The 256,950-nt window shown below is 38.6% G+C and overlaps 2 protein-coding genes across 2 annotated transcripts; one reads left to right on the plus strand and one right to left on the minus strand.

Annotated features, from left to right (window-relative positions):
• Positions 1-24,880: 24,880 nt before the first annotated feature.
• On the plus strand, positions 24,881-130,774 carry REC114 (REC114 meiotic recombination protein). Its single transcript, XM_007478123.2, has 6 exons — positions 24,881-25,143; positions 49,380-49,469; positions 117,450-117,533; positions 123,816-124,031; positions 126,092-126,172; positions 130,521-130,774. Exons 1-6 carry the CDS (start codon positions 25,003-25,005, stop codon positions 130,701-130,703), a joined length of 795 nt encoding a protein of 264 aa, XP_007478185.1. The 5' UTR covers positions 24,881-25,002; the 3' UTR covers positions 130,704-130,774.
• Positions 130,775-130,776: 2 nt separating this feature from the next.
• Positions 130,777-204,412, minus strand: NPTN (neuroplastin). The gene is made up of 9 exons (XM_007478121.2): positions 204,131-204,412; positions 165,922-166,269; positions 160,451-160,622; positions 158,154-158,248; positions 145,059-145,192; positions 140,338-140,611; positions 133,533-133,554; positions 132,490-132,564; positions 130,777-131,922 (listed from the first exon to the last, which is right to left on the minus strand). The coding sequence occupies exons 1-8, from the start codon at positions 204,219-204,221 to the stop codon at positions 132,504-132,506; spliced, it is 1,197 nt and encodes a 398-aa protein (XP_007478183.1). The 5' UTR covers positions 204,222-204,412; the 3' UTR covers positions 130,777-131,922; positions 132,490-132,503.
• Positions 204,413-256,950: the final 52,538 nt, after the last annotated feature.

The following is a 256,950-nucleotide window of genomic DNA, read 5'->3' on the forward strand; positions in this document are numbered from 1 at the left end:
ATTATATTAGCTCAACTTACCTAGGAGCAATTAATGTTTTTCCAATTGTTTAGATTTTATTTTATTTGTGTGAAAAGTGTTTTGTAATTGTGTTCCTATGATTCTTGCGTTTGTCTTGGCAAATAGATTCTCAAGTATTTTACGTTGTCTAGAGGGATTTTAAATGGAGTTTCTCTTTCTAACTCCTGCTGAGTTTTGTTGGAAATATATAGAAATGCTGATAATTTATGCAGGTTTATTTTGTATCCTGAAACTTTACTAGAATTATTAATTATTTCAACTGGTTTTTTAGTTGATTTTCTAGGATTCTCTAAGTATACTATCATATTATCTTCAAAGAGTGATTTTTAGTTTCCTTATTGCCTACTTTGATTTCTTCCATTTCTTGTTCTCTAATTGCTAAAGCTAGCATTTCTAGTACAATATTAAATAATAGAGGTGATGGGCATCCTTGCTTTACTCCTGATCTTATTAGGAAGGGTTCTAACTTATTCTTATTGCAATTGATAATAGTTGTAGTGCATTCCGCCCTAATCAGATAGTACCTGGTACTGTGTTCAGTTCTGGGGCATCACATTTTAAGAGGGCTCATTGACGACTAGTATGTGGATCTAGAGAAGAATGACCAGGATAATGAAAAGACTACACATTGGGCTATATAAGAATGGGTTGAAAGATGAAGGGTTGTTTGTGCTGGAAAAGCAGAGAATTAAAGGAAAATTATGTCTTTCTTTAAATTTCTAAAGGGTTGCCTTGTGGAGAGAGGATTATGGTTCTTTCTGGCTCCATAAGGCACAACTAAGCATAATGGATTGAAGGGAGGTAGATGTTGGATCAGCAATATGGACTAATTTCCTTGCAATTAGAGCTAGTTGTCTAAAAATGGAATGGGATGACCTGAGAGGTTAGTGGGTTCACTATCTAAGGAATTCTTCCAGGGCAGATAGTGGTAGGGTTATTAGAAAAAAGAAAGAAAGAAAGAAGAGAGTCATCAAAACACATACACACATATACAAAAGGGAACAGAAGAAAAGGTAGAATGAGACATAGAAAAGCAGAATAGCTTTGAAACTTACATGTTTAATTTATCATGTAACATTCTTTTTTAAAAAACTTTTTAAACATTATTTTATTTGGTCTTTTTCACACATTATTCATTAGAAACAAAAATCATTTTCTTTTCCTCCCCACCCCTTCCACCACCCCTCCCATTGGCGATGTGTAATTCCTCTGGGTATCACATGTGTCCTCGGCCTGAACTCATTTCCATGTTATTGATTTTTGCATTAGGTTGTTCATTTAGAATCTTTCCTCAATCATATCCCCTCCACCCCTGTAGTCAAGCTGTTGCCTTTCCTCGGTGTTTTACTCCAACCATTTGTCCTCTGCTTGAGGGTAGTGTTTTTTCTCCTTGATACCTGCAGGTTGTTCAGGGACATTGCATTGACACTAATGGAAAAGTCCATTACATTCGATTGTACCACAGTGTATCAGTCTCTGTGTACAATGTTCTCTTGGTTCTGCTCCTGTCACTCTGCATCACTTCCTGGAGGTTGTTCCAGTCTCCATGGAATTCTTCCACTTTATTATTCCTTTGAGCCAATAGTACCATCACCAACATATACCATAATTTATTCAGTCATTCCCCAATTGAAGGGCATCCCCTCATTTTCCAGTTTTTTGCCACCCCAAAGAGCACAGCTATGAAGATGCTTGTACATGTCTTTTTACTTATTATCTCTTTGGGGTACAGACCCAGCAGTACTATGGCTGGATCAAAGGGCAGACAGTCTTTTATTGCCCTTTGGGCATAGTTCCAAATTGCCTTCCAGAATGGTTGGATCAATTCACAACTCCACCAGCAATGAATTAATGTCCCAACTTTGCCACATCCTCTCCAACATTCACTACTTTACTTTGCTGTCATGTTAGCTAATCTGCTAGATGTGAGGTGATACCTCAGAGTTGTTTTGATTTGCATCTCTCTGATTATGAGAGATTTAGAACACTTTTTCATGTGCTTGTTAATAGTTTTGATTTCTTTGGATGAAAACTACATATTCATGTCCCTTGCCCATTTATCAATTGGAGAATGGGTTGATTTTTTTGTACAATTGATTTAGCTCTTTATAAATTTGAGTAATTAGACCTTTGTCAGAGGTTTCTGTTATGAAGATTGTTTCCCAATTTGTTGCTTCCCTTCTAATTTTGGTTACATTGGTTTTGTTTGTACAAAACCTTTTTAATTTGATGTAATCAAAATTACTGATTTTACATTTTGTGACTATTTCTATGTCTTGCCTGGTTTTAAAGTCTTTCCCTTCCCAAAGGTCTGACATGTATACTATTCTGTGTTCACCTAATTTACTTATACTTTCCTTCTTTATGTTCAAGTCATTCACCCATTCTGAGTTTATCTTGGTGTAGGGTATGAGGTCTTTTTTTTTTTTAAATATTATTTTATTTGGTCGTTTTCATACATTATTCACTGGAAACAAAGATCGTTTTCTTTTCCTCCCCTCCCCTCTCCCCCCCCCCCCTGCCTTTCCCTCTCCCATAGCCGATGCATGATTCCACTGGTTATCACATGTGTTCTTGACTCGAACCCATTTCCCTGTTGTTGGAGTTTGCATTATAGTGTTCATTTAGAGTCTCTCCTCAGTCTTATCTCCTCCAACCCTGTAGTCAAGCAGTTGCTTTTCAGCGGTGTTTTTACTCCCACAGTTTATCCTCTGCTTGTGGGTAGTATTTTTTTTTTAGATCCCTGCAGATTGTTCAGGGAAATTGCATTGATACTAATGGAGAAGTCCATCACCCTCGATTGTACCACAATGTATCAGTCTCTGTGTATAATGTTTTCCTGGTTCTACTCCTTTCGCTCTGCATCACTTCCTGGAGGTTGTTCCAGTCTCCATGGAATTTCTCCACTTTATTATTCCTTTTAGCACAATAGTATTCCATCACCAACATATACCACAATTTGCTCAGCCATTCCCCAATTGACGGGCATCCCCTCATTTTCCAATTTTTGGCCACCACAAAGAGCGCAGCTATGAATATTTTTGTACAAGTCTTTTTGTCCATTATCTCTTTGGGGTACAAGCCCAGCAGTGCTATGGCTGGATCAAAGGGCAGACAGTCTTTTATCGCCCTTTGGACATAGTTCCAAATTGCCCTCCAGAATGGTTGGATCAATTCACAACTCCACCAGCAATGAATTAATGTCCCCACTTTGCCACATCCCCTCCAGCATTCATTACTTTGCATAGCTGTCATGTTAGCCAATCTGCTAGGTGTGAGATGATACCTCAGAGTTGTTTTGATTTGCATCTCTCTGATTATAAGAGATGTAGAGCACTTTTTCATGTGCTTATTAATAGTTTTGATTTCTTTGGCTGAGAATTGCCTGTTCATGTTCCTTGCCCATTTGTCAATTGGAGAATGGCTTGATTTTTTGTACAATTGATTTAGTTCTTTATAAATTTTAGTAATTAAACCTTTGTCAGAGGTTTTTATGAAGATTGTTTCCCAATTTGTTGCTAGCCTTCTGATTTTGGTTACATTGGTTTTGTTTGTACAAAACCTTTTTAATTTGATGTAATCCAGATTATTTATTTTGCATTTTGTAATTCTTTCTAATTCTTGCTTGGTTTTGAAGTATTTCCCTTCCCAAAGGTCTGACATGTATACTATTCTGTGTTCGCCTAATTTTCTTATAGTTTCCTTCTTTATGTTTAAGTCATTCATCCATTTTGAATTTATCTTGGTGTAGGGTGTGAGATGTTGATCTAAGCCTAATCTTTCCCATACTGTCCTCCAATTTTCCCAACAGTTTTTATGAAATAGTGGATTTTTGTCCCAAAAGCTGGGATCTTTGGGTTTATCGTATACTGTCTTGCTGAGGTTGCTTGCCCCCAGTCTATTCCACTGATCCTCCTTTCTGTCTCTTAGCCAGTACCAAATTGTTTTGATGACCGCTGCTTTATAATATAGTCTGAGATCTGGGACTGCAAGACCCCCTTCCTTTGTATTTTTTTTCATTAATTCCCTGGATATCCTTGATCTTTTGTTCTTCCAAATGAACTTTGTTATGTTTTTTTCTAAATCAGTAAAAAAAATTTTTGGAAGTTCCATGGGTATGGCACTAAATAGATAGATGAGTTTGGGTAGGATGGTCATTTTTATTATATTGGCTCGTCCTACCCATGAGCAGTTAATGTTCTTCCAATTGTTCAAGTCTAGTTTTAGTTGTGTGGAAAGTGTTTTGTAGTTGTGTTCATATAGATCCTGTGTTTGTCTCGGGAGATAGATTCCTAAGTATTTTATTTTGTCTTGGGTAATTTTGAATGGGATTTCTCTTTCTAGTTCTTGCTGCTGAGCTGTGTTGGAATTATATAGAAATGCTGATGACTTATGTGGGTTTATTTTGTATCCTGCAACTTTGCTAAAGTTGTTGATTATTTCAATTAGCTTTTTGGTTGAGTCTCTAGGATTCTTTAAGTAGACCATCATGTCATCTGCAAAGAGTGATAATTTGGTCTCCTCCTTGCCTATTTTGATGCCTTCAATTTCTTTTTCTTCTCTAATTGCTACTGCTAGTGTTTCTAATACAATGTCAAATAATAGAGGTGATAATGGGCATCCTTGTTTCACTCCTGATCTTAATGGGAATGGATTTAGTTTATCCCCATTGCAGATGATATTAGCTGATGGTTTTAAATATATACTGTTTATTATTTTTAGGAATGACCCTTCTATTCCTATGCTTTCTAGTGTTTTTAGTAGGAATGGGTGTTGTATTTTATCAAAGGCTTTTTCTGCATCTATTGAGATAATCATGTGGTTCTTGTTGGTTTGCTTGTTGATGTGGTCAATTATGTGGATAGTTTTCCTAATGTTGAACCAGCCCTGCATCCCTGGTATAAATCCTACTTGATCATGGTGGATGACCCTTCTGATCACTTGCTGGAGTCTTTTTGCTAGTATTCTATTTAAGATTTTTGCATCTATATTCATTAGGGAGATTGGCCTATAGTTTTCTTTCTCTGTTTTTGGCCTGCCTGACTTTGGAATTAGTACCATGCTTGTGTCATAAAAGGAGTTTGGTAGGACTCCCTCTGCTTATTATGTCAAATAGTTTGTATAGTATTGGGGTTAACTGTTCTCTGAATGTTTGATAGAATTCGCTTTGATAGAATTTTTGTAAATATTCATCCATATCACCTAGGTTGGTATATTTATTGCCATATAGTTGGGCAAAGTAGTTTTTAATGATTGCCTTAATTTCCTCTTCATTGGAGGTGAGATCCCCCTTCTCATCCTTGATGCTATTAATTTGCCTTTCTTCTTTCCTTTTTTTAATTAAATTAACCAGTACTTTGTCTATTTTGTCTGTTTTTTCAAAGTACCAGCTTCTAGTCTTGTTTATTAGCTCAATAGTTCTGTCACTTTCTATTTTATTAATTTCTCCCTTAATTTTTAGGATCTCTAGTATGGTTTTCTTCTGGGGGTTTTTAATTTGTTCATTCTCAAGTTTTTTGATTTGCATTTCCAATTCCTTGGTCTCTGTCCTCCCTAATTTGTTAATATATGCACTCAGGGATATGAATTTTCCTCTAAGTACTGCCTTGGCTGCATCCCATAAGGTTTGAAAGGATGTTTCGCCGTTGTCATTTTCTTCAACGAAATTGTTAATTGTTTCTATGATTTCTTCTCTAACTATCCGATTTTGGAGTATCATGTTATTTAATTTCCAATTAATTTTTGATTTGGGTCTCCATGTACCCTTGCCGATCAATATTTTAATTGCCTTGTGATCTGAAAAGGCTGCAGTTAATATTTCTGCTTTTCTGCATTTAAGTGCCATGTTTCTATGACCTAGTGTATGATCTATTTTTGTGAATGTGCCATGTGGTGCTGAAAAGAAGGTGTATTCTTTTTTGTCCCTATTTATTTTTCTCCATATGTCTATTAATTCTAATTTTTCTAAGATTTCATTCACCTCTTTTACCTCTTTCGTATTTATTTTTTGATTTGATTTATCTAAATTTGATAGTGGTTGGTTCAAGTCTCCCACTAATATGGTTTTACTGTCTATTTCCTCCTTCAATTCTCCTAGTTTCTCTATTAAAAATTTGGATGCTATACCATTTGGTGCATACATGTTGATTAGTGATATTTCCTCATTGTCTATACTTCCTTTTAGCAGAATATATTTACCTTCCCTGTCCCTTTTGATCAGGTCTATTTGTACTTTGGCTTTGTCAGATATCATGATTGCAACTCCTGCCTTCTTTCTATCGGTTGAGGCCCAAAAGGTCTTACTCCAACCTTTAATTCTAACCTTGTGAGTGTCAACCCGTCTCATATGTGTTTCTTGAAGACAACATATGGTAGGGTTTTGGGTTCTAATCCAATCTGCTATTTGTCTGCGTTTTATGGGTGAGTTCATCCCATTCACGTTCAAAGTTATGATTGTTATTTGTGGATTCGCTGGCATTTTGATATCTTCCCCTAGTTTTGACCTTTCTTCTTTAGCTTTCTCCTTTTGAACCAGTGATTTACTTTAGGTCAGTCCCCCTAGTCCCCTCCCTTGAGATGCTTCCCTTTCTAGCCCCTTCCTTTTTATGCTCCCTTCCCCTCCCCCCTCTCCTTCCCTCCCTTTTTGTACTCCCTCCCCTCTCCCCCTCCTTAATTTTCCTTTCTTTCTTGCCCTAATGGATAAGATAGAATTCAGGATCCCACTGGATCTAGATGTTCTTCCCTCTCAGATTTGATTTCACTGAGAGTAAGGTTTAAGTAATTCCACTTCACGCTCTCTTCCTCTCCTTCTCATATGAGAGTTCTTCCCCTCCCCTTCCCATGTGTATCTTTATATGGGAAAGTTTATTCTATTGATTCCCCCCCTATTTCTTGAAGTTAATCTTAGTATTATCACGGTTCCCCCCTCCCTTTTCCTTTTTTTGCCCCAACTTTCCCCAAATCTTCTTAATTCCCCAATCTTTCCCTATGCATGTTTCTTCTAACTACTCTTATGATGATACAATTTATGAGAGTTACACAAAACATTTCCCCCACATATTAATATATATAATTTGATGTAAATGTAGTCCTTATAGAAGAGAGTTTGACTTAAAGAAAAAGATAAGATTTATCTCCTTTTCCCTTTCTTTCATATTTACCTTTTCACGTTTCTCTTGCTTTCTGTGCTTGGATATCGAACTTTCCACAGAGCTCTGGTCTTTTCTTAGCAAATGCTTGGAAATCTTCTACTTTGTTGAATGCCCATACTTTCCCCTGGAAGTATATAGTCAGTTTTGCTGGGTAGTTGATTCTTGGTTGGAGACCCAGCTCTCTTGCCTTTCTAAATATCGTGTTCCATGCTTTGCGGTCTCTTAGTGTATTAGCCGCTAAGTCGTGTGTGATCCTTATTGGAGCCCCCTTATATCTGAAGCTCTTCTTCTTGGCTTCTTGTAGGATTTTCTCCTTTACTTGGAAGCTCTTGAATTTGGCAATTACATTCCTAGGCGTTGTCTTTTGGGGATTTAGTATAGAAGGTGTTCTATGAATCCTTTCTATTTCTATTTTGCCCCCTTGCTCCAGAACGTGAGGGCAATTTTCTTTTATTATCTCCTCTAGAATAATATCCAATTTGTTGTTTACCTCTGGTTTTTCTGGGAGACCGATGATACGGAGATTTTCTCGTCTTCCTCTGTTCTCCAGGTCCGTGACCTTCTCAGTGAGATATTTTATGTTTTCTTCCAATTCATTAATTATTTGGGTTTGCTTTATTGATTCTTGCTGTTTTATCATCTCACTTTCTTCGAGGTGCTTAATTCTGGTCATTAGGGACTGGTTTTGCTTTTCAGCCTTGTCTGCCCTTCTATTGGATGCTTCGAGTTCTTTTTCCAATTGAGCAGTCTTATCTGTCAGACAGCTGATCTCTTTCTCCTATTTTTCTTTCCAGAAGGTTTCCATCTTTTGGATAAGTTCCAGTTTGAGATCTTCCAGAGCTTGTTGATAGTTTCCATTTTGGGAGGCGTGTTTTGAATTTTTTTGGATTTCCTCCTCATTCTCCTCTTTTCCTTGGGTACTTCCACCATAAAAGTTTTCAATAGTCACTTTTTTCCCTTTCTTCCTGGAGGCTTGATTTTGGGCCATGTGAGCCATCCCTTTGGTGGTTTTATTCCCCTTTCCTTTTTGGTCTGGGGTCTGGGTTATAAGAGCGGTTTTTCTGTGAATTTAGGTTGCTTCAGACTAGTTCTTCCCAGCCTCTGAGCCCAGGTATTCAGCTCCGCCCAGATAATCAGTGCGCGTTGTTCAGCGCAGCCCGCCCCAAGTACAGTTCCGCTGGATTCTCCAGTGAAAGTGCCCTGAGACGTTTTTTCCTGGCAGTCCCCAGATCCCAAGGACCCTGGAGTGCCCCCCCAGACAGAGACGCTCCCCACTCACTTGCTGTCCCGGTGAGCGCTCAGGTAGCTCACTCTGGTTTAGTGGGGGAGGTGGGGTGGGGGAAGGGCGGCTCAGTTCACTTTTCTGTGCAAGCTTTTCCTTCTTATTTTAGTGTGGAAATGTTCAAGCCCCACGTACCTTTGCCTCTGTGGGGTACTGGGGAGTCCTTCTGTTCCTCCAAAGGTGATTTTATGCTCCTTTGATGTAGTCTATTTCGTTCGGTGCCGGGGAGAGGAAGCGTGTGGAGTCTAGATTGCAGCCATGATTACCCGGAAGTCCGGGTATGAGGTCTTGATCCAAACCTAATCTCTCCCACACTGTCTTCCAGTTTTCCCAGCAGTTTTTGTCAAATAGTGGATTTTTGTCCCAAAAGCTGGGGTCTTTGGGTTTGTCATAGACTATCTTGCTGAGGTCACTTACCCCAAGTCTATTCTACTGATTCTCCTTTCTGTCTCTTAGCCAGAACCAAATTGTTTTGATGACCACTGCTTTATAATATAGTTTGAGATCTGGGACTGCAAGGCCACCTTCCTTTGTATTTTTTTTTCATTATTTCCCCTGGATATCATTGATCCTTTGTTCTTCCAAATGAACTTTGTTATGTTTTTTTCTAATTCAGTAAAAAAAATTTTTTTGGAAGTTCAATGGGCATGGCACTAAAGAGATAGATAAGTTTGGGTAGGATGGTAATTTTTATTATATTGGCTCATCCTATCCATGAGCAATCAATGTTTTTCCAATTGTTTAGATCTAGTTTTAGTTGTGTGGAGAGTGTTTTGTAGTTGTGTTCAAATAGATCCTGTGTTTGTCTCAGCAGATAGATTCCTAAGTATCTTATTTTGGTCTACGGTGATTTTGAATGGGATTTTTCTTTCTAGTTCTTGCTGCTGAGGTGTGTTGGAAATATATAGAAATGCTGATGACTTATATGGGTTTATTTTGTATCCTTCAACTTTGATAAAGTTGTTGATTATTTCCACTAGCTTTTTCATTGATTCTCTAGGATTTTTTAAGTAGACCATCATATCAACCTCAAAGAGTGATAACTTGGTCTCCTCATTGCCTATTTTAATGCCTTCAATTTCTTTTTATTCTCTAATTGCTACTGCTAATGTTTCTAGTACAATGTTAAATAATAGAGGTGATAATGGGCATCCTTGTTTCACTCCTGATCTTATTGGGAAGGCTTCTAGTTTATCCTCATTGCAGATGATGTTTGCTGATGGCTTTAGATATATACTGTTTATTATTTTTAGGAAAGACCCTTCTATTCCTATGCTTTCTAGTGTTTTTAATATGAATGGGTATTGTATTTTATCAAAGGCTTTTTCTGTGTCTATTGAGATAATCATGTGATTTTTGTTGGTTTGCTTGTTGACATCATCAATTATGTGGATGGTTTTCCTAATATTGAACCAGTCCTGCAGTCCTGATATAAATCCTACTTGATCATAGTAAATGACCGTCCCGATCACTTGCTGGAGTCTTTTTGCTAGTATCCTGTTTAAGATTTTTGCATCTATATTCATTAGGGAGATTGGACTATAGTTTTCTTTCTCCATTTTTGACCTGCCTGGCTTTGTAATCAGTACCATGTTTGTGCCATAAAAGGAATTTGGTAGAACTTCCTCTTTACTTATTATGTCAAATAGTTTGTATAGTATTTGGGATTAGCTGTTCTTTGAATGTTTGATAGAATTCACTTGTGAATCCATCAGGACCTGAGGATTTTTTCTTAGGGAGTTCTTTGATGGCCTGTTGGATTTCTTTTTCTGATATAGGATTATTTAAGAATTCTATTTCTTCTGCTGCTAGTCTAGGTAATTTATATTTTTGTAAATATTCATCCATATCTCCTAGATTGGTATATTTATTGCCATATAATTGGGCAAAGTAGTTTTTAATGATTACCTTAATTTCCTCTTCATTGGATGTGAGTTCCCCCTTTTCATCTTTGATGCTGTTAATTTGCTTTTCTTCTTTCCTTTTTTTTAATTAGATTGACCAGTACTTTGTCTATTTTGTTTGTTTTCTCAAAGTACCAGCTTCTAGTCTTATTTATTAGTTCAATAGTTCTATCACTTTCGATTTTATTGATTTCTCCCTTAGTTTTTAGGATCTCTAGTTTGATTTTCTTCTGGGGGTTTTTAATTTTTTCCCTTTCAAGTTTTTTTATTTGCATTTCCAATTCATTGATCTCTGCCCTCCCTAACTTGTTAATATATGCACTCAGGGATATGAATTTTCCTCTGAGTACTGCTTTGGCTGCATCCCATAAGGTTTGAAAGGATGTCTCACCATTGTCATTTTCCTCAATGAAATTATTAATTGTTTCTATGATTTGTTCTCTTACTAACCAATTTTGGAGTATCATATTATTTAATTTCCAATTAATTTTTGATTTGGCTTTCCATGTACCATTACTGATCATTATTTTTATTGCCTTATGATCTGAAAAGGCTGCATTTATTATTTCTACTTTTCTGCATTTGCATGCCATGTTTCTGTGACCTAGTGTGTGGTCAATCTTTGTGAATGTGCCATGTGGTGCTAAGAAGAAGGTGTATTCCTTTTTGTTCCTATTTATTTTTCTCCATATGTATATTAACTCTAATTTTTCTAAGATTTCATTCACTTCTTTTACCTCTTTCTTATTTATTTTTTGATTTGATTCCTCTAAATTTGATAGTGGTTGGTTCAGATCTCCCACTAATATGGTTTTACTATCTATTTCCTCTTTCAATTCTCCTAGCTTCTCCATTAGAAATTTGGGTGCTATACCATTTGGTGCATACATGTTGATTAATGATATTTCCTCATTGTCTATAGTCCCTTTTAACAAAATATATTTACCTTCCCTATCCCTTTTAATCAGGTCTATTTTTGCTTTGGCTTTGTCAGATATCATGATTGCAACTCCTGCCTTCTTTCTATCAGTTGAGGCCCAAAAGGTCTTACTCCATCCTTTAATTCTGACCTTGTGAGTATCTACACACCTCGTGTGTGTTTCTTGAAAACAACATATGGTAGGGTTTTGGGTTCTAATCCATTCTGCTATTCATCTACGTTTTATGGGTGAGTTCATCCCATTTATGATTGTTACTTGTGGATTCCCTGGCATTTTTATATCCTCTCCTACCTCTGACCTTTCTTCTTTAGCTATAACCTTTTAGACCAGTGATTTACTTTAAATCTGTCCCCCTAGTCCCCTCCCTTGATATGCTTCCCTTTCTATCCCCTCCCTTTTTGTTCCCTTCCCCTTCCCCTTCTCCTTCCCTCCCTTTTTGTTTTCCCTTCCCCCCTTCCCCCCTTGGTTTTCCCTTCTCCCTTACCCTGTTGGATAAGATAGAATTCAAGATCCCAATGGATCTCAATGCTCTTCCCTCTCAGAGTTGATTTCACTGAGAGTAAGGTTTAAGTAAAAACTCTCTTCCTCTTCTTCTTATAAGAGAATTCGTCCCCTCCCCTTCCCATGTGTATCTTTGTGTGAGAAAGATTATTCTATTTAGTTTTTTTTCTATTTCTTGGAGTATATCTTAGTACCCTCAGCGATTACCTCCCTCCTTTTTTCTTTCTTTCCCCCCCCCCTTTCTCCATATCGTCTTGATGCCCCAAACTTTCCCTATGTGTGATTCTTCTTATTACTCTAATGATGCATACAATTTTTGAGAGTTACACATTACATTTTCCCCACATATTAATATATAGGATTTGATATAAATATAGTCCTTATAGAAGAGAGTTTGAATAAAATAAAAAGATAACATTTTTCTCCTTTTCCCTTTCCTTCATATTTACCTTTTCATGTTTCTCTTGCTCTTTGTGTTTGTATGTCAAACTTTCCACAGAGTTCTGGTCTTTTCTTTACAAATACTTGGAAATCTTCTATTTTGTTGAATGCCCATACTTTCCCCTGGAAGTATATAGTCAGTTTTGATGGATAGCTGATTTTGGTTGAAGACCCAGCTCTCTTGCCTTTCTGAATATCATGTTCCAGGCCTTACGGTCATTCAGAGTGGAAATTGCTAGGTCCTGTGTGACCCTGATTGGTATTCCTTTATATCTAAATTGTCTTTTTCTAGCTTCTTGTAAGATTTTTTCTTTTGCTTGGAAGATTTGGAATTTGGCAATTACATTCCTGGAAGTTGTCTTTTGGGGATTTAGTGTAGAGTATGTTCTGTGAACTCTTTCAATGCATATTTTGTCCCCTTGTTCTAGAATCTCCAGGCAGTTTTCTTTGATGATATCTTGTATTATTATGTCAAGATTACTGTTTATTTCTGGCTTTTCTGGTAGAGCAATGATTCTCAGATTGTCTTTCCTTCCTCTGTTTTCCAGGTTTGTCACCTTGTCAGTGAGATATTTTATTAATAATTTATATTAATAATTAAAAGACTAATTCCTTAGTTTCTGACTTTGCTTTATTAATTCTTGCTCTTTTGCAAGATCATTGTCCTCCAGTTGCCTGATTCTGACCTTTAAAGTCTGGTTTTCCTTTTCAGTTTGGTCTGACCTGTTTTTTGAGGCTTTGAGCTGTTACTGCATTTGCATATTTTGGTCCTTCAGATTGCTGAGTTCCTTTTGCATTATTTCCCATTTTTCCTGCCAGAAAGCTTCAGTATTTTTGATAATTTCCAATTTTGGAAGGTTTTGGAACATTTTTTTGTGTTTCCTCTTTTATTTCCTCTGTATTTCATATTTTCGCTCCATAAAATGTGTCCAAAGTCACCCTCCCCCATTCTTCTTGCTTTTCTTAGTGTTGAGAGGTTGACCCTGAGCACTCTTTGCCATCTCTATGTTTTTTTTCTCCCCTTTCCAGTCAGAAATCTGAGTGAGGAGGGCTGGCTCTCAGTGTATTGGTCTAATGATCGAGGCTTTAGCGCCAAGCTAATTCTCTGTTCTCTGTGGCTGCGCTGTCTTTCTAGGGAAGCCCAGGGTCTGCCCTCCCCTGCCTGCCAGAGTTTTGGGTGTTACTGCTCTCAGATGTGGGTCTTTGGTGGTTGTAGTTAACTCCCAAGACCTGTGGGTGCCCCTTGCTCACTTCAGGGGATCCCTTCACACACTCGTTGATTATAGCACACTAGTTCTGGGAGCCCGCAATCTGAGTTCCCCTTGCCCGCCTGCTGGGGTTTTGGGTTTTACTACTCACAGGAGTTGGTCCTTGGTGTTCTTACTCAGGTCCCCAGACCTGGGGCTGCCCTTTGTTCAGTCCTGGGGTGCCCCTCCCTTACTTGTTGATTCTGGCCAGTGCCAACTTAAACTCTGGCTCCATTGGCATGGTGGCTGGGGGAGGGGGGTGGGTCAGCTTTTCGTTCTCTTATATTGTGGAAATGCCAGAGTCCCATCTACCTTCAGTGCTGCGCCTTATTGTGGGGTCTCTCCATGCTTATGAGGATGGCTGTTTTTGCTTTTGGGGGTCTTTTGAGGTCATTTGTGTCATTGGGTCTGAGGAGAGGAAGCCAGCCGTGTCTGCTCTGAAGCCATGCTTACCCGGAAGTCATTTGATTCCTTTTTGAGTTCTTCTTACACTTGAAACCAATTTTCATTTTTTCTTTAAAGTTGTATATGTGGTGGCTTGGCTCTCACCCTCCCCTGTTGATTCTGTGCTTTGCTTTTTGTTGTCATTGAAATTTTCTAGGTTTAGGAGTTTCTTTTGCCATTTGCTCATTTTTCCAGACTTTTTTTGCCTGTAGCCTGAGAGTTCTGAAAGCTAATGAGTTTGTTTCCTCTGCTGCTGGCTTGCAGAGTTCAGCACTATGAGCTATTTTGTCTTGAGGCTAGGTCTTTACCACAATGCCAGCTCAAAAGAACCCAGTGCTATGGACTTCCAGGCATCTCTGAGGACTCATTCCTGGGCCTGGGAGTTCAAGGGGTGGGTCTGAGGTGCTCTTTTTTTTATATAGCCTGGGTCCCAGGATCTCAAATTTGGCCTATGTCCAGTGGCAGAATCTGGTGCAGTAGGTAGTAGGGTGGATGTCCAACACTCCTCTGTGTGTATTTTGCTTCTCTTTTTTACCCTTATCCAGGGAAAGTCAATTCTCTCTGCATACCTTTCAACTTGTTCAGAAGAGCCCCCTCACTCCACCTTGCTTTTGGTTATTGACTGCTGACATTTTGAAATGCTTTTTTAAAGATTGGTTTGGAAGGATTGTCAGAGAGATTTCAGCTTTTGTTGCTACTAAGCTGCCATCTTGGGAATCTTTGGCCTTTACTTTAGTCATTCAACCATCCATTGATATGTTCATTCAATAATTGAAACTCTCCAGGACCAGTCATTTGTAGGAATTGGAAAGGTCTATGAACAGGACCTCAGAAGTCATCTGAGATACCAGAGGCAGCTTAGATTGGAACAATATCACCAGATCATAGATTTAGGGACCTTTCTTTCCATCAAATTCAGTCCTTCCTTTTACAGATAAGAAACTAAGGATAGGAGGAGTCAATGTCAAGTTCAAGGTCACACTCTTAAGTAGTGAGTAGAAGAGGGAATGTGAACCCAGGTCCTGACTCCAGAGGGAGGACTCTTTCTATGTCATCTTTCTTGTCAGGAGATAAGACAGCTCCAGAGAAAGAACTATTAGAATCATCTTTCATATCAGTGTATTAATGGTTTTATTTTGGGGTTTTGATTATGTATGAGTGTGTTCTTACAACAATGACCAATATGGAAGTGGGTTTTGCGCAATAAAAGTAATTTTTTTAAAAAAAAGAAGAGAAGACAGGCTGGCATTAAGGAATGCCAGGGATGGATTTATAGATGTGGAAGAGACTGGCTCAATCATTTTATTAACTATTTAAAAATTGTCCCCTGTGACTCAGGCTTCTTTTGGACAAATACACTCCACAGGTGGATGTCACTTTACATATCAATTATTTTGCTAACTGGATATGTGCAAATCAGGTTCTTTTGAATCAAATTATATTTTATAAATGTGTTTTGGGGGAGGGATTGAAAGGTGGAAATCATCTTAAAATGTGAAGGGCCCCTTTTTATGACAAGGCCTTACCCAAAGTGATTGCTTCACAAATCCTTGCTGAATTGAATTGAATTTGAACCTGAATAATTCTCCAAAATTATTTTTTATATAAATGCAAATTGCTTTCAATCAATCAAGAGGCATTACTGAGTGTGTGCTGGCACTGTGCTGAAGGCTGAATAATGTTAGTAATGCTAACAAAACAAAACAAAATAAGAAAAAGAACATCAACTACCTGAATAAATGTCATGGAAAAGAGCATAAGAGAGCTCAGGAGGCAGACAAGTTGACCAGTTTTGTTACTATTATATTAAATTCAATATACAATTAAAACCAACCATGTAGCACTTCATAGTTCCATAGAGCATCTTCTTTTCAATTCTTTGAATTTTGAAACATTATGTTTATTATATAAGTTGTCAATAAATATTTATTAATTGTCTTCTATACTAAAGACTAGGGGCAGCTAGGTGGCACAGTGGATCAAGTGCAAGCCTGGAGTCAAGAGGACCTAAGTTTTAATCTGACCTCAATCACTTACTAGTTGTGTGACACTGAGCAAACCATCTGACCCTGTTTGCCTCAGTTTCCTCATCTGTCAAATGAGGTGGAGAAGGAAATGGCAAAACACTATAGTATTTTTGCCAAGAAAACCCCACATGGGGTCATGAAGAGTCAGACATGATTGAAAAATGACTAAATAACAACAATGTTCCAGACACTGTGCTAAAAACTGGTGATTCAAAAAAGTAAAAGATAATCCCTACTCTCAAAGAACCCACAGTTAAATGAGGGAGACAACAGCAACTATTGACAAGCAAAATATAGACAGGATAAATTGGAGATTATAATTAAAATATTCAGTGGGATCTGTCAGGTATAGCAGTCATAAAAGGACAGGAGAAGACGAGAGAGAGAGAGAGAGAGAGAGAGAGAGAGAGAGAGAGAGAGAGAGAGAGAGAGAGAGAGAGAGAGAGAGAGAGAGAGAGAGAAGTTTCTAGGGTCCTAAGCTGAAGCCCAGGGTTGGAGAGTTAGCTTTGGAACATAGAAAGAGAAGAATCTTTCTTGTTGAGATTTCACAAGGGACAGATGGGGTGTATGAAAGCTTTTGTTTTTGTCCTGAAATCCTTGATGGTCTGTGGGTTCCACTGTGCTATACTAAAGATATCTAGGGATGGGGTGCTATATCTATGCCCTGACATACATATTAGAGAAATACCAGCATGGGCCCTAGACTCCTATCCCTGTAATTGAGGGCTGAAGAACTAGATTGAGGTGAGATGCAGGCAGAGCTGACTCACAACCTCAGCCCAGCCAAACTAAGCCATGGAGTTGAGGTAAGAGGGACATGGGATTGATTTCTGCCTCTGCCAGGATATTTTTACCTTGGGTAAATGGCTTTATTACTCTAAATATCTATTTCTTCATCTGCCAAATGAAGGAGTTGAGCTAGATAATTTCTAAGATTCCTTCCAACTTTAAATCTCTGATCCTGCATACCTCTTGATACCATTTTGCAGACTGGGTAGGAAGTAAGAAGGGAGACCATCCAAGAAAAATAGACCTAGTCCCTGTAGTTGGTGTTGAGAATTTATTATGGTTGTTCAATTATTTAAGTTGTATCCAACTCTTTGTGACCCCATTTGGGATTTTTTTTGGCAAAGACACTGGAGTGGTTTGCCATTTCCTTCCAACTAAAATGATAAAGTAAGAGAAATTGGGGTGTTAAAACCCAATAGATGGTGCTATCTGCTTGGCTGGTACCAGTGGGAAATGTCACCATAAGACAAAGGGGTATTGTGATGGAATACTATTGTGCCCAAAGGAATCATGAACTGGAGGAATTCCATGTGAACTAGAACAATTTTCAGGAATTGATGCAGAGTGAGAGGAGCAGAACCAGGAGAACATTGTACACAGAGATTGATACACTGTGGCACACTCAAATGTAATGGACTTCTCTATTAGCAGGAATGCAATGATCCAGGACAATTCTGAGAGACTTAGGAGAAAGAATGAAATCCACATCCAGAGAAAGAACTGTGGGAGTAGAAACACAGAAGAAAGACAACTGCTTGATCACATGGGTTGATGAGGATAGGATTGGGGATATAGACTCTAAACGATCACTCTAGTGCAAATATCAATAATAGGGAAATAGTTTTTGATCAATGACACATGTAAAATCCAATGGAACTGTTTCTTGGCTATGGGAGGGGGTTGAGGGGAGGGAAAGAATATGAATCTTGTAACCATGGAAAAATATTCTAAATTAATTAAATAAAAATTTCCAAATTAAAATCATAAAAAAAAGACAAAGGGGTATTAAGGGGAGGTTGAATAGGGCTGCATGTGCCTGTGCATGTACACACCACAAGCAATTATACACATTCACACAATATACAGAGGTCCATGCACCCACACACAAACGCATATGAACCCATGGGGACCTACCTTTAGGCTCAGATCTGAAGAACATCCAAAAGGTCTAGCAAATGTCCTTCTTGAGTAAAGCATTCATTGTAATAAATAGAAATTGGCTTGGTGGGTTCTTTCCTTTCTTTTCCACTGAGAAGAAAACAAATAATCAGGCATGTTGGGAGACAGTGAAGAGCTCAAGGGCTCCAGACAAGGATGAATAATGAAGTCCATGAATGGACTGCCTGCCTCCTGTGTCTACCAGGAGTGATAACATTCCACTGGTTATATTAGAAATGACAAAATTCCTGGTGCCCACCCCCTTACCTGCTGTTGCACTGGGGTATTCTGAGAAGAGCCTTGTGATTTTTGGGAGAAAAATCACCTTCAGTCTCAGCCTCTGAAGCTAAACAGAGAAAAAAACAGGCATCCAGAGAGTTGGGACATTCCCAAACACCCTCATTGGGATCCAAAGGAATTAAGAGTCTATTGAATGCCCATCAATTGGGGAATGGCTGAACAAATTGTGGTATATGTTGGTGATGGAATGCTATTGTGCTAAAAGGAATAATAAAGTGGAGGAGTTCCATGGAGACTGGAACAACCTCCAGGAAGTGATGCAGAGTGAGAGGAGCAGAACCAGGAAATCATTATACACAGAGACTGATACACTGTGGTACAATCGAAGGTAATGGACTTCTCCACTGGTGTCAATGCAACGTCCCTGAACAATCTGCAGGGATCTAAAAAATACTATCCACAAGCAGAGGATAAACTGTGGGAGTAAAAACAATGAGGAAAAGCAACTGCCTGACTACAGGGGTGGAGGGGATATGACTGAGGAGAGACTCTGAATGAACACTCTAATGAAAATACTAACAACAGGGAAATGGGTTAGAGACAGGAACACATGTGATAACCAGTGGAATCGTGCGTCGGCTATGGGAGAGGGAAGGGTGGTGGGAGGTGGGGGGGAGGAAAAGAAAATGATCTTTGTTTCCAGTGAATAATTTTGGAAATGACCAAATAAAATAATGTAAAAAAAAAGAGTCTATTGAAAGCCCTGGAAGGGTCCTTAGAGATCAGCTAGTCCAACTCTCATTTTCTAGATGAAGACACTAAGGTCCAGAGAGAAGTCACTTGCCCAAGGTCACACAGCAAATTTATGCCAATCTGGAGACTAAGAACTCTCAGAACAGACTCTCTCCATTCTTTCCAACATACTAAATGACTTCTGCTGGGTTCCCAACATCATTAAGACAGGTTTCTGGATAGGGATTGGGGGAATTGTGTTCCTGGGTCTCCACCATTCCCTAGAGTCGCAGACTCCCTCTATTGATGTAAGAAACAACTATTTCTTTCCTTCTCTTTCTCCCAGAACTTGCCTTTTTCTTGTGTCATTCTGGCTGCTTAAAATCTCTTCCCTTTTAAGAATTTGGAGCATCTGCATGATATTATTTCTAGGACTGTATCTTCTAAGATGGTGATTTCAGTCTATTTGCCTTACAGGCCTGACCTGAACTTTGTAAAAGCTAGTGGCACAGGATCATTTGCCTCCGAGGCATCACTGTGACTGAGAAGGGGATTTGCAGGGGAAACACTTGGACTGTACTTCAGTGTCCTTGGGCGGCTGACGGGTGCCTGACATTGGTCCTCCTTCTGCTCCCACGGTCTACTCCTGTGAAGTGTGTCTGACAGCAGCAGCCTGGGACCAAAAAGGCAAAAGCCACTGGGACTCAGGGCTGGCATCAGATGATGAGTGGGCAGCCATGCAAGGCATATGTTCCTATCTTCCTGCCACCGACAGGGCTAAAAAAGGCCATTTTAACCATGGAGGCAGTAGGAGCAGACATGATCTTGTCCTGCCACTCTAGGGATCAGAGGGTTGGGGCTGAAAAAGACCTGAGCCTGACCCTCTAATTTAACAGATAACAAACTAGAGGAGCAAAAAAGTGGAAGAATTTGCTCAAGGTCACACAGGTTCAATCAAACCTTAGTCTTCAGATTTTGTGGTCGATTCCCTTTCCACTCTAATTGTGGTGACCACTGAGGCGATTCTCAAAAGCTGTCCTAAAAGAAGCCCTCTAGGACAAAGGAAAGCAAAACTTTTCTAAAAATACTCTTTCTAAAAATACTCATCTGAACCCAAGCAATGATGTATGTCGTTACCAAGGGGCCTCAGGTAAGTCATTTAGCCTCGTTTTGCCCCAATTTCTCATCTGTAAAACGAGGAGGTTGGACTAGATGACCTATAAGGTCCTTTCCAGTTTTAGGCTTATAATCCTATGATATTTTTTTTTTATCCCAGTTTTGTCTTCTAGGAAATCTCCAAATGCAGTTTGAATGTAGTTGATGTCTAGGTCCCCATAGAAATGGGTAAAAAGGTCTCTTGGACAGTCTTTATTTTACTCCCTCCTGAAAAGGCAAAAACACAGCCCAAAACTCCCAACAGCTCACAGGCAATCACTAAATTCCACACTCATAATTCACCATCTCTGAAAAGAAGGGAAGGGGAGAGAAGGTATTGACTTTGTTTCTAGGTGTTTACTACCCCTCAAAATGTGTTCTGAATATATGGGTGTCTAGGACTCCTTTCAATCTTTAACTTTATTGGGTCATATGCCTAGTGGCCAGATCTCTGAGTCAAAGGTATGGAGATTTTAGTCATGTTTTAGGCATAATTTCATTTGCCAACAAGATTCTCGCTGAACGTCAGCATCTCCCTTCTTTGTTCTGTAAATAGTTCTATACATTTGTTATCTCCCCTACTAGCTTATAAATTCCATGAGGGCAGACCTGCTTCTTCATTCCAAAAGCTCTTATTTTTGCAACAATAATAGCTGACACATGTAGGATTTAATATACATTAGCTCATTTGGTCCTCACAACAACAATCTGTAGTACCAAATGCCCTGTTTTACATATGAATCTCAAGGTCTCAAATGATTTTACAGTTGTGATATATCAGAAATATGATTTGAACCTGGATCTCCATGTCTCAGTGTCTAATGCTCAAGGTCGAGAAACTTTGTTACTTCTCAACATAGTTTATACATGAGATATCAGTGTTGATTGATGAATAAATAATCTACATTTGTTTGCATTTTGTCTTTGCTTGTAAATATTTATCAAATATTATCTATTGATTTACATATATATCAAATATTTATCAATTTAAATGTTTCTCAAATATTACCGATCAATTTAAATCTTTATCAACTATTATCTATCAATGTAAATCTTTATCCAATATCTATAGATTTAAATCTTTATCAAATATCTATCGAAGGAAATCTTTATCAAATATCTATAGATTTAAATCGTTATCAAATAGTATCTAATGATATAAATATTTATCAAATATTATTTATAGATTTATAGTAGTAGTCTCTCAGTAACCGAGGATGACAATTGTCTTTGTGTGTTTTCATCTGTGATGTAGATGAGTGTGCACAAAAACACTTGTGCGTGAAGGAGATTTAAGTGGAAAAGTCGATGCACAGGGACAGTCCCACTCTCTCGGTGTTGGAAGCATTGGATTTATAGATTTAAAGCTTTATAAAATATTATCTATTGGTTTAAAGGTTTATCAAATATCTATCGATGTAAATATTTATCAAATATCTATAAATGTAAGTACTTTTCAAATATCTATTGATTTAAATATTTATCAAATATTATCTATTGATTTAAATTATATGTTTAGTTCTTAGGCAATTAGGTAATGAAGTGGATGGGGGTGGAGGGCGGTAGCCAGGGTAATCAGAAGCCCTGAGTTCAAATTTGGTCTTTCAGTGAAAGCTACCTTCCCTCCTATCTTTTCTCTATCACTTACTGAAAAAGTCATCTAGAGCTTATACCTCAATTCTCTTGGAACTCTCTCCTCAGCCCCTTGTAATCAAGCACCTGTCCTTACGATTTTACCCCTCCTCTTTGCTGGAACCTCTTTCAAGGGTCAACAATGATCTCCTTATCACTAAGTCAAAGGTGTTTCTCCTGTCTCTTCTTCATCAATCTTGGGGCAGTTAAGTGGCACCAAGTACTGGTCTGGAGTCAGGAAGACCAAATCTGGCCTCAGACACTTACTAGCTGGACAAATCACTCAACACTGTTTGTCTCAGTTTCTTCATCTGTAAAATAAATTGGAGAAGGAAATGACAAATGACTCTAGTACCTTTGCCAAGAAAATTCCAAATGGGGTCACAAAGAGTCAGAAATGACTGAACAAGACAAAAGCTTTTGACAATCTTGACCACTCTCTCCTTCTGGATATTCCTTTCTCCATCTTTGGCTTCAGTCAATCAGTATTTATCAAGTCCAGGCACATATCCCCTCTAAGTAGAGGAGACCTCATGTGAATTAACTATGTACAAATTAAGGCATATACAGGATAAATTGGAAATAATATCCTAGGGAAGGCATTAGCAACAAAGGGAGTCAGGAAAAGCTTAAAGTGACAGTATATTCTCCTGGTTCTTCTCCTATTTATCTAACCTCTTCTCTTATTTAATGGCACAGAAAGGCACCAAAATCCAGTAGTGAATAGAATGTTGGACTTGGAGCCAGGAAGATCCACCTAGAGGAAGTCACTTAACTAACCTCTCTCTGTCTCTGCTGTCTGTCTCTCTTTTCTCCTATATTAGCTTTAACAAAAGTTTAGCTATTTATTTCTCTTTTTAGGTCTAGACCTATGATTTACTCAGTGTGGGGAATTCTTGATGCAGGATTTCCCTCAACTGATACAGAATAGCAACTAATATATTTATTATGATTTTAGAGAGTTACTTGGCGAGGGTTAAATGAGTTGCTCAGGGTTATACATCCAGGATGTCAGAGAAATGCCCTGAAGATAGATATTACTGACTCCAAGACCCATTGCCTAGACACCATGCCATGGAACCTATGATTATATGAACTGCTTAATATGTTTATAACATCTTTCCTACATATGAATATAAATATAGATGAAGGCTCCTTGAGGGAAGGAATTTAATTTTCTGTTTTTGGACATTGTAGGTGCTCAATAAGTGTTTAACTTGAAAAAAATACATGGAATTTTGTATCCCACTTTTAAGGAATCTCTTTTCCATTTGTGAATAAATTTCTTTTGTTAGTCTTTTAAAATAAAATTGCAGAGCCAGGTAGGTAGTTTGGTGGATGGAGAGCCAGGTCTGGAAACAGGAGATCTTGAGTTCAATTTAGTTTCAGAAACTTCCTAGCTGTTTTGACCTTGAGGAAGTCACTTAACCCCAATTGCTTAATCCTTACCTCTCATCTGCTTGGAGCCAATATTTAATATTGATTTTAAGGCAGAAGGTAAGGGTTTAAAAAATAAAATAAAGTAAAATTGCAGTGTGCATGTCCTGATTCTGCTTTTGTTGAATCAGCTCATTTCATGTAAATTTTTCCATCTTTCAAAGTTGATAATTTTTACAATGTGATAACATTCTATTTTATTTTATTGATATATTTTTATTATTTATATTTTTATTTACATATGTATATGTGTAATATATAAATAATATTATATTATTTTATTTGACAATTCAACAATACTTTGACATTTATTTCTAGTATTTTGTTATTACAAATTAAGTCACTGATTAATATTCTTGCATGCATACTTTCCCCTCCTTTTCAATAGTTCCTTGAAAGACTGACCAACTAGGATAACACTGGATTAAAGATCTGCAACTTCATAGTTGTATCAACAATGTTAAGAGCTAGTCAGTTTGACCAATTATCTACTAAATGAATGAATTCTCTACAATTCTACAAACTGAATTAAAAGGTGGGCTGATATTTAAGATGAGTATTAAAGGAAATCTGATATTTTGACAAGAGAAAAGGGTAAAGGGAGGGAGATGGACGCCCAGGATGTCTTTGTGATACAAAGTAAGTAGTACAATTTGGTTAGAATGTATGAGAATGATGTTCAAATCCATACCCATTGGCTAGGACACTTTCAGGTGAGATTTATTATGTAGCTATGAAGAAAAGTAAGTTTAACATAAAATATTTCTTATTTCATTCATGTATAATATTTTCCCCCTTTGTATATGGAAATGCTTGTTTTAGTAAAATTTGGAATGAAAAATGAAAAATGAAAAAAAATGAAAAAAATGAAAAAAATCATACCCATTAAGGAAATGGGCATTCCCTATTAATTGTAAGCTTCATTGAGCGTATGCCTGAAGTTTACCCTTAATAAATATTTGTTGAAGCTTAAACTCCAGGTACAAAACTTTCCCTCTCAAGACCTGTTTCCTTATTTTCAGAGTTTATAAAATGTCCTCAGAGGCCCCTTCCACCTTTAATTTCTGTTTGTTTAATTTCTGCAGGATTCCTATGACTAATTAATCAATTGGTCGATAGAATTGGGGGAGCCCTAGGCTAGGTCCTTTTTGGATATTTCCCGCAGTAAATCAAGGTTTCTTTTGTCTGTTTGGGCATATGTTGAAGAAGCTCTAGAGTGGCCCCTAGTGGTGGTGCGCAGGTCTGACTCAACTCCCGCGATAAACTTCAGGCTCCAGTAACAACTATAAAATGCTCCTTTTAAGTTCAAAGCCTCCATAGCTTCTGCTCCCCATCCCCACCCCCGTCTCCCATCTGAGAGCTTAAACCTTCCTCTTCCCCACCAAGTATTCTTGGAGCTAGTGTCCCTGGCCTCCCCACTCTCCTGCTAAAAAGCTGCCCCAAGCACAGGCCATGCCCGTGCCTGGACGCCCCTTCCAGCACCATCTCTATCTTCCCTCTTTCTATAGGAAGCCATGCCCAACTCCTTAATCCTAGGGCCTTCCCTATCTTAATTAGTTCCCATTTATGCTGGGCAGAGCCTGTTAGTACACGCCAGCTATTTCCCCCATAAGCCAGTGAACTCCTGGCAGGCAGGTGCTGTTTCGCCCATTTTTGCACACGCAGGATCAAGGTACTGGGCAGGCAGGCAAACACTGGTTTGCTCCGCTAACCACGTGCGCGCTTTCCCGGGCAAGGAGGCGCGTGCGCAGGATGCAGTCTGTCATTGGCTGCTCATAGGTCAGGAGGCGGGTGCACAGAGAGGGCTCACTCCAGGATTGGCCTGGGGCTTGTCTCTAGGGCTCGGGGAAATGTGAGAGAAGCACCCTACGAGGACCGGCAACGAGGTAGACGCGTGGCCATGGCAAGAGCTGCGAAGGTGCCCCTCTGCGCCTCCGACCAGTGGTCCCTGAAACACTACGGACGCTTCTTGCCTAATAGCACCGACCGCTTTGGGGTGGAAGCTGAGGCGGAGGCGGGTTCAGACTCGTCCTCCTGGAAGGTGAGGTGGGGGAGGGGCAGGCTGTGGGGGAGGGGTGGCTCCCAGGTGGAGGGAGAGAGCTAGGAGGGGTGAGTCCTTGAGTAAGGTAGGCAAAAAGGTCGGTGAGAATGAGGTTCAGCAACAAATAGTGAAGTAGTTAGAGGCAAGGTTGGGTGATCTGGGTAAATAACTTCACTTTCCCATGCTGAAAAGTAAGAGTATTTCTATTTATATCTTAGGGTTATGAAGATAAGAATGAGATCATGAAATAAATAAATATACAATAAACCTATTTGTAGAAATAGAGTGATAAAATATATAGCTGTATTCATATATTTAGGAGTTTCTTTTGCAAAGATACTGGAGTTCTCTGCCATTTCTTTCTCCATCTCATTTTACAGATGAGGAAACTCAGACAAACAAGGGGAAATGACTTGCCAAGGTCACACAATTAGGAAGTGTCAGGCTAGATTTGAACTCAAGACGAGGCTTTCAGACTCTAGGACCAGTGCCACCTAGCTGCTCAATATGCGTATAAACATATTTATAAAATGTAGAAAATATTTATTTGAATATGTTGAATAAACATACAAATAGTATAACAAGATTATATACTTATGTGTTTATGTATTTATAAATGTTAATTATACACTAGTATTACATACATTTACATTTATTCTACATTTTATATGTATACATTTGTAATAACTTTATAAATGCTAGTTGCTATTATTATCATCATTAGCATTATCTCTTATTCTCATAGCATATTCAGTCTATTGCCAAGTCTTGTTTCTACTTTCAAAATCACACCCCCCCCCCCCCCCCTTCTGACACTTGACTCTCACTTTGGTACAGACTTCCATCACCTCATGCCTTTACTGTGAAATAGTCCTCAGTTTGGTCTCCCTTCCTCAAGTCTCTCTCCACTACAATCCACCATCTATTTAGCTGCCAGAGTGACTTTTCTCAAGCACAATTCTGACCATATTGCATCCTCACTCAGTAAACTCCTTTGACTCTCTTTTGGCCCCTAAATCAAATATAGAATTCCGTGTTTGTTGTTCAAAGCCCTTAATAACCTGGCTTTGACCTACTTTTCCAATTTGTTCATATTTTGCTCCATGTTCTATATAATCCAATTCCAGGCATTTTACTGTTCCTCCAACATAAAGTTATCATCTCCTGTGTCCTTGCCTTTTCATTTGCTGTCCCTCATGTCTGGAATATTCTCCCTCCTCACCTTTACCTTCTGGTTTATCTGTCTTTTTTTTTTTAAAGGCCTAAAGACAAGAGGTCCTAGGTTCAAATCTGGCCTCAGATACTTCCTAGCTGTGTGACCCTGGGCAAGTCACCTAACTCCCATTGCTTAGCCCTTACTGCTCTTCTGCCTTGGAATCAATACACAGTATTGATTTTAAGATGGAAGGTAAAGGTTAAAAAAAACAAAACAGCAGAAATCTCACTTTCAATTGTCCTTTCCCAGCTTCCTCTACCTCTCATCCCTTTCCCCTAAGGTTGTCTTTGCTTTCTAGCTACCGAGTACATAATGTATTTACAAAGTGGTTTGCATGGTTTCCTTTATTAGAATATGAGTTTATTTAGAGCAGTGACTGTGTTTTTGGCTTTCTTTGTATCTCTGGCATTTAGGCCAGTGCCTGGCACCTAGCAGTGCTTCATAAATACTTGTTGAATAAATATATTGTGGGAGAAATACACCCAAGTATGTAGCAGAGTCTTGCTCCAAGAATGGGAGACTCAAACTCTGTTCAATCCAGAATAAGAAAATAATTTTATTTGAAGAAGAAATTTATGGTCATATAGCAACTTAATAGAGCTGGTGGAATAGTTTTGGAACTAATCAGGTAGCTCTAAGGCTGATGGATTAGCCCAGAGACTAGTAGAGTAGTTTCTCTGGAGCTGATAGAATAGCAGCTCCAAGTGTGGAATAGCAACTGGAGGTGTGGATCACAGTTCGCATATTTATTATGGACTGGAAGCTAGTCATCTCCTATTCCAGGGAAGTCTCCACCTTTCCTGAAAACCCTGGAAAATGGGCATGGCCAAATTCAGGTGGAGGTATATTGTGGGGTTTGACTTGCATATCATAGGGAATAAGGAGCATGTGCAGATTTGGGTGATCCTTCTAGAATACCAGAGTCCTTGGTGCCCATGTCTCATGTTCTCCCACTGTCCACCTTGTCATTTGTCAAAGTGGGAGAAGTCATGCTGCCCTTCTGGAATGAGAACATCGAGAGGTGGATGTAGTATGGTCCTAACAGTTCAGAACTAATATAAATAAATAATATATAATAATATAAGTAATTAGTAAAACAGATTAAACACAAAGCTGATGGCCCGGTATAGTATATTCCTCAACCAATATTAATGATTAATACTCGCAATTTATACTTGACTAATGCTGTAGTTTATGTTTAACTGCTACTAACTGGTAAGAAATGCAAGATTTCTGCTCATGGATAGGACGAGCCAATATAATAAAAATGACCATCCTGCCCAAACTTATTTATCTATTTAGTGCCATACTCATTGAACTCCCAAAATATTTCTTTATTGATTTAGAAAAAAACATAACAAAATTCATTTGGAATAACAAAAGATCAAGGATATCCAGGGAAATAATGAAAAAAAAACACATATGATGGGGGCCTTGCAGTCCCAGACCTTAAACTATATTACAAAGCAGCAGTCATCAAAACAATTTGGTACTGGCTAAGAAACAGAAAGGAAGATCAGTGGAATAGAATGGGGGAAAGCGACCTCAGCAAGACAGTATACGATAAACCCAAAGATCCCAGCTTTTGGGACAAAAATCCACCATTCGATAAAAACTGCTGGGAAAACTGGAAGACAGTATGGGAGAGATTAGGAATAGATCAACACCTGACACCCTACACCAAGATAAATTCAAAATGGGTGAATGACTTAAACATAAAGAAGGAAACCATAAGTAAATTGGGTAAACACAGAATAGTATACATGTCAGACCTTTGGGAGGGGAAAGGCTTTAAAACCAAGCAAGACATAGAAAAAATCACAAAATGTAAAATAAATAATTTTGACTACATCAAATTAAAAAGCTTTTGTACAAACAAAACCAATGTAACTAAAATCAGAAGGGAAACAACAAATTGGGAAAAAATCTTCATAGAAACTTCTGACAAAGGTTTAATTACTCAAATTTATAAAGAGCTAAATCAATTGTACAAAAAATCAAGCCATTCTCCAATTGATAAATGGGCAAGGGACATGGATAGGCAGTTCTCAGATAAAGAAATCAAAACTATTAATAAGCACATGAAAAAGTGTTCTAAATCTCTTATAATCAGAGAGATGCAAATCAAAACAACTCTGAGGTATCACCTCACACCAAGCAGACTCGCTAGCATGATAGCAAAGGAAAGTAATGAATGCTGGAGGGGATGTGGAAAAGTAGGGACATTAATTCATTGCTGGTGGAGTTGTGAACTGATCCAACCATTCTGGAGGGCAATTTGGAACTATGCCCAAAGGGCGACAAAAGAATGTCCTACCCTTTGATCCAGCCATAGCACTGCTGGGTCTGTACCCCAAAGAGACAATGGACAAAAAGACTTGTACAAAAATATTCATAGCTGTGCTCTTTGTGGTGGCCAAAAACTGGAAAGTGAGGGTTTGCCCATCAATTGGGGAATGGCTGAACAAATTGTGGTATATGTTGGTGATGGAATACTATTGAGCAAAAAGGAATAATAAAGTGGAGGAATTCCATGGAGAATGGAACAACCTCCAGGAAGTGATGCAGAGTGAGAGGAGCAGAACCAGGAGAACATTGTACACAGAGACTAATACACTGTGGTATAATCGAATGTAATGGACTTCTCCATTGATGGTGGTGTAATGGCCCGGAACAATCTGCAGGGATCTAGGAGAAAAAACACTATGCATAAGGAAAGGATAGACTATGGGAGTGGAAACACCGAGGAAAAGCAACTGCCTGACTACAGTGGTTGAGGGGACATAACAGAGGAGAGACTCTAAACAAAACTCTAATGCAAATATTGACAACATAGAAATGGATTCTAATCAAGAACATATGTGAAACCCAGTGGAATCATGCATCGGCTATGGGGGTGGGGGGGAGGAAAAGAAAATGATCTTTGTCTTTTATGAATAATGCTTGGAAATGATCAAATAAAGTATTATTTAAAAAAAAAAGAAATGCAAGATTTCAGAGTATGAGGGTCCTGTTCCTATTACTACCTTAACTGCCTGTTTAAGCCCCCATCAACTCTCAGGGATGTCTAAAAAGTTATTTTTCTCTCCATACCTTCAAGTCTATCAGCTCTCTGTCAGGAAAAATTAATAGGTTTTATCCTAGGTCTTCTGGAGACATGGTTGGTCATTGCTTTGATTAGAATTCTTTCAGAATTGTTTTTCTTTACAATATTTTCATTGTATAAATTGTTCTTTGTGTTCTGCTAACTTCACTACCCAGGATTCTTTGAAATCATCTCATTTCCATTTATTTATTGGGGGGGGGTATTTGATTGTTCATTTTTTTTTCATTTTTTTTCATTTTTCTACTTTTGACATTCTTTTTCTTTTCTGTTCCAAATTCTCTCCATCATGCCAAACATTTCTATATTAGCAATGTTGTAAACAAAAAGCAAAAAAAAAATAGAGAAAGAAAAAAACAATTTGTTTTGATCTGTACTCAGAGTTCATCAGTTCCCTCTTGTGGGGGATAGTCTTTTCATTGTTAAGTCCTTTGGAATTGTCTTGGATCATTATAAGGATCAGAGTAGTTAAATATTTCACAATTGATCATCCTTACAATATTGCTATTATTTTTATAGTATTCTTCTGGTCCTGCTCACTTCACTTTGCATCAGTTCATATAAGTCTTCACAAGTTTTCCCGAAATCATGAGTCATGTATTATAGTATAGTAGTAGTAATGGTCCTCAAAACCCAGCTACGATGGTCTGGACATGTCATCCACATGGACCCACAGCGAATACCAAGACAGGTATTCTATGGTGAACAACTGGACTCAGGAAACAAGGCTGACCAAAGAAAAGATACAAGGATCAGCTAAAGTCAAACTTGAAGTGGGCTGGCATTACACCAAAGCAACTAGAACTCGCTGCCTCTGACAGAAGCAGCTGGTGAACCCACATTAACCATGCCGCCGCCACCTTTGAAGATGAGCGACGTCGACGTCTTGCCGCTGCGCGTGAACACCGACACCAGGCCACAACCGCACCTCCCGTAACAACTGGCGCCCCATGCCCCATGTGCCATAAACTCTGCGCCTCAGCCTTTGGACTTCAAAGCCACATGAGGGTACACCGTAGATGAAAACGTACAAAGACAATTGTCATTCTCGGTCACCGAGAGACTACCACTATTCTATTACAATCATATGCTATGTCTTGTTCAGCCCTTTAATCTTAATTCTGAATTGTTCTCCAGAATAGTTGGATTAGTTCCAAGTGGAGTTCACAACTCCACCAGCAATGTATTAATAAACCAATATTTCTTTTCCAGTATTTTTAATTTTCCTTTTCTGTCATTGTAGGCAATCTGATAGATGTGAGGTGGTACCCTGCTCCTTTGCAACTGCAAATGCTAGAAATCTACTCTGCCCTGGAAGTATGGCCCCTAATCTTTCTCCTTCTTGGCCTCCAAGCCCTATAGCTGGTGTTATCACCATACTGCACACCATGCTAACTCCCACCCCAGTGTCATAGACCTTTCCTCCTAGTCTCTTGAGTTACCTTAGGCTGAAAAAATGTCTCACCTCAACTTTTTGTTAGCTATGCTGCTCTGAAATTTGATTTGATGTGCCGTTTATGGTTGTTTGGAGGGGAATTTTGGAAGAGTTTGGCTTGAGTGCTCCTTCAGCTATCTTCATCTCATCTCTTATAGGACAGTAACATTATGTTATGTTCATATACCACACTCTGTTCAGCTATTCTATAATTGCCAGGCACTCCCTTAGTTTCCACATCTTTTCTTTGTTCTTTTAGTCACTCATAGAATCTGAAAGTTTGTTTCACTTGACAGTATTTCCTCTACAGTATTATCCTTTCTCTTAACCACACCTGTCCAGTCCTCATCCCAATCCCTGCCCATTTCCCTGTTGAGATCAGTGTTTTTCTACACCTAATTGAGTATATGTATGCGTTTGTGATCCACCCTTCTTTAGTTCAGATTAGATTTGTGGCTGGCTAGATGCCAATCCCCTACCTCATGTTTTCATATTCTTTTTTCCTTGTCTAGATTATGAGAAATAGCAAATACCACCTCTTTCTCCCACTTTTCTACACTAGTGTATGTTACTTTTATGCTTCCTTCTCTTTTCCCTCATAAAACTTTCAGAGCAGGAGAAGTCCCCCCAGGGTCCTGCGTTTTTGTTTTTTTTTCATTAATTCCCTTAGTACATTTAAGTTCTGAAGGGAAACATGTTACATCACATATTAGAATGGAAAAATAGGGACATTAAGGCACTTTTGGTGGAATTGTGAAGTGGTCCAGCTGTTCTGGAGAACAGTTTGGAAATATGTCCAAAAGACTAAAACTGTATATACCTTTTGACCCAGCAAAGAATGTGTAATGGGGCTGGAAAGGTAGGCAGGGCCCAAGTACTAAAGGGCTTTAAATGCCAAATAGAAGAGAATGCTTTAGTAACTTTTGAAGAAGAGTGAAGGGGATATTGTTCCCAAAGAAAAATTATCTCTAATGGATGAACATCTCTAATTGATGGATATCAAGATACTGAGAAAGGGCAAGAAATGAATGTGGGAAATCACAGGAGGGGACAGACTGCAGCAGTGTCCTGATTTGCTCTGCAGGTGACTCTTCAATTCAGTTGTACGGAGAAAAAAAAAAAAGAGTTGCATCCTGAAGCATCATCTTCAAAACAGATATCAGTATTCTCTGTGGACTGTGAATTATTGGTCTGAGCCCTTAAAGAACTACTTCTGTTATTCCTGCTAAATATCCTGGAGTTACCTCTGGATATAGCACCTCTAGCACTGCCACAAAGAACCAATAGAAATGGAAGATGGCAATGGGTTAGGTGTATGGATGAGTTTCCCCTAAGGGCCAGTCTCTAATATGAGCTCTGATACTTCCAGTCATATAGGGCACCTATGTAAAGGTGGGCTCAGGCTGCATTCTTTAAAGGTTCATCATTTTTCCCATTACAGCCAATTGTGACCATTTGGATGAAGAACTAGATCTGCAACTAAATTTAGAATGTGACTATGAAATTAGATAACACAAACATTTCAGTACCTTAAATCCAAGGAAGGCAGAAAGGTGGCCAAAATGTTCCTGCAAAATGCTCTGGAACTATTCTAAGTACGTTATTTTTGTCTTTTTAGTAACATGTAATCAAAGCTATCTGTTTTATCTTTTGTAATTGTCTCTATCATTTGTTTGGTTAAGAGAAAGCATAAAGGATTCAGTAAGGTTAAACAAATTGCTTTCCCAAATGAGAAGATGATACTTGTAACTCCTAAGAATATTATCATTATTAGGACAGTTAGAGGGCAAGAGTGTTAGTTGAATATGATGGGATGATATCTAAAAAAATAAAATTAAGACATGAGAAAGAGGTGCATGGGGAAAAGGGTTGAGGGAGAGGTGGAATTGGATAAATTATTTCACATATGAGGTGCAAAAGAGCCATTACAGTGAAGGGAAAGATGGAGGAAGTGAAGGAGGGCATTGCTCCAACCTTATTCTCATCAGAATTGGCTCAAAGAAAGAAGAACATACACACTTGGGTGTAGAAATCCATTTTTACCAGTACCTCAAGAAAGTAGGAGGGAAAAGAGATAAAAGAAGGGGAAGTGATGATAGAAAGGAGAGGACAGATTGAGAGATGGTAATCAGAAGCAAAACACTTGAGGATGGACAGAGTAGGATAAATGATGGGAAATAGAATGGAGGGTAATATACAATATTCATAGTGGTGAAAAACATTTTTTAAACAAGTCTTTCTCTACTAATGGCCTTATTTCTGAAATACATAGAGAAATGAGTCAAATGTATAAGAATCTAAGTCATTCCCCAATTGATAAATAGACGAAGGATATGAATAGGTAATTTTCAGATAAAGTAATCAAAGCTATCTATAGCTACATGAAAAAAATGCTGTCATTATTATTCAGAGAAACACATTAAAATAACTCTAGGGTACCATCTCATACCTATCAGTTTGACTTATGACAGAAAAGGAAAATAATAAAAGTTGGGAGGAATGTGGGGAAATGGAAACACAGTTGGAGTTATAAATTCAATCATTTTGGAAATCAATTAGAGGAGAGAATGAAAGAATTCAGGACTCAAGATTTTAAAAAAGAATGTAACAAATTATTTTTACATGTAATGGGGGAAAGTAAACATTTAAAAAATCTTTTAAAACTGCCAAAAAAAGAAAGGAAAAAATGAATAGTGTGAAAAAGCAGTAGCTCAGGAGGCTTTGAATTTATTGGTACTAGATATATATAGGATTACACTGATTGACTTGGTAAGACTGAGAATTTTTAATAAATTTTTATTTTTAAATATTTTCCCATGTTTATATGATTCATTTTCTTTCCCTCCCTCCTCCCAGAGCCAACAAGCAATTCCATTGGGTTGTACATTGGAAGTCAGGGTTTTAATAAAGGATACATAAGAATTTTTAACAAGACCAAAATTTAACTTAACCTGTCTATGTTGAATGTATAAATTAAATCTGAGCTTAAGTTTTAGTTTCTTTATATGCCTATGCTCTTTCTTGGTCTCAAGATAATTATCCATTAGATCAAGGTTGTTGTACTAGCTTGAAGCAAATCATGTCACTTTCTGGTATTTCTTCTTTTATAAAAGGAGGATATGGGACTAGATCAGTTTGTGAAGTCTTAGTCAATTGTATTAAACAGATTGATGTTTAAATAGTAGTGTCCTGAAATAAATAAAATTCACACATTAAGAAAAAGGCATTATTAATAAAGATTAAGAAGGTCTTGTGAGCCTGGGACATAGCCATGTACTTGAATATATATGTGTCCACTGAGGAAACTGACAGAAAAATCTTTATGCATTCAAGAGGGAAGTGAGAAGGGGCCGTCACATGAGGTAGGCAACCTACCTATCATGTGGTTCCAGCCACCTCCAGCAAGCTGAGCAAAAAACCTTACTTCAATCTGGTCAATTTCACCTTCAAGATCCAAGGTGCCCCAAACCTTAATGAGAGGACAAAGGCACTCAGGCCACTTTTTGTAGCAGGTTTAGCCCAAGTTTGTTGCTATTTATAGGTTAAATAGAACTCAGATTGGAAGGGTGGACTCCAGCTCGAATTTGTTAAGGGCAAAAGGTATTAAGAACAGGAATGCAAAGACTTTTCCTCCGAGAATCTAGGGAGAACCTGGCCTTTTGTCCAAGAAAGGATTATTATGAATTGATGTTAATAATCAAATGATAAGGTATTAGAATTACATCTCAACATTTTATATATTTAGGAACTTAATGGATTTCTAATTATTGATGTCAAAATGGTTTTTAAAAGTTAGTTGTTAACTTGCTTTTAAATGAAACTTTAGATTTTTCCAGACTACAAGAATAATGGTTTTGCCAAAATTTTAGACAAAGTTTTCCTTTTTCTAAAAGGAAAAAAAAAAGGTCATTTTTATTTTAATAACTGGAACATAAGATAACTGACCTACTTATGTCAATTTTTTCTTTAAAAGAAAAGTAATGGGAAATTTTTGCCCTTGAATTGACTTTTTAAAATGAAGAAATCTAGGTTATAATATTAAATTATGCTTTGGATTCTTCTAACAATTATGGAGAACTTTTCTGATTCAAAATAAACAATCATAATTTTGCACCTTAGTATATTTGTCTCATTATATGACCACAATGTTGTTCATTAACTACTTCGTGCTTGTTCTTGCTTTATTAGGCGATAGTGGGTAATTATACCAGAGGAAGATAATAGGGTTTTTTTGAAAATTATATTTAATTAGATGATTTGGAATATTTTTCCATGGTTACAAGACTCATGTTCTTTCCCTCTCTTCCCTCCCCTCCTCCCCCATATCTAATGTGCAATTCTACTGGGTTTAACATGTGTCACTGATTAAGACCTATTTCCATATTATTAATATTTGCATTAGGGTGATCATTTAGAGTCTACATCCCCAATCATATCCCCATCAACCCATGTGATCAAGCAGTTGTTTTTCTTCTATTTCTTTTCCCACAGAGGAAGATAATAGTTTAATCGTAATTTGAGAGGATTAATAAAACACCAATAAGATGATGGAAAAAGTATTAGTACTATCATTGATTCTGTTTATTTTCATTTTCCCCTGAAAAACATTGCAGTAGGGGAAAACACAGCACCTTAACTACTACATTATTTTGTTCCATTGTTAATTGCTTAGGGTTCAAAGTACAGTCATTAACTTACTTATAAAACATTGGATTTAAAATTGTACATATTACTGGGCAGCCAGAAAAAAGTGTCTTGAGCCTTTGCTTCCACCCTTGTGGAGGGAACTTTTTTGTTCTTCAATTGAGAAAACCGCAACTGAGAGCTATCTTGTGAAGTAAGATGTTCAGTATTTAGCTGTTTTGAGAGCTTTCTGATATAGTAAAAGAGAGTACTAGCCTTGAGGTTAGGAAATATTGCTTCTATTCCTCAGTCCACCCACTAGCAAGTTGTGTGACCTTGAGCAACCTCTCTGACTTTCTTGTTTCCGTAATGATAAAATGAGAATTGCTGTGGTTTGGTGGAAGGAGCACTGAATTTTTAATTGGGAAACAATTCAAGTCCTGTCTTTGTTAGATGGCAGACCCACTTAAACTCTACCAAATTACCCTCCAAAAAACTATATTATAACTCTCCAAACCCACAAAAACATGGCTAAAATAATTTTTCATCCTGAAACAACTTAGAAGGCCAGCACAAAAAAATCTAGAGCACCAGAATTGAGCACATAGCGGAATGAAAGGTAGAACCCACCATTCAGCACCATTGCTGAATCAGCAGCAAAAGGCTTCTGGAGCTCTCAGCCATTGATGAAAGAGGGTGTTGGCCAGCTGCTCCAAAGGAGCTTTCAGGGGGTCTATTCGCTGGTTCTGGGTGTGAGACTCTTGCCACATTTCCCATATGCAGAATCAGGTCACTGTCTTGGGGCACAGTCCTAGGATGAAGAGGAGCACTAATACACACCAGTGCTTGTGTCCACAGGGGAGCAGGAGACCCTGGTTACAGTTCCAAAGTGGAAAAAAATGCTTGGGGTTACTCACAGCTGTAATGATTAAAATAGTGGAGCCATAAACTGTGGCAGATAAAAGAATGGTTGGCTTAAATTGTGACTGCAGAAAATATGGTTTAAAGACAGTGTCTTGTTTTAAATCAAATATAAGGTGGTCTCCAGGGGAAAATTCCCAAATATTAAATATACCCAAGTCAGATGGGTTTTATAGATTTTAATTAATACAAATGAGGAATTAATGAAAGGGAGAGAGAGGGAAAAAGGAAATAATGAGAAAAGGGCTAGACCAGTGTAGGCCAGCATGAGCCAGCCTAGGCTGAAAACCCTAAGCGAGAGATCAGTCAGTCTTTTATCAACTCACCACAAGATTTGTCCCAAGCAAGATTCTAGTGTTCAGAGAGACACCAGTTCAGCTTCAGCTAGCTCAATCAAGTTCAGCCATTAAGCCCTTCAAGGCAGCTTTGGCCAGCTGCCTCCTCCAATTCAGCTTTTCCTAGCTGAATCTCCAGAGACCGCTTTCTGACCTCCTTTTAAAGGAAATTTTCTCCTATGTCACCTCCCCTAAGTTCTCACATCTTACCAGTCACAGTAGAAGTTTTCCAAAGGACTGACCATTCTTAATTCACACCTGAGTAGACTAAACTTTTGATTAAGTTCACACCTGAGTAGACTAAAATCTCTGAGTAAGTTCTCACCTCTTTGCTCCTTGTAAGTTTACAAGTTGCCTGACCTTTATAGGTACTTAGCACCCTTTTGTATTAGATCTAAAAATAGGCACAGCTTAAGGTCTTTTGCCTTACTATAAGTATAGGTTAAGTACTTTTCATTGTTTAGCAAGGAGTTTACAAATTTATCTTCCCCTAAAGTATGCTTAAGTATGGGTGGAGTAGAGTTCCCACATTCCTGATCTAAGTCCCTTTATTGTTTAAATGGGGAATGGTCTTAACCAAGTGTTCTGAAGTAGGGTCTGAGAATTTTTAGGATTCACACAGCCAAGAGCACAGGCCAGGAGAATATTAAAACTCATCTTTCCTTATATCATACCACCTTTGAAGAACTGAAATTTTATAGATTCCCCAGAATTAGTTCTAAAGGCAGCTGCACAAAGAACCTGAAGCTTGGAACAGTGCTCCTTCACTTACAGGTACAGAGCCCAACATTAACAGTTGTTAGGGGAGGGGGACTAAAAAAAAAAAGCCTAGAAAATGGGCAAAGAACAAAAAAAGAAACTCACTATAGAAAGTTATTTTGGTGTTAGGGAAGACCAAAAATTCAGAAAACAAAGTCAATACCGCTGCATCCAAAGTCTCTTAAGAAAAAATATGAATTGCTTCCAAGCCCCAAAAAGAATTAATGGAGGAGTTCAAAAATAATTTTTAAAAATCACATAAAAAAGGTAGAAGAAAAATTGGAAAAAGAAATGAAAGAGATACAGGAAAATTATTGGGGGGGGGGAATCAACAGCTTGGTAAAGGAGGCAAAAAAATAAACTGAACATATTAATACTTTAGCCACAGTTTCTTCATTGGTAAAATGAAAGGTAAGAATAAATTGTCTCTGAGGTGCTTTCTCACTGCTCTGTGAAGTTCCTTGAAGTATGGCATTTAGTGATTTTATAATTCTACATAATTTTCACCCTTGTAATTAAACTCCTCATCCAAAAGCCAAAAAGAAAGAGTATATTTCTGTAGTCTGTAGTTGACACTTAGAAACCACTTTCCCATACAAATAATATTTTAAATGGTGATTAAGTACCCAGGATTTCAAACACATCTGTTTAACCTGTAATGTACTTGAAATACATCCTAGTAATGACATTTCAACTTTCAGCTATATTTAACCACCCTTTTAATGGTGTTTCTATGGGAAATCAACTCTAAACAATTGACTTAAAATAACTTCCATTTGTTCATAAGTTGGAGATGACCTGTAGTTTTCTTCTTTACTGCTTAAATCTATAACTAAATTTCATTCAGTGACAAACGAGTTTTTCCCAGGAGGGATTATGGCAAATAGAGTTTAGTATCTTTTAGCAAAAATAAATTGCTAAATGCGGAAAGGTTTTTAATGTGTCCCTAGAGGAAAAACAGTAATATAAAAGATTCTTACTTGACTTAGTACTAATAAGACTAGTTTGAAGATAAAAGAACTGCCATTTAAATACAAAAAAACAATTTTGTGTGATATTTCATCAGTGTGTATGATGTCACCATCAACTCCTACAAGCAGTTTTAGTCATTGCAACTTTTGTCTGTCATTTGTTTCATCATTAAAAGAGATAAGATTTGTAAAGAACTTAGCACAGAGACTAGACATAATTAAGCATTATTTATGTACTAGTTATTATTGTTGTTGTTATACCTAATAATAATAAACAAGGAAGTTGACTAAAATGGTGAGGGGCTTTTGAATTCAGGGTAAGATTAAAGGAACTAGAGTTGTTTAGTTTGAAGAAGAAAATTCCTACTTGGAGTTTATAGTTGCAATTTATTATTTGGAAGGTTGTCGTATGAAAGATGGATTAGATTTCTGCTGCACAGCCTCATAGGGGCAGAATTTGAAACATTAGGTGAAACTTTCAGAGTTGAAAATTAGATTTGACATAAGGAACAGCTTCCTAACAATTAGAACTACATAAAAGTGAAATGAGTTGCCCTGGAGGAATACCCTCCTTACTATAAGTCTTCATTTAAAGGCTGAATGACCATTTGGGTGGCATAGAAGGGACTCCAATACAGGAACAAATTGAACTATATGTTTTCTGGGGTTTTTTCTATGTAGATTTTTGGATAAGTATCAAATTCCCTGTGATGGTAGTAATAGATGGTGCAGAAATTAGGAAAACCAAAGAGTTTTACAGCTAGAAAGAAGAACTATTCTTTTGGTTTAGGAATTGTCTAGACATTCTTAGTTTAAAGGATAAAGGAATAGAATTTTTATTCTTCAGTGGAGAAACAGAATGGACATGATTGAGAGATTCAAAGATATGGGATCCAACAACACTAATCAGTCATTCTTTCCTTTAATCCAAATACATACTGCTTTAAATTTATTCTTTGGTTTATTATATAAAGATGTATTTAGGCTAAAAGGAAAGTTTTTTTTTTAACCAAATACTATCTATTTATGATTGTTAATTGAGGTGATTAAGTCAAATACTGTTTGTTGCATTGAAAAAGATAGGATAATTTCATGACCAGTAATCACATTCATAGGTATTAGGTATGAATGTTAAAATTAGGGTTAATCAAATCTTATGTTTTGATAATTGTAGTAGAGTTCTAGAATGTTGGGGGGGGGTTCCCTTTACCAATTTTATCTGGGGGAATTTAAAAATCAACTTGCTTGCTTTCCTGTAAAACATCATGAAAATAAAATCATGGACTTGACTGTCTGAAGGATAAGACCACTTTTCATTAGTGTGATTTAATCTGTAGATTTATTGAAATAATTTACAAGAGCTTCCTCAGCTATTTAGTAGTGAAGCAGCCGATGACCTACTTGAGATTTTTGCGCACTTCAGGATTTTGTTGTGCAAAATTTGGTAATTTGAATCAATGTAAAAATTGTAACCTTGTTTGAGGAGCTTAAGAATTTGAATTTATATGGTATTTTTCATCTATAAAGATTTTCAGAAATATATTTTATCCTTAGAAAACTAGAAAATGAATAAAACTTAGTCTGTGTTCAAATCCTGCCCCTGATAATCCTTATGTGGATTTGATTCAGTCACTTAACTGGTAGTTCCAAAGCTATGGTCCTATAAAATGTATTTTTGCCTTAATATGAAAATGCTAATAATTTAGTCATTTATGAAAATATATTCATGTTAAGTAAATTTGAAATATTTTTGTTTAAAGTTACATATGTGTTATATATACTTTTCTGGCTTTTCTCCATTTCTCTTACAGTACTATAGAGCAGAAATGTCAGATATTTCTGAATCAGATTAAAATGTAATTGGGAAATATTTAACAAAGTAAATAAAAATACAATAGAACATAGATAATATGCTCTGGTGGACATACATGTGAGTAGGAAATCCTAGCACCAAATGTGAAGGGTAGCACAGTGTTTTATGAGGTGTGGCTATCTTTCAAAAATACTTGATATTTTTAGCATCAGCATAAGTTACTGCTGAAAAGCCAGTTTGTGATATTTCATGTCTTTGAAAAGCATATGTTAGCTATGTCAAGATAATTTTAGGGTTGTGACTTAAAATCTAGATTTAATTGGTCGCCGGGGAAAATTCCAAATAAAATACCCAAGTTAGTCTGAAAATTTATGGTAATTTAATTAATATAGAGGGAAGAAATTTAAGGAGAAGGAGGGAAGAGGATATAGGATTCCTCCTACCTGGCCTGTGCCAGGGGGAGTTTTAAAATTCCCGCCTCTAGGTCTCTGAAGAAGATTAGAGGCTTCTAAGGGGATAAAGTTGGAAAAGTAAAGGAGGAAACAGCCAGAAACTCACCACTGAACTGGACAAATAGCTTGTAGCCATGCTAAGATGCCGGAAGGCTCAGCACGCTGCTCTCAGGTAACTCTCCACCACTAATAAGGTGCCAGAGAGAGCAAAAATCCCCAATATATAGACCTTTCACCCTCATGTCTCCTCCTCTAAATTTTCATGTCTACCAATCATATCAAAGGCTTTTCTCCAGGACTGCCTATACTTTTAGTTCTCATCTTCTTTGATTAGATTATATCTTTAGAGTTACTTAACACTTATTTGTTAAGTTCACCTTTTGGGAGTTACTTGACCTTTTTGTAGTTAATTTAACCTTTATAGCTACTTAATACCTTTTTGTATTAAGATCTAAAAATAGACTTAGCTTAAAGTTCTAGCTTCACTATAAGGTGAGAATTAAGTACCTTCATTGCTCAATCAGGAGATTACAACTTTAACTTCCCCGAATGTACGGTCTAAGTAGGGTGGAGTAATTTTGAGTTCCCAAGACATTCCTGATTTTGTTAAACTAAGTATCTTCATTGTTACAAATAGGAAATAGCTAAATCCAATCTTCACAGCTATCATAAAACTTGCTACAGTTTTATTTATTTATTTATTTATTTTTCACTTTTAAACATTATTTTTATTTGGTCAATTTCAAACATTATTCATTGGATACAAAAATCATTTTATTTTCCTCCCTCCCCTCCCACTACCCCTCCCATAGCTGACACACTATTCCACTGGGTATCACATGTGTCCTTGATCCGAACCCATTTCCATGTTGTTGGTATTTGCACTAGGATGTTCACTTAGAGTCTACATCCCCAGTCATATCCCCTCGGCCCCTGTAGTCAAGCAATTGCCTTTCCTCGGTGTTTTTACTCCCACAGTTTGTCCTCTGCTTGTGGATGGTGTTTTTTCTCATAGATCCCTGCACATTGTTCAGGGACATTACACTGCCACTAATGGAGAAGTCCATTACGTTCGATTGTACCACAGTGTATCAGTCTCAGTGTACAATGTTTTCCTGGTTCTGCTCCTCTCGCTCTACATCACTTCCTGGAGGTTGTTCCAGTCCCCATGGAATTCTTCCACTTTATTATTCCTTTTAGCACAATAGTATTCCATCACCAACATATACCACAATTTGTTCAGCCATTCCCCAATTGAAGGGCATCACTTGCTACAGTTTTAATCAAGTATTTTCTACATGTCAGATGCTATGCTGGGTACTAGAGAGAGGTGTATAAATGAAATAATGTTCATGGGACACACACACACACACACACACACACACACACACACACATACGTCTCCTCCCTGATAAAGGTTCTGGCTTTTACCTAAAAGGATGGATGGAAGGCTAGATATAGCCCTTATATATAAATAAAGTCTTTGGGAAAGAAAACGGCATTTATGACATTAATATTATTTGAATTAATACAAATATATACAAAATAGTGAATGCCAGTTATTTTATGCATTAGTGTGCATTAGCAGTAGGGAGAAGGTGGGTGGTGGTAACCAACAAGCATTGGGTACTTCTCCCTGCCAGGCACTGTGTGAGGTGCTACAGTATGGAGCAGTGCTAGACTGGGAATGCCAGCATTTAGGTTTACTTTCTAACACTGCCACGTACTACACTACCTTGTGTGACCTTACACACTTCCTGTCTCTGCATATCAGTTTCCTTATAAGTGAAGGGGTTGGTCTAACAGACCTCTGAAGTCTTTTCTAACTCTAAAACTATAATAATATGATTATAGCTGAGGCTGAAGATAAATGTGAAGGAAAACAAAGGGGCTCTTGCCCTCTAGGAACTTGTATTCTGTCAGAGGAAATCACAGGTACAGTAGGATTATTACATACAAAATAGAGAGATGATAATTTCCTCAGTGAGGAGTTTGGGAATCTGGATAAGACTCATGTCTTGAAGGAAGCTTGGGGATTTAAGGGGGGAAAGGGAGGAAGAGGGAGCATATTCCAGGTATAGAAGATAACTCAAGAAAAAATAGATATTATAAATGGCATAAATAATCTGTTTGAAGAAAAGGTAGGAGGCTTAAATAGGTAGGTTGGAGCCAGGTTGTGAAAGGCTTTAAAATGACAAAGGAGTTTGTATTTTATTCTAGAGGTAATTGGAAGCCACTTAAACTTACCAGGCTGTCAAATAACAATCGGACTTGTTCTTTAGGAATATCAATTTGGCAGCTGTATGGCTTATTAATTGGAAATGTAAAGGAGGAAACTCTAATAAGGTAGTTATTGCAATAGTCCAGGAAAGAATTAATGATGGCTCGAATTAGCATGATGGTCATTTGAAAAGAAATATGAATGCAAGAGATATTGAGATATTCTGGGATAGGGACTTTTAACTTGGGATTCATGGACCCCATAGATTTCAGAAAATCCATGAACTTGGGGCTTTTAATATTTTGATAATTATTTCAATATATTTGCTTTCCTTTATGATCTTTTATTTCATGTATTTACAAATATTCTGAAAAGAGGTTCATAGATTTCACAGACTGCAAAAGGAACCATGAGAAAAAAAAGTATTCTAGAAACATGGGAAAAGAAACTCAATTCCACTAGCACATTTTATGTATAACTAACCTTTAACTAATAGTAAGGTAGTAAGTAGAAAACTTTATAGTTAGTATAAAAATGTAATAACACTGTGTTTTCTTCATTAAGTAGCATGTCTTGAAATTAGGGATATTAAATGTTAACAGCTATCAAGGGTATCAGAAAACACAGAAACAAGGGATACTTTTAATATCAGTTTTTAATAGATAAACATTTAATGCCAAAAATTTCAACTTGTCATGACATCTAAAAAGATGTGGTGCATTGATTATAGAGCTAGTCTCAGAGCCAGGAAGACCTGAGTTCAAGACACATAGTGGCCACCCTGGGCAATCAGCATAAAGAGTTTTCTCAATCTGAGAGGTTCCTGAACCAACAAATGAAACCACAGATCCAATCATTACCACTATCATGGTAAGGATTGAGTAAATTTTTGGTGTTAAATCAATGAAAACTTCAAGGCCCTGGTGGATAAGGAGATAAAGGTAAAGAAATTTTCAAATATTAGAGATAATTATCTAGGCCTAAGTTGGGTAGTCTGAGCCATTAAGGTTTTCATTGTAATAATGGAACCTTAATAATTACTCTCCATTATTTGAACAGTGACAAAAATCTTTTTGTAGCTTTTGTTCTCCTGATCTTGCCCAGAGTTATATGCTCTCTAGTACTTCATGCTTGATTGCAGAGGCCCTTGATCTAAGTCCTGATTTAGGGTATTATGGATTTTTCTAATGTCTTACTTGTGTCACTGTTTTAGAAAATAAGGGTAAGAGAAGGATACCATGAAAAAAATTATACTCCTTTCTAACTTCTTAGCATAGTTATAAACTTTTTAAAATTGTTTATCTAAAAAGTGTCTTTAAATATATCAGTTCCATTTTTGAATGCAAAATTTTGCCTTTATTAAAAACTTTTTTAAAAACAGCAAGTACTTCATTATTGCAGATATATTTTATACAAAATGTGTTTCTGTGGAGAGTTAAATGTAGTTTTAAATTGGGCTGTTCTTACACAGATTTTTGACATTAAAAATATTTTACATGAGTCAGTGTAGCATAAACAGAAGTTTTGTAATTCTTTGATGATCATCTACTATTTTTTTTTAATTGCCAATCATGGTAGCACACATCTATAATCCCAAGTATTAGGGAACCTCAGGCTGGCAGATCTTTTGAGCTCAGGAGTCTGAGCCACAGTGGACCATACCAATGAGATGTTTGTACTATTTAACATTAGTATGGTGAAATCTTGGGGCATTCATGATCGCAGGTCAAAGCAACAGCAAAAATGGGCCTAATTAAAAGAGAAACAAGGAAACCATATTTTGCCGAAAGTTGTCATAAATAATGAATTAATATTAATACTAGGCATATAGTCACCAGAGCTGGTTCGATATTAGGAAAACTATAATTGGTCAAATTAATAACAGAAACAACAAAAATCATGATTATATTAATTAGTGTCCAAGCTTTTCACAAAATATAACACCAATTTCTATAAAGAACTCTAGAAAGCATAAGAATAAATGGAGGTTTCCTTAATGTGGAAGTAGCCTCTAAAACCAAATGTCAACATCGTCTGTAAAGCAGATAAACTAGACAGATGCAAATATATAATTTTTGGACATAACTAATGTGAGAATTTGTTTTGCTTGACTTAAGCTCCAAGCTTTTACTCTGGCTCCCCATACTTGAAACACTCTCCATTTCTGCTTTTACTACTGACCTCCCTGACTTCCATTAAGTCCCAAGTAAAAATCCCACCTTCTGTAGGAAGCCTTCCTTAACCCCTCTTAATTTCAATGCTTTCCCTTTAAAAAATAAATTCCTGTTACTTTTATGTAGTTTGCTTTGTATTGGTTTGTATGTTGTTCCTCTCCTTAGATTGTAAATTCCTTGAGATTGTGGCCTATCTGTTGCCTCTTTTTGTATTCCTAGTGCTTAGCATAGTACTTGGTACATAATACATACTTAGTAAATGTTTATTTAATGATTTGTAATGGCTTTTGTTTTTCTTGCTTTTTCAAAAGGGGAAGTGGGACAGAGAATTTGGAGCTGAAAGTAAAATTGAATTTTTTAAAAGATATGGTAGTTGAAAAGATATGGTAGATAAGGTAGAAAATCCTTGGGTATTGGTAAAAAAAATTTAGACAAAGGTTCAGCAATGTTGCATGTTTCATAGCAAACTCACAGAAATTGAACAGCATTTTTACATAACAAAAAATCCAAGAAACATCACAAAGGAAAATTATTCAAAATTTACAAAATTCACAAAGTATTTTGGCTTAATTTACCAGAACATGTGTAGTACTTGAATATATTCTATTATAAAATGTTTCTTAAAGAAATAAACAACTTAAATAACTGGATGAATATTCAGTGTTCATGGCAGGACTAGGTCAACATAATAAAAATAATACTACTACCAAAGTTAGTTTATAGTTTTAATGCTATACCAACCAGATGATAAAAGGGATATTTTATAGAACTAGTTAAAAGAATAAAATTTATTTGTAGGAACAAAAGATATATAAAGTATCAAGGGAAATGGTGGGAAAAGTTATGAACAAAGGATGACTTACACTTCTAGACCTTAAAATTATAATATACATTTATAATCTTCAAATTTATTTGATATTTTTTAAAGTATTTTCAAATCAAATAAGAAATCATTTTTATAATAAAACTATTAATGGAACAGACTATTCTAGGAAGACTAAAAAAAAATGGAACTTGATCCAGCATTTGATAATCCTGAAACTATAAATGATTTAGGAAGGAATGCCCTATTTGATAAGAACTATCCGGAAAACTGGAAAGTATCCTGGAAAAAATTAGACTTAGACCACAAGTAACAATTTATTTCAAAATACATTCAAATTGTATATGTGACCTACATAGTAAAAAAAATTACCATAAAAACATTAGAAAAGGAATAGATCATATGCTTCCCACCTATGGAAAGGCTAGGAATGCATTAGGAGAAGGGGTAAAGAAGAGGTAGAATAGGGTAAATTATCACACATAAAAGAGGTGCAAAAAAACTTTTACAGTATAGGGGAATATGGGTGAGTTTGGGCTTGAAATTTTATAATCATCAGAATTGGCTCAGAGGGAAAAACAAATATACTCAATTGGGTATACAGAAAAGTAGGAGTGGGGAGGGAATAAGAGAAAGGTGAGGCTGTTAGAGGACAAATTGGGAGAGGCAGTGGTCAGAAGCAAAACACTTGCGGATGGACAGAGTGAAAGGAAGAGAGAGTAGGATAAATGGGGAAAACAGGATGGAAGACAATATACAGTATTCATAATGGTGAAAAAAATTTAAACAAGTATCTAATAAAGGCTTCATTTCTCAAATATATAGAGAAATGAGTCCAAGGTATAAGAACACAAATCTTTCCCCAATTAAGTAATGGTCAAAGGATATGAACATGCAATTTAAAAAATAATCAAAGCTTTTTAAAAAATGCTCAAAATCACTATTAAATAGAGAAATGTAAATTAAAGCAACTTTGAGGTACCACCTCACACCTATCAGATTGACTATCATAACAGAAAAGGAAAATTACAAAGGTTGAAGGAGATGTGGGAAAATTGAGATGCTAATGTACTATTAGAAGAACTGTGAACTAATTAAATAATTCTGGACAGTTTGGATCTATGCCCAAAGGACTATAAAACCACATATACCAACCAACAATACTTTTAGTAGATCTATATGCCAAAGAGCTGGAAGGAAGGAAAGAAAGAATTTATGTATACAAAAAATATTTATAGCAATTTTTTTTGTGATGGCAAAGAGTTGGAATGTGAGGGGATACCCATCAACGGGAGTGTGACCCTATAAGTTGTAGTATATGATTGTAATGGAATACTATTGTGTTATAAGAATTGATGAGTAGGATGATTTCAGAAAACCCTGGAAAAGCTTACATGAACTGACAAAGAATGAAGTAAGCATGGGAAGAACATTGTACATAGTAAAAGCAATATTGTATAATGAAAATTATAAATAACAGCAATACAATTCCAATGGACTCATGATAAAAATGCCTTCTGCTTTGAGATAAATTACTGCTGGAGTCTGAATCTAGACCAAAGCATACTATATTTCACGTTCTTTATTTTTTTTTTGTTTTCTTCTACAAAAGAATTAAAAATAATATTTAACAACACTTTTGTTTCATGTGATTACACATGTAAAATCTGTGTCAGATTGCTTGCCATCCTAGCAAGTGATCAGGTTGGAAGGAGGGAGAGAATTCAGGACTCAATTTAAAAAAAATGTTAAAAATTGTTTTACGTATAATTGGAGGAAAATAAAATATCAAATTCAAGAAAAACAATTGAGAAAAATCTAAAATTTTCTTATACATGCTTGTCATTATAAAATAAACAACAGAAACAATTTACACATATATATACATATTTGATAATTTATTTTTCATGTACTATATTATTTCAGGGCTCTGAATTAAAAAGGTCCCAATCAATTTCTACACATTAAAGATAATTTCTGTGTATTCCTGTATCTGGGTTCTGGGTCAGAGATTCTATCCAATCTACTGATTTTTTTATTTTTCTTTGTCTTTAGGAATGTGTTCCTTTCATAAAGTCTGGCTAACCAGGAATGTTTTATAATGATTCTTTTCCTGTGTACATGAACTTCATGACATGGCAGTGGGGAAGGGCTGAGAGTTTGATAGACCACCTTCTAATTAAGTGTTTACCAATTAGAGATGCTTGAGATGTTCAGGGGAGGGTCTTGAATAATGAGCTCCCAAAAGTGTATATAGGTGTTTGATCTAGACCTATCAATGTTTTTGGTCATGATGCTGGCTAAATAATAAACTGATATTCTTATTGAAAAATAAGGCTCTCAAGGTAATTTTAATAATGTGTTTCTCTCTGTATAATAACCAAAATATATTTCTCTGTAGAGAAATGGTTAAAAGTTGTTTGTCATTGTTCAGTTGTGTCCAACTCTTTGTGACCCTATTTAGGATTTTCTTGGGTAAAGATACTAGAGTTGTTTGCCATTTCCTTCTACAGCTTATTTTACAAATGAAGAAACTGAGGTAAATAAGGTTAACTGACTTGCCCAAGGTCACATAGCTGGGAAGTTTCTGAGACCAGATTTGAACTCAGAAAGATGAGTCTTCCTGACTCCTGCCCTGGCATTTATCCACTGCCCCCAGTTATAGTTTATGAGTGAACAGTTCTCAAAAGAAGACTTGTAAACAGTTAATACCTAATTGCTCTCCACACAGAACCTCAGGGCTTTCTTTATGTCCGTGACCCAGAAATTCCTTTTCCTAGAAGCTTAGAGCAACTTCAGCCTTCTCAAATTGGAAGTACCCTCCATCTTTATGGTCTCTCCTGCTTCAATGAATTCTCCTATTTAAGGAGGACATCCATACCAATTGTGTCTCATTTCTTCTCCAAGCTAAACTGTGGATATTCTCTACCAGGCTTTTACACTAGATACTTTCTTTTCTCCAATCTCTCACTTTTAAGCTTCCTTTTATATGTTGTCTTTCCCCATTACAATGTAAGCAGCTTGAGGGCAAGGCTTGCTCTTTTAATTTTGCTGATTTTTTCTCTTCTTCCTTTTTAAAAAAGTTTTTATATTTACTTTCTCTAAGAGAGACAAGGAGAAATTTAGGGGGAGATCAAGGCAATTTACAAACAAATAAGCTTTTTAAAAAAAGTTCATTATTGAACAATTCTGGATCTTTTTAAATGGTAAGAAAAAGATACGGGCTTTAGGTAATAACCCTTAGATATTTGAGAGTCTTATACTGTGCTTGAAAAAAGATAGCCATTCATGATCAGACATACACAAAGAAAAACAATGTGGGCATTTTTCATGATACTAGCATTTGGCTGATATAATGTTCTTTTACGGTTTTCTCTCTCTTTTTTATAGGTATTTGAGTCTAATGATAAATATGGTGCTCTTGTTCTAACCATAGTTGTATCAGGTCATTTCTTCATTTCCCAAGGACAGACCTTACTGGTAAGTTTATCTTATGATAAGCACACATACCTTTAAGCTATGTTTTCATCAATCTTACTTTTTTAAATGTATTCAACATGCTTCACAAACTTGTAAAGCACTATCTAGATCAGCCTTGTAGTAGTAGTTATTTTATCAGAAGAGAGGCCTGATCTATGATTTTACGGGTATGAAGAACTCCAAATACTAAAGACAGGGTGGCATGTTCTCTGAAACTTGTAAAAGTTGTAAAGAGCACTGAGAAGTGACTTCAGTAGTCTTATATCCAAGTATGTGTTAGAGGCAGCACTTGAACACAGTCTTTTTGGTTCTAAATCTGGCCCTCTGCCTACTGTGCCTCACTGCCTCTGTTATTACTATTGTTATTGTTGTAAAATTATTTTCATCTTATTCAGTGGAGTTCAGATAGCTTCCTGGGACAAGTCAGTATGTTTTTTTCACAATTTTTATTTACATCTAATCTTCTGTGGATAAAATAACTACTTATTATAGTTGAATGAAAAGATTAATATTTAAGCCCTGTTCCAGGCTCCCAGGAATCATCATTGGTAAAATTCCAATAGTAGATAGTGGATGGGATGAGGGGAATAATATGTACCTTAGTTTGTTTCTCTATGCTTTGGTTTCAATACAGGTTAGTTAGTTGGTGGATTTTTTTGCAGGATATTTTTAGGCCTTTTTTTTAAAAACACTTTCTGTCTTAGAGTCAATACTGCTATTGGTTCCAAGGCTGAAGAGCAGCAAGGGCTAGGCAATGGGGGTTAAGTGACTTGTCCAGGGTCACACAGCTAGGAGGTGTCTGAGGGCAGATTTGAACCCAGGACCTCCTACCTCTAGGCATAGTTCTCAATCCATTGAGCCACCCAGCTGCCCCAAAAATCTAAGTGCCCAATATGGGGCTTAAACCCATGACCCTGAGAATAAGAATCTCCTGCTCTACCAACTGAGCTAGCAGGCCTTTAGATCTTAAATGTAGCATGGAACTTGTCTTTTTGCCAGTTCTTAAAAGGTAGTGATCTTTTCATATGTAATTTTAGCCACCAGGTTGTTTCTTGCCAGGTGTTACTCAGTTACTATGTTGTTGTAGCATACAGTGATGCAGTGCCTTCCTTACCTAATTTGCAGTGCTCGTTGAGTCTGGGCTACCTAGGGATAATTCTTCTGTAATTTCCTGTAGGAGGAACCTGATTGTAAATAGCCATCATAAACGCCTGCAATTGTTTAGAATAATGTCTATTCCAAAAGTGTTTATGTAGGGATGCATTGTGGGAAGATGGTGGAGTAGGGCAGGAAGCTTTCTTCGCTTCCTAATTAACTTTCCTCCCCCAAACAACCAAAAGCAACCCATAGAATCAAAGCTAAAAGTGGCCAAAACAGGCAGGAATCAGGAGTGAAGATGAACAATCTGGGAAAACTAGAGAAGAAGGTTTCTGACTTCCCTGGTCACACTGCTATAAGCCCAGGGGCAAGGAATGGAGCACCCAGAGTAGAATCCACAAAGTAACCCCTGGGGACAGGATTAGAACCTCAGCCTTTTTGCCTGCATCCCCAAGGATAACACTGGAATCCCCAGGCAGAGAGCCCTCTGTTTGTTGTGACCTTGGCTCCAGAAACTATCACTGGCCTACAACTGGGGATTGAAGGAGTGGGCACTATGGAGTCTCCCAGAACGGGACCCTTAGGATAGAAGTTCAGGCGTTACTGCTAGTGAAGGAGGGAATTTGGAGAGCCAAGGAATGTGGACTGGACACCTTCTCTGTCCTGGGCCGTAACAGTAGGAGAGGAGGAGTAAGAAGGATCATGTACTGGTGAATATGGTGACTTATAGCTCCCTGGTTGCTACTACAGAGCGAGGCATATTGGCTGTGTTTCAGTAGTGAACTGAACTGCCCACAGGCTCTGCTTGGAGCACCTGAGGGCAATTATGTCCTGGGGATTGAAGAGGGAAGGACCCAGAATTACACCAGTCCCTGTACTATAAAAATTGAAAAAACTAAACAGGAATCTGGTAAAAACAAACAGAAAAATCCTGAAATCTAAGTTAACATACCCCAGCATAATGGGAACTCTGAGAGTCCAGTAAAAAGCCAATAATTGAATCTATTGGCCTGGCCACTAAAATTAAAAACAAATAAATAAAAATGAGCAAGCAAAGAAAAAATTAATAGTTATTATGGGGATAGAAAAGATCATGGCTCAAACTCAAGAGGATAGTGAAGTAAAAACACCTATTTCAGAAACAGAAAAGAAATACAATAAATGGCCATCAGCACTAAAAATGCCTTTGGAAGATCTTTTAAAAGACCTCAAAAAACAAATGAGAGAGGTTAAGGAAAAATTGGAGGAAAAAATAAGAGCAATTCAAGACAATCAAGATAATTATGAAAGAATGATCATCCAAATGGAAAAAAGATCCAGATCACAGAAGAAAAAATGCATTAGGAATTATAACTGGACAAGGAGAAGCTAACAGTTTCCTAAGAATGGAAGAAACAATAAGGCAAAATAAAAAAGTGAAATAAAAAAGAATATGGAACATCTCACAAAAACAACTGACCTGGAAAATAGATCAAGGAAAATATAAGAGTAGTTGGACTCCTAGAAAGTTATGATCAGAAAATGAGTGTAGGCATCATACTCCAAGAAATCATCAAGGAAAACTGCCCACAAATTCTAGAATCAGAGGGTAAAATAGAAATTGAAAGAATCCACTGATCACCTCAAGATCCTGTAAAGATTAAAATTTAGGGGATACTGAGGCAGGTAGAAATTAGTTTCTCTCTGTAAGGAGTATTATATTTTTATGAGATTTATTAAAAGTTAAGGATTAAAGAAAATACAGGATAAGAAAAACGTGCCTAGGCCAGAGAGGCCTAGACAAGACCTTACCTACATTATGGAAAGAGCCACGTCTGCCCCAAAATGGAAGTCCAAAAGACAGCCCAAAGCTTTTGCAATCAGGTTAAATACCTTCTCGATCTCAGCCCAGGTGAGATTACAAAGCATTTTGGGGAAGTGGAGCAAAGAATTGTGGGGATTGAAATCCAGAGTTCAAGTCCAATTTTACAATCCAAAGATGAAAATGAATACCATTACTAAGTTCCATAGTCCACAGTTTAAGGATACTACAAGCAAAAAGAAAATCTATTTTAAATACTCTAGAACTACAATTAGAATAACACCAAATCTAGCAGTCACAACATTAAAAGAACACTAGACAGGAAACACATTTTTGTAGAGCAAAAGAACTGGGATTATAATCAAGAATAATATGTTCAGGAAAGATGAGCATAATTACAAAAAATTGAACATTCAGCAAACTAAACGAGTTTCAGTTATACCTGGAGGAAAAAACCCAGAATTCAGCAGAAAATTTGATCTACAAGAAAAATAGAAAGGTAATGAAAGACTAATAATAAGTAACCAAAAAGGTAAAATTGTTTGATTTCTGTGTGGAAAAATGCCATCTATGGTCCCTGGGAATGGCATCATTGCATAAGTATTTTGAAGGAGTGTATGTGGATAAAAGACTCAAGATCAAAGTGAATGGAATGGAATGAGCTGAAATGGTAGAGGAATAGACCAAGAGGAGGTGGGGAGGAATGACTATCTGATATGGAGGATGAATGAGTGGAGAAAAGAGGTACAGAGAAAGGAAGGGATGGAAGGCTGATTTTACTAGAGCCCTACTCTCATCAGACCTGGTATAAAGAGAGAACAACATACACAATTAGTAGAGTAAAAATCTTCTTAATGTACAGAGAAACAGGAGGGAAGGGGGATTAAGATAAGGGAGGGAGTGGGGAGGAGAGTACATATTGAGAGGTGAGAAGGTAAGGTGAGGGGAGAGAGGGAGGGACTCTTAGGACAAGATAGAGGAATGATTTTTAGAATCAAACTTATCAAGATGTAGGAGGGCAAGTTTGTGGGGATAAGGAAGAGATTTCTAGAAAGGTGGTTAGAATAAGAATTAAAAGGCAAGAGGGAAGGGACAAGGGGGAGACCTTTGGAAAGGTGGACTAATTTGGAACTAGGAGGGCAAAGGGAGCTTTTTTGGGAAGAGTATGAATTGCAAAAGTATTAGTCAAAGGAAATTGGACTTTTGAAGAGGGATCAATTAGAAAGAAATGAAGAGGGAGACAAGCAGTGAGAAGGAACAGGGTAGATGGAAATGCACATCTAGTTCCCATGACATTGGGTAAAATGGGATGAGTTGACCCGTACGAATAAAATGGATAGCATAAAAGATCAAAAATAGGACCTGACAATGTGTTGTTTACAAGATACATACTGAAAATGAGAGAAATAACATGGAGTGGAGGTGAGGGACTGGAGCAGAATATACTTTGCCACAGCTGATCCAGAAAAGGGAGGGATAGCAGTCATGATCTCTGACTTTGGGGTCTAAAATGTATATAATTGTAAGGGATAAACAGGGTAACTATGTTGGGGGACATTACAATAGATAATGACACATTATCAATATTGGACTTGTATGCACTAAGTGTTCCCTGATTTCTAAAGGAAAAGCTAAATGAGATAATAGAAATAAACAAATAACAACAAAATAGCAAAAGCAGTAGACTTTAATTTTCCCCTCTCAGAACTAGATAAATCTGATTTAAAAAAAAGAATCTAAGAAGATGAATAGAACCTTAGATAAGTTAAATATGACTGCTATTTGGAGAGCTCCCACTCCCACACACACACCTGCATGAATTTAGTAATAGATCTAAGCCTAAACATACACATAATCTAAACATAGTTTCTGGTGGGGTAGCAGTGACTGAGAGCACAAATATTCTTTAAAATTCTTACTTTAATCCTCAGCATACTGTAGAGGTAATCTTGCATCCCTGAGGAGTTGTGACACTGGGTTCCACTGAATATAACCAAGCTGGAAAGATTTGGTTTTGGAGAATAGGGTTCTGATAGCAGACTGTGTCTGCTGCCTCAGGATTAATCTAGCTAAATGTGGTTCTGGTAATGTCTGTTAACTGAGAACCACATGGATTAAAGTGATCACATTAAATGCTGATAGGAATAAGGAGAAACAGGCCTAAAACTACCTTGCTAAAGCAGTTGTGAATTGTCCTTTTATAAAGCAAAATGGAAATATACATTAAGAGCTGCAAAGTTGTTCATGCTCATTGACCTAGGGATCCCATTATGGAGGTTAGGCCTGATGGGCATAATTGAAAGGGTAAAAAGCTGTGTGTGTATGAAAATATTCATAGAAGCTTTTGTTGTAATGACAAAATAACTGGAAATAATACAAATGCAATGAATGGGAGATATGGGTGACTAGATTGTGATATTTGAATGCAATGGATTGTATTGTTAATGGAAATGACAAATATCGGAAATAAAAAAATAAGGGAAACATGAAGAAATGAAAAGAGAAAAAAGGAAAAACAACATACTATGATTACATTTTAAAAATACACAAAAGCAAGAGAAAAATTGTCCATGTAAACCAAATCCAAAGAGAACTCAAAAGCATAGGATGTTTACATTAGCATACATGTATAATTTACGTATTTTAAACAAATTGTAAACAATGTGGAATTTGAGGTTTTGCACATTTTGTAATGCATTGATCTAGCTAAATGTGTTTTGGTGGTGGTGGTGGTGACTAACATGATTTTTTAAAAAGTATTTATATAGGTTTTCAACTTGTCATGTTCCCTAATGAATGTTTGTCAATCATCTTCCTCATTTTTGGTAAGAATGATGGTGGTGGTGATGAGATATGTAACACTGTGATATCGAAATCACTTTAAAAGACTGATATATATTAATTTAAGGTCTCCAAGGAATTCAGCTATGTAATTCCTAAATGAAAACTCAAGTCGGCTGCCAACCTTTTTTATGGTGTTTTAATTACAAATAGGAGGAAGAAAGTATTGGGGGGGGGGAGAGAGAGAGAGAGAGAGAGAGAGAGAGAGATAGAGAGAGAGAGAGAGAGAGAGAGAGAGAGAAGGAAAGAAGGAAATAGGGCTTAAATGCCCACTGTGCTTAGGCTGAGCCAAAGCGGGCCCAAGGCCCTGGATAGCCAAGGCAAAGAAAGAGATCAGTCCCTATCACTCATGTGACCAAAATGGAGAAAACAGTCTGTGGGCTCCTCCAACTCCAAGCACCAGGCTCCAACTGCCTTTCTCCCTCCTCCCAGGAAGTCACGAGAACTCCTGAGCTGTCCTCTACCTCACTTCCTGTGTCTTACATGTGCCAATGGTGGCTCTAGCTTGACCTAGGAATGTCCAGAGGTCTGTCCCCTTTGCACATGTCTGTTGAAGGCCATATTCTCAAATAATTAAATCTTGAGCTTTGCTGCAGCCCTTTCTAAATCCTGTTACATTGAGTAGGGTGGAGATTGTAGTTTCCAAGACCTGATTGTGTCATTCCAAGTATCTCTATTGTTATTGATCAGGAAATAGCCAAATCCCATCCTCTAAAGAATGGTTTGAACAGGGTTGAGTAGTTTTGAAATTCACAATCCCCCCTGAGGCCCAAGGAAGGCTAACCTCTCCGATGGGTCTTGTAAACATACTAGCTATGAAATTACAATAGTTATAGATAAGGGAAAAATAGGAGAGATAGCGAGAGACAGCAAAATCAATGTTTTGCTGGGCACATTGACAAAAGCCAATTAGGGGGCAGTCCCCTTTGGCAGAAGAGTGTACATTCAAAATAAATTCAATCAACCTTCAGTTCAAGCAACCACCCCCCAAGGTTCATTCTTGATCTTGATGTAATGTAGGTTTTCTGGCATCTTTCTGCAACAGTTCATTCTCTGGATTTAGGAGTTAGCAAGCTTCTTCCTTGAAGATCTTTCTCAAACAAACAAAAAAAACCTTTCAAAATCTTGGATTTTTATTAAAATACAATCCTCCCTGAAGTGGGTATTAAAAAAATTCAGTTCAGCTCAGGATGCATTGTGGTGTATGAGTCAGTTATTAAAAGAATTCAAAAACAACAAAAACAAAAATATATAAAGGGAAAAAATATGGAAGAAAGTTAAACGTTTGGGAGAAAGGGAAGAGAAAAAAAAATTCAAAATCAGAATCAAAATACCAAAATCTACGTATAAAATGTTGAGTAAACAAGAATAACTTCATAATGAGCCCTTGTAAAGGTCCAATTTAAAGTAATTTCTATCCCACAAGTCTGTAGGACAGAATGCAGTAATATTTCACTTACCCATTTGCAGCCAAGACTACAGGAAATTGTCATATTATAAGAAGGAAAGGAACTCGAGTTCTATTTTGATAGGGAAGAGTCATTCCCTGGTCTGACTTTTTTCATTCTCAAGGATATAGGGAGCCAGCATGATAGTCAAATTTTTGTACTTGTATGAGTACTTCATAAAGAGTGTAGATACAAGGAAGTCCTACGAATTAATGTATGTCAAGCGTCGCAACCTTGAGTCCACATTAGTATTTCCTATGTGCTCTTTTGGCACTATTCAGGTTAAGTCTGTGCTCCTTGTTTTTATCACATTTCCTGGAATCAGACACAAACATTAATCATAGTCCCATAACATTTTATCAATAAATGGCAGGTTCCCACAGTCTGAAGCTGTTTGGGTATGTTTTAATAATATAGCAAGTATGTATGTTTAAACTTATATTACTGCAGATAGAGAGAAAAAATTTAATTATATGTACCTTTTGTACAAGAAATGAGGAAAGGGGGAAAATTCAAATATTCAAAAGAAAAGAAATAATAAAAAAAAATCAGGAATTCAGTGTGATTTTGAAAAACAGCATCCACTTGTCAATGGATTATTATCTTCAATGCATGTGATAGGATACAGTCAATCAGTCTCAACAGAAGATGCTCTCTTTACATGTGAGCAATGAATCCAAGAGTCCTTCTCTCCAACCTTTATAGATGTTGGAGTAGTTAACAATATTTGGAATGGTCCTTCCCACGAAGGCTGAGTTGCTCCAGTACGCTGGAAATTCTTAATATACACCTTGTCTCCTGGGTTCAGGTCATGAAGTGAAAAGTCTAGTGGTCTGGCTTGTACTGCAGCTCCAGATTAATGGAGTTCACGCAGTTTATGCTATAATTCCTATATAAAGGAAGCAATAGTAGTATCTCCCCCTAATAGTGATGTATATGCTTAGCCTGTATAGGCAGATGTCCAAAAAGCATCTCAAATGGTGAAATATGTAAGTCTCCTCTAGGTTTGCTTCTAAGATAAAATAGGGCCAGAGGGAGAATTTCAGGCCATTTTAAATGGGTCTCAGTGCATAATTTGCCAATCATAGTTTTAAGTTCTTTATTCATCCTTTCAACTTGGCCTGAGCTCTGGGGATGATATGGAATATGGAATTTGGGAGTTATCCCCAAGCAAGAATATATTTGGTTTAAGACAGAATCAGTAAAATGACTTCCTCTATCAGAATCAATACGTGCTGGCAGGCCAAAACGAGGAATAATTTCTTTTAAAAGCACCTTAGCAACAAAAGCCACTGTGGCTCGGGTCGCAGGAAATGCTTCCGGCCATCTGGTCAGTTGATTTACTATGACTAGACAAAATTTATAATGTCCGGCCTTTGGCATTGTTATAAAATCTATCTGTAGGTGCTCAAAAGGTATGTAAGCCAGAGGAAGCCCACCGAAAGCTTTGCCACGCAAGGTGTGTTGGTTATATGCCTGGCAGGTAGAGCAGGCTGAAAACACTTTAGAGGCTATGGTAGTTATACCGGGGGCTATCCATACTTTTTTTTTTTAATATATTTTATTTGATCATTTCCAAGCATTATTCGTTAAAGACATAGATCATTTTCTTTTCCTCCCCCCCCACCCCCCATAGCCGACGCGTAAGTCCACTGGGCATTAGATGTTTTCTTGATTTGAACCCATTGCTTTGTTGATAGTATTTGCATTAGAGTGTTCATTTAGAGTCTCTCCTCTGTCATGTCCCCTCAACCTCTGTATTCAGGCAGTTGCTTTTTCTCGGTGTTTCCACTCCCATAGTTTATCCTTTGCTTATGAATGGTGTTTTTTTCTCCTGGATCCCTGCAAGTTGTTCAGGGACATTACACCGCCACTAATGGAGAAGTCCATTACGTTCGATTATACCACAGTGTATTAGTCTCTGTGTACAATGTTCTCCTGGTTCTGCTCCTCTCGCTCTGCATCACTTCCTGGAGGTTGTTCCAGTCTCCATGGAACTTCTCCACTTTATTATTCCTTTTAGCACAATAGTACTCCATCACCAACATATACCACAGTTTGTTCAGCCATTCCCCAAATGATGGGCATCCCCTCGTTTTCCAGTTTTGGGCCACCACAAAGAGCGCAGCTATGAATATTTTTGTACAAGTCTTTGTGTCCATTATCTCTTTGGGGTACAGACCCAGCAGTGCTATGGCTGGGTCAAAGGGTAGATATTCTTTTGTCGCCCTTTGGGCATAGTTCCAAATTGCCCTCCAGAATGGTTGGATCAGTTCACAACTCCACCAGCAATGAATTAATGTCCCTACATTGCCACATCCCCTCCAGCATTCATTACTTTCCTTTGCTGTTATGTTAGCCAATCTGCTAGGTGTGAGGTGATACCTCAGAGTTGTTTTGATTTGCATCTCTCTGATTATAAGAGATGTAGAACACTTCTTCATGTGCTTGTTGATAGTTTTGATTTCTTTATCTGAGAACTGCCTATCCATTTCCCTTGCCCATTTATCAATTGGAGAATGGCTTGATTTTTTGTACAATTGATTTAGCTCATTATAAATATGAGTAATTAAACCTTTGTCAGAGGTTTCTATGAAGATTTTTTCCCAATTTGTTGTTTCCCTTCTGATTTTAGTTATATTGGTTTTGTTTGTACAAAAGCTTTTTAGTTTGATGTAGTCAAAATTATTTATTTTACATTTTGTGATTCTTTCTATATCTTGCTTGGTTTTAAAGCCTTTCCCCTCCCAAAGGTCTGACATGTATACTATTCTGTGTTTACCCAATTTACTTATGGTTTCCTTCTTTATGTTTAAGTCACTCACCCATTTTGAATTTATCTTGGTGTAGGGTGTGAGGTGTTGATCTATTCCTAGTCTCTCCCACACTGTCTTCCAATTTTCCCAGCAGTTTTTATCGAATAGTGGATTTTTGTCCCAAAAGCTGGGATCTTTGGGTTTATCGTATACTGTCTTGCTGAGGTCGCTTTCCCCCAGTCTATTCCACTGATCTTCCTTTCTGTTTCTTAGCCAGTACCAAATTGTTTTGATGACTGCTGCTTTGTAATATAGTTTTAGGTCAGGGACTGCAAGGCCCCCATCATATGTGTTTTTTTTCATTATTTCCCTGGATATCCTTGATCTTTTGTTCTTCCAAATGAACTTTGTTATGGTTTTTTCTAAATCAGTGAAGAAGTATTTTGGTAGTTTAATGGGTATGGCACTAAATAGATAAATAAGTTTGGGTAGGATGGTCATTTTTATTATATTGGCTCGTCCTATTATCCATACTTTCTTAACAGAGTCTACGATGCCCTGGGTACCAAAGTGACCATTTTTATGAACAGATTGGCAAAATTGGTGATAGAAACTTCTAGGGAGCAGGGGTTTCCCTTCAGACTATACCCACCCCTACCCAATGAAGAATTTTGAAGTTGATCAGGAATAAAAGGCATCATGAAATCATTGTATAAGGAGGCATAGAAGTTAGGCTTGTCATGTGACAAGAAGGAGGAATGGCAGGTATATGTTAGGAGAAAGTAGGAAGGGCTTCTAACAACTCAGGTGGACTGAGGAAGGAGGAAATGGACCAGACACACAGAAAGCAAACAGAGTTAAGTTGTGATCTGTGTGCTTAGAGCAAATTCCCACATAATACTAATGGGGCATCTCTCTGCCTCTATTTCCTCAGCTCCCCTCTTCAGTTGTTAGATTGAGTCTTAAGACTAGGGGAGACTCCCCTAATATTTTTAGGGGGAACCCTGAAGGGCAGACCCTGGGCATGTCGCTGGATCTCTGCCTATTTCTTCATCTATAAAATAAGGGTCCTAAAAGCACCTACTTCCAGGGGTGGTTGTGAGGATCAAATTATTAGCACAATGCCTGCCTCATAGTAGGAGCTTGTACCTCTACCCCCTAGTAAATTTGTTTTTATCCAGTAATTAGTGAATTTTATTCTTCTCTAATTAAGAAATTATTCACACTTAGTTTGTGCTTTAGATAAACTCATTTGAACTATCTGGACCTTTTGTGATTAATTCGAGTGGGGACTAGAATATCATCCTCATAGGAATATTATTGTTTTGATCCAGGCCTATGATTTCATTCAGTTTAGGGAGTTTCTAGTGAATAAACTCCTCTAGTAATGCAGATAGGCCATCCTTTTGCTATTGAAAAAAATTAAATGTATTGCCAGGCACATTAAGAAGTTTTAGTAACTTTCCCAGGATCACATAGCCAGTATGTAACTCAGTCATTTTCATCCCTCCAATTGATCCAGTGATCATCATCCATGATCCATTACCCCATCTTCCTATCTTACCAAAATTCATTTTATCAATATAACAAATATGTATTAGTTGCATATTGTTTACAACACAATTCTTGCTCTCAAGAACTTAATAGTTCTATTAGGAATTGCAAACTTACACACCTGAAATAATTAAAAAATAATACTAAATTTTTGGTTATTACTTATATCAAGGTTATAAAAAAAGTATCTTGTTGGAGATTAAAAAAATAGCCCACCTTGGAGTCAGGAATACTTCATTTCAATTCTTGCCTTTGTCACATATACTAGCTGTGATCATTAGGTCCTAGAGTAGAAAGGCCCCCAATTCCTGTATATTAGGGAGAATTATTATGTATTCTGTGTCTGGGGTCTCAATCAGAGTTTCGATCCAGTTTGCTCCTTTTTGCATTTTCCTTATTCTTAGGAATCCCCAGAAATATGTTATTTTCACAGATTCTAGCTTACTTTTTGTTATTGAAAAAAATTAATTTTTTAATAATGATCCTTTTTCAGCATACAAGACATACCTGTCCACGTGGACAGGATAGTTTCATGGACCAACTCTTAATTAGCTATTCACCAATTAGGCGATGTTTAAGGGAGGGGCCAAATAATGAGCTCCTGAAATTCTGTTTATTAAGCTGCTTTTCCAGGATTCAGGGTCTCTGGACCTTGAGAGAGTTATTGACCCACATTTCACTTTATCAGTTATGATGCTGTTGTAACCAGTAATTGGATATATTCAATAAACTGATATTTCTTACTCAAAATCAATCTCTTGAGATAATTTTAATCATAATAATCCTCATTGGAAATTATTTCCTATTCTGACTTTAGAATATCGTTGTTGAGCCTCTTCTATTTTTCCTTGGCTGATTCCACTGAAGCATGTTTTTCTGTGGGATATTACTTATCTGAAATATGCTTTTGCCAAAATCAAGAACGCCTGCTAGAGTATACCTAGATTTCTTTCCTCCTTTATAAAAAATGCTAGGTGATAGTAGTTACTTTCTCCAGGGTTCCTATCATTTCTATCCCAGCAGCCAGTTCCTCTTGGATTGTGAAAATCAGAACTCAAATAGAATTTTCTCTTGTTGGTTCCTCAGTCTTTTGAAAGATTTATCACTAAGACAAGCCAAGAAGTTATTAGCTGCTTGATTTTGGGTAGCAAGAGAGCTCAAGCAACTATCAGAATAATTGAATTCCCCATTACTACAATATTATGTCTTTGCAAAGTTTGTAATGTTTCCCAAATTCCTCCTTTGTTTCTTCTTGCTCACCAAGTTTTCTGTAGTATTCTCCAAACTCTATCTGTTTCTCCCTCTTTTGAAGGTCATTCAAATGTTCTTTATCATTCTTTCACACCTCTCCTCAATTCCTGTTATCTTCTCATATGAGATTGCTATTATTTTTAGTAATGTCTTATTCTTTGTGATCCTATTTGGAGTTTTCTTGGCAAAGATACTGGATTGGTTTGCTGATTTCTTCTCCAGCTCACTTTACAGATGAAGCAACTGAAGGAAATAGGGTTTAGTGGTTTGACCAGAATTATATAGCTAATAAGTGTCTGAAGACAGATTTGAAGTAAGGAAGATGAGTCTTCCTGACTTCAGGCTCAATATTCTACCCATTGTGTCACCCTCACATGAGATTACTTTCTTAATATATGCTAACCCCTACTGTTTCCCTATTCCATTTCTTTTGAATAAGATATAACCATCAGAGCCATAGTCTGGTTATAGATGTTATCCCATTAAGTCTCAGTGATGCCTCTGGAGTTTGATTTAGCTTTTTGACTTGGGATTTTAGTTCTTGCCATTTAAACTTTGAACATTTATGTGTAGATATTCAAAGCCATGGGTTTTGCTGTTAATTCTTCTTGGATGTTGTCTTCTGTGAATTTCTCCCTAACTCATTTACTATTTGTTCTTTCTAACTACTGTTCATAATATCTACATTGAAAGAAGGGCATATATAGTATTCTTCTTTCCCCATACTTTTTCTTTTAATGCCTGTCTTATTAGAATTAAAAGACAAATATATTACCAGACTTTTTTTGTGTGTCCCTCATATCTGACCAGGAGTCTCTCATTCCTTATTTGTAAGAAGTAGCCCAGAATTTTAAATTTCTTTCTGTGACACATCTTTTTATCTATAGGATAATTTCTGAATCAATTTTATCTTCTACATTCTTTTTCTTCAGTGAACAGTGGTGAGCAAAACAGTTTTTGTTTTCCCTATGGTCTTCAAATTCTTGCCCAAGACTTTCTAATTATTGGCAGTAATTTTTTTGTTCCTTCTGACAATGTCATTGGTGCTCATATGAAATATTAGAAATCAGTAGTTCTCATCAACTTTGATGAGTTTTGTGAGGTACTTTAATGTCTTAGATACAAATCATAGGGAGGACAACAGACCTTTCTATTGTCCCCACGCTCATGAGTAAATAATTGCCAACTGTTGCTGTTTTCTTGTTTCTTCAAAATTTTCTTGACTAAATCTTGTGCTTGAGAGCATCTATGGCCCCACTGTGTCATTCTTTTGAAAACAAGCAGCTTCTTACTATTCAGCATTCGGGTCTCTCTTTCATTCCTCTCAACTCCATTACTGATTCTCAAGAACTTTTTCTCCACTATTTCCCCAGCTGCCTTCTCATTCTAGATTTGTCTATCTCTTTGACTCTAAAATCTCTGAAAAATCTTTCTTCCCCTTTAGCCCCTTCTTCTGATTGGCTAGTTCTTCCAGGAAACACCATTTTAAGGAATTGCCTAGGCCAGCAGTGTGTATAGCTTCATTGCTCTCCAGGCTCTGCTTCTGACTTTCTGAACTTCTTTTTCCACATGGATGCCTTCCCCTTCACCCCTCTTCACTATCCTTTTATGTGTTATAAATAGAATATAAACCTCTTGAGGACATGGACTTTTCCTCTTTAGGAAGAGTCTCAAATGTGCTCTTAAGCTGTCATTAGCTTCTCTCTTTCTCCTCTGTTACACTCTTTTCTTGACAGTTATCTAGAGAAGGCTCATCTAACCCCTCCACTATCTCGGATCCTTTTTATTTACTGCCCTCATTAAAGTTTCCATTTTGTTTCTTTAAGGAACTTTTTGTTTTCTCTTTCACGTTGGAGGTTAGAGCTAAAGGTGTTTTTCTGGTCTCTTCACTGTTTCCTTCAGGAAGTTGATCAGCCTACATTTGGAACACAGATAACAGTCACAACCTGTGGTAGAAATACAAATATTGTATATTTAATACTAGTCACTGCATGATTTTTCCTGCTTCTCATAATAATGTATTTATACCTAATCTTTTGTGCTTGGTTAAAACTTGACTTAAATCACCACCTCTTAATGAAAGTTTCATTCAGGTTCCTTTCCTTTTGCTCAACATCTCTATAGCCACAGCCATCTTCCCTTCAACTTGGCACCAGTCTCCTCTCCACTTCACTTATTTTGACCTGTCCACCAATCTAGTCAATTATTTTGCTTAATCCTGTAATTTGTTCCACTTTCGTTTTCTGATTTTCTGTGTCTTGTCATCCACCTTTTCCTGATCCTTCGATAAGTCTCTGTTCTTTAGGTTCAACTCCCTAATTCTCCTTGATCCTCTTTACTCTTCTTAGATCTGTGATAATCTTTGATTCTGCATCTCTTTCAACCCAATTGTAGAATATGGACTGCTATTTGTTCCTGGAGATGCTTTCCTTCAAATCTTCCTCAATCTCTCCCAAATTTATCAGACTTCTCCTACCTAAATTCCAACTCTTAAAACTATCCAAGGTAACTCCATGAAAGGTCAATAAGGGTGAGGATAGAGGAAAGACTATTTGCGATGAAGAAGGTATTAGAATGAGCCACTTTTGCAGAGCTGTGTTTTTAGTTTTGAGAGCTACATTTAAGGAAGAACATTGATAAAATGATGAATTCAGAAAATGGCAACAAGAATGGTGAGATGTCTCAAATCTTGCCATAAGATGATGAGTTGAAGAACGTTGGGACATATAGTGTATAGAAGAGAAGCTCTTTTCAGGTATCTTAAGGGCTTTCACAAAGTAGAGGAATTAGGTTTGTTCTGTGTGGCTCCAGAACATGGAACTAGAAATCATAAATTATAAGGCAGGCAAAATTGGATATAAGGAAAATCTTACTAAAAGTTGAAACTATCAAATAGTAGAATGGATTGTCTTGGTAGGTAGTGGGTTCTGCTTAACTGGAAGTCTTTAAGGAAAGGCCAGATGACAATTTAACAGGCATGTTGTAAAGGATTTCTTTTTGGAGTATTGGTTAGATCAGATAATTTCTGTAAATTTCTTTCCAATTTCAAGGTTCTATAACTCTGTTTCTCTTCTACCAGTATTACACAAGATATTTTAAAATTAATGAGTCATGAAAAGATTATTTATATCTCTTTCCTATGGACAGTTCTCCAAATCTTAAGAAAAGTAAGCAGAATAGTATTGTGTAAGAGATAGGATTCATTAAAACACATCATGACCTTCTGATGATAGTGATCTTTAAAAAAATTATCAAAATTAAGTAATTAAAAAACAATATAAAACATGTAAAAATTAGCTCCAGATAACATTCTATCTACAGAAAGGAAAGTAAAATCTGTTCTAAGGAACTATTAAGAGAGAAAGATGATGTAAAGAATGGACTGAAATACTGATTCAACATAGCCTCAGGCTTCTAAGTGTTCAGAACTTCTCAATTCTCAAACTTGGTGGACAACCAAATTTGTAGGCTATGTAAGATGAAGTTGCTTGAGAAACTTAGGATCTTCAACTTTATTGATATTATATATTGTTTTCTTCCCACAAAGGTTGTTTGGTAATTTATCAGGAATCTTCAAAAAATTATTTTTTGGGGGGGTGTAGGTTGGTATTTTAATATTTCCAGAGAGAATATCAAGTACATAGCAGTTCATATTCTGAACAAACTGAAAAATTAATTCTTAACCAAGTGCATAATTTCTAAACAGATTACAAGGGCCTTAGGCACAAAACTGGGCAGCATTTGATCCCAATAAAAACATATCCCCTTAATAAAATGAACTATATTCATGAATTGAATAAAGTATTCACTGCTTTAGTAATGTGCTGTGTCTTTACATCTGCCTTCCTGATTACCTGATGAACCATTTATATTACAGAATAGTTCGTGCATCAATTAATCATTTTTGCTTTTGCTAAGCCAATAAGCTTTTGATTCTCCAAAATTTGGAAAGGATGAAAAAGTAGACTCAGAATCGTAAAACGCTAGACTTCTGTTTATGTCTCTTAAATGCAAGTCTAATGAACATATTTACATGCTTATGGTGTGTAAAATGCATTGGGCACACTATGTTAGATTGCATTAGTGTTGGGGGCTGTTCTGCCATATGACTGACATATATTGAATTTATAATCCACCTGAACTCTTAGGTAATTCTCACATAAATTGTTGCATAGATACAGCCTGTTAGATAGACTATTAGAATTTTTTTTCAACCCAGTACTTTACATTTATTACAATTAGAATTTATCTGGTTAGATTTGGGCCAGTTTTAGTCTTTCAAGATCTCTTTTAGACTGTTTTTGCCATTCTATATATTAGCTATTATGCTTCCCCACTTCATGACATCCACAAATTTGGTAAAAGTACCATTTGTGCTTGTCCAAGACTGTAATAAAAATGTCTAAGAGGAGGGGTAGTAGAGGCTTCCCTCAAGGTTGACATTGATTCAAATACCTAGTGTTCTTGAGTCCTGCTCACTCAACTAGAAAAGACCTCTGCAGATGCAAATCAAAACAACTCTGAGGTATCACCTCACACCTAGCAGATTGGCTAACATGATAGCAAAGGAAAGTAATGAATGCTGGCGGGGATGTGGCAAAGTAGGGACATTAATTCATTGCTGGTGGAGTTGTGAACTGATCCAGCCATTCTGGAGGGCAATTTGGAACTATGCCCAAAGGGCGATAAAAGACTGTCTGCCCTTTGATCCAGCCATAGCACTGCTGGGTCTGTACCCCAAAGAGATAATGGACAAAAAGACATGTACAAGAATATTCATAGCTGCGCTCTTTGTGGTGGCCAAAATTTGGAAAACGAGGGGATGCCCTTCAATTGGGGAATGGCTGAACAAATTGTGGTATATGTTGGTGATGGAATACTATTGTGCAAAAAGGAATAATAAAGTGGAGGAATTCCATGGAGACTGGAACAACCTCCAGGAAGTGATGCAGAGCGAAAGGAGCAGAACCAGGAAAACATTGTACACAGAGACTAATACACTGTGGTATAATCGAACGTAATGGACTTCTCCATTAGTGGCGGTGTAATGTCCCTGAACAATTTGCAGGGATCTAGGAGAAAAACACTATCCATAAGCAGAGGACAAACTGTGGGAGTAGAAACACCGAGGAAAAGCAACTGCCTGACTACAGCGGTTGAGGGGACATGACAGAGGAGAGACTCTAAACGAACACTCTAATGCAAATATTAACAACATGGCAATGGGTTTGAATCAAGGACACATGTGATACCCAGTGGAATCACACGTTGGCTACGGGGGGTGGGGGGAGGAAGAAAATGATCTTTGTCTTTAATGAATAATGCTTGGCAATGATCAAATAAAATATTATTTAAAAAAAAAAGCCCTCTGCACCCATCCACTTGTACTATCATAATCAATGTCTCTCCATCCAAGGAATATCTCAGGAGACTTGCTGAAATTTAGATATCCTGTTCGCTGGGCATTCCAATGATTGACTTAGAAAAACCCTGTCAAAAAAGGAAATGAAGTTAATATGGCAAGAATTGTTCTTAATACATTCTTACGGACTCATAATGATCTATCTATTCTTTACTTGGTAAATTCTATATAATTCTCTCTCCTTTAATAATCCCTTCTAGAATTTTACTAAGGATTGACATTACTCTCTGTGACCCATAAATTGAATAATATACCTGCTATTATTGTATTTTCTATTCAAAACAGTCATCTTGTTCTAGCTAAGGTGGCACTGATGGAACATACCTAGATTCCCCACAGATAGACAGTAAAGCTCTGAAAACAGAACAATGTTAAAAACTAATGAAAAAACATTTAAAAATGTCTCCATCCAGCCCAGAACAAGAGGATTTCCAGAATCCTGTGGGTGGAAGATGGAACCTGCAAACAACCTAGAACCATAGCACAAGCCAAATGCATTGGAACCCAGTCAGTGGCCAGATCCTTGCTCAGAGCAGGCCCAGGAAGTTCCCATGTGGGCAGTGCAGTGTCCAGGCAGCCTGCTGTTGAACCACTCAGCATTGCCAGGGTAGCCTCAGGCAGCAAGAAACTAGGTGAGTGCCCAAAGAGGCCACACCAAGCTCGCACCCAGGAAAATGGTGCCTGGGCAGTGGCAGGAGGCAGCGGTAGTCAGGTCAGCAAACAGGCAGCTTGCACCAATACTGGCACAGTGAGAGAGCCAAGGAAGAGAGCGCTGGAGAGCGGGAGGAGGCCTGCCATCCATGCAGCCCTCAGTGTCCCTGGGAGCCTGCCAACACCAGAACAGAGAACAGTCACTTCTGCAGTGTGTCCTGGATGAGGAGGGGACAGAGGAGCATGTGCCTAATTCAGACCCCAGGAAACTGAGCCTGGACCCAGGGCTTTCTAGAGAGTCGAGGGCTGGAGCTGAACAGTGATGCCGAACCTTCTAGAGACTGTGTGCCATGCTGGGCATGCCCCGCCCCCTTTTCCCCCCTCACATTGGGCTGCTGGATGGAGGGGTGGGTGAAGTGAGGAATGTCCTTGGGCAGATGAGGGGGGGGAGTGGCCCGAGGGCTTTGCTGCCTGTGAGCTGACCATCCTGTCCCTCCCTCCCCAGAACTCCCATTGGGCTGCTGGGCAGAGGGATGGGGGATATGAAAAATGTCATCAGGTGGGGTAGAGATGGGGAGGGGAGCAGCTCTGCCTCAGTTCTTCTCTGCCTGTTAGCAGTCCTTCCCAGCCCTAGCTGTGCTTTCCCTGATGCCTCACTGTCCACTGGTGGAGGTGGCTGGCTCCTTATTTCCACTCCCCAAGTTCTCTCTCTGCCCTATTACCCAGCAGCCTTTCCTCCTGTGAGCACCCCTGTATGGCTATCCCCCAAGGGAAATTCTGGTGGCTCTTTTCTCAATGGGGAAGTGCCAGACTCCCTGGCTTTCTCCATTCCCCAACTCCTGCCCTCATATTCTCAAGAGAAATTCAACACGGGAATTGATGATCCTGAAAACCCTCCAGCTGCAGTTTCCCAACTTCCTTATTTCCTGTGACCCAGACACTTAGTAAATGTTTATATTATTGATTCACTTAGGTGGCTAGGGGACACAGCCATGGGCCTGGACTCAGGAAGACCTGCATTCAAATCCAGCCTCAGACACTCACCAGCTCTGTGAACCTGGCAAGTCACTTAACTACTGTCTGCCTTAATCCACTGGAAAAGGAAATGGCAAGCCACTCTAGTATCTTTGCCAAGAAAAACCCCACAGTCAGGATTGGCATGCTGTGGTCCAAGGAGCTGCAGAATAGGAAATGACTGAATGACGGAACAAAAACAAAAAATAAAAATCCCAATCTAGGAACTGTAGGAGATATAAAGGCCAAACTACAATAAAGAAATGCTGTGGCTTGAGAAAAGCCCAAGAAGAAAATTCTGATGAAAGTAACTTCATAACATCTCAGAGAAAAAAATGAATTAGTCATAAAGATTGCACAAGTAATGAAAGAAGTTAAGGCAGACATTCAAAGTATAATTTTTAAGTGAAATGAAAGCTATGGAGGAAAAGAGGGGGTTTTATTCATATACCATAATTTGTTCAGCCATTTCCCAGTGGTTGGAAGATTTAAGAATTCTGCCTTATGAAATGACCAGCTGTGACTTCAGAGAATAAATTTAAGATGTAGAATGAGGCATACATTTTTGCTCATGGCCAATGTGGGAATTTTGTGTTACTTGACTGCATATTTGTCACATGATTTTTTTTTTCTTTCTTTTTCCCCAGTATTTTTAAGCATTTATTGAGTATACACTGTTATGTCAGGCACTGTGCTTAAGTGCTTTACCATTATTATCTCATTTGATCCTTACAACAACTCTATGCAGTAGATACTATTATTGTCCCCATTTTACAGATGAGGGGACTGAGGCAAGCATATTTAAATGACTTGACCAGGGTCACACAGTCTGAAGCTGGATTTGAATTCAGGTCTTATTGCAAGCCCAGATACAGAATTGTGTCTCAGAAAAATATTTCAGGCAATCAAAAGTAAGAATTGACGTTACCAAGGGACATTCATAGCCAGGATCCCACAAGATATGATGGGTAAAGGAACACAAAAAGGCAAAAAATAAAGACTTAATCAAGAATGACAGTATAATTTTAAAGGGAGAATGACTTCTAATAAAATAGGAGACTTTTCAAGTATTCCAGGGTTCTGTAGTAGCTTTCAGATATAAAACAGAATTTAAGAGCAAACTAGACAGAAAAATAATAATTTTGAGCATTTAGCAAGTGGTACCGGATAATGAATTGTTTGCATTTCTTTTACTTTAAAAATGTTTATTTTCTCATATATTTACGACATTTATTTTTCCCACTGCCTTCCTCTCCCTTCAACAAAAATAAAAAGAAATGAAGAAAGAAAACTCTTAATCATAAATAGACATAGCCTAGAAAAACAAATTCCTACATTGATCATGCCCCCCAAATATGTTTCTCTCTTCATTTTAAGTTCATCACTTCTCTGGCAGGAGGTAAGTGGCATACTTACCTTTAATCTTTTGGATTCATGTTTTATCCTTGTATTTTTAAATAATTATTTTGTATAAATTATTTTCTAGTTTTCACTTTCTTCTGCATCACTTTATTGAAGTTTTTAATTTCATAATTTCTTATGGCCTAAATTTTTTCATATACTATTATTTGTCTACTTATTCTCTAGTTGGTTGCTGCTTTATGTTCCAGTTTTTGGCTACTATGAAAAGAACTGCTAATTTTTTGGTAAATATAGGTCTTTTTCCTCATTCTTTTATCATTTAGGAAGATGATAGACATACTAATGGTTTCATATTCATTGGTTGGTTCTTTCCGTGGTTAATAGAAGCTCTTAAAAATAGAAAATTCCCCTAAGAACTACTTTAGCTGGATGCTAAAGGTTTTGGTCATTTTCTTGGATGAAATTTTCTATTTCTATAATTTATTCTTTGACCAACCAATTCTTTAAATTATGTTATTTGGTTTAATTTTTAATTTTTAAGGGACTTAAAAAAAAGAACATTTATTGAATTGTCATCAACAAATGATATGTTTAATATTTTTGTTTTCCTACATCTGGAAAACTCTTTATATACTTATGCATGGTCAGTTTCTACAAAGTTGTCATGTACATTCTAAAAGTATGTAAATTCCTTTTAAGCCTTATTATTTTTCTTGTTTATTTTTTGCTCTTTTTTTCTTGCTTATTTTTCTTGTTTATCTCTTAGATTTGTCTGGTTCTAAAAAAGGTAAATTAAGGTCTCTCACTATTTTATGATTACTTCTAATTTGATTAACTTTTTCTTCAGATATATGCTGTGTTGATATTGATTCATTCTTTAGAATACCTTTAAATATAGTGTAATTCATTTGCTTATCTATTTTTGTCATGCCATTATTTATTATAGCCTTACCTGAAATCATATTGCTTTCTTTTTGAGTTCAGTTAAAAACTTCAAGAATCTTCAAATTTCAAGAACATTTCAGTTAAGCAACATATTATCAAATTGTTTTCTAATCCATTTGGCCATTTTTTTTTCTGTTTTGAGGATAAGTTCACCCTATTCAGTTTTATGATTATAAATTATTAAATGTGTTCTTATCTCACATTAAATGTGTCCTGCCTTCTTTACTTTTTTCTCACTTTGCTCTTATTCCTCTCTTTACAAGTTAGTTGCTGAAAGAGAGGGAGTTTAGCTGACATTTGTGAACTATAAATGAAATGGCTTGTTTCCTTTTTATTTCAGCTCTTCTTTTTTCCTTGCCCCCTCCCCTTACATTCCAGTTTTTCCTTTTTAATTGTGTTTAGCTCTTTGTGGCCCTATTTGGAATTTTCTTGGCAAAGATACTGGAATCATTTGCCATTTTTTTCCTCCAGATCATTTTACAGATAAGGAACAGAGGCAAACAGGTTTAAGTAACTTGCCCAGGGTCATTAAAACTAGCAAAAAGTATTTGTCATATATACTAACCATAAGAGGCTGTATTTGACCTTTCTTGTTTCTTACTCCTGAACCAACATCCCCAATTGCTTCCAACATCTATTCCTGCTCTATATGCATGATCATATGATTTTCTCTGACAGTTTCCAAGGCCAAAAAAACCCAAACCCATTATTTTTTTTGTCAGTTTCTGGTGAAGAAAAACATAATTTAATATTAGAATAAAATACTTAGTTTCTGGGCCCAAAGTCTATGGCTTTAGGTCTTTCTTTGTCTCAGATTTGCTAGTACAATCCAGATTTCCTGAAGAGGTGGGAATTATTTTCCTTAGTCTTTCAGATAGAAGATCCTCCTCTTGGTGATGTTTTTTTCTTCCAGAAAGCATTTTGTTTTGGAAAGCATCTCCTATTGGATAGCTTGCACTTGTCCCAGGAGCTCTCGGATGCATGAGTTCAACTGCTTAGACTGGAAACATCTATTTTTCAAGATCACTGCTCCTTGGCTTGTGCTCAGAGGGGAAAATGAGACAGGAGGCATATAGGAGCTCAGATGCGCCTAAGCAAGCACATGCCTTTTCTCATTTGCTTATGCTGTGAGCTGCTACTGATGGCAGGGAAAAGAGGAGAGAGTAATCTTATCCTTGCTCTAAATCCAGAGAGGTCCCTTAAAGAGAAAGGCCTAAATGAAAGACGGAACCATTCCTCCTCCTACTTACGTAGAACAGAGAGGACCTTAACAGTTCTATTAGTGTGTCTATCTCTATCTCTGTCTCTCTCTGTCTGTCTGTCTCTCTCATTGGAACCAATTAGGAATTACTATGTTATCCCAGCAAAGTTTGTGCCTCTCAGCAGTAGGCCAGTGTGAATATTTAGCTCCAAGGGAGGTACCCCAGTTCAAGTTTCCTTGATAAGTTTGTTTTTTTTACTACTAAAACTCCTTTATTCAAAAGTTATATGATGGATGGGAATAGTATTAACAATGTAGTAGTGATATATATTTTGTTTTTCAATTCTTTTTTTTTCATTAATAGAGCATTTTATTTTTTTAATTTTTTAAAATTTTTTTAAAATTTTTATTTGGTCATTTCCAAACATTATTCATTGGAAACAAAGATAATTTTCTTTTCTTCCCTCCCCACCCTCCCACCACCTCTCCCATAGCCCACGCGCAATTCCACTGGGTATCACATGTGTTCTTGATTCAAACCCATTTCCATGTTGTTGGTATTTGTATTAGTGTTCATTTAGAGTCTCTCCTCAGTCATATCCCCTCCACCCCTGTAGTCAAGCAGTTGCTTTTCCTCGGTGTTTTTACTCCCACAGCTTATCCTCTGCTTGTGGATAGTGTTTTTTAGATCCCTACAGATTGTTCAGGGACATTGCATTGCCACTAATGGAGAAGTCCATCATCTTCGATTGTACCACAATGTATCAGTCTCTGTGTACAATGTTTTTCTGATTCTGCTCCTTTCGCTCTGCATCACTTCCTGGAGGTTGTTCCAGTCTCCATGGAATTCCTCCACTTTATTATTCCTTTTTGCACAATAGTATTCCATCACCAACATATACCACAATTTGTTAAGCCATTCCCCAATTGAAGGGCATCCTCTCATTTTCCAATTTTTGGCCACCACAAAAAGTGCGGCTATGAATATTCTTATCTTTTGAACAGTCCCCCTTGTTCCCACCCTTATTTTACTTCCCTTTCTACCCCCCTCCCTATTTATCCCCCCCCTTGTTTTCCCTGTAGTCTTTCTAAAGTTAACCCCCCCCCGCTCCCTCCCTCTCTTGTACTGCTTCCCTCCCCACCAGACCATTTGTTACCCTTCTACTCCCCTATAGGGTGCAAATCTATTCTCTGCCCCCAATGGATTGGATTGTTTTTCCCTCTTTGAGTCACTTTCAAAGCACGTAAAAGTTGAGTATTTCCTGTCTCCGACCTCTTTACCCTTCCAGTGTATTGATGTTCTCCCCCCTCCCACCATGAGCTTCTTTATGACATATAAATTTACCCCCATTTGTTTCTCTTTCTATTTCTTTTAATATTAACCTATTTTTAAGCTCTATTTATATCTATATATATATGCATACTCATGCGTATGTATTTTTGCATGCATATATCTATATACCTATTTATGTCTTGTCCTTTCATCCTATACAGTTTGTTGCTGCTCCCTCTAAGAGTTACCAATGACCTCTTTTCTTATAGGGATACATATCATTTTAACTTATTGAGTCTCTTAAAAAATTGTTTTTTGTTTTTCTTTTTTCCCCTCTTTTTTAATTACCTTTTGAGGATTCTCTTGAGTTCTGTGCTTGTACATCAAATTTTCTGTTCAGGTCTGGTCTTTTCTTTACGAATTCTTGAAATTCTTCTATTTTGTTGAATGACCATACTTTCCCCTGAAAGAATATAGTCAATTTTGCTGGGTAGTTGATTCTTGGTTGTAGACCTAGTTCCCTTGCTTTCCGGAATATCGTATTCCATGCCTTTCTTTTTTTCAGTGTGGATGTGGCCAGATCCTGAGTTATCCTCACTGTGGTTCCTTTGTATCTGAATGACTTCTTCTTGGCAGCTTGTAATATCTTTTCTTTGGTCTGATAGTTCTTGAATTTGGCTATAACATTCCTGGGTGTTGTCAGTTGGGGATTAAGTACAGGAGGTGATCTGTGGATTCTATCAATCTCCACTTTTTCCTCTTGTTCAAGGATTTCGGGGCAGTTTTCTTGAATAATTTCCTGTAATATAATGTCCAGGCTTTTTCTTTTGTCATGGGCTTCTGGTAGGCCAATAATTCTTAAATTGTCTCTTTTTGAACGATTTTCTAAATCCTCTGTTTTGTGAATGAGATGCTTCATATTTTCCTCAATTTTTTCATTCTTTTGGTTTTGTTTTATAGTGTCCTGCTGCCTTGGGAGGTCACATGATTCTAGTTGTTGTATTCTGGTTCTTAAAGACTGGATTTCATCCTTAGTTTTTTGGTCATCCTTTTCCTTTTGGTCAGATTTTCTTTGGAGGTCATCTTTCATCTTCTTCACTTCATCTTTCATCTGCTTTGCCTCATCTTTCATCTCCTTTGCCTCATTTTCCAGCTGGTTGATTTTGGCTTTCAAGACACTATTTTCTGTTTCCAGATGACTTATCTTAGTTTTTAAGTTCTTTTCCCAATTGTCTTCAGCCTCTCTTAATTGTGTTTTGAATTGCATTTTGAGTTCTTCCAAAGTCTGCATCCAATTCGCTGGGATTTCAGATTTTTCCTTTGCTGATCCCTCCCCCTCTGTTTCATTCGCTCTTTGCTCATTACCTGTGCAGAAGCTGTCTATTGTAATTTCTTTCTTCTTTTTCTGTTGTTTGCTCAAGTTTACCCCTTCTTTGCTTCCCTGCATTTGGCTGTGCTCTTGCTCCTCTCATTTTGTTTTGGTTTTGGGGCTGTCAGTCTCCCCTCTTGGAGCTTTGTCAGATCTCTTGGTACAGTCTCTAGGGGAGGAATGTTAGCTTCCCTATCCTCTGGGGGCTTTTGATTGGATTCAGTTCAACTGGGTGGGGCTGTATGTAGTATGAAGCTCTGAGGCTCTGAATACTCCTGGAAGGCTGGGCCGCCCAGGCTCTCTCCAGTTCTCTCCAGCTGCTTCTCCGCTGTCCGCAAGTGCCTTTGCCTGCCTCTCTAAACTCTGAGGAGTTCTGATGGAATTAGGTTCAGCTGGATTGGTCTGGATGCGCCCTGAGGCAATGGTGAGACTGGAGCCTGATGGAGGGACCCAGCCACAACCCCGTCTCTCCCTGGCTTCCTCCCTGCTGTCCAAGCTGGATGCTCCGAGCCTGGCGCCTCGCTGCTCACAAGGTAGACCCTGCAAACCAGCACCTTTGCCCGTTCAGAGGTTCCCGCTGCTGCTGGGGGCTCAGCCCTCTGGGTTGTGGGGGAGGGGTCCTGGGACTTTCGCTCTGCCTTCCCCTTAGCCCTGAGTATTCTCAGATTCCGGCTTTTGGGGGGTGTACCTTTTGATTTGAGTCCAGAAGGAGGGTTCCCCACTTCTGTCCTGTTGTTCAGCTTGAATTTCGGTGCCCTAGGAGCATTCAGTCTGTATCAATAAGGAAGGGTCTTCCACGAGGTCTGAACTTTTGCTGCTTGCTAAGCCGCCATCTTGACTCTGCCCCCCGATAAGTTTTTTAATAGAAGTAATCCTTCACCTTAGTGCATTTAAGTATTTAAGGCATTTTAGCTTATTCCATTTATTTTAAGCTAATTCATAGGATATTTTTGGTAATTCAAATTCCCTCTTCCAAATCATGTATTGTTTAGGAAGGTCTCTGATGGGTTGGAAGAAATTTTAATTTTTGTGTTTATATGTTCAATTTTAAAATGCTGGTTCCAACCTCATTTTGACAGGGAAGATGACTCACCAAGACATGGAGGCTACCAATCTCTGGATCCTAGAGACTAACTCAACCTCCATAGGGATGCTGATTGCTTAATTTTAAGCATGCCTCCAATATAATAACGCCTCCAAAATAAGGCAAATTAAAAATATATAAACTGAAATCAAACAGATGACCCTGAAAGTTAACTAAGACTTGAAAAGGATACAGCAGATGTTGTTCCCCCTATCTTTCTAGTTCAAAAAATGCAGTGCTCCATAGAGCATGAATCAGCATTTGGAGATTGTACTAAAAGAGAAGAGGTCCCTCAGACAGAGAAAAATGAAATCTCTGTGCCATGAGTATTTCCCTATTTAAGCCTTTCACAGCAGGTATATGGTGTCTTTGATGGACCTGGTTATGACTTCCCTTGTGAAACTAGCCTCATGCTGAGGGTGCATGAAGCATTCCTCATTCATTTACACTTGAGTACAAAGTATGCATAGGGTTTTGATAAAGGTGGATGATGTGGCAGCAGAGACAGAAGATATGATAGGAAATATACTGGAAATGGAAAGAACAGCAAAAGAAATTTCTTCACTTATTCACCAGTTGCTGCTGAAGGTCATCTTCAAAAGCACAAGATTCCCTTTTCACCTTTTTAATCCAGAACTCCTGGCCCACCAACCAGTGCCAATTGATGACTAACTAATTTATTATGTGTGATGTCTGATGTTACTTCCTAATTGAATATATATAACAAGATGATTTATGGACTTTCTTGTTAATAGTACTCAAGATATTTCCTTTACTTAGATTGATTTAGGGTACTAGGTTTATCTGTGAACAAGGCTAAGTTTATCTGTGTTCTTCAGGGGAATAGAATAAAATTTATTAATATGAAAAATAATACATTTCATCTTCAATAGTTTTACTTGGACATGGCAAGAAAAGAAATGCATAGATTTATTTACAATGGTTATCATAGTAACAAATATTTAAAGCAGTTAGAATTGTAAAAAAAAATGGTGAATTGGGAAAGCTTTTTGAATCTAACATTGACTGTGCTGCTTTTGTATTTGTCACAAGAGCCATCAGCAGTATTCTTTTTTTTGATGTCTTTTATTTATTTGTTTGTTTTTTGGTTATATAAAGACTAAATTAAAAGTTAAGGATTAAGGAAAATACAGGATAAGAAACATGCAGTGCCTAGGCCAGAGGGGCCTAGACAAGACCTCACCTACATTATGGAAAGAGCCACGTCTGCTCCAAAACGGAAGTCCAAAAAGAGAGAGAGCAGGCCGTGTGGCTGACCACACGGGAGTCTGAAGAATTCTCTCAATAAACTTCTGAATTTTCTTGCCTTTTTACTCTACCTTCTCACCACTTAGTCCCTTCGTGGTCGCCAACTGTAAAGACTAAATTAAAAGTTAAGGATTAAAGAAAATACAAGATAAGAAAAACGTGCCTAGGCCAGAGGCCTAGACAAGACCTCACCTACATTATGGAAAGAGCCACGTCTGCTCCAAAATGGAAGCCCAAAAAGAGAGAGAGAACTCAAAAGCCTTTGCAATCAGCTTAAGTACCTTCTTGATCTCTCCCTCCTCAGAATTCCATGAGATTACAAAGCATTTTGGGGAAGTGGAGTAAGGACTTGTGGGTATTGAAGTCCAGAGTTCAAATCTCAATTTTACAGTTACAATAATCACTTTATTTCTCTTCCTCCCCTCCACCCACCCTTCCCGCAGCTGACACACAATTTCATTGGATATTACTTGTGTCTTTGGTCAGAACCTATTTCCATGTTGTTGTTTGCACTAGGATGTTCATTTAGAGTCTACATCCCCAACCATATCTCTTCGACCCATGTATTCAAGCAGTTGTTTTTCTTCGGTGTTTTTACTCGCACAGTCTTTCTTCTGAATGTGGATAGTGGTTTTTCTCGTAGATTCCTCCTAGTTGTTCAGGATCACTGCATTGCCACTAATACAGAAGTCCATTACACTCGGTTGTACCACAATGTATCAGTCTCTGTGTACAGTGTTTTCCTGGTTCTGCTCCTCTCACTCTGCATTAATTCCTGGAGGTTGTTCCAGTCCTCCACTTTATTATTCCTTAGAGCACAATAGTATTCCATCACCAACATATTCCACAATTTGTTCAGCCATTCCCCAATTGAAGGGGAATTTTCCAATTTTTTGCCACCACAGAGAGCGCAGCTATGAATATTCTTGTACAAGTCTTTTTCCTTATCATCTCTTTGGGGTACAAACCCAGCAGTCCTATGGCTAGATCAAAGGGCAGACAGTCTTTTAGTGCCCTTTGGGCATAGTTCCAAATTGCCCTCCAGAATGGTTGGATCAATTGACAACTCCACCAGCAATGCATTAATGTTCCAACTTTGCCATACCCCGTCCAGCATTCATTACTTTCCTTTGCTGTCATGTTAGCCAATCTGCTAGGTATGAGGTGATACCTCAGAATTGTTTTGATTTGCATTTCTCTGATTATAAGAGATTTAGAACACCTTTTCATGTGCTTATTAATAGTTTTGATTTCTTTAACTGAAAATTGCTTATTCATGTCCCTTGCCCATTTATCAATTGGAGAATGGCTTGATTTTTTATACAATTGTTTTAACTCTTTATAAATTTGAGTAATTAGACCTTTGTCAGAGGTTTTTGTAATGAAGATTGTTTCCCAATTTGTTGCTTCCCTTCTAATTTTGGATGCATTCGTTTTGTTTGTACAAAAACCTTTTAATTTGATGTAATCAAAATTATTGATTTTACATTTTGTGGTTTTTTTCTAGTTCTTGCTTGGTTTTAAAGTCTTTCCTTTCCCATAGATCTGACATGTATACTATTCTGTGTTCACCTAATTTGCTTATAGTTTCCTTCTTTATATCCAGATTATGAAATAGAAAAAAATAATCTGTGTTACTATTTCTTGTTGCAATGACTGATGTACTCTGGCTTATGACTAGAGAGAGCTACTGATAGTATGGAACACTTGCTACAGAGATAGAGATGCTGGAGAGAGATGCTGGTACAGAGATAGAGGGATACTGGTACAGGGGAATGCACTGGGGTTTGCCTGTTGATCCCCTATTTGATGACTAATGGATCAATCTATTTCCTAATCTCTGCCTACCCTCTTCCTCCCTCACTCCCTCCCTTAACCACCTGCTTCTTGAAGCCTTTTGGCTTTCTCCCTCCCCCCTGAGTGAACTATAAAATACTCTTGTATTCTTTTCTCTGGTAAGGGGTTTATTGGGATAACAGGATAAGGAAACTGAGGAAAGAGGGATGAGGGTTTCCCTAATCTATAATAAGAATTTAGGAGGGTTATGGAAATAGTCTTGTCACAATTGTGATTCAGAGGGACGGTTAGAGAGATGAATGGAGGACAACTGTTTTAAATTTTCTTTCTTCTTCACAAAGCCTTCAATGTCTCTCAGTTTAACTTCAGAATCCACCCTCCCCCAAGGGTCCTTCAGCCTGGCTTTCCTCCAACTCTTGGTCAGTCAAATCTCAAAGAGAGAGAGAGAGAGACAGAAAACAGAGGTTTCTCAGTTTCTCCTGGCCAGCTCCAACTCCCAGAGCCAGAGACAGAATCCGAAGTCCAAGTATATCCCCTGGTCAGCTTCAACTGCCAGAGACAGAGACAGAATCAGTTCCTGCTTTGATCAGAGCCCCAAAAGCCAAGCCTCCTCACTCAGTTCAATAACCTCCGGGAGAGAGTGAGCCCCAAAGTCCCAATTCCTCTCCTTTGTTCAGTCTCCCCCCCGCCTCCCCCCCCCCCCCCCCGCCTCTCCTGGGAACATTCCATTTGGAACCTTCTTCTTGATTGACAGGTCCCCAGCCTTGGTTCTTGCATCTTGGCTTGTCCTGCAAAACCTCTCTCTATTAATGTCTCTACCACAGTCATTCACAGATTCTGAGTTTATCTTGGTGTAGGGCGTGAGATGTTGATCCAAACCTTATCTCTCCCATACTGTCTTCCAATTTTCCCAGTAGTGAGGGGCAGAGTCAAGACGGTGGCTTAGGAGCAGCAATAGTTCAGACCTCTGAAAACCATTCCTTACTGATCACAAACCAAATGTTCCCAGGGGACTGAAAGTCAAACCTAACAACAAAACAGAGCTGGGTAACTCTCCTGCTGGACTCAATTCAAAAGTCATGCTCCCCCAAAAGCCGGAATCCAAAACACTTGGATTTAAGGAGAAGGCAGAAGGAAGGTCCCAGGACCCCTCCCCTCCCCCACATAGAGTGCTGAGCCCCCAGTAGCAGCAGGAACCTCTGGGTGGGCAAAGGCACTGGTCCAGAGGGTGTACCTTGCGGGAAGGGCTGTGCCAGGCTCAGAGCTTCGAACACAGAGGGTGGGGAAGCAGCTGGAGAGAGATCAAAGAGCTGGCAGACTTAGTGGCTGAGACCTTCCATTTGGTTCCAGCCTTCCAGAAGGTTTTGGCCTCAGAGCATATCCAGCCCAATCCAGATGAACTTAATCCCATCAAAAGTCTTCAGAGCTCAGGGACACAGAAACTACAACAATTTCCCTCACTAACTGCTGGACTTTAATCCAATCAAAAGCCTCCAGAGGACAGGAAAGCTCAACCCCAACACTTCTCCCCCAGAGACTGCACCGAGAGATCTGACAAAGCTCCAAAAGGAGAGACTGACAGAAAGCCCCAAAACCAAAAAAATAAGAGGAGCAAGACCACAGACAAATACAGAGAGCAATGAAGGGGTAAATATGAGCAAACAACAGAAAAAGAAGAGAGAAATTACAATAGACAGCTTTTATTCAGCAAAAGGAACAGAGCAGGAGAGATCAGCAAACAATAAATCAAATCCCAGCGAATTGGATACAGCCTGTGGAAGAACTCAAAACACAATTAAGAGAGGATGAAGAGAATTGGGAAAAGAACTTAAAAACTAAGATACGTCCTCTGGAAACAGAGGCACTTGAACTAAAATGAGAAAATAGTGTCTTGAAAGCCAAAATCAACCAAGCTGGAAAATAAGGCATAGGAGATGAAGGATGAGGGAAGGAAGATGAAAGATGAGACAAAGGAGATGAAAGACGAGGTAAAGGGGATGAAAGATGACCTCCACAGAAAATCAGATCAGAAGTAAAAGGATGACCAAAAAGCCAGGGATGAAATCCAGTCTTTAAGAACCAGAATACAACAACTGGAATCATGACCTCACAAGGCAACAGGACACTATAAAACAAAACCAAAAGAATGAAAAAATTGAGGAAAATATGAAGCATCTCATTCACAAAACAGAGGATTTAGAAAATCGTTCAGGGAGAGACAATTTAAGAATCATTGGTCTACCAGAAGACCATGACAAAAGAAAAAGTCTGGACATAATACTAAAGGAAATTATTCAAGAAAACTGCCCCGATATCCTAGAACAGTGGTTCTCAACCTTACTAATGCCGTGACCCCGCAGTACAGTTCCTCATGTTGCAGTGACCCCAAACCAAAAAATTATTTTGGTGGCTACTTCAAAACTATAATTTTGCTACAGTTATGATTCAGAATGTAAATACGTGATATGCATTATGTATTCTCATTGCTACAAATTGAGAGGTTGAGAACCTCTGTCCTAGAACAAGAGGTAAAAGTGGAGAATGAAAGAATCACAGATCACATCCTGTACTTAATCCCCAACTGACAGCACCCAGGAATGTTATAGCCAAATTCAAGAACAATCAGACCAAAAAAAAAAAAAGGATATTACAAGCTGCCAAGAAGAAATCATTCAGATACCATGGAACCACAGTGAGAATAATGCAGGATCAGGTTGCACCCACAATTCTGGAAAGCAAGGGAACTTGGTCTACAACCAAGAATCAACTACCCATCAAAACTGAGTATATTCTTACAGGGGAAAGTATGATCATTCAACAAAATAGAAGAATTCCAAAAATTTGTAATGAAAAAACCAGACATGAACAGAAAATTTGATGTCCAAGCACAGAACACAAGAGAATCATCAAAAGGTAATTAAAAAAGAAGGAAAAAAGAAAAACTAAACTAAACAACAAAAATTTTTTTAAAGACTCAATAAATTAAAATGTTATGTATCCCTCTAAGAAAAGAGGTCATTGGTAACTCTTAAAAACTGTTGTTATCACCTGGGCAGCTAGAAGAATTACAGTTAGAGGGAACAGTGACAAAATGTATAGGATAAAAGTACAAGGCACAAATAGGTATATAGATATATACAATAATAAATATATATACATGTGTGTGGCTGTGTCTGTATATATGTATATATACACAACTAGAGGTAAAAAAAGGTTAATACTAAGAGAAATGAAAAAGAAATAAATGGGAATAAATTATATGTCACAAAGAAGCTCATGGCAGGAGGGGAGAGAACATCAATACACTGGAAGGGTAAAGAGGTTGGAGATAGGAAATACTCAACTCTTACATGCTTTGAAATTAACCCAAAGAGTGAAGAACAATCCAATCCATTGGGGCAGAGAATAGATTTGCACCCTATAGGGGAGTAGAAGGGTAACAAACGGACTGGTGGGGAGGGAAGCAGTATAAGGAAGGGAGAGAGTGGGGGGGGTAGTTTTAGAAAGACAGCAAGGCAAATAAGGGGGGGAGGATAAGAAGACAAGGGGGGGTAGAAAGGGAAGTAAAATAAGGATGGAAACTAGGGGGATTGACTAAAAACAAACATTTGTGTAGAAGGAAGTAGTGAGAGAAGAAAAGGCAGGTCCAGGAGTGGAAATCAAAATGAAGACTTAATTAGAGATCCTAAAAATCAACGGAGAAATTAATAAAATTGAAAGTCAACGGACTACTGATTTAATAAATAAGACTAGAAGCTGGTACTTTGAAAAAACAAATAAAATATACAAAGTATTAGTCAGTCTAATTAGAAAAGGAAAGAAAAACACCCAATTGACAAGGAACCAAGATGAAAAGGGAGACCTCACCTCTAATGAAGAGGAAATTAAGGCAATCATTAAAAATTATTTTGTCTAATTATATGGCAATAAATACACCAATTTAAGTGATATAGATGAATATATACAAAAATACAAACTGCCTAGACTAACAGAAGAAGAAATAGAATTTGGGGTCACTGGGTCCTCCTGGACCTGGATCAAAAGGTACGCCCCCCCCCCAAGATCCAGAACCCGAGATCACTCGGACCTAAGGGGTAGGCAGAAGGAAGGTCCCAGGACCCATCCCCCCCCAACCCAGAGAGCTGAATCCAAGGCAGCAGAGGGAACCTCAGAGCCTCAGGGCTGGCTATTCTGAAGGCCACTTCCTGAAAACAACCTGACTCAGTCGAGGGGGCACCCAACAACAGATAGCAGGGAAACAGAGAGACAGGGGGAGCCTGTAACCCCCTGCCTGGATCCTTCCATCCGAGTCTCACAGAAGGTCCCTGCCTCAGGGCATACTCAGTTCAACCCAGTGAAAGTTAATCCTATCAGGAGCCCTCTGAGCTCCGGGAAGCTGCGGCCCCTCCCCCCTCAGAGTGCAGGTTCTTCTGGCCAGCAAAGGCATTAAAACACCACGTGGAGAGCCAGGCTCAAAGCGTGGAAGTAAGGCAACAGAGAAGCATTGGGAGGGAACTGAGGAGGGCAGTAACAAGGAAACACAAGCAATTCCTGGCCTCCCCGGGAAGACAGAACAGCTGAGGAGAACCGGCAATTTGCCTAGGGCTAAAACCTCTAAACACCAGACAGAGATAAGAAAAACTAGACCTCCCCACTCAGATAGATGGCAAACTCCACAAAAGCACAAAAGCCTCAAAACTCCAAGAAAAATAAGAAGGGTTCGACTTTGGACATATTTTATGGAGCAAAAATACAAAATACAGAGGAGATAGAAGAGGAAACACAAACAAATGCCCCGAAACCTTCCAAAGGAAATGGAAACTCTCCACAAACCCATGAAGAATCTGAATCGGAAAGGATCAAAAAGTTGGAAGCCTTCTGGGAGGAAAAGTGGGAAATAATGCAAAAGAAATTCATGCATCTACAAAACCAGTTTGACCAAAGTGAAAAGGAAAACCAGGCTTTATAGGTCAAAATTAGGCAACTTGAAGACAACGAGCAAGAATTAATAAAGCAAAGCCAAAAGACCAAGAAATTAGAAGAGAACATAAAATATCTCACTGACAAGGTCATAGACTTGGAAAATAGAGGGAGAAGAGACAATTTAAGAATAATTGGACTACCAGAAAAGCCAGAAATAAACAGCAAACTCAACATCGTAATACACGATATAATCAAAGAAAATTGCACAGAGATCCTAGAACAAGAGGGCAATACAGGCACTGAAAGAGTTCACAGAACACCCTCTACACTAAATCCCCAAAAGACAACTCCCAGGAATGTAATTGCCAAATTCCAAAGCTTTCAAGCAAAAGAACGAATCTTACAAGAAGCCAGAAAAAGACAATTTAGATATAAAGGAATGCCAATCAGGGTCACACAAGACCTTGCAAGTTCCACTCTGAATGACTATAAGGCATGGAACATGATATTCAGAAAGGCAAGAGAGCTGGGCCTTCAACCAAGAATCAGCTACCCATCAAAACTGACTATATACTTCCAAGGGAAAGTATGGGCATTCAACAAAATAGAAGATTTCCAAGTTTTTGCAAAGAAAAGACCAGAGCTCTGTGGAAAGTTCGATATCGAAAAACAAAGAGCATGGAATACCTGAAAAGGTAAATATGAAGTAAAGGGAAAAGGAGAAAAATGTTATCTTTTTCTTTTACTCAAACTCTCTCCTATAAGGACTACATTTATATCAATCTATGTATATTAACATGTGGGGAAAATGTAATGTGTAAATAGGGGGAAAAGAAAGACCAAATAGAATAATCTTTCTCACACAAAGATTCACACGGGAAGGGGAGGGGAAGAAACTCCTATAAGAAGGAGAGGAAGAGAGTTTTTACTTAAACCTTACTCTCAGGGAAATCAACTCTGAGAGGGAAGAACATCCAGATCCATTGGGATCATGAATTCTATCTTGCCCAACAAAGGAAGGGAGAAGCGAAAACCAAGGGGGGGATGGGGGGAGGGAACACAAAAAAGGGAGGGAAGAAGAAGGGAACAGAAAGGGAAACATATCAAGAGAGGGGACAAGGGGGACTGCTTTAAAGCAAATCTCTGGACTAAAAGGTAGAGCTGAAGAGGAAAGGTTAGAATTAGGGAAGGATATCATAAAACGCAGACGAAGAGCAGAATGGATTAGAATCCAAAACCCTACCATATGTTGTCTTCAAGAAACACCATGAGGCGGGTAGACACCCACAAGGTCAGAATTAAAGGATGGAGTAAGACCTTCTGGGCCTCAACTGACAGAAAGAAGGCAGGAGTGGCAATCATGATATCTGATAAAGCCAAAGCAAAAATAGACCTGATCAAAAGGGATAGGGAAGGTATTTATATTTTGTTAAAAGGGACTTTAGATAATGAGGAAATATCACTAATCAACATGTATGCACCAAATAATATAGCACCCAAATTTCTAATGGAGAAACTAGGAGAATTGAAGGAAGAAATAGACAGTAAAACCATATTAGTGGGAGACTTGAACCAACCATTATCCAATTTAAATAAATCAAATCCAAAAATAAATAAGAAAGAGGTAAAAGAAGTGAATGAAATCTTAGAAAAATTAGAATTAATATACATATGGAGAAAAATAAATAGGGATAAAAAGGAATACACCTTCTTCTTAGCACCACATGGCACATTCACAAAGATTGACCATACATTAGGTCACAGAAATATGGCATACAAATGCAGAAAAGCAGAAATAATAAATGCAGCCTTTTCAGATCACAAGGCAATTAAAATAATGATCAGTAATGGTACATGGAAAACCAAATAAAAAACTAATTGGAAATTACACAATATGATACTCCAAAATAGTTTAGTTAGAGAAGAAATCATAGAAACAATAATTTCATCAAGGAAAATGACAATGGCAAGACATCCTTTCAGACCTTTTGGGATGCAGCCAAAGTAGTAATCAGAAGTAAATTCATATCCCTGAGTGCATATATTAACAAACAAGGGAGAGCAGAGATCAATCAATTGGAAATGCAAATAAAAAAACTCGAAAGTGATCAAATTAAAAACCCCCAGCAGAAAACCAAACTAGAAATCCTAAAAATTAAGGGAGAAATTAATAAAATTGAAAGTGATAGAACTATTGATTTAATAAATAAGACAAGAAGTTGGTACTTTGAAAAAACAAACAAAATAGACAAAGTACTGGTCGATTTTATTAAAAAAAAAGGAAAGAAGAAAAGCAAATTAACAGCATCAAAGATGAAAAGGGGGACATCACCTCCGATGAAGAGGAAATTAAGGCAATCATTAAAAATTACTTTGTCCAATTATATGGCAATAAATACACCAATTTAAGTGATATGGATGAATATATACAAAAATACAAACTGCCTAGACTAACAGAAGAAGAAATAGAATTCTTAAATAATCCCATATCAGAAAATGAAATCCAACAAGCCATCAAAGAACTTCCTAAGAAAAAATCCCCAGGGCCTGATGGATTCACCAGTGAATTCTAGCAAACATTCAGAGAACAGTTAATCCCAATACTATACAAACTATTTGACATAATAAGCAAAGAGGGAGTTCTACCAAACTCCTTTTATGACACAAAAATGGTACTGATTCCAAAACCAGGCAGGTCAAAAACAGAGAAAGAAAACTATAGACCAATCTCCCTAATGAATATAGATGCAAAAATCTTAAATAGGATACTAGCAAAAAGACTCCAGCAAGTGATAAGAAGGGTCATCCACCATGATCAAGTAGGATTTATCCCAGGGATGCAGGGCTGGTTCAATATTAGGAAAACCATCCACATAATTGACCACATCAACAAGCAAACCATCAAGAACCACATGATTATCCCAATAGATGCAGAAAAGGCCTTTGATAAAATACAACACCCATTCCTATTAAAAATACTAGAAAGCATAGGAATAGAAGGGTCATTCCTAAAAATAATAAACAGTATATATCTAAAACCATCAGCCAATATCATCTGCAATGGGGATAAACTAGATGCATTCCCAATAAGATCAGGAGTGAAACAAGGATGCCCATTATCACCTCTACTATTTGACATTGTGCTAGAAACACTAGCAGTAGCAATTAGAGAAGAAAAAGAAATTGAAGGCATCAAAATAGGCAAGGAGGAGACCAAATTATCACTCTTTGCAGATGACATGATGGTCTACTTAAAGAATCCTAGAGATTCAACCAAAAAGCTAATTGAAATAATCAACAACATTAGCAAAGTGGCAGGATACAAAATAAACCCACATAAGTCATCAGCATTTCTATATATCTCCAACGCAGCTCATCAGCAAAAACTAGAAAGAGAAATCCCATTCAAAATCACCTTAGACAAAATAAAATACCTAGGAATCTACCTCCCGAGACAAACACAGGAACTATATGAACACAACTACAAAACACTCTCCACACAACTAAAACTAGACTTGAGCAATTGGAAAAACATTAACTGCTCATGGATAGGATGAGCCAATATAATAAAAATGACCATCCTACCCAAACTTATTTATCTATTTAGTGCCATACCTATTGAACTCCCAAAAAATTTCTTTACTGATTTAGAAAAAACCATAACAAAGTTCATTTGGAATAACAAAAGATCAAGGATATCCAGGGAAATAATGAAAAAAAAAACACAAATGAGGGGGGCCTTGCAGTCCCAGACCTCAAACTATATTACAAAGCAGCAGTCATCAAAACAATTTGGTACTGGCTAAGAGACAGAAAGGAGGATCAGTGGAATAGACTGGGGGCAAGCAACCTCAGCAAGACAGTATATGATAAACCCAAAGACCCCAGCTTTTGGGACAAAAATCCACTATTTGATAAAAACTGCTGGGAAAATTGGAAGACAGTGTGGGAGAGATTAGTTATTGATCAAGACCTCACACCCTACACCAAGATAAATTCAAAATGGGTGAGTGACTTAAACATAAAGAAGGAAACCATAAGTAAATTGGGTAAACACAGAATAGTATACATGTCAGACCTTTGGGAGGGGAAAGACTTTAAAACCAAGCAAGACATAGAAAGAATCACAAAATGTAAAATAAATAATTTTGACTACATCAAATTAAAAAGCTTTTGTACAAACAAAACCAATGTAACTAAAATCAGAAGGGAAACAACAAATTGGGGAAAAATCTTCATAGAAACCTCTGACAAAGGTTTAATTACCCAAATTTATAAAGAGCTAAATCAATTGTACAAAAAACCAAGCCATTCTCCAATTGATAAATGGGCAAGGGACATGGATAGGCAGTTTTCAGATAAATCAAAACTATTAATAAGCACATGAAGAAGTGTTCTAAAACTTATAATCAGAGAGATGCAAATCAAAACAACTCTGAGGTATCACCTCACACCTAGCAGATTGGCTAACATGACAGTGAAGGAAAGTAATGAATGTTGGAGGAGATGTGGCAAAGTAGGGACATTAATTCATTGCTGGTGGGGTTGTGAACTGATCCAACCATTCTGGAGGGCAATTTGGAAGTATGCCCAAAGGGCGATAAAAGATTGTCTGCCCTTTGAGCCAGCCATAGCACTGCTGGGTTTGTACCCCAAAGAGATAATAGGGAAAAAGACTTGTACAAGAATATTCATAGCTGCGCTCTTTGTGGTGGCCAAAAATTGGAAAACGAGGGGATGCCCTTCAATTGGGGAATGGCTGAGCAAATTGTGGTATATGTTGGTGATGGAATACTATTGTGCAAAAAGGAATAATAAAGTGGAGGAATTCCATGGAGACTGGAACGACCTCCAGGAAGTGATGCAGAGCGAGGGGAGCAGAACCAGGAGAACATTGTACACAGAGACTAATACACTGTGGTATAATCGAACGTAATGGACTTCTCCATTAGTGGCAGTGTAATGTCCCTGAATAATCTGCAGGGATCTAGGAGAAAAAATATTATTCATAAGCAGAGGACAAAATGTGGGAGTAGAAACACTGAGGAAAAGCAACTGCTTGACTATAGTGGCTGAGGGGACGTGACAGAAGAGAGACTCTAAACAAACACTCTAATGCAAATACTAACAACATGGCAATGGGTTCGAATCAAGAACAAATGTGATACCCAGTGGAATCACGCATCTGCTATGGCGGTTGGGGGGGGGAGGAAAAGAAAATGATCTTTGTCTTTAATGAATAATGCTTGGAAATGATAAAATAAAATATTATAAAATTAAAAAAAAAGAATATACATAACATTTAATTCAAAAGAAAGAAAAAAAAGAAATAGGGAGAGGGTTTTTGTATGAGGTAGTGAGTTATCCATTACTGGAAGTATTCAAGAAGTATTCTCCTTTTGGGAGGGGGAAAAGAGAGGGACATATTGGGAAAATTAGTGACATAAAACAAAAGATATCAATAAAACATTTTTTAAAAAATGATTTATTTACTGCCAAAAAAGTGGTTGGCATAAACTGTTAGAGATAAAAGAGTAGTTGCCTTAAACTGTGACTGCAGAAATATGGTTTCAAGACTTTATCTTGAGTTAAATCAAATATAAAGTGGTTGCAATGGGAAAATTCCCAAATATGAAATATACCCGTCAGCTGGGTTTTTATGGCGATTTTAATTAATACAAATAAGGAATTAATGAGAGAGAGAGAATGAGGAAATAATGAAAAAGGGGCGAGGCAGTCCTAGGCCAGCCTAGGCTTTAAGCCTTAAGAGAGAGAACAGTCAGTCTTTAATCCACTCCCCACATGATTTGTCCCAAGCAAGCTTCTAGTGTTCAGAGAGACCCACCAGTTCAGGTCCTGAGCTCCACTTCAGCTTCCAAGGCTGAATTCCTCCTCAGAGGCCTTCAACTCAGCTTTTGGTAGCTCACATCTTCAGAGAGAGTTTTCTCCTCTCAGCTTCTGACCTCCTTTTAAAGAGAATTTTCTCCTATGTCACCTCCCCTAAGTTCTCACATCTACCAATCACAGTAGACGTTTTCCAAAGGACAGACCATTCTTAATTCACACCTGAGTAGACTAAACTTTTGAGTAATTTACACCTGAGTAGACTAAAACCTCACACCTCTTCTGTTAAGGCTTGTCCCTTACAAGTTTGCAAGTTGCCTGACCTTCATAGGTACTTAGCACCTTCCTAAAAATAGACTTAGTTTAAGGCTTTTGCTTCACTATAAGTATGAGTTAAGTACTTTTTCATTGTTTAGTAAAGAGTTTACAACTTTATCTTCCCCTAAAGTATGCTTAAGTATGGGTGGAGTAGAGTTCTCAAATTCCTGACTAAGTCCCTTAATTGTTTAAAATGGGGAATGGTCTTAACCAAGTGTTCTGAAGTAGGGTCTGAGAATTTTTAACATTCACAAGTCTGAGAAATTTTAACATTCACAGTTCTTAACAAATGATCATCCAGACTTTTCTTGAAAATCTCCAGTTAGGGAGAACCCAATTCTTGGCAACATAGCCCATTCCACTCGACAGCTATAATTATTAGGAATTTTTCCTGATGCCAGACTTAAATTTGTCTCTTTGTATGTTCTGCTCTAATTTTGAGCTCTGGCTAACTAAAAGATACAGCGTTTGCAACTGATCTTCTATCATACTTGTTTTCTGATAATAATCAATGATAGAAACTAAAAAATAGGACTATGAGTCTTTTTTTTTTTAACTCTTTTGACTCATTGTTTTTTTGGTTCAGCTTTTAATTCCCCTCAGAACTGTCTGAACCTATGGGCTAAACATACATCAAATCTCTCTTCCATATCAGGCCTTTAAATACATCTATATAAAAATAACTAACACATTCTTCCTGAGTCTTCTCCAGGCCCTTTATGCCAGGCTTCACGTGGCATGAATTTGAAACATGTCATCATTTTGGACTCCTCTAGACATTCTCCAGCTTATTAGTATCCTTACTAAATGTCACACTCAGAACTATACACAGATGTAATCCAGCTCAGAAAACAAATGGTATTTTCACTCCTCCCATCTTCCGTTTGTGAAGTCAGTTTTAAAAAACCTATTGGGAAGACAATGTTTATCCTTATGAAAATTTGCCTTAATTAGGTTCAGTTTTCTAATTCTGTTGTTATCAAGAGGGTTAGTCTCTCCTCTCAACTAATTATCATCTTCAGGTTTGATAAATTTCTCAACTACCCCTTCATTCAAGGCATTAATTAATATAAACTAATTCTAAACTAGATTTCTTTTGTGTTAATTTTCTCATCTTTTTCAATATTTTTTCTTAGTTTCTAGTAAATTACAGAAACTAAAGGCAAATAAATCCTTTGAATTTTTGATTGGGCTAAAAGTTATGTTCTTTGAAAATGGGTGAGAGTGTTCTGAAAGTATTTAATGAGCAAATATCTTGGTCCCTTACATTTTGTTACAGAGTTATAGAAACTCTAGGAAACTTTGTAAAGTAAGAAGTAAAGCAAATATTAAGAGGAAAATAAAACTTAAATACTTAAATAAAAGGTATATTCTTTGAATCTGATTTTTAAAAAATTTGTTTTATGATAATGAAAGATGGTGAAAATTGAAAAACAGTATTCTCTGAATAAGGCTATTTTCTACTTTGCCTTGTTTTTTGATTATGCTTTTAATGTCTCTTAGTATTGTTTGCACTGTACTGAAATAGCAAAAGGTGGCATTATACACAGCTCAGCTGGTTCATTGCACCATGTTATAATTACAACCACTTGTGATATCTAAAAATTAAAACTTTAAAAAGATGCCTGTAGTGCTGTTAGAACATGGCGGAAAGTGCCACTAGAAGTGAATGCATGTGGCAGTACTATTTTTAATAATATAGGAAATAAACCAGAAATTGAACTTAAGAGTGAAGAATATTGATGGGGAAGTTTGTGTTGGAATCAAATTAATTCAACTATGGGCATTTCTGTACTTTAAGAGAAAAATGAAATCAAATCCTTTGTAAGAATATGGTACAATTACATTAGTAAATCTTCCATGTAAATTATATATGGGCAGACTGGTTTTTAAAGACATTCTCCATGCCAGAAAGCTACTAACTACAATCACATCAACTTTCTAGGCAGGAAAAGAGGCAAGAGTGTGGTGTCACACAGAGAAAAGGATTTACATGCCTAGGAAATATTGATGAAAAATATGAATATACATATATGTATATATATAGATATGCACTGATTATAATATTTTATATACTTACCAGGGTTATAGCAGTCATTGTTTCATTGATTGGCTCACATTTTGCTGTTCTCAGTAATGAGAGTATTTTGTAGCTCAAATTTTGATGTTCACTCCTACTTTGGACCATTATTTAGGAATGCATTCCTAATTTTACATTGTGCACATCACATTAGAACATTCACAAAAGATTAGGGGTGTGTGTGTGTGTGTGTGTGTTTCTATGGCTTAAGAGGTTCTAATAAAAAATTGGGACTATGTCGAACATATTCCTATATTACCAAATTTTTTAAGTCCCCCCCCCCTTTTTTTAAACCCTTACCTTCCTTCTTGGAGTCAATTCTGTATATTGGCTCCAAGACAGAAGAGTGGTAAGTAAGGACTAGGCAGTGGGGGTTAAGTGACTTGCCCAGGGTCACACAGCTGGGAAGTGTCTTAGTCCAGATTTGAACCTATGACCTCCTGTCTCTAGGCCTGACTCTCAATCCACTGAGTCACCCAGCTGCCCCTAAAGTCCTTCTACAGGAAAATATTGTAATTTACATTCTTTTCAAATTTTATTTACAATTATATCTTGTGAAATTTATTAAATTTTAAGTGAAATGTGGAAGTAATCAAGAGTTGGCAATACTGCCTCTTCAATTCATCAATTTAAAAAATAAAAGTAAAACTGAGTTTAAAAAGTTAAGATTTCCAGAGGAAGTTTCGCTATGTTATCCTCTGTGGAGTACATTTAGTTGTTCTTGGTTTTTTGTTGTTTTTAATATAAATTTTCATCAGTGGCTTTTGCTTTTACACCTACATTTCCCAGTGGACCACCTCTGCCCATCCCCAGAGAGACAAAGTAATTAAAAAAAAAAAAGAGGACTACAGTAGTTCAGCAAAGCTATCCGATACAACAAAAAGTTTGATATTACATTAATTCTTTGGAGTATATTTTTAAAGTTATTTCCACTGTAGTGCTTTCCTCCTTATATATAACAGATGAGAAAACATTTAGCAGAACCAAATTATTGAATGAGGAAATATAGTTTTTGCTTTAAGAAAAAAAGAGAGACATGGGGAAGGTAGGTAGTTCAGTGGATGTAGAGCCAGGCTTAGAGACCAGAGATCCTGCATTCAGATGCGACTTCAGATGCTTCCTAGTTGTGTGACCCAGGCAAGTCCTTTAACATCAATTGCTAAGCCTTTATTGTTCTTCTGCCTTAGAATTGATATGAATTCTAACACAGAAAGTAAGAGGGTTTTTTTGAAGATACGTGTATAGTAGTATCCCAAGAAGTTGGGGTATACTATAGGAAATAAATTATATTAAACCTTGTACTTCTTAACTAGCTTAAAAAAATTTGTCCCAATTCTAAAATACACATAGTGGTTCTATTGACCAAAAAGATTAGTGTGGTTCTACATATGGTAGCAAAGTGAACAGGAAGAACCGGAGATGGGATCCTTGTAGTTTGGGACAATATGGAGGATGCCCCAGTGCTATTGATGCTTTTCCTGCCAGTAATGCGGGAGAGAAAATGGGGCCCACCTGATTTTTAGACAGCTTCTGATGAAAAGATGTTGGATTGGGAATCCAAGAACTGCGTTCTTATAACCTGGCTCTCCTTACCAGCAGTTCGGTTTTAGAGAAGTCAGTGATCTTCCCAGAGCCTCAGTTTTCCCATCTGTAAGGTGAAGGCATTGAATGAGATGATGATCTTTTAGGCCCTTTCAGAACTAAGTTATGTGATCCTGTTGTTCTGTAATCTACCTGTTTCCTATCATTTGCCATCTCTCTTTATTAAGCTTGCTTAGGAATACAAAAGCAAAAGTGAAGCAGCTCTTTCCCTCAGAGAACTTACATTCTATCAGAGAAGAGAATACATATGTCGCACATCTCCATAACAAACTATATGCCAAAGAAAGAGGCATCTAGAGGGAAGGGTTACTAGTCATTGAGGAGGATCAGAAAAGATGTCTAGCAGGGGGAGCCGGAAGGAAAGAAGGGCCTATCCGAGCAAGCCCTGTGGGTCAGGTGTGTGTGAGGAGGAAGAGGAGGGGAGAGCCAGGCCAGAAAAGGAGGCTGGAGCCCGAGGGTGAAAGGCAGCAGGGAGCACCTGAGATTTGTGGAACCTGAGCAGAGGCGTGTGAGACCTGAAAACTTGAGAGCAAGTTACTGAGAGCTCAGTGAGTAAACAAGTGTTTATCAGGTGCTCGCTATGTGCCAGGGACTGTGCTAAGCACTGAGGGACAGAAAAAGCAGAAAAAACCATCCCTGTCCTCCAGGAGCTTGCAAGCAAGTGGCCAAGTCACCGGGCAAACAAGCACTTGCGAAGTAAGCACTAGAGCACAAATGGGAAATGAAGAAAAGGGAAAGCGCTGGGAAGGCTTCCTGTAGAAGGTCAGCCGCCTGAACCGAGGAGGAAGAGCCTTCCAGGCTCCGGGACGAGCTGAGTGGTGGAGGGGCGCAGCCTGGAGGCGGGCCTGAGGAGTCCTGGAGGTGGGAACAAGATGCTTGAAAACTGGGAAGTTGGGGGTTAGGATGGGTATTATAGACTCAGGCCCGCGGAATCCATGTCTGGTCCGTGAGCCAAGATGGAGCCTCTGGAGTTTATGGCACATCACTGTCCGGAGATGGAGGCCAAAGGCGGAGGGGGGGTGGGGAGGCAGCTGTACAGGCCTGGGCCGATGATTGGCTCTGGGGCCAAGGCCAACGTGGGCCTGGGACGGGAGTGGGCTTGTGGTGAGGAGGGGCTTGGGGAGGCCCTGGCCCTGCAGGGTGGTCAGTGGCGAGATTAGGGCAGATGGGGTAAATTTGAAAGGATGAGGCTTGGGCTCTGCAGAGAAGGGGGTGTGTGCAGTGCTGAGAGAGAGGGGCCTGGCGGGCTCCATGGGCAGGGCTAAAGGGACAAGCAATGTGAGTCAGGGTTCCCAGGGAGGCTTTTTATCTTGATTAGCTGCTACAGAAGGGGTCGTTCATGTGGCTAATTGTCGACCTGTGTTTCCAAGGAGTTGATATAGCTCTACCCCTGGTCCACTTGGGTCTGCAGGGCTTTACCTATGATTCACTGCTCACTGGTGGGGAGCAAACTGCTATGTAAATGGAATCTAATGATATGTTAAACAGCCTGGAGCAATTTCAGGTCAAGTTTAGCTCTTTTCTGCACAGGCTCTAAGGAAGACAGGGAGTGCGGTAATGGAGCATCTGAACCTAGTGGGGGCGGGGTGGGGTGGGGCCGGAAACTGTGCCAGCTGTTTGCAGTTCAGAGATACCCATCCAGAGACCTAGGTTATATCTAAAGATGATAATTGTGAATGTAAGCCACCCACGTCTTATCTGAAAGGCAGCCCCAATCTGAGCAATGAATTACTGTTTCTATATTCTTTTGATTCCTTAAAGCTACTTTCCTGCGTTTGTGGGACATTTCAGGCCACTTCAAAGGGAAGAGGAATTAGGACAGAATCCTGAGGGACTCCCATGTTTAGAGGGAATGGTCTGTAGGAGGATCCAGGGAAAGGAGACCAAAATGAGATGATTAGTGAACATCTGAGAAAGACAACCATGATTACACTAGCATGACTTCCATCAAAAATTGCATGTCAGACTTCCATAATTAACTTTTTTTGACATCAGCTCATAAGTGAGGGAAGTGCTTTAGACAGAATTTGCCCAAATCTTAGCAAAGTTTTTATTTTATCTCATTTCTTGAAGAGATGATGGAAAGAGAGATCCCAAACTAGTTAAATGGCTGGATCCAGTGCCATCTTGTCAGAAGATCTCCAGGAGGATACCTCAAGGATCTATGTCTTCCTGTGCTGTTTAATTTTTTTTTTTTATCAGCAACTTGTTTAAACAAATCTAGATGGTGAAAACTTGGATTGAAATTTGGCCTCAGGCACTTATTAGGTATATGATCCTGGGTACGTCACCTAACATCCGTCTGCCTTGGTTTTACACAACTATAAAATGGGGATAATAATAATATCTGCCTTCTAGGGTTTTTGTGAGGATAAATGAAATAATTTTTGCAAAACACTTAGCACAATGCTTGGCACATGGTGGGCACTTAATAAGCCCTTCTCTCCTCTCCTTCCTTCCTCTTATCCTTCCATTTTTCCCACAGCTAGGGTAGCTAATACTCTGCATAAGTCAGGGTCCAAAAAGATCCTGATACATTATATCATTGGACTGAATAGAATAAGATGATAAATGTAAATTCTTGGACTTAGTAAAAAAAATCAACTTTATAAACACAAGATAGGAGATTAACAGTTAAATAGAAGATCTGAAAAAGATTTGAGGATTTTAGTGGACTGCAAGCTCAATATGAATCAGTATGTAATGTAGCGGCCCCCAAAAGCTCATGTATCATAGGCTGTAGTCAGTGGGTCATAGTTTCCAAGAATAGGGAGCTGATAGTCCGACTGTATGCTGTGTTTGTCAGACTTCATGAATGACATTCATTGATAAGCTGGAGAACTCCTGGAGCAAGCAACAAGGACAGTGAAGGGCTGTGTTGATTTAGAACATAGGACACAAGCCTTTACTGACCAAAGGATTACTAGGTATGAGATAACCCTATCAAATAATGAACATATCACACTAAAACGCTGTGGAATTCTTAATCCTGCAACCTTGCTCCCTGATTTGCCAATTTCTGGAGAACCTTTACATAATTGTACATCTTTAGTGTCCACTGTTGATAAACCTTGTAATGATTTATTGGACACCCCTTTGGATGATTCAGATTTAATATTATTTACAGATGGTTCTTCATTTATTAGGGATGGTGTGCTCTATATAGGAACGGTGGTAGTTACTGAATTTGATACCCTGTGGTCAGCTTCCTTGCCCTCAAATGTAAGCTCACGGGGTGCAAAATTCACAGCCATAAAAAAGGCCTGTATTTTTGCAAAGGATAAAAGAGTCACAATTTACACAGACTCCCGATACACCTTTGGCATGTGTCACGCTGTTGGCATGCTATGGCTTCAGAGGGGATTCTTAACATCAGCTGGAAAATGTATTGCCAATGCAATCCTTATTACTGAACTTCTTTCTGCCATCCAGCTCCCCAAAGCTGTAGATGGCATTCACTGCTCTTCACATACAGGTAGCACTGACCCTGTCTCCAAGGGTAAATAACCAAGCAGATATCACAGCAAAACTCGAAGCCTTAGAAGGCCTTGAATTAATTATGCCACTAACAATTACTGATGATTTGGATCTATTCCTTTCTTATAATGACAAGGAAGTGGAAAAATGGAAGCAGAAATTTAAAGCAAAACAGATAAATGGAGTATGGGTATCAACAGATGGCAAACCCTTACTCCCTAGAGTTTTCTATAACCAGATTTGTCACTCTATTCATAAATATGGTCATTTTTGGCACCCAGGACATTGTAGACTCTGTTAAAAGAGCATGGATAGCACCTGTAATAACTACAATTGCCTCCAAAGTATGTACAGCTTGTCCTACCTGCCAGGCCTTTAATCAACACTCCTTTCGAGGAAAAGCCTTTGGTGGACGTCCTCTTGCTTACACACCATTTGAGCACCTAAAAATTGACCTTTATCTCTATGCCAAAAGCTGGACAGTGTGAATTTTGTCTGGTCATAGTCAATCAACTGACCAGGTGACCCTGAAGCATTTCCTACTGCTCATGCCACAGTGGCTTTTGTTGCTAAAATCCTTTTGAAAGAAATCATTCCTCATTTTGGCCTGCCAGCATATATTGATTCGGATAAAGGAACTCATTTTACTGATTCGCTGTTATCTCAAATTTATTCATGTCTGGGGATAAAGCCTAAATTTCATACACCATATCATACCCAGAGCTCCTGCCAAATTGAATGAATGAATAAAGAACTTAAAACCATGATTGGCAAATTTTGCACAGAGACTCATTTAAAGTGGCCTGAAATTCTACCTCTGGCCCCATTTTATCTCAGAAGCAGACCCAGAGGTGATTTACACATCTACCATTTGAGATGCTATTTGGACATCCACCTATTCAGGCACAACCATTTGCCCCTTCCTATACCTCACTGTTAGGAGGGGATACAACCATTGCTACATATATCAAACAATTACAAACAAAATTGAAAGAACTCCACGACTTTGGAGCTGCTGTTCAAGCAGGCCCTGTTGATTTCTCACTTCATGATTTAAACCCAGGTGATAGTGTGTACATAAAGAATTTCAAATGTTCTGGGTTGACTGAACCTGCTTATGATGGACCATTCCAGGTCCTATTAACTACACCAACAGCCATAAAATTTGGAGAAAGGGACTCATGGATTCATTGTAGCCATGTAAAATGAGTACCTTCTGTTGATGGTGAATAATTGCTTGCACTGCTTCAGTATTTGACTATTGATTGTGATTGGACTTCTTTATTGCTGGATTTATACTATTTTGTTGTATTTTATTTGATTGATCCTTGTAGTTGTACAAATTGCCTTGTAGGGCAACACATGTACTATCTCATAGAATAACATCTGTATTAGTGACCTATATTGACCTGATGTGCCTTTTGTAACATTTTGTGCTTTACTGTTTTTGTATTTTCTTGAATGTATTATTGTTTTGTCTACCTCATTTGAACTCACACAGTGGATCATAGTAATTCAAAGAGGAAATGAATCTTATTTTTTGAAAACTAGTCCCTATACTTTACTTTTGTAATTGTGAAATATACACAATTCTAACATTTTATTTTCTTCCTACATGTCATACAGAATATGATTTTTTCCCTTCTTTTCTCATGTTTTTGCTTTTGACACACATGTCACTAGTATTGAAACATTTTTTAAACTATTTTTACTTTTTGCAATAGCATAAGCTAAGATATCCATTTACCTAGCATATAAAAACCATACCCAAAAAGCTTTGGACTATGGCAACCGGCCACTAGTTATTAAACTATTATGAGACTTTTGCTCAATGACTATGTCTAATCCAAGGACAAACAGACCTCAAAGGAGCACAGAACTTGACTTGCAAAGTGCCAAACAAGCACAAAATGTGAAAGAAACCAAACCAATCCTTTGGGAATTGATGGTATTCTGCACAAAAAGCACAATGACTTGATCATGTGTAAGCCTTGAGGTTGCAGCTGTTTAACATGTGTTAAATGCAGGACTTCCTTGTATCACACTCTATATCAAGCATATGACATCGTTTGCTCTGGCTCTATTACCCAGAAAAAAAACAACAAAAAAAAACAACGAAGAAAAGAGTTGAACCAGGAAACTCTATTTCCCATTTGTCTCAAGATCTAGTCGTTTTTTCTATTTTCTCTCATGATGTGACAACTTACTGTAGTACAGACTGCTAAACTGGGGTAGTGACTAATTGTTGTACACTTATGGGACATGGATCACTACAAGAACCTGTTGTGAGTTGAGATTTTTTCCCCCTTCTTCCCAGAATTTTTTTCAAGTTTTCTCTTTATATTTTTTAATCTGAATCAGAAGTTTTTTTTTAATTTTAATTTCTTTGATTCCTTGATGTTTTTTGATACTTGCTTCATATGCCTTATAACTCAACCATGTATCCCTGTGTAATTCCTACATGCATCCCTGTATCCCTGTATCCTCCTCAGGGGTGAGGATGTATTATTATTTTCCTCAGGGGAGACTATGTTATTGTTGTGAACTTTGACTTGAATTTGAGCCAAATTTAAAACAAGAGACTACCTCCCAGAATCTGGAAGGTGCCACAAACATGCCTGTAGATACCACACGCTGTACCAGAAGATCCAGTCAGCTTTGAGATATGGAAAATTTGAACTTTGAAGGGATTGAATGCTTTTGTTTTTGAATGTACTTTTTGTTGTTGCACCTATTACTGGTTTTGTTCCTTTTCCCTTTTATTTTCCTCTTATCTCCAAATTATTGTAATTTCCCTTTAAAAACTATAACATTTGTATATAGCTCTAGTTAAAGTTATGTTAGTTATGTTTTCATGATCCATTGGGGAGACTGGTCTCCCAAAAGATTACAGGGAGAAATGTGTTGATTTAGAATTTTGAACCCTAGAGACTACATTTCCCATAATCTCCTTTTCCTTTTCCTGTATGTGTGTCTCCGTATGTGGAGGGATCTTTCAGTTTCTATTTTCCGTGCATGTGCTCTTGGGTTCCATGGCGGGAGAGGGAGGAGTGACTCTTGGTTTTTGCTAGGCTTATTTCCTTATACTTTTAAGATAAATATTTAATAATAAATGTTATTAAATATAATACTTGGAGTACTGGATATTAATTTTAATCTTTACAGGGCTTTGAGACCATATCATGTAAATTACAGATTTAACCTGGAGAAGAGAAGGCTTAGGAAGGGACATATTTAAAGGACTGGCCTGTGGAGATGGCATTAGATTTGTATTTGGCTTGGTTACTTTGTGCAGCTGAAGCCTGGTCTGAAAATATTCCAACTGAGTTTACCAAGTGCCACTGTATAGTATCTCCGAATTGGAATGGGTCTCAGAGGTCATTTAGTCCTTTACCTGAACAAGAAGCCCTCTACAACATACCCAAAAAGGGGTCACCAGCTTTTGCTCCAGTTTCTAGTGGAAGAAAAGAGGCATTCTGTTGCACCAGGCCCCGTCTCTCTTTATTTCCCTATTTTGACTTCCTTGGTGAACCTGTTTAGCTATAAACAGTCCTCTTTTCCCTATATTATATAAGGGTTCTTGGCCTGCCAGCTCTCATCCTTGGTTCACTCTCACCATCCATCACCTTAATTCCTACACAAGCACTACAGAACAAAGGTGGAGAGAATCACAAAATGTGCTGCTTAGGCCCACTACAGGTTTATGTCATATAATCTCAACTGGGCCCTCAAAGCTGCAAAGTGATCATTTCCCACCTCCTTCATTAACTGCCTTTGACTCTTTAACTGTTTCCAGTTGGTCTCCTTGATGAAAAAAAGACAAATACTTGAAGGAGATGAAGTTTGCCTTTGGCATCCTTCTAGCTCCTTTTTCTGAATTTATCTCTTTTCTTGTGTCCCTTTTCATCAGCACCTTCATGCTTTTCTAAGACTGATAATTTGACTTTCTGTTCCATCTCTCCCCAAATCTTTATTTAACTTCAAGGCTGAGTTCAAGTGCCACATACTCCATAAAACTTTACCTGAACGTCCCAATTCATTGTGTAATAGATTTAGAACTAGAAGAGAACTTAGAGGTCATCTTGTCTATCCCCCTCATTTTACAGATAAAGAAACTGAAATCCAAAGAGTTGTAATTTTTTTGCCCAAGACTGGAGTCCAAATGAAAGTAAACATCTAGTGGGCATTATGTGGACAAAGATCTAAGAAAGGATTCGGAAAGGGAATAGTCAAACAGGCAGTGAGAAAACTAGGAGAGAGCAACTTTATGAAAGTTAATTGAGGAAATAGCACACAGAAAGGAAGAGTTGTTTCATTCTATGAAATGTTTTTCCAACAAAATTATCAGTAAAACTCTCCTCTATAGCTCAACCTAACCTTTATGACCACACTGGTAACAAGTTGGAACTTACTTTATTATAGCAATGCAAAAAGAGAACAACCCATAAAACTGCTTATTGTGACTTGCAAGTCCATTAAAACCTCAGATGATCACTTCCAAATATTTCAGCCACAGCATCTTCATAGTGTGCTGCACAATAGAGCTATTTTGAAGGACTATTTTATGGAATTCCAAGAATAGTAGACATACTCAGTCAAATCAGTTTCTAAAGATGCATTTCAAAAATCCTTTATCTATGGCTGCTTCCCTTCATTAGCATGAATAATTAATAATTGATACTACTTAGTGAAAGTTAAATACTACAGTAGAAGAGGTGTGGTATAGTAAACAGACCTAGATTCTGTTCTCAGCACTAACAGTAATTAGCTCTGAGATCTTGAACAAATGACTTCATTTCACAGGGTGTCACCTTGTACATTTGTAGGTGAGGGGATAATGTTCCTTTCAACTCTAGCATACTATAAATTAGAACAGAGTTATGATCTTTTTCTTTCATAGTTTTGGTATTATGATTTTCTGAAGCAGCTTTTTTTTTTACCAACCCCCAGCCCTATAATTTAAAACTTGCAAAAAAAATCTATGCTTAGAAGAGAGTTCTTAATCTTTTTGGGGTGTGATGAAATCTTCTAATAGTCTAGGGAAGTCTATAGACCCCTTTTCAGAATAATGTTTTAAATGCTTAAAATACATAGGAATACAAAGGAATAGCCAAAATAGTTATCTTAATTTTCTTAAATAACAAATTTATGGGCCCTAGACTAAAAATCTCCACTCTAAAAAATGAGCCAGGATAAAGTTAGACAATATATTACCTGGTTCCCTGCTCCTTATCAAGTGCAGTAAATACCATGGGGGTTTGTTGGCACTTAGGGGTTTAAGGATTGTATGGATTTGTCAAGTGGTTAGTCATCAAGTTATTTTTGCTACTTTCTTCTTTGCTATTTTCCTCTGACTCAGGGTGTTTGTAGCAGGTGTGTGCATTTTTATTGTCATTTTCGTAAAAGTAAAGTGCTATCTTTTCATTAAAACATCTGTTATGACATAAAATGCATGTAACTAAAGCTAACTTACTTATCACCTTTCTAGTTGAGGTATGGCATTGGAAGAATTGCCTAGTAACTCATAGGAAATGTTGTCCAGGAAGTGGAACATGAATAATAATGCCTTTGGCTTCAGATGTAAAGGGAAAATTAAGTAAAATTAAGGCATTTGGTAGGATGTGATACATGACTGGAATATAAGAATAAGATATACCTTATTTTAAAGAGATTAAATAAAAGGGATAATGGAGTAGTTTTTCTATATCAAGAGGGTATATATACCCATGTGGAAATCTAAGCAATTGGCCTCTGTATATTTGAGAATCAGTGGAGGAGTAAGAGAAGCAGTATTGTTGTAGAAATTAACTATTTTAAGTGGAGGAAATGGATGATGAGTTCTGGAATCATATCCCAAAGCTGGCATATGAGGCAGAATAATAGTAGTGCAAGGGGACTTCTCATTAAAAGCAGAGAGCTGAGAAATTCTTCAGCTTTCTTTCTGGTAATTTTATGGAGGGAGGGATAAGGAAAAGTACTACTTATATTTGATTCTAAGTAATAAGGAGAAATAGATTGCCCAAATAAAACTGACAGGAACCAAAGGAATAAGTGACTATATCATGTATATCCTAGTTTTAGGGGGAGCAGATTTCAGAGAATTCAAAGGATAAGTAGGATCCTATGGCCTAAAATTTTATAAAGGAAGTAGGCTGAAGGATGAATTGTTCTCCAGAACAAAATTATGACAAATAATTACATTGAGGAAAAACTAAGGAAGCCTTTTAAAGATATGAATGTGACTACAAAGAGAACGCATTAGCTAACTTTTATTAAAAAGACATGTAGAAGAGACAATTTAAGAATCATTGGTCTACCAGAAGACCATGACAAAAGAAAAAGCCTGGACATCATACTACAGGAAATTATTAAAGAAAACTGCCCCGATATCCTAGAACAAGAGGGGAAAGTGGAGATTGAAAGAATCCACAGATCACCTCCTGTACTTAATCCCCAACTGACAACACCCAGGAATGTTATAGCCAAATTCAAGAACTATCAGACCAAAGAAAAGATATTACAAGCTGCCAAGAAGAAGTCATTCAGATACCATGGAACCACAGTGAGGATAACGCAGGATCTGGCTGCATCCACACTGAAAAACCGAAAGGCACGGAATATGATATTCCAGAAAGCAAGGGAACTAGGTCTACAACCAAGAATCAACTACCAGCAAAACTGATTATATTCTTACAGGGGAAAGTATGGTCATTAAACAAAATAGAAGAATTTCAAGAATTCGTAAAGAAAAGACAAGACCTGAACAGAAAATTTGATGTCCAAGCACAGAACTCGAGAGAATCATCAAAAGGTAATTAAAAAAAGAGGGAGAAAAGAAAAACAAAACAGAAAAAAATTTTTAAGAGACTCAATAAGTTAAAATGATATGTATCCCTATAAAAAAAGATGTCATTGGTAACTCCTAAAAACTGTTGTTATTACCTGGGCAGCAAAAAGAATTACAGTTAGAGGGAACAGTGGCAAACTGTATAGGATGAAAGGATAAGACATAAATAGGTATATAAATCTATGCATGCATAAATACATACACATGAGTATGCATGTATACATATATATATAACTAGAGCTTAAAAATAGGTTAATATTAAAAGAAATGGAAAAAGAAAAACAGGGGTAAATTTATATGTCACAAAGAAGCTCATGGTGGGAGGGGGAAGAACATCAATACACTGGAAGGGTAAAGAGGTCGGAGACAGGAAATACTCAACTTTTACGTGCTTTGAAATTGACTCAAAGAGGGAAAAGCAATCCAATCCATTGGGGCAGAGAATAGATCTGCTCCCTATAGGGGAGTAGAAGGGTAACAAATGATCTGGTGGGGAGGGAAGTAGTACAAGGGAGGTAGGGGGCAGGGGTTTAATTTTAGAAAGACTACAGGGAAAATAAGGGGGGGATAAGAAGGGAGGGGGGTAGAAAGGGAAGTAAAATAAGGGTGGGAACTAGGGGGACTTATTAAAAGCAAACATTGGTGTAGAAGGAAATAATGAAAGAAGAAAAGGCAGGTCCAGGAATAGAAATCAAAATGCTGGGTATTTTGATTACACAGCTAGTAATCATAACTCTGAATGTGAATGGAATGAACTCACCCATAAAACACAAGCGAATAGCAGAGTGGATTAGAATCCAAAACCCTACCATATGCTGTCTATAAGAAACACACATGAGGAAGGTAGATATGCATAGGGTAAAAGTAAGAGGGTGGAGCCAAATCTATTGGGCATCAACTGATAAAAAGAAGGCAGGAGTCGCAATCATGATATCCGACAAAGCCAAAGTAAAAATTAATCCAGTTAAAAGAGATAGGCAAGGTAATTACATCCTGATAAAAGGCAGTATAGACAATGAGGAAATATTTGTACTCGACATGTACACACCAAATGGCATAGCATCCAAATTTCTAAAGGAGAAACTAGAGGAGCTCAAGGACGAAATAGATAGAAAAACTATACTAGTGGGAGGCCTGAACCTTCCTCTATCAGAACTAGATAAATCAAACCAAAAAATAAATAACAAAGGGGTAAGAGAAGTGAATGAAATCTTAGAAAAATTAGAGTTAGTGGACATGGAGAAAAATAAATAGGGGAAAAAAGGAATATACCTTCTTTTCTGCAGCACATGGTACATTCACAAAAATTGACCATGTATTAGGGCATAAAAACATTGCAAAAAATTGCAAAAGAGCAGAAATAATATATGCAACTTTCTCAGATAACAAAGCAATGAAAATAATAGTAAGGGAACATGGAGAGGTAAATCAAAAATTAATTAGAAATTAAACAATACGATTCTCCAAAACCAGTTAGTTAAAGAACAAATCATAGAAACAATTAATAACTTCATTGAAGAAAATGACAATGATGAGACAACCTTTTGAAACCTATGGGAAAGCAGTACTCAGGGGGGAATTTATATCCTTAAATTCATATATTAACAAATTAAGAAGGGCAGAGGTCAATGAATTAGACATGCAAATTAAAAATTTAGAAAGCGAACAAATTAAAAATCCTCAGATGAAGACTAAATTAGAGATCCTAAAACTCAAAGGAGAAATTAATGAAATTGAAAGTCAAAGAACTATTGATTTAATAAATAAGACTAGAAGCTGGTACTTTGAAAAAACAAATAAAATAGACAAAGTATTGTCAGTCTAATTAAAAAAAGGAAAGAAATAAACCAAATTGACAGTATCAAAGATGAAAAAGGAGACCTCACCTCTAATGAAGAGGAAATTAAGGCAATCATTAAAAACTACTATGCCCAATTCTATGGCAACAAATAATGGTAATCTAGGTGATATGGATGAATACTTACAAAAATATAAATTGCCTAGACTAATAGAGGAAGAAATAAATTACCTAAACAACCCCATATCAGAAAAAGAAATCCAACAGGCCATTAAAGAACTCTCTAAGAAAAATCCCCAGGTCCAGATGGATACACAAATGAATTCTATCAAACATTCAAAGAACAACTAATCCCAATATTAAACAAACTATTCGACAGAATAAGCCAGGAAGAAGTTCTACCAAATTCATTTTACGACACAAACATGGTACTGATTACAAAGCCAGACTGGTCAAAAACAGAGAAAGAAAACTATTAACCAATCTCCTTAATGAATATAGATGCAAAAAGCTTAAATAGGATACGAGCAAAAAGACTCCAGCAAGTCATCACAAGGGTCATCCACTATGACCAGGTAGGATTCATACCAGGAATGCAAGGATGGTTCAATATTAGGAAAATCATCCACATAATTGACTGTATTAGCAAGCAAACTGAAAAAAAAATCACATGATTATCTCAATAGATGCAGAAAAAGCCTTTGATAAAATACAACACCCATTCCTATTGAAAACACTAGAAAGTATAGGAATAGAAGGGCCTTTCCTAAAAATAATAAACACTATATATCTAAAACCATCAGCAAACATCATCTGCAATGGGGATAAACTAGAAGTCTTTCCAATAAGATCAGGAGTAAAACAAGGATGCCCATTATCACCTCTGTTATTTAACTTTGTATTAGAAACACTAGCAGTAGCAATTAGAGAAGAAAAAGAAATTGAAGGTATTAAAATTGGCAATGAGGAGACCAAGCTATTACTCTTTGCAGGTGATATGATGGCTTACTTAAGGAATCCTAGAGAATCATCCAAAAAGCTAGTCAAAATAATCAACAACTTTAGCAAAGTGGCAGGATACAAAATAAACCCACATAAGTCATCAGCATTTCTATATATCTCCAACACATCTCAGCAGCAAGAATTAGAAAGACAAATTTAAAATCACCCTAGACAATATAAAATACTTGGGAATCTACCTGCTGAGACAAACACAGGAACTATATGAACACAACTACAAAAACACTCTCCACACAATTAAAACTGGATCTAAACAATTGGAAAAAGATTGATTGCTCATGAGTAGGACAAGCTAACAATAAAAATGACAATCCTACTCAAATTAATTTACTTATTTAGTGCCATACCCATTGAACTACCAAAAACTTTTTTACTGAATTAGAAAAAAGCATAACAAAGTTCATTTGGAAGAACAAAAGATCAAGGATATCTAGGGTAATAATGGAAAAAAAATGTGAAGGAAGGATGACTTGCAGTCCCAGATCTCAAACTATACTATAAAACAGTGTTCTGGCTAAGAGACAGAAAGGAGGATCAGTGGAATAGACTTGGGGTAAGTGACCTCAGTAAGACAGTCCAAAGATTCCAGCTTTTGGGACTAAAATCCACTATTTGATAAAAACTGCTGAGAAAATTGGAAGACAGTATGGGAGAGATTCGGTTTGGATCAACATCTCACACTATACACAAAGATAAACTCAGAATGGGTGAATGACTTGAATATAAAGAAGGAAACTATAAGCAAATTAGGTGAACACAGAATAGTATATATGTCAGATCTTTGGGAAAGGAAAGACTTTAAAACCAAGCAAGAGCTAGAAAAAATCACAAAATGTAAAATCAATAATTTTGATTACACCAAATTAAAAAGTTTTTGTACAAACAAAACCAATGCAACCAAAATTATAAGGGAAGCAACCAATTGGGAAACAATCTTCATTACAAAAACCTCTGACAAAGGTCTAATTACTCAAATTTATAAAGAGCTAAACCTATTGTACAAAAAATCAACCCATTCTCCAATTGATAAATGGGCAAGGGACATGAATAGGCAATTTTCAGATAAATCAAAACTATTAATAAGCACAGGAAAAAGTGTTCAAAATCTCTTATAATCAGAGAAATGCAAATCAAAACAACTCTGAGGTATTGCCTCACACCTAGCAGATTGGCTGACATGACAGCAAAGGAAAGTAATGAATGCTGGAGGGAATGTGGCAGAGTCGGGACAATAATACATTGCTGGTGGAGTTGTGAATTAATCCAACCATTCTGGAGAGCAATTTGGAACTATGCCCAAAGGGCGCTAAAAGACTGCCTGTCCTTTGGATTTGTACCCCAAAGAGACAATAAGGAAAAAGACTTGCACAAGAATATTCATAGCTGTGCTCTTTGTGGTTGCAAAAAAAATGGAAAATGAGGGGATGCCCTTCAATTGGGGAATAGCTGAACAAACTGTGGTATATGTTGGTGATGGAATACTATTGTGCTCAAAGGAATAATAAACTGGAGAAATTCCATGGGAACTGGAACACCGTCTAGAAATTGATGCAGAACGAAAGGAGCAGAACCAGGAGAACATTGTACACAGAGACTGATACACTGTGGTATAATCAAATGTAATGAACTTCTCCATTAGTGGCAATGCAGTGATCCTAATAACTTGGAGGGACCTACGAGAAAAAACAGGATCCACACTCAGAGGAAAAACTGTGGAAGTGGAAACACAGAAGAAAAAACAACTGCTTGAATACATAGGTTGAGGGAATGTGGTTGGGGATGTAGACTCTAAATGAACATCCTAATGCAAACACCAACAACATGGAAATAGGTTTTGATCAAGGACACATGTAATACCCAGTGAAATTGTGCATCAGCTATGGGAAGGGTAGGGGCTAGGGGAGGGAGGGAAATAATATAATTCTTGTAACCAAGGAATAATGTTCTAAATTGACTAAATAAATTAATTTAAATTAAAAAAAAATGCCAGAACAGGAAAAAATGGAGAATTGAAATGAATGCTAGACAGCAAATAAAGGTTTTGTTGTTTTTAAACCTATGTTGGGTACAAAAGAATAATTAAAAATGGGGTAAGAATATAGTTTGAGATAGATGAGGTTATGCTAATGGATGAGAGAAAGAAGATAAAGCTACTTAATTCCCATTTTCTTCTTTTTTATGAAAGGAATGATCTTTGGACTGGGAGGCACAGAACAAAAACTGTTAGTAGGGAATTTAAACCTAAGCAATAACAAGCAATAGCTGCTTTCAATGAATTCAAGGCCCCACACCTAGATGACCTACATCTCAGTTTTCTGGAAAGGAATTTTCAGGTGTGAATACTGAACTGCTATCAGCAGTTGTTGATAAATCAAGCTGAAGGGGAGAAATGATACAGGACTGGTGATTGGCAAATGGAGTGATTCTGGGTTAGGGAAAGAAGGTAGATTTTAAGTTCTGGCAAAATTGTAGAATTTATTATGAACAGAATGGCTTGTGAGTGAAAAGTCAGCATTACCTAGAGCCAGCTTGAATTCATTAGACCAGATTGACCTATGTACTTTTAAAAATATTCATAATAAACTCTTACATATAATGATTTTAAGTCTTTAAAATGCTTCATATATTTTTTCTCATTCAATATTTATGCTAACCATATGAGTTAGGTGCAGTGATTATCCTCATTTTACATGTGTAGAAACTGAGGCCAAGAACATAAGTGTCGTGTCTAGTATCATAAAGATAGTGCCTGAGCCAGTATTCAGATTTATTTTTTCCTTACTCTAATTTCTATATGCTGCATAGTTAAATTTTTACAGCCTGATAGATTAAGGTAATTCCATGGACAAACTATTCGAGGAAAGCAAAATGATTTAAAAAGAACATTAGTCTTAGAGTTAGAGTAGTAGGTAGTAGTGAGGAACAGATGAGATAACAGGTTTTTGTTGTTCAGTCATGTATGACTCTTTATGGCCTCATTTGGAGTTTTCTTAGCAAAGATACTGGAGTGGTTTGCCATTTCTTTTTCCAGCTCATTTTACAGATGAAGAGACTGAGGCCAACAAATATGGTAAAGTGATTTGCTCAGTCACATAGCTAATGTTTGAGGTCACATTTGAATTTAGGCCTTCCTGACTCCAGGCCTGGTACTGTCTCTTCTGCCACCTAGCTGCCTGATGATGCCCACACAATGTCTTACAAGCCCACAAATTCTCTATGTTTTGATAAGGCCTGGGTCAGCGCCGGCTTGCCTAGGATTACAGAGGGGACAACTGGAGTGCCCCACCATCTCTGGCATGCTGACCTGCTGCAGGATACCACTCCTAATGGCAAATGTTGTCTCACATGGCTGTGCCTCCAGAGCTGGGCAGGACCTTGGAGGCCAAGGAGGCCAGGCCCTTCTGATAACAGGAAAATGAAGTGTGAGCCCGTGAGAGATTGAGCAATGAGAGATGTCAGGGGACCAACATTGACTAAGAAGCTCCTTCTATGTACTAGTGCAGTGATGGTGAACCTACAGAACATGTGCCAGAAAAGGCACAGAGAGCCCTCTCTGTGGGCATGCCTGTAGCCTCTGCCACAGGAACTCAGGCAAAGCTGCTCCCCTCCCCCTTTCCACACCTCCCTGCCCCTCTATGCAGCAGCCCAATGGGTGCTTCCTCCCTCCCCAGTCTGGGGTAAGGGGGCGGGGCATGGCACTCTGTCTCTAAAAAGTTTGCCATCACTGTACTGTCCCAGTAGCTCTGCTAAGCCCTGCGGAGATGAGATTGGCAAAATGCAGTCCCTCAAGGAGTTCCATTCTAAAGTATACAATATATAAAGTGGGTGCAAACCAGAGATAATGGTCAGAGGGAAGACTTCTTATAAAGTGTGATTTTAGCTGAGATTTGAAGGAATCCAGGAGAACTAGGAAGCCAAGGAGAGGAGGGTGTCCTAGGCCCACAGTTAGAAGATGCAGTGCATTGTTGGAGGAGCAGAAAGGAGAGGCACTCCCAGATCTCAGAGCATGTTGTGTGTGGGAGACTTGAAGCAGGCTTTTGTAATAGTCCAGACCTGAGGTGAAGAGGACCTGGGCTAGGGTCAGGTCAATTGTCAGAGGAAAAAGGAGAGTGGAGATATTGGAAAGGGAGAAGCAGCAGGCTTAACTAGTTGGGCCCAGTGGATGTGGAGGGAGGGACTATAAGCTTGGGTGATTGGGAGGATGCCGGTGCCCTCCACAGTAAAAGGGGAAGAAGACAAGGTTTGAGGAAAAGGTGAGAGTTGTTTTGGACATGCTGAGTTTAAGCAGTCTACAAAGCATCTAGTTCAAGAAGCCCAGTAAGCACTTGGGGATGGGAGACTTGAAGTCCAGAGAGGTGAGAGCTGCACAAATAAATTTGAGTATCATCTGCAAGAGGCAGGAGCTGAATCCATAGGAGCCGATGAGATCACCAAGTGAAATCGTGAAAGAGAAAAAAGATGGGGACAAAGCCTCAGGTGCAAGTCACAGTTAATGAGCATGACCTGAATAAAGGTCTACAGCAAAGTCAGAATGGAAGCTCCTGGGAAAGAAAAATCATTTTGTGCAGTGACTCCCATGTAGTAGATGCTTAACAAATGCTTGCTGATTGACTGGTTAATCTGGAACTGATTGAATGACTGTACTCCGTGATTGCCGATTAATGTCATCAGAGTGTCTCTAGTGGAGAATCACAGGGCTCTGTGTATTATGGCCTGTTCTGTTCAACATTTTTGTCAGGGATTTGGAAGAAGCTCTTGATACTATATTTAATAAGTTATCAGATAACATGAACCCAAGAGTAATAGTTAATGCACAGAATAAAGGAAGGATGTAAAAAAAATGTTGAAGTTTGAAATGTTAAACTGAATCTAATTATATGAAATTGAGTAAGAACATGAAAAAAGTAACACCTATATTTAAAAAAAAAAACTGCACAACTACAGGATGGGGAGCAATTGTGGCTGGAAAACAGTCTATCTTTACAATACCTTTTGTTTTTAGTGGACTCCAAGAGTCTGACAGTGTAAAAAACAATGCATTCTTAGATGCATTAATGGAAACAGGCTACAAAATAAGGGAGTTTATAGGCCTGATACATTTTCTCCTCTTGAGACCATTTTAGGTGTATTGTGTCCATTTGAAGAAATTCATTGACTAGCAAGAAATGTCCAAACAGTAATGATTATTATGCTGAGAGAATTTGAAACCATGTAATATAAGGATTGGTTGAAGGAACTAGGGATGTCTGTCCTGGAGAAAAGACATAGGGGAGCCATGAGCACAATCTTTAACTATTTGAAGATTTATTTTTTCAAGATCAGAATTGTTTTGCTTGGTACCAATGAACCCATATGTGGAAACTGTCAAACCATCAGCTTCACTTCATAGAAGGAAAGACACTAACAGAGTGTTTAAAACATAGCCTAGACTATAGTCTGAGATGGTGAGTTTTCCATCATTTAAATTCCTCAAGCAGAAGCAGGGATGTTACAGAAGAGATTCCTGTTCAGGCATAGGTTGCAGGAGATGATCTCTTAGGTCCCTTTCAGCTTTAAGCTTTTCTACATCTAGAGTTCTTTTTTTTTCTTTGTTTTGGTTCAGAATGGCAGGTGAAATAAAAATTGTGAGCTTTCTGGGGTTGTGGGAGGTCAGGAAGTAGAGGAAGTTATTGGTAAGTTGGAAGTATTTTGTATTAAGAATTCCTTAAATAGAAACATTGAGTCATTTACTACTACTTTTCTGGGACTTAATTTTTTCCAGAATGAATAGCTGCTACAGTAATGTCTTTCATATGTTGTTTCTTTTGTTACCTTTGAATGTTTCTTTTTGGCTTTTTCACTTTGGCCTTGTCTAAAATATTTGCTATAAAAATGGACAGTGAGATAATAAGAGAATAGGGATGAGGGAGAAGTTATGGAATAATAGTTGCAGTGCTGTCCTTGGAGACAGGAAGGCCTCTGACACAAAGTAGTTGTGTGACCATAAGTAAATCAATTACTTAGTACCCTAGGCTTCTCTCTAAGAATTTGTTACAGGTAAGTTATTGATTTCTTTCAGTGGAGGGAATTTCTACATGTGGAGTTCTAAACATGGAGAAAAACCACAGTTTAGAACCATTAACGCCTTTATTCCACTCTACCTCCAAATTAAAATATGGAAGACAAATAACTGAAGTCTACAGAAAACTCTCATAATAGGCAGAAATTGAAATTAGAATAACATATCTTTGCCCCTTCATTGCTCACTTCCTGCAAAAGCTGATTATATCTCCAATTCCCTTACATCTAATCTACTTCTTTCTCAGCCTCTTACCAATTGTCTTACACTTTATTCTAGTGAAACTATTCTCTCAAAGGTTACCAGTTACCTTCTAATGGCTAAATCTAATGTCTTGTTTTCAAGTTTTATACCCCTTGATATTTGCATTTTCTGACACTATTGGTAACTCACTTTCTACTTTTGGTATTGTCCCTTTCCTTCAGAAATATCATAGACTCCCAACTGTTCTACCTACTTCTTCAGGTCTTTGACTGACTTTTCATCCTCTTCCTGAAATTCCCATTCCAAACAAAACAAACTCTTCTTACCCAATTCCTCTTTCTCTCACACTCTTTACATTTCTTAGCTCTCATCACAGCCTGGATACCCACTGATGACTATCTCCCCAACTATATTCTCCAGCACTGGCTATAATTTTTCTCATGTACCCCTATCTCCAGCATACTAGTAGGGGAATTGGAGTTCTCCTTTATCCACATTGTATCTTTCAGAATCTCCATTTGACTCTGTTATTCAATAATCTTTCCTTCTCTGAAATATAAACAATTAACATTTGTCACTTAATCAAAATTATACTAGTAATAGGACAAGTTCTCTCTAGCAACTGGATCACCATCTTCCTCTCCACCCTAACTCCTTAGGCCACCTGGAGGATCCTCTGCAACCTGGGCCTTACTAATTGATGCCAAACTTTTGTAGATAAGCAGTTGGCATAGACCACTGTAGCTCAGAACTCCCAAGCTCAACAGGTCTGCTAGCCTTAGCCTCCACAATAACTGGGATTATAGGCCTCATCATCATTTTCCTTTTAACGAAGAGTCTCTCACTGGAGTCCTCAAGGAAAAACTAGATGACCTTTTGTCAGCAATGTTGCAGTTGGAATTCCTGTTTCCATAGGTTCAACAAGATGACCTCTAATGCCCTTTTCAGCCCTGAGATTCTCTGAATCTGGTTTTGTTTTATCACAATCAGAGATAGAATGAAAAATTGCCAAAGATCTCAGGAAGAAAACTCCATGATCTTGATCATAAAGCAGATAAATCAACAAACAGAAAGAGATATGGCCTGGCCTCCAGATGTAGTTGACAAGTATAAGGCATCTGTGAAATAAGAGAAAACAATCCAACACTTGATGAGACAGGATCCTATGGAATTTGAGAAGGACACAGAACCATAAGGCATTGCTCCTGAGAGGTTCAAAAGAGAAATGAGAATTATTAAGAGTAGTCATGGTCTGCACAGCAAAAATATTGGGCAGAACAGAAAAATTGGAATTCACAATAGCAAGTCATACCAAAAAGGGGAGAACAATATATTGGGAATGCAAATATACAGAAGTGAAGGAAAATGTAGAATAAGAGAAGCAAAAATCAATTACATTTGAAGAGAATAATGCTCACTATACAAGCAAAATATACTGATCTTTAAAGATAGAATGCATAGACAACTTAAGCACTAGAGGTCTCCCATAAGAACATGACAAATCAAACAAAAACCTCAAAACCAGAATTCAGGAAATTATAGAAGAGAACTGCCTAGAACTTCTGAACATAGAAAATTAAAAATCCATTGAAAGATTTCATTGATCATCTCACTACAACAAAGGAAACAAAAATTCTCAAAACTGCAGCGTCCAAGATACATAGTGGTTAAACTCCCCACTTATATTCAAGCAATTGGGAGACTTTCAAATTCAAAAGAAAGGAAATTTGACTAGTTCAAAACTCTTCTGTACCAACTAGAAAATGTAGATGGGAACGACATAATGTATACAGTTCTTGTTTTATATTATGCAAAGAATGCTGAAAGAAGCCCTCATTCCAAAAATAACCCATGTTAAATTTACTGTACAGTATTCTTTCTACTCCTGTGTTTCAGCTCTTCCTACCTCTCCATCAAAAAAAAAAAGAAGGCAAAAAAACCCTCCAAGTGAAAGCAGAAGAATGGGCATGCAGAGAGTCACTAGTGCCACTACCATCACTGCAGCTGGAGAATTGGGAGGGAGGGTTGGCTGAAGACCTCTAGCACTGAGGCATTGTTTCATTCTTTATGCTTAAATCCCCAGTGTGTGGCACATAGAAGGGTCTTAATAGATACTTGCTCATTGATTGACAAAAGATTTAGAGATGGACCATGAGTCTGACATGTTGATAGAAACTCCTTCCTGAATTTCAGTAGAGATGACCTAACTGAATACATAGCCATAGGGACTAGTTTGAGTCATATCTTTCTATTTCTGCCTCCTATTGTATTAAAAGAGATCTTACTAGGAAAAAAAATAAATGAAAATTAGTCAGCAGATCAGAGAGATAAAATTTACCTAAGGATTTGTAAGCTACCTGCCATATAATTAGCTTTAAATTAATTTTCATATGTTCTAATACTTGTTTTCAGCTTCTCTGTAACTTACTAGATAGCCATGAGATGTTTTCCCTCCAGACACATGCTCAAATGCTGCCCTTATGTCATGGAATTTTGGCAGGTATTTTCTTTCACCTGTGAATGTGTAGGAGATATATGTCATTCATTTTAAACCACAAAAAAAAAAGTTCTTCCTTACTCACTACATTGATAAAAAAAATTTTGATAATCTTTTATAGTAAGTGCTCACAAAGGTTCCTCCCTTCTCCTTATTTTTAGCTACCATGTTGATTAACAACATGCATTTTTTTTAATTGATATTTTGTATTTAAAACAGTGTACTCTTGGGTTGTTAGGGCAAAGGAAGAATTCTTTCACATGAAAGAACAGATTTTTTTCTGGTTTCTTTTATTCCCTTCTTTTTGATAAGACATTTTCTTTTCTAAGAGTAGTTAGGGGGAATCTCTTAATTCTCCCAGCCAAGCACAGTGCCTGTGATGGAAAATCATTATGAGGTGGCAAGCCAATTCACATGTGGTGTTTGTACACTGTCAGCTTATCATATGCTAAAAGGGTTCTGCCTTAATTTACTGCTTATCTAAGGAGATCCACTGACAGCATAATTGGAACCTAAGTGTAGGCATAATCATTAGAGACTGTTCTGTTTATTAATAAGTTGAAGAAATGATTTATTGCAATCTTTTGATGATCCAACTATTATCTATTTCTTTCAAGATATGCATGCCCTCTTGATTTTTTTCATTTGTTCTTCCCCCCACCCCCAAATTGGTGCTGAAAAATTCTGTGTATCAAAAAGAAAATTACTTCTTTTTTACTCTGCCTGGAATTGTGTTGGAAAGTAGCTGTGCCTGGGTACTCTAAAAGTAAAATAAACTATCCTTCTTTTGCATCGCTATGAAGCTGGATTCTAGTAAATAGAAGAGATTTAGTGAAGCTCACGTTTTACTTTTTCTTGTTCATTGGTCACTGTGTAATGAAAATGACAATTTAGTTTGCTATTTTAAAGTGAAACTATTGACTTTTTGCAAATATAAAAAAACTAAGAAATTAATCAAATTTGTATTTTGATCATATAGGAACAATACCCAGGTCATTAGGGTTCATACAAACATGTCTATGTACCCATAAACTTATATCTGTCTTTAATGATATTGAATAATTTTTACTATTGCATTATGAAGGAACAGTGCTCAAAAAGCCACTTCGTTCACAAGATTCTCTAGGTTTTTTTAGTCAATTTTGTCTAATTCTGTTTTGCTTTGTTTTATTCCAGGAAGGATTTTCACTCATTGATGGCAAGAAATGGCTGAAGATTGTAAGACAGGTGGACTCCTTACTGTTTGGATCAATATTAAAGGCAAGCATTATGTAGACAATGCTAAGGAAGGTGGCATGCTGTTTTCTAGATGCTAAGGTCTTTTCCCCCCTTTTGTCATTTGTGAAATGTTGCCTCATAAAAATTCTAAATCTAATTAGTAAGCTGTTTTAACTTTGATTCGATAATTCACAAAACATGAAGTAAGGAGATTAAGAAGCATGAGTCCAGTTGGCAGTGGGGGGTGAAATTGCCTCACTTTTAAAATTATAAGGGCCTAAACTGTGTTTTTATTGACTTTCTAAAGGTGTTCCCCCTACAAAAATAGAACTGAGAGGGGATGCTTTATTCTTACTATTTGCTTAGTCGTTTTCTTGCTTTTGGAAAATAAAAATGTTTGTATGTGGGGGCAGGTAGGTAGCTTAGTGGATAGGATGCCAAGCCTGGAAATGGAAGGTCCTGGGTTCAAATGTGGCCTCAGATGCTTCCTAATAGATATGACCCTGGGCAAGTCACTAATTTCAGTTGCCTAGTCAAGCAAAGTTCTTCTGCCTTGGAACCAATACTTAAGATCTAGTCTTTTTTTTTTTTAATTTTCAATCAATGTAGAAACAATTTTTGAAAATTATTTTCTGATATTTTATAATTCAGATTCCCCACCCACCAAGGCAACAAATAGTCTGAAACAGGTTTTACCAGTGCTTTTATTCAATACATATTTCCTTATTGCTCATGTCATAATAGAAAACACTTATCACATGAACAATAAAAAAACTCATGAAGGAAAAGTGGAAGATGGAATAGTTTGATCTGCAGACAGACTCCAACAATTCCTTCTTTGGCAGCGGATGAAATTTTTCATCATGCATCCCTTTTGGATATCTTGGAAACTTGCTTTGCTTATGAAAGTTTAGTCCTTTCACCATTGATCATTGTACAATATACCTGTTACTCAGTATCAATTCTAAGGGTTTTTTAAATAAATAAAATGTTATGTGTTTTGTGTTTTGTTTATCTTTTCAGTATTTTTTCTTTTCTTTTTCACATTAAAAAAAATTCTCTTACCTGCTTTTCAGCTGTGCTAAACCTTACAAATGGTTCTCATTAAAGAAACATGTTGATTAATCAGTAGGAATATGTATTTTAGGAAAGATCTGTGGAAAACAAGACTGTTAGCATTCATTCAGTGGATAGTATTTCAACTCAAGTGAAAGAAAGACACTAATTTTTTGTAGAATCTTAAAATTACAAGTTATCTAACCAAGAAAAGCAGAAAATGGGGGGAAATTTTTTTATACTCTGCTTCTTCCTAGGTTTTTCTCAAACCATTCCCCCTCATCATTTCTTTTTCACAATAGTCTTCTATCACAATCATTACCATAACTTGTCCAGTCTTTCTCCAATTGATAGGCATCCACTGTTTCTATTTTTTAGCCATTATTAATAAGAGAAATAAATATTTATATATATATGGGTCCATTTCCTTTGATTTCTGATGGGTTCTAACCTAGTAGTGGTATTGCTAGATCAAAAGTAAGTATGTAGTTTTTTAGCACTTTGGATATGGTTCCAAATTCTTCTCTAGAATGGTTGGACCAGTTCACAATTCCACCAAAAGTATGTCAACATCCCTGTTTTCCCCACAGCCCCTCTAGCATTTGTCATTTTCCTTTTCTGTCATATTAGCCAATGTGATAGGTATGATATGGTATCTCACAGTTGTTTTTTTTTTTAACATAAATTTGGTCATTTCCAAACATCATTCATTGGAAACAACTCACAGTTGTTTTAATTTGCATTTCTCTAATCAGTAATGATTTAGAGCATTTTTTCATGACTATAAATGTTTAGTGCCTTCCCCTGAAAATGGTCTGTTCATATCCTTTCACCATTTTATCAGTTGAATGGCTTTTATTTTTATGAATTTAGCTTGGTTCTCTATATATTTGATAAAGGAGGCCTTTACCATATGAACTTATTGTAATTTTTTCCTTCTCTGGTTTTTGCCTTTACTTGGCTAGATGATTTTCAGTTAGGTCCTTTCCAGTGCTAAGATTTTGTTAAAAATTCATGTCTTTCACTTGAGCTGAAACGGTCTCTACCGAATGAATGTTAAAGACTGGCTTCTACAGATCTTTCCTACACAATTCTAGTGATAGTCTCTACCCTTGGGGAATTTACAATTTCATAAGGGAAGATAACCAAAAAGGAAGCCAGAAGGAGAGAAGGCACCCAGCATTGGGGCACGATGTTTGTGAGTTGAAACTAAGCTGAGTACTTGGTAGAAAAGTTAGTTGTCTTTTTGTGGTGGCAAAGAATTGGAGATGGAAGGGATGTTCACAGTTAGGGTATATGGCTCAACAAATTGTGGTATATGATGGTGATGGAATACTACTGTGGTGTAAGGAGTGATAAGCAAGATTTCAGAAAAATCTGGGAAGACCTATGTAAACTGATGCAGAGTAAAATAAGCAGAATGAGGAGAACCTTATACACAATATTAGCAATACTGTAGGACAGTCCACTGTGAAAACTTGGCTGCTCTCAATGCAATGACCCAGAATTCTGAAGGACTCAGGACAAAGAGTGCTCTCCACCTCCAGAGTGGAGTCCCTGCAGACCAGAGCGAATTTTCACTTTAGTTTGTCTTTATTTTGGCATTTTGGCTTTATTTGAGTATTTTATTACAACAGTGAACAATTTGGAAGTATGTTTTGCTTAATAACATGTGGCAACCCCCCCCCCAAGAAAAATTGGCTGCAATGTTCTGAGCTCTCCATATGGAAAGGTCTCCAGAGGATTTGGTGGCCCTCCCAGCAGAAGGGAGAGAGGCCCTTTGGGGTGCTATGGAGGGGATCTCTGCCAGGGCTGGGATCACTCAAATAGTCCATGAGACATCTAGTGGCTGCTGAGACCAGGGCTGGGACGAGAAGAGAGGTCAGGGCGTCTCTCCAGGGAAGAAGTCATTAGAGCTGTGGGAAGGGACAGCAAAGGCCCAGAGTGCCTCCACCTCCTAAAAGGAATCTCCAGCCCCTGGCGAGCCTCTACCCTCCCCATGCCCTGCTGTGCCTCTTGGTGCCTACAGGCCTGTTCTCTGCTACAGTCTAGGGTTTCATGTAGATCTGAAAACCTGGCCCTACAGTCTCTCCCACGTCCCGCCACTCTAGTCACCAATTTCGGCCACTGCCTCTTACCTCCTGGCTGTGCCTTCATTTCCCCATCAACGTCCCTCAGAAATGGCCTCCCAGCCCAGCCTCTGCCCATACTTCCCGCAGCTCTCCGGCTCCTGAAGCCCTCCGGGACATGCCTTTGTTCCTGGGGAGAGTGGCCAAAGCCTTGGGTCAAGGGGAAGCAGACACAGGCGGGCAGAGGTAGGCTGCGCCCACAGCGCAAGGCCTGCTGGCTGCATGGAGAATGGGCTGGAGGCGAGGTGGCACAGACTGCGTGTCAGGGTTTGAAAGCGGGCGTCAGGGGTGAGCAACTGCACCGCCCGGAGGGCTCTGCTCTGGCAGCATCACAGCTGCTGGGCTCCTGCCTGTCCTCACCTCCTTAGTGCCGTCCTTAGACTCGTAGTGAGGGCAAGTTGTCTGTGAACAGGTCATCATGTTGAATGGGAAATGCTTTCAACAAGATTCATTTATTCTGTGAGTGGCTAAAGTCCTGCTAATCTAGCCAGGTGTGTGGAGGCGTGGTCAGGCCTCAACTGTTCTTACCTCTACTTCTTGCTTCTTCAGTTCTAAGTACAGGAGAAATTTTTTAATTGCTTTGTTTAAATTTTTCAGATTTGCCACCTGAGGTTTCCATATTTGCAATGTTTTCTGATCAGTGGAATTTATACCAGAAGTCTCCAATGGGCTGAGGGAATAAAAATGTCTGTTAGGTTTTCCTGGAGAGCCTGCAGTACCACCTGCTCTCCCTACCCAGCTAGTGCAGCGTGACGCTGAAAATGATGGGAAAAATGACCACCACCCTGTAATCTTCTCTTCGGGGTTGAACTAGATGGTCCCTTTTAGCTCTAATCTGTGGTTTTATGAAAAAGAGAAATAAATTCCAAATAAAACATAAACCCAAACTATTTACATTCTGATAAAAGCAACACACACAAACTTTAATGAAATAACAATACTGTTCCCTCATTTTTTCATCTGTGGATTAACAATTTTTTGTTGTTACTCATCTTATATAGTTGGCAGGTAACTGTTCTGTTTTCCTCACTACATATAATTTAAAAATATCTCAATGATATGTAAAAAAATGAATGTTTCCCCAAATTCTGAATTTCTAATTCTCTCACTCCCAGCTCCTTGAAGTAAGCAGTTTGATATAGGTTACACATGCACAACCATGCAAAACATTTCTATGTACATGTCATGTTGAAGACGACACATAGCCAAAAAAAGCCCTCATCAAAAATAAGGTGAAAAATAGTATGCTTTGATCTGCATTCAGTCTTCATCAGTTCTTCGTCTGGAAGCAGATGGTATTTTTCATGAGTCCTTTGGAATTATCTTGGATTAATGTCTTGCTGAGAATAGCTAACCCATTCACAGTTGCTGATCATATAATTTACTGTGAACAATGTTCTCTTGGTTCTACTTACTTCACTTATATCAGTTCATGCAAGTCCAGGTTTTTCTGAAATTTTCCCGCTCAGTTTCGTACAGCCCAATAATATTTCATTACAATCATATACATAGCTTGTTCAGCCATTCCCCAATTTCCAAATCCTTGCCATCACAAAAATCTGCCATATTTTTGTATGAAATTAGGTCCTTTTCACTTAAAAAAAATCTTATTGATGCTAGGAATATTGCTGGATCAAAGAGTATGCTGTTTTATAGCTCTTTGAGCACAGTTTCAAATTGCTTTCCAGAAAGGTTGGATTAGATCACAATTCTGCCAACAGGGTATTAGTGTCCCAATTTTCTTATATCCCTTCCAACATTTATCATTTTTCCTTTTGTCATATTAGTCAATCTGGTGGGTGTGAGGTGTGGTACCTCAGTTGTTTGAATATGCATTTCATAAATTAAACAAAATTGCAATAAATAAGCAACAGTGATTAGAGCATTTTTTCATAATAGCTTGAAGTCTGTCTGGAAACTGCATTTATCAGATACTTGCTGTAAATTTCCTCCCCATTTTCTACTTTTCTTCTAATCATGGCTGCATTGGTTTTGTCACTACACAGAATCTTTTTAACAAGTCTTCCTAGATTTCTTTGTATTATACAACTTTACCATGTTTATGACTCGGTGATACTCCATTACAATGGAAAACAGCTCAATAAATCATGGTATGCCAACAAACCAGACATGAAGGTGTTTTATGAGTTTGGGATTTTTTTGTTTGTTTATTTTTTGATGCTACAAAACAACTACCACCACCACCTATAAATCAGGTTTTTACATACTTTTTTATTTTCATCTTAAGGATATAGACAAGATGAATTACTAGATCAGAGCATATAGTTTCATCATTCTTAGCAAATGTTGGGAAGGGAAGAAAAAAATAATCATTAAGCATCTACTGTGTGCCAGAAACTGTGCTAATCACTTTACAAATATTTGAACAACCCTGTGAGGTGGGAGTTATCATTATCTCCCTTTTACAGCTGAGGAAACTGAGGCAAATGGAGGTTAAGTGTCTTGTCTGGGGCCAGATGCTAGATTGGAATTCAGGTCCTTCTGACACTAGTCCCAGCACTGTCTATTCATGAGTGTACTTGCCATTCCTTTTATTGCACTATGGAATTTCAAGTAGGGACAGCAGTCACGGGGCCCCCAGAGCCTGTGTCTGCCCCGGGAACCTGAGAGACAGCCCACGGCCTCCTCACTTCCCCTGTCTCTTCCCCATTGGGCAGCCCTCGTGCGGCTCTGCCCAGCCGGGCAGTCTCCCTCCCCGGCCCTCCCGGTGGCTCGTGCCTCTTCCTCGCCCCCCTTTATGGTCACGGGGACAGGCTTTCTCACACGAGTGTCCAAAGGCCTCCGCTGAGGCTGCTCTGAGGGACTGAAGCTGCCCTTCGGCCAGCATCCTAGAATAGCTGCAGAGGTACTCTGGGGGTGCCATGGGCTGGCACATGGCCAGTTTCTCGAAGGGAGGGACTTCCGCTTTGGTCTCTGTATCCTTACCAGCGGGCATCCTCTTCCTGGCCTCGGAAGCCAGCGATTCCTTCCCTGCAGAGGCCGGGCTGTCCGGAGGCGGCCTCAGTCAGGCGGCTGGGATGGCCCTCTTTCTGCTTCCTTGCTTCCCCACCGCACCATTCGAATCCAGGGTGAGAAGACGGGCACTTAGTGCTTCCTTTTCTCTTTTTTTCCTCTAAAGGAGAAGAGTCGGATGTTCCGGGTGCAGTTTGGGGGCAACTCCGAAGAGCAGGCCCTGGAAAACTGCTTCGCCTGTGTCCAAAAGCTGGAGCAGTACATAACCATCTACGTGCCCGACGACCTGAGCCAGGAGCTCCAGCTGGGCCCCAGCCTGCTCATCGGCCCGGAGGGCCAAGGGAAGGACGGTGCGGAGACAGGCCTGCGCCATCAGCGCGGAGTAAGTGCACGCCAGGGGGGCAGCCTGACGGGCCGGCGCAGGGCCAGGCTCTTTCCATTCTAAATCTCCGTCTAGTCAGTACAAAGAATAAAGCAGCCCATTCTCGGGTTCCACAAGGGGTTTGGAGTTCATCCAGCGTAGCAAAGAAACAAGCATCCCGGGAGGGAAGGCTGCCCTGCTTTCAGGAGGACCAAGGGGGAGCCGGGGGCTCTCCCGGAAACGAGGGTCCCTTCGCGCTGCGCTTAGCCAGGGGACTCGAGTCTAATGAAGGAACACCGGAGAACACGTGACCAAAGACAAAGCCAGAGACCAAAAGAACTGGCCCACGCTTCAGGCCAACAGCAGGAGGGGCACCGCCGACCTCTCCGGAGCCTCTCCCATTCTGGGCGGCAGGACCTTTGGGGTCTGGTGCCCCGGCTGGAGGGAGCCCCTGTGCCGCTGAGCCGGCCTTTCCTGGGCGCCACGGCAGCCACCGGATGGCGGCTCAGGGACCAGGCCGCTTCTTTTCCTGAGGCCCGGATGGCCCCTTTCCACCTGCAGCCCCGGGGCGATGGGCGGTGCTGAGAGCTCCCTTTCCCTAATCTGCAAGCCTCCGGGAGAGCTGGATGCTGCCTATTTGTGCCCCGAGGGCAGCGGCAGGGTGTGTGATGGAGAGGACCAAGCTAGCTTGTGGAAGAAGCCGGGAGATGATGCGGACAGAATCCCCAGAACTACACCGGAAGGGAGGCCTGAGAGCTGGGCCCGAGGGCCTTCCCTGGGCCTCCGTTTACCCCAGGGGTCACGTGTGCATTATCCGCCTGTCACAGGACAGAGGCCTCGCACACAAGGTGAAGGGAAAAGCTCTGCTTTGGGTCTTGTGGCAGGCTAGTGAAATGGGAGTTGAAGCCGGGTGGTGAATGACATTTCCAGGAGAGAAAAAGGAGCAGGCCCGGTCAGAACGGAGGAGTTAAGGCGTCCAATACGGAAAAGAGGCAGAAAGAGGAAGAGGGCGGGTGCTTGTGAAGCCGATGGGCAGAGCACTGGGTGGTAGGACGGCGCGAGGGGAAGCTGTGCTCCCTGCTGACCCCCAACGGGGTCAAGACCCAGGGCTGGGGGGGGGGGGGGAGCATGAGAACACGAGTATGAAGACAGAAACGAGAGCAGGCAGGGAGCTCGAGGTGTTGGCCAATGTCTACCCCCCCCCCCCCCCCCCCCGGAAATTTAGCAGTGAAACAGAAGAGATCTGGGAAGGCAGACAGCAAAGGATTTGGGGAATATGAAAAAGAAGGGAGGTGGCCAGTATAAGAAACTCTGGAACAATAAGCAACTTTAAGCCTGAGAGCCTAAGACCTGCAGGTCAGCATGGATGCAGCAGGGAGTTTTATCAATGAGGCCAAGGTCTGTCTGCCACAATTCAGTTTAAGATGGCAGGAAAGTCAAAAGATCATCATGTTCCTCTTCCTCCTTCCCTGACCTCCTTGAGATACAGGCTGAGACAGCACTGGGTCAGAAACTAAGGCAGGATTGCAAAAGGACACTAAAAACGTGTTTACGAATTGTCCTGTCCTGTAGAACGACAAGGGGCCATTGGGCAAAATCACTAACTCCAAGCAAAATGTGCTCAAGTGAAGTCGTGCTCCTTCTGTCATCCAAGAGCATCCCCTGGACCGTCTCAGCCATGTTTCCAGTAATTCCATTCCCTGTTCTTTGGAGTCTATGACTCACAGGTTGCCTATAGATGCTCCTGGACAGGGAGTGACTATCAGCCTGTCAGAACTTGATGAAGATGAAATACAGATCATGCTTCTTTGACACAAACTGCTGGCACTTAAAAAGGGTTTGCAAGTGTAAAATCTAGCTCAGTTCAACAGAAATCCATGCTGTCCGATTTTATCAATGGGTCTTAATGTAATTATTAATAGTAGATTCCACATATATTTTGCTATGTTACTTATCTTTAAATTACTTTGAACAGTTGCATTTTTTTCTGAGATGTTCAAATTTAAAAGGGTGGCATTTTGAGAATCTTCTTTCCCTCTTCACATTTCATTTTTTTAAGTGTATATTCCATTTTATTCCAGTTACATCTGAATGTAAAACAGCATCATTCATCTTCCTACACCTTTCCAGATGGAAGGATAACAATGATACAGCTTGCGCAGGTAGAGCCAACTTCTGTGATCAGTATTTGACATGGTTTAGTATTTTTTTGACAAAAACTGTTGATTCTTAAATTTATATTTCACTTTTGGAATACCAAAAAAAAAAAAAAGAACCTATAATCATGATGAGAGCTTAAAAAATCAAAGGTAGAAGAGAATTAAGGGACTGTCTTTTTTTAATCCGTGGTGCAAGATTAGACAAGATAGTATATGGTAAAGGAGAATTGTTTTCACAAGTAAAAATAGGAAGAGTGGTTTTGATAGCAAAGGCCAGAAGCCTTTTAATGTGTGCAATAATTAGCCACCACTTCCCCAGGTGACTGAGGGGAACAGCCTCGGTTTAATTTTGATAATGAAATTTTGAGCTATTTCAGAGAAAACATTGAAAGTCAATTTGGGGGCAGTGGCAGCTCAGCTACAGTTTTCATATTTGAGGGAGTTTTCATTGCTAAGTGGCCTTCATTCTCACCAGCTCAGTATGGAAAAAGAGGCGGGAAAAGTGAGAGAATTCAGTCTTGATGCAACAGACCTGCTTTCTCAAGAGAGGCCCACCTGAAATGCTGCTTCGGTATGCTTTTTTTCCTCCTTGTAGTTTTGTTTTTCACTTGAGAGAATTTCTAGATTGCAGGCTGATGGACTCAGACACGACCTTTTTGAACATTCAGAATAGTAAAGGCTTTCCCTTTCAAAGCACTCCCATATCTAGCCAAAATTGTGGGATTGAACAAAGCAGAGACTATACTTTAGGGACAGGCAGAGCTTGGATGACCCCTGCCTGAATGTGCCTCCACTGACAGAAAATTCACTGCATCAAAGGCATTTCATTCATTCCTTACGCCATATTCATTCACTCCACCAATATTTTCCATCTTGCTATGGACAAGGTGTGGCCAGGTGGCAGGCCAGGCTCAGCCTGGGATGGGGTAGGGGAGTGAAGAGGAGCCTTACACGACCCCCAGGGCTGCCTGGCCATTGGCCTCCAAGAAGGGCAGTTCAGAAATGACTGGGCTGTGGATAGCCAAAGCTCCACAGGAAGGAGGATCTGATCTCCTTTGCTCTCCTGTCCCTTGCCCAGTCAGCCATTAGGGCTTTCCCAAGTAGTGCCCAGACATTCCTCCCCTCAGGCTACACAGAGGAGGGAAAGAAGGAAATATAATAAAGGGGCCCAAAACGCAGATTCCTCAGATGCTGTGGAGGTTGGCCAAGGTCCTGACCTAATGTGGGTTTCTTGAATTAGTTTGGAAGCGCTTGACTTTGGCTATCAAATAAATTGATCCATCCTGTCCCAGAACACCCTTTTTTGGTGTCCATGTGGATTATCTGAGGAATTCCAACCAAAAATCGGAACAATCCTTTTGGTTAAGAAAGTAGGAAGATTTCCTCTACTTTTAGCCCTAGGTATGCTCTAGCCTCTGCCATACTGGTTACCCTTATTTATGAAAGAATTCCTTCCATGGAATTTAAGCATTAAAATTTAAGCCTAATTAACAAGCTTTCCCATATTCGCTGATGTGCGTTAAAAAGAAAAAAGCAAAATTCCTTACCTTCTGTGTTAGTATCATTTCTAAGGCAGAAGAGTGGGAAGAGCTAGGCAATGGGGGTTAAGGGACTTGCGGAGGATCACGCAGCTAGGAAGTGCCTGAGGCCAAATTTGAACCCAGGACCTCTTATCTCTAGGTTTGGCTTTCTATCCACACTGAGTCACCTAACTGCCCCACGGATGTCATTTTATCATTTCTTTCTCACTGCAATTCAAGAACATTTCCTTTCTTCATCCCTCTCAAGACCCCCATAATCAAAACATTTCACTTGCCCTAGCTCAAGGCTTCCCTAGCCCCAAATGCTCTCTCATCAAGTCTATGATATGGACATCACTTTTAATGACTGATATATATTAATTTAAGGTCGCCAAGGAATTCACTTAGGAAATTCCTAAATGAAACACTCAAGTCAGAATGGAGTTTTATGATAATTTAATTACAACAGGAGTAAGGAATTATTAGAGGGAGAGAAGGGAAGAGAGAGAGAAGGAAGAGGTTAACTCAACCTCCTGGCAGAGCCAGAGGGAGCTTTAGGCCTTGGAAGGCCAAGGCAAGGAAGGGAGTCAGTCCTTTCACTCACATGACCGATTTGAAGGAAAGCTGTCTGCGGGCCTCCTCCCACCTTGAGTTTCAGAATCGAACTGAGTCTAGCCCCTGTCCACAGGAAGTGAGCAAACTCCAGAGGCTGTTCTCTACCTCACTTCCTGTGCCTCACACGTGCCAATGGTGGCTCAAGCTTGGCTTAGGATAGCTGGGGGGGGGGGGGGGGGGGAGTTAGTTATTTCTGATTTGTCATTATCTAGCACATGCCTGTGTAGTGTGGGTGGTGTGCACATTCTTGGGTGCTAGACCAAGCAAGATGGAGGAAATTTAAAAATCTCAAGTCTGAGGAAACCAAGATTCATTTAGGCCAATATCCCTGGCCATGTAGACCACTTTGCCACACCTTCTCCAAGTCTCACTACATCCAGTTTTTTTCCTAGAAATCTTCTCTAGAAAAGCTCTCCAACTCACTGGAGCCCTTCCTGTTCTTTTAGCCAGTACTGGATTCCACCAATTATTTGTCCTTTGTACTACAGCATCATTATTCTCTTCTCAAGAAAAAATAAGAAAAGCTGTCAAAAGAACTTTGTGACAAGTATCAAGTGCTAATGCATCAAAGTAATAAGAATTGCTATGTAGTACTTTCAAGTTTGGTAAAACAAAAACAAAACCTCTCATGTGAGGCAGGGGCAGACACTAAAGGTTTTATTGTCCTAATTTTTAAATAAGAGGAAGTTGAGATTTAGGGGTCTTGGGGTCCAAGATTATTTACAAGCCTGACCTTCCATCTACTTTAACAAGCAAACTGCATAAGCAGATGACAGCACTTTAGTAAAACACGCTTTAAATGTCCTCCTGCCTTCTGCAAAAGCAAGAGCTTTTTCCTAAGCTGAATTCTTTACTGAGGGCTTTCATAAACACCAACAGGGGGTTTGATAATAAAATGCTTATCCTAGGTAAGAACTTAAAAAAAGTTCTGATAACCAGATTTCAGTCTAAAAGGTTTCTTTTGTAAAATGGCACATGTTTTATCTGATGACTTTAAAAACACTCTTCTGAGGAAAGCAATCGTTGGCTTCTCCAAACAGTTCTATAAAAACAGGAGTTAAGAACCTCCCAGGTTTAATCTAAAAGTACTTTAATTTTCTAAGCATACAAGGAAATTGTGCTATGATGATATTAACTGTTCTGATTGAGAATGTATTTGAAATACCATCACTTCTGGTGGAATGAGGTATGTGTTCCTAAAAATGGCCCAAGAAAAACCACAGAGGAACTCAAAAACATTGTCACAATACTCTAAAAAAGAGAGAAGAACTGAATAAAAACAGTAGCACAGATTTATACATGTAAATGGTTAAGAAGTACACAAGTGGCCACAAAGGGCAGTGGCTGTGGCCGTGGCGTCCCAGCTCTCAACAGGCACTCGGCTTGGCAAAGTCAAGTCCTTGCTGGAAAGAGAGTGACCATGATGAGCAGAAATTTCCAGGGCTTCACTGGGGGCCTTCGCCATGATGGAAGTCAGGGTAAGGGGCAGAGTCAGAGCATCCCTTCTCAGCCCACACCTCCTTCTGCACCAGAAGATACACAACAGATATGCCACTTTGCCTTGAAAAAGACCTGATGTTTGTTGGTAGAAGTGGTGCAGTTTTCTGTGTTCTCTTGCTGTTTCTCATTTTTGAAAAAGCTCATAAGCAAAAACAATTCATATCATGCGGAAATTTTTCCCCAATATAGCAATCATGTTGGAACAAATCAAGAGTTTTCACAATAAGCAATAGAGCAAAACTGACTAATTTTACAGTTGGGTATATCTTTTATGGCATTTAAACTACAAATTGCCCAGAAGTGTTGAGATCTAAAGGGTCCAAGAACCACAACACTGGACTAGGTGATGCATTTATTTCTATGGTTCTTCCCTAGTTAAGCCTCTTTTTCTTACAGGTGAGGAAACTGAGGCCAGGGAAGTAAAGAGCTGGGTTCAAGGTCACACAGCCAGTAAAGCAAATAGCAAACTCATGGTGCACCCTGAATCTCCTGACAGTATAGTTTCCCTACAGCCTCTACTAGACCAAGCATTTGATTCATTAGTATGGAATACTTTTATGATGTGTATTCCATAAAATGTCTATGTGAAGCTTCAAATAGAAGACTTCCTTTTTCTGACAGAACCATGCAGGTAAGAAAGGCATAGGTGCTGCAGAATTCACACTGACTTAATTTCATTGCTCAGTAAATTTGTCTTGTCCTGTCTGTCTTTGCAGTCTGTCCTGACATCAGCAGAACTACCACTTGCTTATGAGCAAGCTGCATGGAATGCTGGAGAGTTAGGCCCCTTCCTGAAGTTATGCCTCATGGACCAGAATTTCCCAGCATTTGTTGAAGATGTGGAGAAGGAACTAAAGAAGCTGATAGGGTTGGGAAATTCATGTACTATGCATAAATAAGTAGCTGTACTTATTGATAAAATACTTTCCCCCAAAGTTAGTTAGTAGAATAAAGATTGTTATTTCAAGCATCTTTTTTCTTTTATCGATGTTTTATTTTTAAAAACTTGTGAATCCACTTTTTTATACATCATTGCACATCAACAAATACACAGAACACAAGTTCATGCATCGACAGTTCTGCACCGAATGAGAACCTTGTCAGGTTGTAATTCTACAATCAACTGTTAAATCAACATGAGAAATTACAGTGTCAAACTGAAAAGTATAATAATTAGTTGCATAGAATATTACCATGCTTATAACACTTTTAAGACCACTGAAAACAAAAAAAGAAATTATAAAAGTCTGCCTGAATTAAATGTACAAAGAATATGGTTCAACATATCAGTGCAAAAAGATTTAAGAATTTACATGATTTTAACAACAAAAATCACTTAAAAAGCAATCATTCATATATATAATGTGTATGTATGTATATGCATATATACATACATATACACACACACGTATATACTTTCTGATGTATTTACTCATCATAACTGCTCATTAGACTGTCCCAGCATCTCATTAAAGTCTTAGGTTAAGCCCTTAAGATTATAAATTTCAGTTTATATTACTCCTCTTTTAAGTACCAGAACAGCAGAATTCTCTCACCTGACAACATACAATAAGGAATGAATATCAGCAGCTTAAAAAGGAATCAAGCATTTACTGTGTTTTGGTTTTCCCCACCCCCAAAAATATAAATATATATAATATATATTTATATATATATACTGTATATATTTTTAGGTTTTGCTGTACTTTACAAAAATGTATCACTAGATGGCAGCAGTGCGATTTAGAGCTTTGCCAATGTAATAGCTGCATCAAGTAAAAGATGGCGCATGCATGAGTGGTCCTCAGAGGACCTTTTTTACTTCTATTTAAATATTTTCACAAAGGAAAAAAATGCAACATTCACAGCACATCAAGCCCCAAATAGTTTACACCTTCTACACTGAAGCATTGTTTAAAATGTTTCTGGCTAGGTCTTCCTTATGAGAGAGGCTAAATAAGGCATGCTTTAGACAGTCGTCATATTGTTGCTCACTTGAAAAATCAGGAGAGGAAAAAAGAAAAAAAAAGTCAAATACAGCTGGAGTTAGAGAACCAAAGAGGTCCAGGCATAAAATTTAGCAGGTCATGTTGCCACCAGTCTCAGGAAACTAAAACTCTGTGAAGAAACAAAGGATTGGAAATTTTAAAAGGAGACTGCTCTTGTGATCAGCACCTTGGGAGGCAGGGCAGAGTGAACATTCCACAAAACTCGGGTCAAACAACATGCTCAGGGATGTGGTGTGAAATTCTGATCTCCATGTGCCAAAGGAGAGAGAATTTGGCACGTCTGCTTATCCAGAAACCGTGCCCTTACAGAGGGCTTGGTGGACAGAGCGTGAGTTGGTGGCCTCCAAGAACAATCCAGCCTGAGAGTGTCATTGTTGTTTGGCCATTTTCAATTCTGTGGTCAGTGAAAATAGCACTGTGCAAGATGTTGACTGTGTAACACTTCAAAACATTAACTGGAATGATGCATGCAATTATGGGATTCAAACAACTTGGCTGCAAAGTGTTCCTTCTCAGTCACTGAGCGATACACAAAGAACACTGCCTGCAATCTGAGGACCCTTTCAACTATGTATCCCCACCATCTACCAAAGGAGAAGCACTTTGAAAATAGAGGTCAACAGATTTCTAGTTCATTTGAATGTGACTGCAAATGTCTGAAGAAGGCCATACTTACATCGTAAGCAGTACTTAATTTGTGTTTCTCTGGCGCAAGTTTTTATCTTTGTGATTGTTGGTGGAGTTGGTTTTCCTTTGGAGGAAAAATTGCATCATAAGAGTTAAATTCAAAATCAATAGAAAATTTTGAAAAATTTTAAACACATGGAAATACAGGGAACCTTTCACTTGCTGCCATCCCTGGTGTAGTAAGAAGTTTTACTGCACACGACTAAATAGAAATGTTTTCTGTAAGCTACTGTATTTCATTTAGCAGAACTTTTGACTCCCAAGACAGCATACAGCCATCTTTCACTTTGTTGTATTGTCAACTTACTCAAATTCAAGAATCTATTTTTTTCTAATTGCAAAATTGTACGTGTTTCTTACATGCTGTTATAGACTTGGTTATTAAAAACCCTTTAGGGGTGAAGAGTGGGGAGAGGAGCTAAGTGGACTTCATTACACTTTTACTTATTTGGGAATCTCCTGCCTACTTTTTCCCCTTCTCTACCCCCCAGCCACTCCATCCTCTTGCCATAAAACATCCCCTGAATTCACAATTGCAGCATCCTTCCTCCCTGATGTCTATAATGGCAAGTCATTGAGCCGTATTATCGAAATTCACTAGCAATCCTTTCCATTATTTATTCTAGTCTAAGAATTCAAATTCTTAAATTTTAGAGCTAGAAGAGGAACCCTTGGAGATTCAGAGGAATTCCTTCATTTTAAAGCTGAAAGAGACTGAGTCACAAAATGTTTTTTTTATCAGTTTGAAATTTTGTGGTACATCAGTTTTACCTAAAATGAGACTTATGTACACTAAATACCTTTTAGAGAAATTAACCGTATTGCATATCCTGAGAATCAAAAGATCAAAACTCTGGCCAGTACTGAATCTAAGAGTTACACACTCCAACATTCACTTTCATTCATTATCTTCCCTCTTGTTATTTACTTGCTATTCCAACTCATCCTACTTTATTTCACCTTAAATTCAAAAGAATTGAATTTCATTCTATCAGATAAATGACTAAGGCAAGCACTAGAGAAGGTACTTACATTGGTCCAGCTGGTTCATCATCTACAATAGATATCGGGGTTCAAATTTCATCGAAAGATAGGGGAAGAAAAGAGATAGAGTGTGCAGTTAGATTCTGTACAAAACTGTACTGGACTAAAAATTGCAACTTGCAAACTTGTCTATCCATAGCATTTATTAAAAGGCCATTCCACTTGGTAGTGCAAAAGACTCATGGAGTTATTTTTCTGGTTTCAAGTTTTTAATGGCAGGTATGTTGTTTCAATGGTTTTAGTTAACACTTGGGATGCTTGTCATGAAAAACTGCAACTGTAGTGGACAGATAGCTGCAATATCGTCATACTCATCTTGTCCCCAAGTTCCAGTGGTTCACTCTTAAATAGATGAGAAGACAAACCAACATTTCAGTTGTAAAATCCTGCTGTATGTTTTCTTGAAATGATTGCAGTCTGGAGCCAGTCTTCCAATGTGGATGGACTCACAGGCTCTCGATGGTTACAAACAAATCTTGGCCTCCCCCAAGAAATAGTTCTTTTTTCCCCTTGATGTTTGTAATTATAGTGGGCATCGTTAGAGTGGAGAATAAGGGAGGTGGTGGCCTAGGAGGCCAGGACAGGTAAGCGAGGCCTCTGATAACAAGGGCTGCCCTTGGCCAGCTGTGGGTCACATGCTCCTTAAAGAAGTCAAAGGCAAGGTCCACCAGGAGAACCTAGGCTCTGCCTGCATGCTGGCCACAGCGGATCTAAAGTTATGTTTTGTTTCGGAAGTTTTTCAAAAGAATTCGGTCCTCTGAGTTTGGCCCTTGTCGTACAAATTTACAAGATCCAATTAGCATTTGACAATGACTATTTAGGAGGTTTTTCTTTTCGGGCTCCAACTAAGGGTGTTCCAGGAGCTTTCTAAGCAGGGAGATAAAGCAATCCGGGAAGGGGAGGGAACGCTCAGATGAGCCATTTGACACATGAGTACAATCACCAGGATGCAATGAAACAGAAGCATTTGGCTTCACTCAAGTCAAACTCTCAGCAGGATTCCACAAGGGGGCTCGGTGCACATGAAGCAGGGATGGAAGTCACAGTCTCAGTGTAGGCATCTGCATGAGCACACACCAGGAGGAATGTCTGTGGGAAGGAGACATTGCTCCACCTGTACCTTCGAGGCAACGGAGAGGCAAAGCTACCGCCAGCACACACAGTGACCGGAGCAAAAAAAGAGTTCAAAAAAGAAAGAACTGACCACAGACCAACCACTCAGCAGCCAAACAAGGGGCTAGCGACACCCCGGTGTCCACAGGAGTCCATCACTAGCAACGTGACACTCACTATCCAAAAATGGGCACAGAGAAAAACTAGGACGACCAAGACATCCACGGGCTGTGTATGCGGTGGGGGACAGACAAGGTAAGTACTGACACAAAGCACAGACTGAATCCTCCCCTCACGAACACCTGCCAGCTCCCACCGGCGTGTCGGGCCCGAAGAGCTCCGGGCTAGGGACGGGCGCTGCTCTGGGGGGATGGAGAGCAAGACCGCGGCCAATCAGGAGTGCTCGGGAAGGCTCCAGCGGGGCCAGCGGGAAAGCCCACCTTCTGGCGCGAGATCTGACCCTGAAGAAGAGCCGCAGCGGGCTACCCAACTTCAAAGAAAACAAAGGCCCCAAACGGTGTGGCCGGTCTGGCTAAGCTTCGGAGGCCGCCAGCCTGGGACTCGAGGCGCTCCCTGCCCCGAGAGCTTCCCTCCACATGGCAAAGCGTGATTCTGGGTCTTGGCTTAATGACGCCATTCGGCAGCGGAACAGGCTTCTGACGTGCAAAGGGCTGCATGGAGGTAGGTGGTGAGCGATGAGGAAGCAGTGTGGGGGCCATGCCTGTGAGTGGGAGCCCTTGTGATTCACGCTAACTGCTAAGCCTGGGGAGCCTCCCCCGCCGCCCCCGCCCTCCCTGGCACATCCTTTTCTAGAGGTTCCAAGGAACAAAGGGAAAATGCACTGCCTTTCCACCCCGCTGCTCGGGACCGCTAACTAGCCAACACACCCACAGTACAGTACGGACAAAATGGGACTCGACCCCAAGGAGAAGTTCAGGGGAGGAGGAAGAAAACAGAAATCGGGGAGGGGAAAGGTACAGAAATCAAAAGAAAAGAAAGATTCAACAGCAAACTGAAACCCAAATTAGTTGTGAACGTGAATGAAGTAAACTTGAAGAAAAGTGTTAACACCATGAACTGTGCATCGTATAGACTGAAGCGGAGAGTAAACAAACTCCAAAGCATGCAGATCGCTCACTTACCACCATTTTTAAGGGTATGATGCAATTGAAGGGGGAAAAAAAAGAAGTCATAGTAACCGACAGATATCAACATCACCCCAAACCCTCGGGCTTAGCTAGGACTCTATTACTCAGCCAGGTCAGCTGAGATCCCTGCCAGGGACGGAAACGTGTGTGTGTGTGTGTGCGTGCGTGCGCGCGTCCTAGTCTACCTGGAGACGTGGATGTGAACTCCTGGGCAGGGCTCTGGAAACCTGGGATTCCTCCCGAATGGGCAGACTTCCCGAAGGGATGCACTAAGGCCCTCGCCCTTCCGGAAGGTGTCTCTGAATCTCACTGTATATAACACAAGATGACCGTCGGGCAAACGGATTTTAAAGAAAAGCACGGCAGAGATCGCTCCCTCATTATTAAGAGTTTAAAATGTGAGTTGTGGAAGCTTTGAGTTTAGCATTTCATTAACATTCCGCCCTTACCACCTTTCCTCACTTCCCTTAGAGGGAGGGATGTTCCACCAAAGCCCAAGATGTGCCTGTGATCAAACAGTGCCGTGGCGGCTTTCATTTCATCTGCTCTTGGCTGTCACATTCAGTACAAGACAGTTGGTTTCAGACGTTACTTTTATGACTTTCTATGCATTGTTTTGTTACTGATCTGCTTATTTTTGCTGAATACACATTTTAGAGCTTTTTGCTTTCAGGCCTTCAAGAGGAGTTCAGATTGGCTGGGAGTTAAAAGTCTTTCTCAACGTCTGAATGATTCTAGGATACCAACTATATCGGAGCCACATTAAAATCTGGACTAGTCTGTGAAAATCCCAAAGGGGTCTTTTTGTTGGCTTATAATTTTCCTCCTTGATGAAGCATCCTCCTCCATTCCTCCAACCCCAACAGGGCCTAGGATTTGCTGTCGCTGAAATCACTGAAATGATGGAAGCCCTCCGTAGTCCTCTTCCCAAGCACTTGTCACTCTCATAATCTCCCAAATTGTAATGCATTTCGAAAAATCACATTTTTATGGCACAGTGTTTTCATCTGGCCTTCTCTGTGCCTCTCCAAGTACCGAATAGCTAACCTTTTCTATAGATATCCAAAGGCAGATTCACAATTTTCTCTCTGAAAATTTTTTCTCTATGCTATGAGACACACCCTTGTCCCAAGTAAGTCCTTATTAACATTTTCTTAAGGGTTTAGAGAAGGGTAAAACTTCCCAAAAGTGTGCTAACGCCCTACGGTAATCCATTCCAAAGGAAATCCATGCCAGGGGGTCTGGGGATAATGTAATCCTCTCTAGATTAGAGGGGCCACTGAGAAAATGGTCCGACTTTTTGGCTACAGGGCTTTAGGCCTTTTGTGGGTCGGTAGTTGAACCTTACCAATGTAAAGATTTTAAAGCAATCTGTGCCCCGGAGAATTTCAACAGTGCAACAAAAATAATTATTCCACTGTGCTTTGGATAGTGCTGTACAAGCATTTGTTTTTCAACCTAGAGGACTAGGATATCAAGAACTGGTGGGCTGAACAAGATGTGAATAATAAGTAAAGAGTTCACATGCCCAAAAAAGCAGTGAGTCTGAAATGGAACACAGGCATAGCTTGGTAATAAAGCACCCATCTGGCAGAGAACAATCACGTCAGCTCTAAAAAAAGACTTCTGTTCCCATAATGGTATCTAAGAAGCCAATTCAGAGCTGGGGGGGAAGGATGCCCCTAAGGTGTGTGCTGATTGGCCTAGAAACTTCTCTTAGCCTTCTATCCACTCCAAAGACTAATCAATGGGGGGGGGGGGGGGAAGGAGAGGAAATGGAAATGAAATAATATCTGACATGAACTTTTCTCTGGATCATTTAGGGCTTTGTGAGGGGCTGGAGTGCATGTGTAAGAAGGGAAAGGGCATAGGGAAAACAAAGAGAGACAAAAGGACTAGGGAAAAGGCATGGAGAGTCCAAGAAGTACACTTCTGTATCTGTCAGGCATCAGGAAAGGTTCACAAGGATAAAGAGGAAAACATGGGAGATGGGGAAGAGGAAATGCTAGAGGGAGCACCGGGAAGCAAAACCTGTACCATGCTGGCTGTCAGAAGAAAAGTGAGGAAGAGAGAGGCACAGTGGGAAGGTCAGCATTGCACATTTTCAGCTAAATGCGAATCGGCACTCGGCTCCCTGGGCACCTTCTTCCTTTGGTGGCTCACACTTACCCCACAGGCAGGCAGGGAAGCGGCCAGACGGGCCGCTTTAGTAGGTCTCTTTTAAGCTAAATGACTCTTGAACAAACCAAGGCTCTTCTGGTGCCACCAGAGGACTTGTCAGGAGCTGATCTCCACGGCTCTCATCATTTGTGACAAGGAGGAAGATGGAAAGAGGGCGGCTTTCCCGGGGCAGTTCTTGGCCCACCTGGCTACTTGCCTCTCCCCAGCCTGGGCCATTAGCCCAAGACACTAAGGGGCTTCCCACACAAGTCCTAGCACGAGGAGGAATCAAATCGCTGAGCTTGCCGCAAGCCTACAACCTCTAGTCGATGCTGTTTTTACAAAAATCTAGTTTCAGAGCCTCCATTTCAGCCTCTCATCCTTCCCAGGGAAACGATGAGAACCAGATTTAGCAGAGCAAATAATGCTCTGCAGTTTGAGCCTTTTATTCCAGAGGATGAAAATGTCCCCATCTGGGAGGAGCGAGGCCTAAAGGCCCCCCAAAGAGCCTTTAGGCTCTTTGACAGCATAACCCAAGGAGCTCTCCTTTTGTCCTCTAATGCAGTTTCTCTCAACTAGAGGCTACACCACAAGGAGGTTAGAAAAATCTTAAGCCTGAAGGCATTAGGGCTCCAGAGAATTGTACATTCGAGCCTTTTCACCTCAGAAAACAGTAGCTCTACAGGCCGAGGCAGGGAGAGACTGAAAGCCCAGAGAACCTGGTAGACTACGAGCTGTCATAAATCATTAAGAAGGGAGGTGGCTCAATGGATAGAAGGCCAGGCCTGGAGTTGGGAGGTCCTGGGTTCAAATATGGCCTTAGCACTTCCTGGCCGTGTGATCTTGGGCAAGTCACTTAGCTCTGTTTGCCTACCCTGAGTCCTTCTGTCTTAGGAGTTGTTTCTAAGCAGAAAATAAAGGTTTAAAAAAAAAAGTCATTAAGAGGCGAGCCACCGGCCGATGCAATGCCGTGGTGACAGTAATCCCCCTGCAAATCTATTTTCAGGTTGGGATGAGCAGACACTACAGGGAAGACTGCTGAGTCTTGGGCACACAGCCCGAAGCAACAGTGATTAGAGTAAGAACCTTCTCAGCCTCTAACTTTCATTCTACTTAATCTAAGCAGGAATTTGGGGTGAGGAAGACAAATTCATCCAGAATAACTTGCGACCACACTCAGCAATTTGATGTCTCTAAGCATTTCTGTGTCACATTCCATCAGTAGAGGCACCGGAATGGCACGTGCAGAGGCTGAGGCTCTGTCCTGTACTGAGAAACTGCATGAATGACGGGCAGGTTCCAAACAGCCTCCAAAATAGTGGCCTCATCAATGCTCCATTCTCCAGATCCCTGACTCTGGGTAAAGCCTGCATCTTAGGAGTCACATTCTCTCCCCAGTAGGCAAGCAGCCTTGGAGAGCCACTGTGGGGAAGTGAAAGCCCTGCTGCCAACTCAATTCTGCGCCCTTTGAGTGCACTTTCAAAACTAAAGCTATGCTGCTACTTACTCCACTCGACAGAGGGGGGAATTTTGATGATTTGAGGAATGAGAAGGGGGTGGGGGAGAGGGGAGGTAGTAAGAGCCTCCACCTAGTTTTAAGGCCCTCCTACCTATTTTAAGAAGTCAGGGTTGGAAGAACACCGTAAATAAAATTATCTAAAGAGGTGATTTTTCCTGAGGTTCACTCTATCCAAGATACACCCAAAACCAAGCTAGCATGGTGGCGATTCTGGGGGCCTTTGAACTGAGTATGTTTGGTCTTCCACAATCTCCCTGTACTCTCTGTCTGTCGTCTCTCTCTCTCTCTCTCACATCTAGGGGGCTGAAGGAGGGAAATTCAAAGAGCAAGTGATCACAATGGAAGGCAGCCTTGAAAAACATTTCAGAGTTTTCCACCAAAGGAAATACAAAAAAAGCATTTGGCTCTAATGGTTCCTCAATGAATAATCAGATTGAATTTGGGGCTGAGTTAAGAGAAATTCCTAAGAAGCTATAAGGAATCCTAGCTCTGAGAAAGTTTAGGTGGCCAAAGACTATGTGGAAGGTTTAGAAAAAGTGTAGTCTTCTCAGGTTCCAATCTTGTCATACTAATATTTATGAATAACGAGATGGAACAAAAAACTTCAAAATGCTGTCATTCTCTACAGTAGGCTAGAAATTCAGAGTTCTTAGGAGCTCAGAGACAGAGCTATTGCTGTGACAATAACTCTAAGCAACCAACAAGGAAAAAGATACAGGATTATTTTTTCACTTGGGGAAAAAAACCACAGCCTTCTTCCAGCTTGGATCCTGGACTCGGATAAACCCTCCCAGCTATGACAACCCCACGAACAAATCCCAAAGTTATAGCTGTGTTCTGGACATGCTCTTACCGTCTGGAACCTCATCTGGCCTCTTCCTTTTTTCATAGATCAAAATGATCACCACAAGAATGATGATTTCAGCCAAAATCCCCAGAAAGGGCCAGAGGGGGGCCAGGTGGCTCCGCACTCTCAGGACAGTGACGAAGGAGTCTGAGCCAATGGTGTTAGTAGCATTACACTCGTACTCTCCAGGATCTTCTGTAATTTGGAGGTTAATGATGTACAGCTCAGTGTAGTTTTCTTTGTTGGTGATGAAGAATCGGCCAGAGGTGTTGACTAAGTCCTGCTCAGGCAGAAAAAATGAGAGCAAACAAGGGTCAGGGTAAGGTAAGGTAAGCCAGTGCCCTGTCATTTGAAACAAGCCAGTTTTCTTGGAAGGAGAGAACTTGGGAACCTTGCTCCTCAAATCTCTCCAAACTATAAAGATGTGGCTAGCACATGTCTCAAATGAGAATTAGGAAAAGCTTGGCCCCAAACCAAACTGCTCTTTGTCAAAGAGGAAACCATCAGAGGAAAAAGACCAGGCCTAATTAAAAGCCTGAATGAGAGAGCCCTATCTGACCTGTCTGTGCCTAGCAGCCAGTGGATCTAAGAGCAACTTTACTTCTAGCTTCATCCATTTGGTCTGGAGATCTCTTAATCCAATACTAAGTGATCTGAGTCAGAAGGTCTCCTGAACCAAATCCCCTCTTTTCCTTTGCTCCAGTCTCTGAGAAGGAGGTGGCCCTACTCCTTGACCTGGTATCCTTGAACACACGATCCTTTCTCCATTGATCATCCCTCTCTCTTTGTCTTTTCAATATCTCTAAAGCCATTGTTTCCTTCTCTTCTGCCTGTAATTAGACTTGGGTCTTCTCTAGTCTTAAAAAAATAAAAAACTCTCTATGACCCTGCTACTTCTCCCTCGGCTAACATCCTCTTTCTTCTTCATCCCCAAACTTCTAGGAACACTAGTAGTTCATGCAGGCTACCTCCGGTTTTGTCCCACTCCTAAACTTTCTGCCATTGGTCCACCATTCTCACAGTCCTACTGAAGCCTCTCTGCAACACCACAAATGAGTTCTGAATTGCTAAGGCCAACGGTTGGTTCCCTCAGGACTCCGCCTTCTTGATTCTTTTGAAATATCTGACAATCTTCACCACTACACTTCCTCCCTGATGAAACGTATAGAATTATAGATTTAGAGCTAGAGGGACAACCCACCCCACCCCCACCATTTTCCAGACGAACTATTAAATGACTTTGTCAAGGTCACACAGGTAGACAAGTGGCAGAGACAGGATTTGAACCCAAGTTCTTTAACTCTTAATACATGCTCCAGCCACAGTATCGCCAAAAGTCCTTCCCCTTTTATCAATCAACAAGCATTATTAAGTACTATCTAGATGTCAGATACTGGGCATACAAATGGAAAGGATAAAATAATCCCTCCTTGCAAATAGTTCAATGAGGACAGTAAGTTCTTAAATAAATATATACCAGATCAGAGAGCAAATAAAAATAACAAGTTCATGACAGTTTGGGAGAGAAGATACTAGCAATTGAGGGGATCAGTAAAGGCTTTGTGTAAAAGGTGGAAATTAAGCCAAAATCATTAAGAAATAAAGGTCGTCTAGGAGGTAGTGGAAAGTAGGGAATGCACCTGGAGCCTGGGAGGTGGCCAATTTAAAGGAACTTGACTATTATCATCCAGTTGTTTTCCAGGTTTCTGACTCTTCTGCTCATTCCTTTGATGGTTCTTCTCCCTCCTACAGTCCCTGAGTAGAGGCAGCCCTTGCCTCTTTTACACTTCATTCACTTTCATTTCTTCAGTGCAAGTAACTCCTGAATCAGTCACTCCTCTGAGCTTCATTTCTAGTTGTGCATCACAACCCACACAGCCCACTGGAGCTTCAAATCCAGCATTCCAATCACCTAATCTAAACCTTTTGGACTCTCATTTCCCTCAAGCACAATAATCAATCAGTTCTTTACTCCTGCCAATGTTTCCTTCACAATTCCTTTTGCATCTGTCCCCTCCTTTCCACTACCACCTTATTATCTATCACCTGAACTATCTTAGAAACTCCTAACTGACCTGCTTTTCTCTCTATAAGCACTGCTTCCAAAAGAAGCATAATTATTTTACTATCAATGCTCCAGAATCCTGCAGAAAATTAGAGGCAGAAGATGTCACTCTTACTTTTTATGAAAATGCAAAAGCACTAACTGGCCTAAAAAAACTTCTCTCTTCCTCCACTTCAGAATTTTTTGTTTGACTGATTCACATTTTCCATGGCAGCTAAATTTGGAACAAGGGGAAGATCAAAGAAGGGAGAGGACTTACTCGGGTTGGCTGATAATAACTGATGACAAGATTAAGCAGAACACTCAACTCTCAATTTTGTTTTTAGATCCTTTTCCAAGGAACATGATTCTTGAACTTGGAATGGCAGAACAAAAATGGCTCTGAAGGAGTATAGAGATGTGAATAGATGGATGACATTCAGCTGTCTTCAGAAGTTCAAGTTACCAGATTCAGAAAAACCACCCAACAGACTCATGCCATCTTCATAAGCAGGATTTATATTGTGAAGTGGATTTGAAATTGATGGAAGGGCTGGACCTATAACACCTAACCTTTAAAAATAGAGATATCAAATAAATGGGAGGACCCCTAGGATTAATCTAGGGTATTCAATATTCTTATCAATTACTCAAAAGCAAAAACTGTATGCTTATCAAATCTATAGCATGTTATATATCAGCCAGGATCCAATAAGATCACAATAGGCTAGAATGATGGGGCCCAAATCAGGTAAGATATTATTACAATATTAACCATACTAAATTATATGGATAAATATAAAGTTCTATACTTAGGTTTTTAAAAACAGCTTGACAAATAAGAGGAAGCCATTGGGTAGAAAAGAGAGAGGGAAATGGAAAAGATCAAGAGTTTATGCCAGACTAATAGTTAAATTGATATATGTCAACATGGCAGCCTAAAATTCTAAGGCTTAAGAAACATATACTATCCCAGAATGAGTAAATGGTTAGATCTGCTCCAATATGTTATGGTAGTCAGAACACATCTGGATTACTGGATTCAGCTCTGTGTACAAAGCAAATTTTAGGGAAGAAAGGTAGCAATGTGTCCAGAAGAGGGCAACAAGGATGGCAAGAGAACTAGAAAACATGCTATCAAAGGATGTGCTGAAGTATTTTTAGCTCCTGTTTGGCACTTAAAGTCCTTCAAACCCGATTTCAGCCTACCTGCCCAACATCGGCATATACTACTTATTCCCTTTCACATGTGATCAAGAGTTCTTAACTGGAGGCTCATGTATAGACTTCAGGGGATCCAGAATGTGGATGAGGGGAAAAAATTCTATTTTTACTTTCACTAACCTCTAACTGTAATTTAGTATTTCTTCAACTATAAATTTTTAAGAAAATTATTCTGAGAAATGATCCATGGACTTCACCAAACTGCCAGAGAGGTCCATGATACAAAAGATAGTTAAAAACTTCTGCTCTAAAGTATGGTCAAATCAGCCTTCTAGCTTTTCCTCACACAAAATATTCTACCTGCCTTTTCCCAGGTTGTCCTGCATATTTGCAGTGCCCTCCCTCCCTAACTTCTATCTTTTAGAATTCCTTATTTCCTTCATAACTCAGTTCAAATGCTCCCTACTACATGGTCATTCCCCAGCTGACTGCAGCTGTTGGTGCCTCCCCTGATCTCCCCAGACAGAAGGCAAACTAGTTGAGGGCAAAGATTGCTCCATATAGTCTCCGTATCCCTAGATCTAGCAGCACGAGACATGTAACAAACATTTGATGAACATCTGGTGCCTGGCTGACAGCGTGAAGAGACCGGTGACACTGACAAACATTCAGGGGTCCGGAGAGGTGCGATGTGGGGAGAAAAGGTGACCTGTGTCAGAAGGGCCACAGAAGCCGGCCAATCAGAGGTGAGGTTTATTTCATCACCACTGGCATTTTATAGGCAATGTGACATAAGCTAAAGGATTGGGTAATCTTTTTACAGACGATGGTTAGTAAAGATTTACAACGTTTTAGTACAATGACTTAGTTTACCTCACTGAAGCTTAGACAGTTTTCTATAGGATAATAAATCACAGGTAAATATGTAACCATCTAGCCCAGATTCTTAGGGAAATGTTTGCTTCAGTGTGTAGAACAAGGACAGCCAGGAAGAGCCAAGAACTTATCAGGTACTTTGGGTGAGATCACACGTGCCTGGTTCTAGCTAGCTGATGGCTCTGATTTGACTGGGGCCTCCTCTCACTACTGGGTGCTACATGTCTTGGGATGGCCTAGAGTAATATGGAAGAAGAGACTGAATGACTGGAAGTTCCTTAAGAGCAGAGATTGTCTTTTGCTTTTCTGTGTATCCCCCTTGCTTAAAACAGTGCCTAGCACAGAGCAGGCAATCTAGCTACTCTATAGAAGGGATCCTTAATCAGATACATGTTGGATTAGAAAGCCTTCTCTTGACCTCTAAAATCGGGGGATTAGGAAGTCAACTCCAAATGGCACTCAACATCGGAAATAATAGTAATGGTGAAATTGACCCAGCACGTCTCATGGCTTTGGTTCATTTTAAAACCTGCTCTATTATCTGTTCCCTGAAGAGCAGTCTACAGAAAATTCAATGGCCCCTAATTGCTGGAAGGCCATACTAACATTCCAAGGCCAAAGATTATGAGCTTAATTCACTCACCATGAATATGCCATTTTCCTTCTTTCTCCATATCCATTCTGGGTGAGGGTATCCAACTGACTTACAGTACATCAGGGCATCTTGCCCTTCATTCTTGTTCTCACTTCTTTTGTGGCCGGTGATCTCAGGAAGAGCTGTAAGATAAAGATATGTTTAAGGGGCAGTGCTATCAGAGCCCAGGTAAATGCTAAGGTCTAACCTAATGACTTGAAGGATTGTTTCCAGCACTGATGCCACCAGCTCATTCATGAAGGAAAAGCCCAACCTAAACATCAGAACAAAGAACAATGACCAGCCTTTTACTCAATCCCTTTCCCTGGAGAGGCAGAGAGAAAAATGCCAGGACACAACACAAAGATTCCAGGTGTAGTGCTCCAACCAACCAGAAAGGTACAATATTCCCACAATACACATTTAATTGCCTAAAGTTGAGTATTAAAAACTCATTTTCCCAACATTCTACCCCCAAAAAAATCATTAAAAAAAAACTTCCCAACCATATAAGACTGCTACAAATCACTCCTAAGAGAAATGTAAATCAAAACTGAGTTTTTGCCTCAAACCAGGAAAATGGCAAAGAAGACAAAACATAAGAATACTATGTGTGCATGTGGTAAGGAAGACAAGCATACCACACCACTTGGTGGCGTTATGAATAGTTCAACCATTCTAAAATGTAATTTGGAATAATGGAGGGGAAAAAGTGACTAAACCATGCATATCCTCAAGACTCAAAGATTACCATGCTGGGGAGAGTTCTGACCTCAAATCATCTCCATCTCCATCTCTCCCACAAAAGGTCTAGAATATTGCCAAACGATTTAGAATAGCATTTTCTGAAGTAGCCAAATAGATGTCAATGAACTGAAAAATAGCTTTAAAAAAATGACTGCAATATAAGAAATAGTGAATATGAAGGATTCAGTGAGAGGCACAGAATAAGAAACTGATAAAAAAGATGAAGGATGATGATAGAGATGGAGAGAGCTGAAGGAGGTGGTATAAAGACAGAGAGAAAAGAATGAGCAGGAGATAAAGGAAACCAAGATGGAGGGAGGGGGAAAGAGCAGGGGTAGACTGAGTAAAAGGGAAGAGAAAGGTAGTGCGAATAAAAGAAGAAAGCCAATGACATTTAGATTCAGAAGAGGGATGGATAAGAAAGAAAAAAGGCATTGACATTTCCAGTCACAAATCAGCTCTCTAAACCTCAGTCAAAACCTCTCAGCAATGAGGTGAAGAGGCAGAATGGACCAGGCTCAATCCACACAGTAGACTTTTCAGATCAGCACCTGGTTGATTCTTAGATCTCCAACTGACCCTTTGGAGTCTTCTCTGTGCCCTGATTCCTTAAACAAATCTTTGATTTACCTTCAAAATAAACATTTCCAACACCAATCCCAACAAAGGAAACCTCATGATTTTCAGATCCCCCTCTTTGGGGAGCAGGTCAGGGTGCAGAGATAACCAGAGACTCACTATTCTCAGTTCTGCCTTCTTGGCCTCTTCCCATGCCACTCCCTGGTCTTGATCTTTCCCTCCTTAGTTTCCACAGAAACCCTTTCTCCATTCAGAAAGTCAAAGCTAGTCCAGGGACATGCCTTATCAAAAGCATTCTGACCACTTCCACCCCCTCCCCACCCAGGGCCTTTACATGTCAGATGCCAAATATTAGTGCAGCCATCCAACTTACCTTGGGCTGCTCTAACTGCTATAAAGGTTAGTGGTCCAAAAATCCTCACTGGCTTTTGTTGTAGCTAAATGCATTAATAACACACATTTCTGAGTTCTCTGACTGAACAGCACTGTCTCCCTCTAATCCCGCTTCTGGGGCCTCAGAAAACATGCCCTTCTCTGGCTTCTCCATCTACTAGAGGATAGAAAAAAGGAGATTCTAAAACTGTGTACATACATTCTCAAAAGCTACCTGCTTCAATGGTTCAACTTTGAGAAAAGCAATCTTTGCTACAGCAGAAATGTAGATTGTAAATGTCCAATGCTTACTAGCCATGTGCACAAGGCCAACAGGCCACAAGGAAAAAACCCAAAGGACTTGGTACTAAGTACTGCTAGTTCCCACCTTGGAGAAAGGTCGATTTTCCTTAACCTCTGTAGACCCAGGAATTCTGACACCTAGAAGAAAAAGTTCCTACCTATGAAGCACACGTGTGCTGAACACTGGGCTAGGAGGAATATATTCAAACATAATCCTTGGACAAAGGATATGCCATAAGCTGGTAGGGGACTATCAGAGTAGCAAGACAACCAGGAAGACAAAGGTTATGGCCAGGGAGGTCCAGAATACTGATTGAATGAAAGACAAGAATGAATTAAACTGCACTAATTCTGTATTAAGCATCATCCTAAACTCTGAAAAATACAAATACAACAGCCAAGACATTCCCTCTCATTTCTGTGGGTTGTTAATTGTTGTTTGTTTATTTCTAACACTCTTTTCTTTTTAAATTTTAAGTTCCTGGTTCTCTTCCTCCTTCCCACTGAGAAAACAAGCAATATACCAATTATACATGTGAAATCATGCAAAACATGTTTCCATATTAGCCATATCTCAAACAAGGCAAAAATAAAGAAAGTGAGGAAATGATACACAGATACTTCAGTTTGCATTCAGAGGTCCTCAGTTCTCTCTCTGGAAGTGGATAGCATTGTGCCATACTGAGTCCTTTGAAACTGTCTTGGCTCATTGTATTGATCAGAGTAGCCAAGTCTTTCACAGTTGATCTTCATTAAACGTGGCTATTACCTGGTTCTCCTCCCTTCATTTGGCATCAGTTCACACAAGACTTGCCATTTTTTTCTTCCTAAAACCATCTCCCTCATCATTCCCCACAGCACAAAAGCACTCCATCATAATCACATGCACAACTGATGGGTATCCCCTCAATTTTCCACTCTTTGTCAATACAGAAAGTCTGTCCTCAAGGAGCTTTACATTTACTGGAGACAACAACACGCCCAGGAGTGGTGAGTGGAACCAGAGGGAAGACACTGACCTAGAGCAACAATGGGAGGAGAGGACAGACTGCACCAGGGTCATACTAAGGCTGTGGAGAAAGGTGTGAGGAGGAAGAGAAGTGCCCCAGGGCTGGAGCGTTCTGGACCTGGACTCTTGTACAGCCCAGATACCAAATATGTTATCATCTGAAGAGTCTGAATTCAGGAAGGACACTGGGAATTGTATCTCCTGTATTGGGGGAGACTGGCAAGGAAAGGGCAGAAGCTAAAGAGATCAGAGGGACAGAAGTATGCTAGCTTGTCTGCAGCGAATGCTTCAGGATGTGTTGCTAAGGGGAGTGTCTTTGACACCAAGTATAGCAGCAAGAAGCAGAGAGCTTGAAAAGTCAGAATCAGCAGAGACCAAGTAAAGCAGAGCCAGCTTCATCAAGGGGAAAAAGGAGGAAAGGGGCAGTCAGGGACCAGGTGGAAACTGGCCCACTGGGAGAAAAATAGTCCCAGAGGGTAGAAATCCAGTGGTTTTCTACAGGGCTCTTATCTGTGTCAAGCAGAATTCAGGACTGAGGGAAGAAAGTGAGGAGCCTAAACCTGGGGATTGAGTCTGAGGGACTGCCTGCTAGTTAATATTCAAACTCTCTGTAGGAGGGAAAAGGGGCTTTTATTGCAGGTTTTACTTGGACACACCATCATCAAGGGCCATCCCAGGTTAAGGTCTTTACACTGAACTTTTTAAACTTCCGTGTGTGTGTGTGGGGGGGGGGGGGCGGCAGGACATGGGTACTACTTTGGCTGGTGAAGTTAAAAAGACTTCTAAGAATGCTTTTAAATGCATAAAATACATTTTAAATAGATAGGACTACAATGGAACTAAGTATAATGGAATTTATTGTTGTTCTGTACTGTCCAAGGGGTTTCTTGCCACAGATACTGGAGTGACAGGACATTTCCTGTCCAGTGGATTAAGACGAACATAGGTTAAGTGATCTGCTCAAGCTCACTGAGTTAGTTAAGTGTCTAAGGCCAGATTTGCACTCTGGTCTTCTTGACTCCAGTCCATGTGCTCTATCCACTGACCCACTTCACTGACCATAATGAAATAAAGATGTAATTTGTAAAAGTGTCTATCCACATATGCTCTCTAATTTTGACATAAGCAATACAGAAATATGTATTGTATGAAAGTACTGGGATAACCCATATCAAACTATTTACTGCCTTGGGTAAGGAGGGGGAAAGAGAGAAAATTTGAATCCTAAAATTTCAGAAAACAATTGTTAAAAAATGTATCTACATGTAACTGAAAAAAATAAGTATTTAAAAAAAAATTTATCCAGTCTCCATCCCTGTGGTTACTAGATAAAGAATTCCTGTGTTGTTGTCTCTTTTGTGGCAAGGATAAGATTTTTTTTTAATTTTTGGCCAGGCCTATTCTTAAGAGGTTACATGCTGGAGGGAAAAACATTTTAATATCTCAACTCCATTTCAAGGCTTCCCCCCTTTCCCCCCTTTGCATTACTTCCTTCATTCTTCTGTGATGATCTCTATAGCACTCAAAGTCTTGGTAATTTACCTCAAAATTTCCACTGCTCCATTTTAGTCTCCCCCAAGAAAGTAAGTCCCAAGCATAAAACACTCCATAGGAAGGTGTAGGAAATGCCAAATCAAGAGAAAAGCAGGCTTTTAAGAGTTGTTAGCATCGAGCTGGACACACAATCCACCCAACTACAATATGAGCTCTAAGTGCAGCTGGTACTCCAAAGGCCCAGGGGATACATGAGATTCTGAAGTTTAATACAACAGGAAGTTAAAGAAGAATTTGATATTTTCCACATTGGCTGAGACCAGTTAACCAGCCTTCTACTTGCACTAGGGAAACCAAATCACTGATTCTCAAGTAAATTTACCTCCCTATTATTAATGGCAAGTTCTCTCTTTCTAATGAACCAGTCTCTCCCTTTCACTCGTCACCAGGATGTAGTACGTTTCCATGTTATTAATTCTCTGAAAACTGTGATTTATTTTTTTCTATAAAATAGAGAGAATAATTCTCTTTCTTCCCAGGAACAATGATGTAGTTTATATGAAAGCAATTTTAGACAACAATGAAATTCAAACATGAAGCAGTTAGTAGCAGGGACACCTAGCTCAAAAGCTGACAACCTGCTCAATTCTATTACTTTATGTGCATAGTCTATGAACTGCAAAACTGTATAGATGTTGAAAAACCCTGAGTTATCAAATTTGATGATAATAAGGGTGTTCTAGTACTATATAAAGTTCAGAAGGTAAGGAAAAGATCCTTGAATTCTTCATAAATTCTTCTAGAAGGCTAGTCTGAACAAAGTATCCTAGCTCATCTTTAAGACTGTCCAGAATGGTATCTCATTTTACACCCAAAATGAATACATCCTAAAAACATTCCCAACAACTAGGCATTGAGCTTCTTTCTCCTGGCTCCAGGGCCAAGAGAATACAATGCTTCAAGATTTGAGAAATTTAAGCACTTGCTCGAGGCTGTCTATTCTCTGGTGTACCTGATGAATTAACATGCCTGAAACCTGGGGTAGTCAGGAAAGCAAGGAGGTTCAGAGGGCACAGAACTCCACCTTCCTAAGTTGCTGAGCAAACAGAAAAAATAATGGACCTTCTTACCCTGGTAGCATCCTTTATCAATCATTAACTCCAAATCTGTAATGACTACTGTTAGGCAATATATAAACTTATATGTAATTATCCATTAGGCACAGTGATGGCAATTAACTAGATACTCCCAGTCTCCCACCTACCCTGTCTTCTAACAATTTGATTCTGTGCCTGAAGTTCAACCTAGAAAGGCAGATCTGCCTGGAGTCCTATTTGGCCACATCATAGTTCCAGACATGTAGCTCATCTTAGCTACCAGCCAGTGGTGACATACTGAAAACCTAAAACTTACAAATATGTCTTGCCATTTCCTACAATCCTTTGACTATCAGCCAAATGGATAAAAGGACAACTACCATATATAAATGTAGGTGAGCCGAAGCCTCCAGACTGCAGAACAGTACTATAGAAAATCGAGTCCAACTTTCCTTGCCTAAAGATGACTTCACATGTACTTCATGGATCACTGCTAATATATCATGATGTCAGGCTTATTGGTCTAGCTCCAAAGTGTACCCAGTGTGGAAGTGAGAAATTGAGAATGATTTTGTAGCAGGAGTTTGGAGCAGCTGAGTGATGACCTGTCAGTCAAACAAGAGAGTTCTATTTGGAATGTTACCGGGAAAGGCAGTTGGAAGCCAGACCAACTGTGGGCTGAACCTTTTTGCCTTGAAAGAGGAAAGAAGGAGTTTTCTTTCTTGGTTTTGGAGACTGAAGAAAGGAAGGTGGTTTTTGATTTTTTTAAGGCAGAAGAAAGGACAAAAGTCCAGATATCTCCCTCTCCCTCTCCCTCTCTCCCTCTTCCTCTCCCTCTCTCTCTCTCTCTCTGTTGTGATAGCGTTCTCCCAATTGAACTATATTCCAATCCTCCAATCTGAGACTCATCCTAGTGATAGGGAAACCTCAAAATCCTCTTCCCTTCTATTTTCTAACCTTCCTTGTCTTTCCCAATAAACCCTTTATTTAAGATAGAGAAAAGCATTTCATTTGAAACATCATAAACTCACTCCTGTTGATTTAGAGTTGATTTAGAGAAACCAGAAGGTGAATCACCAAAAAGGGGGGAGGCAAGAGGGAGGGGAACGGAGGAAGAGAGGAAGGTGGGAAAGACAGAAGAAAGAAGATAACAGCCTGATCTTTAGTTATCAATTACCAATCAATATAGTCCCTTATTACACCAGTCCAGTATTCTCTGCTTGATAGAAGCACTAATGGACATATAGTGAGACAGCAGAGTGGTATACCAACTTTGAAGCATAGGGGGATATTGCAAAACACCTAATATCCCTTGATAACTAAGCATGGATCAGTCAATCACTAATTTAAATAATTTTAAATCCATATTTTCAACCTGTACCATATTTCTTGGGATATAAAAAGTTCTAAACACATGCTACCTGTTCTCCAAAAGGGATTTCATCTGACTGACCTTCAATAATCATTCACACTGCATCACTTGTATTCTAGAACAATAAAGGCAGTAAGATGGTGTGATGGTGGTTGGAGGAGTCAGAGTAGGGACTACAAAGATACCTGAAGAAGGGGCTCCAACAGGCAGCCTCATCTAATGGAACACCCCAGCCATTTGAGATGCCAGACAAAAAAGCAAAAGCTCTCTTCTTTTTGGACCAGACAGGTGGTTTTGTTGGTATGCGGGAGCTCCATCCACCAGAATGGATCAGCACCAATATAGCTTAGTGTGCTCCTAGGGCACTGAGAGATGAAATGATCTGCCTGTTACGATTCCAATTCTCTGGATTCCATATCTTTAACTTTATAATTTATCAAACAGCAAAAAGTGGGCCAGGGAAAGAGAGAAAAGCATGAATGAGCCTTGTGGCTGGCTGGCTGCCTCCTCCTTGAGTAGATTCAGCCTCCAGTCCAGAACCACCCTCCTAAATCCCTGGTTTCAGGAAAAAGGGTCCCTCCTGATCCCTCCATCAATTTATGCTCTTCATGAGGTCCCTTTCCAGAGCTTCTCTGATTGAAGGACTCAGACCTCAATCAGGGCAAGAGGCCTGTCTTCTGGACACTAGAAGTTTCTCTCCCAGTGCTGAAGGACTTAAATGCCTCAAGACAATCCTAGTTCACAAATAAAACAAAGAACTTATCTCCAGTCCACCTACACAGACCAAAGACAAACAGTGCAGACAAAAAGGAAGGATTCCACCCAAAGCATCAGCCTGAGGGGAGATACAGTATCTTCTAGTTTTTTTTTTTAACCTTAAGGGACCAGAAAGAGATACAAATTAATATTAACTTTACACATCCCCATAGATACACAAAGAACAGTATTAGGGAAAGACCTTGAATTCAAATCTAATTGCCTCCCGGACTAACTTTTTATGCACTGGGAGATGACACTTCTCTAGGGAAATCTTAAATTTCATAAATAAATGCAGTGTCCAAAGGAAGTTATTCTAGTTTTTATCCCATCTTCTGCTCTAATTAGATTACACCTGGAAGGTCATGGGAAGTTTAGAATGGCCTTTGACATGCTGGACCTTGCATAAAGAAGGTAGAAAATACTGGTTAGGAGACTGGAGACCATACCATAAAAGGACTAGATAGATACTCCTGCAGCTTTGGACTGACTTCTCCTCCTGGATCCTCCTGACCTGGTTCTCCCATCTGTCTCTTACCAGTTCTGTGTAGTCTCTTTTGCTATTCTTCACTCCTATCACTTCTCTCAGCAGCAACCATGAGCTCAATTATCGTCTCAGCAGCAGATTTATCCCATATCTAGACCTTCCTCCTGAAATTCACTCTGCCCAATTACCTTTGTGGACACCTTGAATAATTCTCCACAAGCACTTCAAATTGAACATGTCCAAAGCAAACTTCAGTGGATTTCCCTACCCTTCCCAATCTTTCTATTGAAGGCACCACCAAAGTCTGCAGGGTCACAATCTCAGCACATTTAACTTCTTATTCACCACACACAGCCATCTGTTTCCAAAACTTCTCTTCTGCCTTTTGTAAAATTTAAAATTATATCTTAATAATCAAAAATATTTTATTTTGAGGTTTATTAAATGATCATTAGAAATCAAGGAATAAAGAGATACAAAATAAAAACCACATGCCCATGGCTGATTAGCCATTTCAAAATCCCCACTCACCACCTCATGCTCATCAACAGGACCAAAAAGAGAGCAAGACTCTCCATGTCCCCACCTAATATCCCCTCGACAGGAAGTAGTGTGGGCTCCTGGGAAATAGTTCTTTTTTTTTAGGGTAACAGGTTTTCAATTATACACTTTACTAAGCTCTTATGTAAAATTCACTTCTCTTGATTCACAGTCTTGATACCAATCGAATATCTCTCACCAGAACTATTGCATTAGTTCTTCTAACTTGTCTCCTAACTCAAATCTTTCCTCATTTCAATCCATCTCCCTCTTGGCTGCCAAAGTGATTGCCAAAGTGAAAATTACAGCCTGACCATGTCAATCCATATTCTGTACACTACAACAGCTGACTATTATTTCTTTTTTTTCTTTTATGATGAGTGTTAAAGTAAGACTTTTGCAGAATATTTATGTTGTCTAAACCATTGTTATCCCACTAGAAACTATGTTTGGATTATGTGTCTATGTTTGGATTATGTGTCTATGTTCAGGCTTAGATCTACTACTAACCTCACACATTTGTATGGGGCTCTCCAGATATCTATCATATTTAACTTATCTAAGGTTCTATTCATCTCAACTTCTTTCTTATTTATTTTTTGGTTATGTTTATCTAGTTCTGAGAGGGGAAAATTAAAGTCTGCTGCTCCTATTATTTTATATATTTCCACCTTATCTAATTTAGTTTTTCCTTTAAAAATCTGGATGCTATAACACTTGGTACATATAGGTTCAATAATGATAATGCTTCATTATGCATTATACCCCACACTGTCAACATAATAGTTACCCTGTTTATCTCTTACAATCATATCCATTTTAGCCCCAACTTCAAAGTTCATGACTGCTACCCCTGCCTTCTCTAGATCAGCTGAGGCTCTCTATGTTATTTCTCTCATTTTTAGCATGTTTCCTGTAAACACACACATTGTCTGGTCCTGTTTTTGATCCTTTCTGATAACCATTTTGTTCTCATGGGTGAATTCATCCCATTACACTCAATATCATAGGTACAAGCTATTCATTTCCATCTACTCTGTTCCTCCTCACTGTTTGTCCCCCTCTTTCTTTCTTATGGATCCCTTCTAAACTGTCCAATTTCCTTTGACTCTCTAATTCACATCACTTCCTCCCAAATCCTTCTTTATCCTCTCCCTTTGCCATAATTCCAAATTGGTCCACTTTTCCCTCCCTTGTCCCTTCCCTCTTACATTTTAATTCTCATTCATCCTTATCACTACAACCTTGCCTTCCAATATCTTGATGTGAGTTTGATTCTAAAAATCCCTTCTCTATCTTGTCCTTAAAGTGTCCCCCCCATCCCTTCACCTTATCCCCTCACCCCTTGATATGTACTTTCCTCCCTACTCCTTCCCTTATCTCATCTACCTTTCCCTCCTGTTTCTCTCTACATTAGAAAATTTTTATCCCTCTAAGTGTATATGTTGTTCTCTCTTTATACCAGGTCTGATGAGAGTATGGTTCTAGTATTACCAGTCCTCCATCCCCTCCTTCATCCTCAATAGGAGAAAGCCATTCCTCTGTACCTCCTCCTGGTCTATTCCCCTACCATTTCGGCTCATTTCATTACACTCACCTCAACCAAGTCTTCCATTTATACATACGCACCCCTTCAAAATACCTAGGCAACGATATTAGTCCCAAGGGCCATAGATGACTTTTTCCAAAAATAAATCAAACAATTTGACCTTTTGGGTTGCTTATGATTAGTCTTTTATTAATTTTCTATGTTTCTTATAGAACAAATTTTCTGCTGAGTTCTGAGTTTTTCTCCAGGAACAATTGAAACTCTTTAATTTCCTTAAATATCTACTATTAGCCTTTTGTAATTATGCTCATCTTTGCTGGATATGTTATTGTTGGTTGTATGCCTAGCTCTTTTGCTCTACAAAATGCTATGCTCCCTGTCCAGTGTTCTTTTATTGTTAGGTCTTGTGTTTTTCTGACTGTAGGTCCAGTATTTAAACTGTTTTGTTTTTTTTTTCTTGCTGCTTGTAGTAGTTTCTCCTTAACCTGGGAGCTACAGAACTAAGCAATGATGACCCTGTGAATTTTTATTTTGGGGTCTCTTTGAGGGGGGTGATTGGTAGATTCTCTCAATTTCTATTTTATCCTCTGATTCTAGAATTTCTGAGTTTTCCCTTATGATTTCTTGGAGTATGGCTTCTACATTCTTTCTCCATCATAACTTTAAAGAAGTCCAACTATTCTTATATTGTCTTTTTCTTGATCTATTTTCCAGGTCAGTTGTTTTTGTGGTAAGATGTTTCCTATTCTTTTTTAATATTCTTTTGATTTTGCTTTATTATTCTTGTTTTCGTAGGAAATTGTTGGCTTTTCCTTGTCCAATTCTAGTTCTTAATTTCTAGTTTTGAGTTTCATCAAGCTCTGTATTATTTCAAGAATCAAATATAAAATCCTCTGTGTGATATTTTAAAGGCCTTTCCAATCTGGCCCCTTCCTACCTTTCTAGTCTTTATGATCTCAGTACACAGGCCTATTCCTTAGCTGTGATCCTCTGTGCCTTTCTACAGGACAATTCCCATAACTATAATGGTCTTCCTTTTCATTCCCATCTTCTAGACTTTGTTTTTCTTTTCATTAAAACTCAAAAGTTGGAAGGAACTCCAGAATCCAACTAATCAAATCCATGTCTGACCAAGTATTCCATCAACATTGCTATTCATTAATTCAATAAATATTTGACTTCCTATTCTAGGTTAAGACACCATACGAGGTGCTACTGAAGGAGCCTCATCATAATGAGGCAGCAGTGTGTTTGTATAGTTTGGGGAGGTAAGAAAGGGGATATTTTTCCCTTTAAAAAAAGAAATTTCTTTTATTTCAATAAACAGAAAGCCATCTTCTCTCCCTTCTCTCCAACTTAAAAAAGACAAATAAAACCTATGTAACCAATATACAGTGAATTGAAACCAATGACCAAACTATGCATGGCCAAAAAAACAGGTATATCTCTACATTCTGAACCCATGCCTTCTCTGTCAGCAGCTGGGGAGGTGCTTTACTTAGCCTGCTAGAGCTGTGGCTGGCCACTGCACTGATCAGAACTCTTTCTCAAGTCTGTCTTTATAGTGCTGTTGTTGCTGTACTATATGTATGATTGTCCTCCTGGTTCTATTCATTCACTTTGCATCAGTAGATATAAGTCTTCCCAAGCCTCTGAAACTATCACCCTCTTATAGCACAGTAGGATCCTATAACTCCCCAAAGGAGGGATACTCCCTTAATTTCCAGTTATTTACCACTACAAGAGGAGCTGGTGTGGGGTGTATTAGGCTATATGGCAGGGCAGAAGAGGGCTGAATTGTGGTAGACAAATGTGGGCTGAAACCTTGGTTCTTATACTGCTAGGTAATGGTAGTTAAGGAATAGCTTCTGTAAGCAACAATTTCCTCATCTGTAAAATGGGAATAATACTCATCCTACCTTCTTCATAGTACTATTATATGAAATTACCAATATAGAGATTAGAGTGAATTAGACTAAGACTCAGGAAGATCAATTCTGACATTTATTAGTCATGTGAGCATGGACAAGTTACTCCATATCTCTCAAAATACTCTCTAGAATTTAAGCTCTAAGTTATAGATGGGTTGAAATCTACATTCATGGAGATAAGGCCTACACTCAGGCCACACATCCTTCTTCTAATACTATGATCTTAAGCACTGTTTCCAATGGAAAGAGGAACAGAGGGACTTGATGGCTCAGTAGATTGAGAGCTAGGCCTAAAGATAGGAGGTCCTGGGTTCAAGTCTGTCTCAAATTGTATCCTAACTGTGTGACCCTAGGCAAGTCACGGGAAGGGGAGGGGAGGGGATGAGAGGGGAGAGGAAGGGAGGGGAAGGGAGGGGAGGGAGTGGACCAGAGCATGTTAGGAAGGCTGAGTTCTCCTAATTGTGCTGCTGATTTCTGGGAACTTGAGTAAGTCACATGTCTCTTGAACTTCAGTTTCCTCATCTATAAAATGAAGATATTAAAAGATTTTTAAAAATCTCTTCTAAGCTCTAAATTCTATTCTAACTTCTCTTTTATGAACCTCCTCCATATCAGAAACTTCTTTCATAAGAAGAAATAACCACACACAGCTGTCCAACTTGTGCCCTAACCAAACTATACCCGATTCTGGACAAAAAGGTTCAATTTTCCCAATTGTGCTTGTTTCACAGATAAAAATCATCTACTTAAACATAATATGCAACAAAATCCCTAAAGGTTAAAACAAAAAAGACATAAAACCAGATTAGGGTAGTAGTACTAAATAGTAGAATGAAGGGCTTAAGCCCCAAACTCTCCCATGTCATACCTTTCACTTCAATGGTAGCATTTGCCTTTGGGGCATTTAAAAACTGAAACACACAGTGGTATTCGCCTGAATCCTCTGATCTAGGTTTGTTGACCCTGCAGATAAAAACAGAAATCAGGTGAGGAGACAAAATGGCATTGTACAATATGGGGAAGAAGTGAAGTAGCAAAATTATTTCAAAGTAGCTTATATTTTCATGCTTCTTAAAGAAGGGTCCCAGAATACATGTGTGATACATGGCATAAAAGGGGGTCCCTTTTCTCTCAGCACATACTCAAGAATCCTCAGGCTTCTATAATTTACACAAATTCTCCCCCCCCCCCCCCCCAACTTTAGCCTCTCACCTAGTCTCTTTGGTGGAACTGGCAATTAAGTCACAGAGCAGAAAATGCTTTCACTTCTCAAAAAAACCTCATTATGAAGTCCCATCAGAGGGAAAAGAGACCAGGTCCACAGAGAAAGTCTCTTACAGAGGTACCCAATCAAGTTTTCTTTCAACCTAGGACCCAAATTTGCAACTACAACTGGCCTCTTAGCCAGTCAGTCACTTCTTGGCAAACAAGAGGAACTTTGGAGAAGCACAAAGACCTTTCCAGAGAACAAGACAACTTTTGGAACAGTCTGGACCATTGACCCATAATCTGTTAGCTTTTGAAAATATTTTTAATAACTATTTCAATATAACTGATTTCCTTTGTAATCCTATTTTATTTTGCGTGCTGAATAACATTCTAGGAAAGGGTGGGGGCCATGACACAAAAAGGTCAAGAAGCCACGGCCATAAACTGCCTGGTTGGCTCAGATCTTAGAATAGTGTTAATGAAGGTAAGGTCACAGGATTAATTCCCCAAATGAGCTAGGCTAACTTCATCCAGAGTCAAAACTTCTTAATGTCAACCACAGACTAAGGCCCTATTCCCAATGAACTGTTTCATGTGTTTTTTGATAGTCACAAGGAAAAAGAAATGAGAATGTATATTGGCTAAATGTAGCACATTTCTATTATTAAAGAAAACTCACAACACATGTTCTGCTCAGGATGCAACAGGGAGCACAATATCCATGTACTAAAGGACAACATATTTCTCATAGGAAAAGCCAAGACATAATGCTCACCATATGGAAGTCTTCCTTATGTTGTCACTAGTAATCTTTTCCTTAACTATCAATCTGAAAACAATTTAGACTGACAAGAGTATAGCATAAACACAACTATTATTAACACCAAATACTCATTAACCCTAAATAAATCTGAGGAAGAGCTGTGATCATTTTTCTACGAGAATGCTCTAGTGTTGACTCCCATTTGGGAGGCCTTGAAGTATTGGTTATTCTTTGATGGAGACTAAGAAAGAAGAAAAATCACTCCTATATTTGAAACCTAAAACTCATACTGGTTATTAGAACAGAACCTAGATTAGTAGAAAGTGCCAAGACTGGAGGTTGCAGGATCTAAGTATTAGTGTTGCCTCTAAGGCAGACTAAGTGACCATGACAAGTGACTGAGCTTTACTAGGCCCAATTTCTCAACCTCAGTAGATTGGCTAACTGCCAAATTCACAGATATAAGACTATCAACAACCAAGTATCTGAGGACCTTAGAGAAGAAACATTCTATAAACCCATGGAGTTTTTGTGGGTCACCAAGTTACAACAGACCCACCACCCTGAGAAAGGCAGGCAGCATAAAAACAGGTGGATAAAAACACTGTCAAGTGCAAACAATTTCTACTGATTAATCCCCTCTCGTCTCTATGAAAGGGGCATTGGTGTTAAGTTACCAGTTTATACCGAGGCCCAGAGAGGTTAAGAAATCTGCACAGAGTTATACAGCAAGTCAGGAAAAGTATAAACGAGCACAATGGGAAGGCAGAAGTTCTGGTTTCTAGGCTCCTCCATACACTAAGGAACACTATGAACCTGAGAAGCTCAATAAGTTGCACCATTTCCTCAGACAGATAATGGGGATAAAAATGTACATTCCTAACCCTTATAATACATGCTCACTCCCTTGAAAAGGCTTTTCCCAGTCCATCTCTGCCTCCCTATTAGACACTTAGTAGTTCAGGCTGTCTAAGACCATGCTGCAGTCAGTTCTAAACACTGCCACTGCCACCAAGAATGAGAACAAGTCAGTAGCAAATAGAACCCAAAGGAAAATGTTTCCTATCAGACCCAAAATAACTTCAACCTCATCTTCCAACACTCCAACAAATTGCTTGGCTCCAGGTCCTGGAAGATGGCAGGCTTACCTACCTTCACTACCTTTCCCACCCCCAAACTCTGGCCCTTCTCACTTGTATTCCATGTTGCTGACGTTCTTGCGGGTGGTAGTCAACTCCACCCCATTCTTCGTCCAGTAGCTGTACTGGAGGCTGTGGGAGCTGGAGGTGAGGTTACACTGCAGAGTGAAGGAAGGGGCAGGGCTGTCTCGAATGATGACTTCGTCACTGGTGACTATCCGGGGCTCTGTAATGAGAGGGCACAGTGACAGGATGCCGTAAACCTTTCCTTCTTGCAGCACTGGCCTGGGAGTCAGAAGGGGCAGGAGAAGGGGGCAAGGAGAAGAGGGAGGGGAGTAGACAGGACCACATGAGGAATTTCACTTCACCACTTTGGAGAAAGTCAAGAAAGAAAAAAATAATGTATATAAGCAGATGACCACTAGTGCAGACAACAGCATAAAGACCAATCAGTCCACATATGAAAGAATGGGATCCATACTTGCATTTATGCTTGTCACATCCCACTTAGTCTTGGTATATAGTACCCTTATGTTACAGACCAAATGCCTGAGGTTTCAGCAGTTATTCAAGAAAACCAGGCAGGCACCACCTGGTAGCTTTTGTAAACTGTGGCAATATGTTTTATATTTGCAACAATCCCATCTATAGGGGTGACTAAGGCCTGGAACAGTTCTAAAATCACCAAAAGCAATGCATGTTTGGACTTCCCCCCTTAAATATGAATATACCTTCTAAAGAAACCTAGTTATAACCATTTCTGACAAAGTTAAAACAATGTATAAATATTACTTGGTCAAAACACATACTTCCTAATGGAAGTCTGCTTTGTTTCCTTAATTTTCCTATGGTAACATTCTTTTTTTTTTCTTAAACCCTTACCTTCTGTCTTGGAGTCAATACTGTATATTGGCTCCACGGCAGAAGAGGGGTAAAGGCAATGGGGGTCAAATGACTTGCCCAGGGTCACACAGCTGGGAAGTGTCTGAGGTCAGATTTGAACCTAGGACCTCCCGTCTCTAGGCCTGGTTCTCAATCCACTGAGCTACCCAGCTGCCCCCCTATGGTAACATTCTTAAGGAACCCTTATCTTTCTTTCCAAAATGTAGAATCTTTCAGAAATGAAACATGAAATTCCATTCGAGAGACAATTAAGACCAACTGCAGAATATAAAAAGTTTTAGTAATGTAACAGGATTTTATTATAAGCTAAAAGGACTCGAGTCCAGTCTTCATTTTAAAGATGGGGAAATGACTTGTCCAAGGTCAAACTGAGTTAATAGCAAAGAGTAAAAGGCTTTTTTATTTGGACATGTTAATTCCTCATCATCACAACTCCACATTACAAACCTCATAAGGAGCTGAGTACATCCTACTTTCATGTTTTATTCCAGGCATCATAGGTTCAAATATAAAGCCACTCTTTTCTAGTAGATCTAAAATATCTATGAGAATAGACAAGTAAAAGATTTTAAAGTCATACCCAATCATTCTAGAAAGTCTCAATTAGAAAGTATGCTGAAAGCGACCATCATTTTTTTCCTTTTAATTTTGATACACTTTAGTACCCTCTTTCTGTTGGTCAACAACTACTGGAAAAATCTTATTTTTAAGGCCTTCCAATCCCTTTCCCACACATTCCTCAGATCCACAGATGTGTCCTTTGTATTTTCCTTTGAGTTCCTCATTTGAAAATAACATTCTTGTTCATCATCCTTTTCTTTCCACCTACTTCTAAGCTGCAACTCCAAGATACCTTTTTATGCATTACTATGCTTAATTTCAGGGACAACAAACCCTCTCCTCTATTCAGAACCATATCTTTGTTTGTTTTTCTGGGGAAGGGAAAAGGGAGAGAAATATTTCAAATATCTATTGTCCAAGTACTTTTTTTTCCATAGTAAAAATTTTCAACTTCAAAGAAACTGGTGAAAGAGAACATCAAACACTTAAAATTACTCCACAAACAAATCAACCTATGGGTTTTTGTACTCCAGAAAAAGGAAAGTTATCTTCAGTTTATCATCAGGTCAGCATTGGTCATTCTCCCAGTTAACATCAAACAGGCAGGATCTTTATGTACGAATAATGGAGCCATAGCAGCCACTATGACAGAGAAGCAGATGCATGTTAACACAATCATTAATACAGTAATGTCTCAAGGTCTTTGACGTTTACTGGACTGAAGCCAAATCCCTGCAGCTCAGGAACATGAGCAGAATCTGTTGTGAACCCTGCAATGGAAGGCACATACATTGGCAGCAGAAAGCATTAAGAAGGCATCACACTTCCAAGAGAAAATCAAGACCAAACAAGGAGAAAAAAAAAAGATTAAACTGTTACTTCACAAAAGAAAAACCAAAGTATAAATAAAGGTAACATCCAAACACACTTTTAGGTTTTTGCTTTATTTTATTGTCCAATTTCATTGCTCTGCACAGCTCCCACCCCTCCCCCAATGACATGAGGAAGGGGGTTACAAGGATAAGGCCAGCAAGTTCTCTCATTTTTAAGCCTAAGGAGGCCAGATGGCAGACAACCATTTTCATTAAGGGCTATGCAACTGACTACTACTTCTTAGGACTATTAAGGAAGAAATGAAAGCTATCATTTTCTGCCCATCCTTCTTGGAGAATACTAGTACAACAAAGACAAATATATTTTTCACCCTTAAGTGCTAATGATCCAGGATAGATTCAGTTGGAAGTAAATGGAGTAGTAATTTGAGTTGTTTGTGTGAGGTGTGATTCTGTACTGTATATGTACAATTTAGCAGAGGTCACAGCCATCACCTACTATGACAATATATAGAAATCAGACCTGGACAGATCACCTATTACCACACCTGTAATGTACATCTCTATCAGTATCATTCTCAACAGATATGTACTGCATTTTTAGTGGCAGATTACTGCTTATGTCCAGCCTAGTAGACTAAGGGAAATCTACATAAGTTTCATGGTCTTAGACTCGGAAGTTATGGCCAGAACAGCAGGTAATAGCTTGGTCCAAGCCATTAATATGACACAGGAAACCTAGAAATCCCAGAAGCAATCATTTATGTCTTTATTTGGCATTGATGCCAATTAAAGTAAAAGGTATCAAACTCTTTGTTGACATCTCTTCCTTGGGCACTCCATCCAAATTGGACATATTTTTACTGTTATCCATTATTCTAGGATTTTGGAAGATACTGCTTGTGGATCATCCCCTTAATGAGTCAAGATGAAGCTCAACCTTTCCCCATGGCCAGCAGAAAAAACTTTCTGGAGAGCACTGAAGAGTCAGAAATAAAAAGCAATCCAAGAAAGCTATAGGACACTAAAAGCAGGCACAGCCCAGTTGTCAATAATATGAGAGGTTGGCAAGGAAAGATAAGAGTAGATCTAGCTAGGAAGGATTTAAATCACTGGTCTTTAGAAGTTGGTGAATTAAGAAACTAATTTCCAAGAAATCTGAGGAGTCCAGCTTATCAAATGCAACTAGTCTGTGGGGCTCCCCAACTAACTTGAGAAACTTCCTAAGAAGTCTCACACTCCCTACACCCTCCCCTTGGGTATACAAGGATCTGTATTTTAAGTCTCTGAATCAGGTACACTGAATAAGCTGCAAAGGCAAGGCACTTTGATTCTGGTAAACACCTGATACAGACTACCAGTGTAAAGGCACCATTAGCCTTACAGATTAGAGACCGTGTTCAGTCAGATACAGTTTCTTCGAGTACCTATAAAAACTGCTTCTTAGGAGAAGACAAAGGAACAGGGGTGGGGAGAGGGTTAGGAAAAAGGGGGTTCATGCAGAGGAAGGAAGGCTTTTTAAAAAAATCCATGTCATTTAGTTAATTTTCCCCATACATATGTCTATAAGGTTTTCTTTTCCATTTTCCAGAGGCAAATTCTCTGATTTAATAGGGCTTGCTGCAGTGGCTCTCCTCTCCCTTCTATAAGCATTTTCTTTCCATTTTTGGCCAAGTTTCTATATAGAACAACTTCCAGATACCCACTTTCCAGAAAGGTTGTGGTATAAAAGCAACCAAAGAAAAACAATAGATTTCGAGATTCAGGTTTCATTATCTCATTTGTTAATACCAAAGTCCTCAGAAGTGTTTTAGTCTTTACCATCTGAGGCACAAGTTACGGATGCACACCAAATAATTTCAAAATAAATAGTTTCAAAATCAAGGAGGTTAATAAGCTAAAACTAGAGATGAGCCTGGAGAAAAGTTCCCAGAATACTAGTACAGTTAGCTAAAGCATGTGCCTTAGTTGCAAAAATACTAAAACGGGAGCTAGGACTATTGCTAGCAGAGCCTGTTAGCTTTCTAGATGTTTAAAAACCCTACTGTCACCCCAACTCCCAACTGTACCAATTAGCACATCACTTCCAGATAGCAAAATAAAAACAAAAACTCTGGTGACTCATGCTCTCCCTCTACCTGCTACTATGGCCACTGGGGAAAGTCCTGAGCCACCTGCTCAGCTCTGTTGCCCAAAGAAGAGGATAGTTAATAAAGTTCCTCTCCTGAAGAACTCCAGAGGAACTCAGGGCTGCTACCTTCCTGTAATAAGACCTGGAAATGCATCAAAGCTGAGTTGTCTACAAGGAGGCAAAATCCAAAGGGCTATCCTGTTGCCTAGAGTCACCAGGCTCCTGATAACAGGACAGATGGTACAAATCCCTGACTGTTCCTTGCCTGGGAAGAACGGAGGATCCAATAAACAGAGCAAGTGAGAAGTTTGCTGCTGTGGTAGAAAGCTATCAGAAACACACATGCCACTGTTTTTGAAAAAGAAAAGGAGCTGGGACTATGGGAAAATCCACACTTGCAGGTGACTTGGGACAACCAAAATACAGCACCACACTACACTACACCAATGGCGTCCACTGCCAACACCCTGTCACACAGTATACAATGACAGCAAACCACAAAGGGGGAGGAGCAGACACACAGGAACTCAAAAACCACACAGGTAAAGGCAGCCACTCTGAGAGCTCCAAACAGATGGTCAGAATAAAATCAAAAGTGGTTAGATTTAGGGAGAAAAATGAAAATAGAAAAAGGCACTAGAGAAGGAGGCAGCAAAAGATGGCAGGAAACCTACTATAAAATTAAAGGGAGGGGAAGAAACAATTTCAACACTAGACTGGTTTGAGTGTGGCTCTGTGTCATTTAAATGTTGTTTGACACCTCCCCGTGTCCCTCCTCCCTCCTCCCACCCCACATGACAGGAGATTTTAGACATTTTCACAGATTTTTCCCAAGTCCTTTGTTCCTAGAGAGTAAAGAGACACACAGAGGGAATGAATTGAGGGAAATGGTGGTAAGAGTACAAAAGGGGGAAAAGGAAGGGCAAAAGGGGGGGAAAACTGCCACAAATATTCAATATACTACAACTGAGAAGGTTATGGGTTTGAAAAAACAAAGACAGGGTGGGTGGTCATACTAGGAAGGAGGTGGAAGGGAGAAGGGTCACTGGGCCACCTCTAAGGACTACAGTGCTACTACTGTAGGGTGCTGGACTCACTCTGAAGGACGCTTATGGTAGCCTGGGCTCGGATCCATGTTAGGGAGGGATTTTGCCTCAAGTCATTCCTCCTTGGGTCGTTGCTGGCCCTGCACTCGTAAGTCCCAGAGTCCTCCAAGGTGAGGCCGGTTATTCTCAGCACACTCACGCCGTTTGACCCGTAGGCGGTGTTTACGGTGACACGGCGCTTCCGAGCACCGTCCCACAGCTGTCTGAAAGACTCTGGCTGGTTGACTTCTGCGTACCACCACTGGATCTCTGGAGTGGGGCTCCCAACCACGTCACAGTACAGCTCAAAGGCGTCCCCCGTGAGTTTAGTTTCTGACATGGGCGACTTGACAAACCCAGCTAGAGGGAGGGGCAGCAGGAATGCAGTGACAGGCCAGTCAGAAAAAAAAAAATCAACAGGTGTTAATAGTAATTTTTTAAAAGAAAAGAAAAAAAGCAAATGAGTTGCAAAGAACAGAAAAGGATTTATTTAAAAAATAGAGACAGTAACAGCAATTCATACAAGCTTTTAGAAGAACCACCCTGGCCAGCCTGGGAAGCAAAGGCAGGCTGATTAGAAGCTGGGATAGCCCTGGACAACCATGGCCAGGCAGAAGCAAGCCCACTAAGCAGCCTTGATAGCAATGGGCCCATTGGGCAGGAATGGGAGAGCCTGAAGGCTGGGAAGCATCCTCCCAGCACAAACCATTACCTTTCCCAAACTGGGGAAGTGATGAAAGAGCAACTGGAAATCAGCATCGGGGTTAAATGCCAAGCCAGAATCTCTCGTGGGGAGAGCTGATTGCCCTGAGTATGTTGCAATGCCTTTATGAAACTGCAGCAGAGCATGATAAATGACCTCTCAGAGAAAGCTTCCTTGTGGCCCATTCTACATTCTCTTGGAAGCTGGAAGATGTCAGATGTCCATCAGACCCAAGTCTTTGTCCTGAACTCAGGCTGGACTCTCCTCCTTTGAACACGGAGCCCAGAGCTTAGACCAGTGCCTGGCACACAGCAAATGCCCGATAAATGTTTATTTGCTGACTAACTGAAAAAAAAACACACACTGAGGAAACAACCCCTAGTAATTGAGAAGATTTTCCTGCCTTGTCCTCCTAATTGGCTCCAAAAAGAACAAAAATATCTACCTTGATTTCCCAAACCAAACTTTTAACCTGTAGGTGGAAGCTAGGGCTCAATTGTGCTGGCCTCTGTCAAAAGTATCAAGGTCTCCCTTAGTCCCCCACCCCAGCAGATGGACACCTTCCCTCTACTTTCTCCTCTGCCAGGGATTTGCTCCAGATCAAAAGGATACTGTGTTAAGAAGTAGAAATGTAACGTGAAAATCAAAGCATTTTGAAAAAGTGTATGGAGGTGGGTCCTTAGAAAGGCAAGACCTGGTACAATTTCTCTTACTGACTTATGACAACTACAGACTGTCCTTTCTGCCAATTCAAACATCACACCAGAAGGTGACAGAGACCACTAGAGATTGGCTGCACATTTTCCCTAGGGATGCTGGAAGAGCCCCTCTGCAAGTCAATAGAGACTGGAGCTGAGGATTGCAACGAACAAAATGGGCATGATCCAGAAGAAATATGCAAACTAAATGGTATACTCATTCTCCACCTTAGAAGCAAGGGAAAGGATGCTAAATGAAGAAATTCTTACACTTATAGGTGTAGCAGTATTTGCCTTTAGAAAAAAACTCTTATGTCACATGTTTTTAGAAGGGGAAACCCTTTCCTATGTAACACTGAGAAGTAGAAGCACTTTTTAACAAGGTCAGATCCCAAATTTAAGCTACAAAGAAAAGCATCCTGGCATAGTAAAAAGAGTATTGCTACTAAGAGCCAGGCTTCTTCTGGTTCTGCTGTCAATTAGCTATGTGATCATGGACAAGCATATCAACTCTACAGGTCTCAGTTTCAGTTCTGAAATGAGGGTGATGGGCTGAATTACTTTTAAGATCCTTTCCACCTCTGTCATTCTCTGAGAATATCTTAAATATTTGGGGGGGGGGGGGTTGGGACCACAATGACCTCAAAACTCTTGATCTATATGGCTCTGAGAACAGGTAAAAGAATTAAATGTCAAATACAATGACACAAAGCTCACTGATGTTGTTCCAGTTTTTATTCACTGGTCTGTCTTATAGGATCTTCATGAAATATCTTCTATCAGAGACCCTTAGGAGCCACACAGGTATTCGAAGATCCAGAAGTAGCATTGAGTAAGCCACTCAACTTGATGTCAGCTGTCTTGCCAATGGATGACGGTTTGTTAGTAGTTGTCCTTGGTATTTGGTGACATCACTATTGGGGGTGATAGTATGATATTTACCAAGGCACGTGGAGCATTATAATTAGGCATCAATATATAAAGCCAGGGGTTAGCTAGGAAGGATAAATACTACTGTAGGTCAATACTTTATTAATTTCCTTGAACTTTTTTTCCTTTCAGGTACACAAACAACTCTAGGTAAAGAAGATTTTTTTCCAAGAAAGATACAGAGGATGATTATTTAATTTGTTGGCTTAAATGATCACTATTTGGAGAAATGAAAATAGGTCAGGAAGGCTCTTTGAGCTAGCAAATTTCAGTAATTATCAGAAAGGTTATTAGAAGACTTACTTATTTTCCTCTAACAGAATTGTCATTAATTTTATAGTTTCCTAAAACAGAAGAAATTTGAACCTGTAGTATGACAAGTCTTACATAAAGGAAGCACAAATGGTTCAAAGAGTCCATGCAAAATAGAAAAACCTGAGTGCTAAAATAATTTGGAGGAAGGACAAGTGGCTAAAAAGAAAACGATTCTTACAATATTCTTTGCTACAAAGTATTTGACTTGGCTCTGATCCTTCCTATATTGTGTGGGGAGGTTGATGATCTTTAAATTACACGTTTTGAGCTGGAAGGGAACTTAAGGTCATCTAAGTCCAACCCTCTCCTTTCTGCAGATTGAGAAACAGACAGAAATTATAACTTGGTCCTAATCATATCAACTGAAAATGGTGGAGCAAGGATTTGGGGTCACATCCTTTGACTCCAAACAAGGGAAGGCTCTTTTTCACTTTACCCCTTTGCCTAGAGAAGCTGAATGTAATCAAAGAAAAAAGTATAACTGATATCCAACATCTGTGCAAAATCTTTACTGCTTTAAGTGCCTTCAAATACATTTTAACTGATCCTCAAGACCATCCTGGGAGACAGATAAGCAGGTATCATGCCCATTTTAAAAATCAAGAAATTTAACAGATAGAGAAGTTGTGTCAATCATAAATCATAGATACTCTAAACACTGTCAGAGAACAAAAGGTAGGAAGTTCCCTCTACAATTAATAACAAACCCAAGTTTATGACTCATGTCACAAGCCCATAAGTGGCAGAAACAGAAAGTATCCAAATCTTTCTACTCTCTGGCATGTATTTTTTCCATAATGCCATGCAATGTCTACCTACATAAATTAAAAAAAAAACTCCTTGACACTAGAAAAGTCATCAAAAATTGGATATCCTAATCTCTTTCTCCTCCTAGCATTATAGTTAGGTGAAATGAACTTCTCTTAAAAAGCGTTCACACAATTAGCATAGGAAGAGATTAGTAACAATCTAACTTATTACTCATCTAAATTAGCTTCAATGAAGTGGATTCAAAGAACCAGCTTGCCAAAGCAGGAGGTAAATAGCCAAGAGTCATGGTGTGTTGGCAAACCTATGGCACACATGCTGGAGGGGGGGGTGCTCCCTTTCCCCTTTCCACAATTACCTAAGGACATTTCTCCCATCATTCATCCCTCTGCCCAGCAGCCTAATGGGAACACCTTCTCCTTCCCCTGTCTGGGGTAAGGCAGGGGCTCACATGTGGCATGAGGGTTACAGTTTGGGCACTCAGTCTCCAAAAGGTTCACCATCACTGCTCTATATGATCCTCTTTGCTTCCAGACACACCAGAGCCATCAGATTAAAGTTTATAACTGCATAAAGCCAGAAGTATGCAAAGGCATGTGCTTCTACAAAAGCCAAGGTTTGGGGAGGTAAACAAGAGAGATTTGAGTCCCTGCCATATTCTGTAAAAGTTCCCCAAAGTTCAAAAATAGGTAATTTTATTTTGCAAAGTAATCTCTACCCCCTGACATAAATGGTTACAAGATGACAAGCAAATCTAAGTGCTACAAATTGGCTCTATCATCATTAATCATGAAACTACAAAATCCCAGTTGGTCATTCGGAGAGAAAAGCAAAAGGGAAAATCTGATAAAAGGTTGTGACAAAGTTGGGAAAATAAGACCCTCCAATTGCATGACTGGGAATAGAGAAAAGACAAGACAGCTGAGTATAGTAGCTAGAGAAAGAATTATTCTCTGGTCAGGAAAAAGTAGGCATCTAGATTGTAAGGGAATATTAGAAGAGGAAGCTAAGTAGCTCATAGAGTCACACCCAGTTCCTGGGTTTAAATCTAGCCTCAGACATTTTCTAACTGTGTGACCTTGAGCAAGTCACTTAACTCCACTTTCCTAGTTCTTACTGATCTTCTGCCTTAGAACCAATACTTAGTATTAATTCTAAGAGAAGAGTTTTAGAGGGAAAAAGAATACTAAAGAGGGGCACACAGAGCAAGCTGAATTCCATTCCAAAAGAAAACAGCTTTCATATGTAAATAGATCCACACACAGTTGACTAATAACAAAGTCTAATATCTTCCATTTAATTCCAGGACAGACCTAATAGCTCTGAACAGGTAGACTTCTTCTGGATGACTACTGACCAAGGTTGGCTAGGCTGAGCTCTACTCTTGTCTTTGATTTGGTATTTCTACTCCTACTGGCAGATCTTATTCTTTCAGTTTATTCTTTCCCACCCCTCTAAGAAAGGAAATTAGGTTCCAACAGACCAAAGGCCATAGGCTCAAATCTCTCAGAGACTGAACAAGATTTGCCAATATCTAACTTGAGGTCCTGGGATGATGGCGAACTTTTAGAGGCAGAGGCCAGGCCCTGCCCCTGCCCCCACCCCCTAGACCAAGTGCCATGATAGCCCCCAGAGACTGAGTGCCAGGTGTACCCCATCCCTTCTTTACCCCAGACAGGGGAGGGATGAAGCACTCCCATTGGATTGCTGGACAGAGGAATGGGATAAAGTGAGGGATGTCCTCAGCGAGTATAGAGAGGGGGAGGGCCATTGCCTGAGTGCTCTGCTCCCCTCCAGCTTGGCTACCTGTGAGCCATCCACCTTCCTCCTATGGGGCGACTGGGCAGAGGGGTGAGGGATGTGAAACAATGTTGTCAGGCATGGTGATGAGGAGTAGCTCTGCCTGATTCCCTCTGCCTTTCTAGTAATAAACTGTTTTGGGGGAGGGAGGTTGCTGAATGCCCACAGAGTCCACTTTGCATGCCATCTTTGGCAATATTGCTGTCCTATGAAGTTTGAATATTTCACATTTCTCAATTAGCTCCAAAGAATCTAAAAATATAATATGGGCATATGCATGCATTATCTTTAGATAGCACTCTGGACACTGCTTTAAAAGTGTTATTTGATTCTTACAGCAATGCTGTTGTAATGGACAAATGGACAACGGACAAATCACTTAACTTTTAGCCTATGACAGGCTAAAAGTTAAGTGATTTGTCCAAGATCTAGATAACCAATGTCTAAAGCAGGATTCAAACTGATTCCAAGACCACTCTACTATCTAGCATACATCCACTGCAGCACCATTTTAGATAAGTCTACCCATGTTCACTATTGGTAAAAGAACAATTCCAGAGGCAATATGCAGTTCTACAATGAAATATTCCATTTGTTGATGCAGAAACTGAGTTCCAGGAAAGATGGGAACAGAAGTTTCACTAAAGGGCAGCTAAAAAGGGGCAGAAGTCTAAAAATTATTTTGGTCTCTTGGCAGGATGTGCAGCAGTTGTGATTTATTTCCCAATTTATATCTAGCATTTTTTCATGCCTACCTTGCTGCTAAGCATGCATCTGCTCCAACTAAACTATAATGACTTTGTTGATAAGTGCACTAAGACTCTAGACCTCAGCCAGCTTTGACTCTTCCCTCACCATAACACCCCACTTATCAGTTGTCAAGTCCAGTTGATTCTAACTCCAAAATATATTCTACATCTATACCTCTCCTGTCCTTTCCCAGGCCCGCTACCCTGATTCAGGCCTTCATCACTTCTCAGCTGGACAACTTTAACAGTCTTGCAACCAACCTCCCCCCTACCTTTGTCCCTTCCACCAATCTAGCTTGCATACACTGACAGAACAAGTCTTCTAATATAATATCGAGGATCTGCCCACATTATCCCCTTTTATAGTCTTGCATAGTCTTGGTTCATTATCCACAGAATAAGCTTTTTAACCTGGCATTCAAAAATCTCTACAATATGATCCTACCTTATACCTATTTTATTAAGGAAATGTTTATTTTCAAAAATTTAATGGTGAATATTATGATTTAAACTCAGATAAATATATCAATGAGATAATGGTATTGAGTATTTCACATTTCCCAATTAGCCCCACCCAATCTGAAAATGTAATGTTTCAGGGAAAAGATGGGAGCCATAAAAAGAACTCTGCTACTTACCAAATGAAATCCAGACAATTTTCCTCATGATGGGCCGAAGCCATTTTCTACTTTCAGTCTCCATCCAAGTTATTTATACTGTTGGGTGGGCTTTCTAAGTGGTCTAACTAACTAGGAATGCAGATTAACACATGCTCACAGAGCTAAATTAGTCTTGACAAGAGTTCCCTGGAGGATGAGGATGGAGAGGTTAAGTAACTAGACCAGGATCACAAAATATATATTAAATAAAGAAGAGACTGGGAATGAAACCTAACTAACTCAGAGCAGCTCTCTATTATACCAGTAGTTTTCAAAGTTTTTGGTCTCAGGGCCCCTTAACACTCTTAAAACTTATTGAGGACTCACTGCACAAAGCTTTTGTTTGTGTGGAATATGGCAATTAATATTTTCTATATTTGAGATTAAACTTCAAATTATTACAAAAGTAGTTTTGATCGCATAGACCCCTTTGAAACAGTCTTGAGCATTTTATGCTATAACTTTCCACCTTGTTTGAGAGCCTTTAAGGCAGCATTTTGCTCTAACAAATCAAGTATTTTTATGTAGTTAAATAATAAGCACAGTGGGATCATGTATTCTCTATAGTCAATGTGATATTTAAGTTGTAGGGCTACAAGTTATAGAACACCACAGTCTCTGAAGTTCTGAAAATAAGAATAACCTGGAGGGAAACAGAAAGGTACTTAGTGGGTATAGACAGATTTGCCACTGAAAATTGTAAAAGTATATTATAGAAATGTGTGAACCAAAAAGAACATTTGCAGGATAAACAGCAAAAATGAGGGATGACCCATGGACAATCTATGACCTTGCACAGTACCCTTGAAAGGAAAGTCCCAACACACTGTGTGGATGATGGAAGAAAGTCAGGGAACAGGATAAACAAGAATTGTATAGGCTGGGCAGGTGTGGGTGGCTTGTGATCTGTATCACTGCAAGCAATACCAACATCATCAATATATCCATTTGAATATCCAAGATTTGCAAAAGAGGCTGTGATAGTTCATGGAATTGTAAATCTTTGTCATTTTAGAGTTATGCAGTTTTATTAACTGGGAAATGCTGGTATAAATTGTACTACTATTGGAAAGGTATGAACAAAAACATTATCACTTTGTCCCACAGAAATGGACCCTTTTAAATCAATATATCTATGGTTGAACAGGATGAAAGCATCAAAAATCTGTTCATCTTCCCTTCTTTATAAAGGTGCAGTACTATGGATATGCAATATTACAGATGTCAGACTTTTTCTTTATGTTGGTTAGTTTTGCTGAACAAATAAGTCAAGTTAATTGGCGATTATATAAGACAGATCTGTTTCTATTCTGACTGACATCAAAATGTCATGTTTTTTTTTTTAAATGAAGGGGGAGAAGTGAGGAAAGAAATGTTTAATTGAAAAATAGATTAAATTAGTTATTTTTTTTTTAGAAATTAAAAAGATGTTTTTCTTTTAAACTTTTCTTATGGTACTGGGCAAGTCTCAAACTCAAAAATAATAATACTGGCCACATATATTTTAAGTATTGACTTCATATACTAAGGGAAACTAAGAACTTCTCAGGTCAAAAGAGAGACAAGTATATATAAACCATATCTACCAATGTACTTTTCTTAACATTCTCCGGGTTGTTTGAGATCACACATTAAGTACACAATGAAAAGTTTTATTCGATTACTTTGAGCCCTACACTTCCTTTATGTTAAGCAAAAGCTGATACTAGCTCTGATCCCAGAGGCTCAGTTAAAAATAGATGTTGGCCAATTATATCACCCAAAAAGGTCAGGTTAAAACTAGAGACAATGCATATCCTAAGCACTAGCAAATCATATTCAGTTTCTTTCACCCATCTAGTTAAATCCAGAGAAGCTCATCATCAGATCTCGCCAGCAGATGATGAATACTTTTTTTTTAAAACACAGCAACACATCAAAAAATGTAGCAAAGTTTAAATCATAAAAAGAATCCCCCTACCCTTGAAATGATGGATCTTTGAAGACAAAATCATTCTATTTAGATGGATATGAAACAACTGTAAAAGATTAGTAAACTTCAAATTCCTATGGTGATTACAGAATACTAAACTAGAAATTATCTAGAAATGCTATGTAAATGACAGGGCTCAGATGAGAACTCAGGCCCCCTGACAGCTAATTTGGTAGTCTTTCCACATTTACTAATATGGGAATGAAGTTGCAGAGCAACATGAGAAAGATGCCTATCCAACATTGCATACCTGAATATGAAGTGGAACTAAGGCAGAGGATGGAGTCACTTGGACTAGTCAGATGCAGGGGTGGAAGAGGAATAAAATGAGGAAAATATTTGTATTGTTTTTTAATGCTATAAAATTCCATTTCTGCATTGCACATACAATTATTCCATGATTTTGCTCATACAAATATATGTTTCCATCCATGGTAGTACATATATTCCTTGAAGGCAGGGGCTGCTTCATTTTTGTCTTTGTATCCCCCAGCAGCAACAGTGCCTGGCACATAGTGGGTGCTCAATAAATGCTTGCTAATTCACCAATCAAATTACAAATATTAGAACAAATGATTCAAAGTCTCCTATAGGCAGTAATGCGTATGGGTTACAATTTTTAGGTAAGAAAATGTGAGTACTGTTATGCCACATCTAAAATATACAAATGTCTTGTGAAGGTTCTACCTGTAGGCAAGAGACCACAGGGAAAAGGAAGGGAATAAGCATTTATACCACACCTACTATATGCCAGATACTGTGCTAAGCACTTTTGACAAATATTATCTCATTTGATCTTCACAGTAACCCTGCTAAAAAGGTGCTATCACTATCCCTATTTTTTAGTTGAGGAAATGAAAGAAAACAAAGGTTAAATAAACTACAAAGTGCCATACACTAAGAAGTGTCTAAAACTGTATTTGAACTCCGGTTTTCCTAACTCCATCAAGTTCGGATATATAGGAATCAGAGATCAAGTAACTTTTTCCTCAGTAAGATGGGTTTTTCTACATAGAGAACTTAAGATATTTTTTGGAACAAAATAGGTACAGCTTTCTGGAAGGCCATAAACTCTCTGTTCTATCTGATGTGCCACCAGCTTGCCTCTAAAATACACTAAGATCTAAATATCTCTAGTTAAGAGGACTATTCTTCATAAATCCTGGATAAGTACTTTTAATCTTGGGACTATCTTAGCTTAGTGTACTTCTGGGAAATATATTTTCCTTTTTTAAAAACTTACAAAAAGAAATATTCTACAAAAAGTTCTTAGTTTCTTATTTATGAACTGTCAACAATGTAAGTGAAATCAAGTTTATTTTTTCTTTAATTCATTTTGAATGCTGTTTAAAAATATATGTCCCAGTTGAATTGCACATTGGCTATGGTAGGGGGAAGGGAAAGAACATGAATCATGTAACCATGGAAAAATAGTCTAAATTAATAAAAAATAACTAAAAAATAAAAATGTCACATTGCAGATATATTATATCTTAAGTAATAAGTTTTATGTTCTATGATAATATCATTAAGGATTCTAGAATCCGGATTTAAATAATTCTCATGGAAGGTGTTGTATTACCTTAAAGACTATATGGAATTTTCAAGGAAATGACAATCATCAGAACCAACTCTAACTGATAACGAAAGCAGCAGACACAAACGATAAAACATTTTAAAGTAGGAAGGAAGTCAGTCTTTCTATTGTAGGCTATCTATAGATGCTCAAAATTAAATTCATTAATTACTAGTCACAGTGACTATTATTACCAGAGTCTACAATAGTGATGGTGAACCTATGGTATGGCATGCAGAGAGCTCTCTGTGGGCATACAATCAGCCCTTCCCCCACCTCCAGAGTTCATTACTAAAAAGTCAGAGAGACTTGAGTAGAGCTGCTTCCTTCCCCCTCTCCACTGTGCCTCCCTGCCCCTCTACCTAGCAGCCCAATGGGAGTGCACAGGGAGGAAGGTGGACAGCTCACAGGCAGCAGAGCTGGAAGGGAGCAGACTACTTGGGCCACTCCCCTCCCCCTCTCTACACCTGCTGAGGACATTCCTCAGTCATCTGCCCTTCTGTCCAGCAGCCCAATGGGAGCAAGTTCTTCCTCCCCTTTGTGGGATAAAAGGGGGAGGGGGAGCATGTTCATCACTTGGGGGGGGGGGTCAACATTCTGACTCTTAAAAAGTTCACCATCACTAATCTAAAAGATTGGGGAATCAAATGTTAAATCGTGGGGCATGACAGTAGAATTGGTACATTATTTTCCCTACTAGTAGTTCCAGCTAACAAATCTGTTGGAAAATAGTTTGAAGAAAGACATTTTGAAATTTTAAAGGAAGATACGTTTCTAACTAGCAAAATCCGTAAGATTTCAGAATAAAATTCAGTTTCTAAATGGAAGGAGGAAAAGAGAAAAGACTCAACAGTTATTAGAAGCTTCTGAATTGATGATAAGACTAAGAGCAGATGAGCATAGACCTAGAATAACTGCTTAAGGTTAGATTTTATCACTTCAACTCTACTTTTTCCTTAGTTCTCAAATATAAAAGAGACAATATACTTCCCACAAAATTGTGGTTTTTAAAAAAATAATTCACCATACAAGTTCTACTTTTTACTAGTGTAAATTTAACATAAATTTATATTCCTCTTTCCTTTTTAAAAGAAAAATTTTGAAAACCTATTTCAGTCTCACACCCACTCTTTGATTGGGTTGGGAACAGGGCCTGAGGCTTTTCTGTATAAGGAAGATGCCAGCCAGAAGCCTCTTGGTTCTTTGGTGCCCCAAAAGACTTTTTGCCTCTAGTCCAACATGAATCCTGGCATCAAGAGATCTAGCCAGTGACCTAGACTGAGGTCAAGTCTGTCTAACCAGGGAGTCCCAGAAAGAATGACATCACTGGGGTTAAGTTAGAGATCAAGGAAGTAGCATGGTCTCTTGTTGGCATTTCTGACAGGGCAGTCCACAGTCTTTTTACTAGCAAACAGAGACAGAGGTGAGCAGATTAACTAAGCCACTGGCTATGTGAATTGTGCCTTTTCTCTCTCCAACCTGCTTTCACTATTTAAATAAAGAATTAGAAATAAATACACAGACTTCTGAGGATGTTAATCTTAACACCAGGCTAACAACTATCCCAACGAGAATTCTCAAAAATTGCCCTACTTTTGCTTCTATACCTCTTTCTAGACTGCTATAAACACTACTCTGCTTCATAGAATATTGAGAATTACAATAATGTCAATAAAAACATGTTAGTCATCTTTTTAAGGGAAACAAAATCTGACCTAGTTTCAGTTCTGTTCAACCCTGTATTTCACATTTCATGTTCAATATAGAACTTCCAAAGTGAGAATTAATGGAAGTGATGAAAGCTCCTGGCCAAACCTCCTTAACAGTTTGTGGTCTACCAGGAGATTGCACTTATTTTGTTCCAGAAAATATTTTAAGGTCTCCATGTGGAAAAGCCTATCTTGCTGAAGAAAGAGTCCAGCTTGACCTCTGGTGCTTATATTGGCTACCTTAAGAAAACATAACTGAAAAAGAACTACCTCTCAAAATACAAAACAACTTCTCAATGGGTACAAACTGGTACAAAATCATTCTAAAGCCAGATCTTATTTCCATTCTGTAGTAAACACATATAAGAAGACCAAGATCTTGGAACCCAAAATTTAAAAGATGGAAGAAGCTTTAGACATCTGACCAAACTTTTGTATTTTTAAGGAAAGACACTAAGGGCTCAAAGCAGGTAAGTGATTGACCCATGGTTACAAAGGCATTAAATGGAAAAGTCAGGAGTTGAACCCAGGTCTTCTGACTCCTAAATTTACAGCTCTAAATAGACCAAATGATTGGGAGCAGAGGTGGTGAACTGAACTGACCCAGTAAAGTTGATATCTAAAATTTGGGAAAGTTCACAATAAATTTTATGTTTTTCCCTGCATCCTCTTCCTTTCCCTTCTCCTGAGAAACATCCATGGGACTAATAACCAATTCTGATAGTACAATTTGGTAGTAAACTATGAATCAATTAAGAAAACTTTAAATAGTTTGTTCAATTTGGTCAAAGGCCATTAAAATATCAAGAATGATTCTTAACTAATTGAAAATAATTTCCATTAAAACTGATCTATGATTCCTTACCTATATAGCATGATGTCAGGATCAACATTTTAATTTGTAAAAACTTTCTCTTAAAAAATCAATGATATTCTTCTGAGGGTAAATTTAAATATAAGTAAATAGGAGCATCTGTTTTGAACAAGGGATCTTTATTCCAGACTATACACTGTGGTTTATGATGACCAACAACTTTGATAATTACAGCTCATTTTCTAAAAGCTTATCTGCCTTCTAAAAACAGATAAGGATGATAGGGTAAAAGGGAAAAATAGCAAGAAAAAAACTTTTGGGGAAAAATGTCAATGGAATAAAATGTTTTTGCATATTTTTGTCCAACATACTTCTAGTAATAAGGTGTCCTGACCTTTTGGAGAAGAATTTACCACACTGTAAACAACAGGCTAACTAGGATAGGAAGGAAATTCCTCTGGATGCCAGTCTTAAAAAAAAAATAAGGTTATAAAGAACCATCAGGTCCAAATACCAGAAAGAACAATTAGAGTGATCCTTATTCTAAGAAAGCGATATATACTAAGATTTATTTGTGCTTGGAGTAAAGAATCTTTAGTTCTATCCCTAGCACAGATAGTAAAAAAAAGAAACAAACAAAAAAAAACTGAAAACTCTGCAAGGAATCCTAACAATGCAGCCTCTTAAGAAAATTATTTGGTTAATAAAAAATGTCTTTATAGCTGACAAGTAACCAGTGTTAGAGCCAGCAGTGCTTTCTACAAGACCACATTCTATAGCACATCCTTCTGTAATACAAATAGGAAACAAGAAGCATTCTTCTTCCTAATTTACGATGAGCCAAGCCTTCTACTACCTTATATTCCTTACTCATTCCATTCTCAAGTAGAAATCTTCCTCTTCAGAAGAAGGGAATAAACATTTATATAGCATGTAGATCAGGCCTTGTATAAAGTACTTTGCAACTATTATTTCACTGATCCTCACAACTCTGATTTAGATTTTGTTATTATATACATTTTACAATTGAGGAAACTGAGGCAAAGGTCAAGTAACTTGCCCAAGGTCACACAGCTAAGAAGTGTGTGAGGCCTGATTTGAAGTCAGCTGCTCTATTAGACCACCTCACTGTCTTTTCAAATAAAGTAATGCTACCTGATACAGGAGGAAGTAGTTTGGGAAGAAGGGAAATGAAGTCCTCTTCATGAAGATTTAACTGAAGAAGAAAAATACTAGAACTGATGATTACAACTGTTTTCTACTTTTTACATAGCAAAAGTACAGTATTTAAATGACCATTTCCCCCTCTTTCACTTAAAAATTGCCTTTTGATCCTTATTTTGTTAGGAAACTGAGGGTCAGAAAGGCTGAGTTGACCAGTCATCCAGTTAGTTTGCAGCAAAAATGCTGTGATTACAACACGGGCCTCTGCATACCTAGTTTATCATGTTCCATAATAATACATTAATGGCTGCTAAAGGGGGGACCTATATTGAAGTCTAGATTATGCTCTCAAGCCATAAGATTCCCAGTCAGAAAACAGCTATTATTACCTGAACTAGTGATTTCTAAACTTTTTCCAAATACTGATTTTAATTTTTGGCCATCTTCCTATCTTTTCATATTCAAACTCTTTTCTTTTTAGACCTTTCTTTCTGGGAAGTTGCTATTCCTTCCTAGCTTCTGGTGGTCTAGCTTGAGGGCAGTGTCTCTCAACAACATCAAAATACACATTATCAGGAAGGTCTGACTCCTCATCTCTTGGCATAGTATTAATTCACAAGTCTCTCCATGAACCATGAGTCTTTCCCTAGCTGCACACACTCTGAGGAACATCATTCAAGATCTATTTTGTTAGATTTTTTATGGTTGAGATTGAATATTAAATTGGTGGTAGCCAGGGAATAGGGAGCAGATATTAAGGAGGGGGAGGGAGAGAAGGAGAGAGGGAGAGAGGGAGAAAGGGAGAAAGGGAGAGGAAGAGGGAGAGGGAGAGGGAGAGGGAGAGAGAGAGAGAGAGAGAGAGAGAGAGAGAGAGAGAGAGAGAGAGAGAGAGAGAGAGAGAGAGAGAAACTCCAGCTTCCTCTGAACCAGGTAGAAATTCTAAGGCCCTAATCAGGAAAAAAAAAATATCAAGACAATGGGCCTTTCTCAGAGGTTTATACATCTGAGAAAGGCAGGGTTACTAAGTCAGCCTTTCACTCATCAATGGTAACTGTCTAAAAGGAAAGCAGTCTTAGGTCTCCTGCACAAGCCATAAAACCCAAGTTTTATGACTAACCCCAAATTCAGTGATCTTTCTACTATTCCAACTAACTTAAAGCTCTTTTGTTGGAAAGTCTTTTTTAAATGTATGAGCTAAAAAAAAGAAAATGTATGAGTACCTGCCTTTCTCCCTTTGTGAATATAGTTAAGTAATCTCTCTTTACTAAAGCTTTCATAGGAAATTAGATTATCTTTAAGGGTCTATTCTTGTTTTCTAGTATTGTAGATGGTCTGAAGCTACACAGATTCCAAACATGCCCAGTTGTTTTGATGAGGTCACTGTTTTCCTTGTCAGTAGATTCCCAGGGTTAATTAAGGTTTCGCAATTATATAGAATTCAGATTTGTGTCTCCTTTTTGTCTGCATTTTTCCCAGCTCAAACCCTACTTTCTACAAGAAGCCATTAAATCTAGTACCTTCCTTTTGTTGATTAGCCAATTTATCCTGAATACAGATTGTCCATACGGATTGGTGTGTGTGCAGTCAGCCTTATTAAGATTCTAAGCTCCCAGAGATCAGAGATGATGATTTACCTTTCTTTTTTATGCGCATTACTTAATACAGCTCAGAACCTGGCACACAGTAGGTGTTTAATTAGACTTATCTCTCATAGTAAGGTCACCCACCACTTATATCCAATTTAGGAACACCTATGACATCCCACTACAGTAGTGCCTGTACTTGTCCTTCAACTCTTGAAGAAAAAGACAGTAATGATTGCCTACAAATCTGAAGTTCTTAAGAATCAAAAAACACTAGAATCTCCTGCCTTGAACAAAAAAATTTGTGAGAAATGATGGAAAGGGACTTTGAGAGTTCTACGTGAATATATATATATATATATATATACACACATACATACATCTATATCTGTATCTATAACATATAACAATGTCCCTTATTAAGACTAACAGGCAAAGAAAACACAATTTACTCACTGGACTGAAAAGTGCTACACAAATTGGTTTTATCTGTCTATATTGTACTCTTATTTATCTGCAGAGAGGTTCCATGCTAAGTAGTCATTTTGAGTCCTTATAGGACAGAAAGATATATCTGGAGCCGGAAAGGACTTTAAAGGTCAAAATTCAACCCCCTCATTAGTTGGATAAGGAAAATAAGGCCCAAGAAAGGCAAAGAGATTTGTCTGGGGTAACGTAGCAAATCACTGGAAAGATCTGAACACAGATCTTCTTGACAAAGTCTGACATTCCAGTTTTCTTGAGGCGAGAACACGAGGTCAAGAGCGAATTCTACTCCACCCCCATTTTCTTCTTGAATGGCAGAGTTGATAAGGTTTTACACATTTTAAAAGTATTTACTTTTGTACAAGCTTATTACCTTTTTTGAAAAAGTTCTCAAACAAGCAGATCTTAAATCTATTTATTGGTACATTTCAAATCAGTTCCTGCTATCACATTCCCCCTTCTCCATAGCTGACCAGGATTCTCAAAAAGGAAAGGAATGAACATGGACACAGTAGAGTCAAGATTTTATTTGAGAGCTCCATCCAACACCATTACCTTTAATGACCTCTTCAGGGAAATGGAAAAAATAATTATTCACCCTCTTCCCCCCAAAAAGCAATCAATTCAACAAGCATTTATTAAGCACCTACCAAATAATAGGCACTATGCTAGGCAATGCAGATTCAAAAGACAAAAATTAAACAGACCTTATCCTGAAGAAGCTTACATTTTACATTTTAAGGTCACACACATTCATCTCCAATTTGGGAACACCTATGGCATCCCACTACAGAAGTGGGTGAAAGAGAAACATGATGTAAAACATATAAAACATATAAAGAAGCATCATATCCTGAAAGGGATCAAGGAAATCTCTCTTGAAGGACAGTAGCCTGAGCCTTCAAAAGAGCTCAGAATCTTCCCAGGGAGAGGGGACCAGACTCTGCAAAGGCACTGACCCAGGAAGCTGGTCTAACTTGAACGGAACACTTACTTGACAGAAATATACAATCTATGAGAATGGGACTTAGCAAGGGACTTAGCAAACTTTAAGAGAAGTTTGTATTTTGAGTTCTCTTTGGTACATGAGATACCTATGAGATACCAAGACAGTGTGTTCATTAGGCAGCTGGTGGAGTGCACCTAGAGTTCCAGAAGAAAATGGGGCTAGATGTGTAGATACAGGAATCTTCTACACAGATCACAAGTGAGTCCATGGAAGCTAATGAGAATCCCCAAAGAGAGCATATAAAGAGAACATTCCACAGAAACAGTGCCTTGGGGAAGACACACACACAAGGGGCTGACACCTGGATAATGATGCTGTAAAGCAAACTGAGAAAGACCTATCAAACAGGTCAGCAGGTTAAAGAACTAAGAAGGAGCAATTGTCTAGTGCAAAATCTTCCAGGATATTACCCCTTCTCAACATCTGAAGGAAAGAAGGAAGAGAACTTTCAGAATACTTTAACATTAAGAGAAGTGGCTCCAATACTCACAGTGAATTTCAGAAAACTAAACCATGGCTGCAAAAGAAAGAGTGTTTTAGGCCTCCCCACGAAATATGGTAAATTGTAAACCAATGTTCTCATACCTATCTCACTCTATTTAAGAGTGATTTCTCCATTTGCTATGAGGAAAGGCAATCCTAATTATTGGGAATAAGGTCAACCACAACCAATTTCTTTGCAGTGACAATCAAGATTTAGATCAAAATGAAAGGCTCCATAAAAATAAACAAGAATGCACACACATTCCTACTTTTTCATGTGCTTCTTCAACACTATAAAAGATTCACGATTTTATCATGTATTCCCTTCCACTGATCAAAACTCTTGACACTTTTAACAGGGTCTGTTCTTGAGTTGCTAAGACTGAAATCATTATTCACAGATACAAAATAAATGACTGAGCTTATTCTCAAAACCTTCAAAACTTGGTAAGATCTGCCAGAAGTTATTATACTCTGCTGATAAGGGCTTCAAGAATACAGAGTTACATCCACATTATAAGGAAGGTTAAGAAGGTTTTAAAGGACACTCCTTCATTTACTATATTTTAATAGAATTTTTAATATGAATTACTACTGATCATTATGATAAAGATCACTTAGTGACATCTCTGGGAAAGTTAAAAAAATAAATGTCTCATAATAATTCACACCAAACAAGATCCATAAAAGAAAGTTTAAATTTATTCCCTTAACTTAGTTATCCATTTTCTTTGAAAATTAATGCTGGTGAGAACTACATCCAATTCTAGACCTAGTGCAACAAACAGGTCCACATATCAGTTTACGTGATGCTGACTTGGTACTGTCGAACTTGTCAAATGTTTCCAGAAGTGTATTTCAAGAGCCTAGGCTTGGTACAATTCTCAAGTTCTTTCAGTAACAGATAGTGTTGCAGAATGGTAAAGTGACCCTGACTGTTTACCAAAAACCCAAGTACACACCAAACCTTTCCCATTCTGGCACCAAAGTGCTGCTGAAATATACATACCTCCTTCTAAAACAGAAAGGCCAGCCAGTTCTCCCCCTGACCACGGATTCCTTAGTGAGGGATCCTACAGACTAATCTTCTTGTTGGACTGCTCTCTAGAATCTACTGAGTCTTTGTTCTTAATAAGCAACACAATTTTTACTATAGAGTTAGAGATCCAATGTTTTGATTCTCTACGATCATTCTCTACCTCTAGGGTTAAATATTCTTATATCTATGGGCTAGTAGGCAGCAAATTAAATGTTACATGAGAAGACTCACAGAAACTTTCATAATGCACTCTGGAGCATGTGTGTAGTAGCCTTCCTGAGATGCTACATTTACCATCCATAAGGAATTTCTTAACTCAATTATTGCTTGAAGTAGTCTGTCACTTCAACAGATTTCTTCCTTTCTACCTATTATTTGAAGACAGAAAACTGAACATTTCTGAGAAATATGTATACTCTGACCCTGAAGAGATGGACTTAAAGATCACTGCAGACAGGGAGTGCAGCCATGAAACTAAAAGAGGCTTACTCCTTGAAAGAAAAACTATGGCAAATCTGAACAAAATGCTAAAAAGCAGAGATATCACCTTGCCAACAAAAATCTGTACAGCAAAAACTATGGTTTTTCCAGTAGCTATGAGTGCGAGTATAAGAAAAGCTAAGCACTTTACAACTGAAGCTTTTGAATTGTGGTGCTGGAAAAGACTTCTGAGAGTCCACTGGACAGCAAGGAGATCAAATCAGTCAAAGCTTAAAGAAATTAATTCAGACTATTCAGTGGAAGATCAAATACTGAAACTTAAATACTTTGGTTAGAATAATGAGAAGACAGGACTCACTGGAAAAGATCTTGATTTTCAGAAAGATTGAAAGGCAAAAGGAAAGGGGGATGGCAGAGGTGAATAGTAAGCAATAAACATGGCCTGGACAGGCTTCAGGAGACAATGGAAGACAGGTCTGGTGTCCATGAGATCACAGAATCAGTTTGAATAACCAACCAAACAAGAGATTAAAAAACAAGTTTAAGATACTTTAAAAGTTAGCCAGCTAAGAGGAAATGTAAAAATACTTGGAAGATAATAAAATACTTTAGCTCAATTCTCAGTAGTACTATGTCATACAAATACACAGTAATCTTTCCACCTCTTATAAAAAGAGGCATCTAGATAAAATTGAGATAGGTAGTTTCTTAAATCCCAAAAGTACGTAGACAGTAAAGATGAAAGAAAGAATAAGAACTTGACTATAAGAAAAATGGACAAAACTTAAAAAAAAAATTATAGGTGAGGAAGACTAAAAGAAAAATCAATTTTAAAATTCTAAGATGAAATTTTAAAAAATAATATTTTGAAGAAAATACAAAGCATTATTTAAGTTTTAGTATTTTAAAGTAGCGAGTCAATTGGTTTTAAAGATTAATGTTTTATAGCAATTTAGGAATTTCAAAATAATCAATGGCGCAGGGGGAGGAGACAGATGGAAGGACAGACAGGTTCAGGGAAATCCCTTTAGACTTAGACAGCTGCCTACCACCCATTTGTTCAGTGATTCACCAGAGCCCAAAAAAGTAGTCTGGGTCAAATCAGGACCTGACCCAAACCTCAGATTGGCTCATTTGTACTTCTTGTTCATTCCAAAATTAAATTTTCTAGTTAAAATTTTTACCAAAACTATCTGAGCAAAGAAAACTCACTGTTCAATCCCATTTTAAATTAACAAAGGTCTAGAAAGTTTATTTTGAAAACTGCTCATCTCCTAAACCTATTCAGAATATAATGAATTTGTTATATACTGATGGGTAATATGCAGATATCTGAGTGTTATTCAAGAATTTCATTTTTTTAATTATGTTTATGTAAAGAGGTGGGGAAAAAAATACATTTTAATATGGCAATTCCTACCAAAAATCAAACACTTATTAAACTTTTATAATGTGCTAAGCTCTAGAGGCTGAGTACAGAAGATCCAAAAAAGGAATAATCAAGCCTGTGCCTTCAAGAAGTTTATATTCAACTAAGGGAGACAATGTAAAAATAAATACATACAGGGTAGGTAGACAGACTTTAGAAGAGAAGGCTCTAGGAGCTGGAGGAATAAGAAAAGGCTTCCTGCCTAGAGGTGGCAATCTGAGTTATTGCTTTGACCTATGAGATTCCTCCAAAAGCCAGGCTTATGGTAGGGTAATTCAGGGAATCTCATAACTCAGTCATATCCAAAGAGATTAGAATGGGTGAGGCTGGCAGTAGGAGGAAGGAGATATATCCAGTCTGCCTGCCCCAGGAGGTGATTTTGATGGGCCAGAAGACCTCAGAAAGTTTGCCTTAGGAGAAAAGAGGCAGAACTATGGCAGTTTCTTCTCTCACAGGAAGCCTATAATTCATAAACTATATTTCTCAATGGATATGGAATGGATCTGATCTATCAAATAAAATAAGACTAGACTGGGTAATTCAAAGAGATATATAAGTAATAGGAAGCCACCTTAAAATTGCCCCACACTTCCCCAACTCCATAAGAGATGTACATTTAGCCAATAGGAGCTTAAAAAGTCAAATCTAACATATAACTACTATACTACCACAGAAGCCCAAGAAAGGTCAGGAATAATCAATCAATAAGTATTTAAGTGTCTACTATGTGACAGGAGCTTACAAGACTCCATGGAGCAAACAACATGCACACATATATTGGCATATCCAAACCTATCCAAGCAGATTCAGTGCAACTTTGAAAGTACTAGTAGTTGGAAGGGACCAACAAAGACCTCACAAAGAAGTGGCATTTGAGTTGAGTTCCGAAGGAAATGAGGGACTCCCAGAGACATAAGTATGAAAGGAAAATGCATTCCAGGAATGGGGAAACAGTCAGTGCAAAGAGAGAGACTCTAAGAGATCTTGTGTGAAGAACAGCCAGAATGCCAGTTTGGAGGGGAGTAGTCTACAATAAAGATAGAAGGGGAGAATGGATGTGACATGGTTTTGAAATGCTTAAAATTCCAATTTATATTTTAACCTAGAAGTATCAGAAAGCCACTGCCGTTTTATAGTTGATAAAGACATTTGAATCACAGACAAAAATAACTGTGATTCTTGTATGACAAAACTAGCCTAGACTCCGAAATAAGGATCATTCAATTAGAAGGAAGGGTTCCAAAGCAAAAGCTAGCCTATTGACAAACCTTAAAAAACACAATTAAAGTAGCAGCCCTATGTCACACTAACTAGGTCAAGAAATTGTCATTTTGGGGGCAGCTGGGTGGCTCAGTGGATTGAGAGCCAGGCCCAGAGATGGGCGGTCCTGGGTTCAAATCTGACCTCAGACACTTTCCTGCTGTGGGACCCTGGGCAAGTCACTTGACTCCCCATTGCTTAGCCCTTAGACTCTTCTGCCTTAGAAATTGGTTCTAAGACAGAAGGTAAGGGTTTTAATTTTGAAAAGAAGAAGAAATAGAGGGGAAAAAAGGAATTGTCAATTTGGTGGTACCTACTAATTTATTTTTTTCCCTAATGAGTTTGAAGAATAGCTAATACAATAAAGAACAATAGACTAGGAAAGAGAAAACACAGGTCCTAGTCCCCAATTCTCGAAATGTAACTTCAGACGATTCATTTCGCCTTAATTTCCTCATATAAGTACAGTAACTAATTCTCACAATGTTCATTCTTAGATCAAATGACAATGCATATAAAAGTGCTTTATTACTTCATTTGTGGCCAAAGTCTAGGCTTCAATTTTAAAACTCCTGACTTCATTTCACAAAAACTCTTCAGTTTTACCATAAATATAAATTTAAAATAACCTTTATTATGTACTTTGTACATATTTGTTCACTCCTTGTCTCCTCCATTCATTAGACTGTGCAGAGGGCAGACAGGTTTAATAAATTTGTTTATTGACCATTGATTGAACTTTGTCCAGTTCATTTGACTTCAGGTCTAATTCCAAGTCAATTATTAGATTTCTGATAGTCAAATAAGTTCCACCCTTAAGAGAGGATGGAAATTAGCTGCATGCATTCATATTAGTCATCCTCTCTACCTTCCTTTTCTTGACCTTCAAAATCCTTATCTTTTTCAAGAGGTAATGCCTCCTCAATGAAATCTCTTTGATCCTTCCACCCACTCTCCCCCCTTCAAATTCTCCTTTTAAAAATTTCCTACATTTAGAGTAAATTCTCTCTTGCCCCACTGATTTTCTAATTTGTAGCAAACATCATGTACATGTATTCTGCCAATAGAATGTAAACTCCTTGAAAGCAGGACTTGCTTATTTTCTGTCTTTGTATCCTTATTCCTTGTTAATAAATGTTTATTAAATTGAACATGTGATATACCAAGTTCATACTATAAAAGATCATGTTACAATTTCTATGAAGCAATCACAATTTCTTTGTAACAATTTAATTATATATAAATTACAATTCCAGTCTACAAAGCTGAAATTCATGTTGTCTCTATATCTTTACTCTTCTGCTTATGACCTTTAAGCCTGGTAAAATGCATGTTGGGTTTGTTATGAAGTTCTTATGCAAACTTTAAAGTGCTACAGAAACATGTTATTAATGTGGGTTATTAATGTGGGTCCAGTAGCACTTACTAACATTCCAGTTAGCAATTCTAGAGAGCTGTGAAGTACTTTAAGGATTATCTACTCTAGCTTATTCATATGTGCAGAAAAGAAATAAAGCCCATAAAGTTACTTCCCATGTTCATGTAAAGAAATTAGCAGCAAAGTTGGGAAAAGAATCCAAATCATCTAAGAGAATGGTATCACCTGTCGTACACCAAGCTATGGCCACAAATCTCTTACTACTATTAATTCCTAGAGCACTGGTCAGTCTCCAAGCAAAATTCTAAAAAAGAAGCATCTTCCCAACTATAATTCTGAACATGAATTCACTATCTATCATAAGAATAATACTTTCAAGGACCTCCAAGTACTTACTTCTAGGAAGAGGCAGCCTCCTATATCAGAGAAAATATTAAACTTGGAATTCAGAAGACCTAGGTTTAAATGCCGCCAAAGACCAACCCCACCTTCCCTGGTTAAGTTCTTTGACTATGGATAAATCAAAGTCTCTTAACTCAAGATTCTCCCTTTATAAAATGCTAATGATAAGACTTCAAGTACCTACTTATATAACAGGATTATTGTAGATTAAATTACAATATATATAAAATATAAATTAAATTATAAATAGATAAAAATAAAATATATAACCTAGCTGCAAACCTTAAAGCACTATGTAAATGTCGACAATTATTTGCACTTCCACCTAAGATAAATGGCTTGGGCCTTGGAAATTTCTGAGGTAGGAAAGCTGAGGGATTTCAGGGTAAATGACTGACTCATTGATCTAACTAAAGTGCAGATCTGATCAAATCACTCTCCCTGTTCATAAACTCCAAGATCCAATACAAAATCTTGCTTAGCTTTTAAAGCCTTTCATAATCTGGCCTCTTACTTCTTTTCAAGTCTTCTTATAACACTCCCCCTTCCTACAGTCTGCAATTCATGGCACTGGACCCCTTGCAGTTCTTCCTATATACCATTCAGTATCCTAGCTCTGAGTTCACTAGATGGCCCCTATGCCCAGAATGCTTTCCTTCTTCATCTCTGGCTCTTGGCTTTATTCAAGTCTCAGCCTCTTGTAAGATACCTGTCCTTGTCCTCTTTAATTAACGCTATTGCCTTCTCTCTATTAATTTTCTCCCAGTTATTCTTTATATCTTGTTTGCACATTGTCTACTCCACCAGCCTATGACCTGATTAAGTCCTGCAAGCATGGACTGTTTTTTGCTATTCTTTGTACCCAGCACTTAGCACAGTGCATAGCACACAGTAGGGCCTTAGTAAATGCTAGTTAACTGTCTAAATGTTGAATAAAATCTATGAGAAATTCCATTACACTTCAGTCATCCTTTCCATTCCTATAGGTTTAATTTTCAGTGAACTAGCAACTGAGAAATGCTCTGCCCAGAGCATACCATTAAGCCTTTGAAAAAGAGAAAGCATTTGCTTTATTAGAGAATTCAGAGTAATTAAATAATAAAATACTGCTGTTCTGAGCTGTCCTTCCCCCTACTTTTACTGCAATAAGGCTTCACCCATAATAAAATGTCTTTGAAATTATTTAAAGAAGGACATTTAAAAAAAACTCACAGAGTTATTCAAAGGTATGAAATTTGTGCATGTAACCAGATTACTATTTGGTCATAATACTGGATGATTTTTGCCCAGGTATGGATTGGACAGGCCCCTTCCACTTCAGCTTCTGAAATACACAGTGGAATCACAAGTTTTCAAACTGATAACATTTACCACACAAAAAAGGAAACTGTATCAAGTAAGGTTACTTCAAATAACCAAAAGCCTTCAGACTCAAACTACAGAGAAAGATAGAACTTAAAACTAATTTAATATTTTAATTTCTGATCAGAAACACTGCCATAGATGAAGGGCATGATACAAATCTTAGCTAAATTGCTTCACCTTTATAAGACTCAGTTTCCTCATCTATAAAAAGGCTTAGATTATATGACCTCTAATGTTCCTTTCAGATCTCAATCTATTATCCTATGAGATTATAATTATAAAAAACATAATCCTACTTGGAGGCCAACAATGTCCAAGTATGTAGAAATATTCTTATTTTAGCACCACTTTCATTAAAAAACTTCCTAACACTCAATTCCTTCACTTAAGGCACCACTTCTTGCTATATAGTTCTTTCATCTTAGGAGACTACCTAATTCCCTTACTTCATTTATACTGTTACCTTGAATGTATTAATAGATTATGTTCCCAGCAATACCTTTACATAAATTTAGCTCCCTCAGTTCTGTCTCATGTCATATGCTCCCATAAATACATAATTTCTCTTCATCAGCATTGTACATATTTCTAAACTGATTACAAAAATGATGATTCACAGTAGAGGTTCAGTTCTGGCAAAGATAAACAGTAACTTCAACAATTCTTATATATGATTATTATATTTCATAATATTTTAAATATTTTAGAGTTTGAAACATATTGACAGATCCCAACAAGGATAAGGAAGTCAGAGGTCAAAATGGCCTTGTTTCATCTGAGAGAAAAAAAAAAAACAGGTACGGATTGAAGCAAAATAGAAGCACTTGATGCCATTTTCACATGCCCCACACATACCCCCAACTGCTAGTACAAGTATTCTGACATTCATGTAACTTTATCTTTAATATTTTAAAAAGAAAAATATCTAGCCCTGAAATTCTCACAGAACCTTTCTTTACATTCCACAGAATACCAGTCACTCAGTCTCTCTTTGCAAGCTTTCTGGCATCCATCCCCAGCTCTTTGGACTTAATACCTTTTGCCTTGTTTGTACCACTACTCACTACTTCATAGACCCTGATATATAATTTGAAGTGGCATTCTCTAACTGAAGGCTGCCACTTTTTCCAAATAAGCAACACCTAGAAAAGCATCCCCAAAACACCCATATGAAACGATACCAAGCAAGATTAACAGAGCCAAAATCTTTAAACAATCATAAAATTATAGGCTCTCAGAGTTTAAAAGAACTTCAAAGGCTATCCAGGTCTACTTTGTACCTGAACAAGATGAATCAATCCATCCCAAAATACATGCTACAAATAGTCATCTAAGTAACATTTTGCAGGATGATTTCTAGTGAGGGAGAAGTCTACCATCTCTAAAAGCAACCCATTCCACTTTTGGATAATTCTAATTAGCAGGTAGTCTCTTTCTCTATATCAAGACTAAATTTGCCTCTTAACAACTTCTACTCATTGCTCCAAACATGCCTTCTAGAAATAAGCAGGAGAAAGTCAATCTCTCTTCCACACAATAGCAATTTGCATATAAATAACTATATAAAAATGTTAAAAGAAAAGATTATAGAATATGAGACTTAGAAGGGAACATACAGGGTAAACATTTGTTAATTTGTTAGATTTTACTTTGTTAATTATTAAGGACTTCATTTAAAATGTAATTCCTGATTATATGTTTATTTCATTTTTTGTCTCGGATTACATAAAAGAAAATAAAGTAAAAAATTGAATGCCAGAGAACCTAGTTTCGTAGCAGGGTCCTGCTAACTACTCAGTACTGTGACCTCTCTGGGTTTCAAGACCAATAAATATATTTGTTAAATGCTCCAACATATTAATAAGCGAAATGCAGTTAAACAACTGTTTCACTTCACATCCTAAAGTGTGATTAAAATAGTTTTTCAGGGTGTTAGGAAGTCTGCCACAAATACAATGTTGGTGGAATTATAAAATGATCCAATCATTCTAGGGGGAAAAAATTTGGAATTACATGAGAAAAGACAAACTGTTCATACCCATGAATATCACTACTGCAAGGAAGGGCACAGACAGAATGAAAGATCCTGCATATACCAAAATATTCTGAGCAACACTTTTTGTGGTAGTAAGAATAAAAACACAAATCAAACTACAAAAAACAAACTGAGTATCAGTAAACTAGATAAATGGTTGAACAAACTGGAACACATAAATATAATAAAATATTATTGCATATAAAAAACAAATGGGGAATCCAGAGAAGCACAAGAAAACTTCAACAATCTGATGCAGCACCAGGAAAAATGTGAGTACAAGATGAAAATAAAAAAAAGTTGGCAGAAAGGATGAAATGCTAAGTGGCCAAGTAGAGAGCACTGGGCCTACAATCCAGGAGGACCTTACTTCAAATCTGGTCTCAAGACACGGAATAGCTATGTGATCATAAGCAACTCACTTGATCTCTATTTGTCTCAGTTTCTTCAACTGTAAAATAGGGTTAATAATAGCACCTTTCTCCCAGGGATGCTGTAAGGATCAAATGAGATGTTTGTAAAGAGTTCAGCACATAAAAAGTGCTTAATAAATGCTCTATTATTATTATTAAAGGGAATGACTAATAATTGTTTGCATAGGCCTGACAATTAAAATTTGCTTCCCTCCCATCAATAAAGAGGTAGGTGATAACCAGTTGTCTGGCTGTTGCACAGGAAAAGTTTGATGGGAGTAAAAATTTAGTAAATTTATTAGACTTGTATAAAGAAGAAATCATCATTAAAGCATCAATAATAAATTTATAAATAAACAAATTAGGAGGTTAGACTAGATAAATAATAAATAAATGAAGTAGGACTGACTAGATCCCTAAGATCACTTTTAACACTTGAAAACGGATTTTAAAAATAGAATAGTTTCTACTGCTTCAGGTTCTTAATTCTAAAAGACAAGTGGATATATAAGAATGGTTCTGCTTCCACTTCTCTTTTTTTCATCATCTTCGTAAAAGATGCTACCAAAAAATATTTGGAATTTTGCCCTCATTAAGTAACAGTATTCCCAATCCTACACTTAATTAGGCAGTAAAAAAAGGGTAAGACAAAAGTAGGAAAATGCATTTTAAAACCAAGCTTCAAATATAAATATGAAAACAATAAACTTAAAGCCATTATTCAGATATTGTTGTTACTTCATTGCTGAAACCAGACCAGTTCAGCCTGGTAATTTTACTGGTATAGGAAACCTCCCTGTACCTATCTATCTATGCAAGTCATCAATTATTTGGCAACTTAAAATTCTTAGAGGTTCATGGACCGTAGGGTACTGAGAGGTTGTGACCACAGACAGAATGTGTCAGAACCTCTGAGGCCATCTCTCTATCCACTAAGTCACATTATCTTACTTTAATATCCTAAAGGAACAAAATCCAAAAATAATATTTAAATAAAAGCTAAAATACATAAGTAAAAAAAATGTTACATTTTGATTCTCTGATGCATACTGATAATAATACCATGTAAGACTGATACTGCCATGTGCTTTGGAAAACACTGACAGATGTCATTATATAATTCGTATCTTCAAGAATTTATTTTAAACTTTTAAACTCCAACCTAATATTAATAGGAACCTATTTGGCACTCAAATATGAAAACCTAACTTAATCCCTAAACCTTATAAAAACATTCATTTATGTAGTTATAATTTGCCAAGAATATCTTTCACCTTTAAAACTAGTTTTTATATTTTTTGATCCCACCAGCTGCGTTTTAACTGCTAGAATTATTTTTAGTTTGACAATTCCGTTGTGTGTTTTTTAAATACTAAGAATAAGGGTCCACCTTGAATTTATAGCGTAGAATAAAAGAACAGGAAATAATTCACACGGTGCAGAAACTATAAAGGGTCAGGATAATTTCAAAGTGTTAATTCTACAGTGACAAGGGCATCAATATTCTGTTTCAAGGGTAAATTGATGAAGGAAGCATTGTGGACTTATCCAAAGCTAATATAAAAAGGTTTACTGAGGCAAATGTATATACTTCAGATAGTAGAGAATGAGAGACTTAAAAATAAAGTACACATACGGTATACAACCTGACTAAAGTTTTAAGAGCAACACAGACATTGTATAAGATAATAACATTTATAAAGTTGGAGCCAGTAGAGCCTTAGTAATAGCCATTTTTCATTTAATTGATAGATTATGCAAATCTATCAATCATTTTCATTTTCTAATAAATTGATCCCATGCATTAAGGTCCAACTTTGATAATCTATCATGTCATTCTTGAAGGCCATGAGACAAGAGTGAAAAATCTGGACATATCCAAATAAGATGAAAAAGTTTTGAATAAAGGCCTGAGGACAGAGTATAAGACCCTTATCAGAAGACCAGCCTAGCTGAGTTCAAAGAGGACTACAAGTTGGTAGTTCATCAATTTTCAAAGATTATCATTCAGTAAGAGAGGATGTGATCTTCACCAGTGCCAGGAGTGCCCACACTGATGAAATTACAAATCTTTGAATTATTTTTTGAAGTCATTTTTCTTCAATGCTTGCAGTTTTTCTAGCAAGTTTACTTCAAAAGACCTACATATCAAATGTACTGCACTCTCTTGAAACAAGAATTCTAGTGTTTTCCTAAGAGGATTTAGAAGTCATAATGGACTACACTTCAAAATCCAATTTTAATACTTCCCAACGATTTCCACCCCCAGGTCTGGTTTCATAAGATAAATTCTTTACCTCTCCTAGACCCTTCCCTAAGGAACTGTACTAACAAAACAATGCAGAATTGTTAAGATTACAGCAATGATCTTAAGATTCTATATAGTCATTTTATAGATATTGAAACTGAAGCCCAGAGAGGTTGAGAGATGCCCAATATTACCTGGTTAATTAATATCCAAGTTGAAACTTAGACTCCAGATTCCTAATTTCCAGGCTCTGTGTAAAAATTCCAGAACTTTATTTTTTTAAGGGGTCAGGGGTAAGAAAGACGAAGGTACTTGGGGCTTGTTATACATGAACACATTCTTAGAAGCTTCTTAATGCACCTTACTGCATAAGACAATTAGCTTTAAAAGTATTTTCACTCATTGGATCGTTTTCACAGAAGACTCCTTTTAATGTCAATGACAAAGTACCTACGAAGTATAAAGCATAACACCTTTAAGTAAAAGTCCCGCAGGCACAGGCACAGAACTTCAGCACTAACCACATTATTTCCTGGTTCAAAAATCCTAAATGATTCCCCATTGTCTACCTACTGAATACCAGGCCAGCTGCTTCTGCCAAGGAAAGGCTCTTGACAAAATGATCTGTCACAATACTCTTTAAGTTGTTCCTGGTGCCTGAAACAGAGTAAACTCATTAACTTCTGCCCCTTAAGGCCGTTCTCCTTCAAGGCTCAGCATAGGTACCACTTTTAATATGAAGCTTTCACTGACTTCCCCAAGTAAAAGGGTCCCTCTTTATTCAAATCTCTCATGTCACTCTACTTATCTTGCAATCATATCTTAATCTTATATAGTTACTAGCACTTGTGCCCAAACCTTCCTGCTAGGCCAGCGATAATAGAATACTTGAAGGTTTTATAGTCCTAGTACCTGACTCACTTCCTTTTTTCAATGACAGTCAGAATTAATTTATTTGTTCGACTAAATGTGGCTTAAACCTCCTTTACAATTCTACAATCAACTAAGCTGATATCTTTTCATTTACTTCTGTATGGAAGAGACAAGTATTAGAGAAGAAAAATCTATGTGGAGTTAACTGAGGTCAAGTTTGTGAGTTACCCAATCAATTTAATATAACTAGTTGAAGTTCAATAGAGTTGAAATTAGATCTTGGGTTCCTGATTGGCCATCATGAAAGTGATTCTGTAAAATAGCTAATGAATTTGAAGAAATAATTGGACTTAACACTAATGAGGAAAATGAGCAAAACAGGAAAAAGCCAAGTATTCACATTTGTATATCTGTCCAAGAAAATACATGTGAAAAGAGGAACAATAATTCCTATTAATTAGGGAGACCAATTTCTGAGAACTAGAGCAACATACTGGCATATAATATGCTGGTATCCATTTAAACAATTACTTTCCTTAGAGAGGTTAAACATACCTTCTATACCAGAGGTATTTAACATTTTTTGGGGTCATGGGCATGGCCTCTTACAAAGGGGCCATGTTCTCCCCCTTCCCCCCAGTGTATGAATGGACTCCTTTGCAGAATCCTGTTTGTAAATACATGGAAATACACAGGATTATAAAAGAAATCAATTAAATTGAAATGGTTATCAAAGATCTCAGGTTAAGAACGTCTATTTTATATTCTACTTGCACTATTTAATTTCCTCATAGAAAAAGCAGGTGAAATCACAAATTAGTAGATTTCAAATTAAGTTTTTAAGTACAAGAATAAGAATCTTATTTTTATCCCACAGGCCACTCCTGATGGAGGCTAAATCATATTAAAATGTAATTAGAAAATGTTTAACCAAATAAAAATCCAATGTAACACAGATAATGTTAATTTGTGGTTTTCTGTAGCCCTTAGGGATGTTTCTATTTGAGTGACTTGGTCACAAGTCACAGTCACCATTGGCTAAGTCTCAAGTCCCAAGTTTTCTATCCAGTCAGGTAAGCACTTATAACATGCCAGGAACTGTGGTGAGAACTACAGGCACAAAAGAACTATACCATACTGACTTTTAGTACATACATCAGAAACTCTTTTCTCATAGATGTATTATTTACTTACATTTTAATTGTGTAACATATATATATAAATGTGTGTATATATTCTAAAACATACTTGTTAATAATTTTCATTCAATTAATAGTGGCAGATTTATTGTAAGATCTGAAACTACAGGATCTATTATTTCACTAGTGCTCACTCTAACATGGATAGCAATATCTCCGTACCTCAGAAACTAACTTTTAGACAATCTTCATGGGTTACTGTGACTAAAAAAAAAAGAAAAAAGAAAAAAGAAAAAAAAAACACCCACCTGCTGGTGGTGTTATGGTGATAAGGCTTTCCATACTTAATTGGACTGATCTTTAGATGGCAAACTGTATTAGTTCTTTCACCAGATTCTTACTCAAAGCCTTTTCTCTGCATAGGAAACATTCTACTAGTATATCCTTAGAAAACCCAAAATTACCTCAAAGCAACAATGAGGCACAGGAGACAGCATTTGATAGATGAAATATGCATATAAATTAAAATTTAAATCAAATTTAGATTTAAATAACATTCTCAAATTTATCCCGAAGCAATTCTCACAAACTATTACTGAATAAATTCTTATAAATGCAGCAGACCTTTCACCTATTTATTTAGCTAGCTCCTTTTAATGTAAAAATTCATGGTTTTGAAATAGTAGAAGCATTAAGCTGAGGATATATGATAAACATCTTGTGTCAGTGGCCATCTAGTTGTAGAAGGCTTGTTTCTTGTCTTCTTAAAGTAAGTCCTTAATAATGAGAAATTCAGCATTCATTTGCTTGAATCAGACAAGATGTTCTTCAAATAAGAAAAACAAATTAGGGAAACCTAAACCTTGTCTAGGAATGTTAATCTAACATTCTAGGTCTAGATAGATAAGGATAAAATTAAATTTAAATAACATATTAAAATATCCATATTTGTCACATATCAAAATTTTAAAGTATTTTCCACTAAACAACTCCGTATAATACTAAAACTGTTAATAGTCATCAAAAGTGATAAATACATGAGAACAGTATTTCTTTGAAAACTTAAATCAGCAATTTACAAATAAGTGATTTTTTTCCCCATCATTATTTTAATTTAGAGGTTTTAATTTACTTTCAGATGGTTCCTGGTCTATTTTATTCTTCCTGACAGATTCTAGTCTTCCAGATGCTCCTTAAACGAAGATTCATTCCTCATTCTTGAATCCTTTCTCCTTGAATTACTGCATGTTTTCTTCTGTCTCTCCCTTTCTCTTAAAAACTGCATTCTCTACTTCTGATCCTGTCCAGACTGTAAACTGTAAACAATAAATTAAATAAGAGTTTATCAGAAAAGCAAACAATTTTCCCCTATGATTCCTTTGCATAAAGATTTTAAAAAGAGTTATATTTCCTTGCCTAAATAATTAAAACATTTATAAATATATATATATATACATATATATATACATACTCTAGAAATGTACCAATTGGCCACTCCTCCCTCCTCAATATTTTTTAAGTTTTAAAAAAATATTAATATTGTTCTAAAACATTTTAAAAATATAAGCCTTTATTTCTTTGGAAGCCATTCCCCAATGGATAAATGGTGAAAGGATATGAAGATACTTCTCAAAAGAATTCCAAACTATTAACTATCTTGTAAAAGACTAAACCAAATCAATAATAATCAAAAGAAATTAAAATTTAAAAACTCTTAATCTTTCACCTCAAACCTGGAAAATTAGCAAAGAACTAGTCAATGTGGTAGGGGTTGTAGAAAGACAGGCACATTAATACACCAGTGGTAGAGCTGTCAGCTTATCAATCCAAAAAGCAATTTGGAAATTTTAAAGTGACTAAAATAAACATACCCAATGACCTAGAGCTCCTATTGCTAGACATATACTATAAGATCAATAATAAAAAGAGAGGTCCCACATACACCTGACTATTTATAACAGCATCTTCTGATGTAGCAAAGAATTAGAAACAAAGCAGATACGCATCAACTGAGGAATGGCTAAATAAATTGTAAAACATTAATGACAAAATGCCACTACACTGTAACAAGGAATATGGAAAATACAAAGATTCAAAGGAACAGATAATATAAAATGAAATGAGCAGAATCCAGAAAACAATATGTACAATGACTAAAACAATGTAAATATAAAGGACAACAAAACCAAAACAATGCTGTGAAATTATAATGATCACCACTATCTATGAAGAAATGAGAATGCACCCTCTTTGAAAGGAGGTTTACTAAATTTTTTTAATTTTTTTCTGATTCTTTTTTATAAGGAAGAAAAGGAACAGGTGGATGTAAAAACAAAATATATCAATAAAATTTTAAATTAAAAAAATCTTTAAAATTATTTCACAAAATATCATTCCTCCCCCCTCCCGCCCCCCCACACGTTTATCACAAACAATGACTGGGTCTTACTTCTATCTAAGTTGACTGTACTTGGATAGCCAACATTGAGAGAATGAAATTTTTGTTTTAAAATATTATTTATATCATGGAAATAATTCCTTTAAAACTAAACTCTTTATTCTTTCTAAAAACTCTTAATGGTGCTTTTGTTAATATAGTTGAAGTTACACAAACTTTAATTACTTCAATGTGGAAAATGTAAAGCACTCATTTTTCCATGTTTTTTTTTTCTTTTGAATATATGGTCAAATTCTGATCTTTAAGTTAAAACTATTCATTTTCTAGTGTCTTGGAATATAGGAACCTATTGGCATGATCTCTTTAATTTTGATTCAGTGAGTCTGCTATAAACTTCAGTGAGTCAGAGGTGCAGAACACATGTTCTGATCTGGTAATGTGGCTTTTATTTTTTATGCCAGACCCTTGAGTCTCATGCTTAGTTAGGTCATTATATCAAGTAATGATAGTTATAGTAAACTAGCTATGAAGCTTAAGGCAGACCTCTGTTTGAGCAGAACTGCTGTGATGTCATCAAATGCTTATCCTAAATAAAAATACTCTGTTCAAGGGTAAAACATTTTTTTACTATGCATTTTTATCCTATTTAGAATATTACATGAAGAGTCATATCTTATCATTTAGCATTAATCATCATGTTAAAATATTGCTTTAAGGTTTACAAAGCTTTTTTTCTGAACATAATCTTGTCAAGTGGGTAGCAAATCATTATTATCCCTACTTTAGAGATTGAAAAACTATAGCCTCAAAAAAAGGTTAAGTGACTTGTAATTGTTTAGTATCATAGCCAGGACTCAAAGCAGGTCTCTGACTCCAAATTTGATGCTCCTTTCTTTATATAATAAGAGCCTCTAATGTCATTTGTGTCATTAATGGCCAGAAATAAAATGGCTTCTTATAAATGTATAAGGACTGTCACTTTGCTTATATAGACTCACCCACACAAAAGAAGGATCAATAGTAAAACATCAAGATAATAAATACTTCTAGGGAAATGCATGTCAAAATATTTAAGTCAAACAGCTTTAAAAAGAAAAGGAAAAACTTTTCTTCTAGGGCCTTGTAGAAGTTAATATGCATTAACTACCTAGTTCCATCCCCAATTTTAAGATTTTTGTTATAAAATTCATATAAATCCCAAGTACTTACACTTTTTTAAAACTCTATTTCCATTTAGCATTGTTATATAACAGATTTGAAAAATTTCCCAGTACATTAAACATCCCCCTTCCCACTAAGACAATCATTTAAAGGTAAAATCATTTAAAAAGTGATAAGTAATCTAGATTCTTGTATCCATGAAAATAGCAATTATCCCAAAAACAGAAAAAAAGGAAAATCACTTCCTGAAGATAATTTCCAATTCCAATGACAATGCGGGTAGTCTAAAATGCTTCCCCTATAAAATTACATAAGGATAAGCACAAATCTCTGCATGCAGGGTCACCAAATGCCCTCATTACCTTTATTCTGAGAAGCCAATGAAAAATTTTAAATCAAAGATGCTGAACTTGGTGCATACAGGAAACAAACCCAGATTAATAATGCCACTTTTTTAAGGTCAGAAGCATCATAGTACTCATCAGCATTTTAGTCCACATGTTTGTCTCGTAAATAAAGGTATTTTTAAGGATAATTTCCTTATTTGTTAATTGATCATACTTTCTTAAACAAGAATTTTACATTCAGTGGTGTTCCCAACATTCAGGAAATCTGGAGGGAAAAACACAATTCTACAGATCTTTGGGTTATGTCTCACAGACCTTTAAAATATATAATGTACATTTAAGAAAATAATACAATCAAGACACAGATATATTTTTTAAGTCAGTTAAATATTTAACATTTCCAATTGAATGTACTTGTTCCATGTTATTTTCAGAAATATCCAACTTCCTAATTTGTGATATGCCAGTGCTGGAGAATCAAATCGTTATAAAAAGGCAGTCTTATCTATATGAACACACAATCAGAAACCCAAGTATATAAAAAGGCAGTCTTATCTATATGAACACACAATCAGGAACCCAAGTATATAAAAAGGCAGTCTTATCTATATGAACACACAATCAGGAACCCAACTATAGTCACTCCTTAAATTTAGACAGATTTGGGTCAACCATCCAGTTCTGCTTCACTTTACTAAACATGTCATGTGACTGGATGAAAACTAATTTCAAGGAAAAGGTTGTGAGCTACACTGTATTTAGAACACATATCACTGAGAATAACCAGATGAATCCTTTTAGTCCTTTCAAAGAACCTTGCTTTAGTTGCTAAGAAACAATTTTACTGTTACAAATCACTGAAGGAAAAGAAACAACCAGATTAACTAAACCCATCCGAAACAAGGGCATCTCTCACTATGTAAAATTAAACAATAACAATATCACAAGTCTATCAATTGCTAAAATTATACTTTTAAATAATTAAGTTATTAATATAAATACTTGGACAGATAAAGACCCAATTTCCTCCTTCATTCTTCCTCAATGGTCTAAATGCTTCTGAAGAAAGCAGAAAAAGACATTATGTTTAACATAGTCAATGCAGTAGAGTGGAGAATGTTTTCTTTCTGATACCTGTGGTGAACAGCTGATGCCATGAAACACAAGATCTGATTAATTCTATTTAGCATTATCATTTTAAACTAATATTTCTCAAGAATTTGCTGCTGTATTTCCATTATTTATTCAATCCAGTACTAAGGTCTAAAAGAAAACCTAAAATAGCAGGCTGTGCTCTAGGACATTAAAAAAAAAAAACAGTGAAGAATGTTAATAAAAATTATGATAATAAAATTTAAGGTACTTCCAAGAAATCTTCCTAACAAAAGAAAAACTGCTAGATTAGAAAAAAATAGAAATTGACTTTTCAACATATACTATATGCTATAAGTCAATTTTAAGAAAATATTTTTCAAACTTCACCATATTTCTTTGTGTCCTTCAAAAATCATTTCTCAGCTAAATTTATCAATCAAAACTAGTTAACATCTTCCAGTCAGTTTTATATATGTCTTTTTAGCATATGAACATTTCACTCTTACCCTACTTACACATTCCTCTATAGAAAAGCCAAATCTTCCCTTCCTATTCTTGACATACTCTAAACACTAATTCTGTTGTCAAACCCCATATAGCTCCCCCTAAACTCCAAGTCTGCACTTCTCTTAATATGCCCGGCTTTCCCAAGGCTTAACCAATATTCTAGTCCACCCTCATTTAAATCCCTCTTTTTTACCCTTCTTCCCTAGTCTTTTCACTTTCCAAAACAGGATTAAGGAAGTCATCCCCCATCCCGTTTCTTCAGCCCTTTTCTAACACTCGGGCTCTCCAGCTTCTCTATTAATTTTCCCCAAAGCATAGTACCAACCTTTCATCTTCCACTTCTCTTGCCCTAGTTTTCCTCCACCATCTCCTTTTATTTAGGGAACTCCATTTTTCCTTGGCCAATCTCTCCCCTCAAGAGTTTTCTGTATCCCCATCCCCCTTCTTAATTATTTCTTTCCCCTCCTACAGTGTCATTTCAGGGCCATGCTCCTCTTCTTTCCCCAAGCCACATTCCAAGGAACACCAAGCTCTACAAATTCCCTTCTCTCCCCTCTCTCAATTATTCAGATACTCTGGCTCTTTTCCTTTTTCTCCCTCACCCCCTTCCCATCTCCCCATTCTTAAATCATCTCCCGCCTAGCCGATTGGGTGGGTGGGGGACCCTTCCTGCCCCCTTCCAACCCACAGCTAGGCCCATCCTCTCTTTTAACACGCTCGACCCTCTCCCTTCTCCAAGCTCTCTCTAGACCCTGCCCTCTCCATCCAGACCTTCCCTGACCTGCCCCCCAGGAGGCGACCGGCCCCCAAAAGGATCTTCTTTAGGGTCCTCCAACCCGGCTTCAATGTCCTCCTCACGCGCCCTTTCCCTCAGGGACCCCACATCAGGCGGGGCCCTCAACCTTGGTCCCCGGTTCCTCCGACCGCACCCCCCCATCGCCCCAGACCCTGGTTCGTGGGGCCCGAAGCCCTTCGCCCCTCTTAAGCCTCAGCCCTCCGTTCCTCCCACCCCTTCAGCCTCCGACCCCGGCTCTTTGGCCCGCAGCCCCTATCCTTCCAAGACTCTGCCCCCGGCTCCTTAGGCTCGCAGTCCCCCGCCCCACTCCCCTAGCTTCGGACCTCAGTCCCACCCCCCACCCCCACCCCCGGCTCGGGCTCGTCGGGCTCGTCGGGCCCCGCCGCCCCCGGCCTCCATTCCTCCCCCGCCCCGGCGTTGAGACCGGCGCCCCATCGCACAGAGGCCTCCTCAACCCCCTGGGAGTCCCGTCCTTACCGTTCTGAGCGGCGCCGGGCACCGGGAGCAAGGAGCCGGTGACCAGCAGCAGGGAGAGGGCCAGGGAGCTGGGGAGCGAGGAGCCCGACATCCTCTCTGGCCGGAGACACAGCGGCGAATGGGGCGAACGGGGAGGGGGAAGGGGAAGGAAGGGCCGGAGGGGGGGGGGGAAGAAGGGAGGGAGCGAGGGAGCGACGATGCGCGCGCAGGAAAGCGAGCGCGTGCGCAAGTAGGTGGCGGCGGTGGCAGCGGCAGCAACTCTGATCTTTCTCCTCCTTCCCCGATCGCCGCAACATCTAAGCCTCGCGAGAGCACTGCGCTAGGTGACAGGAAAGTTCTCGTGAGAGAGTGGGGCTGGGGCGGAGGTGGAAGGAGACTTAACTGGAATGACGGCCCGCCTCTTTTCCTCCGGGCCTGATTGGCAGGGATCACCGTCACGTGAGGAGGGTGCCCCTACCTATCACGTGCACGAGCTGCCGCCGCCGCGTAAGGGGCGGGGCCTGAAGCTGACAGCCCCGAGGAAGACGCCTCACACTTCAGCGGGTGTTTGATCTGTCACAAATTCCAGCGGGTTCGGTTTATGGATTGAAGGCTGGGAAGGAGCTGGTTGGGTTCGGAGTGTCTAGACACGAGGATGCCTTTGCGGCTCTGCACGGAGCCTCAGCTTCCTCATCTGTGGAATGCGGTGGTTTGGAAGGAAAGAGTTTTGAAATCATCATAGAAACTTTAGTTATCTCGGAGGATCACTCCAGCCCCCAAAAGCCATAGAATTGGAAACTAAGTCCTCAAAGAGCGATAACTGGGAACTCTCCTAGGAGGTAATCCAATCCAGGCTTTCATCAATCAAGCCATCAAGAAGCATTTATCAAGCGCCCATTATGTGCAGGGAAGCGATACCGAACACTAAGGTTACAAAAAACAAAACACCCAGGCCCCTCTTTCAAGAAGCTTCCGATCTACGGGTGAGGCAACTTGCAAATAATCATATGCAAAAAAGATTTATACAGATAAGTAGGAAATAATTCCCCCCCCCAAAAAAAAGGCACTGAGATTCTTGTGGAAGGTTGGGTTGGAGCGGAGAAGGGGAGGCAGAGAACTTCAGGCATGGAAGAAAGCCACTGAAAATGCTTGGGATGCAGTGACTCTAGGCAAGTCACTTAACCCTTATTGCCTTTTCCTTACAACTCTTCTGCCCTCGAACCAATGAGTAGCATTGATACTAAGACTTGAAGCTAAGATTTATATATATATATATGTAAATTTAAATTGTGTTGGACTGATAATATATTTTTAATTAGATGGTCACCAGAGATTTAATTTCTAAATCCCAACATGAATTATTAAAGTAAATGGAATTTATGGAAATTTACTTACAATAGAAGGAAGATATTAAGGAGAGAGGGAGGGAGGGAGGGAGAGAGAGAGAGAGAGAGAGAGAGAGAGAGAGAGAGAGAGAGAGAGAGAGAGAGAGAGAGAGAGAGAGAGAGAGAGAGAGAGAGAGAGAGAGAGAGAGAGAGAGAGAACACAGAAACACTCTGGCTTCTCCTTATATCAGAATTTCTAAGTCCCAGCCAGGGGAAAAGAGTCTCAAGAAGTTGGGCCTTTCCTGGAGGCTTCATGCCCCCAGAAAGGCGGGGTCACTAAATCAGCCTGTCACTAAATGAAAGCATTCTGAGATCTCCTGCGGGAGTTCCTCCGGGGGTCCAGTTCCTCCAATCCAATGCCATCTGATTGTCTGAATCTGAATGTCTGTCTTACCTTCAGCTTCAAGTGACTGATACTTCACTCCAAGCCCAGGTTGACTGACTGTGTCTTCCACCAATCGCAGCTGACGCTTTTCTCCAGGACTGTCCATTCTTTAGTTCTCACCTTCTTTGGTTAGATTTTCTCCAGAACCGCCCACTCTTTAGCTCTCACCATCTATGGTTAGATTATATCTTTTTGAGTTACTTAACATCTCTTTTGTTAAGTTCACCTTTTGTAGTTGCTTAACACCTTTTTGTAGTTAAAATCTAAAAATAGATTGTAGCTTATAATTCTAGCTAAGTACCTTCATTGTTACAATCAGGAGATAGCTAAATCCAATCTTCACTATATATAATATAGCACATATATATATATAGCACCTCTATATAATATAGCACAATATATATATTATGTATATATATATACACATATATATATAAAGAAAATGCATCTGGGCTAGTGTTACTGGATTGTAGAGCATTTGGAAGGTGTTTGGTTGATTGTCCTTTGTACTAAAAGAAGACAAAAATGACATTCCTTAGAGATGATGGCTTTTAACTCGAGCAAAATCGGGATTTAAATGAGACTGTGCACATCTTTAGCTTCATTCTTTCTTCCTGAGGCATGGAAATCCAGTGTCAAGACAAAAGTCAAGATAGCTAAAAAGTAAAGTAGAAGATGACTAGAAAGATAGAAAGGATTGATCGGCATTTATTCACTTCCCTAGTCTACCAGGCCACAACCCTGTTATATAGGTGCTATTATGATCCTTATTTATAGTTGTGGTAACTGACACAAACCGAGCATGAAGTGACTTTTTATAAAAGATAATTTATTTCTGATCTTTCCCCTTGATGGTCTAGGGTACAATACAGCATTTTTTTTTTCTTCACAAAAGCTTGAATTCCAACACTACTTCGCAGTTGTCTTTAAAACTATCTCAAGTCCAAGATGCAGATTGGTCTCAAGAAAATTAAACTTACCATCCATCAGGACAAAGACTGGTACTACAGTAACATTACACATCTCTCCTTAAATAATAGTGGATTCAAATGATAGGCTAGATTTGGAAAGGCAGAGTTTGGATATGACAATAACACGGTTTCAGTTAAGTGAAGGCAAAACCAAGAATGACTTGAGCAAAGAGTAAGGGGAAAATGTACTTAGACAATGTAAATTACCAAATACCTCAAATAGAAATCACAATTATAGCAGATTGTGAAGTAATCATTACCTATCACATGGATGGTTAGGAGGGTTTTGAACTTTTTTAAAGGAACATATGAGGAATCAATTCCTGTTGCTAGTGTCCAAAAATCTTTCAATTATTCCCACTGAATAAGGGATCCAGTGAATCCCAGGCTTCACCCTAGGGTCACACAAATAATAAGGGTCTGAAGCCAAATTTAAAATGAGGTCTTACTGACTCCAGACCTAAAGCTCTATCCACTGTGCTACAAGCTCAACCATCTGAAAAAAAAAATTGCTCCAAGTCACAGATAACCACAGAAGTTAAAATAATTCAAAAGTTCCATCTCACACCTATCAGACTGACAAAACAAAACAAAAAAGGGAGGAGGGGCAAGTAAATGTTGGAGGGCCTGTAGAAAAAAAAAAAAACAGGCATAATTTTAGACTCTGGCAGATTGTCCTCTCTATTATGCCACTTTCTGACTGTCTTCGTTCTTTTCCTATCTCCTGACTTCTTCCCTGTAACCTACAAATATGTCCTAGTCTCCACCTGCAGACCCTTTGTTGTTAAGTTGCCTCTGATTCTTCATAACCCCATTTTTATGGGATTTCCATCTAACTTGATCTTTCCATTTCCATTTATATTCTCTCTTATCCTGCTTTTTCTGGCTAAACTTGAAAAAGCGATCTACAATAGGTGTATTCACTTCCTCTCTTCTCTTTTTTAAAAACCCTCTATAGTCTGGCTTATGACATTATCATTCCACTGAATGAACTCTTAATTTTCAAATCTAATGACATTTTCTCATTCCTTATTCTCCTCAACCTTTCTGCATCTTTTGGCATTGTCTGTCACCCTCCTCCTTAATATAGGTATCCTTTCCAAATCTTGATTTTTCCCCATTAAGGTGTCCATATATCTCAGTTCAGCATAAGAAATTAAATGAGAATTTTTTGTGGGCATCCCACAAGGTTCTCTCCTGGGCCCTCTTCTTTTTCTTGATACTTCACTTAGTGATCTCATCTGCTCCCATGGATTTAATTATCATCTCTTTACTTATGATTCTTAAATCTACTCTATCGCCCTAACCTCTCTGTTGATTTTCAGATAGATCTCCAACTGCTTTTCAGTCATTTTGAATTGGCTATACAGTAGATATCTTTAGAGATCTCTATAATGAAAACTAAACTCATTATCATTTCCCTAAAATTTCCCAAAAAAACCTGTCCCTTTTCCTAACTTCCTTATTACTGCTGAGGGTACCACCATCCTTTCAGTCCTCCAGGTTTATAATCTAGGTTTCATTCTCCATTAGTCAATGTTTATTGACTGATTATTGATTACTGTAAATTGGTCCAGTCATTCTGAAAAGCAATTGCAAACTATACTCCCAAATTACTAAACTATGCATACTCATACTCATACTCAAATATGCATACTGATTTACCCAGCAATATGCTAGTAGGACTTTATCAAAGTGTTCTAAGAAAGAACAAAAGGACCCCCTTACAAAAATTATTTATAACAGATTTTTTTGAATGACAATGACCTGGAAACTAAAGAGGTACCCATTAATTAAGGATTGACCAAATAAATTATGTTATGTAAATACAATGGAATATAATTGTGTTTGTAAGAAGTTATTAACGGGATGGTTTCAGAGAAACTTAAATAAACTCCTGGAGATTGAAGTGAGCAGAACCTGGAGAATGATTGATGCAATAACACTAAAGAAAAACAGCTTTGAAAAATTTTGTTTATTTATTAAACCTTTACCTTCCATCTTAGAATCAATACTGTGTAAGCTAAGAAGTGTCTCAGGTCAGATTTGAACCTAGAACCTCCCATTTCTGGGTCTGGCTCTCAATCCATTATGCCACCCAGCTGTTCCCCCACTTTGAAACATTTAAGAACTCTGCTCAAAGCAATGACTTACCTTAACTCCAAAAGACTGATGAAAAATATGCTAGAGGCCTAATGAAAGAGAAGCAATTGTTTTACCTGACTATTCACATAGTATACAATGGATTATTTTTCTTTCATCTTAGGTGAAAAAGATTAAGAGGGAAAAAGGGTAGTGATAAAATAAGTTACCAAAATAAATAAAAGGAAACATACAGAAAGAAGATCATTGAGAGATTTTTAAAATGCATAAAAGAAAATAGAATGAATATAAATAGGCAACATAGACAAATATGACAACTTTGAAAATAGCATATTAAATTTAGTAAATACTTAGAAAACAAAGATGTGTTCACAATACAGGTTTACAACTATGTATAGTCCCCTTTTTTCTGTTCTATTTCATATCTAGGAATCCTCATCTTAACTGGTGTTAAGTTCAGCATTTGTTTTTCTTTTCTTGTTCTTTTTTTAAAATTTCATGTACAAACAATGTCCAACAATTGTTTTCTGGCCATTTGTGATCCAAATTCCCTCTGTACCTCTCATCCCCCCTTCCCAAGATGATAAATAATATATTATATATATATAAATAAATATATATATGTACACACACACACACACACACACACACACACACACACATATATATATATACCAGTGCTATCAAGCACTAGTTACTTACATATAATACAAGAAAAACCTCATGAAGGAAACCAAGGGAAAAATAATTTCAGCATTTTTTTAAGAAAAAAAAATCCAAATGCTGAGTAAATTGGCTACTTTAACATGGAATAGAAATAATCAACTGGTACTAGTTTCTTAGCAGCTTTGCAATTCCAGAATAACTCACACCTTCCTGGTCATTAAAACAGTCAATCAACAAAAATTCCTAAAACTCAAAAATATGGTCCCTCCCCTCAAGCTAGGTGGCTCAGCAGATAAAGAGCCAGATGTTGAGTTGAGAGGATCTGAGTTCAAATCTGCCCTCAGATACTTCCTTGCTCTGTGACCCTAGGCAACTCATTTAATCACAATTGCCTACCCCTTACTGCACTTCTGTGTTGGAACCAATAGTATCAATTATTTTTTTTAACTCTTCTGTCTTAGAATCAATACTGCATCCATCTTTGAATCAATACTATATAGAGATTGTGCATGTACCTATGTGTGAAGTTAACATGTATGACGAATTCTTATGTGACCTCATCACCATCATTTCTAGATTTCAAAGTCTTTCCCATGTTCCTAGTGTTGATTGTAGAAAACATACATGTCTTGGGTACATCATCTATTCAGGTTACACATGTCTGTCATCTCACCTTGATTGAAGTCCCATGTTCTTTAACATATAGGAACATGCATGCATGTAAGATTTTTATATGCCTGTGTGTAAGATTGATTTTTCTTTGTTTGCATGTGCATGGAAGTAAGTTTGAATCATTCATGTGAGCCTGTCAGTCTTTATGGTTTGATTCTTCATGCATGAATGTATGATTTTCCCTGTGATAATCTTCATGTGTTGGTGTATATAGTATGTTGTAATGAGTAGACTTTTAAGATATATCTTATAGTTTTGAAATGTGATATTGTTTTATATCATTTGATGTTTAATTTTTCAAGGGGTTTTATTTCATGTAGATTTGGCTTCTTTGATATGTTTATATTAGGAGATTATTTTGACTTTTGAATTTTTCTTAGAGATAGAATTTTCCTTTATGGTTCTTATTTTCTTGTTGGTATAGATAGAATTATACATAATGTAATGTGTTTTGCAGAGATGTGTCTTCTTTGTTAAGTAATCTTGTTCCATTCTTAATGTTGTTGTAAGCAGAGATCTTTTCTTATTGGAACTAATATCTTCATATTTGGGGCTATTTCATCATTGCTTTTTCCAGTGCTTATATTCTGTTTTAACTTGTACTCTTGTGTCTCTCATTTGTGTTGTTGTTGCTCTTGTGTTGTTGTGTGCAGTGCTATCATTTTTCTTCTTCTTCTTCTCTCATGTAATGATTTCCATTATAGGGACAATTGTTAAGATATTATTGTTGCTGGGGCTATTGGCAATACTTCAGATTTTTTTCTTATGCATTTTCATTAGGATATTATTTCTTGTTCTACATTGCTGGTAATATTATGAGGATAATATTGTTTCACATGTGAGGCATGATACCAAGGATCTTTTCCTGTTACTTTGACAGATGTGGGAGTAACCATAATCACGTATAGAGGGCCTATCCATCTTGGCTCTGAAGATGTTTCTCTATTAAAAATTTTCACATATTTTATCTCCTGGTTTTATTTTATGTAATGAGAAATCTAATGGTACCCATTGTACTAACAATCCTAACTTCCTCAGTTCTTCTAACCTATTTCGTATTTCTACTAGGTAATGATAAAGTTGACATTCTCCTTTTAACATAGATAAATATGATGGTTTTGCAGTCCTACCAAGTCATAAAGGTTGACCATATAACATCTCGAATGGGGATACATGCAAGTCACCTCTGGGACGTGTTCTTAGTTGAAACAATGCTAATGGAATAACATCTGTCCATCTCAAATGGGTTTCTGTACAGAGTTTTCCTATTAATGTTTTCAATTCTTTATTCATTCATTCAACTTGGCCTGAACTCTGTGGCATATATATATATATATATATATATATATATATATATATATATATATATATATGTATATATATTAGTAGTCTCTTGGTAACCGAGGATGACAACTGTCTTTGTGCGTTTTCATCTATGGTGTATAGATGAGTGTGCACAAAGACACTTGTGTGTGAAGGAGATTTAAGTGGAAAAGTCGATGCACAGAGACAGTCACACTCTCTCGGCATTGGAAGCCTGGGTCCAATGGCACGAAATACACACACACACACACACACACACACACACACACACACATATATATATCATGGAGACTGCTTTTAATACCCAGGTTCTTATATACTTCTTGCAAAATTTGAGAAGTGAAATGAGTCCCTTTATCCGAATCTATGGTATCAGGAATGCCATACCTAGGAATTATGTTTTTCAGTAAAGATCTCACTATTCTGGCTGTGTCATTTTTCTTAGCTGGATATGCCTCAACCCATCTTGTTAGTCTATCCACAATAACCAATGCATATTTGAATCCTTTGTCTTTAGGCATGTTTATGTAGTCTATTTGTAAACATTGGAAAGGCATATAACTTAGAGGTCTGCCTCCCAATGCTATGTTCTTAAAGTGTCCTTGATTAAATATCCTACATATGTCACATGCCTGACAAATTCTGATGGCATTTGTTGAAATCCCTGGAGCAGTCCAGAATTTTTGTACCACATCTAGAATGGATTGCTCTCCATAATGACCTTTGGAATGAATCACATTGCATAGATGTTGGTATAATTTTTTGGGGAGAATTGGTTTTCCTCCTTGAGCTACCCATATGCCTTTAACTAATCTAGCCCCTAGGTGTTTTTTCCATGACTAAGCCTCATCCCCATGGTAAGCTTTGGTGAGATCATGCTTTTCCACCAGGGAAAGATTTAGGACATGGTAGGGACCAAATCTTGCTGCTTATTTTGCTGTTATATCTGCTCTTTGGTTTCCAAGGGATATCCTGTCCTTGCCATGAGAATGTGACTTGCAATGGATCACAGCTAACTCTTTTGGCAATTCTACAGCTTTTATGAGACTGTGAATAAGTTCACTACATGCAATTGGTTTTCTAGCAATTGTTATAAACCCTCTGTTTTTCCAAATAAAACCTGTGGCATGAATCACGGAAAAAAGATAAGAGGAATAGGTGAAAATATTTGCTCTTTTGCCTTTTGCCATTTCCAGGGCTTGAAGTAAAGCTTTTAACTCAGTGCCCTGAGCACTGACATGACTTGGTAATGATGCATGCCAAAGCGTTTTGGCATTATTTACTACAGCTGTCCCTGTGACCCTGTGTCCTCTATAGATGTATGAAGATTCATCAGTGTATAACTCCATATCAGGATCATTAAGAGGTGTGTTTTTGAGATCTTCTCTAGACTTATACATCATTTCCACCACTTGGTTATAATCATGCAGTGGTCCTCCACCCACTGGCAAATCTGGAATTAGAGTTGCTAGATTCAACAGTGCACACCTATGAATGGTTATGTTGTCATTTACCCAGAAAAATGATTTCATACTGAGATAACCGTGTATTTCTAAAAGCATGCATATTCTGCAATCGTAATAGTTTTTCAATTTGATGTGAAGAATACACATGTAGCTTGCATCCCAGTACAATATCATTTGCTTTCTTTACCATGAAAGCAGTTGCAACAATGCTTCTCAGGCAATGTACCATTCCTTGTGCTACCAGGTCTATAATAGAACTGTAAAATGCAATAGGTCTTAAATTCAACCCAAAATATTGTGCCAACACCCCTGAAGCGATGCCCTTAGCTTCATGTACATGTAAGTGGAATTCCTTTTTGTAGTTTGGTATCCCTAAAACCAGACCTGTTAGAATGGCTTGTTTCAACTTTGACAAAGCCTGTAGATGTTCCTTAGTTATTTGTAATGGTTCTTTAACCTCATTCTTTGTCAAGTCAGTTGAACCCTTTGAAATATGGGAATACCCTATGATATATTATCTTAAGAAACCAGCAACCTCTAGGAATTCCCTGAGTTGTTTCTTGGTACTAGGGATGCCTAGTTTCTGTATATCACCTATCCTTTTACTTGAAAATTTCCTTGTGCCCTCTTCCAGGATAAATCCAAGATATTCTACTTTTGGGAGTACCTACTGAATCTTCTTCCTAGAGACCTTGTGTCCTCTCTTATGAATCTTCCAAGCACGCCTTTGGATCTGGTGATGCTAAAAGTAAATTATCCACATAGTGCACCAACTTTCTGTGCTTGAAACTGATAGTTACTAGGTCTCTCTGAAGTAGTTGACAGAATATAGAAGCTGACTCACAATATCTCTGGACAAACCTGGTCCAGCAGAGCTGATTTTGTCCCCATTGGAAAGCAAAAATGTTTTGGGAGTCAGGGTGCATTGGTATGGTGAAATATGCATTGCTCAGATCTATCACTGTGTACCACTGGGCATCTGGTGGAATCTGTGTGATAATATCATTTGGAGAATGTGTCACTGTGTATGTATTTTTTATGAAGTTGTTTACTACCCTAAGATCCTGCACAAATCTCCAACATTTTGTCCCATCTACATTTAGCTTGTTTTTCTTAATAGCCAAAATTGGACTATTGAATTCAGACACTGTAGGTCTTAAAATGCCTTGTTCTAGCAAGCTGTTGATAATTGGTATTTATAATAGTCATGGGATTGTTGAGGATATTGAAGAATAGACAAGGGATAAAGAAGGTTTTGTAACAGAGAATGAAGCAGTTGAAGGGAGAAAGGGAATATGGCTGCTGGTGAGGTAAAAGGAGAAAGATACCCATGCTGAGAGGCTATCTTTGAAAATTGGGGTTCTCAAGAAATGGGCCCACTATGGTAGTCTGAGAGGTATCTTCTCCATTGATTAATGTTGAAGATACTCCAGAGCAGGTAAGCACAGACCCTACTGAGGGACAAGCCTCCCCAGACCAAGGTCGCCCAGAAGGGGTCCAATAAGGACTGTCTATGGTTGAATGGCTGTCCTTGGGTTCAGCTCCCTCTATGTCCCCTGAAATGATAATCCTCTTATCTGACTTTGGTTATTTAAATAAAGATGAATTTTAATAACAAGAGTGGATTGGGGAGGTATCAGGGAAGAGGGAATCGGAATTTCCCTAGGTTTAATTTGAGTCTCTCTCTCAGTTTTTGAGCTGAGGCCAGGCCTTGCAGGCTGATGGAGAGTTTCTTTTATTCTTGTCTATGCTAATCTGTACTAGTTTTCTTAAGATCAAAGTCTTAGCAATAGACAGCAAGAGGAAGGAAACGTTCTGATCTTCAGAGCTGGTTGGACATGTCTCTTTGGGCTGATATCCCTAAAGACTGGCCTTACAGTTCAAACCGCTCCCCTTAAACCCTTTTGTTTGATGACAGAATCACAGGATACCAGGTAGAGCACACCATTGGGAAGAGTCCAGGAATAGTGGTACTTCTATCCTGAGATAGGGAGAGAGCTCTCCTTCCAGTTCAAGGGCTAGGAAAGAGAGAGAGTCTCAGGAGACCAACTGACACTCTCCAAGTTCTCTTTCCCCCACAAATTGTCATTCTTGTCAATATCTTCTTTCTAACATTCCAATTGTTGTTTGTTCCACCTGAGTGGCAAAAAGTCCAAAACATGCTTCAGTTTTCCTTTCCACATGTTATGCCTTCAATAGCTTCCTTGCTAAGTATGTATTGAGGTATCTTAGGAGGTACACCATCTCTGACTTCTATCTTTACTGGTGCAGCTGTTTTTATACCACCCATGTCATTCTGATGTTTAGCAAAATCCCCCTTTGGTATGCCATCTGGTATGTTATACAATGATGTTAATGTTTGTATTTGTTCAGGCTTTTCCTCCAATTGTCCTAGATATAGCAATGGATAATGCTTTAAAGAATGTTTGGGTAGATGCAGGTATATATTCCCTGATTGTTCACATTGCAGGGTTGCCCCAATATAACATTAAAAAAATCTTGTCCTAAAAGGTTATTTGGACATCCAGGAATTAGGAAATATGTATGGTCAGTGGTGAGAGGACTTAGTTTAACCATTGTGCTTTTGAGCTCTGGGACTTGCTGTATTTCCCCAGTAGCTCTAGCCACTGAAACCATACCCCCTATAGTGGTATCTCCTGGAAATGTCTTTAGGACTGATTTTGAAGCACCAGTATCCACAAGAGCTTTGTATTGTTTCTTCCCCACCTTAATCCATACATATGGTTCTGGTTTTTCTGTGTATATTGAATTAATTATCAATTTGTCACTTTGCACTGTACTTCCATCCTCTGCTGGTTGTATGGTTGGACCAGTTAAAACATCTTGGTTTAATTCATTTCCTGACTGATCTCTATTTACATTTGAGTCTATATTATCTTCTCCTTCTTTGAAATATGGATTCAAACCATAGCTATTTGTTAGTTCATATACTTTGACTTGATCAGACCTTCCCCCTCCATTTAGAATGTTGGCTTCATGGAAGTTTCTTGAACCCTTGGCCATCATGGCACTTGTTGTGCCCTGCATTCTATCTGAGTTTTCAAATCTAACTGATGTTGTACTTCCAATACTTTGAATATGGTTATCAATATTAACTGTATTTTCAACTCCATTTCCCTTTAGATTTGAATTTTCCAAGTTGTTTTCTATAGGGTGAAAAATTTTAGCTTCTGGGTTCAAGTTAGGTATTTTCTCTAAGGAAGTTTGTACCAAATAGCTTTTTGAATTTCTAATTGGTCCAAGTGGGGTTTTTTCCATGTCTGTGAGATTATGTACATTGTTTATAGCTCCTATAGATACATCTACCATAGTAACCTTAGTCTGTGCATTTATTTGGTTATTTTGTAGCAGGGAATTGAAATTTTGTTTTTCTGTCTCTTCCAACAATTTATGATTTTGTTCATGTAAGTTTTCATGAATTCTCTTTCTCTTTTTCTCAATCCCTGAACCCAATATGCACCTAAAGAAGTTTTCTAAATAAGTTTTGATCTGTTCTTTGCTTTTCTCTTGATTGGTTACTATGCACCTTCTGTATGAGTCTCCAATATATTTTCTCATCTGTGCTATCATATTTTAAATCTCTTGATCTAACTCCTTTACTTGTCTCTGCTTTTTACTTTAGTTTTGATTTGGTTCTTCATCAAAACTTCTCACAGTCCCAATAAATTCATTTTTAGATACCACCCATGTAATTTCTTCTTCTTTTATAAGTTTTTTGTTTCACTCCTACAAGTGCCTTATGATGTTTCACACTCTGCTATTCCTTTCTGTCTTGCCCTTGCTTATTTTCAAGTATTTAAAAATCCTAGCTTCATAATGAATGTCTTCCCTTGGTCAAAACCTCTGACTATTTAGGTTTTGCTTTTGTTTTTATAGCCAGTTTCATACTGTCAAGGTCCAGGGTTTCTCATTCTGTTTTCAAATTGCAATGCTCATAGTAAGGATTTGATGTGGATCTATAATATGTTCTCCCTTATGTTCTGTTGCCTTTATTGTTTTGTTGTTATTTCTTTTTAAGAGAACAATCTTTAACCAAGTGACCCACTTTGTGGCATAAAAAACATTTCTTGGTTTCTCTCTGACCTCTCTGTTGCTGGTATGAGGGTACAGACTAAGTTTTAATAGTTTGTAAGTTCTTGATCTGTTCAATTTCCTTTTGTTTAAGAGATTGCTCTATATTTTCTAATTTTTGTCTTAACTCTTTATTTTCCTGTTCCTGTTCCTTGTGGCTGTCAAATAAGTAAGTGGCTGCATCTCTCAAGTCCTGAATCTTGATAGTATCACATTTAGGGAAATAAAGAAGAAGTTCTTTAGATGGGAGTTACAACCTCTCAGGAATTGTCTCCTAACATGGGCCACAGATTCTAATGAGTCTTGATTTAGACCCATGATAGATGCAACCGTCTCAGCAAGTCTATCAATATAAGCAGCAGGATGCTCTTCTTTTTCCTGGAATAACTCATCAAATTTGCTCCAAGCATTGGGCTTGGAACAAAAAGTCTTGATTGCTTGCTGGAGGTCTTCCCTGCATTTTCTCAGGTACGTCAAACTAGTAGGGTTAGCGAAATCAAAATCTTTTATTTCCTCCTCTGTAGGCCAACTTGTCAGGGAATTGCCCTTTCTGGTCTTTTCAATGAACTGTCTGTGCTCAAGGGGGCTAAATAATTCAGATAAAAGAAAATCCAAATCCTCAAAATCTGGCTCAAAAATTTTAAGGGCCCTTTTTAGCACCTTGAGTGCTTGGTAAGGCTTGTTTAAAAACTTTGGAAATCTGCATTTTATTGAATCCAATTCCTGGATGGAGAATGGTTTGTGGACTTTTGAATGAATGACACCAGCCAAGTCAGAAATCTTTGCAATGTCTCTAAGAGGCAGAATTTTTTCTTTGGTTTCTGTATTGTCCTTATCTTTTCCCTCTGCCCCTCTCTTATTTTGATCTTTTGTTTTCTTGTCTTTGTGTCCTTGTTCTCTGTATCTGCCAGCACTTTTTTTTCCTATTCCCATCTTGAGTCTGTCCTTTTCCTTGCTTACCTAATATTTCTCACACATCTTCCTAACCAGTTGTTACAAGTTGTTTTCTACTACTAGAATCTGGGCTGCCTTTTTAGGTGTCAAGAATTTGAGGATGTTCCTGATGTATGTTAGTGTCTAGATTGCTGCCATGGCAAATATGTAAGCTTGTGTAATTATTTGTCATACTACTAAACAGCATAGTTGTTATAAATGCAGTTCAATTGGCTATCAATCCTATAGTTTCCATCACCACTATAGTAACTGCACTATATAAAATGTGATAAATCCAGTAGTAAGCTATGACAGCTAGTACCATAACTCCAAACAATATTTACAGCATCATTTTCTCACTTTAATCAATATCCAGTAGCCTGGGGTGGGTCAGAATTTTCCTGGGGTGCCAAATTATAGTATATAATAATTGCCCAATATCTTCATTTATGCTTTTTTTCTGCAGACCCATTTGTCATTGCCCAATATCTTCATTTACAAGATATATATATATATATATATATCATATATATTTAAATATATAGCATATATATATAAAGTGTGTATGTGAATAGAAGATAATTTAATCAGGAAGACCTGTTGAGTTTCACAAAACAAAACACAAGTTGTTTTTTTTTAATGGGTAAGAAAAAAAAAGTTATAAACCATCAAACTAAATGAAAACAGCCTGGATCCTGGTTGACAAGTAGTCATTTTCTGGGTATTGCTGCACATCTGGTCAAACTTTCAAGAGGAAACTTTCGTTCCCTGTATTCTCAGAATTGTTCAAAACTTGAGCAGACTTTCCTTCTTCCTTAAGGGATTAGACTCAAAGGCAAAAAATAATCAAGGGTTTTCTATGATATCATCCTTGTAATCTCAAAATGTTAGAGCTGGGGGCAGCTGGGTGGCTCAGTGGATTGAGAGCCAGCCCTAGAGACAGGAGGTCCTAGGTTCAAATCTGGCCTCAGACACTTCCCAGCTGTGTGACCCTGGGCAAGTCACTTGACCCCCATTGCCTAGCCCTTACCACTTTTTCTGCCTTGGAGCCAATATACAATATTGACTCCAAGACAGAAGGTAAGGGTTTAAAAAAAATGTTAGAGCTCATTTTACAGAATAGGAAACTGACTTAGAGGGAGTATAATAATTTGCCTAAAGTCATTTAGCTAACTAGTATTAGAGATGGTACTCAAACTCGAGTACCAATGGTAGCTAAAATTATCCTCACAAAACTCAAATTAAAATGAGGCCACTAAATCAGACATTAGAATTCCACAGGTCACATTTTTTTAAAAAATATTTTGTTAAATATTTCCCAATTCCATTTTAATCTGACTCATGCTACTTTGGGAAGTATGGCAGGCCTCATTGCAGCCCCATTGATGGACCTCCCTATGAAATTACACTAATTTAGTATTTCCAAGTTTTGAGGGCACATCATGCAAGAGAGGAGACATTCTCCCATAGCATGGTGACTCAATTTAAATTTTTGAAATGAGTTAATTATAAATAGTTAAGAGCTTTTTGGTCATTTGAATATATTATTCCTATTCATCTTACCACGAGTTCTAGGCCTTTCAGAATTTTATCACCTCATCACCTAGCTAGCCAACTAGTTTATTTCCTTGCTCCAGGTTCTTTACTCCTTCATGTCAGCCTGAATGCCACTTTCATATGAATCTTCAAACTTCATTTTCCAAGTAACAAGTAACCCTCTGAAATTACATGATTTCTTTCACATCCAGTGAAGTGCCTAGGACATGGTGGGTGCTTAATAAATACTTAATGACTACTGACATATAAGGAAACAAATTTTCTCTAAGAAATAGATATTATTATCCCCATTTTAAAGATTGGGAAACTGAGATCCAAAACTACTAAGAAGTACCTTGCAAAAGGTCACAGGGATAGTAAGGAACAAAGCCAAAATTTAAACCTTGGTTTACTAAATCTAAATTCATTGCTCTGTTCATTACACCAAAAAAACTTCCCTGGTTTCTTGTCCCACAGGGTGAAAAAATGGTAAACTCTATAGCCTGGCATTCCAGGTTTAATCTTCCTCCTGTGCAAAATGAAATTGAAAAATGCATCATAAAAGGTCACATAATATCTGAGGTCAAATTTGAACTCAGGTCCTCAGACTCCAGGTTTGGCACTTTATCCACTTTAGGTAGCTACTTGCCCCCAATAACTACCCTTTGAGTCATTACTTTTTGAGTCAAACCAATCCAACCAGATCAGAATCCACTGGGTTATTGGTGACGTATCCCTGAGTTAGTTAACATTTTTCTCAAAGTCTTGATTTAAGGCATAAAAGAAATGCTTGTCCTATTTGCAGGTGGTATGAAGCTGGGAAGGAGAACTAACACAATTAATGATGAATCAGGGTCCAAAAATCCCTTAACTACCTAGACCATACGGCTGAATCTGATACAATGAAATTCTATTGGGATAATTGTAAAATATTATACTTTGGCATGTGTAGATTGAATTGAATTCACCACTATAAGATGAAAGGAGACATTATTAGGCAGAATTTAGTTTGAAAAAGGTCTGAGAGATTTGGTAAATTATAGATTTAATTTAATTTAACAATATGCTATGGCAAACATAAGAGCTAATATGATTTGGGGCTAGAATAAGGAATTGCTAAATACATCATTCTCCATTATCATCAGAACACATCTGGGATAGTATGCTCAGTTATAGACCTCACTTAAGAAGATATCATTTAAGAAGAACAATGATAAATCGGAGAAGAGCCAGAGGGAGGCAAGCAGCATAGTGAAGAGCCTTGGGTCTAGCATAAGAATATCAGCTAAGGGAATTGGAAATGTTTAACTTATGGAAGAGAAGATTTAGGAGGGACACGAGAACTGTCTTCAAGTATAGGATTCTAGTTTATGATGGGCTGTCATGTGCAAGAAGGATTCAATTTATTCTGCTTGGTTCCAGAGGTAGAACTAGGAGCCATGCTTCAACATTCCAAAAAAATCAAATTTATGCTTGATGTTTGGGGGGAAGGGGCAGAGGAAAAAAATATTTTCTACCAATTAGAGCTGCCCCAAAGTATAAAGAGCTGGTTCACAAGGTGGTGAACTACACCTCACTGAAAGTCTTCAAGCAGAAGTTAAGTGATGATTTATTTCACATATTATAGTGGGGAGTCCTTTTGTAATAGTGTTGGTTGGACAAATGGATGTTGAGATCTTCTTAAAACTTTAGAATTCTATGATTCTGTGAAGGGACTGGAGTAGAGAATCTTAAGAATCCCTTTCAACTTTAATGTTCTAAGATCCACCATAATATGATATTAACCCATCTTTACTATTCACCTGTATGAATCTATAAACCCTACCAAGTCACATCTAACTGGTCTGTTACACATATCTTACCCTGCCCTATGTCTGTGAATTTGCTTAGTGGTTCAATAACAGAGCTCTGGACCTGAAGTCAGGAAGTTCAAAGTTCAAATCCTTCCTTAGACATTCACTAGCTTCAATAGCTGTGACCCTGGGCAAGTCACTTAACCTCTGTATCTTAGTTTCCTCAGCTGTAAAACAGGGACAATAGTAGCAACTACTTCTAGAGTTTTGAGGATCAAAGGAAACTACGTTCGCAAAGTGCTTTGCAAACTCTAAAGCAATATATAAATGTTAGTGATTATAATTATATTGTTTCCTTCCCTTCCCTTAATACCTTGTGCTACATAGTGTTTTGGTTTATTTGAGATTTGGTAGTTCACACATGCCAAAGGAAAAAAATCAATAATATATTTTGAGACTTATGCTTTAGCCTTGGTCTGCCAGAAACATTTTTTATTTAATTTAACATTAATCTATATCCATACCAAATGATGTCCAAACTGGCATAGTCTCTCATGTATTCTGACATAACTCTTTGTTCCAAGATGATATGAGGTAACATTTATAAAAATCTTGTATCAGGAAAAGATGACCATATGTTAAAAAATACCGTATGGGGTTAATATTCTAGAACATTCCAGAATTTAGTTTCTTCCTGGGACACTTCCCATGAAGATTGAAAAGTTTTCCCTGTGATTATTATTTTAATTTTTAATTTCTAAGGAGGACACCCCCCCTTAGGAAGACTTCAGACTTTTCTAGGAAGTGGAGAATTAATAATCTCTTCTGGAGGAAAATTCAGTTTGTTATTCACCCTTGATCCATTTCAAAGGAAGACCTTCACTTTGTTCACTTGGGGAAAGGACAAATCTAGAAAGGGTTTTAGGCTTGAGATATATTATTTCTTTTTATGTCTTGAGAAATTAAAAAGTAGACTTAAAAAAAAGCTTCCATACATACAATCTAGTTTTCCCAATTTTATATAAAGATTACAAAGTTTAGATCACAGGGATCATAAAACTGAGAGCTTAAAAGGGCCTTGAAATTGTCTATTTCAACCTTCTCATTTTACAGATAAGAAAAAATGAGGCCCAAAGAGGTAAAATAACTTACTCTATATCTAACCTAGCAAGGGAACTATATTCAAGGCCTTTCTAGGAATATCAAGGGAAGGGTCATGGATATAACAAATGTATATAGTTCAAATTCACTGTATACTTTATATCTCACTCCAAATCAGTAAAAACACTGTAAACTTAGCACTGAATTTCCTCTTCATGTGGACCTTCCATTTCTTGAACACCAAGGTGTCCTTAAAATCCAATCTCTCAAGAGCCACCAAAAGATGACATTGATCAGGCAAATCTTGAACTGCTAAGCTACAGAGAACCTGCCAGTTACTGCCCTCTATCCTCTTACAAAGCTTCTGTGCCAGAAGCCTGAATGGTCCTGATGTTTGTTTGCAGAAAGGAATCAAGGATTTGTCCCAATCAAAGCAGAAATTCCAGGAGGGCTACAGAGGAGCAGTGGTGTGTCCTTGATGTCGTTCCCAGACCAACCATATCAATTCCAAATGGTGATATCCTCTAACATAACAGGTTTCAGCCAAACTAGCCTCTTTTACTTCTCAGTTGTGAGCTTTGACCTATCCTGTCCTCCATTTCTGGAAGACTCTCTGTTCTCATCTTGACTCTTAGAATTCTTGTTATTCTTCAAGGCCATCCAAAGTACCACTTTCTCCATGAAACCCCCCATCTCCCCAATTTTAATTTCTCCTTCCATAAGCTATTGCATAATCTTTTTTTTTAATCCTTACCTTCTACCTTAAAACCAATACTGTGTATTGGTATAAACGGGCGACCAGGATTGGTTCTAAGGTAGAATTGTAAGGGTAGGCAATAGGGGTTAAGTGACTTGCCCAGGGTCACACAGCTAGGAAGTTTCTGAGGCCAGATTTGAACCTAGGACCTCCCATCTCTAGGCCTGTCTCTCAATCCACTGAGCCACCCAGCTGCCCCCATGTATGCTCTTATTTAAGTATGGAGGTTGTATCCTTCCTGTAGAATGGCAGGCTCCTTGTGGGCAGGAAATTTTTCATAATTGTTTCTGCCTTCCCAGTAGTGTGTAAATTGTAGACAGCTAATAAAATTTTACTGAATTGAAAATACTCTTTTGATTAAAGGCTTTAATTTTCTGAAAGGTACAAGCCTCCAATTTTGCTCACAGGATGATTCTTTGTTAAGCACAACTGAACATTTTCTACCCTTAATCTTAGCTCATGAGCCTGTGAGGCTGATGAGTCAATGACCAGAATAGGTTCTGCTCTAATTCCTTTTCTTTTCAACAATTTCTGCTACTTCTCCTTCAAAGTGTGGTCTGACATACCAGGGGTTGGTTTTCTTCTTGGGTGCACATAATCTGCAGGCATCTATATCACATAGTACACAGGCATCCATATTACTTCCAATGAAACATGATTTGTAAACCTTGAGACACTTCCAGTGGCTGTATTCTTTGACCCATGAGTTTAAAACTACTCAATTATTTCAGAATTGGAAAATTGAACAGCAACCTGGATCATAATCTTCAAAGCTTAAACTTGCTCAGTCACCTTCTACTTCAAAAAAGACTGTTATTGCCTGAGTTGGGAGCACAAGGATCTATACAGCTAAAATTAATTTCTTCCTGCAATTCTCTTTCATGGATTGCTTTTCTTCTTCCTTGATTAATTTGAAAGAATTGTTATTCATTTTAAATAGTTAATTATTGCTCCAAAAACATTTCATTATCTTTATTCAGAGCTTTTGCTACCAGCTCTTGTGCCTAGAACAAGAAGCACAAGATATAGTCAGGATAAATCTTCAAAGGGTTCTTAGGAAGGCCATGAAGGGGAAAAGCCAATGGAAGAACTCACCTGGAATGAAATAGATGAAGAAAGAAGCCTTCACATTTGGTAGCTTTTAATTTTAAATATAATTATTACTAACAATGTGTTATGCTCAGTTGTTGCTAAAGGATTATAATTCTCTCAATGCCCTATAAATTTTGGCACCTCAGACCAAGCCCCATTCACTATGAGGACTTTGTCTACTCTGAGAGCTTGGGTAAACCTTAGCTTGGTTGGCTGGCCTTAAATAACAACTCCATAGCATTGTTTATTGTTGTTGAGGAGAAAGGGGTGCAGGATAAAATATAATTTGGAACAGGAAAGGAAAAACTTTGACAGATACTCTTGGAAATGTTAGAGAAGCTCTCTGAAGAGAGATCTTGTAGAGATAGTATAAATGAGGGACCAGTATTTTACAGAACCTGGTCAGACAGGATAGTCTCTCCAAGGCTAGAGAGGAAAAATGGCTGCCCTCTCTGTCTCAAGCCAGTGAGTAATCAATCTGACTGCTTCTCTGAGATAACACAGTTTAATAATGTTGATAACTGGGTATGCAATGAGGGAAGTGAGATGAGGATTATTCCCTATAGCTAATAAAACCTAACTTATTTTCCCACCAACTAACTTCGAAGTCTCTTCAGTCCTCAACCAAAGTTGAGGCTATGCTGACTAGTCTCTCTGCCTGATAAATTCCTTCTCTTCTTAACTAAACCTAGGTTAAATCCATTTAGGAACAAGTCTCTAGAGTCTAGATTGTATATTGAATAGAAATGGAGACAGGCTACAGGAGTGATCAAGTGGGGATCTGGGAATCCCCTCTGGGGATGACCCCCAAAGGCAAACTGAGGAGTCCTATCAGCTCCCTCTCATATCTTCTTTACAGTCACAGGACAGTTATAAGTCTCAGTGGGTCTCAGTCTCTTGTTAAATTCTCCTACAGGAATGGTTTCCACTTTCCAAAGGATTGGAGCAGGGGTATGGGAGTTGGTTGTCCTTCCAGAGTCAAGGAACCACTCCCCTGCCTGGCCATTGGAATCCCAGCATCCCTCCTTCCTTTCAAGATTCAATCTTGCTTCACAGCACTCTATGATACTCTCCTTGTAATCATGTTGCCTTCCTAAAAATCTCCTCTTTCAGAAAGTAGAATGTGTCATGGAAAATTTAGGGGAAGTGACACGAGAAAAAGGTCTTTAAAAATGCAAACAGAGACACACTCAGATACACTTTGTAAAAAGGGAGATTTTGAACCCTAGACTTCAATCTCCAGAAGTCCTTGGTATTTCCCAGAATTCCCTATAGTCTCACCTGAGTCTTCAGGTTGTCGAGATCACAATTGGTATTTAACTGGCAATAATGCTTCCCACGCTCTCTTCTCTTCCATTGCAATGATGTAGCAAGTAAGCTAAGCGTGGGGATTTTGAATGGGCTAATCAGCAATGGGCATGTGTTTTTTTATTTTGGATCCTTGATTTCTAATAATCCTTAATAAACCTCATAAAATAGAATATTTTTTATTAGTAGAGATATAATTTAAATTTTACAACTTGGAGTGAAGAGAGACACTTGGAATGAAGAGGGTCACTTGGAGTGAAGAGAGACACTTGGAGTGGAGAGACTTGGAGTGAAGAGGGACACTTGGAGTTTGAAAGAGACACACAGAGTGGAGCCTGCTGGAGTTGATGGCTGATAAAGAATCTTGCTGATTGAACTGGCACACTGTGAGTATAAAGATTGACTTACTTCCTTGGCCTTCTGGAGGCATTAGCCTCTGGGAAAGGCCCATTGTCTTGAGACTCTTTTCTCCTAAATTCCTGCCAATTTTATATTTGCAATATTCTTCCTACCCATCCCCTCTTTTCTTTTTCTACTTCCAGCTTTCAGCATTCCCTTGGATGGTTGCTATTGAATCTTCTTTTTTTTCTTTGAGTTCTTTTTAAAAAAAAGGGGTTTTTTTTGTTTGTTACATTAAAGTTCCCAAGTTTTGCCTTTCCTCTCTCCCCTCCTCACACTAGAGAAGGCATCATTTGACAAAAAAAAATTGTATATTGTAAACCTTAAAATTTCTTAGACTTATAAATGTTGGAAATTTCACCATTGGGAAATTTCATACTTGAAAAATTTCCTATTGAGAATGGGAACTCTATTGGAATGTGAACCCCATTGGCATGGGAGGTTCCTCCTCCTCCCTTCTTAAGATTACTTTAGGACAGAAACCTTTTGCTGAACAATGGAAAGGGCTTTGACCTATGCTTAAGCATAGAACAGGAATTTCTTTGAGTCATGATTGATTTCTGAATTGATACAATGGAGATACTTGGAATGACAGAACTAGGTCTTGGAAATTGCAATCTCCACCCTACTCAGTCCTAACAGGATTTAGGAAGGGCTGCAGCATAGACCAAAATTTAATTATTCCAATCTCTACCCTACTCAGGGTAACAGGATTTAGGAAGGGCTGTAGCAAAAGATCAAGATTTAATTATTTGAGAATATGACCTTCAATAGACATGTGCAAAGCCACAGACCTCTGGGCGGTCCTGGGTTAAGCTAGAGCCACCATTGGCACAGGGAAAATGATGGACAGTGATTGGTAGATGTGAGAACTGAGGGGAGGGAACTTGGATGGTTTCCTTAAAGATAGAGGGGTCTGAGGACTGAGGGGTGGTTGGAGAGTTTTGGCTCTGAGTGGTTGGAGAGGTGCTCTGAGAAGCTTGCTCTGAAGGAAGCTGAAGGTGGGGGCCTCTGAGACTGTTTCTCCATTTTGGTCACGTGAGTAATAGGGACTGATCTCTTTTCTTTGCCCCAGCTATCTAAGGGCTTGGGCCTTTTGGCCCAGCCTAAACAGAAGGGGTATTTAAGCCCTATTCCCTTCTCTCCCCTTTCTCTCTCCCTCTCTCTCTCTATCTCTAATTCCTTTCTTCCTCCTGTTGGTAATTAAACTCTATAAAAGGTTGATGGCTGACTTGAGTTTTCATTTAGGAATTACATAGCTGAATTCCTTGGCGACCTTAAATTAATATATATCAGTCTTTTAAAGTGATTTCCTTGTCACAATATAAAACTATGTCTTGCTTGTGTCTATAATTTTTTCCTCTGGAAGTGGGCACATACAATTTAATCTTCAAACAGTATTTCTGTTCTATATATAATATTCTCTTAGTTCTGCTCATTCCACTCTTCATAATTTCATATAGGTCTTTCTGTTTCTAAAAAATTAACCTGTTCATCATTTCTTAAAGCACAGCAGTATTCCATCTCAACCATAAGTCACAACTTGTTTAGCCATTTCCCTATTGATGGGACATGCCTTCGTTTTCAGTTTTTTGCCAGCATAAAGAGAGCTGTTTATAGATTTTTTAAGCCCTTACCTTCCATCTTAGAATCAATACTGTGTATTGGTTCTAAGGCAGAAGAGTGGTAAGGAGTGCTAGGTTTATACCCCAAAGAGATAATAAGGAAAAAGGCTTATACCAAAATATTTATAGCTGCGCTCTTTGTGGTGGCAAAAAATTGGAAAAAGAGGGGATGCTCTTTAATTGGGGAATGGCTGAACAAATTGCGGTATCTGTTGGTGATGGAATACTATAATGAACTGGAGGAATACCATGTGAACTGGAACAGCCTCCAGGAATTGATGCAGAGTGAAAGGAGCAGAACCAAGAGAACATTGTACACAGAGACTGAAACACTGTGGCACAATTGAATGTAATGGACTTCTCTACTAGCAGCAATGCAATGATCCAGGACAATTCTGAGGGACTTGTGAGAAAGAACTGTGGGAACAGAAATGTAGAAGAAAAACATATGATTGATCACATGGTTCAATGGGGATATGATTGGAGATGTAGACTCTAAATGATCACCCTAGTGAAAATACTAGTAGTAGTAGTAGTCTCTCAGTGATTGAGAATGACAATTGTCTTTGTGCATTATCATCTATTGATGTACCCTCATGTGGCTTTGGAGTCCAAAGGCTGAAGCGCAGAGTTTGTGGCACATGGGGCCTGGGACGCCAGTTGTTACGGGAGGTGCGGTTGTGGCCTGGTGTCGGTGTTCACGTGCAGCAGCAAGACGTCGACGTCTCTCATCTTCAAAGGTGGTGGCGGCATGGTGAATGTGGGTTCACCAGCTGCTTCTGTCAGAGGCAGCGAGTTCTAGTTGCTTTGGTGTAATGCCAGCCTACTTCAAGTTGGACTTTAGCTGATCCTTGAATCTTTTCTTTGGTTGGCCTTGTTTCCTGAGTCCAGCTGACAGTTCACCATAGAATACCTGTCTTGGTATTTGCTGTGGGTCCATGCGAATGACATGTCCAGACCATCGTAGCTGGGTTTTGAGGACCATGACTTCGATGCTGGTGGAGTTGGCTCTCTCGAGGACTTCCTGATTGGTGATTCGGTCCTGCCATCGGATCCTCATGATTGACCGGAGGGAGCGTTGGTGGAATTGCTCCAGCTGTTTCATGTGCTTCTGGTACAGTGTCCATGTCTCACAACCGTACAGGAGCGAGCTGAGGACCACTGCGTTGTACACTTTGAGCTTCGTCGCAGTGCTTACACCGCTGTGTTGGAGGACTTTGCAGCACAGCCGCCTGAGTGCCTGGCTGGCCTTTTGGATCCTGGCATTAATCTCGTGGTCTAGGGACTCGTCGTTGGCGATGGTGCTGCCCAGGTACTTGAAAGTGTTGACGTTAGAAAGCTGCGTGCTGTCGATTGTAATGCATGGCTGGTTCGTTGGTCTCCCTGGTGCAGGTTGGAACAGCACCTCTGTTTTGCTGAGGCTGATCATCAGGCCAAACAGTTTTGTTGCGGTGGAGAACCTGTCCACAATGGTTTGGAGATGATTTTCTTGGTCGGCCATGAGAGCACAGTCATCTGCAAAGAGAGCTTCCAGGATGAGTCTCTCTGTTGTCTTTGTTTTTGCAGTCAGGCGGCGAAGGTCAAATAGTGAGCCATCCATTCGGTATTTGATGTAGACGCCCAGGTCTATATCCATCACAGCATGTCGTAATACCTGGGTGAAAAATAGGTTGAATAGTACTGGAGCGAGGACACAGCCTTGTTTCATGCCATTGGAGATGTTGAAGCAATCTGAAGTCTCTCCACCAGATAGGACTTCCCCTGTCATGTCGACATGAAAGAGCTGGACCAGTTTGACGAATTTTGCTGGGCAACCGAGCTTACTGAGGATCAACCACAATACGTCCCTGTTCACTGTGTCGAATGCCCTTGTCAGGTCTATGAAGACAATGTAGAGACTCAGGTTCTGCTCAAGGCATTTTTCCTGCATTTGCCTCACCGTGAAGACCATGTTGATGGTACTGCGATCTGGTCGGAAGCCACATTGTGATTCAGGCAGGTTCTGCTCTTAAACAGATGATAGGAGTCTGTTGAGTATAACACAGGGGAGGATCTTTCTGGCAGTGGAGAGTAGTGAGATGCCTCTGTAATTGTCACAGGTTGCTCGTGAGCCTTTGTTTTTGTATAGGGCTGCGATGGAGGCATCTCTGAGTTCTGGGGGCATGTGTTCCTCTTCCCATATGCTGGTCAGTACTATGTGGAATGCCTGGAGCGCCTTTCCATTTAAGGCCTTGTACACCTCGTTTGGGATCCTGTCTTTACCGGGTGCCTTGCCTGCACTCATTTGTTTAATGGCTTTTTGGACTTCCTCTATTGAAGGAGGGACATCAAGTTGTTCAATGGAGCGGTTTTGGGGGATCTGGTCAAGGGCGCTTTGGTTGACTGAAGAGGGTTGGTTGAGAAGCTGACTGAAGTGATCTTTCCACCTGTTGCTGATGACTTTTTTATCTTTTATGAGGGTGTCACCGTCAGAGGATAGCAAGGGAGTGGTGGTGGGTTTTGATGGCCCATAGACAGTCTTGAGGGCACTGAAAAATTGTTTGTAGTTTTTCATATCAGCAAACCACTGTATTTCTTCTGCCTTTTTTCCCACCATCGGTCTTGCATCTTCCTGATCTCAAGCTGTGCTATGGCTTGGAGAGACTTGAATCTGTCCTTTTTAGGAGCAGAGTTTGGTTTATTTTGCCACTCCATAAAGGCTTTGTTCTTCTTGCTCAATAGGTCTTCAATAGCAGTGTTGTTCTCATCGAACCAGTCCTGGTGGTTGCGTTGTTTTGGGCCTAGGACTGCCTTTGATATTTCCTTCACTGCGTCTCTAAACTGGTTCCATTTCTCAGTTGGGCTTCCAGTGAGTGGTCCCTTGGCAGACAGCTTGTTGTCCAGGCAGGACTGGAAAGTTTGCAAATAAGATGGATCTCTAAGACGACTCACGTTGTAAAATGTGTTAACTGTCTGGGCGCGTTTTGGATGGTGAAGCGCAATGCGCATTTGAAGAGTCGCTCTAACCAATCGGTGGTCTGTCCAGCATTCAGCTCCTCTCATGGCTCTGGTGATCTTTACATCATGCATGTCTCGCCGGCGTAGAATGATGTAGTCAATGAGATGCCACTGTTTTGATCTTGGGTGCATCCACATTGTTTTATATTTGTTCGCCATTCTGAACACAGTGTTCGTGATGGTGAGTTTGAACTCTGAGCATTTGCTGAGTAGCAGTAGGCCGTTGTTGTTCATTTTGCCCACGCCGTGTTTGCCGAGCACTCCTTCCCATCTTTCATGGTCCTGGCCAACATGGGCGTTGAAGTCTCCCAGTAGTATCAGCTTGTCATTTGTGGACACTGAGTGCAGGATGGCACTCAGGTCAGAGTAGAACTGCTTGATGGTCTCCTCTGTGCTGGTCAGTGTTGGAGCATATGCGCTGATGATTGTGGCATACCGGTCTTTGCTGAGAGGCAAACGGATCTTCATGAGCCTCTCGCTGATGCCCACAGACAAGTCTGGCAGCTGTTTGAGCAAACTGGTCTTGATGGCCAGGCCAACACCGTGGATTCTGTCTTCATTTGAGGCTCTACCTCAAATTGGGGTGTATGGGGTGCTTAGGGAGGGGTAGTATCTCTGGTATGTAGGGCTTGTCGTGCCCTCCTAGGGCAGCTCTCCAGCCTCTGACCCCCACCTGATACCCAGCTCTCACTTGTGGCTCCCAGTAGCTGCTAGCATGTGGCAGCGGCCACACCCCGGACAACGGCTTCGACAGGCCGGCCAAACCTTGTGAGGGTAGCCATCGGGTCGTTGACCCCTGATGAACCAGGGCTTTGCTCACCCAGCATGTGAAGACTGCTTCGGCTGAACAGACGGAAGAAACCAACAAGAAGTTTCAATGGCTGAGAGGGCGACGCAGCAAAGCACTGTGGAGTGCTTAGGGCATGCTGGAGCACAAAGGACAACACGGCCATCCAATGCAGCTGAGGAAGTCTCCAGACGTAACAATTTTTTGTGCCACTGGACTCAGGCTTCCAACGCCGAGAGAGTGGGACTGTCTCTGTGCATCAGCTTTTCCACTTAAATCTCTTTCACACACAAGTATCTTTGTGCACACTCATCTATCCTAATCCCGTCCACCCTCTTCAAGACCTGCGGCGATGGGGGAGTGGCGACGCAACAGGTGGAGGTGACCACTGGCAGTTGTAGTCACGATCCTGCACGTAGGAGGCCCACGGACCAGTGGTCGCTCGGCCCTGTGGGCAGCAGGGACGTTCAGCAGCATCCTGGGCGACTGAGCAGCCCTCTCTAGGACAGCACTGCTCACCCTAATCAAGCGAGGGGACTAGAAAAGGTGTCCCAAACATTGCCTGCCCTACAAAAACCCGGTCAGCACACCACAGCTGGTGGGTCATCCCCTTTAAGCGATCAAAATCAAAATCAAAATACAAAGAAACTCCTACTAGGAGCATTACTTGATAGAGAGAATACCCCAAGACCTGAGAGAAGAACAGCTCTAATCGGTAAAGAACTGGTGCCATATAACATCGACATCGCAGCCTTAAGCGAAACACGCTTACCAGAAGAAGGATCACTCAGTGAACGCACCACTGGATACACCTTCTTCTGGAAAGGTAGAACCTCAAATGAAGACAGAATCCATAGTGCAAATACTAGTAATATGGAAATAGGTCTTGATCAATGATACATGTAAAACCCAGTGGAATGGCTTGTTGGCTATGGGAGAGGGGTAGGAGGAGGGGAGGGAAAGACTATGATTCATGTAAATATGGAAAAATATTCTAAATTAATTAATTAAATAAATAAACTTAAAAAAAAAAGAAGAGTGATAAGAACTAGACAATGGGGGTTAAGTGACTTGCCCAGGGTCACACAGCTAGGAAGTATCTGAGGCTAAATTTGAACCCAGGACCTTCTGTCTCTGGGCCTGACTCTCAATCCACTGTGCCACCTAGCTGCCCCCTATAGATGTTTTAAAGCATATGGGTTCTTATATTTTTTCCCTGACCACCTTAGGAAAAAACTTAATAATAATATTGCTAAATCAAAGGATTATTCACAGTTTCATAATTCTTTTGAGCATAATCCCAGATTGCTCTCCAAAATGGTTGGATCAATTCACAGTTCAACCAACAGTATATTAGTGTCCCCATTTTTCTACATCCCCTCCAACATTTGTCATTTTGCCCTTTTATCATTTTAGACAATCTGATAAGTGTGAGATGACATCTTAGAGTTGTTTTAATTTGCATTTCTCTAATCAGTAATGATTTGGAGCATTTTCATATGCTTATATATATAGCTTTGATTTTTTCATCTTCATATCTTTTGTCCATTAATCAATTAAGGAATGGTTCATATATTTTACAAATTTGACAAAATTCTTTTTATATTTCAGATATGAGACCTATATCCTAGAAACTGTCAAAAAATCCTCCCCCCAATTTTCTGCTTTCCTTTTAATCTGTCTATGTTAATTTTATTTGTGCAGAAATCTTTTTAATTTAATGTAATTAAAATTATCCATTTTATATGTCACAATTTCTATTTCTTATATATTCATAAATTCTTCCCTGTTCTTCTAATTTGCTTATGTATCTCATGTTATGTCTAGATCATGAATCCATTTTGAATAGGATGTTGGTCTAAACCTAGGTTCTGCCAGACTGCTTTCCAGTACTTCCCAGTTTTTCTAACAATTTTTACTAAATAGTGAGTCCTTATCCCCAAAGCTTGCACCTTTACTTTTGTCAAATACCAGATTACTATAATCCTTTCACAACTTTTTTTTCGTGCCCTTTCTGTTCCACTGATCTACTTTTCTATTTGTTAGCCGGCACCAGATAGTTTTCATAATTACAGTTTGATAAATACAGTTAAAAATCTGGTACTGCTTTACATCCTTCCTTTATTTTTTCATTAATTCCTTTGATATTCTTGACCTTTTGTTCTTCCAAATGAATTTTGTTACTATTTTTTCTAGTTCAGTAAAATAATTTTGGTAACTTAATTGCAATGGCATTGAATAAGTAGATTAGTTTAGGTAGGATTGTCATTGCTTCTTAAAAGGCCACCTACCACCATTGTCTCTCCCCTTTGATCTTTTACACTGTGCAGCACCTTCTCTAACTCTTCTACACAACTGAAACCTTTCAACCCCTTCTTGAACTGTAGCTGGGACCTTGATATGGTGATTTTCATCATTCTCTATACTCCAAAGTGATTAGTCATTAGGTCTCAAGCTTTGTAAGCAAAGTATGGCTTTCATTATTAACATATATAGCCTATGAAATGCTGAGCCTCTGAGACTCTCTAGTAATCATTTTAACTTTTCTCTGACACCTATGACTCTTGTGGTAGCTCAGTAGCATATGTCAACCAAGGCTCAAATCTCTCTTTTACTCCTAGTAGGACAATCTGAATCACAACTAGAGCACTTGTGTATGCTCATGCTGTAGTCAGAGCTATGGCAACAGCATTCTGTGATGGAATGCCTGGGAAGTAGATGGGAAGTCCTTTCACTAATATAGACTTATACTATTCTGTCAATTAGTAAATAATTCCTAGCCATTGTGTGTGGCATTGTGAGATTGGGATTTGCCCAGGATCACATGTCTGCTAAGTGTTGGAGCTGGATTCCAGATGTTCCTGACTCCAAGACCAGCACTCTATTTACTATCTCATGCTGACTCATCAATAGTACCTTCTGATAATGGCAATTTCTTATGGGGATCTGCTTGGGGGAAGTCATAATATCTATCTCAGAATTTGTCACAGGAGCTGTGCCAATATTTATAGTGATGTGGCCATGTTCTTGCAGCTGGCAAGGTAGTCTACTCCTTTCCTAATTTCACTATATCTGACATGGTTACTCCTTTCCTTAAAAAATGTAATCAATCCCTTCAAAGCATTCATTGTTTGAATGAATGGAGTTAGGGGTTTTAATTTTTCACATGTCTTCTCTAGATATTCCTCTTAGAAATTTTGGCAACTTTACTGATGCTGAAAACAGACTCAGTGAAGCATTTGTATTATCTTCTCTCCTGGGCATTTATTCAATATCCTATACCCCTACACTTCTCTAGAAGCTCCAAAGAAGTCCTTCCATGGTGTCATCATCAATGTTATTTATGAAACCAACAGGAATTTGCATGGGTCTGTATTTATCCAAGGCCATCAACACTTTTAACAAACGGAATCTTTAGGGCATTCTTTTTTGTTTGTTTGTTTGTTTATTTAGCTAATTAATTAATTTAGAATATTTTCCCATGGTTCCATGATTCATGTTTTTTCCCTCTCCTCCTCTTGCCCCCCCTCCTGTAACCAATGAGCAATTCCACTGGGGGTTAGATGCATCACTGATCAAGACCTTGATCCTTTGTTCTTCCAAATGAACTTTGTTATGTTTTTTTTCTAATTCAGTAAAAAAATTTTTTTTGGAAGTTCAATGGGTATGGCACTAAAGAGATAAATAAGTTTAGGTAGGATGTTCATTTTTATTATATTGGCTCGTCCTACCCATGAGCAGTTAATGTTTTTCCAATTGCTCAAGTCTATTTTTAGTTGTGTGGAGAGTGTTTTGTAGTTGTGTTCATATAGTTCCTGTGTTTGTCTTGGCAGATAGATTCCTAAGCATTTTATTTTGTCTAAGGTGATTTTGAATGGGATTTCTCTTTCTAATTCTTGCTGCTGAGATGTGTTGGAAATATATAGGAATGCTGATGACTTATGTGGGTTTATTTTGTATCCTGCAACTTTGCTAAAGTTGTTGATTATTTCAATTAGCTTTTTTGTTGTTTCTCTAGGATTCTTTAAGTAGACCATCATATCATCCACAAAGAGTGATAACTTGGTCTCCTTCTTGCCTATTTTAATGCCTTCAATTTATTTTTCTTCTCTGATTGCTACTGCTAGTGTTTCTAGTACAATGTTATATAATAGAGGTGATAATGGGCATCCTTGTTTCGCTCCTGATCTTATTGGGAATGCATCTAGTTCATTCCCATTGCAGATGATGTTAGCTGATGGTTTTAGATATATACTGTTTATTATTTTTAGGAAAGACCCTTCTATTCCTATACTTTCTAGTGTTATTAATAGTAATGGGTGTTGTATTTTATCAAAGGCTTTTTCTGCATCTATTAAAATAATCATGTGTTTTTTATTAGTTTGCTTGTTGATATGGTCAATTATGTGGATGGTTTTCCTAATATTGAATCATCCCTGTATTCCTGGTATGAATCCTATTTGATCATAGTGAATGACCCTCCTGATCACTTGCTGAAGTCTTTTTGCTAGTATTCTGTTTAAGATTTTTGCATCTATGTTCATTAGGGAGATTGGTTTGTAGTTTTCTTTCTCCGTTTTTGATCTACCTGGCTTTGGAATCAGTACAATATTTGTGTCATAAAAGGAGTTTGGTAGCACTCCCTCTTTGCTTATTATGTCAAATAGTTTGTATAGTATTGGGGTTAGCTATTCTTTGAATGTTTGATAGAATTTACTAGTGAATTCATCAGGCCCTGGGGATTTTTTCTTAGGGAGTTCTTTGATGGACTGTTGGATTTCTTTTTCTGATATGGGATTATTTAAGAATTCTATTTCTTCTTCTGTTAGTCTAGGTGATTTATATTTTTATAAATATTCATCCATATCGCCTAGATTGGCATATTTATTGCCATATAATTGGGCAAAGAAGTTTTTAATGATTGCCTTAATTTCCTCTTCATTGGAGGTAAGGTCCCCCTTTTCATCTATGATACTGTTAATTTGCTTTTCTTCTTTCCTTTTTTTAATTAGGTTGACCAGTACCTTGTCTATTTTGCTTGTTTCTTCAAAGTACCAGATTCTTGTCTTATTTATTAGTTCAATAGTTCTATCACTTTCAATTTTATTAATTTCTCCCTTAATTTTTAGGATTTCTAATTTGGTTTTCTTCTGGGGGTTTTTAATTTGTTCACTTTTGAGTTTTTTGATTTGCACACCCAATTCATTGATCTCTGCCCTCCCTAATTTGTTAATATATGCACTCAGGGATATGAATTTTCCTCTGAGCACTGCTTTGGCTGCATCCCATAAGGTTTGAAAGGATGTCTCACTATTGTCATTTTCTTCAATGAAATTATTAATTATTTCTATTTGTTCTCTAACTAACTGATTTTGGAGCATCATATCATTTAATTTCCAATTGATTTTTGATTTTGCTCTCCATGTACCCTTACTGATCATTATTTTTATTGCCTTATAATCTGAAAAGGTTGCATTAATTATTTCTTCTTTTCTACATTTGTATGCCATGTTTTTATGACCTAGTGTATGGTCAATCTTTGTAAGTGTGCCATGTGCTGCTGAAAAGAAGGTGTATTCCTTTTTGTCCCTATTTATTTTTCTCCATATACCTATCAACTCTAATTTTTCTAAGATTTCATTTACCTCTTTTTATTTATTTTTTGATTTGATTTATCTATATTTGATAGTGGTTGGTTCAGATCTACCACTAGTATAGTTTTATTATATATTTCCTCCTTCAATTCTCCTAGTTTTTCCATTAGAAATTTGGGTGCTATACCATTTGGTGCATACATGTTGATTAGTGATATTTCCTCGTTGTCTATACTCCCTTTTATCAGGATGTATTTACCTTCCCTATCCTTTTTAATTGGGTCTATTTTTGCTTTGGCTTTGTCAGATATCATGACTGTTACTCCTGCCTTCTTTCTGTCAGTTGAGGCCCAATAGGTCTTACTCCATCCTTTAATTCTGACCTTGTGAGTTTCTACCCATCTCATGTGTGTTTCCTGAAGACAACATATGGTAGGGTTTTGGATTCTAATCCATTCTGCTATTTGTCCACGTTTCATGGGTGAGTTCATCCCATTCACATTCAATGTTATGATTGTCATTTGTGAGCTCCCCAGCGTTTTGATATCCTCCCCTAATTCTGACCTTTCTTCTTTTGCTATTACCTTTTAAACCCGTGGTTTATTTTAAATCAGTCCCCCTAGTCCCCTCCCTTGTTATGCTTCCCTTTCAAGCCCCTCCCTTTTTGTTCCCTTCCCCTCCCCTCCTCTCCTTCCCTCCCTTTTTGTGTTCCCTCCCCTCCTACCCCCCTTGGTTTGGATGTCAAACTTTCCACTGAGTTCTGGTATTTTCTTTATGAATATTTGGCAATCTTCTCTTTTGTCGAATGCCCATACCTTCCCCTGGAAGTATATAGTCAGTTTTGATGGGTAGCTGATCCTTGGTTGAAGACCCAGTTCTCTTGCCTTTCTGAATATTGTGTTCCAGGCTTTACAGTCTCTTAGCATGTTCTCTGGTAGGTCATGTGTGATCCTTATTGACGCACCTCTGTATCTGAAGTTTCTCTTCCTAGCTTCTTGTAATATTTTCTCCTTACCTTGGAAGCTCTTGAATTTGGCGATTACATTCCTGGGGGTTGTCTTTTGGGGATTTGGTATAGAGGGTGTTCTATGAACTCTTTTGATTTCTATTTTGCCCCCTTGTTTGAGAACATCAGGGCAATTCTCTTCAATGATTTCTTGTAGTATGGCATCGAGGTTTTTGTTTATCTCTGATTTTTCAGGCAGACCAATGATTCTCAAATTGTCTCTCCTTCCTCTGTTTTCCTGGTCTGTCACCTTGTCAGTGAGATATTTTATGTTTTCTTCTAATTCATTAATTTTTTAACTTTGCTTTATTAATCTTTGCTGTTTTGCAAGATCACTGTCTTCCAGTTGCTTAATTCTGGTCTTTAAGGTTTGGTTTTGCTTTTCAGTTTGGTCTGCCCTTCTGTTTGAGGCTTCCAGCTCTTTCTCCAATTGTGAGATTTTGTCTGTCATGCTGAAGACCTTTTTCTGAATTTGTTCCCATTTTTCTAGCCAGAAGATTTCCATCTTTTGGATAAGCTCCATTTTGAATTTTTCCAGAGCTTGTGGATAATTTCCACTTTTGGGGGGGTGTTTGATTTCGTTTGCATTTTATCATCTTTTTCTTTTGTAGCCTGTGTTTTCCCTCCATAAAAGTTTTCAATAGTCACTTTTTTTCCCTTTGTTCTTGGAGGGTTGATCTTGGGCACTCTGAAGCACCCCTTTGGTGGTTTTCCCTTTCCTTTTCAGTCAGAAATCCGAGTGAAATGGGCGGATTTTGATGTTTTTGCCTCAGGCTGATTCCCAGCCTCCAAAGTTTGTTAGCGCGCCTGCCCATGTTGTCTGTGGTCTCTTATCTCCCATGCGTGCAGGCTTCCCCTATAAAACTGCTCCACTGGGTAGTTCCCTGGTAGTCCTTGTCCATTCCCAAGGGACCCTGGCGTGCCTCTACCCCCACTACAGTGAAGAGCAGAGGAGATTTTGCCTCAGGCCGTTTCTAGAGCCTCCACAGTGGTCACAGTTTGCAGGAGCCCTCCGCGGTCTGTGCACACTCTAATGAAACTGCTCTAAGGGGTAGTTCCCTGGGAGTTCTTGTTAGATCCCAAGGACCCTGGAGTGCTCCCCACTCACTGCAGAGACATTCTTCACTCACTCCCTGTCTCCAGTGAGTGTGCTGGGGTGGGGGAGGGCAGCTGAACTCAGCTCACGCTTGACAGCGAGCTTTCTCTCCCTCTTATAGTGTGGAAGTGTTCAAACCCCACATACCTTCATTGCAGTGGGCTGCTAGAGAGTCCCTCCAATCTTCCAAAGATGATTTTTATGCTCTTTTGACGTAGTCTATTTCGTTTGGTATGGGGGAGAGGAAGCAATTCGGGTCTAGATTGCTGCCATGTTTACCCAGAACAGAAGTCATTCTTAAATTATAATATACCATAATAAATGTGTTCTAAATACAAAGCCTGTCTTAGAAATTGTAAGGAGTTCTAGCTAAACTTAGTTATTTCAAAGGCAGAAGGTATGTACTTCATCAGCTAATCAGAAATTAAGCTCCCAAAATGTAACTCTTATGTCAAAGACTGTCAGGACCCAAAGGTCTTGAGTTCACCTTATAGGATTTTCTTAGTCTCTTGGCTCATTTCACTATTAAGGTCTGTTGTTAGGATTTAAGGGCTTTGCAGAAGAATAAGACTGTCTGTTCAATACAGGAAGAAATAAGTGCTTTTTTGTTGTTTTTTTTAAAAAGACATTTAATTTCAGACCCTTGAGAGAGCAGAGAATAGTAGAAAGGTACAACAGAGAATCTGGAACTGATACTTCCAATCTAGGCTATCCCATGGACCATTGGGGTCAGGACTGAAGCTCTCAAACTAAGGTAGTGGGGCATACACTTTCCACTGTCAGGTCGGAGACTGAGACCACAAAATGGAGTTATGTGGACAGAGACTGTTACCAGGGAATTTTCGGTAAAATACTTTTTTTTTCTTTTATTTAACTTATTTTTTAAAAATGAACTTAAAGATATCAACAAACTTGAAAATTTCCACATACAAAGAAGAACAGAAAGAGAGAATGGCATATGAAACTATAAATCTCAATTTCATTCAGCTTGGTGTTTTTAAAGTATATATTACATTTTATATAATAATACCAACACTGTCTTGCTGTACTGTATCTCTTGAACTTTATTATTTTCTGCATATTTTTCCACTAAGACAACAAAACAAAGATGACTAAAACACCAATGGGTTTTCCAAACCATAACAAATTCCTACCAATAAATCTGGGGAAAAAAACCTTCCCTGCCCACCACATACTGAGTCTGACCTCCATCCAGAAGCAGGTAGTTCATACAGTGTTACAGAAGGATGTTAACAAGACCTTAAACAAGCAATGTTTAGTTCCAAACATTCATAAATCCTCACAAGAGAATAGATTTAGACCTAGAATCTTAGATATCACTTAGACCAATCTTCTCATTTCACGTCTTGAAGACATTAGGGTCAAATAGCATAAGTGACTTGCTCAGGGTCACACAAGTAAGTGTTGTTGGTGTATGGCTTTCATTTTTGAGGAGGAGCAGTGGCTTTGGAGAGTACTGTCTTGACTTGCAGGCGAATTGGATTCAAGTGAGAGAGTGTTGCCTTACTTAAATTTGTGACTACTCACAAAGTTGTCAGCTTTGTTTTATCTTCCAGAGTCATTGAAGTCCAGTGGCAAGACAAAAGTCAAGAAGACTAATGATGGCCCAGGATGCAGTGGATGTCTTCAATGTCTGACCAAGCTCTGAGTATTCCATGACACCTGCTTCAGCTCCCTTCATGACCATTAGAACAAATTGTTCTCATGCTCCCATTCTGCTGGGGGAAGTCTTCATACACCTAGAGTAGACACTCTAATTCACTGTTGGATTTGAGATCTGCTGCTTACCTTAACCTATTTTAGCCCATGTGCTGTGATGATTTTACCACGGTGTGAGCACTTCACATCCTATAACTTCTTGGAGCTGAAGATGGAGAGTTGAGTGCTCTGTGGATACCAAAGGTGGATGAGCAGCCCTGAAAAGGGTTCAGCAAGCCCTTTCAGCAGAGGTGCTAGTCTTCACTAAATGCCCCATCTATCCCAAATACTACGCTAGGTAGTATTTGAACTCAGATCTGCCTGATTCCCAGGTCAGCATTCTATACCACATTGCTGCTTCTTATATAGAGACTTCTGTAGTGCAAGATTCACTCCATCAGCCTTTAAATCCTCCTCCAAAATCCTATCCTGCCTAGGCCCACTGCTTACTTTAAGCTAATAATAGCTGATATTTATATGGTACTTTTAAAGCTTACTAAACGGACAAAAAGGGAGCATATGAGACTTGAGGCAGTATAGCAGAGCTCAAAGGCAAGCAAATGAGGAATTATTAAGTGAGTTAACCCATTTCAAAGATTCCCATTTGGTCAGGTGAACATCCGATCAGAAGGTAAACAGGGGTTAAATTGCTCAGTGGATGGAGAGCCAGGCCTGAAGATGGGAGGTGCTGAGTTCAAATGTGACCTCAGACACTTCCTAGCTGTGTGATTGTGGACAAGTCACTTACCCCCCATTGCCTAGCCCTTACCATCCTTCTATTTTGGAAATGATACTCAATATTGATTCTAAGATGGAAAGTAAGGGTTTAAAAAAAAGGCAAACAGCTTGAAGAACAAGAATGAAGAATTATCGAGAAGCAGAGACTGAATTTGGGGCAGAAATCCACTGAAGGAGATGCAAGAGCATATTCATTCCAAAGAACAGTAACTATCGGAGGTCACTGGGGCTAATTCAGTGTTTCTCCTTATTCTGGTAGGACATGTGATTCTCCTTGATGCTGTATGGTTGGGGGCTGCTAGGAGTGCTGAAGGAAGAAAAACCAAAGCTTGAAGCTGGGTGACTAGATGTGTACTAGTCCCATGGACAGAAATAGGGTTTGGAAGGCGTTAGTAGTTTGGGGGCGGGGAAGATATAAAAATAACTGCTTCAGTGTTGAATATTTGTTAGCACAGCAGGGAAAGCAAGGCAGCATAAATGAAGGGGTGGGAAGGGAGCAGGTATGGCCATGTCCTTTGCAGAGTACTCTGCTATTCATATTCCCACACAAGCTGCTTGAAAGCAATGAATTCGAAGCTTCCATTATACTATTCGTCTAGCACAAAGCACTCAGGGTGAGGAGAGGAAACAGTGAGATAGTTCTTGATGCAATAAGACAAAGTGGTTGGGACCATTTGGGGTCCCAGTGGTCTTCCCATCCCGGAGTCCCACTGCTCTGCTGCTGTTACTATCTTTAGGAAATGGCAATTAGGAGAATGAGAGGTGTTTACTTTCTTCTCGTTGGGTGTCTTGTCTGCTTGTGGTCAGGTTGGCATGCTTCCCCAAAGGATGGGCGCAGGTGGTACTCTTAGATTAGGTAGACCTTTTGTTAAGCCATATCTGAGATAACTCCTGGGACTACTGGATGTCTGGTGGAAGTGAAGAGGCTGATGGTTTTTTACTAGTAGCATGGGAGTAGCATTCTCTGCCGCCTCCGAGGGGCTGACTTAGGAAGCAGCTGTGGGAACCATAGGGGGTGAAAGATTCTCTTGTGGTAGCTGAGGGGCCATCTGGGCCCACCATCTTCTCTTGGTTCATGTTCTAGGGATGAGGAATTGATTGCTCCCTCCCCTGCCCCCCTTCCTGGACCAGTGATAATTGGCTTTTAAAACCCCAACCACCAGAGACAGTGTGTTGCAGTAGGCAGTATGCTGGATTGAGAGTTGGGAGCCCTGGAGTTGAATCCCAGCAGGGACACTTACTACCTTTGTGACCTTAAGCAAGTCATTTACCCTCCTTAATCCTCAAGGCTCAGAACAGTTGGCCTCAAAGGTCCCTTCTAGTTCTAAAGCTCTAAGTTTCTGCCTCCCAGCAGGCAAGGCTTGCCCTTTTCATCAAAAAATTGTGATTGGCTGCTTAAGAGGGGTGTCCCTCCAATGGAAAAAGGGAGCCCCCTGCTGGACAGCTATCAGAAGCTTATGGCCAAATCTGAGTTGAAAGACAGCATGATGCTTTGGGATAGAGGCCGACCTCAGGCAGGAGGGACTGGGTTCAACTCCTGTCACTAACGCCTATTGGCTATGCGTCCCTCAGTACTTTATTTAATAACCTCCTACTTCCCCAGTGGAACTCTCTAAGACTCGAAATTGCTAAACAATTGCTAATTGCATTGGTAAAGGAAGATCCTCCCCCAGAGAAATCAAAGGACCAAAAAAAGCTACTCCGTTTTTCATGACAGGAAGGATATGGTGACTGGCCCGTTGGATACAGGTCAGAGGAACTGAGCACTCTTTACTAAAATATACCAAATGAGTCTAGCAAATAGGGGCCATCTTGATCTGGGAAGATGTAACGTTGTTGGGAATATTAATAGACCATTAGATGAGAAAATCCCAAACCAATACTTCTGTCTAGGTAGGTAACCAAGTAGACCTGATGAACATGCTGATATAGATGAACAGAGGACAGGAGAAGGGACCAGATTTATTGATGAGAAAATGAGAAGAAACCACTGGAAAGAGACCAAAGCCCCTGGCTAGTAAAGCTAGGGGTCAGCTAGAGAAGGCATCAGGTTTTTAGGATATGGCAATACTAAACTCATAGCATTCTAGATAACCTGGCCCACAAGTATGGCAGAGAATAAGCCAGCAATAAATGAATGGAGGTTTGTTAACTATTTTCTATGTTCTGGACACTGGGTTAAATGCTAGGGATAGCTTAAATGCTAATAGTGAGAGAGAATGAACATAGGGGAGCTAAGGTGGCACAGAAGGTAGAGTGCCAGGCCTCAAATCAGGAAGACTCTGGTCTCAGACACTTACTAGCTGGGTGACCATGGGTGAGTTATGTAGCCATATATGCCTCAGTTTCCTCATCTGTAAAATGAGCTGGAGAAGAAAAGCCAAACCACTGTAGTATCTCTGCCAAGAAAACCCTAAATGGGGTCACAAAGAATCAGACGCAACTGAAAAACACCTGAACAACAATGATGAATGTAGGGGAGTAGTAATGAGGGAAGGGTAAAATCACAGGGATGGTGAATGGAGCCATAGGGTAATTAAATCGTGTGCTCTTTCTAAGAGCCAAGACAAGAATGATATAATTATTATTCAAAGAACAAGAGGTTCTTGTGGAGGATCCTCAATTAAGTGGCTGAGGTGAATTAGATATAGTAAATATATGTTAGATATAACATAAACACATATCTAACATATATATCTAATATCTGATATATTAGTATAAAGTACATATATATATATTAGATATAGTGATTTTATGTGTATAATCAGTAGAACCCCAAATCAGGAGCTAGATATCTTTTGGTAAAGTTGCACAAAAGTAATCAGGAGCATCATGGCAAGAAGGCAGCATGGTGAAGTAATGGACCAGATGGACAGAGTGAGTTCTTTCGCCTGTTAGCAGTAAGAAAATGGAACCAGTAGAGAGGAAGTCTCCAGGGTCTGCAATTAATGGTGAATTGAGATCTCAGTCTCTCAGGGAATATTGATACTAGACATACTATGGCAGCTGTGGGGAGCATAGATTACAATGGGGAGATACTAGTGGCCAGGTGATGAGTCAGGAGGTTGTTGCAATAATATCGACAAGAAGGGGGCAGCTAGGTGGCTAAGTGGATTGAGAGTCAGGCCCAGAGACAGGTCTTCGATTCAAATCTGGCCTAAGACACTTCCTAGCTGTGTGACCCTGGGCAAGTCACTTAACCACCGTTGCCTGGCCCTTACTGTTCTGCTTTGGAACCAGTACTCAGTATTGATTCTAAGATGGAAGGTAAGGGTTTATAAAAAAAATCTACACAAGTAATGAAGACCTGAACTAAAGTGGTAGCTGTGTGAATAGAAAGGGATATGATGTGAAGGATTCTTGGAAGGTAGAAAGAGTAAGATTTAGCAACCGGTTGGATCATTTCCAGGGTGAGATATACTGAAAAGTCCAGAATAATGCTGACATTACGAACCTGGTAGATTAGACTAATGACCTTGGCAGAAATAGGGAAATCTGGAAGGGAGTAGGGTTGGGAGGAAGAAAGTAGGAACTATTTTAGATATATTGAATTTGAGTTCCCACATATTCAGTTTGTAATGTCCAATGGTCAAATGATGATCCAGGCTGATGTTGGATACTCAGGGGTAGATATATAGGTCTTTGTCATCTTTATAGAGATGATAATTAATCTGATGGGACCTGATGAGGTCACTGAGAGAGTGGAGTGAGTATAGAGGGAGATGAGAAGAGGGTGCAAAATAGAGCGCTGAGGAACACCTGCAGGGTTTTCTAAAGTCAGTACATGGGAGCAAATACCTGGTCCCACATGCCCTCGTTACTGTTTTGGATTGTGTAAATGGTGACCTACTCTGCTCATAGGTAAGGCTGGTCCTAAAGCTGAGGATTATGTATGAAAACCAAAATTCACCATCATTTCTCCCAGAAGCAACCAGTGTCCCAATGAGGGCCATATTGCTCCTCTTTCTCTCTGATAACTCTCCACGAATGCCCAGGCATATGGTCTTTTCAACCCACAGGTCCAAAAGATGAAAAAAAGTCTAAACATCAGTCTGGTAGGAGGAAGTTAGAGTATAAATATTAGAAACAGAAGTGTTTCCCCAGGATTGCTGTGATATTTTATTTTTTTAAAGTCCCATCCCAACAAGCACTGTGACCTTGAATATGTCCATTTCCCTTCTCCAGTATGCAGGTCTTTTCTTCACACAGTGAATAAATTCTACCTAAGGATTCCTGGGGTTCCTTATAGCTCTGAAGTTTTATGGCTCTATGACTGTGATTCAGAGTCCCCCAGTAATGTGGCATAGAGGTGACCTTGGGTTTTCAAAGGCCATGACAGTAGAACATGAGCTCTGGGAGACCCTAGCAATTGGGAAAGGCTTTGATCACAGATCTGATGATGTTATGCCAGTAAATCCTTAACAGATGTTTGTTGATTACCTTACTGTCTGATTCTACATCTGTCTGAGGAGTACTCCAACTAAGTTGAAAGAGGCATATCACCAGAAGTTGTCTACCAGATAATGGACTGATTGATTGATGTGTTCAATCATTCATCCATCTCCCACCCCCTTTTAGGCATAGCAAGGCAATACTGACCTATAAAAGGGATATTCTCTGCAATGTATGTTCAGTGAAGGGAAGTATCCACATAACTGAAATCAAGGGTTCTTGAGGTATTAAAAATCTGAGTCTTTGAAAAAGGATAATGGACTGAGACATTCATTTTTTCTTACACATAAAACAAGGAGAAGGAGGTGTAAATGTGGGGGAGAGAAGGGAAGGCAGAGCAGGAAGAATGGAATAAGAGGAGGAGGAGAATGATGGGCAAAACAGAAGAAAGAGAGGGGGGAGTGGGTGGTGCAAGAATCTCTGAGCACTCTCCTTTTGTGAACTTGATGATTTTCCCAGGAAAGTCAGCCTGGAGTCCTAGAAAGGGCATGAAATGAGAAGTGGGAAGACCTTAGTCTTAGTGCTGCCTCCCCCACTGACAAGCTATGATACCTTAGGCAAGTCATTTCTCCCTTTGGTACTCATTTACCTCTTCTGTAAAATGAGAAGTTTGGACTAGATGATCTCACAGGTCTAAATGTATAAAATTTGCTGCTATTCAAGCTAAAAAATAATATCTAGTGATGCTAAGGATTTCATCAGGCAGTTTTTGAAATCAAAAACAAATCACCTCCCTGAAAACCTCAGAGATGCAGAGTATGGCAACTCCCAGAAGTTCTTCCCCACCATCTGCCCAGTTTCAACTTACTCCTCACCAGCTATTTGCACAACCAAGCAATTATAGGGTTCCATACCTACAATCTCTAGACAGGAGGATAATAAATCTTTGTCACTGACGAAATCATCTATCTTTCAAAGAGTCAAAGTATCTTATTTTTAAGTTTCTAGGAGTTCAGATTTCATTATTGTACATCCTTGATTCTTTAACACAGATGAAAGTCCTTCTGTGTTTTAGGAGAAAGATTCTTATCCTGGAGTCTATGAACTTGGGTTTTTAACATTTTTGTAACTATTTTAATATAATTGGTTTCATTTGTAATTCCATGTATTTTATTTTATCCATTTAAAAACATGATTTTAAGAAGAGGCCCATAGGCTTCACCAGACTGTCATTAAGAGACTGGCTTCATGAGTCCCCTTCAAATTCATTAACTGGTGAATAGCCCTTTGGCAATGCATCTCTGAACTCAACCAGGCAGCTCCCTGACCCAATTCTGAAACCTTCCCAGTTTGGTCAAAATGATTATAGCTTTTGTTGTACCTGTGAGGTCTTCCAAAACTGAAAGTCACTGTTGCAACACAGTGGATATAAAGATTAATGGAGAGCCATGAAAGCTGTTCCCAGAGGACATGACCTAGGTCTGTCTTCCAAGTACTCCATCCCTAATCTAAGGCAAAAAATTACAAACTTCACTATCACATATGGCAATGTAACCCCAGTATCTAATAGCTAATGTTATACTTTCATACTCTAAATGGCTCTTTAAAAATCTTTTCTTTATGTTCTTTCTTTATATGTGTATATTATGTATATGCTCTTTTAAATATGTAATATCTACCTATCTATCTATCTATCTATCTATCTATCTAAAACTATTACTTCTCAGTGACTCCCCCCCTTCCCTAGAGAATCCTCCTTTATAACAAAGAAGTACAGTACAGTCAAGCAAACTAAACCGTCACATTGGCCATGGCTGAAAATGTCTACTTCTTTCCAAACCTCAAGTCCATCTTCTGAGTCTGCCTAGTTCTGTCTACTGAGAAGAAAGAGGTCTTGAAAAGTCATAAATGACCTCTGCATTGATCAGAGTTCTGAAGACTATCAAAGATATTTTCCTTTATATTATCATATTATTTTTCCTTCATATTATTGTGGACACTGTTTAAATTGTTCTTGTTCTCCATCAGTTCATACAGATCTTCCCCAGATTTCTCTGATTTCTTCCTATTCATTTTCAAAGACTCAATAATATTCTGTTACATTCCTACATCAATATTGGTCTTTGGGGTAACTAAGTGGCACTGTGGATAGAATGTCAGACCTGGAGGTGAGAGGACCTGCATTCAAATCTGACCTCAGACACTTCCTAGCTGTGTGACTCTGGGTGAATCACTTAACCCTATCTGCCAACTCTTGCCCTTTTGTCTTCGACTTATTGTTAAGATAGAAAGTCAGGGTTTAAAATATATGTTTTGGTTCAGATTGTACCCAATCAATAGACACTCTCCTGTTTTTGCTATTATATAAATGGCTATTATAACTTTTTTGTGTGTGCATATGGGGCCTTTTCTTGTATCTCTGAATCCTTAGAGCATATATGCCTAGCAGTAATCTCTAGATCAAAAAGAACTCATGCTTCTTTAAGTACTAGTTCTTTTCTGTTCTTGTTAATCAGCTTAATTGCCTGAATGTGCTAAATAATTTTCATTATCTGTCTAACTCTTGGTTATACAATAAACATTTATCATTTAAAATTTTACTTCACATTCCCAGAATCTAGGATTGGGCAGAGAGGGAAATAAGACAGGTCAAGTTAATTACTAAAATTGGCCTTTTATCATTTTTCGTTTTTTCCCTCTTCGGGCTTGATTGTCACAGATCAGTATGATCCATCTGATTAAATGAACTTGGAATTGTGAGTTGCTACTAGACCTGGAGCAGGAGCTCTGCCCATATGTAATTCAACTCAACATTTGCAAAACTAAATGAGCAGGAGAACGGGATCCCTCAAGCCTCATTAAAAATACTTCCAAGAAGGTTCTAGGCAGCTTCATCAATCATAGGTTTTGAGCTGGAAGGGACCTCAGAGGTCATCTAATCCAGACTCCTTATTTGAAAGATGAAGGAATTGAGGCCCAGAGATATTAAGGGACCTTTCAATGGCCACAGAGGTAGTATCTAAAACCCACATCCTTTGACTCAAGAGCTAATTCTTTCCATAGTGCTGAGATGCCTTCCTTCATGTCCCAGCTAAAACCCTACCTTTCCAGGAAGGCTTTTATCTTAATCCCTCTTAATTTTAGTGCCTTCCCTCCACTGATCATTTCCAATTTATCTTGCATATACCTTGTTTGTATCCAGTTATTTATATGTTGTTTCCCTTATTAAATTGTGAGTTCTCTCCTCGAGAGCTGGACCTGTCTTTTGCATTTTGCATCCCTAGCACTTTGCACAGTGGTTGGCACATAATAGATGCTTAATAAATGTTTATGGTTTGACTAACAAATTACCTTCTATGTGTGTGTGTGTGTGTGTGTGTGTGTGTGTGTGTGTGTGTGTGTGTGTAAGTCTGGAGTCATCACACTGACCTGAAAGAAACATCTCTGCAGTGACTTTCTGAAACTACAAATATAGAAATGGGTGGGATGGCTCTGGAGAGGCTCCAATAACAGCCATGCTCCAGAGAGGTTACTTCTGATCTGGGCCAGGCAACACTAGCCAAGAATTATTCTGAATACTAATGGATAGAAAGCCTCGGTTCTGTTTGGTTGGCAGAAAGCCAGATGGACCTCTGAACGTGACTTACATATCCTTCCTCAGGCCTTATGCCATCACGCCAGACTCCATGCTCAGTAGGGAAGAGGACTGAACAGAAAGAAGAATATTAAGCTCACACTGCAGTAAAATGGCATTGAAAAGAAAAATGGAGCCACTGACATTTCTTCCCAGTTTAAAAAACATAAAATGGTAGGAGGTGACAACAGACAAGTAGATTCTCTGTTCAAATGTCAGCTCCTTGAGATCAGAGACTGCTGTTTTCTTTGTATAAGTCTCTGTGGCTAGCACGGTGCCTGGCACATTGAAGGCGCTTAGGAAAATGTGAATTTATTGACTGATTCGATTCTATTGAATTCAATACGATCATATTTAGTTCTAGATTGTAAGCTACTTTATGGCAGGACTGTTCCTTTTTTGGTTTTGTAACCTTACTGTCTAGCATGGCTCCTTGCATGTGGTTGGTACTCAATAACTTTGTTGATTGTGTTACATTCAACACTTTGAAAATCACGGGACCCAAGTTCAAATCCAAGCTCTGCTGTTTGTTACTTGTATAAACTTGAGCAAGTTACTTAATTTCCCTTAATGTCAGCTTCTCATCTGTAAAATGAGTGGGCTGTACTAGATGACCTCTGAGTTCCCTTCCACCCTAAGTCTATAGATCTATGGAGGAATATGAACACTGATAAACTATTTTGTGATCATTTACCTTGTACAAGGCAAAATGGCATCAGGACCTGGCTGGGTCTTAGAAGAGATTGTGGTCATTTTAAATTTAGCATAGACTATAGTCAAAGTAGAGCTGATCACTTCCCTGCCCAGGACTCTCAATAGTCGTATTGAAAAAAATGTTCTAAATCATTGACTGATTAGAGAAATGCAAATTAAAACAACTCTAAGATATTACCACTCCCATCAGATTGATTAACCTGATAGAAAAGAGTAATGACAGATTAGAAGGGGATGTGGAAATATTGGGACACTAATGCACTGTTGGTGCACTTGAGAACCATTCTGGAGAACAATTTGGAATTAGGTCCAAAGGACTATAAAACTATGCATACCCTTTGACCCAGCAATATCACTACTAGGTCGAGAAAAGTAACAGATTTATACACAAATATTGATAGCAATTCTTCTTGTGATGGCAAAGAATTGGAAATTGAGGGGATGCTCATCAGTTGGGGAAGGGCTAAACAAGTTGTGGTATAGTATTTTAATGGAATACTATTGTGCTATAAGAAATGAAGAGCAGGATGGTTTCAGAAACAAACAAACAAACAAACCCCGGGAAGACTCATAGGACTAAAAAACAAGAACAAACAAAAAAGACTTCTATGAATTAAGGCAAGGTAAAGTGAATAGAACCAGGAGAACATTGTATATAGTGACAGCAATATTATCAATATGATCAATTGTGAAAGACTTAGCTACTCTGATCAAGACAGTGATCCAAGATAATTTCAAAGGACCCATGTTGAAAGATACTATCCATGCTCAGAGAGAGAATTGATGAATACCAAATGCACACAGAAGCATTTTTTCTTTTTTTCATAACATTTCTAATAGTGAAATATGTTTTACCTGACCTCACATATATAATTGAAACGAAATTGCCATCTCAGGGATGAGGTAGGAGAAGGAGGAGAGGAAAAATTTTGGAACCCAAATAAAAAAAATGACTGTTGAAATTTTTTTTCATGTAGTTGACAAATAATGAAATAAGATAATTTTTTAAAAAATGTGACTCTAAATTAAATATTGCCTTATATGGTCCTCTAACTTTCAATATGTGCCTTGTGTCCCCCAGCCACATTATGAACTCCCCACATGTACATGCAGGTAAGTTGCCCCACTTTTCTAGGCCTCAGTTTGCTCATCTATAGGATTTGGTGAATTCTAAGCTCCCTTTCAGGACGAAGCCTATAATCTTTGTCATCTCCCTTTGGTCTCCCTGGTCACCCCTGCCACAGTAGTGACACAGCATGGGACTAGGTACATAGTAAGACTCAGTAAAGATCCTATGAGGGGACGGCTGGGTGTCTTGGTGGACTGAGAGCCAGGCCTAGAGGTGGGAGGTCCTGGGTTCAAATCTAATCTGAGATACTTTCCAGCTGTGTGACTCTTGGCAAGTCACTTAACTTTCATTGCCCTTACCTACTGCTTTTTTTGCCTTAGAGCCTTGATTCTAAGACAGAAGGTAAGGTTTTTTAGTTTTTTTTTTTAATCTTAAGGATTTAATTATTTTACTGTAAATTAATAGGTTGGTCATCTCAGTACCCTCAGTGCCATCCCCAGTTTTTGAGAATATTTAGTAGTTCTTAACATTTTTTGTAGCATGGTCACTTTTGGCAGGCAGGTGAAGCCTATGGAATCCTTCTTGGAATCATGTCTTTAAGCACATAAAATAAAATACATTAGACTATAAAAGAAGCCAATTATTTGGAAATGTAGACATGAGAATATTTTTAAAAAACATGTTCATGGACTCTAGGTAAAGAATTCCTGATCTAATTCAAATCCTGTTTTTAGAGTAAAGCCTAGGATACTTTAGGTTTTTTTTTAAATTTGTATTTTACATTAATGATTCACATTGAATATGAGAAATAATTGATTTTTTGATCTATGACATATCCCTAGTTTATTTCCAATCAGTATTATCTAGTTTAATGTGATTTCATAAGGGAATTGACTAAACTTCCATCAATATTTAGTCATCTATTTAGTCGGGTATGTTACATTTAAAATGATCAAGTTAGATTAACGACCTTCTTTCTTATATTAGACATATAAAATACATTTTGTTTAAGCATAAACCTGCTGACTAGAGGATCTCTACCATTTAAGTACTGCATGATGAGGATGTTCTAATAGGGTGAAAAGTCTCGATGGAAAATGCCCTAATTATTTTAGGAGTCATTGGCCTTTTGTTATTTCCCTCCATTGCCCAGCTTTGGGTGATGTTCCACCCTCCTGATTGATTACCCCAAATGGTATGCCCATTACTCAGCCTTGGAGACCTAGTCACTCATTACTCTGTAATCACAGTGTGACTCTGGGACCACCTATGAGATTTGTTATTTTGTCCTGTATTGTCTGTGAAATTTGGGTTATAAAAATTTTGGATTATAAAAAAAAATCTATGCTCTCTTAACAATTTTTCACTTTGGTTTATTTGGGTTTTTTGTTTTATATGAGAATTCTCTTATGAAAATGAACATTGTAAAAATGTTTTTGTATGATAAAACATGTATAACCCATAAAATAAAATAAAAAAATTAAAAATACACTCTAGAAGGAAGAGATATCTCAGATAGTGAGACAGATCTATGGTCCTATTAATTAAAGAGGGACAGGTCTCTTTAAGAAAGACCTTTTAGGGGGCAGCTGGGTGGCTCAGAGGATTGTGAGCCAGTTCAAATCTGGCCTTAGACACTTCCTAGCTGTGTGACCCTGGGCAAGTCACTTGACCCCCATTGCCTAGCCCTTACCACTCTCCTGCCTTGGAACCAATAAACAGTATTGACTCTAAAACAGAAGGTAAGGGTTAAAAAAAAGAGAGAGCTTTTGGCTTGGAGATCTGCCTCAGTTGTTTTTACTGTAGATTGGATAGATTTTTTTGCATGAACATGAACTTGTAGGGCATTAAAACCCCCAGATCTCTGCTAGTGAGTCAATTGATAAATAGCTAATAAATAAATAAATAAACAAGCAAACACACACACACACACACACTCACACACACACACACACACACACAAACTAAATAGGGTATAGGAGTTGTTTAGGAAAGATATTCTGTTGTTCAGTACCTCTGGTATGCAGACTTACCAAGACCTTTTCAAGGCTGCTTATCCTTCTCTGGCATTTATTTGCCCCCCAGCACTCATTTGTGACTCCAAAGAGCTGTAAGGTGTGCAGGGGCCACACACTGTTAAACTATCTGGGCAGGTGGGCTACGGTGAAGATAAATGACAGATCTCAAACCTATTGGTGAGTTAGTGGGGTGTTTACTCCAGGCATTTGAAGGCTTCACATATTTTACAAATTAACAAAAGTCCTTCCAAATAACATAGTCTTTTACTGCACACAAGACCTTCTTTTCATCAGAATCCTATGACAGAGGAGGCATATTTATTATTGTTCTCATTTTCCCTAGAAGAAAAGAAAAACGAGAGCAGCTAGGCAGCTCATTAGAGATGTCAGGAAGACTTGAGTTAAAATCTAGCCCCAGATTTTATACATACTAGCTGTATGACCTTGGGCATGTCAATTACTCTCTGCGTGCCTCAGTTTCCTCACTTGAGGAATTGCATATCACAATAATATTTATCTTCCACAGTGATTGTGAGGATCGATTGAGTTAATATTTGTAAAGCACTTAGCATAACACCTGGCACAGAGTTGAAACTTTAGAAATTCTACCATTACTATTAAATTCAGTAACTTGCCTATGGTCATATGACTTGTAAGTGGCAGAACCAGGATCCTGATGTAGCAGACTTGGAATCAGGGTACCCAAGATGGAGCCCTTTGGGTGGTATTTACTACCTATGCTGTTGTCATTTGAGTCATGCCCTACTCTTCATGACCTCATCATTTGAGGTTTTCTTGTCAAAGATACCAGAATGGTTTGACATTTCCTTCTCTAGCTTATTTTACAGATGAGGAAACTGAGGCAAACACAGCTAAGTGACTTGCCCAGGGTCACACAGCTGGTAAGTTGTCTAAAGCTGAATTTGAACTCGTGAAGATGAGTCTTCCTGATTCCTAGCCCAGTGCTCTAGCCACTGCACCACCTAGCTGCCCCCTATTCCCTGTGTAACACTGGTTAAGTCACTGGATATCTGGGGACTTTGGTTTCCTCATTGGTAAAATGAGGTGGTTGGACTGTCTGCTGGATGGTTCCCCCCAGCTCTTTGTCTGGACTCTCATGACTCATCCTCAGGTCTTCTGACTTGGAGACCTCAGCATTTCCCACTGCATCCTGTAGACTCTGCCAGTCATTCTCCCTGTTTTTCCTCTTCTGGGAATGTTTAGCTTTGGGGCTGAAGTAAGTCTGCAGATGAAGTGGGAGAAAACGATTGCTGTGGTTCCCACAAGGTTTTATGGGGGGGGGTTGAGATTTTTCAAGCAACCAGTATTGGGTTGGGGTGGGGGGAGTAGAGTCATTCCAGTCCCTCAAGCCTCCCAGGGTGATGCCAGGCCTGACCACCCAGTCTTGGGAACCCTCATTTCTGAGATTCTCAGCCACAAGGAGGCAAAGAGAGAATAAGGATAATTGATTTAGAATTTAGGAATGACCTAATCCATCATTGTCATTCTTAAGGAGAGGAAATGGAGACCTAGAGAGAGGAATGACACATGGAAGAAAGGTTAGATATTACAGGATCTTACATTTAGAAGTCATCCAATATAACACCTCATTTTAATGATGAAGAAACCGAGGCAGCAACCTGCCCAAAGTCACACAAATAACAAGAAGGATGTGGGATTTGAACCCACATCCTTGGACTCCAAACCTAGCATTTTCTGCCCACACTGCATTACACTGACTTCCCAGTGACTTTTCCCTTGATCACTAGGGTGTGATCCAGCTGGAGTTAAGTTACAAAATCCATATCCTGACTCCAACAGGATAGGAAGCATTGATCTCAGATTGAGGAAGACCTGCGTTTAAATCCCACCTTAAATACTTAACCAGCTTTGTGACCTTGGGCAAGTCATTCACCTCTATGTTTTCCAATTCTCTCATCTGCAAAATAAAAGTACCTTCCTCCCAGCATTTTGCCCAGTGCCCAGAATATAGTCGGTGCTTAATAAATGCTTATTCTATTCCCTTCCCTTCTCTTTGATACAAAGATAAAATGAGGTAATACTTCTAAAGTTCTCTGCAAACTTTAAAGTACTCTCTACATAGATACTGGCTATTATTCTTATACCAAATGAGTTTTGGAACTGGGTCTCCTAGTTCTAAATCCCTCTGCACTTTGTACCTTCCTTATCAGAGAACTTCTGAGGGTGACATATCCAAAAAGAACTCTGGCACCTGCCATTCCCTCTATTGTTTTGGTTCCCCATGACAGCATCTGGCAGCTTGGAGTTTCTGCCCCAGTGGCTAATGGTGCTGCAGTGGTGGTGAGTATTTCTGTGCAGATGAAGAAGTGGTGGTGGTGGGTGGGGTGGGCAGGAGGAAACCAAAGGGAAACACCAACTCAGTGGAAATTGTTCTGTGGCCAGCACTGCTGCCCATCAGCCCTGTGTATTTATAGACAAGTCCACCCCACACCCAATCTCTCCTTGTCTTAGGAACCTTCCTTATGGCAAGTTTGTGTGGTGGAAGGCCTCTGGTGTGACCGACAGGAGATGGAGGGCCAGGTTCCAGCTCTGTTATAGTCTGATTTTGACCCTCTGGGGAAGTTCCCTTCTCCCCTTTCTGGAATTCAGATTTCCCACCTGTAAAAAAAAGAGGGGAGCCCTGAACTAGAAGATATCTAGAACCCTTTCTATGATGGGAGCAAGAGCCTTTCTCCCCATTATACTGAAGGGCAAACTGAGGCAAAGATAGCTTTTGGGAATTAGCCTTGAGAAATCAGGGACACGTCAGGATGAGGGGCCAAGAAGAGTGGGAAGAGCAATGGTCTTGGAGTGGAATCTAAATTCTGGTATTAATAGAGTGATTTTGCCCTCTCTTTCTTCATCTGTAAAATAAGGATAACATAATAGTTGTCCAAGCTATCTCATATGGCTATTGTGAGACCAGCACTTTGCAAACCTTTAGCACTATATAAACATGAGCTATTATTATTAATTGTTGGTATTATTGTTAGCCCAGTGCCTGGCACACAATTAGTGCTAAATAAATACTGGTTACCTTTCTTGTTGCTTTGAAGAAAATCAATCAACAAACGTTTATAAGAGTCAACTATGTGTCAGAAAATGTAAATAAATGAGAAAATGAAAAAAATATTAGAAGCTTACTATGTGCTTAAAAGGAAGCTAGCCCTAGCTCTCAAGGAGCGTACACTGTATTAGCACAAACAACAAATATGGGGGTGACACTTAGCTGCAAAAGACTTGGGGGTCCTTAGCTTTATAGCGTTAGAGCCACAGATGAAGCCCCCATGCTGGCTAGGCACTCTGGGGCTACCAAAGCAAAAAAAGAAACAGTTCCTGCCCTTGAAGAACTTAACCTTTATGGGGAAACAATGTCTATGCAAATAAACATTTATACAAATGAAATCCACACAAAATAAAAATGACATGAATTCAGGCTAGTTGATGGG

The sequence above is a fragment of the Monodelphis domestica genome, chromosome 1 (genome assembly GCF_027887165.1).
Source record: "Monodelphis domestica isolate mMonDom1 chromosome 1, mMonDom1.pri, whole genome shotgun sequence".
Lineage (NCBI taxonomy): Eukaryota > Metazoa > Chordata > Mammalia > Didelphimorphia > Didelphidae > Monodelphis > Monodelphis domestica.

Bases quoted from the DNA above. Each gene is read 5' to 3' on its own strand.
- REC114 (XM_007478123.2), top strand. From the start codon at position 25,003: ATGGCAAGAGCTGCGAAGGTGCCCCTCTGCGCCTCCGACCAGTGGTCC. The intron at 124,032-126,091 runs GTAAGTGCACGC...ATTTTATTCCAG, and splicing joins GCCTGCGCCATCAGCGCGGA to TTACATCTGAATGTAAAACA. The intron at 126,173-130,520 runs GTAGAGCCAACT...CTGTCTTTGCAG, and splicing joins CAATGATACAGCTTGCGCAG to TCTGTCCTGACATCAGCAGA.
- NPTN (XM_007478121.2), bottom strand. From the start codon at position 204,221: ATGTCGGGCTCCTCGCTCCCCAGCTCCCTGGCCCTCTCCCTGCTGCTG. The intron at 158,249-160,450 runs GTGAGAAGGGCC...TTTTATCTGCAG, and splicing joins GTCAGCAACATGGAATACAA to GGTCAACAAACCTAGATCAG. The intron at 132,565-133,532 runs GTAAGTACCTTC...TTTCCTCCAAAG, and splicing joins GATGAACCAGCTGGACCAAT to GAAAACCAACTCCACCAACA.